Source organism: Choloepus didactylus, chromosome 9 (genome assembly GCF_015220235.1).
Source record: "Choloepus didactylus isolate mChoDid1 chromosome 9, mChoDid1.pri, whole genome shotgun sequence".
Taxonomy (NCBI): domain Eukaryota; kingdom Metazoa; phylum Chordata; class Mammalia; order Pilosa; family Megalonychidae; genus Choloepus; species Choloepus didactylus.
This window is the reverse complement of record NC_051315.1, coordinates 130,597,131-130,821,461: the sequence shown is the minus strand read 5'-3', so window position 1 is coordinate 130,821,461 and position 224,331 is coordinate 130,597,131. Positions and strand designations below refer to the sequence as shown.

Below are 224,331 nucleotides of genomic sequence, written 5' to 3'. Positions count from 1 at the left end.
TCTGTCCTTGAAGATATGGCAATAGCTTCTACTTTGGTCTCCTTTTTGAAGAAAGTTCACTTTCTGTTCCAAGTGCAATGATTCTGTGAATGTACCTTTTTCTTAAACAGAGAAAGAAAAATGAATAGAATTTATATGCTTATAAAATCCAAAGATGACCCAAAATATATACAGTAATACATATGAAATCAGTTAAATGAAGATCTTCTTTCTCCAGGGGAAAAAATAAAAACCACATTGCTAAATTCTTTTAACATTTCATTTTTTAATTTTTCTAATAGTACATTCTTTAAAAGAAGTTGTTCACTTCAGCTCCAAATATAAGGATTAAATAATGCAAACAAAAAGCTGTCATTTTCAGTGAAGCTATTGCCGAATTACCCTGAAAAAAAGAAAGTATTCTTATGACTGAACTGATGCAAAAATCCCTTAGAAAAACGTTTGTTGCCTGTAAAGAGTCTTCTTAAGGCCACTTTTACGTCTAAGAACTTCCCCTTGTTTCCAGTGAGTTTTGCTTGGTAATGGCTTGTGGTTCCACAGTGTTTCGTGTAGGAAAAGCGGAGTCTAAGATTCTACTGAAGTCGCTCAAATGGCAGTTTTGCCATCAAAGGGATTCCCAGCACTGTAAGATTCCCCTTAACTTTCAGCAAGACACAACGGAAAGAAAACGCAGTCCCGCCTTCCTCTTGACTGACTGCCATTGGGAACAGTACCAGGAGGCGGCCCAGTGGCCGAGCAGCCGGCTCTGGAGCTCGCGGGGTCCCAGTGTGCTTGTCAGGTGAGCTGCAGGCCTGAGAGCTGGCCTGAGCTCGCCGGGGGCTGCAGACGGGCATCCGGTCCAGGGGACCCCACGAAGCTCTGCTCTCAGACTCAGGGGAAGAAGCGGCGCCCCCAGACGGCATCAGGGAAAAGCTGGGGGTACAGCCCTCTGCCCGCCGACTCGCTGCTCAGAGCTGGGGTTCACTGCTGGGACAGGAGTGCACTGCGATTTGCTTTCATTTTTTCCAGACGCTTCACTAAGTGGCCGTTGCTCACCTCGAGCTCCTCTGTTTTATCCAACGCGGAGCGAAGCTGCAAACAAAGAGGAAAGACTGTGAGCTTTGAGGAGCTGGTTTCCTCCAGACGTAGCAGGCCTTTGCACTGCCAACATTCTGATCCTACTGAAAAATACGGCTAGAACTCGGGCCTCCTGAAATACTAAAAGTACATACACGGGTACATGGATTTCTATAAATTCATGTGTGTATTTCTTAATTTAAAAAGAAATGCAAATTCAAGGCACATGATTCTGGCATCACGAGTAATTACGGACACTTCCTTCTCTGAAACTACTAGACCTCCTATCTGGCATACTCTGTTTCCGCTGTCAGATGTGGAATATGAAATTAAGAGGTACAGGGCGCGATTACAAAGTTAGTAGACACAGACACACAGCAAAAAGCCACCAAGAATAAATATACTTAGTAAGAAAAAAAGGAACATTTAAAGGTGAAGTGGAAAATCCACCCCCCCCCCCAAAAAAAAACATGCAGACCTTATGCAACAAAAAAAAAAAGGTAAGGAGATGAAAAATATGAGGGCGAGGTGGTTAGGAAATGTGGAAGCTGCACTAGGAGGGTCCAGTATCCTCTGATTAGAGACCCAGAGGGGAAAGTGGTGAGACTACAGAAGAGCAATCATTTAACAAGATAATGGTTGGAAATTTTCCAAAGTTGATTTAAAAAAATGAAGTCACAGATTCAAGAAACACCACACATCCCAAGCAGAATAAACAAGAGGGAACCCACATCTAACACATTAAGTGTAACTGCAGAAGATCTAAAAAAAACTTGACAGCAGTTAGAGACAAAAACAAAACAAAACAAACAGATCACCTCCAAAGGTACAATAGTGAGACGGACCCATTTCCCCATGGCCTCCAGAAGAGGGCAGCATAAAAGCCAGAAAACATGGAGAGAAAATGACTCCCAGAATCACACATCCCACAAAACTGATGTTCAATAACTTGGGAGAAATAAAAACATTTTATAGACAAAAAATAAGGGAATTTACCACCAAGAGGAGGGTTCTAAGGAACTTCTAGAGGATGCACTTTAGGAAGAAAGAAAACCCCAGAAATACAGTCTGAGAAGCAAACAGGGACGGTACATAATATGGCAAATATGTGGACATGTCAAAACAAACAAGGTATGTATAAAACAGAATAACGGCACTGCCCAATAAGTGTTTTTAAAAATGCAAAATATTTAATTTATGTCTGTGTGTGAACATACATAAAATATATGTCAGGAAAGAGAAAACTGAAGCAAAAACATTCAAAAGTCCTTTTATTGTACAGGAGGGGAGTAAAGATATTGTTCAAAGTTAAGACCTTTTAAGTTAAATATGAATAATAATCTGAGCAGCCATTTCTCCTTCCTCTTCCAAGCTGTGACTTCTAGTTCGCTGTCTCTCCAGCAGTGCTCCTGCCATGATTCTAGAACTTCCAATGTCCTGGCCCTCCAGATCCGGCCTCCCTGCTCCGGTGATCGCGCCCACCTCTCCTTTCCGGCCGCCCACTCCCGTGGAAATCCCAGGTTGAGAGCTGTCTTCACCACCAACCACAACTCCCCTGTACCTCCATTTCTAGCGGCTGACTCCCCAGTTGTCACCCCTATCTTTCCAATTCCTCCAGAACCCCAAACGCCAACAACACTTCAAGTGCATGGAGACCGAGGGGCTCTCGATGCCCCAGCAGCATGGCCGTGGCTCCCTGCTGCCCTATCACCCACACCCCACCCCAGCTTCCATCCATGTGCCATGGTTGGTGGCTTGTGTGCATACACCCACTGCTCCTTCCTGCCCTCAGCCTTGACCATTCTCACCCAGCAAACCCCCAAGCCTGGAGTCTAGCCCTGCACCAATTCTGGGCCTGCTCCCCGATGGCCGAACCTATCTGAGCAGAACTCCAGGCCGTGCTGACTGGTCTCCCCTCGAATGTAAGATTCCAGGGAGCCCCTGATGCCTCCCAGCAACTGCACTGCATTTTTAGTGGGTCCGAGCTCTCCTTCTCCCCACTCAACCCCCACAACATCCTTCCCCTGCCCTCACTCTCAGCTGGTGACCCTGCTTTCCATCCAGTTCACCGAGAGCACAGAAGCAACTGGAAGCTGCCTCTCCCAAGCTCCACAGCACCTACCCCAGCCTGCATCGGCACCTTGTCCCCTGCCTTCCTCTGGCGCCGGTGGATGAACTCCCCAGGCTGTGAAGCCACCCCCTCCTCCTCTCCCGGGATTCCTTCTCTTTAGGCTGGCTTCTACCAGCACCCAAAGATGCAGGGGCTCTCATCTTTAAAAGGTTCCCTTGGCCCCAAATGCTCCTTCGGTGCACCCCGTCTTATCCCCTTTGCAGAAAAGAGGACAACTTCTTGAGAGAGCTGTCCCACTTCAATTCCTCTCCCGTCGTGCCCCTTTTCCCTCCACGCCCTCCCACCACTCTACCAGCACCGCTTTCCCAGAGGCTCCCAAGCCCTCCTCCCACTAACTCCAACAGCCTGTCCTTCATCTTCATCCCACCTTCTCCTTCCACCCCTCCTGACGCCCCTTCTCCCCCGGCCCTTCCTCTCGCCCTCGCTCACTCTCTCCTCCTCACCTCCCTGCCCGTCCCCTTGGGAGGCCCACAGTCGGCCCTGCTGTTCTCTTCTTGATCTCACTACGCTGGCGCAGCCCCGGCTCCCATGTGTTTCATGCTCTGTCTGCACTGAGGACCCCCGAGGATTGCAAACCCTGCACCCCAGGTGTTCGTGTAAGCACCTACCCAGCATCTCTCGTAGGAGGCGCTGAGTCATCTCAAACTTAACAAAACACGTTCTGACACCCACTAAAAACAAAACAAAACAAAACCAAAAAAGAAGAAAAAGCAAAAGGCTAAAAGTTGCTCCAACTGGGCTCTTCTCTCTCCGCCACCGGACGTTCAGTCCATCATCACATGCTGTCGGCACCAGCCTCAAAGGACACATGGCCCACCCAGAGCTCACCGCCCCCGCCGCTCCCACTTGTCAAAACTACCATCGATTCTCCCTCGGATCATTGCCCCCACTGCCTACTCGTCTTCCTAGCTCTGCCCCCCTCTCCACAGCCTTTTCTCACCACAAAAGTAGTCATGTTGTTCCTACTGAAACATCATTGTGTCCACTCTGCTCAAAGCCCTGCTGTGGTTCCCCATTTTACTTCCAGTAGAAGTCGGGGTCCTTTCAATGGCCCTGCAGTCCCTCCTTATCTGGCCAGCCACCGCTCAGAGGCCTCCATTTCCTCTTGCCCACCCTCTCTCCTCACTGTGCCTCCTTCCTGGTTAATCCCTTTCCACCCCAGGGCCTTTGCACTCGCCCCTACACATGGCAGGCCTCCCTCCCAGCTCTGTTTGGCTCTTTCCCTTCCCAACCTCAGGCCTTTCCTTCAATGTCGCACGACATGAGGTCTTCTTCAGCCACCTATTTAAAATTGTCCCCACCCCACTGTCATGGACTCCCAGTCTCCCTTTCAAATGCTGTTGTTCCATTTGTTGGTGACCCCCTCCTCCAAAGTGTACGCTCTAAGAAGGCAGGGGTTTTGCCTGGACAGTTCACTGTGCCAGACCCTAGCACCAGACCCGGGCCCGGCTCCCACCCAGCAGATGCTGCAGAGAATCGCTGAATGAACGACTTAGCCAAGTGGCTTCATAAGGGAAGATACAAGGCATTTTTGGAAAGAAGGTTGGGAGCACGGTGCTCTGCGGATGTGGCCGACTGGTGGCGTGTGTGCAGCTCAGCCTTCCTGAGGGCACTTTCCATGGGGGCATTTCAGGTAGTTCTGGCCTTGCTTCCCTGCAGCTGCCAAAGCAGGAGCTCATTTCTCCTGAGTTCTGGTCTGCCCAGGCTCACGTTGCCCGACAGACTATACTGAGCCTAAGAGCCCCGGCTACCCCTTTATCTCATTAATTCTCTGACAGCTGAACCAGAACATGCCAACGACGATTCCTAAGCCCTGAGGGCAGAACTAGGATTTCCTTTATGAAGAGGGGAGTCTGGCCCCTCCAAATCGTTTGGGAGGATGTGAAAATGAAAACCTCCACAGCAGATCTAACCGGAGTGAACCCTCCCCCTCTGCTTTCCCAACTGTTAGCACTACTCATTCTTTTCCTGGGAATAGCTTGTAAATTTACCTCTCTTTGGAGTTTTCGTTTTTCAGCCTTAAGTTCGTCTTCTATTTTTTCTGCATTTTCAGCAGCTGATTTATATCGTGATACTTGACCCTCTAACCTTATCACCTAAAAGGAAGAGAAAGACCACGTGCATCAACCAACAGCCCAATTTCTTTCTTCAATTGCTTTTATTATATTTGGGTTCAAAAGGGTGTGATTTAATTATGAGATACCATTTGCGGCCATTATGTGGCTGCTAGCCAAGCAAGCTACTCACTCCTAATCCCAGCACTCTTCCTCACTCCAACAAGGATTTATATTCTCTCTCACCCTAATCCAAAAGGGGGGGTCCCCACAGGGCTGACCCCTTGCTGCCCTCGCGTCTCCCCCTCCCCTTTGTGGGGTATTCTGGTGGAGAATGGGCGTGCTGAGCAGAGCTGGTAAGGCAAAGCCTCCCCCAGGCCTCAGCTCCAGGCTAATCTCTCCCAGGGGCAAGGGTGGAAGTAGGAAATAGGGGAGGTGAGGAAGGAAATAACAGGGGTGGAGAAGGCAGTGGCTTTGGGATGGCGTTCCACAGCCCAGGGCTGGAGGGGAAAGACAGGGCGAAAGCCCCCGGAGGCTTTGTTGTCAGGATCCAAAACCGTGCTTAGTAAAGCGCTGTCACTTCTGTGGGTGCTGTCCTCACTTCTGATTACCATCCCCCGAGGCTCCAGCCATGTATACCCACAACGAAGGGGAAAGGATATGTTTTTCCCTCCCCCTTTGCTGAGGGCACAGCTGTCCCAGGACCTGGCACACTGCAGGCGGGAGTATCCCAAATCTAGAAACCACCGGGGCCTGGCCCGGTGGGGAGAGAAAGGCTGAAAACACAGGCGAGAGGGACGGCCCAGCATGAAGTGTGTTTTAATTAATTGAATTATTTTTAAAGAATGGATTTTTAAAAACTGCCTAGCCACATTTGCTACTTTCTACATCTAACCATTATGGATAAAGGGCAGAGGATTAGTATCAATTATAACAACCTGAGTCTGAATACTTACCTTTTCTTCCTCCCTTTTTCTCTCTGAGAGACATAACATTGAGAAAATCGATGCCTTAATTTATCCGTCCCTCCTCCCCCTCCTCCGGGAACCTTTTTTGATTCTAAAATAAAATCTTTGCTTCCTTTTGGTCCTGAGTCTCTCAGGGGCTATTTCTAGCAAACAAAACTTGAGTTAATCATCAGCTGAATGTTATTTGCTGAAAAGTACACACATACATTTTGTTCTAAGGCAGTTATCTCTTGCTCAGATTTTGCAAGTTTAAATTTGAGGTCGCTGATCTGTCTGTTGGCATCCCCTAAAAGGAAAGAGAAGGAAAAGCTGTTAAGCTCTGGGGCTTTTAAAAAGTTAAAGCAATAGTTACTCGGAACCAAGCCTTACTTTATCATTATCTTGCAAATTTCTAAGTTCTGGTCTGGGGCTCCCCAACTCCACAGAGCTGAGAACGGGGAGAAGGTGCCCTCTCTTCAGACACCTGAGCTAGACAAGTGCTTTCGGTGCCTCTGCACAGGGGCCTGAGAGCCCAGGGAAGAGAACGCTCGGGAGCAAAGATGACAAAGGAATGGCGGGGGTGGGGGGAGGTGGCGAGAGACTGGGCAGGATGCTGGCTCCCCCAAGCCTGTTTCTAGCTTACTGGCGTAGAAAACAGTCTGCCAATTTTCCCAAACAATCAGCAGATCAAAAGAACACTGGATCTGGAGTAAATGGGGTCCCTCTCTTGGAATGGAGGAACCCACTCTGGGTGACCTATTTTACCTGTGAAATCCTATTTCATCAGCTCAGACAGAAATGTCCCTGCTCTGTCCCACAAAGAAACATCTTTGCTCTCCTGGGGGGTGTGGGGAAAATGGGGCATTCTTTTGCATGACAACTTCTTTCCTCTAGCATAAGTGCAATAAAAACAGCGTGCATAGGAGGGTTACTTCTACAGGAGGATGACATTTACTTTGCAAGTCCACGACATGCACATCTGTCCCATTTTCCAAGACACCGTCTTCAGATCTCAGGGTGTCCAGTTGGCCATTCTTCTGTCTCTCTTCCAGCTGCCCTTTGAGTTTCTTAATCTGAAAACATCCACCAGTACAATGTTAGTTTCTCTATTCTAAACAAGACTGAGAAGATGAACTCAGGCTATCAGAAAGGAAACACAGAGTAAAATAAAAACCAGTGCCCCATATGTCCAATTGGCCATTGCCTTGCTGTTATCTAGTATCTCAGCTGTGCATAATGAAGCATCAGGAAATGACCAAAAGGTTAAAATCCACATCACAGTCCACCAGGCAGGCAGGCAGGCAGTCTCCCCCTTTTTAAGAAAGAAACCATCCCAAATGAATACCAAGTAATCTTCCACCAGTTGATGGTTTTCTCAGAAAGTAAGACATAGTGCAATGAAAGAAAAACGGATGATGTCTGCAGTATCAGGCATGACTTATTTGTGACTCTGGATGAAAAGTGATTTCTAAAGTTGAAATTCCTCTTGCATTCAGGAGGAGATTGTACATAAAGTAGTTTAAGTGTCTGTCTAAGAGTTATCAAGCCAGTGTGCCATTAGCTACCAGAAGCTTCTGGGCACACGAATATTGTGATTAAGTCCCCAACAAAAGTGTGTGCCTCCTTGTCGGGCCTGGTCACGTGGCAGGTTTGCCAGGTTCACCTGGGGCTGTCGGCCCTTCCAGGAGAGGGAAACAGTGTAGTCAGAATGCTGCCAACGTCTACAGGAGAACCTCCCAAGCCCTTTCCATGTACAACTTCCAAACGATGAGGAACTGCCTGTAGGGACAGCCTGCCTCCCTACCCAACACAGGCACAGCAGAACCCCAATAAACCCGAACCATCCGTGCAGGCCACTTTAAGAAAGCAGGTATAGAATTAAGATGGACGCATTTTTTTAAAAAGATCAGAGAACTCCAAGAGAATCCTCCCAACAGAGCAAGTGCTTTCTTTACCCAATTTTGAGAGCCTCTGCAAACAGGAAGGCAAATATATCTGATTAAGCTTATGAAGAACAATTCTTCTAATTTTTCTTAGAAATTTCTTCTAATTTTCCCTAGAAAGTGATTGTGGAATGATTTAAAAATGGTTCTGCTAGGACCAACCAGGCCATGTCTTGTATTTCTCAAGGTGGAAGAGGGCAGTGAAGATAAAGCAAAGCTAGAACGAGGACCCAGCTAAGGGGCAGGGCTGACAGCACTGAGATGGAATGGCTCTCTCATGTCCCTCCACTCAGTGGTTAATCCTGGCTTTCTACATAAATTTCTACTGTAAGCAACAATTCCCGTAGAATGCACCAAATCGAGCTTCACAGCTTCCAGGCTTTGAGACCACATCACTAAACCTCAGGCAGGCTCTACCTGGATAAGAATGTCAAGACAAGAACACGGGTTGGCTTGCTAATTCTCTTCAGGCAGGATGTGTTAGGGATTTCCTGATAAAGCAAGACAGAAGGAAGGGGAGTGCTCACCGTTTTAGTTGCCCTTCTGCAGAACTCCTAAAGCAATAAAAAGATGGTTACCTGTTCCAATAAGCATTCTCGTTCGTCGACAAGCTTTTTCAACCTAATGTCTAAAGAAATCAGAAAGGCATGGGTTTAGGTGGGTCAGCACATTGTTAAACAGAAAAATGATCATTCAGGTTAGTGAGAATAATGATGAGTGAAGGTTGTCACACACCATGGTGAATGAGGTCACAGACAGGACGGGGGATAGGTGAGCCAGGGGAGCTGTGTCAACCTGCCAGACATGCCTTTCTCGTCAGGAGCACATCCGCCGCATGCAAACAGGCTGGTCCTCTGCATTAGGTTAGCATGCAAGAGCTCTAGGGCCAAGCCACGCTGAAACACAAGATCTCACAGGCTGCACAGTTTAACACTACTAGTGATGTCCAAACACACCTACAGTCATGCTCGCGTAGCACCAACATTTTAATGGGCCCTTCCTTTCCAAGTTGACATCTCAAAAATCTGTCTTTCCCACTTCTCTCATACACCTCCTCAGTGTCAGAGTTTCGGCTACATTTTTGCTAGTCGTTAAGTCTGCCAACAACACATCTGCTAATTCAGGTCTCACGAGCTGTTTTCCTTTTCAGGAAAAACACAGTAATTGTTTACTTTCCTTTTCAGGAAAAACGCAGTAATTGTCCCTATAACTCCTCCCACCCCAGAGATGTACAGATGCATGTACATAAGCTCCTTCCAGTTCCCCAAACCTCTCTCTGAAGGAGCGTCCAGTAACACAGTTGTCAGATTGCAGATGGGGAAACCAAGGCCCAGGGAAGTTTTCGTGGTTTGGGCAAAATCCCACATGGGTTCCAGTGCACGGTCAGGAGGGGCTGACAGGGACGAGGCTGACAGGGCTGGTCCGCTGTCCGTGCCAGTCACGGTTCAAAGCAGCCCAATCGGTGAACTCCCGAGTGGGCAGTGTCGTCCGGGACCTCTTCTACAGGCAGGTGCCCGAGGCCCAGAGCGGCCACACAGCTTTCCTAAGGCCCCAGGATGCACCCCAACTGCCCCATTACCAGGCTTTTCCAGAGCTAAACTCAGACCTGACTCCTGGCCCCAGTGCTCTCACACTGCCTAGCTCCAAATTCTTCACGGAGGATTAAGCACCTTAAAAAAAATTAACTTCCATTAGCATATGAAACAAAAAATAATTCAGATAAAATGTGTCTTTGTTTTCATGTTAAAAACCATTTATTCCATATTCTAATTCCAGTTAAAAGTTTTATCTATTGTTCCAAAGAAAAGACCCTAAAATTGTTCTTTTGAAAGGCACAATAACAAAATAAAAAAATTAAAAAAATAGAAAATGTAAGGCATAATATAAGATAAACTAAATTCATGATGTTTGCCATCCATTTTTAAGTTACATACAATTCAATTGCTTCTGACAAATGTTTTATTCTTTCCCTTCCCAACCTACCCAATACCGAAACAAAACTTCTATGTCATTATAAACCCTGGTCTTTTATTCAATTTCACTTTTCCTTTTATCTTATATATTTTATATTTCCACAAAGAAAAACCAAGGGGATCTTCAAAACATTGTTTGAATACATCAGAAAGTGATCTTGAAGCTCATATACCCATTATACAATTTTATTATTTTTTTCTATTAGAAGACTTCAAATGTCCAAGACAGCTGGTAGAAAATAAATGCTAAAATGTAATGATAGTGCTAGCAAAAAAAAAAAAATGGTAATTTGATCTTTGGTCTTATGTAATATTAAAAAATATAGAAAGATGAATAGAACTTTCAAGGAAGAGAAACTTTAAAGTAGAATTAGAGAAGAATATGAAAACAAAATAATTTTAAGAAAATAGGAAGATTATTCCATATAAAGAAAAAGAAAATAAGAGTATTACTTTTTATAGCTTTAAAACTCAAGTCTAATTTGTTGACTGAATAGAGGACGTCATCGATGTAGACACCGTCATACTTACACAGCAAGGTTACTGAACACCCATCATCACCCTCTGTTTACTCGGAAAGTAGCACCGCTCCTCACTGGCCTGTAACACCCAATTTATAAACAGACACACTGTTCATCGAAAGGCAGCGATTGACGTCTTTACAAATAAAGCAACAAAGAAGATGAAGACACACTGTCCCAATTTATGGCTCTCTTTTAAAGCTGGAGGTTAAAATTAGTTGGCTACTAAGGGTATTTTAATAATATCATTAAAGGATTGCATTTTTAAAAAATCTGGCTTTTGTATATTAAATTCCAACAACTTTTCCGATGTGCATTTTAGAGACCTATGAAATGAGAAGTCAAGGGGCAAGGACTTACAGAAGATTATGGTGGGGGCCTAAGGGTCTGCGGTCTCGGAGCTCCCTGGCTCCAGGTCGTGTTGACCTGCTGCCCACCAGGAGAACGAGGTCAACCAATGGCAATGAGTCTCTAAGTGCTTTACCAGGATCTGCTCTGCACCCCGACTCTAACCCTACTTTTCAGTAGTTAAATAAGGCACACGGAGCTAATGCGGCTCGCTCAAAGCAATATTTTTTCAAGAGTGTATTTTTCACTCTGTGGACTCCTAGTGGCCATGGCAGCCCTCAGGTCTCCCCCCTCCACAGCAGAGAGAGTTGCCTCCCCTCCAGATTGGCAAAGATCTCTCCGGAAAGCACTCACTGGTTCTTTCTCTTCTCCCTCCTCACACTGATTTAGCTCTATTGCACTTCAAGCAGTTTCCACCTTCCCCGAGTAAAAGCCCCAGCACGGGCAGGTTGCTGAGGGAGCTCTTTCCTCCTGTCTGCAGGACCCCCGTGGGTCCGTCGGATGGCGGCTGGTTCCCTGCACACAGCAGCCGCAGGCTTCGGGGCAGCTGAGCAGCTTGGCAGAAAGAGCCAAGTCTTTGACTGAAGTGGAGCAGTTGACTTGGAGAAAGGGGACAGTACAAAAGATTTTTTCCCCTGAGAAACAAAGTTTTTCATGATCATCACACTGAATGAGTATATATCTGAACATAAACAAAGAAAAACCCTTTGTTTTCAAGGAGCCCAAACATTTGGGAGCAATCTCACTTGTGCGCTCCTTTGACTCACTGAACGCCGGGCCCGCTGTGCAGCCTGACCGTCCACCAGGCACGGGGACCCAGAACCGTCTGCACCCAGCGTGAGCATCCCGGGGTCCTCGAAACGTGGAGATTTAAAAGTTCAGGTCACTCAGTCTCCTTGCTGTTAACTGAAAATTCTAAAAATTATAGTCAATGCAATACATCTCTTTTAAAAGCTCTTTAAGAAACTAGAGTGCTTTCCAAATTTTGTATGTTATAAAATAACAATCTGTAATTTAAAAAGCTCAGTTACCGTTCCCTATTTTCTCTGTATCCCCATAATTATACCTAATGAGATTTTTGAAGGAAGATTTGTATTTTACATAGAGTAACCATTTTCTGGTTCAGGGCTGAAAAATTTCCGAGCCTTTAGTGATAAATGCTTTGCTCTGTTCTGCACTATAATAAAACTTCAGTGATCTAGATCCCTCTGGGAAAGAGCTTGAACAGGTAACTTTTTGATTGTTTTCTGAGTTTTCATCTTTCGACACTGAAATCTTCCTAGGTTGCCTTATGGACTTCTGTGCCTTCTTAAACTGAGTGTCCTGAACTTAGCCATTTCTTGACAAATTAAGGGACTTTATCGTGAACATTGATTACTCTGCTGGGCTCTAGTTTCATTATGGAGCTCTTGGAGCCTTCTGCAGGACACATGGCTCTCTGAGTTTATCTGGATGGCCATACTCTGATCCACTTTTGTGTCACCGTGCTTTCTAATCTACCACAGGCCTAGAACCTGGACGGTCACCAACACTGGAAAGTAAACAGGCTCCGAGGAGCATATGGCTTCAGAGCTGGCCTTGGATCAGTCTAATTTGGCTGCTCAGAAGCCTTTTCCTCCCTTGTTTTGAGGACTTCCTGATTCTCAGCCAGCCGCTCCCTGCTGGGCAGCTGGGTCTTATCTGCTAGCCTGGTGCCTCCTATACATGAAGTGATCAAAAACGTTTCTTACTTGAATGAGTGAATAAGTGAACCGATCGAGACTGCTGGATGGCTGAGTTGAGGGATGTGAAGTTTGCTATCACGTCTTGAAATGTGAAAGGAAAGAACTTAAAATGGCTTAATGACTTCCCTGTTAGTGAGTTTGGTGGCTGAATCACTTCCCAAGAGGCCTCTGGAAGCAGGAATGAGCACTTTTCCAAGGTAGTGTGGAATGCAGCTAAAGTTAGGACATAAACTAACACCCTTTAAAGTCCTTTACAGGTCTTGGACCTGATTCTAGCAAACCTTCTATTTTTTATTTATATGGTACAACTGGAGAGGATTTATCAACCCATCATCCTCTCCTTCAGGGCACTTACGTGGAAATAATTAATGTTTATTTGCCAGTTCATCAAACCGCTCAAACAGTCTAAGTCTCGGCACATATGAGCACAGCCCCAGAGCACAGACCTTCCTCAACTGGAGGCCCTCGTCAGAGCCACAGATCATGACGTGGAGCTGAGTGACGATCTTCTCGGTTCTCCCAGGGATGGTCTGACACCAGCCCCAGGCAGACGCCCGGGAGAGAAGTTCATCTGGGATTTACAGAGGGTGCCACCCACACGTCTCCACAGAACCTCGATTAAGAATTTAAGCCACCAGGAAGCAGGCGTTAGTTTAAAGATGGTGTGTGTGACAGCAGCAGAGTCGAAACACAAGTAGCCCAAAAAGTGGCATCACAGGCTTTTAAAATTATAAAATGTTTTTATTTCAATTGCATAATAACACTTGTATTTGCCTCAAATTTTACTGAGGTTTTGGTCTCTTTGCACCCAATTATATCTTGTAACAGTAACATCAACTCACGTAAGTTCATGGTGTCAACCACTTTCACAATGTACATTCCACTGGACGTTTAGTATTTTACAATTTTTTAAAAAGTTCCTTTATATAGAAAATATATATTTCCTTCAAGCAGATCAAAATAAGAATTTTCCAATAACAGTACACTGACAAACAATAAACGAAAACATTTATACCAAAATAACCAAAAGTGATTCAACTATTTAAAAAGTCCTATTAAAGTCTAATAGCAATTTGCACAGGAACGGTAACCTTTTGGATTGCTCTTTTGAATAATGATTAGATGTTTGAACAGAAAGAGAAGTAATTTTAAAGTTAAAAAAAATCAACTTTACAAGCAACTCTCTTTGCACAAACACTGCAATAGGAAATGCCATTTCATCATGTCTCTTCCGGAACAAAATGTTTTTTGGAATCTTTGTATGAAATTAATTTGGTACATAACCAGAATGAAGGGAAGTCAAAATCTCCCATTAAAGAAAATTCAGGTATCACCAACAATGAGATTCAGGAGTACTGGTGTGAAATGGCATACTTATTTGAGGTCAGGGTGAACACGATCTCCCAGTTGCTTTAAGACAGTTATTCCTTATCCCTAAAAAGAGTAATTATCGCCCTAAAGTGCAATTCTTATCACTCAGTGACATATGCTATTTGGCCGTTTATATCCCTTAAATACCACAGAGATTATAATATACAAATTAAAATCAAATGTGAAAGTACATATATTTGAATGAGACAAATTAAACATCAATTATACTCACAAAAAAAACCTCAGAATGCCATTTGGTCATCTCAGTTAAATGCTGATATATCTGGTCAAGAATATCCATATTCACATCAGCCTAAGGCAAATGTTTGGTACTTTTATTCTGATTTTTAAGCAGGAATATAAACAGTATACGCTATTGTTTGACATTACTGGAATGCTTTCAATTAGAACTTACACTTAACAGCAAATGTGCCTTTCTTTCTAATCTGGGTGATAACCTTAATGATTAAATATAAATCTATAGGTAACAGTCTATAACTTAGAGTATAATGTTGGTAACTTGGTGGTTGATTGTCATACAGTGCATCTATATCGAGTTAGAACATTTGAAGAATATCCCCAGCTGAGAAAAAACACAAGTGTTTCCACTTACTGTGCCGAGTCCTTGGCCCCTGACCCCTCTAAACCTCACCGTATGAGCCTGTGCCCCTTCTGCTCTCTGCCTCGCTTTACGACATGGTGCAGTCTTCTTTGCTTCTGCCCTTCTCGTTTCTACTTCTTGCATCGTTTTTGCTTTCCAACTCCAGGTCCCCCACTTCTCCCGCTGGTGCTGGAGAGTCTGCGTCTTCTAGATTAATGCTATCCAGAGCCTCTTCAACTGCATGACCCGGATGCTCTGATACCGCACGCTTCTCGTTACTTTCTATTTGGGGGGCACCATTAATTTCTTGTGGGGGACTTTCATTTTCGAGCAGGGTGCTGCTCTGTATTTCTTCATTCTTCGGTTCTGGAGGACAGATCTGGTCAGCACCATCTTCTTTGGTGTTATCTTTTATAACACCCTCATCCAATTCTTTATCTCCACCACTAGGGCTTGGTGGTTGAGCGGCACCATCCTCAAAATCTAACATGTCTCCATCGGCTACTCCTTCCCCTGCCTTGGCTCCTTCATCGTCATCTTCTTGGTTAAGTTTCCCATCCAAATCAATTTTAGGATTTTCTGGACAATTAACATTTTCACTGATTCCCGTTACAACGTCCTGGTTTGGATCTGGGGCTACCTCACCTTGTGCTTCCTCTGCTGGCTTCTTGTCAGTAAAGGTCTCCTGCTCTTCTTCCTTAACTTCACTTAAGTCTGTGTTCTGAAATGTTAACTCTTTAGCAACATCTTTAAGGGTTTCCACAGGGACTGGTGATTTTTTCTTCTTGTTTTTCTTTTTCTTGCTCTTCGTCTTCTTCGGTGATGAATCCAGCACCTCTCCCTGCTGGTTACTCTTTCCTTCACCAGGTTCTCTCGGATCTAGGGGTCCACTTTCAGCATCTAACATCCTTGCACTTGCTGCTTCCTGATGGTCACTCTGGGCTGCTGGAGAAGAAGGAATGGTTTTGACTTCGGGCTGACTTGGTCTCTCATCCATTAATTCTGTTTCTCCGTCCTCTTCTTTACTGTTCTCCCTCTGCATTGGGGCCTCCTTGGGCTCAGCGACATCCTGGGTGGCGAGTTCCTTCTCTAGACTATGTGCTGTGCTTGGGTCCAACTCTTGAGGGGCATCTACTAACCCATGTTTCTCACCACAACTCACTGGGTCATCGCTACGCTCTGGGGAACTTGAGGCCCTTGTGCTCACTTGCTCCCCAACGTCAGCACCCCCTGCCTCTACCACACTATTTGTGGGGCTCCCAGGTTGCCCCCCAGTGCCTGCACTGCTTACCCTTTCAACTTCTGAGAGCTGCAAAGGAACAGATCCCTGACATGGTTTAGCACTAACCTCTCCCAAATTGGTTTTAAAATCCTCTTGGTTTTCTTTTTCCTGCATTTCTGCAGACTCTTTACTTCCATTTTCGATACCCAAGTCATTACAACTGCTCTGCCCAACCAAGGGACCTGGAATTTCACTCTCTAAATCAGGCAAACATCTGTTTTGCTCAAGGGAAGCCGTTGTCCTATCACCTGGCAAGTCGACGACATTATCTGACTGAATCTGCTCTGTGTTTTTAGGGAAAGCCGGGTGCTCTAGAATGTGGCCTTGAACCTGCTCCTCACATCCAGCGTTCGCTAATGTCCCTGGGGACGGGGCACTGTCTTCTGAGGAGCTCTGGTCCTCGGCACTTTCACCAGGATGTAACACCTCTGTGTCCACACAGTCCTTTACTGTGTCCTCTTTGTGCGGCTCTTGCTCAGTATTCTGCAAGATTTCTCTTTGCCCCACATTCTCCACCATTTCACTTTTCACCGCCACTTCACTGGCTCTTCCTAAAAGACCATTGAGAAAATTGAAGGGACTACATGATGTGGCGACCACTTAACATACATTACAATGTAAACACATGTCCAGTATCCCCCAGCCCCCCTTACTCAAAAGAAAGAGTCATCAAAGAACCACACAAGACAGCCTTTGCCAGTTCTGTGTGGCAAAGTGGCGACTGCATTAGTGCATTTGGATCAGCAGAGGCCACCGCCGCCAACTGAAAGGCAAGAGTGATTGCTGGTGCCAGCTCGTGTGAACTGATTTCTAAAGGTGAAGTTAAATTTTAACAAACAGAGCTTTGGATCAGGCAGCAAAACAATCCAAAATGAGGCAGCCAGAGGACTTAAAGTCCCTATTCCCCATTTTCACTTCTCTAAGCACGTCTTGACTACCCAGATGTTCTCAGCCATCAAACCACCCTGCGTATCCCACAGCCCTAAATGGGGCCTTCAGAGGATTTTTTTAAGGGAACATACAGTTCACTTTAAGAAACTCAGCCTCAAAGTCAATCACAAGGAAAGTAGTTTTGAAATAGCTCAGAGGATGTCAAAAGAAATCCACCTTCCACCACCCAATCACTGTCTTCCTGAGTAACCTTCTGTAACCCGAAATGTGTTCCATGCCCTCAGGATGGGAAGAGGGTTCCGGTAAAAGGCAGAAGCCTAAGCCCAGGATGGCCACTTAAGCCCAGGATGGCCACTTAATTAAATAATAAATTATTCCTCAATTAAAGAGCACCTTACTGTTTTGGAATGAAGAGTTATACTTGGATCCCTCAAACAAACAAAACCCCAGCCTACGAGACCACACGCTGCTGCAAGTCAAAGCTTGATGATCTCGTCATCCAGGGCCCTCCCTGCGAAGCTCTGGCCCCCGAGAAAATGGGGAAACTATTAGATCTTTTATTTAGAGTTAGTTTTCCTTCACCCTTTAGAATTTCTATTATTGCATAGGTTCTAAGAGTCCGTCTTAAATTAATAAAATAATATACATATATAAATTAAAAATAAAAATATATTGGGGAGTTCCCCCAATTTTTTACTGATAGGGACATGTGATAAAAACACTGGAAGGTCACGTTTACAACGGGTCTTTCTGGTTCTTTAAGCATTTCACAAATGGTCATCAAAGAGTTATAAAATGAATATTTGGGCAAGAGCAGGATGGCCAAATTCCTGGCTGCTTGGGTAACTGATATAAAGGTAGCATGGAAATGAATCAATTTCAACAATTTTTACACAATGAAAAGAGCTGTGTTTCTGGAATAGTATAAAGATAAAGAGGTATCTCCCTGGGAAACAAGTCCCCTGGGAATCTGGTGTCTATGGGTTTCCCCATTTCCAAATTAAGAAGAAATGAGAGGAAACTTCTAAATCGAAATTAAAATGGTGGAGCCTAACCTTATCCCAGCCTCACTTTACAAAAGCTGCAATGCAACTGGTGACCAGTGACGAACGAGGTCACTTCAGGCTGCACACCAGGATCTGAAGGACCACCCAAAGCCAAATACTAGGACAAACATCTTTCAGAAAAGCATTTGTCAGTGAGTCTTTTCCAGTAATTGCAAATAGTTTAAAATCCTTCTGCAAGTGATTGGCTCCCCCGACTTATATCCTTTTAGAAGCAAAGTTGTTGAATACAGAGGACTGTGGCCTCGGACCGAGGAGGCTATACCCAGACCCTCGCTGGTAAGTGGCCTCGTCAGCACTGGTCACACTCACCACCAAGCCCTCCCCGCCCGTCTCGAGCCGCAGCTTTAGAACAGGTGCCAAGAAGTGCTTCCTCGGGGCCCCAGCTACTGCCCGCAGAGCGGTGCCCGGGAGGGGCCGTGTCGGCTCCCAGATGGAGCAACTGGCTGTCTCGACAGCCTCCACTGTCCTCAGCTTTACACGGCTCTGTGACAGGGTAAGTTAGAAAGCCACACTTGGTACATGATGGAGGAGAACCAAACAGTGACTGTCAAAACTGGCACTTAATTTTGACCATTTTCTTTGCATTCATAGTCTCACTCGATAGCTCTGAGAAGCAAAAGGAAGGTGCATCAAGCCCTCGGTGGTGAGCGCTGCACAGAGACGCATGCCAGACAATGAGGGTGGGCGGCCAGGCCGAGGGGCAAGGACACGGCCATGGAGGGACAGAACAAATGGCATGCCGTGCGACTGTTAATTGATCGGTGATGATGACTTCCATTCTGACAATGTGCAGAATGTGAACAGTGCTGACCGGAAAGATGAAAGGCCCCCGAGGAAAACGAAACTTACCCAGCGTCCCATCCCCTGTCGCCGTGAGGGCGCTGAGCTCTTCTTTTGTCATCTTGGTGAAACCTTGGTATCCAACGTCGTTTAGAGGGCCAGAAGTCTCTCCATTGGTAGCTATTTCTGAATTTAGGATTATTCCATGTTTCTGGGAAGAAAAGCAGGTTCATTGTAATATTTCCCCAGTGACACTAGGTTAAACTCTATTTTATTAATAATAATAAGGTTGTCTCCTGAAGTCGAGGACAACTCTCCAAAGATGGGGCAGTGGCACGCAGCACACTTAACGGATGTCCCGTCAATGCCCACACATCTGAGGGGCCTTCCTCCAAAGTCTACTTTTTTCTTCCACGTTTTAACTTGGCAGTGACAAGGTACTTTCAGCAGCCTTTTAACTAGAAATAACAGCCCGTTTGCAGCCACGAGTGGCGCATCAGGCAAAGGACTGGCAAGTGGCCTTTAATTCCAAAGCCTCAGTTGCATTTTTTAAAAAGAGAGACTGAGATAAAGAAAGAAACGTGTCGGGGGTCGGAAAGGAATGCAGGAAGCTCATCGGCTCCACGGTGAAATGCTGCACAGGCGCCTGCCCTGCACAACTGCAGCACGGTGCAGCCCCCACGGCTCTGTCCCCAGCCCCGTGCCGGTGCCTCGGCGGGGGGCATCACTGAGGCAGCTCAGGACCACTCCAGGCAGGACGGCATGAGGCTGGGTGGGGGGCTTCCCAGGAACCCACCACTCGAGAGGCCCCTGAGCCCTGCCGGTCTGCTGCTTGGGCTCTGACCCCGAATGCAAACAGTGGACACCCCATGCCCTCTCCCCAAGTGCCTGCCAGGAGCTCCGAAGCCCCATTCTGAGCTCTGACCCCCTCTGCAGCCCACAGCTGCAGCCCCTTGACGTGGAACTTCTCTCCCACAACCTGGCGTGTCCAGCGCAGACCTCGCCAGCCCAGCCCACTTACCTGAGACACTGTCAGCGACAGAAGTCCTTAAATTTGAGGCTTTACTATAAAGAAACAAATTCTCTACATTTCAGTAATGTCCTGGAGGATTTACTAATGAGTAAGAAACAAAATCTAGATGTCATACTAAAAAATACCCTGGAAACCTGCTTTCAAGAGCATCTGTATTTGTAAACACCTGAAGGTCAAGGGCAAAACCCACTGAATCCACATTTACTTTAAAAATCTCTGCAGCCTCAGTTAACCTACAATTTGAATCGATTGACAGAATTTAAAACCAATGACATAAAAATAATTAATGCCAGTACACACATGTCCATTCCTGAGAATCCCAGAATTTGCTTTTGTCACCTGGAATTTTAAAAAATATCCTTCAGCTTCATACCTTTAATTCCTCTTTCAGCATGGCTACTTCTTCTCTAAGGTCATCTCGTTCACTCCTTACGGAATCAAAGAACTCTTTCTGCCTCTCTAACGCCTGAGTGTGCAGCAAGCAGAGAGAAAGAAGGCACAGGTAAGCAGGTGACATAAGAGGCAGGGATAAGGGAGAAGTACGCTTCTGCTATCGAGAGCATTAACTGAGATAAGGTGTTAGCTGGAGTGTGCTTAACCATGCAAACACAATCAAAGTACGGAGCTTTTCATTCAGTTTAGGCAAGCCAAGAAGCGTTACTGTTCATACTCTCTGGAAGATATTAACATTTTGAAGCACCAAATCATAGCACGAGGTGCTGGGGACTATTTATTTGCATGACTTTCTAGCTTAGTATGCAGTTTTGCCACTTTGGGTTAGAGAATTTACAGAAGCAACATACCCATGTAAATGAGGGATGAATAAAGAAGAAGGGGAAGGAACTCCCAAATGACAATTGTTTTTGCGATTTGGACTGTTTTTCTACACCGACTCTTGTCTTTGGTTGCCACGGACAAACACAGTGAACCTGAAGTAAAAGCACACCCATGAACCCTAGGTAAGTGTCGTTGGGCACCTCGAGGTGAAAAGAGGGACAGCTTCGAGACACAAATGCACCTGTGACGTGCTCAAATGTCTGGAGGTCTTTACCAGAAGCTATGCAGGATGTGGGGGTCTATTTCCTGGAAGCCGTTCCTCATTAGGAACCGTAGCAGCTACTTTGTGGGTTCCTTTCTTCCCGTTCTTTGCTTCCTAAATGCAGCGGGTTTCCCCTTTTCCTGCTATGGAGGGCGAGGGGTGGGGAGCCTCCCCTGGGTAGATTTCAAGGTGGGATTAGGGAGACTGTCATCACCCTGCAGCTTCCTCAAACCCTTGGTGAGAAAACACAGCCACACCTGGTGGGGACTCGAGCAAGCCCGGATGTGACACCCTCAGAGCTGTCACGGAGCACCCTGATCCCGCCACGCGTCTCGGGGGGCCGCGGACCCGCTCACTGAGCAGCCAGAGCCCTCGGTTAGCATCTGGCGAAACAACCTGCTTGTCCGGAGTCAACCTCAAATTGTGAGTTAAGGTCAATTTGGGAAAGTGGGTGCACTGGCTACAAAAATGTTAACTTTGTATCGCATGGGGGTTGCGTGCACACTCAGACATGTTTTTCTGCAAACCACACTGGCTAAGCAGACCACTTGTATGAGCAGATTTCAACGACTTGAGAGTCCTACCCCTATCTTTTTGTCTTTCCACTCTACTGTCTCCTGAAGATCAGAAATCTCCCTGGTATAACTCGCCTGTTTCTGCTGTAGCTGTCGGATTTCCTGAGGAATAGGAACAGAGAGAAAGAGAGCAGGTAAAGCGTTAAACAGGAAGAAAACCACTTCTAGATTATCAGAGAGCTCCGGACGTGACAGAGGCGGCAAGTGGCAGCCTGGGGGCACCAGCTCTGCTTTAACCCATGAACCCTGAATTGATCGTCAGCCTTCTAGGATTTTCTTCCTTGTTCTACTCCCCAGCTTCAAGAAATGCAAGAAGATACACAGTGTTTGGGTGAAACTCTTACTTAAACAAAGCACCAAGTTAAAGAACTGATTAAGTTAGTAAAAAAACAAACAAAACCCCTCTTGTATTTGTTTCCTGCGGCTGCTGTTATAAATGTCCACAAACTTAGTGGCTTAAAATAACACACCTTCATTTTCTTACAGCTCTGGAAGTCAGAAGACTGAAATTGAGGTGTTGGTGGCTCCGCTCCTTTCTTGGGGCTCCAGGGAGGATCTGCCTCCTGGGTCTTTCCAGCCCTGTAGGCGGCCGGCATTCCGTGGCCCGTGGCCTCCCCATCGCGGACCCCGACCTCTGCTTCCGTGCCACGTCTCCTTCACCTGCCTTTGGCCCTCCTGCCTCCCTCTTATAAGCAGCCTTGTGATGGTGTTGGCCTCACCCTGAAAATCCAGAATGATCTTCCATCTCAGGTCTGTGACTTAACCCCATCAGCTGAGTCCCTTCCGGCAGGGGAGGTAACACTCACGGGGTCCAGGGATTAGGGCTTGGCTGTTATTCTCTCTACCACACCTCCCCAGACAAAGAGAAAACCACCCGAGAGCGAGAACTTCACAAATGAGAGCAGCTGTTTCCTCACGTGAGCCCTGGAGCATCAGGTGACACTCTCGATTTTTGAGAAAAAGGGTAACTTCAGTACATGAATCAATACAACGCTCGAAAGTCAAAAGAGAAAAAGAAAAACAGGAAAAAGTCACCTACCTCCAGCATTTCTTCTCTCTGCTTCAGAGCCTCCTTCACTTCGGCAAACTGGAACTGGAGAACGCTGTGTGCATGCTTTTCCCTTTCGAACTCCTGCGAGGGAGGAAGACAGCTCTGAGGTCCCCGTGGGGCCCCACCGTTACGTCACTCAAGGTCACGTTCTCATGAGCGACATCCTCCTCGGAACAAAGTACCTGTTACTATGCATCACACACTTCAAGGCATTTTTAACAATACGAACGCATTTCTCAGGTTCTAGAAGATGCACCTGTGGGTTCCTGTGAAACCGACACGAACGGACAGTGCGGTGGCCAAACTCGGATTTCCTTAGCATCCAACGGTGCCCCATGCAGAGAACATCTCCCCAGCATGCCCGCCACGGGTCACAGGGCTGAGCTGAGCGCCTGGAGAGGCAGCTTTGCAAAGGACTTGTAATGAAATTATCCCTGCCTTTGAAAGATGGCAAGGAATAGTCAATCTTGGGGATTGAAAAGGGATAAACATGGCTGATCTTGGCAAGCTTATCTCATTAACAGTGGACGTTCAGTGCCATCTGACAGGGTCTCCACTCCAGGGACACAGTGGGAAGAGGCTGGGGAAGCAAGGAAAGGACCTGCCAGCACAAAGCCGCTCCCCTGTTCCAACAGACTCATGCTGCAAGGCGGCATGTCCTCCCACTCGGTCCCCGTGGCATGATCCCTAGTGGCCGTCTGGTGCCTAACGGACTTGGCCAACAGTCTTGGGGACAGCCGGGTTCACCTTCCCTAGCTCTGTCGGGTGGCTTATTGGAGAAGGGATTGGACCAGAGCTTCCGCTCACCCTGGGTGAGCCCCACTGTCCGAAGCCCTGGGATGACGGGTCCCCCAGTGGCTTATGACAACGGCCTCCGTGTTGGGCTCTGCTTGGCCCATGGCCTTAAGCCCCAACCCCCCACCATGGGACAACATTCCAGAACCACCCAGCTTCTCAGGAATTAGATTTGGGGGTCCTTGGTCCACTTAGTGATGCCTAATGATGACATTTTTGGGAGTATTTAGAATGCCTTAGAATACACTTCCACCCAAGTGGGGTTCAGAGTGGGCTGTCTGCCTCTCCACTCCAACAGGCCATGGGGTCTCATGGAAAGCTTCTCCTTGCTGTTTCAGAGTTCCGCTCTCAGAAACTTCATGAATAACATATTTCTTTAGCTTCTAATTCAATTCTACAGCAGCCAAAAAAAGGAGGTCTTTGAATTGTTAAAGACATCCTTGGTGCTAACCCGTGGGATTTAGAGAACATGGCCAATTAAAAAATAAATTAAAAAGATAACTAAACTACACTCACAAATAAAATTTCCAATAGGGTCTCAGTATCTCTAAAAACTAGGACAATATTCCAGGGTTTGCTAAACCAACTAATTCCTAAAAAATATGACAAACAGGTGGCTCTTGCTTTCCAACTCACAAAGAACATCTAGGCCCAGCTCTCACCAAGTCAGTCTCTGCTTACTAATTTCAGTGTATATTCCTGCTTTATCATGAGCTGATATCATATGTTAACAACAAATTAATCCCAGTGGTTCTTAACCAAAATTCGAATTCCACACCACCCTCTTTGAGCTTACTGAAGGTATTCTGATTCTTTAATGGAGTGTTTGTCTTATCAACTCTGCAAAAATAAGCAACCGACCATTTCTCTAAGAGTCAGCAGATAAAATAAAAAGTAGGAAATGTACACGAACAGGAAAGATTTGAACCAGCTAAGTCGTAGCTTATCCACAGCAGGTGGGTTCTTTTACAGGCATGTTTCCTCATGGTTACGATTTTACCCTCCATGGTAAAATACGAACTTTTCTCCTAGTAAAATTGTCCCTAGGTTACGTGTTGAAATTATGCCTGTTGTGCACGTCCATATTCCAAGCCATTCAGCAAAGAGCACGGCGTTCTTACTCTCTGACGTCTGGGCTTCTGGGCGGGTGCAGAACACTGTTGAAAGAAAACAGCCTCACACAGGGCTCCCATTCTCTATCATGCGGCAACTTACTTTGTTTTTCTCTTCATACTGTCGCCTCGATTCTGCCAGCTGCTCCTCAAGCTCCAGCAGCACATCCTTCAGGGTGTCAACCTGGTACATGAAGTTGGTCTTTTCGTTGTCCAGCTGAGCATTGGAAACCATGGCCTTCTTATATTTCTCTTCAACTTCTGCCAGGGCGTCCTGCAGAAACCAGGCCATATTTTTGAAATTGCAGTAAGAAAGCAACAACAAAGGGTAGTTCATTTTTTTAAAAACTCAGCCCTAAATGTAGACTTTTTTTTTCCTTAGAGCAAACCAACCAGAATAAGAAACGCATGACAATTACATATGCACAGAAAATTTCTCCTTTTCAGGTTGATCAAATTTTCATCACTCAGAAAATTAGTTATTAGCTGTGATGAGGGATGAAAGCAATTTTAATCCTCATTAGAACAAATGACACACAGATTGGAGAGGTTTTGGTTACAGAGACCGGAGAGTGACCGACCTTAAGGATGACGACACATGCCACCCCCCCCCCCACCAACTAATGCCAGAACACCCCGTGATTCAGGAGCCAGAGCAGCTTTCCACTGCAGTGTGGTAGTTGTTCAGCAGGTTTCTGAAACAATCACTCAGGACATGTGACCAGGACCTGGGGAAGAGCCAGCAGGTGGTGGCTGACAGAACTAACTATTTGCCAAGGGCTACCTGCCATCACCTCTGCTTTGGCTCTGGCTCATGAAACAGGAAAGGATTAAGCGGTAATTTCAGATTTTTCGCCTGAAGGAAAACTAAACAAGATACACAGGTCTTACTGGGTAGGTCCTTTGAAAGGAGGACTGCAGGATAAACATGGGCTCACACCGGTTAACATTTAGATCCCCAAACACGAACTGGGGCAAGAGGATTCCAGAGAACAGAGTGGGCAGAACCTCCAGGGTGCAAAGCTAAGGACGAGGCGGGCGCTGCTTGGCCCGGTGAACCCAGTGCTACCAGGAGGCTCCCAGCGCCCGCTGCTGTCTCGCCCCTGCGCTGCCAAACCAGAGGAAGGGGTTTAGGTGGGGCATGAGTTGAAAGCCAGAGTGGTAATTTTCCCTCTCAAAGGGGAGGTGGCAAACTCGAAAATGATTAATTAGTTGTGGGGTTCTTGTCACCCCTCTGTTGGTGCCTGCTGTGACATAGAGCTCTGACTGTTTTCTAGCCAAAAAGGAAGTGATCTGCCCTCAGCTGCCTCATCGACACAGAGACACAGCCACTGAATACACATCTCACTGTCCAAGGACAAGACAACTACATTTCCTGGTTGGCACAATGAAGGCATTCCACATTCTAAACGCAGTGTGCAGAGACTCAAATAAATCCAGGACGACATGCATTTAGACGCTGCTTTGATTAGTGAAATTTTAGGGTATGCACATAACATGGGTGTTTCAAAAGCATGGCATGTTAGTGGTGCCTCACTGCTAGACATCAAATATCTTGAGAAGCAAATAAAATAAGTTTTATGTAACTACTACAGAAAAGGAAGTTCAAGTGTAGGGTGGGGAGATGAAAAACTGTTCTTAGGGTGTAGGGGGTGGTTTGAGCGCAAGACATGTATTAGGAAATATATTAGTGCCGTTTCTACTGAGTTACAGAGTTCAAGTAGTGGTATAAAAATTGCATTTCGGGCCCTGGTGAGTCACCGTCACTGCCCCTATGAGTCTGTCCACAGCCTGGAGCCTCTCTAGAGCAGTGCATGCAACGTGATCATCTTTATGATTTGTTTGAGTCAAGCTGGGTTAGTACCACAAGCCCACTCTTCGGTGACCCGGTACCTTCATCTCTTTCAATCCCTGCATGTATTTGCCTTCTACATCCTGAATCTGGTCCTTTAACTCATTGAGTTCCTGAAGGAAATGGCAAAAAAGGCAAATGACATCAAGGGAAAAAACTGTCCAATATCGCCAAGAAAGATAGATGAGTCCCAACTCTTACACGTCTGCATAGTTTCTCTTATTTGAGTGGTCTGAGTACCAGTTTTCATTTTTTTATGTGTTAAGGGAAAATCTTCTTACAAAGATTGAAATTCAGGTGTATCTAATCATATTTTTATACAACTTTACAAAACTGGCAAAACAGCTTCTGAAAATGGTACAAGTTATTTAGCTCATACTGAACAATTCATTCACGCACTCAATGCTGGATACAGTAAGATGTTAGAAAAAAGGAATCAGTAAAACTTTGACCCGGCACTTCCAGAGCTCCGAGTCTCTACTTGGTCTGCCTGGTTCACCACCAAATCCGGGCTGCCCCGGAGAGTGCCTGGCATGTTCTTGTTGGACGAATGGGTGGGGTTCACCACCTAGGAGCAGACACAGACTGTGACTGTGAGGGGCTCCACTTGGAAGGAGTCAAGGATGACAGAGAGTGGCAGGAGGCCAGGGCTTGGCTCCTGCGAAGGTCAGGGTTGTATTCTTCTACGCAGTCAAAAATTGGTTCTGGTTTCATACACTCATAAAACTTAGGAGTTGGAGGAATCTTCAAGGCAACCCAGTCCAATCTCACAGTTGTTGCTCCAATTCCGTGTCTGTCTCCCGCTGTGAATGGCCATCCAGCCTTTTAGGCATCACTGGTAGCGGCTGGCTCCCTGTCCCCCGGTTTTAATCCCTAGAAAGCTTTCCCATAAATGACGCCAAAGCCGACCCTTTAAGTTCCTCCTCGAATCTTGGCTCAGCCCTCTAGAGGACACAAAGTTCTAGCAACTTAACTTTCTCCTTTCAAGTCTTCCCTTTCTCAGACTCAATGTCCCTACTTACTTTAACCGATGGTTCCGCTTTTCTCTCTCTCACACAGAGTGGTTGCCATATACCTGGCCCCATGCTGGATGCCAAGGGTGTAAGAGAAAATAATATCTACATTCTACTGGGAGGAAAAAATCATCAAAATTCAATATGATGAGGGCTGCTAAAGGCATACTACAAACAGGAAGGAAAGGACACTTTCTAGGCAAAGTGGGAGGGACGTTCAGAGGGCAAGGCAGTGGGAAGGACCTTGGCGCGGTCTGGGAGCAGGAAGCCTTTGGGGTCCAACACCCCCGAACTGCAGCCTGGATGCCCACGCCCACAAGGACACAAAGATGACCAGGTGCGTCAATACAAAGTGGCAAGTGTGCTCCAAAGGGCACGTCTGGAGAGTCAGGGGAGCACAGAAGGACAGGCACACAGTCTGCCTCGGTGGTGGTGGTGGGGTGTGCTCAGGAGACGGTACCTGAGCTGGGTCTCGCATCACCAGAACGCCATGTTCATGGGAGGTAGGGTAGAAAAGACCAAGAAGAAAGATCCAGAGTTTTAAGAATGAATATTTTTTTTTAATTTGAAGACAAATTCTCATAAAAGGCTCTTCGAAGTCATAAGTAAGATTCTTACCTTAATTTCCCTAATGGATGCCTCGGTGTCGATGGAGATGGAGGTGTCTCCGCTGCCTCTCCGAGAGGACGTGCCCCCCAGCGAGGCAAGTGTGGCTGCAGACAAGCTGGGCATGTTGCGAGACCCCTGGAAGATTGTGACGGGTTCAGACAAAACTGAAATCACTTAGAAGTTTATATTATAGTTTTTTTTACTTTACTTCAGCTTCCAAATTGGAAAATCTCCAATTGCCTCGAGGTTCACTTGGAGGTGCTTCATGGATGCTCTGGAATCTGCCCGGATTCCAGCACAAATGCCTGCACTGTTCTGCAGGATTTACATCACAACTGTACATGACTCCCAGGGGACTCCCTCAGGGGCTGAGACACCGGTCTGGGTGGACCACTTACTAAGCCTCACTGGTGGGCACTTCATTAAAGATGAGGAAACATATTTTCCTGCTAATTTCATCCATCCATTGATATAAATGACATAACAGCTTACAGAAATTCCTTACCTTCTCAGTGAAATCTTTTTCTGGTCTCTCTTCAACCTATAGAGGAAAATGGACAAATATTAAATACGTAAAAGCTGCAAGTGGGGAATGTGGATTTAGGAAGTAAGATGGTAATAAACGAAAGCATTAGCTTCTTTAGTAATTTATAAAACTACTTTGCCAAGGACACGTCTCACCGTGCTGCTGCCTGGCAGCGGGGAGCTGAGCCAGCTACTGGGTGCAGATCAGCTCAGGCGCCAGGATGAGCTCAACTATACGGATGGATCAACTTTTGCAACTTCCACAAGAACATAACTATGTCTAGATACAATCTACACTGATCACAGAAAGAGCCATCACGAGGGACTTGTCCCTGCACTGGATCTGAGCAGATCCACCCTGCACATTTCCTACAGTCCTGAGTGCAGCAGGTCTTGGTGGAGGGTGGATGGCCAGTGTCAGACTCATTTATGAGCCACAATTATTATGGTTCAAGAGCAAGACTGGGACTGAGGTCCTGGAGCTGGAAGATGCAACTACCAACCTCTTTTAATTTCTGCTATTACTAAACTCTGTCTAAGGGAGTTGAGTCAATTACAACTTTTCCCCATTCTTTCTGACAAGTAACTGAGCCAATGTGAAAATTCTGGTCTAACCTCTTGCTTGAGAGATGTTCAGATACGGGGAGCGGGTTGGGGGTGATGCTGTAGAGAATCTTGCCATGGTGAGAGCAGGACTGCAATCGTGTGGATATTTGTCTGATGCTTTCTCTTCACCTTTCCCCAGATAGGACAGGCCCATGGGGCTGGGGGGACACCTGGACCCTGAGAGGATCTTGGGGACTATACAGTCGAGGCTGACATTGGTGCGTCTTCCCTCTTTGCTCAGTATCCAACTACAGGCCAAATTTCTTTTTCTTTCCTTTTGCCTTTTTTTTTTTGGCACACTGAGGGCTCCTTTCTGGAAGTCCACTGGGAGGGTGACCGATGACAGAGGACTAGAAGACGCTGTGCTCAGCCAGGTCTCCACACTCCCTGGGGGCTGACAGTCAACCACGTTCCTCCCTGAGACATGTCCGACCCTACTTCACGGAGCTCAAAGAACCGACCGAAGGTGCGTGCGACAAACACAGATCACAGCTCTGATTCGGTGGGTGAGGAGGGGACGTGGGCTTCTGAATGTCATCCTTGGGGCTTAGGGGGCGGACGGTCCAGGACATGGTTTGAGAAGTTCTGGTCCAGCTGGTTCCCAGGTCCCAGAGGAGCAGCCCACGGACATCCAACAGCTCACACCAACGCCAGGGCCCTGGGGACAGGTGGCAGCTCAGCACATTGGGGACGTGGCTGGCTTCTGGGGAGTTGGCAGACTCCAGACGGCCACTTCCTGGCTTGACCTACCCAGGGCCTGCAGGGGACCAGATGCCCTGCCCCCACCATCCTGCCCCCTGCCCCCAAGAAGGCCCACGTCCTGCCTTCTCTCATCCTCCAGACTCCTCACTGCTTCAGCTTCCTCTCCAAAGGCAGGACACCCAAAGCAACCACTAAATAACAGAGCGGAGAACCATAGCCAGCCCATCGAGGGGATAACGGGACCGTATAAAATACTCAATTAATCCAAAAATTAATCCAAAATAGGCATATTCCAAGACCAGCTCATAGCTTCGGACAGGCCCAGCTCCAGTGTCTCCTGCTCAGCAGATCCAGGTTTAACGCCACTGTGGTGGTTCAGAGCTGTGTACCCCAGAAAAACATGGCCCTAACTTAATCCATTCCTGAGGGTGTGAACCCCTTGTAAGTAGCATCTTTTGATGAGGTTACTTCAGTTAAGGTGTGGCCCAGCTCACTCAGAATGGGCCTTAATCCCATTACTGGAGTCCTCTGTAAGCAGAGTGAAACTGAGAGAGAGAGAGAGAGAGAGAGAGGGAGGGAGGGAGGGAGGGAGAACCACAGGAGACAACAAGCTGAAAGTCAGCGGAATCAGGAAGAGAAGGCGAGGCCAGGAGAGGCCACTGTGTGTGTGGCCACGTGACACAGGAGCCCAGGACCAAGGCTCCCCGGCAGCCAGCCCAGAACACGAGTCTTCGGGAAGAAAGCATCGCCTCGATGAACTTGTCTTAGCCTCAAAACCAGGAGTTCATAAATCCCCATTGTTCAGGCCGCCCCCCATGTGGTCTCTGCCTGAGCAGCCCGGGGCCCTGAAGCACCCACAGTCTGGTAGCCCCCACCCACCGGGTCCACACTTGCCTTCTCAGCATGAACTTTCCACTCCCGTCTAACCTTATTACTGTCTTTAGAGGAGAAAGGAAGCGAGAACCAAGAGCCCATCCCCAGATGGTGGTTCAGCTTCATGGGGTTGGGGTCTTAAGTCCCGGGGCTCGCTCTGCCCTCAGCTCTCCCCTGTCCACTTGGCCGTGCCTGGCTGTCCTCCAAGGAGCAGTCCAGGGCCCGTGTGTCCCATGGAAGCTTCCAGGTGGCCTCGGCCCACACGTCTTTCGTCCCGGTGTCCTTTCCCTGCACGACGTGGCACTGTTAACACCCCATCAGAGACGCCCCGCTCTGCACCACACCGTCTGCTATTTGCCGGCACAGGTATTTGGAGTATGTAAACAAGTACATGTGGACTTACTAATGTTTTGGATGTGCATGTCTCGTCAGCCCAACTAGAGAATTGGGGGGTGCTGGGGCAGCCTCTGATCACTCCTACTCCTCCCGGCCCTGGAGTGATGTTTTGAGTTGAGGATGATTTTAGAATTTTCAAACTGGGTCATCTCTCCACTTGGGAATTAAAATATCCCTGACTTAGTTTTCAAATTCAAATCTCAAATTACTAAGGCAAAGCTAACTGTCTACACCTAGTCTGCTGGAGAATCAAGTCTTTAAATCTCTGTGCCCAAGGGCTCACTTCCCTAGCAGGGTACATTCATTTGCAGAACAAATATTAATGAGAGGAAAACATGGAGGTAAGCCAACGGCTGGGGGAAAAAGCAGATCCAGTTTGACAGGCTGTCGGGTGACTGGTGTGCAGTCTGCTACATTTTTGCTCTACACTTTCACAGAGAGTTTTCTGGCTGCCCTGCAGTAATAGAGGGATGTTGTGTAAATAAATGAAGCTTCAGAAACCCATGTGTTCACCTAGAAACACAGAAGGCCCCCACGCAAGATTTTTTTCAGTATTTCTTAAGGAAAAGATGAGAAAGAATATATACCAGACCAGTAAATGGTGTGGTTTTGTTTTTGGGGGGGGAGATAATTACCTGTGCTTTCATGACATTTTTATATAGGCTGTTTCACCTGTTATCAGAAAAATAAGTTGCTTTTGTAGTTTGGAAATCACTAAATGAGGGAGGAAAAAAAAGACCCACTACAACCATAGCTTGCTCTTTTTATGGTTCATTTAAAAAGCCTTTGTATGAAGTACATCATAGCCTCAGAAGGTGAAAATTTGGGTTATGTTTTTAAGTAGAGGTCATGCAGAAAAAAATCAGCTCTAAATGAAGTTTCTGCTTAATTATTGTTTCCAGTCTCCATGATGAGTATTGGAGTAAATACCATTTTGTTTGGTTTCCTAGTTAACATGGGCACAGGTATTTGTTAGCTTCAGAGGCCTGGCAGCCTCCCCCAATGCAAGCAGTTTTCTGGTGCCGTGAGGCGGGATGGGCTGTGGGGTCTCCCCACATCTGGTCTCGAGGAGAGCAGGACTGGGGCTCACTTTTACTTAGTGTTGGGCAAGGCTTGAAACACTCGGTTTTCCACAGTGGGGTCTGCTTGTTTTGTTCCAGAGGCCGCAATAAGTGGGCACTGCCCGTGTGTGTGGAGACCCTGGGGGAGGGCTGGGTGCAGGAGGGGTGCTTCCTCCCTCCTCAAGGTGTCCCCGTGCCCAGAGCCCGGGGGGGACATGGGCCTCCCCACCCCCATTCCACTGCACGGCCCCTCAGGAAACCATCTGTGATGGCGAACCCTGCTCAGAAAACTCTTTTCTGGACAACTGTCCTTCACATTCAACTGAAAGTGGGATCAACCATTAAGGTGGGATTTTTGGGTTTTACATTCTCTGATATTACATTACCCTGCATGACCTGTCCCGGGACTCATTTATTGATGGTTCAAGACCGTTTTCCCACAGTCCCTGGGCTCACCTCCTCACAAAACAGGAGTCACAGCAACCTTTGCTTTTGCTAGTTAAAATGGGCCAGAGATCCAGGTTCACCACCGACGTCTCCCTGGAGACCCACATCCGACGGGAACCGAGGCCCGCAGATGTCCCCGACTCTTCCCGCCTCGTGGCCGCCGCGGGAACCCTGCAGGGTGCCGTGTGGGCCGCCAGGCTGAGCCCCTTGGGACAAGTGATTCGGGCCGCGCACCTGCCCCCGCTGCAGCCCGGGACGAGCCCCTGCTCCGCCTGTGCCACTGGCCCTGTGCTCCCCAAGACGCGCCAGGTGCTCAGCAAACACCTCCGAATGGACGGCAGAACCACAACATCCTGCCGGAGAGGGTGGACGAGGAGGAGGAATTCAGGAGAGAGGAGGGAAACCCAGCTCGTCCACAGAGCGGGAAGGGGTGAGGGTGGGGTGGCACGGCACGTCCCCTGGGGCGCACAGCGGGCCGTCATTCTGCTTCCCCAGACGCGGCCCTGATGCTGCAGAGCCAGGCTTAGGTCCCACCCCCAGTGCTCATCTTTGGACTCGGGTTTTTTGGTTTTTTTCTTCCTCCTGAAGCGGGCGAGCTACCATTTCCTTCGTTCTGTTTACTTCGCTCTTTAATGGAGCCCCCTCGCCCCCCGGGGGACACCACCTTCCTCTCTAACCACACGGGTCACCCTCAGCTGGGCCTCTGCGTCTTCCAAACCCAGACGGGCCCTCCTGCCCTGCACAGGGCCCTGACTTTAGATTTCCCTCCCGAGGCGACCCCTGCCCTGCGCCCCCTGGGTCCGTGCTCCTGAGGCATCCCAGGCTGGTGCGGACCCCCAGGAATCTCAGGCTCCGACTTTTACGCTGTTGGTTGTGTTTTGTAAAGGTGTAGCTGACCCGCACCCTCACCCCTCGGGTGAGCAAAAGGAAGCTCAGGAGGTGCCCGGCGGATGCCCGGGGCCAGGGAGAGCTGGAGAGGTGAGCCCAGGCCCCCCACCTCCTCCGCTCGACCCCCCGCGGCCAGTCTCCCGGATGCCCCCCCCATGGGCACCGCCCGCCCTCGGAGGCTCCCTGGGCTCCGACCATGGGGTCCCAAGCAGATGCTCCTCGTCGCCTTCCGATTACCCTCGTCCGGCTTCTTTCCGATCACCAGGTCCAAATACGGCAACTAGATGCTGTTTGGCTACTAAGCCCCCAGGACAAATGCCCACCCTCCTTCAACGGTGCCGTCGGCCCAGGACTTGAAAACAAAAAGGGTTCGGACCCAGTGTCCGTGAGTTTGCTGTCACCCGGCCACTGGCCTGCCCCGTCTGTGAATTCCATCTCGGGGGGACCCCGAACCTGGAGTAAGATCCTGCTCCGGTAGGAGCCCGGCCTTGGCCAGTGACATCTGCACTGGGAGTTCTGCCATGTAAGGAGGAGGGCAGCTGCGACCTGCCTCCTGGGCCCTGGTCAGACGCCACGGCCGCTGCTCTCTGCCCTTGGCCCTTCCGGCCTCCACGGAATCGAGGGAGCACAGGCCAAGGGCTTCAGGGGGGGCTCCCACGTCCTGACAGAAGTGCCAGAGCCCCCCAGCCACTTCACAGAAATGTCCCTGCGGCTCTAACAGCCACACGGAGGAGGTTTCCTCAGCCCTGAGGACCCCAACTGATGTGATGGCCCCAGAGAAGGTGCCCTCTGCCCCCCACCCTGCTCCACTCCGACCCCGCTCGCTAAGCGTGCCCACAGCACACGGCCAGTCGGCCTTGTTCCATGAGCAGCTGACTCAGGAAATAAAAATATAATCAAACTCATCATCTGTTTGTATGAACTGAAAATGCAGCTCAAATACCTGACAGTTTGACATGCATTGAGCTTTCATGCCCACCTTCCATTCAAAACTCAGCGCAAACCAACACATACATGTACTTATAATTCTTTTCAGTTATAAATTCAGAGAATTAAACAACAACAAACAAATGAGCCTTAGGACCGGAAGGCAGCCCAAGAGCTCCTCTGCCCGTTGCTTTTTTCCCACAGTGGCTGAAAGCCCTCATCCTGAGCCCCGAGGGCAGGGCGAGGAGGGGGCTCAGAGTCTGGCCCATCCCAGTTACAAAGAGACCACCTACCTCGGGCTCTGAGGACACCCACGGAAGCCAGAAACACACCTTTCTCTTTAGGGCCATCTACAAAGCCAGTCTTATGTCACGATGTGGTTCTCAGTTTTAGAAAAGTGTGTGACAGGACAAAGAAACCTGTATCTGATTTTCCTCTCCTCAACCCAGACTGAGCCCTGTTATTTTGTGACTTCATTATGATGTTTAAATAAACCTACAGGAAATGTTTCATGATGTTGAATAATCATGGGATTTACAATTCCCTGCTTCCCTCTAACCAGAGGTGTGTTAAGTGTAATAAGAAAGTTTAGGGTTTTTGAAAATCAAAGGCACAGCCTTCTTCAGCCAATTGCAGATACTTACATCTTTCAAAACAGTGAGTGTCAAGAGTATTGAGTGTAAGGAAGGGTAATTCCACATTAAATTTATTACGGGAAATTTTTATTCCCAGTAGTTTTAAAGCTCCACGTAGATTAGTTTATGTATATTGTGCAGGGACCAAGTTTGAAATAACTCAATAAAGGGATCCAAACTTGGAGGAAAGCACATCTAATCAGACCTGCCAAGTCTACTGACCCCCCGAATCTCAGGGACTGAAATTGGTTCGCAAATCTGGCCCTTCAGTCAGTTACATAATGCCCATAAAAAGCAACTTGCCAGGTTTTTAAAAAATAACGTTATTTTCTACTGAACTGCTGAATATATTAATAGCACTGCCTGATTAGTCCTGGGTAGAGACTTTTAACTGGGAGCAATAAGCACCCCAGGTTTAGGTGACACAACGCAAGGACCACCAGACCCCCTGCACAGCCCCGAGCTCGTTCTGGGATGCGCCTCTCTCGCTGCCCCCAGGACGGGCTCGGGGTGGCCCGACAGGTAAGGTGGGCTGGTCTTCATTTCCCTCCTGCTCTGACTCTCGCCTTTTGTTTTTTCACTCTGGGTGGACAAATCAGGGAGGGAAATACTTTCCTCTTTCAAGCCGAGCACCACTGCAGGCGCAGGGACGGACGGCACCTGTCGGGGACAGCATGGGCTGGGAGGTGAAGGCCACTCAACTCCGAGCAACATGGGCTAAGACCTGCCAGAGAGCCCACGTTTTAATTCCCCGGAAGCAGACATCTGCATTTTGTATGAAACCTCCTGGTTTTAAAAGACTGTATCTAATTTTTAAAACCAACCAACCACCACCACCACTGCCATAAGACAAACAGGTCCGTCAAGGCACATCTGTGCAAAGGGAAGGCGGCTGCTCCGTGAGGTCCTCAGGAAGAGCCCCTTCCTAAAGCTTGGGCATCGAGGACACCTGGGTAGGGTGCTGGCGACGCTGAGCACCACCCTGAACCTCCCGCTGCCTGGAAGCCTTGATGGGGCACGGGGAAGGAAATCGGGCTTGCCCGTCACCACTCCATGCAACCCCAGCTTCATCAGGAGGGCACGAGTGGGACCTGCTCCCGCCCACTCAACATTCCCACCCCGTCATCACCAGCCCCCAGCTTCAAAGGCCAAAACCCCCACGGGATCCTTATTGAAACTTCCATCTACAAATCTGAGGACCCCGGGAAAAATACGTAACCATGAGATTTACGGGATGGGGCCCTGGATAATAGGACGCTCAGTTTTGGAAGCAAAACCTGGCTCATGCTGAGTGACAAACAGGTGCACGGTTCTGTATTTTAGATATCTTACTCTTTTTTTTGGAATAGAAATGACTGGCTTTAATCAGTCTATTAAATGACTCTTTAGATGCCTGGTGGGGGTGCGTGTGCTACATCAGACGAGCTGAAGCACAGAACCCTCCGAGAGAACCCACGGGGAAGTGGACGAACGGAGAAGGACCTGGAACGTGACGGCATTTGCAGACCGGAGTTTCATTTTAAAAATTGCTGGGCCCAATAACAGATCCCATTTCAAATGAAACATTAAAATTAAATCCTTTACATTTTTAAATCATAAGAACAGCACATGCTACATTCCCCTCTGCTGCAGTTTCCCTTCTCCCACTATGACCCTGGCTGTCTCTATGAACTGTTAACGGTTTCTTATATGAAACTTCCCAGTGCAATCCTAGTAGTCTCACTGAACAGAGATATTCTACGTTCAGAACCATTTCCTCCCAAGTCCATTTTTACTTACACCTGAAATAGAAGCAGGTGAAAACTTTCTGGCTTCATCCTGTGATTAGGCTTTTCCAAGTGGTGGTGGGGGCGGGCTACTTTTAATAAGTCAAGAGGTCGAGAGATGGACAGGGCAGTGGGAGGACGGCCAGGAGCCATGGGGTGGGACGGACGGGGGCACTCACCACTGGGCTGGCCCGCGCCGAGCTGGCCCTGGAGGAGGCACGGGAGCCGGAGGCGAGGTGGCCGCTGCAGTCCGAGGGCTGCACGCACGGCCGGCGGCAGCAGCAGGACACGCAGGCGGAAACAGAAGGACAGGGTCAGCCGGGGAGCGGGCAGACAGCGAGGGCTCGTCAGCCGCACAGGTTAGCCACACGCATCGCGGAAGGAAAAGAGGGGTTAGCGTTAGGGGGGCCCAGTTCCCACCTGGAAGAGAAGGTGGAAAAGGAGACCATGCCTGGCCCAGGTTCACGTCAAAACCACCGCAAGGAAGCATTTCAATCTCACGCCAGAGGATGCAGAATTAGGGTTAACAGGGAGATAACGGTTCAATTGGGAGTGGAGACACACACACCTGGTTTACGCAGAAAATGTGACACCTGGGAGATGTGAAACCTGCTGCTTGGGGAGAGGAACGTAACCTGCCTTCCAGCACGGAAACTGAAGGGCAGGCATGGTATTTGGCTGTTTAGCAGCAGAACACTTTGCTTCTCTACTATCTTTGCAAGTGGAATCTAAGATTTGGAGTTAATACAAAATTTATGTATTTTTTAAAGTGCCAGATGACATTCTCTCTGGGTCTCTAAAGGTATGTATATACGTATGTTCTACTGACTTAAACTTTCTCTGTCCTGGTAAATGGAAACACCAGAAATTCATTTATCTAGAAGCTATACTCTCTTAACTTTGATTTGTATTCACCTTTGTTCTAGTTCTAGACACATTTTCATGTTATTAAAAAGAAATGTTTATATTTTCTTCTTGAGCAGGGTGGCAGAGGCAGGCTTTGCATGCGTTTTAGGGTCACGGGTCTAGAGCAGGCTGCTGTTTCCTGAGGAACGTGTTCTCAGAGACCCCACAGCCCCCCGTGGGGAGTCCCCAGCCCCACCCTGTGGAAGGCTACCTGCCCGCCACCCCCACCCCGTCCCGAAACCCTGCACCAGGCACTCAGCTGTCACCTGTGGGGTGCTCGTGTTCTCTCCTCGAACGCCTCACCTGAGCCAGCAGGCTGCCTCCCTGCCAGGAGGGAATTTCCCCGGGGAAAAGCCTGCGTCCGTCTGTCCACCCTGAACCCCCAGTGCCCAGATCAGGTGCTCAAGGAATACTCATGGAACAGATGGGCAATTTCAGCCTGAACTATCCACGGCCACCAAATAGGGACACTGGAAGCTCGGGTCCAGACGAGCAGGTCCCCCAGACCCCGCCTCGCTCCTCATGGATTCTGACCCCCACGGGCGGAAGGCCGTGCCCGACGCAGGGGGCACAGCTGGGGGGCACCGCGTGCCGGACACTGCAGCCACGTGTTTGTCAGGAACACCAGCCTCACCTTTCACCTTTACCGTTCAAAGCACAAACACCTGATGTTAGCACTCTGGGGCAGAATTTCCTCCTGGGTTTTGATGGTAAGAGAGAGAGGGAAATGTCACCCTGCAGACAAATCCTACAATATTCTGGGTCCTCCATATTCCAGGTCACCGCGTGGAGACACCAGGGAGCTAACTCCTATCGCCAACTCCTGGGGCAAAACCAGCCCCAGAGCCCACCCTGACTTGCTCGTTCAGAGAAGGGCAAATGAACGCCTGCCTCGCTGGGGTCCCGCATTGCCCTGGGGGTGGCTTATGTTTAGGGGTCAGCACAGCGGACGCAGAGCTGATGGGCGGGAAGATTGGAACAGTCCCGGCTCTGGTGTGTTGGCCACGGGGCCTTGGGAAGGTCACTGGACCTGCCCCAGCTTCAGAATGGTCACCTGCAGCATGCAGTAAGGACGCTGGCCACGTGGCGGTGCTGGGGACTGAGCGAGCAAGATGACGATGGGGGCCATCCTCGGGGCGGGGGGTGGGGAGTAGCTTTCCCGCCCCTGGACCAGAAGACCCTACAGGTGACGACTGCACCCCCCCCTTGTCAAAACCACTGACAGGGGCACTTCACATACAGCCATTAGCCTTTTCAGAGAAATTACTTGTACTTAAAAAAAAACACCCACAACCAGTTGTTGGCTCCTGTTTTGGACACATAGTGGGCCTGAAGCTAAATTCCTTGAGAATGAAGGCCGGGGGAAGTTGTGGAGGGGGTGGGCAGGTCCTCCAAAGCGGGACAGGACTGGCCGGGGCTCTGCGGTCACAGCCACCCCAGGCTCCTGCCAGTGACGTCTGCATGTGGGTCAGCTGCCACAGTTACGAGCTGAGCAGAGAGTCTGGGGTCAACCAGGCCAGGGGAGCCCTTTCCAAGCCACATCCGTAAATGGAGAAGCCTGGGACCCACCCCAGGGGAACTGTGAGGGTTGGGAAAAGATGGGGAGAAGAACTGCAAAGCTGTGGGAGCTGCGTCGACCCGCTGAGCTCCCCTGGGTGGCAGGGCCACGTTCACGCAGGAAGAACGTCCTTCTGCCGGAGCCTAGGCCGGGATGCGCCCTCTGTCTCAGGCCCTTGTGCCCACAGGACAAGGCCTTTCACTTCTTCAACTCTGCTGAGGCAGTGCTCCCCGGAGACCCCACGGGAGGCTGAGAGCACCGACGGGACCGCCGCACAGAGGGCATCAGCGGGGCCGAGCAACCGCGTCCCGAGGCCCTAAACCTAAGCATGGGCTCCTCTGACGACCCATCCAGAGCAGGGGTGTTTAAAGAGAGCCCATGAGCACACGCTCTGCTGGACACGAGCTCTACTTAGGGCACCGGACACCACCTACTGCCCGGGAAATCCTTTCTCTTCAAGAATGAGTATACACTGCCTCTTCTCTGAGGAAATCTTTTAGTTGCATTTTACCCGTCATATTACAGGCCAGGTTATTTCACCCATTAGGCACAGCATAGGAGCTTTTCAATGACCTACACCACTATTTAAGAACTGGGGAAAATATTCAATAGCGTGGACTCTGCTATATTAAAAAATCCAGGCAATATAGGAATTAATGTTTAAATCAATGTCACAAAAACCAAACCAATGCTATGTCAACTTAATTGTTAAACTTAATGTATATAACAATTACAGTCTAAAGAAAACTGCAGGTTAATTACTTTACTTAGCAAGAATTTCCAAATACCCATGATGGTTGGGGAAAAAAAAACATAATAAATGATACAATTAGATGACTTTGTAGCCAAGTAATTTCATAAGCAACATTACAAAAGCACTTCCAAATATTTCTTGGTAAATCACCATCTTTAACGTGGGAGTGGATGCATTTTAAGGGGTTCGTGGTGGAGCCTTGAGGCAGGAGTGCCTGGGGCTGAGCCTGCCGCCTCGCACTCCCTGGGCTGGGGGTGGGGGTGGGGGTCCCTGGATCAGGACTGAGTGCTCAGTGTCAGCTGGTTCTCACGACAGGTAAATCAGCTTCCTCACGTCCATGGCCCTGATTTCATTTCTCCTATTTTATTAGTTTTATCATTCATGCACTCACTCATTCTCCCAGCCACGCAGTGTTTACCGCACACCCGCTATGGCTTTACTGTGATACTGGTTCTACCATTTCAAATCCTCTGAAGAAAAGAGGTGAAAAGACAAAAGAAAATAAAATTAAATGTGTCATATTCCTAGTCTTTAAATGTGTTCACCTTCCTCGATTCTTCAGAGGTGGAAATAATCTGTGGCCTGTCAAATCCCCTTATTTCCCCTATTATTTTAAGACCACTTCACTGCTCGTTAGTATCCCCACGCTGCAGGGAAATGAAGCAGGTGAGGCTCGGTTAAGGCCGGGCTCCCCCAGGGACCTCGGCATTCACGTTCTCCGTGACCGCTGGTGCTGGTGCACGGCTGCCGCGAGCTGGCGGGTCACCTCCCAGGCAGGCAGCGCCCCCAGGCAGGCAGCAGGCAGGGGACGTGCGGGACAGAGGCAAGGAGAGGGCCTTACAGCGTGGGAACCGGCCGCACCGCTCCAGCGAGCCCCGCCGAGCCCACTGCCATCCAGCGCCGACGCCTGCGAGGAAAACACACCATCAGCAGGGCCGCCGCCTCCTTTCTCGGGAGCGTCCGCCCGGCACTGAGAAGGGAGCTGGGGGGAGCCACACGTGCAGCAGGCAGGGAGCAGGGAGGAAGGCTCGGAAGCCCCTCTCCCAGCCCAAACTGCTCTGGGGCAGAGCGAGGCAAGTGCAGAAGTCGAGAGAGAGAGCAGTTTCAGTTGCCGTCACCTGGCATGCAATTCAATCCCCAATAATAGGTCGGTAAATCTATTATTCTGAAAAATATTCCTTGCTAAGTGTAAACTCATTAATCCAGACTTAAAACAAGAAGATAATTCAAATATCCCGAATTCTGTCACGGCATGCTCACCCTTGCTGTATAAAAAAATTACTTATGAAGTGACTTTGAAATAAATTATTAAATCATGTTAATCACAGTTTGTTGAATATTTTATACTTCTTTAAACATCCTACCTGCTTGATCACCATAAACAGGAGCTTACAAGAGGAGCTTACGATACCCCAAGTGGCAATGTCAAGCTTTGCCCGTGTTTAAACGAATTTTACCTTTCTCTTTTCCCTGGTTTTCCAGCCAGTTATACGTCTAATTCATAAGTGTGCAACCTGACAGAACTTCGGAAAGGCATTAAAAATGCTGGATAGCTCCTGTGAATACTTAAGTTCCCTGTGCAGTGTCAATATCTGTATTTAAAACTGCAAATTTGCAGAGTGACCCGATAAAATGGACTAGGCTCTGTGAAGGTCGGCCAAGCTTTCTTTAATGCCCTCCTTCCTTCTGCCGGCAGGGAAACGGCCGCGGCTCCAGCCTGGCGCCTCCACCTGCCCGCTCCTGGCAACCTCCGGGAGGTGCAAAGCGCAGACCTGGCCGAGCGGGCTGCCAGGCGTCCATGCCCGTGGGAGAGGGGCCCCCAGCAGAGGGGGTGAGGGGCGGGGGGTGTGGACCAGGGGCAGAGGGAGGGGCAGGAGCGCGGCACCCAGTGCCCCCCAGGCCGAGCCGTGCTGCACAGAGAGGACGACGGCTGGAGGACAAAAGCAAACGGCAGGTTTTAAAGCCTTGGAAAATCGGTAACAAATAATCATAACAACTCAGGCCACGAGGAAAGGCAGATTAACGCCCCATGTGTCCAGTAACTCTGATAAGCTGCAAATTCACGAGAAAGCTAAATGTGAGATGATTAACTTGACAACAGTCAACTCCCCAGCCTCTCCGAAACAGGACCATTTAATGGCCATTTCTTTTCAGGCATCCCTGCTGGAAAGGGTCAGGAAAGCAGAGAGAATGGTAACTGCTACACCAAGGACTCCCACAGCTCACACTCCCAGGTGAGTGGAGCACGTGGGGCACGCCACACGGCAATTCCCACACAGAGAGAGGGCAGAAACCGCGCGTGGTTTCTACAAAGGACCCCAGGATCACCGTCCAGACACTGAAGGGTGGGAGACTTGCTGGGGGTGGGGGGGGGTAGGGCATGCGGTGGGGTGGGGGTGACGCAAGGCAAGTGCGGGGCTCGTGCAGGCTGCGGGGGGATCTCAGGATGCGGGGCTGGGGGGCCAGGGTCCACGGCAAGCAAGAAGACAGCACAACCTCCAGAACATGTTTTCACGTGGGCCCCTGACACTGGTTTTCTGGCATCTGACTGCACCTTGAACACCCACAGCTGGGACGACAGCCCAAGCCCTCCGCCAGCCTTGTAAAAACAGGAAGCAGGCAGGGAGAGCCGAAGTCACAGCCCTTCCCCGCCCTATAGGGCGGAATCCCCACACGACACCCAGAGGCCTTCCAAATTGCTTCCTGGACACATTTACAAGAGGAAAACAAAAAACAAAAAACAAATGAAGTCCTCAAGGGAAACAATTGCTGGAAAAGGAGAGACCACAGAGGCCAGTTTTTTGGAGTTGAGCTTGTGAAAATATACATTTAACAGAGTCTCTTTTCCCCTAAATTCCTTTTCCTATGTTAGGTCCTACTGTTACTTTTGATAGCTTTTTTAAAAGGTTGAGAAAAGTCTCAGCAAATGAGCGAAGCCAATCAAAGCAAAGACCCACTGAGCTTTGCCCTTCGACAGCCCACGCGTGGCAGAGGTTGGTAAGCTGAGTCAGCCAGCAGAGGAAACGAAGGCACAGAAGGAAGGAGAAGAAAAGCACAGACCCGGATTCCATCCTGGGCAGACAGGGATCTGGAACCAAGGCCGCCACTGGGGAGCCCGAGGTCTGAGCAGGGGAGCCCCTGTAATCAGAGAAAACGGGCGGGAGGGGGAGGGGAGAACAGCGATGAATTCCTTTCCCCCGACAAAACTACCCTTTACAACAAAACGGCAAAGGGCATGCACTTACAGGGGACAGAAAAATGATTAGAAGGAAATAGAGACGGCCCAAGTAGTTGACAAGACTATAACACACAAAGGAAAAAATAAGATGTAATTAATTTTAATTGATAAGCAAGGCCAAAATGGGTTTTGGAAGCCTTTGTAAATCTGAGTTTTAAAGTTTTAAAGTTTGGCAGGGATGCAACATCAAGAGTTTGCAGAGATACCGACCTCTAGTTTACATAATAAAAAGATCTGTTTCATTAGAGATGATATCCTCCTTGACCTCCTGGGTTAGACATTTCTGTAATGCATGTATGTTCAGGATTCTTGGAAGACATGGCAAATGTAGTGGTATTAATTCTGAGACTGATGGTCTATACAAACTTCCGGGGACTCCTACTATATAAATATTTTCCCTAACAAAATGCTTTGCCCAGATTAAAGGGTCATTGAGAAGGCAACTTTGTGTCTTGCTGAGCACACAAGACCAAGGCAGGGCTCAGACATGGAGGGGGCAGTTACTAGGGTAACCTGACAGCAGCACCCCTTCTAGATCCCATGGCCTGGGCACCATTCCTCGAATAAGCCACATGAAAATAACCCAACAGAAGGGCAGGTGAGGTCCTGAGGTGGGCAGGTGAGCTCCTGGGGTGGGCAGGGGGAAACTTTCTAACATGTACAGATACTGACACCTGTTCCACCTGCTGGAGCGGACACCCTGGGACGCTCTGGGACCCTCCCTGGGACCCGCGCAGCCCCCAAGGCCGCGTGGGGAGGCAGCACCCACAGCTCCGCCTTCTCACTGCGCTCCCCAGGGCGGCTGCTGCCAGACCCGGAAGACTGGGAAAGCTATTTAGCAGGGCCTCACATACAATATACTCCTCCGATTCCGTCCCATGGGTATATTTAAATAAAAGGAGGCAAGCAGATGTGTGGTGCAGGCACCAACATGACATCTACAGAGCATGGAGTTTGCCGGAAGATTCCAAACGTGGGTGAGTGAAGAAGACGTCAGCAGACAATGGCTGGGGCAGAGTCTCCAGGAAAGTGTCGGCATTTTATGGTTCGAATCGCTCCACTCTAATTGTGAACTTTTAGCACTCTGGATGCCGGTTATTTCTGGTATATGAATTTAAGTGATTTAGCTCCGTGCCAAACTTGGCTGAATAATTCACATCCGCATATTAGTTATCTATCACCATCTTCTGTTTCAGTGCACTTGAGCTTGAGTAACGGAGGATATGGTTTTCTGAAGGAGGAAGTGCTCTTTGCAATAACGAAACCTCCTCTGGAGTTAAGACACAAATCCCTTTGGAGGTGTTATCTCCAATGCTTGGTGCTCACAGCTAATATCAGATTCTGAGTTCACCCCCTGGGGGGGTGGGGAAGGGGCTTCTTACAGGGGCCTGGGAGGCAGCAGGAGGCATCTGTAAACTGGGGGGCAAGAAGAAGGGCAGTGGAACTACCCGCCTGTCTGGAGCCCCCCCAAGGTGTGACCGTGCCCCTGAGCTAGGGGCTGTGAGGAGAAGGGCAGCCCCCAGCTGCAAGAAATGGGGAGACGGGGCTGGAAAGGGGTCCGGGCGATTTCTTCTAGAAGCATTCTACAGTGGTCAAAGACTAGATTAAGGGATGGGTAAGGAAGTGGGGGAGGCACTGCGTGGGCTTCTGATAGGATATGTTGGGGGGCCATCAAGTCCGGGGATGGCGTGGACACCGCTGGCTACTGCATCCCCCTGGAGCTTCTCTGAGGAGGGTCTCACCCCCAGCGTGCGGCTTGCATGGCTCCCTGTTCTGAAGGACTTCCCTCCCTATCCCCCCCACCCCTGCCCCAGGAGTCCCCATTCATTCTTTGGGGTTCAGTTCGGGCCCTTGGTTACGACACTTCCTGGCAGGATCAGTATCTCCAGCGCTCTGCTCACTGTCTATTCACCACTGCGCCTACTGCGTGGCCGGGTCTTCTGCTCTACAGCAGATGCTTCCAGAACACGAAATCTTGCCTCTCATCTTTGTGGTCTCGGGGCCCACTCACCCCGCTCCTCCCAAACTAGAACCTAACGTTTGCTCAGTGGATGGGAACCTCAACTAGGACAAAAGAGCTTGACCCATCAGGGCTCTTAAATAATTTAGAAATGGTGCCTATCAAAGTTGGTGCATATTCTTAAAGGATGGGAAGGAACTCTATTTTGTAGACAATTAAATTTTGATTTGATTTTTTTAAATTCCAAGTCTAGTCCATCCCCTGAGAAACTGCTGCAAAGTTTGCATTTAGCCAGCGAAGTAATTCTGTTTTCAGGAACTCACAAGGAAAGAACCTACCTCATGGCTTTCTTTCCTTTATTTTCTCCTTTTGATCAATTCTAACTACAAAACAGCCACACAAATACTTCCCTTCATTGTAGCCAGCTGAATACCACAATTCATACTCAATCTGGCATGTTCAAATGCAGGATAGTGGAATAAACTTGAATTAAATAATTCATGGTAATTGCAGCCTCAAAAATTTAATTTAACAAAATACCTATCCAAATAGAAAGAAATGTGTTAAGTAGCCATTAAAAAAGAAAAGCGTAGCTGAATTCACACAGACAAAATTGCATGCTACAAAACCTGTAGTTGCTGAAGAGAGGATTTGAAAGATTTAAATGGAAATCAACCACCTTCTCCCCCCTTGATGATGACCAGGTAGAGAATCGGCCGTCTCCGCTGAAGCTGGATTTCTGAGCATATAAGAAGACGACATTGGTGAGTGGTGAGCACTTCCTTACTAAGCCACACACATCACCCGTCCCATTCAGAAGGCAAATATAAGAGTCAAATCATCATAGCACTTCAGGAAGGCTGATTTATCCAAAGAATCAAGACAAGGCCAGCAGAGCAAAAATTCTCAATTTGGAATTCTAAGCTATATTTTTTACTCCCATGTTTATGTTGCAGAGAAATCACATGGTTTATCTATCACTATCGTTTTTAAGATTTCAAATCACTTTCTAAAGCTCTTGAACTATATATAACCTCGTCTGACTTCCCTTATTAGTTAACAAAAATTCCATTTATTGCAAAATTCTCAATTTTTCTTCAGTCCCAGCACACCTGAGGAATACAATTCTCTGTCAAAGCTTCAGGGAGGAGAGCGGGGCCTGGGTGTGCTCTTGAGTATATACTGTACAAGTATCAGCTCCAACCACAAATCTGGAGGTGGGAGGCGGTACGTGTGAACGTTACAGATGGAGGCATAAAATGGACATCAAAATGGTCAAGCAGTTCTTTTCTGTGAAGAGGGACACTGAGTTTCCTTGAAAAGGAAATACGTATTTCTAAACCCTCCCCATCAGTCTAGTCATTTTACTCCTTCCCACAAATTTACTCCCTACGTGTATAAAATGTCTCATTCCAATCCAATCTCTTCTCCAAGCTCATCCTCGCACTGTTCCTGGAGTTCTCTGCTCTGGGATCTTCCTACACGTGACACTGCATTAGATCTAGGCTGTTTGGTTCTTCAATCATTATCCTTCCCGTATTTAAGTCAATTTTACATACAATTTCACTCTATGACCAATAGTTTTATAGTAGGGTTCCTTTGTATTTGAATTCCAAGGGCATTACTTAAATCCTAACTAAATCATAAAGCACACTTTTATTGCTTTAATGTAAAAATCAAAGATGGAAACTATATGGAGATACATGTCTACCACAGAGCCTGATGTCACCCTGTAATGTCACAACTATGCTGGTAGCTACATGTTAGGGACAGCCTAGAGAAGAATGTAATATTGGGTAAAATTGGACTAAAGAACTTCTAAACTCACTACCAACCCTAAACTATGATTCTTCATAATCAATTATGGTGAAACAATGTGTTTGGGGGGAAATTCGAAACCAGCTGGTAAAACTGTGACCAGTGGTCTAGGAGCCTGAGGGAATTCCTGCCGTCTCACGCTAGTCCTAACCCGGTAAAGGACAGCGATGACAGCCTCCTCGGAGGGGACGGCGAGCGGTGCACCCGTGCCCACCTGAAAGCCATGACTGACCTGGAGAAAATCCAAAGGCGGTCAACATAAAAAGAAAAATACATAGGAAGACATGGCTTTTAAACTGGGAGCTATTTTCCAGTCTGGAATGAGAAAAGCTTACATGGAATATAGCAGAAGTGTGTGCAATTTTTAATAGGTACGAGAAGGTAAACACCTGATCAGCCAGTTTCAGAAGCTAAGACTGGGTTGAGTTGATGGGGGCTGGGGGTGGGGTTACTCCTTTGAAGTCTGAAAATATAATTTAAGTTTATGTATGATACCATATGATATCATGATATACTAGGATATATTATGATATAACAGAACAAAGATATAATATCTTAATACAATGTAATTAAGGTAAGTTAAAAAAATATTATTTTATCCAACTAGTAAAATTTACTTCTACAGGAAAAAAAATGAAGCAAATGTAAGAACAGGAAGATTTTACATACTTCAGTGTGTAGATCTGTAGCAGGTCATGAAAGCTAATTAAAATGTATCCATTTCCACTGTTTGAAATCACAACCCCCTTGATACATGCAAGTGCCTCCGTCTACTGCCCCTTCCCTCTAACGCCTCACTTGTTGGGCTCCTCTTTTCTCTCTCACGATATAGCCTTGCCCTGCTTCTCAGAAGTGTTCAATTCTCTTCTCTTCCCTTTCTTTACCTCTCCAGGAACACACAGCCTCTACTATTCGAGTCTTTACAATAGACAATTAAACTTCCAAATGAGAGATGTGGAGAACTATGAAAATGTCAAGCTGAATATACTTAATATATACACATATATACATACACCTAGCGTGATAAAATGAAAGCGCTCATCTTCAACTCTAGATCTTTTCTTTCCAAACTTAGAGATTCTTATCAATATTGATCCCTTACACTAATACAGATGTTACAATACCAACATTCTAAGAATGTTTACTAGTTGAAAACATTAGCTTTCATTCCATCATATGCAAAAAATAAAGGAAAGAAGCTAAATTTACCAACACATCCTAAAAGCACTGCAGCAAACGGATTGAATTTTGTGCCATGCAAACTTACTATACTAACCCTGCCAGATCTTCTATTCAGGGACTGTGGTCCATATAATTCTCCATCATAACCATTTGTCTGTTTCAAGGAAGAAAAGAAGAAAAACTGACGTCAGCATATAAACAGGGACACAGGCACAGATCAGCAAGGAAGAAATGAGCGGGTTAAGTGGAGGTTTCTTAGCAGAGTGATGGACGGCAAGCGCAGGGCAGGACAGCTCCTAGCAGCCCCCAGACGGCCTCGTGCTTCTAATCTGCTCCCCCAGAATTTCAGAGACAAGAGCACAGGGGGCTCCATCAAATTGGTGCCTAATGCAAAGCGCATCTACATTCTAGGACTCAAGAACCAGTCCCTCCCTGACTCCCAGGGGTGTAAATCTCCCTGGCAACGCAGGATATGACTCCCAGGGATGAATCTGGACCCAGCATCGTGGGATTGAGAACATCTTCTTGACCAAAAGGGGGATGCGAGATGAAATGAAATGAAGCTTTGGTGGCTGAGAGATTTCAAATGGAGTCAAGAGTTCACTCTGGTGGGCATTCTTACACACTATATAGATAACCCTTTTTAGGTTTTAATGTATTGGAATAGCTAGAAGTAAATACCTGAAACTCCCAAACTCCAATCAGTAGCCTTGACTCTTGTGATTGTATAACAATGTAGATTACAAGGGGTGACAGTGTGGTTGTGAAAACCTTGTGGATCACACTCCCTTTATCAGTGTATGGATGGATGAGTAGAAAAATGGGGCCAAAGACTGAATGAATAATAGGGTGGCATGGGGCGGGGATGATTTGGGTGTTCTTTTTTACTTTTATTTCTTATTCTCATTCTGATTCTTTCTGATGTAAGGAAAGTGTTCAAAAATAGATTGGGGTGATGAATCCATGACTATATGATGGTACTGTGAACAGTTGATTATACACTATGGATGACTGTATGGTATGTGAATATATCTCAATAACACTGAATTTACTTTAAAACAAACAAACAAAAAGAACTAGTCCCTCGTGTGGAGCAATGGGTGCCTGGCTGCAGATGCTCCCTGCGTGTTCTTCTTGGCTCCCCTGTGATGGGTGTGCTGTCGAAACTCCAGCTTGGAGGTGCCTGGCTGCAACGTAAGTGGGGGTGAACACAGCCACAGCCGATTGGCTGGTTCTTGGGTCAGAGTAAATCCTTGATAACACAGCCACAGCCGATTGGCTGGTTCTTGGGTCAGAGTAAATCCTTGATAACTATGGCCCTTTACGAAGCTGTATTCAGAAGATTCAGAAACAGTTTCTATTTGATTTACAATTACATGCAAAAATTTCTCATGGAGAAAAAGTTTATCATGGGCTATATCCTCTGTATTTGTTTTGCATCCCTCCAGTCTTTCCTATTTTATTCATTTTTCAAAATGAAATGGAATGGCATACTTAATGATTTCATCATTTGCCCTCCAGAAAAAAGAGAAAGATTTTGTGCATTTCCATCTCATTTGTCTTGTCACCGTCCAGCCCCCCCCCGCCCACATTCCCATGAAGACAAAGCACAGGCCTTCTAAAAACGCTCTAATTAAGCGATCACAAAGTTTCTAAGATTCAAGATAAGAGCTGTGAAGCATCAGGCAAAGGAGGTGCCATCTGTGCACTCCACGAAAGAGGCTGCCACGGGGTCACGGACATGAGTCCAAATGCCAGCTCTGTCCTGTGACCTTACGCAAGCCGTTATTTAATCCACTTGAGACTCTGCTTTCTCAGCAGTGAAAATGTGCAAAACAAGATCTACTTTACAATGCTGCTGTGAGGACCGAGGGAGAGTAACGTGGGCACCCCAGTGTCGAGAGCAGCGTCCTCAGGAGGAACGTGCTGGAATAAACCAGAACAGCACCAGCTCCTAAAGCCCACGGATGGCACGTCAGCCTCATCTTACGGCAGGTCCCGGGCGGTCACTGGCCAGGCTCCGGGGACCTCCTTCCCCAGCACTCCTTCCTGGGCCGCTTCCAATGGGCCCTGTGCAGACGCAGCTGTGCACTCCTCCTGCCTGCCTCAGGGCAGGGTTTCTCAAGGGTGGGCTACAGATGGCCCACACCACAGTCACCTGGCTGGCATCTGAGGCACGTGGACCCCAGACCCAGAAGTGAGGGTACCTGGAGCTGGCGCCCAGGCATGCGCATTTCAACAAGGTCCCCGGAGGCCCAGGAACATGCATTTTAACAAGCAACCCAGGTGACTCTTCTGTACACTAATACTGAGAAGAGTAGACACTCACAGATAATCATTTCCTGAAAGGGGATAAATAAATAAGATACAAGAATAAATGCCCTATCAAAATCAATTATCCTGATTCCTAACAAATAACATGCAGTGTTATCAAAGTTTCAGTGAATGTCACACGTGACAATATGAAAGTTAATCATTAGTCATGGTTAACTGTTTTGATGAATAACGTCAGAGATCTATTTTTCTACACATGTCAAAAGACAGATCTCCTTTAAAGACCTTTAAAAGGCTTGTGAGATGGAGAACAAAATAAGAAAGGCAGAATCAAAGCTCTTGAGTGCAAGTCTTGATGCACCGGATTTAACGTTAAAGCAAAATGAAAACTGAAAATAAGGAGACCCAAAATGTGTCTGTGACCGTGGCTAACACAAAACATATAGTCCATCGGGGACTGACCCTTACACCTACTTTGAGTTCAAAATGAAAAGGCTAATCATCTAGGTAACTGTTGCTAATCAACTTAATTACTTAATGAACATAAGAGGTGCTAGAATTACAGTGTCTCAGAAAGGGTTCCATCAGCGTTACTGCTGAAGTGCTGGTTATGCAGATAAAAACCCAGGGTATACCGGGAAGAACATTTTCTGAATCCAAATAACCTGTGTTTGGGGCATCCCACTCCCAAGAGCAGGTCTAAACCTGGCCAGGCTGAGCCATCTTCACTAGTGTGGCCCGAACCTGGGTTGGGACACCTGTGTCACCAGGAGCTGGCTGCATCCTTGGGCTCTCCTTTCACGTCCGTCAACTGGAGCCAGCAGCCTCTCAAGGAGGCTCAGAGATGCAGATGTACACTACTATTAACTATAATCTTAAAGGCAAAAATGCATTTCTCAGACAGAAATCTGCCAGATACTTTTGAAATGCAATGGAACAAAAGTAGTGGAAATGATTTTAATTAAAGTCCTTAAAGTGAAGAGTTGTATCATATGGCTGTGGTAATTTTAGATGCTGAGCCACTTTAACCTCAGCTGTAGTGTCTGGTAGGGTCACACTTTTCTTCTTTTAGGTTTACAGGTTTGCAGGAAGTACAGGGCACAGAAACTCTCCTAGGTAGATGGAAAAATAGTGATTCCTGAATTTAAATCTTCAAGCCTGCATTTTTGTGACTGCAACTGGGATTGTTCTTGAAAGAGCACTTTCTGGCAAGAGCCTGAACTTATGTTTACTTTGAATGGATAGGAGATTAGAAAAATAATAATTTTTCATTAGGCAAAACCTCTTTAACCCTTTAAAGAAAATTTAGAGGTTTGGGGAATTGTTGATCTGATTTAAGTCCCTTGGAAGCGAGACACGATCTTTTTTTTATCTTGCTGTCCACAGCTGCTGGCACAATGTACAGCACAAAGCCAGTGCTCCCACGGGATTCTCCGGAGATGCCACAGCCAGGAGGAAGGTGCTCACACCTGTGCACCTGTGCCCACACCTGTGCACCTGCACTCACACTTGGGCACCTGCTCTCCCACCCTTACTGGACCCAAGGTAAAATGGAAGATAACATATCTGTCTTTCAGACAAAGACGTGCATGGCTTTTTAGATAAACATCAATTAGGTTAGTGGAAATGCCAGATGTTATTGGTGGAATCACCACATGCTACTGTCAATCACACCATCCCATGGCAGAACTTATCTGACTCTCACCCAGGCGGAGGTGCCCCCAGACTCCGAGTCAGGCTGCAGCTGTCAGGGTAAGAGTGGGAGAGGCAAACAGCAGAAAAGAGATTGGCCATATATAAAGTAAAAAGCTATGTAAAACACAGGAAAAACATAAAGCAAAAAAACATATTCATCTTGAATATCTCCACAAAATTACATTTCTTTCATGATTTCTAGGATCTCGTGTGTATTTATACAAAAGAAATAGGTTAGTGTGACATCTATCATAAATCCTAATAATGAATAAAACTTCCAAGTCAGATGTTGGTAGAATTCATGAAGTCTGAAATAGTTCGAGCAATCGTATTTCCTCCTCTACAAAATATATACTATTGATTTTAGGGAAAAGGTTAACAGATGCATCACTATCAGTTTTTAAATAAAGAAAATGAAAAACTAATGATCTAGAATTTTCTGAGGGGAACATCCATACAACACCAGGAAAGTAAACGCCCCCCTCCCCTTTTCTTTTAGGCTTTGTCATCATGTGAGTTGAATGAAGAGGGCCCTTGCTTAAGTAAATTTAGGAAATAAAATATACTACCTTAGAACTTCACAAACTGCAGATTTCTGAATATTAACCTACTTGGAAACAACACAAATCCACCCTCACAGCGACTGAGTGAGATGTGGTTTCATCCAGCAGCCAGGCCGATGGACCAGGGAGAGAACCTGCGCACATCCTGGACAGCGCCCGGCCCACCAGGCCTCGGGGGGGGCACATGGGCTTTTTCATGAACAAGTGTGACCCTCTTAACTGTTCTGTACTTGTCCCTGAACCCATAAAAATCAGGAGGTTTTACTCTCATCCCCAGGACAAAAGTTCCCAAGTGCTGCGCTTTTGAAAGAGTTATTAATTTCTTTAGATCAAGCACATCATGTGAAAGGGTATTTTAGCAAACTACTTTGGCTGGGAATAAAAGACCCCATTCACTTCTCATTTTCCCCTTTCTCCCTGTCTTATGTGAAGCCGACCTGTGGATCTCCGATATGAAATGTTATACCCCAAAACACGTATGCTTCATATGTTGGTAAGGAATGGTCTCCAGCAAAAGAAATTTAACTGATTTCCAGTTAAAATCATTGAAAATGAAATGAACGCTAGTAGAACTCCCTAACGCTCACTAATATGGCAAGAATGCTAAACTCTTTGGGTCAGGAAACGCTCAAAGAATCTTATGAAAGCAACAAATTTTTTTTTTCCCAGAAAAATGTAAATACATGCAAAATCTTGCATGCAATGTCAGAAGTTCATAGATCTGAAGATAATACGTTCTCATAGAGATTTGGGTTCTGTTCCATTTTCTCCCTCCTGCTCTCGCCTGACCTGTTTTAATCAGGTTTTGCTATCATCACGTCCATCAAAAATTCTCTTGTCAAGGTCACCGATATCTTCCATGATGCTAAATCCAACAGACAATTCTTCGTCCTGTCCTTATTTTGTCACTCCCCGCCTCAAGAGAGTATTTTCTTCACTTGGTTTCAAGGACACACGGTTCTTCTGGTCTGTTCAGTACTTGTCATCTCTGGGCTTTGTCTACAGATTCTGAAAACTGAGTTTTACATTTATACTATGTTGGTTAAATAAATCTCATTTACTGGAGAGTGAATCACATCAGGGGGTCTGTTTCTCTAAGTCTTTGCTTTCTCAGGAGAAAGTTCCAAACATCAAGTCAGCTCTTTAACTTGCTTCTCATTTGAACGATGACTTTCTGGTAAAACCACCATTGATCTGCTTTTCAGCCAACCAGAACAGCAGGTGGTTCTACGTCAGGGCAACGACGTACCCCTCGCCTTCGATGTACCCCTCGCCTTCACGTTTTATCGCCAGAAAGAAAAGGACTAAATTAAATGCACTTCTAGTGCATACATACGAAGTCCATGGGTGATATACTGTGACTTAATTGTATGATGATTAAAAACAAACTTTCAGCTCTAGGTAATGAAATGGAGTGGCTACACTGACACCGAATAATTATTCACGGTGAGATGCAATTTCACCCCCTTAGTAAGCTACACCAACCTGCTCAGAGTAATCTACTGACTTAAAACACTGAGTAAAACAGTTTCTATACTTCAATTTCCAAAGCATGCAAAATGTTCAAATAGAATTATGATGATGTTTGGAATATTAAAGGAAAAATACATATCATTTTAAGCTGTTCATAAAAAGAAAAGCTCCCAGCTCACGCGTCGAGTCTGGCTTCTTTCTCACTAGGCAGCCTACAGTAGCTTTTGAGGGGCTACGCAAACACATCACCGAAGAGCAATTACTTGATAAGTCTAGCTCTGAGTTACTTTAACTGGATCTTCCAATTCTCCCTGGAAGCGTGTGCATACGGAGGGGTGCAGATTTACTTAAGGGTAAGACTTTGTCCTTGCTTTCCAGCTGGCAGTGCAAAGACACCAGGCGAGGTTTGGGGGTTTTGAAAGGTGGGTAAATATAAAAAAAATCTGTAACTCCCATTCTTGGGAGAAAGACACACCAAAAGTGCCTCTGGCTTTTTAAAAACAATCCCTCAGGCAACAAAGAAACATCGTACCATTGATTAGATTTTCAATAAGCATCCTGGCCGTTAGGTACGACTCAAAGGCTACAGGGACGATGATGAGAAATGCGAATGTCGGCATGAAAAAGCAAATAACTTCTACTGTAAATTGTATCATGCAAACTCGGTTATTCTGGTTACTGACCCTCAGACTTCCACGACTACTCACTGACACGCGCTCGTCTTCATCGGAAGCCTATGAAGAGAGAGGATGAAAACAGCCATGAGGTGGTAACATTGCACCCACAAAGAAACCGACCCCCCAGTCTCAGAGGGTGCAGCAGATGCCATCCCACAGCGGTGGGATCAGACGCCTCCTAAATCTCAGAAGGCACGTGCTCTGTGGAAGTGGGTTTGCTTCTGGATAATACAGATTTCAGTTAAGTTCATTACAGTTGTCTTACTTACTTCACTGGTAACTTGCATATACATAACCTCCATGCATATTACTATGCAAATTATTCACGTGTACCCGACAGCACAAAAAGCACCGAAACTGTCATGATCATAATACACAAAAATCTCTCACACACACTCCCCCCACAAAAGCTGCATTCATAGACCTTGTCTTGGTAATAATATCAGTGTTATTATATCAGCATTAGTTTCTGTTTTTTGTAAGCATCATTTCAAAATGACAGTAAATATATATATTTCAGCCCCTATCAGTGCATACTATCCTTTAGCCAAAATGCCCGAGTAATGAATGAATACGGTACTAACCGACATAGTCCTCCTGGATCTACGGGAGTAACGCTCGCTGTCTTCCTACCAAAGCAACAGAGGAAACAGTATAAAAAGGTTAGAGACAGACACGGAAGTGCTTAAAAGAAAAGCTGCAGATGGTCTGGATGTAATCCAGTATTTCTAGTATAAATGTCAAATAGTTTCTTTGCTTTTGTTTACATGCTTCAATTTAAACCATGAAGGGTGGGACATTTTACTTCTAAAGGGGAAACACAAATAACTGGCACATTTTGTTTTGGCTTTAAAAACAAGTGTGTGTGTGGGGGTGGGCTGGGCCTTCATGTTTTTCCAGCCACTATAATATGATCCATTGAAATCAACCTACTTTTTTTTTCTTATATTCAGAAACTTATCCTCTTCTCTTCTGCAATCAGAAGATAAATCATTTCCATAAAATATCCAATATGGACTTGACTCTACTGTGTACGCACACTTAAGCCTAAAATGATGGTTTACACATAATAATGGTTGAACTTGATAATTTTATCAATACAGGAAGTGTGTGCTTTTTACATTTCAAGAACTACCCTTTCTTACATCGTTCACAGGTATCGAAGGCTTCAGGGGATACTTTCAGATTTCCTCCAGGTGCTTTCAGGGATACAGAACATTTGGAAGGGCATTTCCACCTGGCCAGGGCCAGAGGCGGCAGAAGGAGCTCAGGGGGATGGACAAATCCTGGGGCCGGGAGGGCGAGCAGAATGGCCCCTACCCCCGAGTCATACTACATGGGGGCATCCTCTCCTCCCGAGGGGGCTGGAAGGGCAGGGGCATCCCTAGATGTGAGCTGCTTCTCCATTCGGGCAGGTGGAGGGAACAGGTGAGCAGGCAAAGGGATTCTGTCACAGAACAGCGGTTCCAGCGGGCATCGGGGGTGCGGGTGTGGTCCCAGCAGGTGAGGTGGGCAGGGCAGGAGGGGACTTTGTGTAAAGGTCGGGATGGGGGTGGTGGGGCAGGTGGGGGCTGAGCATAATGCGAATTCTGGGCTGCAACCAGGCTCCCACCAGAAGCCTCGTCCCCAGCCCAGGTCTGCTTCCCAAGCCCTCTGCCCCAGGGGGCTGCTGTAGGAGAGGCCCCCGACCCCGCTAGCGTCTGGACTCTGGGATCCTGGCCAGGACTGTCTCGAACAGGCTCAGCCAGGTACGGAAGCCATCAGAGATGAGAGGCAGAAATCTCCAGGAGCAGGGGTGTGTGTGTGTGGTGAGACTGTCAGTATTAAATTACAGTGCAACTGGAAAACATCAATATAATTAAATTGTTTGAGAATCAAATGATAAACCATTTAAACTTCTTAAGATCTTATTCAAGGCATACCATCCATTGCTCGATGTCACCCCACTTTGTATCCAGCCCATAATATTTCTGGAGACAGAAGGGAAAGAAAATTAGGCAAGAAGAGCAACAGTAACTGCGTAAGCAAGCGCTCTGACATGCATTTCCAAACCGCTGCCCCAGCCACGCCACGCGGTCAAGGCTGCACGCCACGGCACAGCAGTGAGGAACACGGGCTGGGGCCTACGGAGGAAGCTCCCCAGCCCCAGCGGGTGGTGGGTCTGTGACGAGAGGGACCCTCCCCATCCTCCTCTCCCCCAGCAGACCCGAGAGCCCCTGGGGAAGGCATTCCCGGGGTGAGGAGTGGCCTCTCTAGAGACAGGAACCTAAACTTGGACCAGAAGCCTTCCCAGCCCCTCTGTAAAGCAAGTGGGTCTAAGGAATGGACACTGCCCCAGAGGAGCGAAAGCCGAGAGCCATTCCACGAAGCTAGCAGAGGAATAAAAAAGCCTAGAGGGAGGGCAGCGCGGGGCCACGGGCTCTGGATTTCCAGCACACTTGTTTCAGCTCTGATATCTACACTAAATTTAGCTACGTGAGCACCGAGTTTGGGTGTCTGTGCAGCAAGCTGCTGATGGAAAGATACTGGGCAGTCTACGAAAGAGGCCTCTGCATTGGGGAGGAAAACACACAGACCTGCCAGCTACGTTCCAAGTCCACTTCTCTAACACCTCCCTGTGTGTTTGCCACAGTGGCCCAGGTTAGAATTAGAAAAGGAGATTCATGATGGATAAATCTATCACAATATATAAGGATTCCAAATTAGGTGGGAACCCAGCTTACAGACCCAAACAATGGGGTTTGGTTTTTCTCTTTTTTCCTTAATTTCCACTAAGAAAAGCAAGCAAGGGACAACCAACCAAACTGCCATATTACATAACACAGGTGTGGTTTTCTCTTTATGTATTAAAAGCTTGGAATCAGAAAGAAAAACAAATAAACTGGATGCTAGAAGTACAAAACAATTTTTGAAACTGTTTTCCAATTATCAAACCATGCTGCTGCTATGCTTGGTTTAGTTTCCATTTATTTTCAAGGGTGACAAGATTTACAATATGTGATTCCAAGATGGTCTCACCCCTTTCTTTCAGAGATGACAGTAAGTAAAAAAAAAAAAAAAAAAAAAAGCAAGAGGAAAAATTAGAAGGGAGAATTTAACAATGCTTTTAAAATTTAACTAAGAACCCTAATATAAAAAGTTCAAAACCCAAATGTTTTTCTGTAAGTTACTTTCCTTAGAATATAAATTCAGAGAGAAAATAAGGACAAACACTTCACCAAGTCATGTTTTAACTTCAATTGCAGTGAAATGCAACCGCACAAAGCTGTTTTGTATTCAATTAATGTTAGCCTCGCCCTCACTGTGAAATTTTAGATTTTTCACCTGCCTCCTTATCTCAGGGCTTAATGAGAAAGACAGAAGGAGAATTATGTTTTTAAAAAGGAAGGGGACCTATGTAAATTCAAAATAGAATTATTTAGATTCCAAAAGAAGTCTGTATCATCAGTTATTTTATTTTCTTATTTTCCTTTTTTGCTATACTCTATACCTATATCAAATACTGCACACAATATATCACTCTTTTCATAATAAAAATAAGAATGAGTATTCAAACTCTTTCCTCTGGTTCATGGGTGACTCCATAAGCAGCTACCCTAACTCTAGCTTCGGGGCAATGTCGTTCCCTGGGGGGAACCTCTAGGAACAGAGAGTGATGTTAGCCAGCAGCAGCCGCACAGCAAACTCAGAAGGAGCAAAATATTTCACTGTAAAGCACTGTGATTAGCTGGTGAGTCATGCAGAGGGAAGCAAGAGCCAAACTGAGGCAAAAGGTGCTTGACTTTCAGAAACAGCCTTCCTTCCATCGAAGAGAGACCCTTACACCAAGCCAAGTGGGCTGGAACATCCACTGCCTCCACGTCCCTTCACAAAGCCGGGTGCCAGCAGAGCCTGCCCTGCCCTCGGCACGCCTTCATTACAGACCTGCACGTCTGCGTTTCGGCTGAGGATTCCCCAGCATCCTCCCTTCCACTTTGGATACAAAGTAACATTCTGACCCAGTTCTAAAAATGTATCTGCTGAATTAGTAAAACAACAACAACAACATCAACAATAGTAGGCTGATCTAGAACAAGCAGGGAAAGAATACAGGTGGAAACTACCAACAGAGTCCCTTTGAGGTGTCAGGCAAACATGTCCTGCTCTGTGGGGTACCCTCCTCTGTCAACTTCCTAATGAGACTCTGTAACCGTGTTTTCAATATATATTTCAACTTGGACGCCAGAAAAACCAGCACAGTGCAAATAGACTGTGGTACCTCCATAACTGGTTTCCTTGTCCTCTTCAGGGAGCAGGGGGCAGGTGGGGGGGCAGGTGGGGGGGCATCGCAATTGCAGCCAGTAGAGGAATTCAACGTGACAGGTGTAAACGGACAGAGGGCGTGTTTAAAAGGCCTGCATCTTCTCACCTCTGAGCCTACATCATCTTGTTTTGATTTTCTTAGCTGCTCAGAAGAAAAATATAGTTGTTCTTCTTTATCTAGACACTAAATAAATTTATTTAAAAATCTATTATAATGTGATTGGGAAAGTCATGTGGCTCGCACTCCCCTTTGTCCAGTGTATGGATAGATGGGTAGAAAAACTGGAGCAAAAAAAAAAAAAAAAAAAAAAAAGCACCCAGTGTTCTTTTTCATTTTAATTTTTATTCTGATTACTTGTGTGTGTGGTAATGAAAATGTTCAAAAATTAATTTTGGTGACGGTCACACAACTATACGGTGGTACTGTGAACAATTGATGGTACACTTTGTATGACTGCATGGTATGTGAATATATCTCAATAGAATTGAATAAAAAAAACTATTATAGATGTTATAAATAACAAACTAAATTCACTTCCAGTGAAGACTCACTGTACACAAACTCTATAAATTCTCAGAGAACCTGTTCACTCCTGTCTTCTCTGCTGCTGGAGCATCAATCACTGGCTTGGATGTTTTCTCTCTCTTTTCTCTGTCTCTTCTGCTCAGTGTATTGACTTTCTAAACCCCAGCTGCTTCTACTGGAAGCAGAATGCATTTTAGTCTACAGTAATCTGCATATTAGGGAGGGAGGACAGGTGAGCTTTATAGTTCTATCATCACTCTTCTACTCAGATTCTCAAATAGGTCTGAAATAATCTCTTAATGCATGATAATTTGCACTGATAGTTTTCAAGTTTTCTAATACAATTATCTGGAAAGATCATCTTTCTCTTCCAATATCTGATTTCAAAAGGGTTTCCGAATTCTGGAATTTTATTTTATATTTTATCTTAGCATTATTTTTTTTCTCCAAGAGCCCATTATCCTAATTTCTTGAGGAAAACAGAGATGAGAAGAGCACACAGAAATGTCCACAGGGGTAGAAGTGGGGAACCTAAGCTTACTCGTTCAGATTCATAAACAAAGCAGAAAAACAAGCAATAAGGACTTACAGCTATCTTCAATGAAAGGTGTTATTTCCAAAAGGTGATTGGGTCCTTGGCAAGGAAAAAACAGTCCATGCAAATTAGAAAATAAAGAAGGAAGAGCCTACCTTTTGAACCTGATAGATCTTTAGCGAAAGGCAAAAGAAAAAGAAGGAAAGAAATATTAAATCCAATTAAAGAAGTAGAAACACAGAGAAAGGTTCTTAAGTACCTAGAAATGTGAATCAAAGAGTCAGATTAAAACAACAACAACAGTGAATACAGGCAAAATATGAATTAAAAAACTTCTGACGCCCCATTGAAAGAATTAATAGCTTCCTCCCTTATCTCGAATTCCATTGTGGATACAATAGGGCAACACGAGAACCTCTGCCAGACGCCTGCTAAGTCTCAGTGCAGACGTCAGTATAACTTTCTATCATCAACTGGAAAAAGGATCTCTTCATCTTCAATTCAATTTTTTTTTCACATTGGTAAACATTTAAGCAGAAAGTACAGAAACTTAATTGGTAGATCAACTGACCAAATTCACAAATAATGAAGAAAGATGCTTTGGTGTTCTGATTCCTTCAGATACAAACAATACTAAGAAAATTCCAGTTACACAGTGATGGCTACAATATAACTGAAATGTGAAAAAAAAAAAAAAGCTTATTCTCATACACTGACATAATTGCTTGCTTCAGAGGTTCCCCCAATTTTGTAGTCACCTTTAGGTAAGACTGAGCTATCCATTCATTCATTCATTCATTCGCTCAACAAAAAATCAACTGGGTCAGGCACAATTCAAGGCACTGCCAAAACTGTAAGATTAGACACTTGGCAGGGGGGGATCACAGTGACTACACCCCACATTGCTTCTATAACAAACACAGCATCTCCCACAAAAATGAACGAAACTCTCCCACCGTCCTGTCATCATTGCTTTTTCCTGTCGGAGCAGCTTCTCCAAAGTTGAAGGTTCACTGCTGACCTCAGCCTCGGTCCTCACCTCTGCCCGGGTGAAAAGGTCGCCAGAGAGCGTCCTGGGCCGCCCTGGCAGGGCCGGCCACTGTGTGGTCTAGATAAACCCACAGCCCCGTGACCTTAGGGTCTGCTGGGATCTGGGGGGTATACGGGCACCCTGTACTTTCTGTGCAATCTTTCTGTAAACCTAGAACTGCTCTAAAAATAAAGTTTATTGTTCAAAAAAATATGTACATACATACTATATACATAATCCACTTTAGCGTGGATTTTATATGAATTTTATCTTTGTGTTTCTGGTGAAAGTAGCTTTGTCTTACATGCAAGAAAAATGATGAAATTATTTCTAAGAACATCCTGAAAACTACAAGGAGGACCCACTTTCAGATCCTCTGCCTTCTGCTCCCTCTGATGCAGAGCCCGAGAAGACAGCCGCCTGCCACGCAAATACCAGGGGGGCGGGGGTGAAGTCCAGGCAAACGTGGCAGAGCAACAGAATCCTCTGGGAAGTTCTCCTTACAACTCCTTTATGACCTTAGTAAGAAAGACTGGGGGCCTGAGACATGCCTTGGGGAAGCAGATTAAAAATGGGCAAGCCAATGGCAGAGAGCACCTGGACACTGTCCCCCACCCCTGAAACAATAACAGGGTAGTCCTCAGATGGTCACTGACACCGGAGAACAAAGCTGCAAATCCTGAATCTATGGGAAGACACAGGCACCTGTCACCCACTGAATTAAGTATGAAATTAATTAATCATTTATGCCCTGGCACCATCTTGGATTCTGAAGCAGATAGGAGGGGGCTAGCAGGGTCCTGCGGGCAGAAGGCTGGCAAACATCTGTGGGGGGAACAGAAACATACAACAGACACCAACACCAGGCAGCTAAAAGAGCTCCTGGGATTTTGTCATTTAAAAAATACATTTTTAAAAGAAAGAGTTCAGAATAAAGGAAGTACTCAGCTGGATGGCCTCCAATAATTGCTATTTCTACCAGACGTGGAGTGTGCAGAAGCTCGTCAGTGTGAGGGTGGCTCCCCGGCTCGGGTGCCAGCGCCTCCAACGGGCATGTGACGATGGCCAGCAAGTAAGATCCGTCCCTCCTACCACCTCCCAGTCCAAACACCTCCCTCCCTGGAGACTTCCTCTAAGATGATGCTCGAGTGACCTTCCATGTCTCCTGGTCGGGATCGTATCCTGGAGTTGATGGAAATGGATGAAGCAGGTTCCAGTTGCGGCTTCATCAGAACCGAACCTCATGCTTAACAGACATAACGAGGAGGGGAGGAGCTTCATGTTAAATGTCTTCTGAAGTTTTGGTTTCAATCATAAAGTTCAAATAATTAATGTGAAAATTCAGGAGTATCTCTTTTCCAAGGTTATAATGATAAACGGGCTTCTAGTAGGCAAAAGGCATTGCAGAGCACTGCTAAACCTGGGCTTCTTTGAGTCAAGTAAATTAAGAGGAAAAGCACAAAAATTAAAATATGAAGTCAATTCTAGAGGCAAAATACCATAAAATCTAGAATTTATTTACAACTGTATTTGTGGGAAAATGTGGTCATCTGCTTCCAAATATTTGTTCATTTTCCTCCTGTTAAACCCAGGTATTACCAAAACACACCTGAAGCATGGAGGCTGAACACTGTTTCAGGTCGCTTCCCGACACCTGCTGGACTGTGGTGTGGCTTTTCCTAAGGCACGTGTCCTCTCCTGTCACTGCAGGGATCCCTGGGTGCCCCACCAGCTCCTTTCCCAGGACGGGGTACGACTCTCCTAACTAATCTCTCGGGCCTGGGTTTGTAGTAATCTTCAACCTGTTCCTCGTACCACCGGGAAGCGTTTTCTTCCCCCACTGCACACCTGGCCGTGCCCCTCCCGGTTACCTCCCAGGCAGGGAAGGATGTGGGCACCTCAGGCTCTTCCCTAAGGAGGAAGGTCACCCACTTCATCCTCCTTGGGAATGGGGAGGAATCTGCAAAGTTCTTAAAAGAAAGTGGAAACTCAGATTTTTATCTGAAACCTCCCAAGTTTTAAACCTTGGCTCAACTTCTGAATCCAGCCACATGAGCCAAACAAGAACCTGCATCCGAGAAGCAGCCTGTGGAGGGCAGCTGGCTACCTCTTTCCAGCACAGTAACTTCAAATCTCCTGAACAAGAAACGCCCTTGGGGGACTATGGGGGGGTCCCTTGGGGGCGTCACAGGGCAGGACCCGCAGGAGATCATGGTTGAAAGGGACTCGTCGTCCTTGCCATGCTGCCTTCAAGGTCACGGAAAAGCTTCTCACTTTAATTGCCAGTTGAGCACATGCACTCCTGGCTCCAAGATGTGACTTCTGGCACCAACTCAAGATTATAGAAACAAGTAGCAAATAGCACAACAGGTGTGCACACACATCATCATCTGCTCTCCTGTGGGGGCAATTTCTTCCGTAGCTATTTCATCCACGAAGTTTACTCTATTCTCCACAGCACATATGGGCTTCGGGTATCACAAAACCTATTTAAAACTATAAAAACCATGGGGGAAAACATTTTTAAACAAAGCACTCAATTGTTTCACATTCTGATCCAGAGGATCCAGATTCAATGCAACCTTTAGACTTTTATGTTCAAACCCAGCACCTTTTGGCTCCTTCAGCCAGCAGTCCGGGTGGAGGGTCTCTCTGGGCAAGTGGCTTTGGGCAGGAAGCTCGCCTTAGGATCCCGTGGCTTGAGCATCTGGGACAGGCCCAATGGGCATCTCTGCTACGTGCACTCACTGGCGTCACCTTGCACGAGCATCCCACGTGCAAATACATCCTGGCCCCAAACCATGTCAAAGGACATGATGGGTGCCTCTGCACGTGTGCCCTGTACCTAAAACAAAAATGATCGTTAACAGAATTGACGGATGACACAAAGGGTTACCTCCTTCTGCTGCCGCTCCAACTCCTTCATGCGAATCTCGCGAGCCTCGGCGCGGGCCGCACGCTTCGCCGCAAGCCTGGCCTCCGCCTGAAAGAGAGCGGGCATCCTGTGAGCAAGACCAGCCGGCAACTTTCAGACAACACTGATGCAGAAGGAAACCTGTCGGCTACTGGCTACTAACAGACATACAGTGAGGGACGAGCTCGTCAGAGGTGAAGGGTGGTCGGTAGTGAGAGTAGCAGAGTGATAGCAATAATCGCTACTATTTATCAATCCCTTACTAAATGCCAAGGATATATGAATAGATCTTAATAAAATTGCATTTAAATTAAAAAAAAATGTTCAAAGATTGATTGTGGTGATGAATTCAAACTATATGACAATACTGTGATCAACAGCGTATACACTTTAAATGACTGTATGTGATGTGAATATATCTCAATAAAATTGCATTAAAAAATGCCAAGGGCCCTGGTCTAAGTGCTTCATGTATTATGCCAGGTACTCCTTGTACTCCTCTTTGTCCTTGTAACAGCACTGTTATGTAGATACTGTGACCATCCCCAGTTCATAGATGAGGACACCAAGGCACAGAGAGAGTCAGTAACTTGCCCAAGGCCACACAGCCTGTAGGTGGCTGGGTGTGGGCCCAGGCTGTCCAGCTCTCACACCTGTGCTGCTCACACAGGGCTCACCTGCCCTGCTCGGCAGCTACGCCCGATGCACGGCATGTTGGAGGTGGATGCGAACGAGCAGGTCACTTGTTCAGCCCCTCCCTTGGTGGAGCAGGAAGCGGAGGCCCCAGAGAAGCTGCCAGAGAAGCTTCCAGAGCCGCTCGAGGTCACGGGGCTGGCCAGCGTGGAATGGGACTCTGACCCCACTTTCTGGAACCCCGGCCCGGTCACTTCTCGCTGTGCCTTGCTGCCTCCAGCTCCCCCTTCCACAGCGCGGTGCCGGGAAGCCCGTCTGCCTCCAAGATGACTAAGGTTGGAATCGGACACTTCCAGGGGTTACATTTTAAAAACTGGCCTCTGTTTAACCATCGTTCAACTTGCAGCAGTTGTGCCACACTGTACCTGAGAGCATTTAAAAGGCCTGACCGGGCCTGCACTCTTGCCTGTGGCATCTGCACCCTGTTCATGTTTATTCAGTGTTGAAACCTCCTGCTGATTATTTCAGGCGCAACGCCAGCCCTGGGAGGTAAATGGGACACGTGCCAGAACTCAGGTTTTCTGATAGCAAACAATCCCACCGTCTGCCACCTAAGCTTTTTGAGAACAGGCTTGTCATTCTTCTACCAACAGTTGCAAAAACGCTGGTTTTCAGACTCCTCACCATTCCCTAGACAATCTGAAAATGGGCCCTCCAGGGATGGTCAGCAGGTGCTGCATGGTGGGGGCTGGGGGGACCCACACAAAGTGAGGTGGCCCGGGGGTAGCCCTCGACTTTATGACCCCCCCAGCAGCCAGGCACTCCGCCCTGAGGCTCATCTCAGGTCTGAGGGCCACCATCTCCCCCACCCCATACTGGATGGAAAATCACTACTGTCAGGACTGTGATACCTCACTGCTGTTTTCAATTTTCTAGACCATTTTACATTGTGGGAAGGGTCACTCAAGGTCTTGAAGAAGATCCAGCAACGCAGGAAGGGAAGGGGTGGGGAGGAGAGGCCCATCAGCCTGACACCAGCCACCCTGACTTCCTGCAGCCCCAGGGAGGGGCCAGAAAATGACTAAGGCAGCGGGCGCCCGCCCTTCCTGGGTGGGGCCACGGGCTCCCTGGCAGGAGTGGTTTTCTTCTTCTTCTTCTTTAAACTTTTAATTTTGAAATAATTTCAAACTCACAGAACAGTTGCAAAAATAATACAAAACCCACACAGAGAACTCCAGCATATCCCCACCCAGATACCCAGATCCACAAATTTTAACATCTTGCTGCATCTGCCTTTCTTTCTCTCCTTCCTTCCTTCCTTTCTCCCTCCCTCCCTTTCTTTCCATCCATCCACCACACATCCATCCATCCATCCATCCCTCTGTCTATCCACCCATCCATCATTTGCTGAACATTTAAAAATAGGTTGTCTACATCATGGTCTTTGAACACTCAATACTTCCATGTACATTGCTTAAGAACAAGGATATTCACTTATGTAACCACCCTAAGTGCAGTTATCAAGTTTAAGAAATTTAAAATCGATATAAAGCTTAGTCTATATTGCAAGGTTTTCATATGTCCCATACTGTCCTCTTCAGCCTTTTCTCCTCCCTCATTAGATTCCATCCAGAGGCACGTATTGCATTTAGTCTGGCCAGAGGTTTGACAGCAGCCCCAGTATATCAGTTTGTGTGGGGAGGAACTGGGAGGCAGGATTGGGAAAATGGAAGACAGAGCATGGAGGAAGAAAGAAGGGGTGTAAAAGGGTGAGAACATAAGAAAGATGAAAGGGGCTGGAAGAAGGAAGGGGCCTCCGGGGTGGGGGAAGGCAGAGGCAGGGGGCAGTGCGGCCACACGCCCCAGAGAATCCTGTCCCCTTGAGTGCAGGTGGGAATCTGAATATGGTGGATGTCACTCCCATGATTAGGAAGGGATTTCTGCATAAGTAATCAAGGTCCCTTATCAACTGACTTTGAGTTAATAAAAAGGGAGACTGCCTGGGTGGGCCTGACCTAATCAGGCGAGCCTGCTAAAGGAGGGTCTGGAAGCCTGAGAGGTCCCCTGCCAGTCCTGAGGAAGCAGGCTTCATGTTGTGGATGGGACATGTCACCTCCAGGACCTGAAAGCAATCCCCAGCTGACAACCAACAGGAAAACAGGACCAAGGTCTTATGGCCGCAAAATGCACAAACTGAATTTTGCCAACGATTACATGAGCTTGGAAGAGGACCTCAAGCTCTAGAAGGGAACCCGGCCCAGCCAACAGCTTCCCCGCAGCTATGTGAGACCCTGAGCAGAGGAACACACAGACATGTGATCCACAGAAACCGAGAGAACAAATATGTGTTGTTTTTTAGCTGCTAAATTTGTGGCAATTTGTTACGCAGCACAGATAACTGACACAAGGAGGCAACGTGTGAACTGACCACTGCTTGCATTGTGTGAGGATGTCTGTGGCTTGAGGAGAGTCTGCACATCTGCAAGCCCACGAGCCTGAAACTTCCCCCACGCCATTCCCAGCCTCCTTGTCTGGCCCCCATCTACCCTGGTTCAGCTCTGGCCTGGACTGGGGCAAAGACTCTAGAAGAGGCCACCTACCTGGGCACGTGGTATCTACGCCTCAGGCCTCCAAAGTGACGTCCCAGCTGCTCCTGTGGGGTCTCCGCCCTGCACCAGGAACAGACCCCTCCAAGGCCGGCCTTCCCCACTGTCCTCACTACTCAGCCCATCGTGTCTGCCCCGTCCACAAAAAGACTAATAGATGACAACCCTTGATCTGGAGGACACGGGACTTGGGTTGATGAAGGGACCCAATGAATGAGCCATATTAAAGAATAGATTCCTTCTGAGGACACCAGCACAACCCCTGGGCCAGATCAACTACGCTCAATTTCCAGTTTAGATTAGAATTTACAAAGAAGGTAACCTTGTAATTCAATGTAATTTAAAATGTTTGCTATCCCTACCTTATAAAGCATCTATGTCTCAAGATTCTCCCATGACTCATATCTGGAAAACCAAGTCCCCACAGCACAGGAAACAGTAACAATTGCCCTTGCTTCTGGGAACAAAAAAACCACGGATATGAGCCAAGTTTAAATTGGTACAAAACCTATTCATAACCAACTGCATGAGCACAAAACTATACGCTTATCAGCAGAAAAACCCTTGACTTGAGCCTGTGAGTAAATTTCCACAGGAGGTCTGAGAGTAAAAACCATATAAAGATTCAACACCACAATTCGTTCTAAAACAAAGACATTGCCAAGAACATGAAATCAGCCTGCCACAAAGCACAGCAGATCATCTCAGCCCTAAAGAGATCAGCAAGAGGTCACCAAAGGAAATATTTGAATAATCAAGTCATTAAATGAACACAAAATAGCTTACGGTCCACGTTAGCAATATTGTAAACATGGATTTGTCCCGAGATACTCAGGGGGTGCCCTGGCAGCCCGTCCCGGGCAGCCGTTCTCAGCGCTACAAGGTGCAGGACTGGTATTTTTACTTCAGTCCGTCACGGATTGATCATTTCGGAAAGTATGAAATCGCAGGCTTGATGTCACAGCCACGCCAAATTCCTTTAAGAGTTTCCAAGCGCACCTAGCCTGAGGGGGCCAGCAGAGGACCGCTCGCTGACCATCACCATCCGGCCCCCACTAACTCACTGGGTGCCCCGGAGACAGCCTGGGAAGCTGTTCCAAAACGCAGCTGCAGCGCAAGCCTCGGTCGTCCTCAGCAGCAGGGGGTGCAGACGGAGCACAGGTGGTGCGATCTAGGCCCCTTGGGAGGAGAAGGTGCTCCTGACCCCGGGTTTAGGGAAGGTCTCCTGCAGCTCCTGAGCCCCCAGCCCAACCCTGAAGATCACAGGGGAGAGGGCGGGCTGGGGGTGGGCCCATGCGCCCTGGGGCAAGGAGAGGTCTGGGCCCTTATCTAGAACCTTATCTTGAAGGAATGAGGAAGCACTCAGGTTTTAAGAAAGAACACGGTAGGGTCCGATTTCTGTTTTAAAAATGTGGCTCTGGCTGAAATGTGGGGAGGAGATGCGGGGTGGGGCATGGGGGTGCGACAATGCGGAGCTGGAAGTGAGTGGAGAGGCTGCCCTGCACCCTAAGAACAGGAGCAGGTGGGCTGGCAGCGCGGCGGCAGGGGCTGGAGCCTGTGTTAGGGTTCGGTGGCCGGGCACTCGGTGAGGCCAGAGGTCTCTGGAGGGACGGTCAGCACCCAAGGGTCCCTGGCAGGGCCCCTGGAGAAGCACCTCCCCAACCCCAGCCCCCGCCCAGATGTGGGGCGCACGATGCTGACCCAAACCCCAGCACCTCCCACACCAGGTGCTCACTGGCACCGTGAAACTCAAGGCCCTTGTGGGCCCCAGGGGTGGGGTCACCTCCACAGTAGCCCCCTTCCAGCTCCCCTCAGCAAGGGGGAGGACAAGGGCCAAGCCCAGATGGCAGGACAGAAGGAACAGAGGAAAGTGGGTGGATTTATGGGGTTTAGGATACAAACTACAAGTGCACCTGCTGTGATAGACAGTAGACAGACAGACAACACGGACTCCAGGCGGCCTGTCATCTTCATCACCCCCTGGATCCTCGGCTGATGGAACCGCAGGGGCTTTGGGCCCAAGGCTTTTGTCAGGGCACCCCCCAAATCCCCACTCCCCCACCAAGTCACAGGGCTCTGCCATCTTCCCTCTTCCCTCCCCTCCAGGAGTCCGCAGGGAAAGAAGCTCTAGATGCACCTCTTCCCTTCACCCCATTCAAGCCCCCTCCTTGGCCAACACCATCTTTTTTGAGATACAGTCTGAAATATTTCGGGATGAAATGATAGGACCACTCTCAGACTGGCCTGAAGATAACTGGGTTGGGGGGAGAGAGAAGGGAGCACAGCCCGTAACTGATCACTGCCGAAGCTGGGTGATGGGTCCACGGGATCTTTCAACCAAGGGTTCCCAGCGTGTGACTCCTGCCCCCCACCCTGCTGTGGGGGTGGGGGGGCTCCGGGGGATTCCGACGCCACCAATGCTTGGGAACCTCTGCTTTAGATTTTTCTATCTACTTTTGGGTACATCTGAAATTTTTCATAACAAATAGCAAAAAGAAGAAAAAAGAGAAAGAATATTAAGGAGTCCAAGGAACAAAAACCATGCTCACTACTACCAGAAGACGGCTTTGCTTCTGTGGGTTTTTGCTAAAACTGCTTCCCGGCTGCCCTCCCTGCTCTGGGTCCCGGCCTCCGCCAGGCACTCAGGGCACAGGCGTGGCCCCAGCCTCCTCGGGACCCCCACCTGGTCGGCAAAGCCAGTGGCCCACCTCCCCCCACGGGGGGACAGAGCCCTGCCCTGCCCCCAGCATCCTGCCGACCTGGCCAATAGCCCCATAAACCAAGTTTTATGGACACTGAGTTTTAAAGGAGGCACTTCGTGAGGGTGGGGGGGTGGTTGGGAAGAGAAGACACCGTTCATCCCTGAATTTGTCTCATGACAGTAATTCTAAACCCGGGACCCTCGCCTCCAAAGGTGCACTTCTGCAGTTTGTTTTAACGTCTATCAACGTAACAGCACACTGGCTCTCCGGCAATACTCCTGGGGACGGGAGGCAGATGCCCATCCTCCCAGGCCTCTAAACAGCTGGTCACCAAGGGGTCTCCCAGCCCCCACCCCAGGCGCTGCCCCGACAGGCCTGGCAGGCCGGGGGCCCAGCAGCGGGGCCTGACCCACCACTGCCAGGGACACGGCCCCTGAGCGGACGCTCCTCCTACCGAGAAGCCCTCCTGGTGACACCTTCAGGACCACGGATGTCACCCTGGACCTGGGCAGTGGGAAGGGGGTTCCCTCGGGCAGCCACATGCTGCTCCGAAGCGTCTCCCAGGGGTGAGGCCAGGCCGTGGATCCAGCTATGGTCAAACAGGTGGCCCAAGAGAACCTGCTCCTTCCCTAGGGTCCGGCCCTCAGAGGCAGCTCTGCTTGGGCGGGGACCGAGGTCAGGGGGGACTGGAGGGAGACGCCGGGGTGCACAGAGGAGAGCACCTCCCGGCTCCCCTGCCCTCCCGGCTCCAGCTCACCTGTCCTCACACCTGCTCACAGGGTGCTGGCCCCTGCCTTGGCCCCCTCCTGTTAAACTACCTGGAGAGCCCAAAGCGCGCCCTTCAAAGGAGAGGAGCTTGGTGAGCACTGGGAGCTGGACTCCTGGGCTTGTCCAGGAAAGAAGGTGTGCAGGAGGCAACACGACAGAGCTCTCAAACGCCCCAAATGCTTGGGGGAGTCCTGGTTAGTCACACACTTTGTGAGCTTCGAGCCTTTCCTGGGATTCAAACACAGAGTGGAATTCCACATCCTCTCTGGGATAACAAAACAAGTTCTTAATCTGCTATTAAACTCCGTCTGTACATCTGGGGGTCCCGAATTCTACAAGGAAGCTGGGAGGGATTTAGGAGTCAGATCTGGCAATTCTTGAGAAGTGGGGCAGGGTGCTTTTCTGCCCCTTTCTCCACCCAGGGTGAGAAAGCCCCGGGGTCTTTAGGGACACCTAGTTGTTAGCATCATTCAGAAAGAGGGGCTGCTTCATTAATGTGCAAATTAGCGACTGTAAAGCCCTGTGGTGGTGGGATGCTGGGAGGCTGGGAGGCTGGAGGCTGGGAGGCTGGGAGGATGGAGGTGGGGAGGCTGGGGGCGGGGAGGCTGGAGGTGGGGAGGCTGGGAGGCTGGAGGCTGGGAGGCTGGGAGGATGGAGGTGGGGAGGCTGGGAAGCTGGGAGGATGGAGGTGAGGAGGCTGGGAGGCTAGAGGCTGGGAGGCTGGGAGGCTGGAGGTGGGGAGGCTGGGAGGCTGGGAGGCTGGAGGTGGGGAGGCTGGGGGCTGGGAGGTGGGGAGGCTGGGAGGCTGGAGGCTGGATGCTGGAGGCAGGGAGGCTGGATGCCGGGATGCCGGAGGTGGGATGCTATGCAGCTGTCCATCTCCAGCGCATGTGGCTCAACAGAAAGAGGACGGCCCTGGACAGCAGCTCTGCCAGAGAGGAAGCACTGCAGGGACTTCCTGAAGCTGTTTCTTTGGATATAAAGCGGAAAAGAGGCCACCTGGGGCTTTTCAGAGAAAGAAAAAGTTTGTCAGTTGTAAAGAATTATACAAATAGGAAGAAGTTTAACATTAGTTCTGGACATTAATTTTAGCCTCCAGGTTTTAGAATCAAACAAAATTGAAAAAATGTAGAATTATTTTTAGGCCACATGATATATTAGAACTATAATTTGTAGCCTTTCTGGAAAAGTTTTAAGCAGATATTTAAGGTTGATTCATGAGAATGTAATAGGAGTATTAGGCAGCTGAAGCCGAAGTGGTTATAAAGAACAAGTTTTGTTTAGAAACAAGCAGGGGCGAAGCTTATGTCCATATGTGGTTTTTCCCCGAATGAAGGGACGACAGCTTCAGATGGGTGCAACTCTGAACTCTCCGATCCGCTGGGGAGCACACACACACACACACACACACACACACACACACACACACGGCCCCTTCGCACAGTGGCCTGGGAGGCACGCCCCACTTTTCAGCTTGCAGTAGATAACCACGAAGCTATGACACAAAATCCCTTTCCATTTCCTGAGTTGTCTTTGCTACAGGAAGTAGCAACAGCCACCAACTTTTGTTTTCTACGTAAACCCCCAACCCCTGAAGTTCAGCAGATGCTAAAAATAACCTGCAACTCAAAGCAGGCCAGGGGGAGGCTGACACGCTCCCCTGCACGCCTGCTGGAAGCCGCCGCCAGCTGCTCACGGCTGTGCCGTGTTTCCACGACGCATGTGGCTGTGGTCTCAAAAGAAGCACTGTTCTTTTCAACACCCTCCTTCAGGCACCCCCCTGAAGTTCCCTGAACCCACAACGAGGGCGCGGACTCCCGGGAGACGGAGGAGGGTGCTCTGGGACCGCGGCTCCCAGTGCGGGAAAGCCAGCAATTCTGGGGCATTTTGGAAACGCTGGGGGCGGAGCTGGCGTGCCACAATGGCAGGAGGTGGCTGAGGGCTTTAACTGGAAGATCCCCGGAAGGCAATCGGAGTGAAAGCTGAAAGATTACCGGTGGCTTTGTTGGTTAGTCACTGAACAAAGTTATTCACCATTTCAGAATGTCAAGTCACCCACAGCAACGTAACATGTGGCGTTTGAGTCTGAATACAACACACCCCCACGAGGCTGCCGAGGCAGCTGGGAGGCTGGCCCAGCACGGGGCAAGCCGTGCCTACTTCGTTCGGTGGTCTTATGGCATACCTAGACTTGCGCATCTCCATGTCAAAATTCACATTGTTATTATAAATTACTTTATTTTTTTTTTTATGTTACAGTTACTGACTCGAAATTATGTGTGCAGGTAGCTTTTATTACCTGTGAATTTCATCTCAGATTAGTAATGGAGATGTTTAAAAAAAAATCTAGTTACCAAAAAAAAAAAGAGCTGTTGGGTCTGACAGGGTTGAGTGGAGCAGGGGTGTCCCTCTCCACTGGGGACCAAGGCAGCAGACGCCACTGTGGAGCCACCGGAGCAGATCTGGGTGCCAAAGGTAAGCCACGGGATCAACAGGACACACTTTCATTGATTTGACTTGAAGATGTGGAGGACATAAAGACTAAAGTTTAACTGGGTATTTAAAACACTACGCTTCCATCAAAACCAGCTCAGATCAAGTGTGGAACAGATTGTAAAACTGTTGTGGAATTTTTTGTGGAATTTTAAGACAAATAGCAGCCTTTCACCTGCCAAGGCTGTTCCCGGCTCCAGTTTCCAGCCCCACCCTTGGCCCCGAGGGGCTGCTGTGGGCTCCTCCGCTCTTGGGGGACCTAAAGGGAAAGACCCAGAAGCACCGGGAGCCACCGTCTCTCCACGCTGGGAATCGGAGTTTCAGAAAATGGAGCTCGTCCAGAAAGGAGCCTCAAGATCTACCAGCTATGTGAGCCCGGACACATTCCTCAGCTCTCTAAATAACCCCAGGGGAGGAGGGCTGGGGGAGGGGAGGTTAGGCTACGCAACCTCTAAGCTTCCAGCTCTGGAACTCGACGTCTCTAGACCAGAAGTGAGTTATTCAGTACTTGAAGATCATCCATCGAGTTCTCTTCTCCCGTTTTGCTACTGGAAATCTGACTTTGATTTTAGAATGATAAACCTCTTAAATGTAACTTAGATACTAAAACAAAACAAAACAAAACAAATTTGCCTTAATCAGAAATAAAATGATTGAAATTGCTTTATCAAGTGCCATGACTAAGAACAATTACCTATTCAAACTGCATGACACAACCTTCGGCTTAGCCACGACCCATACGGATACTAATGAATAAAACTCATGCACAGTCTCTTCCATGCAAATGAACTTCTATTTTTGCGTTAATACATTTTACATTTCTTTCGGAGGTGAATGAATTTTCATTTTTCCTTCAATAGCCTCCAGAGGCTGGAAAGTCAAATGAGAGCCACGACCACCGTGGATGGCAGTGCAGGTGGCTGGCAGGTTGACAGGCCTGGCCTCACCTGCGGGCCAGCTCCTCGCCAGGTGACAAGCTTCCTTCCTGTGAGCACCTTCACTTGCTCTGTTCCAGATCCCTCCTGCAAACCCCACACCTTTAAGGCCTCAGGGAATGTTGCAACTGGTCCTTCTCAGACCAAGGATGTGTGCTACCTTACACAGCCCACAACTCTGATCTCCCCTCCTCTGTTCAACAGGTACCCCTAGAACCCGCTACATAGGTGGACACCACCATTTCTACCCTCAAAGAGCTTGTCTGTTTTAGACGGGGCCAGGGGAAGAGCTACCCAGCACACAGAAGAAGGTTTCTATTGCAGCAGCTTCGGGGTGTGTGTTGACATACGCAATAGTTAAAACGTTAGTATAGCATGAAAAAGAATAAAATAGAAATTTCGGCAGCCATTTCATTCCTACTGTTCTTTTCTTTATTTAGAAAAATAAAAACCACTGTTTGTTCTCTTGTCTAAAATCACCAGACACAGAAAACAAAAGTTTGGTAAAATGAAGACTTGTCAATGTGCGTTCAGTAACAAGCACTTGTGCACCAAAAGGCTGCTTGGTAAAAATTAACCCTTTAGCCCCAATATTGGGGTTGTGAGACCCCAGGACTGCAAAGAGAAGATGGCATCAGCAACAGCAGCAGACCTTGCCCGACGCATTGGATACGAGGCTGACAGGTGTCTGTCGGCACAGCCTCAGCCGTCAGCCTGGGTCTGAATCTCAGCTCCACTGCCTGCTGTCCATGTGGACGTGGGAAAGTCATTGGACCTCTCTGAGCTTCAGTCTTTTCTTTATCTGTAAATTGGAGATAACAAAACTACCATTCCTCATGCTCTTAGGGTGGGGGCTAGAGAAGATGGGCCTTCACAACACTCCCCAAGGCCTGTGGGACACAGCAAGGGGTTGGTTAGTATTAGCTGTTTTACTTCTTCTATGAGGTCTTCTATAATTGCCCGATTCAGCAGCATAAAGTCAGTTCAAACCAAGAGGAAAAACACAGTGAGAAGGCCAGCACATGTAGGCACCTGCCTAGCAGGCAGCAGGAGAATGTGCCACTGGGGAAGTTTCAGAGCGGGCAGGTGGGCATGCCCCACTCACAACCAAGGGCCATGCCTCATTTCTCTTCCCCCAGGAAAACCTCCCACTCAAGTTGCCACATATAAAAAAATATGAGGACCCAGATGTCACTGCTTTGAAAATCTCTATCACACAAACATACAAGTGGAACATTTTCATTAGAAAATTTAAAAGTAAATTTTCATTAGAATAATTTCAGATTAATCACTTCTCCAGGACAAAGTAACTGTGCTTTTGATTCAATGCACAACTGCTCACATGGTTGTAAATTGCGAAGTTACAGTATTGTGAGATACCACTGGAAACACAGAACACACATTTGTGCTGGCTTTTTTTTTTTTTTTTTTGGCATTTTTTGTTTGTTTGTTTGTTTAGGAATTTGGCCATGGAAGAGAGTCACCAAACATCAGGCAGTTTTGAAGACAACCTATTATCTAATCTTGGATGTTGGCAAAATAATGCTTTGATTAATTTGGGAGAAAGAAGCAAACATTCACTTTTATCTAGATAGTCTACATAAAATTCTTATTCATTCATTCTACGAAAATAAGTTTCTTTATTTAAAAAAGAAACTAAAATTTGGGGGTTCCAGAGTAAAAACAGTGGGGTAGTAAAAATTCCTCCTTGCCCTCTCCCAGATCTAACATAGGGTGCGATGTCACAGAATTACCGATTGGCTAAGGGGTTAGTAATTTGAACACTGTGACCCCTGGGGCTCCAAGAGCAATACTTTCAAATGTGAATATTCTGGAAACCGTGCCATATGAGTAACCGGCCATAAACAACTCCTCTGCTGAGTTACTCAGCCTGATTTTTCAGGGATAAGAAATCCCTCTTGAACATTGCCTTTTGAGGAACAAACACTAGGCACATTTAGCCCCACAATTCTGTAGAGCCCGGACAAGGACCTCCTCCAATCAGGTAATTCTCCAATCATCTTTGCTTAACAACCGTTTTGCAGCTATAAATAACTGCATTTCCTCTGCACAGCCCAAGAGGCGGTTCAGCCTGCAGGCTTTCTGACATTTGCTAAGGAGGCTTCCGCCTCGCGGCATTACTGCAGGCTAAACAGAAACTGACTCCGAAAGGGAGATCTGCTCTCCGTTTTTGCCCACTAGGACATAGGTAACGCTCTCTGAGGAGACCCAAACTTACTATTCTTCACCTGTCAACTGCTTGGGAAAGTGATCCGTCCTAAACAAACCACAGGATTCCGGAGACCTCGTGCTCAAACTCCCAGCGTGAGCCACAGGGGCCCAGCCGCGGGGGTTCAGCACCCGCTCCCTCTCCAAGGCCTGGGGGCCTCAGCACAGACGCCCAGGTGACCGCTGGGGACCACCTGTGTCCTGGCTCTGTCCTGACAGCCTCTCCCCAGGGCAGACCCGGAACGCACCTGGGCCCAGTGCTAATCACCGTGTGGAAAGAGACCCGAGGCGACCTAAGAGGCCCCAAATATGGGGAAGTTACAAAAGTCAGAGAAAGGCACAGGCTCCGCACTGCCCGGGGCGCGTCCTCTTCCGTGGGCCCAGGCCCGGACGCCTGCTCAGCTCTGCTCTTTGGAGGTGCGGGGGGGCTCCCTAGTCTGCCTCCTCCTGCCGTCCCCAGCTCCCCACCCCATGGATGCGGCCTCCAGCCCTTCTTCCTCCCCCGGAGACTCCTGTTCTCGGGACACAGGGACATTTACGCAGAACGTAAACTGGCAGACAACTTGGAAATGTGCACCGGGCTCCGCGGGAAAACGCATGGTGCGGGGGGGCTGCGGGGTGACTCCCACTGTAACGTTTTACCCTCCCCCCTCCCCCTCCTCACCTGCCGCCACCTCTCCCCCACTCCCCTCACCTCTCCCCATGTCCCCACCCCCTGCTTCTACTCCCCCCGCCCACCTCTCCCCCAGACCATTCACTGGCCATTCCGTACATTTCCTTTTTAACCAGACCATTTACCTTCTCACCCAGGGACTGAGTTTTACTTCTCTTCCCCAGGCCTCACTCAGGTTCCTGCTTCTATTTTGTTTTTGTTTTTTTTTTGCGTGTGTGTGTGTTTTTTTTTAAAAAAGCCCCTACAGTTCCCAATTTCCTTCTAGAAACTCTTGGGGCCAACCGTGTTTCAGATTTCAAAAGTGTTGAGATTTTAGAAGGGTAATAACATGCTTTTGCTGTACATATCTTCAACCCAGAGTGACAGCCTTTAATCAAACACATGAACAGGCTGCAGAGAAATATATGAACGTTCACAGCAAGAGGGATAAAGAAAGACCAGAAACACCCTCACGGTCAGGTCAGGTTCACTGCCACGTGAATTTTGCAACAGCCTTACAAAAACATACACAAAAATCTTCTGGTTGCACAGCTTATTTAGGATGCTGGGTCTGGGGGAAGGGACGGTGGGCCTCTCCAGCACCTACTCAGCCAGAATCTGCCCCAGATTTGGGTCTCACTGCTTCCTGCAACAAGTCTAAGAAGATGGTGCCTTAACCCGAGACAGGAGGCTCCATGTTGTAAGGAGACACTGTAGCCAGCGCCTTGGGACAGCCAGCTGGGGTTTCCACAGCCCTCCTCTCACCGGCCCTCCCGCCCATCCTGGCTCCCAACCGGGTCTGGGCCCTTCTGCCCTGAATCGGGCGGGGCCTAACGTCCACCTCGATCATCCTGTCCATGGGCGGCTTCCCCGGCTACTGCTCGGGAAAACCAGCATCTCTTGGCAGCATTCTCACCCTTCCTTATTCAAGGACCCTTCTCTGAGGGCGACTCAAGGATTTCCCCGTAGCTCCCAGGCCTCTGGAAATGAATTAAGGTGAGGGATACAAACGGGCTCCAAAAGTCTGGCCCACAGCCTGACCCTTAAATGAGGTTAACAGTAAGCAGCAAAAATGGACACTGAAAACATACACCCCTCTACTCGATCGTCCTCAGCAAGGAGTTTCAATTTTAAAGTGTGTGTTCATCAGACTCTGTGGCATTTGCTAGTAAGCTGCTCCAAGATCAGGGGCAATCTTACTCATCTTTGAATCCTCCACATCATCCAGAGGGTGATGCATCCTCACAGGTGAATGAGTGATGGTCTGGGGCTCACACTTTAATCGAGGTCTCCCCAAGACCTGAGGGAGTGTAAATCTGGTGTGTCTCTCTGCAGTACTAGCCTAATAAGATATTTCTTTTCCAAAGAGCACTCTGGGCCTTTGGCCTTCAAATACTCCCATTCATGATTGACCTAAAAGTTTTATTAAAATGGATAATTACAAACCTTCCCCTGCCCAACTATAATGGCAAACTACACCAAAATCCATGTTTCCACTACTGGGAGTTGAATCAAATTACAAAACAATCCCACATGAAAACCTTGCGGATCACATTCCCTTTACCCAGTGTATGGCTGGATGCGTAGAAAAATGGGGACAGGGACTAAATGAATTGGGGTGGGATGGGGGGAAGATTTGGGTGTTCCTTTTTTACTTTTTTATTCTTATTTTTATTCTTCATGGTGTAAAGAAAATGTTCAAAAATGGACTGGGGTTGATGAAGGCACAACTAACTATATGATGATACTGTAAACACTTGAGAGTACACTATGGATGACTATATGGCATGTGAATACATCTCAATAAAACTGAATTTAAGAAAAAAAATCCCACAGGCTGAGGATCCCGTGCAGACCTGGGGGAACCCCCAGGAGGTCTTAGGAGATGGTTAGTCCATCTGGGTGGGGTCTTGGGCCCCCAAGGCAGGTGGAGAGATCGTGGGCAGTCGGGATGGTCTTCAACCCCAGGGCAGGATAAGTGCCCCAAACCCCATCCTCTGATGGTGCCAGCCTTAGGGTAAGGGGACAGCTCGGGCACTAGTTGCTAGCTGCTGTCATTTCCTAAAATGCTAAACTAGCAGTTCCGGTTTAACTGTGGCCCACATGCGGGTCTCAGACACCGCCCTGGATGGATCCACCGGCCGGAGCAGAAACTACAGGCAGAAGGCACAGGCTGCGACCCTCCTCGTGGCTCTGCGGGGGTCTCACAATGAAATGGGCCTTCTCGCGGGCAGCGGGGGCAGCACAGACCAGGTTAATTCTCCAGGATCGCCGGGGTCTCTGCGGGAGGGTCCGCCCCCACGAACGGGCTCCCACCGGCTGTCACCTCGCGTCCCCCGACTTGGGGAACCCACCCCACGCCCCACTCCCGGACGCAGATTGCGGGGGACCGCGCCGCCCGCGCCCTGACATTTAAAACAGGAAACCACCTCAACAAGGACTACGCTTCCCGGGTCAGAAAAGAAAGTTTCGGAACCAGCTTCTCTCTTACCAGTTTCTGCGCTTCTGGACTCAGACAGTCTATTTCCTTGTTCTGCATGGCGGTGGAGTCGGTCATGCCCTCCCCCGGCGCCCCCGACTTCTCACCCCGCGACAGGAGCAGCCGCGTCCCGCACGGGACTCCAACAACCCCGCAGACCCGGCTCTCAGCGCGACCGCATCCCGCGGGCAGGGACTGAGACCCCCGGAGACGCACGAGGCCGGGGACTAGCAACCACTCGCCCAGGGCGGCTCCGAGGTTCCCGGGCTCGGGCGCGGCCGGCGGGGCGGGGCGCAGGTGGCCGGGGCCGGGCGGGGCCGCAGCGAGCCCAGGGCCGCCCCCTCCCCGCCCCCCGCGCGCCCGCCCCGCCCCGGCCCCGCCTGGCGCGCACGTCCCTCTCCCGCAGTCCCGGTCTCCGCCCCCCGCGCGCGAGCCCGGGCACGGTGACCAATCACCCAGCCCCCTTCGGCCCCTCCCGGAAAGGCGGGGGACAAAACCTGCCCAGTTGGCCCCGCCCGCCGGGGCCCGAGTCCGAGGGCGGGGAGCAGGGGCTGCGCAGGAGGGGCCCTGGGGGGCGGGGTCCCCGGGGGCGGGGCCTCGGGTCCGCGGTACCAGCCCCGCCCGGCTCAGCCGGGCTCGGGTCCCCCGCCGTGAACCACGGACTCGGGCACCTGGAGCGCCGGCCGAGCACCGCGCACCTGCCCGCCCCGGGGTGGTCGGGGCCGCGTCCCCCGCGAGGGGCACGGCTTCCCGGAGTGCACGCTGGGCGCAGCCGGCCCGCCCTCCGCCACGCCGCGCCCGGGAGCACAGGTACCCGGGGCCGGTAAGCCGCGGCCCGGGGCGCAGAAACCGGCGTGCGCGGCCTTCCGCGCGGATTCGCCCGCGCATAACCGGCAGGTCTGCACCGTCCAGGACCCCGCTGAGGACCCCGGGCCCGGGGCTGGGCGCCGCGGCGGGCTGGGGAGCGCGTCTCCTGCGGCCCAAGGCCCCCGAATCTCCGCCCTCACGTCGGAACAGCCCCGGACCGGACAGAAGGAGGCCCTGCGTGGGGACAGGGACCCGGCACATAGAGCGCGGGTCCCTCGCTAGTTAAAACAATCGGCCTACGGGGAAGCCACGGACGTGTCCTGACCTCGCCAGACTGGGCGCAGAAGCGACGGGAAGGAAATGAGTCAGAAGGTCAAACCTGCCCCCGCCCGGCCCAGGGCCTGGCGCGCCTACAGTCCTCCCGCGCCCTCCTCCCCCTCGGTTCTGCCCGGCCCCTCTTCCGGTGGGGCCCTGGGGACACGTTTTCACGCGCCCTTCGCGATCAACAGAAGCGCCCTGCCTGATTCTCTGCTGAGGCAGTGCCAGCGAGACCCCAAGGTCACCTTTACATCTTACCACCCCCGAAGTCCCGGTTCTCTGCCGCCCTAACCTAATTCCTGGTACCAACTTAGCGCATGCCCCAGGGCCGCTCGCCCTTCCCATTCGCAGGGCGTCCCCCTGCCCGGCTGGGCCGGCCGCTGGGAGGACACCCTTGGCCAGCTCCCCCGGAGCTGGGCTGGCCGGTGCGCGCCGCTGAGCACCGCCCCTGCCGGAGCAAGTGCCAAAGCTGCGCTCTGGTTGTTTCCCCCACACCTTCCTCGGCTCCCTGAAACCAAGCGCCTGTCTTTTCAGAGCTCACTGTCTGACCCTCCCTGCCAAGGGGGCCACACCTCAAAGGACAAAAAGACCCCTGCCCTACAGGAGTTAGAATCACACTGGGGAGAAGAGACAACCCCACAGTCGCCAAACAAAGCAGAGCTGCAGGAGGCCCAGCCACACTGGAAGCAAGTGGCTGACGTCAGAGGAGGGGGCGCTTGGGAAGGGAGAAAGTGGGCCCCGGCACAGGAAGACCGACCTGGGAGAGGGCAGGGGCAAAGATCAAGGAAGGCCCCTGGGGGAGATTCACCAGGTTTAAACTTTAAGATGAACTGCCAGCCAGGCTTGGATGGATAACATCATCAGATTCACAAACACAACTTCCAAAGAGACAAATGCCTGGCTTGTTGTCTCTCTAGTACACTTTTTAAAAAATAACCCGGGTGTCCCCCTCCAAAAAAAAAAAAATTGGTGGTGCGACAGCAATTCATGATTCTATAAAGATAAATGAACTGGAGAAATGATTTTAACCTGTTCTAAAGATGCAGGGAATTTATGATGGAAAGTGATTACACTTTTAATAGCAACAACTTCACAGATGAGAGTGACGGCCGTGGATAAAGCAGCCTTCCTCCCTGGGGACTTCAGTGTGAGCACCCTGCTCCCGGTGGGTGGATTCTAGAGCTGCTCTCATCCGAGAACCTAGGGCCACATCTCTCAGGCAGGGCACCAGGCACAGGCTGCTGCCTGCCTGGATGAGGCACACCGGCATGTCCCCAACCCCAGGCGGCCATTCAAACGGGACTTCTCAGCTTTATGAAGCCATACAGGGGAGTGGTTACGAGAGCTCCCCTTCAGTCCCTGGCTTGCCACTTGGTGTGGGACCTTACTTGGCCTCTGCGTCTCGGTCTCCTCTGTAACAGATGACCATGCCAACTGGATACGCACACCCCATGAGTGGTCAGGGTGAGGTGCCGGGCCAGCACCTGGTGTCCAGGAAGTCCTACGAAAGAACAAACTGACACCCGCCCTGCTGCCCCTGGAGGCCCTGCCCTTCCCCTCTGTTGCCACAGAGAGCACCCACAGTAGGTGCCCCCTCTTTAAAGCATCCAGACCTCCTCCCCTTCCACAGCAGGAAGGAAGTTGGGCAATAATGGGTTAAAATGGCTGCAAGCCAGGATGAGCCAGGCCCAAAGGGGGTCAGCAGCTCCAGGCAAGAAAGCACACCCCAGGGCCTACCCCGAAAATGTGGGAGAGGGCCTGCTGCAGGGGACAGGGCTGTAGGGGAGGTGGACATTCCAGGAACTGCTACAAAGTAAGAAGCAACTAGCTTAATATGTCCAGCTCCAGCAACAAAATGAAAAATGCACAAGAGATTCCTTATTCCACCAAGTAGTGGTATATTAAAGAAAACTGCTACCCTAACATCCTCTTAGATGGGAGGTCAGCCCTGGAAGGCAGCCCCATCTCAGCTCTAGGGCACAGGTCAACGTCTATATTGCAGGTAAAGGCTTTGTATACTCCTTGGTGTAATTCTTTAGATTCTGGGGCCCCAAGACAAAATTGTAAGGCCCAGTTGCCTTCTGTTAATGTGGATGTAAATAGCTTTCTAATGAAAAGGGCCTCTGATTAAAGTCCCCTTCCAATATAGGCCTTTTTAAAAATAAAAACTCAGCAAGTCAACTGGAACCTACAAACTTTGGGAAAGCCTGCTTGAAAGTCAAGGAACAGGGTGTGGCCGTGAAAAGTGGCATTTTGTGGACAGGGAAACTTGGATGTACAGGAAGTTTTCATCCAGTTCTTAGAACCCTCTTCCTCAAAGACGGAAAACCACCCGAGAGCATGGAAAAATCCGACGAGAAGCCCCCAGCTGCCACGCTCCGAAGGTTAGCAGAAGATGCCATTAAGGGGTCTGGGCAGCCCATGGCTGAGCCCGCGTCCCCAGGAGGCACACGCCATCTGGGCCGAGCTCCCTGAGGTCAGTGACACAGGGCTGACGTTTCCTCCTTTACGTGAGGACCTTCCATTGTAGCCACCTCCAACAGGAGGCCCTGAATTTGGGAGAATTTCCCTCCTACACCTTCAGTTCACCCACTGAAACCCGGGGACTCCAGCCAGAAAAGTCTATTCTGTAAATGCTTAGTGTCAACATGCTGGGATATAATTCTGTCTTCCTCTCTGCCCTATCTCAACCAAAATTACCCATCTGAAAGCTAAAAATCAGTTCTCAGACATACAGCAACAGGCAGGAACTTAATTTCTTTATGGCACTCCCAAAGGAAGAACAAAAGGTACATGGAATGGTCTAATTCTGTTCTAGGAACATTGGAATCATAACTCACCAATAAACACCAGGACATTTAACCAATTTGGGGCCACACCCAGCCTGGGTTTGTTTTGTCTCCATGGTGCTGGTCTGTTGCTAGGTTCACTGGCGTTGTCTACTGCTGTGGTTTGGTTCTAAGCACAAGAGCTGAGAGAGAAATCCTAATGGGGGTCACAGTGGGACACAGGGGACAGGGTGGCTCTCGGCCTCCACGTCAGACGACTAACACAAAACCATTTTTCTAACCCACAGCCGTAAAGTCTGTTTTTCATAAGCGAGAATCACTAGCCATATTGATTGCTGTAGCATCAACAGCTCTTTATTAGCTGTACAGACAATGAGCTTCCGTCTGTGTTATTACTGTATTTGGATCCTTTTGATTAGTATATGAAAGTGCTTCATATTTGAAAAGGTGGTTTGTGAAATGATGACAGGCTTTGCATGGCCCCTTCCAGTCTGCAGGATGCTCTACACACACTGAGGCTCACAGCGCTGACAGAACTTACCTGCACACGCATGTCGAAATAGAAGAGGGAAGCCAGGTTTTTCATCCAAGGTTTTTCATCAATTCTCTCGGCAGTGTATTGATGAGCTCTTGGCAGCGGACTGAGAGGGAAAGCGTGCAGCACCCTGCCCGACGCAGACCTGCCCCAGGAGCACCCACAGGGCTGGCTGGGCGAATGCTGAGCGCCTCCCTGGGCTGAGCGGGGACGGGAATCCCACCTCCCACCCAGGGCATCCACAAAGCAGTGCACACGTCCAGGGCAACACCAGGAGCCGCCCCTGCCACTAGACCAGGGACATCTGGTGGGAGTTTCAGCTGGGGGAGCCGGATGCTGCCATGTGCACAGAAAGCAGCAGTACAGGCTCAGCCCAGTCCAATGGGAAGAGAAGCCTGGGAAGCAAGAGTGAAGCAGCCCCTGTTTCCTGAGCCCGCTTGTGCTGGGCTTCACTTAACCGTGTCCTACTTAACTCTCTCAGCTGCCCTGACCCGACACTAGCGTCATCCTTCTTCCCTGTGGGAAGAATGAGGTTGAGAGAGGGTAAGTGCCTTGCCTGAAGTTGCACAGCCACGTGGCAGAGCTCGAGTCACACCCAGGACTCTCCAATGTCAGGGCGCCAAAGCCCAGAGGTAGCTTGGCCGCCAGGGTGGCCACGGCCCCCGGTTCAAAGGGGAGTCCGTGCCAGGCTTTGGTCACGCTGGCTCCTAGGTTCTCCAGGTCAGAGCCATCCTCGAGGGTGGGAAGAGGCTCCTAGTGGCCCCCAGCACACGGCAGGCCCACAGTCAATATCCTCTAATTACACAGAGCTGAAATTGCAGTCACCAAGAGCCTCCGACACTGGATGAGCTCACTGGGCAAGGCTGGACTGAGTGTTCTGGGGAGTCAAAGAGGAACCTCCACCCACAAATATACCAAAATGATACAACAAAACTACTCCAGCAAAGGCTCCTGAAGTTATGTCTGATTCCTTCCTACTGTTGCTCATTCAACTTGTTCTTGTTTAGGAACAATAAACGATGCGGCACCATAAAATGTCACTCTGCGGTAACTGGATCAGGTGCAAGTTTATCAGTCTTGAACTGTGCTTCTTGCCTGGATGTTTTTAATTCTGATATCCTGGAGCTGACTGTGACTTCTCCATTGTAATTTGTTTTGTTTGTTTGGTTGGTTGTTTTCTGTTGAAAGTTTTACCTCTAAAGACAAGGTAATGGCCTTCTCTAGTTTGATTTTTTAAAATGTTTATTCTTTATTCCATGTGGAATTATTTTCATACATGATGTAAGTGTGAGTCTAGCCTGTTTTTCTCAGTATCCTTTAATACCAATATTTGTATTAAATAATATATCCTTCCATCATTGTTTTATAGTGCTTCAATCGTCATATGTTAAATTTTTTAAAATAATTGCATCTATTTCTGGAAATTTTGTTTTCTTTTGTTGAGTAATACTGCTATAATTCTGCTATAAATCACACAGTACCTGGTCATGGAGGCCCTCATTCCTTGTTTTCAGAAATTACTTAACATTTTTGTCCGTTTCTTTCAGAGTCCTTTGACTGGGTCTCTGCACAGACTCTGGATGGATATCCGTGAGTTAACAGGAGAAAAGTCAATATCACAGTAGTGGTGTTTCACGTGTGATGGCATGTCTGCTTATTAAAGTCTCTACTGATCCTTCAAGAACTAATGAAAGTTCCCCTCCCTGTGGTTTGCCTTGATCTTACCATTGAGACTGAGGGGCCCCCACAGCTCCCTCAGCACTCGGCACACTTTCCCAGCCCTCTGCAGCCATCTCTGGTTTGCTTCTGTCCTTGTTCTGGGGTCTTTTTCAACCTCTAGACTATGCACAAGCTCTTCCAGAAGGGGGACAGGGTCTCATGATTGTGTAGTCTCAGGGCTTAGCCTACTGCTTGGAATATGGGCAGTTCATGAACAATGGATGGGTAGACGGATGGAAGGACGGACGGATAGATGGATGGATGGATGGATGGAAGGAAGGATGGATGGAGGGAGGGAAGGATGGAGGGATGGGGGAAGGATGGAGGGATGGACGGATGAATGGATGGATGGAGGGATGGATGAATGGATGGATGGATGGACGGACGGATGGAAGGATGGATGGAGGGAAGGATGGAGGGATGGATGGCTCTCCCAATAAAATGGAGGGCTTTGATAGGCTATCATTACCTCTCATTGATCTTAAGTACTTTATATTTTTTGTAGCAATTGGGAACAGAAATTCTCTTTTAAAATGATGTGCCTTTAAAGTTTTTTTGTTTTGTTTTGTTTTGTCTTGCATAACTACCTAGCATCCAGCAGTCACCACATTTCTTTTTCATCTAATAGGTGTGTTTTAGTGCCCTTGAGTTTTCTACGGGAGGTGATGAGCTGGTTTTTGGTTGAACTGAATGTGAAGTAGTTTCAGATATTTAACAGTCACTTTAGCACCAGAAATACTGACCGGTTTAAGGTACTGATAAAACTGGTAGCAAAGAAGAGAAAAGAGGTTCAAGGAAGGAGTCTTGGGGCTCCTGCATGTAGTGGATAAGACATGGTGAAGAACAAGACCAGAGAGAGAAAGGGCAGTGAGTGAAGCAGGGAAGACAGGCGTCTCCAGGGAGCCCGGATCACGGGAGCTTGGAGAAGACGTGTCGGTGTTGAACTAGGCAGACGGAGCGAGAGATCGGATCTGAGCTCGGCTTTAATGTCAAACTAGAAAAACCCTGGCCACTGCCTTCTCGTTAAAATTCTATGATTAAACCTTGCCAATCATTTGCGCACATGTAACAAATGGAAGACTCCAGCCTGAGAGGCAGGATCCAGGGAAGGTTTAGGTGGGGACGGGTTTGTTCATTTGTCCTTCTGGGTTTAAGGACGGAAGAGGCTGGAGCCTGTCAGGTAGGAGCCCAAGGCAGGCAGGAAGGCGAGAGGCTGGAGAGAGACGATGACTATGCGGTGGCCACCTGGGGGGCAGGGGGTGGCGGCTGCCAGGCACTTGCGCCGTGAATCAGCTTTCGGGAGCTGGCCTGGTTCGGAGCGAAGTGGTGATGAGAACACCAAAGAGGCCAGGAGAAGGTAGAAAACAAGAAGCGCCTGCTTCTGGTGGGGGGACATGTGTCGGGAGAGTAGGGAGGATGCCAAGCCAGTGGACAAGCAGAGATGGAGGACCCGGTGCCCGGCTCACCTGGCACAGCCGGGGTGAGTGTCCTCACTCCCTGAGCAGAGCCCGTCCACGGAGCCGGGACGCCCAATGACGCAGCTGCTGGGCCAAGTCTGGTCCACATTTAAAGTGATTGACTTTACTCTGGAATTAAGTTCATCCCCAAATACCCATAAATAAGGCCTTAACAACCCTGGGAAAATGTATCCATTTTTCAGTCCATCCATTGGAACAGGTGGTTCTCCCAGACTGATCACGGAAACATCCCCCATACAGGTCACCAAAAAATGGCCACAAACACCACCCAGAAAGCATCTCTTAGGAAAGCCAATAGCTTTTCATGAATAAAATGCACTGCAAATACGAACAGATTATTTTCTACAAATATTGAAAATGACAACTCAAATCCACTACATATTTCTCAGTCACAGATCAGCAGACTGAGAAGTCCTCCTAAGGTAACTCTAAGGCCAGGGTGAGAATATCCATCTCTGTTGTCACGACAGTCCATTTAAAACGCCTGTGATCGGAACAGACAGTGACACAGGAAAACGTGCTTTCCTGTCAATCACTGTGTTCAGTAACAGAATACCCCACTAATAAAAGTAAATCAAATACTTCAATCTATACTCAAGAATACAAAATGGCTATTAAAAGATGAAAGCAATATATTTTTCAGATACCCACCTATTTATTTAGCTTTGGGAGCAGTAGTCTGTCTATGAGTTTAAAATTCTAGTAAAGATAGTTTTCCTAATAAAGAGACCCATGAAATAAATCTCTACTAGCTGAAAAATCCAGAAATCAACCAGGCTACAAATGTGACTGACAAATGCGATTCACAGAAAGTACACAGAAAGTATGAGAGACACGGGGCTTTATCATCGGAATGTAAACAGCCAACAGAGAGACTTAAGGTCACTTAAAACAAATTCAGAGGTTAAAAACCAGGCCTTCCTGATTAGCTGATTTCAGATCAGACAAAAACATCAAGAGAAATGAGCAACCTTCCAACCTAAAGTACAGAAATTCCCGAAATAGCATTCCCCAAGTAATCTTTCCAGGAAAAAGGAATTCCCTAAAGAAAAATAAATGCTATGACACATTTCAGCATCGAACTAAACATACAAACCCCTACACGAATGTAAAGGTTTTCCCCTTTGCACTCTAGCTCCTGAAATATGGAAGAAAGCAAAGTCTTCAATTCCCAGACTGCTGAAAAGTACAGATATGAGCAGCTGCTTTATCATCAGCCTGTATGAACCGGTATCTTCAGAGCGGACCTCAACATATAACACAGAAGTCTCACCTTTGAAAAGTGAAGATTTCAGATGAACTTCAAGGGAAGCTTAAGGAAGAGCAAAGAACAGCAGTCTGGAGAGACATGCACATGCTTGGCAGGAGAGTGGAAATTCTGGAATAACTGGAGATCAAATAGCCACTCCTGACCACGTCATGGCCTGGTACCAGCAAAGAGGTCAATTAAAGCACCCGAATGCCTGCACCTCACTCGGCCAGCTGCCACCGCCTTGGAAAATGGGAGGGTGCGGTCCCCAGGGCCCATTCAGGCTTCCATGTGCTGCTTCTGACCAGTGGGTTTAATTTGGTTTCTCAGATTACACTGAAGTCCCCTTAATTCCACTTCACCGGAGGCATCTGTACTAAATGTGGGGTTCGACTTTATGGGGAAATGCATATATGCATATAGCACTGTTGACATCTGGGATTGGATAATTCCTTGCCGTGTGGGCCTGTCCTGTGCATTGTTGGATGATCAGCAGCATCCCTGATCTCGACCCGCTAGGTGCCACAACACCATCCCCTCGGGGGCAAAGTCACCCCCAGGACAGAAACCCTCATCTCGAGACTCAAACCTTTGTCAAAGGCACCCTTGCCATGGAAATGCATTGAGCTATGAATGTATATAGACGTGTCAGACCCCAACAGACCCGGAGCAAAACATGCACAAACGATGGCCAGGAGCGAAATACTTCGTCACACCATCTAATAGACGAGCCTTCTCTTTTCATCAAGTAAGAGCTCCAAAGAGGGCTGGCACGGTTGTCAGGGGGCCCCAAGGAACGCTGCTGAAATGGCCTCCACCTTGCAGCTTCACTCCCCACCTCCCACCACCCCCAAGGGGATGCTTAAAGGGTCATTTCCACAGGGTGAGGGACAGGACCTCACTCCACAGGCAAATCTGGGGTTCCTTGATTTTCTTTGTCGTCATAAGAGCAAGTATATAAAGAACTGCTCCAGGACCTGCCATCTCCCTGGTGAAGAGGAAGAACCAATCGACAGGACAAGGGCTGTGCAGAGGTCACCTCTCATCTCCCCAGCTTCCCTGCAAGTATAAAATTGCATACTACAGAGGTGCAATCCCCAAGGTTTGAGACATCTTCAAGGCTTTAAATTTGGTTCAAAATAAAGCTAGCCTTCCAAATACATGAAAAAAAAATGTATTTGGGAATGGTCAACCTGCACAGCTACGAACAGCCAAGCTTTTACAGGGTGTCACAGATGCACCATCAGGTAGTCAGTCAACAAATGTTCGCTGAGCACCCGCCCCTTGCCAGGCTCCATTGGAGGTGCTGGGACAGGTGACAGCAGCAGCAGGCAGGCAGGTTCCTGGGCTCCTGGAGCTTACATTCCAATTGGGAGAGGGAAGGAATTTAGAGGATGCATCAGGCCAGGTGGTCGGATGAGCGTGAGCAGCTGGGGGGCGAGGGGGGCTGGGTGAGGCAGTGGAGGAGGAAGGAACCGGCTTGGAGAAGGGGGACAGGGGCTGCAGGAAGGGCGCAGACTGCCAGGCCATGCCAAGGCCCCTTTGGAGGGTGATCCCAGACGTGAGGGGGTCAGCCAGCTGGGAGGATTTCCCTGCAGCCCATGCAGATGCGTAGAGAGGACAGAGCTGGGGCTGTGCCAAGCAAGGACCCTGGTGGGAAGGAGGCAAGGGAGTGGAGGGTGGGACAAGAGTGATGGCAGTGATGCGGTTGGAGGGCCACAGCATAAGGGGTTCTGGGGACCTACAGGAGTGACGGGCAGTGACCTGTGGTGGCTCCGGAGAGTGGGGTCCTCGGAGGGGAAGGAAGACTGGTGCAGCGGAGAGTCGAGAGCAGGTGAGCTGGGAGGACAGGAGCTGGCGGTCACGACACAGTCAAGGACAAGATCATGGAAGCGAGTTGGAAAAAAAGGCATTAGAAATGGGAGGGTCAAAACACCAAGCTTTGCTCCCTGGCACCTGGGGGAAGGCGTGACCCAAAGGGACCAGCAGCCCCTCCAGGTTGCCCAGGGAACAGCAAATGAGTCCTACGGAAAACCCTCCGACTGCGACAACAGAGGCTTGGGAGACAACCTGGGTTGAATCCCTGCTTTGTGCTTATTAGTCCAGAGTCTCGGGAAATCCCGTGACCACCCAACGCTTCCTGTGTAACGTGGGGGAGATACAGGTACTGGCTGGCCTGTTTCGGGGGCTGCAGATGACAAGGGGACAGGGTGGGGCACACAGAGGCGCCGCCGTGGAGAACCTGTGGTGCATTCCATCCATTATACTAAAGTGCATCGATGATTTTTCCTCCACGATAAGGGAATCTGGAATTATGCATCATATACAGATTAGGGAAGCTGTAGGGCCAGGAGGCATTGCTTACTTAGCTTGCACAGGTTTGAGGCTCTCATCCGTCTTGTTGGAGCCCTTAGTGAGCCGCACGCCCTTTTAGGCAGCCCCCACCGCCCACCCCCCGTCCACCCCCCCTCTAGCCCAGAACCTTAGATAAGTGTGTTAAGGGTACAACTGGGTAAAGATGTCTGTGCACAGAGAAGGCTGGAAGGAGACACAGTAAACAGAGCTGCTCTAGGTAAGTGGTGGGATGGCGGGAGTGTTATTGCTTTGCAGACTATCTTTAAATTTTGTCATAATGGTCTTTTTACAAAACTCAAGTTAAGGAACCTAGACTCCATTAAGGAACAAAGGACTCACTGAAAGTATCTGAACAGGGAGGTAAGACTTTGAATAAATAATCTGTAGGCTATAAAAAAAGTTGAAGATCACCCTCATTATTCTTTTTCAAAAATATCTTGGCTTGTCTCACTATATATTCTTCCAGGTTCACTTTAGAGTCTACTTGTTACTCTCTAAACCAACCTGGGATTTTTAAAAAAATTGCATTTGATTTATAATTTATTTGGGGATGGATCACATCTTTTCAACATTGAGTCTTCTCATTCGGAAACAGGGTATCTCAGTCTCCATTTTTTAATCTTCTAATTTGTCTTCCAATACGTCATGGCAGTTTTCCTCATACAGGCCCCGCACATTTCTTTATTCCATTAGGCTACCTTGAATGAGAGCTTATCTTTTTTCCATTAGTTTTCAAAAATCACTGCTGTGTGATAAGGAAATGTTACAGATTTGTGTTGGTGCTGTTACAAACCATCTTACAGTACTCTTAGTTTTCAAAGTTTTAGATTGGGTTTTCTGATTAGACATACCCATATCTGCACATAATTACAAATTTTATCTACTCCTTTTCAGTAGTTATAGTGCTGATTTCTCTCTCCTGTGTGAATATCAGAACTCCCAATGTCATGACAACCCTTCTTCAACTGGATCCTCTGCAATCAGGGAAAGAACAAGCAGACAGCGGCTTTGTGAGCTCGTGCTTGCACCGTAATAATAATCCACAACTTATTATCTAAGAAGTACAGGGCTACAGACATTAGAATTTAAACGGCATTTACAATCGCATATAAAGTAAACAGAGAAAAGTGTCTGAAGGTGCTGAAAGGAAACAAGCCACAAGCTTCATAATCAGACACTCTTGCCCAAGGGCCAGCATCCAATTTTGACCAATAAAAGATAAACAGGCCAAGTCACTTGGAGAAGGGATAATATGGAAGTCAGTGAAAAGTTAATTATTAGTGTCGATTCAGAACATGATTGTTTTCTGTAGCGAAGGGCATGACTGGGCTCGTACATTCTAGGCTCAGCGCTGCCTGGCTCCGAGCCTTTGTCACTGCCTTACACCAGCTGTTGCCCTTGGCCTCAGTTTCCTCGTCTGGAAAATGGGGACAATCATAGCACTTAGCTCACAGGGGTTGCAAGGAGTCAGAGTTATTATTCATAAATGTTATTTAAAGACATAAAATGATAAATGTAAGTAAAGATGTCTGATCTACGGAATCCAAATTACAAAATGGTTGAAGGAACATTTAATCTAAAATGAATGGATCCAGCCACAATTTACAAAGGAATGTGGAAGTTCACATTTGTCAAGTCAACCCGGCCCCTCCTCCCTGTCCACCTTCGTGCTCCCCCCACCACTCAGTGGGGCGTCCCCTCCGTCCCCTCTCATTGCCTCCTGGACCCCACATCCCGGGCACCCAGGGAGATGCAGGTGCTGGTGAAACCAATCAAACTTCAGTCTTCCCTGGAATTGTGAGTCACGAGGTTCTCGCGAGACTAACCATCCTACTTCTCGAGAACGGGAGCCCTGGACGTCAGCTGACAGTGGTGACTGATTGGGCTGGTCTGGGGTTTGGGAGCCGGCTAACCGTGTCCCTGGAGACCGGAATTAGGCAACAGAAGCCCACGAACTTCTCCTTTTGGGGGAAAAGACTCTCCACTTGCATAGAGTTTTTAAAAAGAGGAAATGATCTGCCCACAGAGAAGCAACCATCTCAGATCATTAAAAAGATAAATATTTTCAAACCCCTCCACTCTGCTATTCTACGGTTATTTAAACTAAATGTCCTACATTTAAAATAAACGAACTTTTAGCACACTTCTTCTCCTGAGGTTTGTGTTGGCTTAAGAACATTAAATAATGTAACAATAAAAAGGGATTCACATAACTTTATATAAATAGATATATTTTTAGATGTTGCAGTATTGGAATAACTGGAAGGAGGTAAATGACATGGTGAAACTGTACCCTATAACATCCTTTGAAATTTGCTCTAGAGCTACTTGTTGAATTGTGCTTTGAAAGTCTTCACCTTTCTGAATATACCCTATACTGCAGAATAAGGAAAGAATTGAAACTGTGGAACTGTAACCCATAACAATTTTTGAAATTACCTGTATAACTGCTTGCTGAGCTGTACAGCAAAAGTCAACACCTTTCTGTATGGATATTTCACAATAATGGAAATGGCTGAAGTTGTGGAACTGTGACCCACAACATTCTTTGAAATATGTTCTCTAACTACTTGTTAAATTGTACCTTGAATGTTATCAGTGTTATGTATATATGTTAAAGTTCACAATAAAAATTGCATTAAAAAAGGGATTCACATAATAATTTCTAATAATTCATATTCAATATAAAACCCAATTCCTCTTTTGTTTACACGACATCACATAAGGAGGAAGAGGAAAGCTGGAAAGCAGGCGTGGAGTTCTCCTCAGAAACCAGAAGCTACACAATGTGTGTTCCAATATTCTCCACATGAAATCAACCCCACACCAGATTAGGAAATCCGTGTGAAAAAAAATCTTCGGAGAATGAGAGCACCACACAGATTTTAAAACCATCTCCCTACCACAAGCTCTCTCTGTTTGAAATTCACAGAAATGGAAAGATTTGACGTTATCATGACCCCTCATGAATTTTCAGACATCACTAGAAAAATAAGCACAATTGGGATTGGCAAGAAGGCATTCTATCACTACAGTTGCTAATTTAATGAGTCAAAGGAGGAAAGGAAGTGAGGCAGGCTGGCCTCATGCAAATACTGGTTGCATATATTTAAGTACATATATTTAAACCATTTTACCAGGAGCTTTTTTTTTTTGAGAGCTTCAACTTTGCTTTATTATTTATTCATGCATGCACTTACTCACTCATTCATTTATCTATTCAATGGGAATTTATTGTTAATTGCTAGGGAGCCAATGGTAATAAGACATAGTCTTACTTTTCAGAGAAACTGCAGCCAGGTCTTAAATTCTGTTGCCTTGCCGGGCTAGCTTCTTACGACTTTTTTTTTTTCTTTTTAAATTCATTTTATTGATATATATTCACATACCATGCAGTCACACAAAACAAAGCGTACATTTGATTGTTCACAGTACCATTACATAGTTGTGCATTCATCACCAAAATCAATCCCTGACACCTTCATTACCACACACACAAAAATAACAAGAATAATAATTAAAGTGAAAAAGAGCAATTAAAGTAAAAAAGAACACTGGGTGCCTTTGTCTGTTTCTTTGTTTGTTTCCTTCCCCCATTTTTCTATTCATCCATCCATAAACTAGACAAAGGGGAGTGTGGTCCTTATGGCTTTCCCAATACCAGGAGCTTTAATTGAAAAAGCAAAGCAGAACAGTAAACATTTATGTTAAATGTTTCACATCAGAAGAGAATGGCTGAATCAAGCTTGGAACGTCTACTTTATGGCCTTTTGTTCAGATTTAAAAATGGTGTCAACAGTAGTCCCCCAAACCCTAAAGAATACCCGGGTCCCTATCTGAAATGCTATAAAAGTTTCACTAAGTTTATTCTTCAGATACTTAAATCCCCCAGAGTGTTCGCGTGCCAGCTAAGACCCCAAACCAAGAGGCAACAGCCTCTTCAAGAACATCAACCAGATGCAGCCTCTTTTCTCATAATGTCAACACTCCTTTCAAAATGAACAAGTTAGGGTGGTCACTGCCTAGACATCCCTGAAGATTGGGAAAGTGATCAAACCAGAGGAAGGGCTAGCAACAGACAAAACGGGATTTAACAAAGGATGATGAACACTGAATCTCTATATAATTTTCTTTTTCTTAGTTGCGAGGGTAATAGAATAGCTAGAAGGAAAGTATTGAAATCGTGGAACTGTAACCCATAGCATTCTTTGAAATTTGCTCTATGGCTACTTGTTTAATTATAATTTGAAAGTTATCACCTTTTTGTATATATGTTATATTTCACAATAAGGAAATAACTGAAACTGTGGAACTGCAACCCATAACATTCTTTGAAATTTGCTCTCTAGGTACTTGTTAAATTGTTCTTAGAAAGTTATCACTTCTATTTATATATGTGATATTCCACAATTTTTTTTAAAATGGTGTTTATGGCAAGTATGTAACAGAATGCAGAAACGCTTATGACAAAGTTGCATGTGCATGCACACACACACACACACACACACACACACACACACCCACACCAATTACATCTACAAAAAAATAAACAAATGACAAAACAGAGATGCTGAGGAAACCTGTCAGGATGGGGCCTTGGTTGTCTTCATGTCATGATGAGGATGTAGATAACTTTTTCTTTCCTTCCGTTTTCTGATGTTTTTAATGAGCATGTATGTACTCACTTCTTTCAAAGGGGGAAATAAAGCACAACGTTCATTTTCCTCTATCACCTTATTTGAAAAGAAAAGGAAGACAGACCGGAAAAAAGAAAATCTTTGTTTTGTATCCCTGGAGATTTCTAGTCCTAACCCCGGAAACTGCAATTCCTGAGGCAGGCTAGTGCTTTCAGGGTGCCCCTGAAATGGGCCCCTTGGAGGCTGGCATAGCCCCTGGACCAGCTCAGAATAATATTTTTCAAAGCATAAACCAAAACATGAAGAGTCACAAAGGAATCTGGTCATTCTGAAATACAGTATCAAAACCCAGTTGTCAGCAGTGATACAGTGTACCACTCGGGTCCAGTCAGGCACAAGGATGTTACACTAGCGATTTTAACAGAAATAACTTAATATGGGGCCGGCTAGACAGCTGTTGGATGACTGAAGAGGCCCAAGGGGGTTCAAACAACACAGAGAGCATAATATCAGGGACAGCCGGGGCTGGGGGAACCAGGGGCTGAGTTACAGGACCCCAAAGCTTGGGCACCCAAACCGCTGAGGACGGGGAGCTTCAGAAGTTCTATGGGGCAGGATGACGGTGGTTTCCAAGAGTGAGAAAAAACTAGAAACGGAACCAAGGGCGGCGGCCGGGGTGAAGATGGTGGCGAGGGTGATGCTCGGGAGACAGGAAGCAGCCAGGGAGGAGGGTGCCCGTCCACCGCCTCCGCCTCGCAGCCTCCCCCGGTGCCCCGCTTGGCAGACCTGGAAGGGCAGCAGCTGGCGACGCAGAAGGGCCCCAGCCGGAGCCCCCGGCACAGAGCAGCGGGTTTGGAGCCAAGAGACTGGAGCTCAGCAGCCAGATCGTGCCCTTCTTCATTCATGAATCAAACAGCACAGCACAGATGGAGTGAGGTGTGTGAGAGCGACTGCCCGGCTATCGGCGACAACAGTGAAGTGACGGAAAGATATCAGGGGTTGCTGTGGGTGACCAAGCCCCACGCCCTTCTGCTGCTGCTGAGTCCGGGGTCTACACTCGCCGGGGGAGGCAGTGCCCACCCCCAGCCAAGTTCACAGCTCCTGAGATCTACACAAAAGCCCTTGGAGGCTCGTGCAGCACTGTTACCTTGTCTTAATTCTTGCTTTTGGCTTTTGAAAATCATGATGGATGATTTATACCAGTTTTTTATGTTTTGAAAGAGGAGATAATAATAATGTGAATTCACGCCTTTCCCTGTGCCTCTCATTTAACGGATACTACCCCTCCTGCAAATGCTGAGCAGTTAGTGAATTTTACATTTTATTCACCATATTGTACGTATTTTTGAAATGCCTGCACAAAGAAAGAAAACACTCAACTGCATTTACAGTCCACCCTACACTTTTTGGAGGGAAGGGGGACCTCGGGAAGTCCTGGCTGGGAGGAGGGGTCTTCAGAGCTCCCCCGTAACCTCCCCAGCCCCGGGGCTCTTGTGTCTGTCCCACCTCGAGATCTCCATTTAGGGTCCTGACTTTTCCAAGTGTCAGCCCACCTGCCAGCTGGACACCTCACTGGATACCCCCAGGTGTCTCACACGCTCCCTGCCCCCAGGGGAGCCCCCTCACCCCTCGACTCTTTCCCTGTTTCCTCTCCCCTGGGTGCACTCCTGCCCAGGGTTTCCCGAGACGAGAAGAGCCAAGTCCTGGGTGGTGCACAGCCTGGAGGATGCTGGAAGGCGATGCCCACACACGCCACCCACTGCCAGTCCATCCTTGAGGACAAGGCCCGCCCGTCCTTCCCGTTTCCAGCCCGGCGTCGGGTCAGGTCGGCTGGCCTCTCCCTTAACACCACGTGCTCCCACACCCACTGTTTCATAGCAGGACCTCAGCATGTCCCCTCAGAAGGATCAAAATTGTCCCAAATAGTCCCTCTCCTGCACACTGGTGCCTGTGTAACCCAATTCGTTCATTCACTCACTCATTCATTCAATCAACAACCCTGGACTGAGGGTCTGCAGCACGGCTGACACTGTGCCAACTCATCTGTAACGGTGAACAGGAGGCACTGGGGCCCTCCAGAGGGAAGACAGATGCCAAATGGGCGCACAAGTAATCAATTAATTATAACTGTGGTAAGTGACGTGACATTTGAAGGGGCTGAATTGTGTCCCCCCAAAACACAGGTTTAAACCCCAACCACCAGCCCTGAGAAAGCAGCCCTATTTGGAAACAGGGTCTCAGAAGAAGAAGATGTGATTGGTTAAGATGGGGCCCCCTGGGGTAAGCTGGGCCCTGATCCAACAGGCCTGGCGCCCCTATAAGGAGAGGATTTGGACACAGACGGGGGAGGGGGACCGGGGTAGGGGGAGAGAGAGGGAGGGAGGGGGAGGGAAAGGGAGAGAGGGAAGGCCACGTGTCCCAGGAGGCAGAGGCTGAGCTATGCCAGCATTACCTGCCATCACCAGAACCCGACAGATTTCGGAGGAGCGTGGCCCTGCCCACACCTTGGTTTTGAACTTCTGGCCCCCAGAACTGGGGGACAGTGACCTCGTGTGGTTTTAACCACCACCACCCCCGCCCCCGTCCTGGCTTTGTTATGGGGCCCGAGGAGACTAAGACAAATCCAACAGAAGCCCCCCCCCCCATCGCACCTGCACCGGGTTGCAGGCCTCAGACGGAGTGAGCATCCCGGGGAGCGGAGGGGGAGGGTGGCACTCGGACCTCCTGGCGCTGCGGGGAACCCTGGAAAGGCCCTGCTCTGAGGATGGGACAGGGTCCAGGCGCCTCCCAGGCCCGGCCCAGCTCCCTGCCACCCGGCTCCCCACAACTGTCCCCTCCTCTTACACACCCATGACGGTAAAGCCTCTCACACCTCCTGGGGTGACCTGAAGCCTTTGGGGCCAAAATGGTTCATAAAAACTCCACACCACCTGTCGTAAGAGGGGCCGAACCCTCGGTGGGCCCTTGGTTGACCAAGTCATCTGTCTCCTTGATGGTCTCACAGCACAAATATGTGACAAGTTGAGCCAACTCTTAATAATCTAAAGGGTTGGACAACGCCTCCCGCACAGTAAAATAGTCTCATCGTGCTTCATGAAGAATTGAAAACACTTCAACTCTTTATTATAAGACACTGAAAGCCAGTCTTTTGTGGCTTACCTACAAGAACACTCAAAAATTTAAGACAAATCAACACAAGAGTCTTTTAAAGAGTTTCAATCTAAGAGAAGTATTTTAAAAATATTTATCATCCGTTTTTTATATACTTGTAAGACCTTATTTCAATATATGACAAAGTAGAGATATTCTCCTAGAATTATCAGAAGGAAACCACATGAAAAACAAATTTAGGCCAATAATTTTTGGGGGGACAAAATAAAGTGTTTCTGGGGTGCAGAAAATCCTCTGCTTTCCATTTTGAACGGGTAGTCTGATCACAATAAGTACCTGAGGATTTTTAAGTCTTTTATTTATACATAATTTTTACTTTTCAAATATTAAATTCTGTTTGAGCACAATACTCTAACTTTCTTGCATAAGAACCACATTTTCCATCCCTATTTTAAGAGGCTGGTGCCTACTCTTTTTAAAAAGTCACCAACAAGCTGCAAAGGAGAGGCTAGGCCTGCCTGTAATTGTGCCTAAGAGCCTCCTCCTGAATGCCTCTTTGTTGCTCAGATGTGGCCCTCTAGCTCTAGCTAAGCCAACTTGAAAGGTGAAATCACTGCCCTCCCCCCATATGTGGGATCAGACACTCAGGGGAGTGAATCTCCCTGGCAACGTGGAATATGACTCCTGGGGAGGAATGTAGACCTGGCATTGTGGGATGGAGAACATCTTCTTGACCAAAAGGGGGAAGTGAAAGGAAATGAAATAAGCTTCAGTGGCAGAGAGATTCCAAAAGGAGCTGAGAGGTCACTCTGGTGGGCACTCTTATGCACAATTTAGACAACCCTCTTTAGGTTCTAAAGAATTGGGGTAGCTGGTGGATACCTGAAACTATCAAACTACAACCCAGGACCCATGAATCTCGAAGACAATTGTATAAAAATGTAGCTTATGACGGGTGACAATGTGATTGGGAAAGCCATATGGACCACACTCCCCTTTGTCTAGTTTATGGTTGGATGAGTAGAAAAATGGGGGAAGGAAAAAAACAAACAAACAAAGGTATCCAGTGTTCTTTTTTACTTTAATTGCCCTTTTTCACTTTAATTACTATTCTTGTTATTTTTGTGTGTGTGGTAAAGAAGGTGTCAGAGATTGATTTTGGGGATAAATGCACAACTATGTAATGGTACTGTGAACAATCAAATGTACGATTTGTTTTCTATGACTGCATGGTATGTGAATATATCTCAATAAAATGAATTAAAAAAAAATCACCAACAAAAACAAGAAACTGATGGCATGGTCCCCTATTCTGGAAAGAGTCGGTGGACTTTACTGACTTTAGATCAGATGCTGAGATGGTCGGCTCTGTGCTTCTGCAGAATCCCAGACGCAGCAAGGAACAAGTTGGAAGGAAGAAGCCAGTAAGAAAGGTTCTGTGGGGTCCAAGCCAAAAAATGAGGGGGCTGAATTAGGGCAGGGACAGAAAGGAACGGATTTGGAAGACCTTTCCAAGGCAGAAGACATGAGCTGTCGTGACCAAAAGATTTAGATCAAACCTAACTCGGAGATGTCCATCTCGGGGCCTTGCTGAACACAGCTGCTATGGTGATGGAGAGAACAGCTCCTATATAATGCTAGTTTTTAAGATGAAAAAAAATTTTCAACTCGTGGATAGCTATGCTTTAGTTAAAAGTAGCTTAAAAATAAGAGTTGAATGATCAACACAAATGTGATATGAAGACAAGCCGGAATTTTTATATTTTATTATAATGCCATAGAGCTATCCAAATAAATCTGTCTAATATGAGGCAAAATTTATACTTAAAAGGCCCTTATGTGGATATATTTTACAGAATGTTGTTTACTCAAATGCTAAAAAATATCACTGACACGTGGGCATCTCAAGCATCACAGTTTGGCAAAAATTTCCAAATAAGAGGCTCATTTGATCAGCCTCAGAAAAATGTCTTAAGAGAAGCCATCAAAGATCATAGTAAAGTCACATTTGGAGTCTTCTAATTTGAAATTTGTGAAAAATTCCTTAGTAACATTTTGTGGAATCAAATAGAAATCAGCTTTTTTGTTCTACTGGATTCAGGTACTTGGTACAGGCCTGAGGACAAGATGCTAAGGGGTCTATACATAAAGGGAGAAAAACACATTTTTTTCCCATAGAAAAATACATTTAACTACTTCTGCTTAAGTAATTGTCCATCTAAAAAAACGATTCTATCCACCAAAAATACTGAATTTGAAAAGAATTATGCTTGTGTTAATTCCTTCATTTAGCAAAATGCACAAAGACCAAAATAAGGAAAAGAAACTCTCAACCTGGTGAAGAGTGAAAAAAAAAGCATTAAGAAAAAATGTTGCTGGACGGGTCAGCTGCATCACTTAAGTGCAATTTGCTTGGTCAGGTTGTCTTAAATATTTCAGAAGGAAAACACACGCACGTGCACAAACATGTGGAGCCAGGATGCAGTAAACTGGGGAGCCCCAGGTGGGCCCCCACCCCTGGCTGGCTTCTCCCAAAAGGAGCACAAACCTGGGCAGGTGCACAGAGAGGGCCCCTGAGCCTCACCCCCTGCCCTGGCTTCCTTCTGCTTCCCCAACTTGTCTGGCCTCTCAGCCCTGCTCCCCAGCTATTTCTCCCAACACATTTCCCAGTTGGAGCTCGAACCCGAAAGACTCACACGCCGTGCATTTGTCATTGGACGGGTTTGTCTCTGACTTGAAAGGGTCCCCCTGCACCTGCAAGCCCGTGAGAGTCTGCAGAAGAGGCCAGGTAGGGCCTTCCTGGGTTTCTGACATGTGGCAAAGGAGTTTAGCTTTTGTGGGCTCTGGGCTGCGCCTGGATTTTTTTTGTAAATTGAGATGAGGTGCAGAGCCCCAGGTGATTGGAACAGCCCCTGAGTGACCACTGGGTCCACACCACTGTGGCCGCTTGCCGAGTATGTGAGCAGCACTGGTCCACGGCTGGAAGGCGGCTAACCCCAGTCACCGCTCGGCACTCGGAAAGGGAACTACCCATGTTATCAGCGATAGCCACCCTAGGAAGCTGAAGGGGTCCCCTGAGTTCAAAAAATTTCCTGGACTCCTTCTGGATGCAACGACTGGAGGCAGCCTCAGAAGAAGTAACGGGTGGAATCGAACCTTCCAGGAAGCTGCTTGCACCACCGACGCCTGCTGTGTGCACGACCTCTGCTGGACTCTTCGGGAAAACCCTGCTGAGTGAGCAGGAGGAAGACAAGACGAGGATAGAGACAGAACCACAGCTGACACTCAACATAAACATCTGACAAAAATGTCAGCGGATAATTACATGCCAGGCATGATTTACGTGCCTTTTGTCTGTAATTTGTTTCGTTCTCACCACAGCTCTAGGAAGGAGAACGATTACACGCTTCCATTCAAGATGAGGAGGCCAAGGTGCAGATGGGTGAGGCAGTTTGCCCAAGTCCCACAGCGGAAAGCAGCAGAGCCAGAACCCACCCGGGCAGGCTCACCCTAGAATCTAGAGTGTAGTTACAGCACACTCGCCAAACACCCACACAGTGTGGACGGTGTGCAGGCACCGTGCTGGGAACTTTGCAGGCTTTATCCTGTTTAAGCCCCACGACAGCCCTGAACGTGCAGGAAGACTGGCCCCAAGGCACCACTGTGGAAACTGAGGCTCGGGGTTGAGTCACGTCCCTGGGTGACATGGACACGAGATGGTGTGGCCGGCCTGGAGCTCTTTCCTCCCCCAGCCCTGGCTCCTTCTTGAAATCCCAGGCTGGCAGGGACCTCCAAACACCGTCTGAGCTCGGCCCCTGCCCCCGACAGCCAGGCATCATTATCTCAGACTTGACACGTGACCTGGCCAAGGTCACACAGCTGAGAGACATGCAGGGGATTCGGGGCGCAGACTTCCCGCACACAGCGACCTCCACTTCAACGACACGGCTCTCTGCCCCACCAGCTGTATCGTAACTACAGCCCACAGCTTTATTTCTGACATTTCAAACTTTTTCCTCTCCAAGAAAATCCCAATTAGCAAATCATCCTTAGAGAATGCATCACATTTTCCTTTGTAAAATCATAACTGTCTCCCACCATTTGTTGAGTGTCCAAGAACAGGGAAACCAGCTGGTTTCCATTAAACTCTTTAGTGTCTACTTTTCAAATGTGTCCAGAGAGTCCTGATTTTCTGCCAGCAGCTGACTCTTCGCAGGGATGCGGAACGCCTCACGTCCAGCAAGCACATCTCCACGGGTGGGGATCTGACGGGCCGACTGGCTCTGCCAGCCACCCACCGTCTCCCGGGGAACCACACAATGGAACGGCCAGTACATGTTTAACGAGATCTGGTCATTTTTAAAGCAAGGAGAGTGTTCAAGCATTTGAACAAGGTGGAGTCATCATTTTGTCCTACTTCACTCCAGTTTTCAGCTCTCATTCATCTATTCAACATACCAGGCCGGCTTCAATGTCTCAGGAGATAAACCCAGGAGAAGAACCTATTTTAGGTTTACAAAGCCCCTGGGTCAGCATATTTCTTTAAGGCAATGAAGACAGCATTCAGCTCCTGACCTAAACCGAGAAGCAGTTTGCAGATTACTTAGATTAACAAGTAATCTACACATCTCCAAGGAAAGAAACGGTCAGAGTCCAAGACATGTTCTGACAATTTGAAAAAGAACTTCAAATAGCTGAGAATCAGATAGCTGTCAGCTTTTTAGCAATCAGATTTACACAGACTAAGAATAATCACGGTACTCAATCCCAGAGCAAGCGAGACACTTGTGGACAACACAGATGCGAGTGTAAACTGATACGACCTTTCTGGAAAGCAACTGGGAAACAAGTGGCAACACCCTTAAACATGTTTATACAAAAACCTTTAAACAACCCAAGGAACCAACCACAGGAACGAGAAGACACGATGACACACACCGTCAATGCCACATTGTACAGCCACCAAAACATCTACAGAGCATTTAGTACAAGGGACGTGCTTGTTTACTTAAAAAAAGGGAATATAAATGTATATATGCTGTATTTCCAAATACACAACTGAGACTATGTTCCAAAAAATGCCATAGGTAAAAGAACGGAGGGAAATAAAACAAAATACTAACAAGTGTTATCCCTGGGCACAATACTAGGCATCATTTTTATTTTCTATTGTCATCTGCATTTTCCTTGTTTTTCTAAGATAAACATGCATTACAGTTAATATAATACAGTAAAAGTTTCCTTTCATCAACAAATATCTTTGTGGATCATTTTTTTCACTTGTTCAACAAAAACTGTTCCATGCCAGACATCTGCTGTGAGTAGAGCTATGTGCAAGTGTGAATGCACCAAGGGAAGTCAGGGAGGGCTTCCTGGAGGAGGGGGGGTTCTAACTCTGGAAGGATGAAAAGGGGCGGGAGACACTGGGTGGTAGCTCAGCATGGCTGGAGTGCAAGATCCCTGTGGGACAGGACAGGAGGGGGGAGATTGGAGGCCCCCTGGCTACTGTATGAGTCTTAAATTTATCCTGGAAGCTACAGGAAGCCATTAAGGACTGTAAGGAGAACTGTGGCATGAGATGGGTGTTCTCCAGATGAGGGGATGATGGAACAGATGAATGCTGACCCCCCACCCCCAACCTGCATGGGAAGCTGGGGGAGGGTCATCCTGCACACCTCTTTCCCTCCACTTCTCACAACCTATCAATCCCTGTTTCAAATGAAAAAAAATTCCCATCATTTAGTTAAACCAGTTTCAGTTTTTAATGTTAACTGATGGCATTTTAACCCAGAGAAAAAGGGTTTCACTATAAATAGCCAGATCAAGAACGAGAGCATAAAACTGTCCTGGTTATGAGGGGTTATTCATGGATTTAGCTGCGGAACAAACAAGCATTTCAGGTCAGTTATGACTTATCTCTATAAATTCCAAGAGAAAGGGAAAAACACATTCAGTCATTGCGTCTGAAGAAAACATTTTCCCTGGAGTCGTCCGAGGGGCTGAGGACACGGCCCGGCCTGTGGAGCCACGCGCGGGACACTCCGGAAGGTGCCGCTGCCCACCAGCCCAGGCCCACGGGGAGGGAGGCTTTTTTTCCCCCATACAATTGTCCATAATATTTTAATACATTTCCCACTTTTAAATACTTGTTTTAATTTTGTGATTGTAACATGGAAGACCCAACTATTACTTTTTAAAAACTTCATCAGGATAATAATGCTACTATAGAATAGTTATACTCTACACACTCCCAAGGTGCTTTTTTTTTTTAAATTCATTTTTATTGATATATATTCACATACCAGGCAGTCATACAAAGTGTACATTCAATTGTTCACAGTACCACCATATAGTTGTGTGTTCATCACCAAAATTAATTTTTGAACATTTTCATTACCACACACACACAAATAATAAGAATAAAAATTAAAGTGAAAAAGAACAAAGTAAAAAAGAACACTGGGTGCCTTTTTTTTTTACCCCCATTTTTCATTTTTCTACTCATTCATCCATGCACTGGACAAAGGTGAGTGTGGTCCATATGGCTTTCCCAATCACATTGTCACCCCTCATAATCTACATTTTTATACAATTGTCTTCAAGATTCATGGGTTCTGGGTTGTAGTTTGATAGTTCCAGGTATTTACTGCTAGCTACTCCAATTCACTAGAACTTAAAAAGGTTGTCTATGCATTAGAGTGCCCACCAGAGTGACCTCTCGGCTCCTTTTGGAATCTCTCTGCCACTGAAGCTTATTTCATTTCCTTTCACTTCCTGGGAATCTTTTGGTCAAGTAGATGTTCTCCATCCCACGATGCCGGGTCTACATTCCTCTCCTGGAGTCATATTCCACGTTACCAGGGAGATTCACTCCCCTGGGTGTCTGATCCCACGTAGGGGGGAGGGCAGTGATTTCACCTTTCAAGTTGGCTTAGCCAGAGAGAGAGGGCCACATCTGAGCAACAAAGAGGCATTCAGGAGGAGGCTCTTAGGCACAATTATAGGGAGGCCTAGCCTTTCTCCCAATGATTACGTTTTTGAGTCTGTAGCTGAACAACGAAAATAATCCAAATACACCATCTGAACGCTAAATACTGGTGAAAAGTGTTTACCTGGACAAACAATTGCCAAGTTTTAAAGTTAACCAGCACAATTTCACAAGAACCAGCTTAGCCCAACTAAAATTTTTCTCAATGGCAACCGGTACTGATGTACAGGTGAAAAAATTAGTGATGGAACTGAAAAATGGGAAAAGCATTCCTCCTTTTCCTTATTTTGCATTCTCACAATTTGGGGAGGGAGACTTCACACCACACCCAAAGGAATCCTGACAATTGCTCCTTCTGGGGCCTGGAGGGAGCCGGGTCAGGACGGCCCTTGCCACGGCCGGCCACGTGTCACTGCTCTCTCTGGGGCTCCCGTGCAGAGCACCCTGCGGGCGCCATCCCTGTGCGCTGGGCCTGGGGACAACGGCCGGGGCAGCCCCTCTGGAGAGGCCCTTCCTCCGGGGAGGTCTCTTAGGAACCCCGAAGGCACCATAACCCACGGTAGCTGTGATTTTACAACTCCCCCGGCCCAGGACCGAGACGGCCAGTGTCTGCACCAGTCTTCTGGCTCCTGCTCCGAGGCCGGCCCATGGGGAGGACAGAGAGGCACGTCAGGTGACGGGCGGTGGGCTGGGCGGAGGAGGTGAGGGAGAAGGAGCCACCTGCCAGCTTCAACTCAGATCCGCAAGCAGGGCTGGGATTCTGGAGCGCAGCCGGCAGCCCAAGTCGTCTGGGGAACAAGAGCCTCTGCCCCGAGGTGGTTCCAGCTGCAGCCCCCCAGCCCAGGAGGCCGTCGGAGGGAGGGGAAGCCCAGGTTTGCAGGCCCGGGTAAGGCAGAGATCCAAGTCCTCATTTTTCACAAGTGGGGAGGGTCTTCCAGCTTCTGGTTCCATCCTGCCCACTCTCAGTTGTGTGGGATCAGGAAGGCCTCTCCCCTCTTACGGGAAATGTCTGCACAGTCGTGGCTCAGTTCCCTGTAATGCCTCTCCCGGGGGCCCTGCGGACAGCCGCCCAACCCCTGGGCACGCGTGTGCAAAGATGGGTCACAGCACGGGCCCGGAGTGCCGGGGGCTGGCCGGCAGGAAAGACTGTGGTCTGAGGGTTTCCGGAGCCTGAACCCACCCGTCCCCCCAATTCCCACAACCCCAGGGCACAAATGAGCCATCTGCGTGTGGCAGCAGGTGACGCCTCCACTGGCCTCACACGTTCCTTCAGCAAGCACCAGCAGGCTCTGGATCGGGGGGCACCACACAGGCCGGGGGGACCTGCGGTCCAGGGCTGGCGGACCCCCCCCCCAGGTGCAGACCACCACATGCCCACTCACACCCCTGCCCCGCAGCCAGATGCCCCCCGTTCTCCATGCCCCCCTGAGTACTCGTGCACGCTGCCCTCCCGGTCCCGAAGCAGGGCTGCAACCGGGGCTCCTTCCGTGCTCCTGCCCAGTTCCCCGTGTGAATGGCAGGCGGGGGCCTGTGTCTGTTTATTTCTTCCCAGGTCTAGCACACTGCTTTCGTTGACTTGGTCTGGAGGGCTTGTTGGATTTTCTTGTAAAATTACCTGAATTTACCAGGAGCGCAAAACCCAATATGGGAAGAACTGATGCTTTGCTCTCTGGAGCAAAAGCCCCAGGTTCCATGATGACACTGCCCAGACCACCCAGAGGGGCCTCCGTGTCCCAGGACACCGGGGCAAGGCCTGGGGAAGGGGATACCATCGAAAGGGTCAAACCCAGGGGTCAGGAGCCAGGAGGCCGGCTTTGACAACGATGGCAGAGGGTTCTCTGCTGGGGGTCGCTTTGCTCATTGGCCCCTGGCACAACCTGAAGGTCACAAATCATCCAAATGTGGGCTGGTTCCGTGGTCCGTTACCAATCGGACCAGGCCATCCGAAAAAGGGGCCAGTTAAATAGGTGCATTGCTCACAGCCAGTCCTTTTTCATGCGCTGGCCTCAGGCTGGTGACCGTGCCCAGCGTGTTTCTCCAAAGTTAGACTCCGTGCAGCTATCAAAAATGGAGCCCTAGAAGGTGTAGCAACCCAAGTAACCACCAACAGATGAAGGGATAAACAAAATGTGCTACACATATACAACGAAATATTATTCAGTCGTAAAAAGGAAAGACATTCTGATGCATGTGAGAACATGGTTGAATCTTGAAGATACCATGTTGAGTCAAAGAAGTCAAACACAAAGGGACAAATACTATATGATCTCATGATATGAAATAAGCAGAATAGGAATATTCACGAAGTCAGAAACTAGAATAAGGGCTACCAGGGGCCCAGTCGGGGAGGAGAATGGGGGGTTAATGTTTAATTGGTATTGAGTTTCTGTTTGGTGGGGATGGAAAAGATCTGGCAATGCATGACAAGGATGGAGGCACAAGTTTGTAATTAGCACCACTGACCTATATATTCAAAAGGGCAAAAAAAGAAAAGATTTAGGTCATAAATAAGTTAACACACACTCACAAACACACAACCATAGAGTACAGTGTAAACAATGTGCTAAAGTTACAAGCATAATTATATTAAACTTGTTTCATGAATTGTAACAAAGGTACTGCACTAATGCAAAATGTTAATAATAGGGAAAACTGCATGTGAGGGGGTATATGGGAGCTCTGTGCTTCCTGCCTGATGTTTCTGTGAACATACAACTGCTCTAATAAAAAAATGGGAAAAAATGGGGCCTCTTCTTCCATTTTATCTTCTAACTGGTAATTGCATGAACATATGGAGGCTGCTGATCTTTAAGCAGTGTTTCATGCCCGGCCATCTTGCTGTACTCTCGCATTGTTTACAATAGTAGTTCCAGGGATGCTTTTAGGGTACAGAACTTCCACAGGTGTTTTAATCTTAGTCCTACTGTTAAATAGGTGCATTGCTCACAGCCAGTCCTTTTTCATAGTTCTTTCATTTATCTCCTACTTGCACTGGTTCTCATATTTGGGGTTTAAAAAATTCTGATATCTCAGTGCTACCCCAAAGATTCTGATTTAATTTGCATGGAGTGAGGCCTGCACATAGGGATTTACAAAAGAGCTCCAGGTGCTTCCAACGAGCAATGATGGACGGACAACATCCTCAATCGTTTACTCAAGAAGGGTGTATGGGAGTGATATTCCTGGAATCTTGCATTTTCAAAAATGCAATTTCATTTTCTCATACACCCTTTCAGAGAAATTCTATGCATATATAAACAACACATTTTTCTCCTTTATGCTTGAAGGACAGTTTGAAGGTTTCACAATTCTTAGTCACGTTTTTCTTCCTTAGACTTTGTAGGCATTGCTCCAACTGCCTTCTACTGTTGAATGTTGCATGAAAGAAATCTGAAGCCTGTGTGAATATTTTCCCCCTTAAAAGTGTTTTGATCACTTTGCCTAGCTTCCTAAGGAAACGCAGAAACTGTCTAGGAACTTTACTAGACTATGCCTGGGTACTGACTGTACTATGTTTTGGGGGGACATAATGCAGATCCCATCTTCTGTTGATTCTGGAATGTTTTATTAAACTATATTTTAAACACTCATTCCATCCTATTTATTTTGGTTTTCCTTTTTGGAGACTCCACTTTTGCACATGCTGGATCTCCTTTGCCTGCCATCCCTCTCCTTTTCTCCTGAATCCTTTATTTCCATTTAACTTTGCACATGCTTCTCACGTCTGTCCCCGCACCCCTGCCTCACTGGTCAGTTGCTTCCATTCGACTTGTCTCCGGGTTCTTCGCTCAGCCTCAGCTCCGCTGAAATGGAAACCGGGCCAGGTGGAGGGGGTACCCGCTGCTCCCCAACACGGACAGCCTCTCTCCATGGTTGCAGACAAGGGTTTGGGTTTTAGTCCTCAGAAAATGGCCCTTGGTGGATAAGAAAATGTCCCTTTGTGGATAAGCAAACTTTGGTGAAAAGGGAAATCTTAAAAGAGCAGCTACTTCTCATCTAGTATGAGGATCTCTTTGTGACCTTAAAAAATTCCACAGAATTTCACATTACACCAGTGGACTCTGCTAGCTCTGTACAAACCCACTGATATTTTTAGGCAAGGTTGTATTTTATCCATCACGATAGCACTGGCAAATGCCTGAATAATAAAAGTATGTCCAGGTACAAGGCAGATTTATCTTTATTCTATAAACCAAGCTCTTCAAAGGGAAATGCATACCCTTTGGTTACATTTTTGTCTCCTTTTTAAATTTCTATTTTTGTTTTAAATTTCTATTTTTGTTTAAATTCCTACCTTTGTTGTACAGTGAATTGCTTTTTATTGTGGTAGTACCTGTGTTGTTTATAAACAATGATTTATGTGTTGGATGGAGATTTCATAGAAAGTCTGGTGCTCTGTGCTAGCCAATGTGTGATCTGCATATGCGAATCCTGGGCATTGGGGGGCCTTAAGAGAGGTGTGGCCACAGCCGAGGACCCTGCTTCAGAAATCCAGCCAAATCCTGCATATATAGCTGCTCAATTAATATTAGTTGATTCCTTGACCTCAGGAGGCATTTCAATAGATATAATAAAGCTAAATGTTTCACCAGTTTGGCACAAAAGGGCATAAATGTGATTTGGCTAAATCTAAAATAGTCAAATAACTTAAAATCCAACCCCTATCCCTGTTTATTATAGTAACTCCCCACCTTTTAACTTTTCTCTCTGTAACCCTAACTGTATAGTAAAGAAGCCTGCAGTACCCCCAAACCAAAAGGGGATTATATTGGTAGCACTGATTTGCTTTGCACTTTTCTTGGTTTATTTTGTTTTTAAATACATATTATGAATCACCACCCCAAACAGTCTTTTGTTCTTGTTGTAGCTATTTTAGGCTTCATACCTAATTCCTGGCAGATAGATTCTCTACCCCTGTTCCCTCCAACCCCCACCCCTCCCACAAATTCCAGGTCTAGGATGTCAAGGCCAAGTGTGAAATGAAACAGAACACAACTAACCAGAGTAACAAAGCTGACAGTTTACTGTATGAATAAATCTCAGACCTGGAACCAATAACATATTTAGAAAATAAGAACAGACCAGAAAGAGACATCTATCTCATTTGTGGAATTACGATCTTTTTCATTCGCAATCTGATGAGACTAAAGGTGCAAAGTTTTCTGTTGTTTTGTCTTTTGTTATTTCGATTTAGGGGTAACATCTTTGGATGCTTTGTCTTTTGTTCGTACAATTGGGTTTTAATCAACTCTGACCCGTGGTGTGGCTTTTATCAGTGAATACACAAAATTAGATTTGGTTATATCACATCACAGAGTTGGAAAGATGGGAAACATGTAAACATGTTCCCAATCACAACACAAGCAAGTGAATCAGATTTAGTTTTAATCAATCTAAAATGCCTATATGCTTTCTAACTCATTTGCAAAGATAACGGATTCCTAGCTAACTTCTGAACCAACGGGAATGTCATTATCATACAACAAATGAGATTTTGGAGGCATCGATATTGCCACTATGAGTTAAGTTTCCTAGAAAAACTGCAAACTTCTATATTCCTTTGAAATGTAAAAATCCCCTCCATTAAAAATTGTAACCAAGAAGTTAGGATTTAACAAATGGTTATGATTACTGAATCATTATATAGATATTTCCTTTTTACTTTCTAGCATGTTAGACAAGCGGAAGGAAATACCTGAAATTACTGAACTGTGGCCCAGTGGCCTTAATCTTTGATAATGAGCATACAGCCTTTATCTTGTGCCCTGTGATTGTAAAAACCTTGTGACTGGCCCCACCTGTACACCCTTATCCTGTTTTTCAACTTTAGAGTCTTATGATCACTAAAGATAGTATGTAATGTTTATTAATGAAGGGCCTTGAGTCAGCCCAGAACTAACCAACACAAATTCCAAACCATCTTGCTAGATGGAGCTAGATCTAACCAAAATGGGCCCGTATGATAGGCATAGTAGCTTACACTTCAATCTATAGGTGACCTATACCTCATTAGAATACTAAAAATCACACCCATTAGCACATTAAGGCTGCCATTTTCTCCCATATGTCTGTGACTAGCGCCTGTAATCAGTCTGCACATGCTCAATAATTAGATCCTCTCTAACCTCGTCATCTCCAGCCATTGTGCTCATTATCCTAAAACCTGCCCAACTTTTGATATTATAAAACTATCAGTTACTGTAGTTTGGGGAGACAAATTTTGGGCTGATAGGCCATTGGATCTCCTGCTTTGCGCCTAGCAATAAAACTTTCTCTCTTTGAAACCCTGGTGTCTCAGGAATTGGTCATTTGAGCCCATCAGGCAGAGAACCCATCGCTTTTGATTGGTATCAAAATGGGTGAAACTGAAGGTGGTGAGGCTTACCTCGAGTTTCCCTAAACGGAAAACAAACTAAAATAACTGCAACCTTTTGCCATGAAATTGTGATTTTAAAAAATGATTTTTGATTGTTACACCCTAGAACAGCAGTTCCTGAGTAGATATGTGCAAAATAATACATTTTCACAGACCTAGAAGCCCCAGCCCCAGCCCAGAGAGGGAAGCAGAGCCCCTGGGAACAAGGCATTGTCACCAGCTTCTCCGGTAAAACCGAGAGGGGCAGGCAGCTCAGAGCCACCGAGCACTAATTTTCAAATGAATGACACATAATTGAAAACAGTTACTAACATTTTAAAATTTTTATAAAATGCCACACACCCTTAACATTTAAAAAAAAAGTCACTCATAAAAACCAAAACCCATATAAATATCTAAGAAACATTAGGATAACATTTCGATCCGTGATTTGGGCCAATACAGCTTTAACCCAAATAAACTTCATTCTAGATTAAGATTTTGATTCCACCGTGAAGCACTCATTCACTGATTCCCTAGAATTGTCAGGTTGCTTTTGTTACGAATGTGTGAATTATCTCCTCGATGAACAGATAGGCTTTGTTCAGGTTAAAGAGCCACAAAATGTTAAGAACCTACTCGCTCAGCAAAGGGAACACAGAGGCACTTAAATACAGTTAAGACGGAGGCCTCGGCTCCGGGAGGGGCATGGATCTGGTTGGGATGACATCATTCCTGCCCCAGCTACTGGGATACAGGTGCCAAGCCTGAAACCTGGAGCCACTTACAACCCGGGCAAGCCTCAGTGGCCCTTCCGAATCTCATTTTTCAAATAAAGGCAATGCAGGAGCAATAAATAATCTCCAAGACCCCTTCCAGCTCTAAGCAATTATGATCTTTTTTTTTAACAGCATGAATCTAGGACAGCACTTGGCAAGTGTACCATTTGATCTGAGCAGACAACTTGGTGATTTAAATTTTTTTTTATTGTGGTAACATTTATATAACACAAAATTTGTCATTTTAACCATTCTTAAGTGTACAGTTGAGTGGCATTAATTACATTCGCAATGTTGAGATCCCATCACCACCACTCGTTACCGAAACGTCTTCATCACCCCAAACAGAAACTCTGCACCCATGAAGCACTAACTGCCCCTTCCCTGATCCCCCAGCCCCTGGTACTGTCTGAACTACTTTCCATCTCGGTGAATTTGCTTATTCTAGATATTGCACTTACGCGGAATCTTTCACTATCTCTCCTTTGGTGTCTGGCTTATTTCCACGATGCTTTTTTTCAATCCATGTCTTTTATGGACTCACAACTCTGGCAGATAACAGCTGTTAGCCATCACATCACCCAGCCGGCTTCAAGCAGCCCTGCCATCCACATGGGGGGGGGAGCCTCACCTGACCCACCCCCACAAACAAACACCCCCACGCCAAGCACACTGTCATCACATTGATGAGGCGGGTGACAAAATCAAAAGGAGAGCGGCGATGAGTGACTCTCGGAGGTATTTCCAGACAGACAGCACATCTCAAGAAAGCCCCAGTCCTAGCCATTACCCTCCCACCCCACCCCCTGGCCACACCACCAAGTTCCAATCTGCTGAGTTGCGCTTGGGCAGAGCCAGCTGTTTCTCCTCTGGCTGCTGACACTGCAGGGTGGAAATCTGAGCCGCAGGACCATCCTGACTGACGGGCGTGGGTGCACGGCGACGTGGCCACGGGCTCCGAGTCGCCAGAGTGGCTGTCCCTTCCAATGGCGAATAGACGTGGCCAGGATGCCCAAGGCCCCGTCATCTGCAGGAGTCCATGTGTGGCTGGGGGACACTTGCAGGGCCACCGAGAGAACCACTTCTGGTGGGTCATGTCCAGATGAAAAGACTCTCGAGTTCTAAAACACTGACATGAGCCCAGACGGCATCCCAAGCTGAGGGATCCGCAGGGACAAGGTCGATACGGGGAAGCCCAGACAACCCAATGGATGGAGCCACACACAGCAGCCATTCCTCCTGTGGACAAATGGGGCGGTGGGAGGGGGCGGGGGCCTCTGGGAAAGCACCATCACCTTGTGTAACAGCTTAGTGAGGCAGAGTTCACACACCACAAGCTCACCTGCTTTAAGCGGGCACTTCAGTGACGTTTGGTGAACTTGCTGAGCTGGGCAGCCATCAACACAATCTAATTATAGAACATTTCCATCACCCCACAGGTAATCTGCTTTGTACAAACTGTTTCGTATAGTCACTCTCTGGGGTACTCTGAGCCCTGCCTAAAAGCTGTGCTCTACTGAGTTTACTAGATTTTTTGCTGCCTCCAAGGTCGCCCCAGAATGAGCCGGGAAGAATTTCAAAGCTGGATGTGGGGAGGACAGCAGAGTCACCCTCAGAGGCAACTAGGTTTACATCCCCCAAACCTGGCATCTGCTCAACTCCCAAACTGGTGGAGTCAAATCTCAGTATCCGTTCTTCCAGCTGAACCCCTGGGGCCACGCCAATGTCTCCCTTCCTCTCTCTTCCTCTCCCATCCCACACCCAGCCAACCCAGAGGGCTCGACTTCCAGAGATGGGTGGAATGGGACCACCTCTCCCCTCCCCACCCCACCCCAGGCCAGCACATCCCCTCCCAACACGAGCATCCAGCCAGTCCCGCCCCTCCCCGCCCACCCTGCCCCACCTGCAGAGCCAGCCCTGCCCCTCCCCCACCCACCTACAGGGCAGCCTCTCCCCTCCCCTTGGCCTGGCTGTGACCCAACCCCGTGGCCTTGCACCTGCTGTCCCCTCAGCCCGTAGCATCAGCCATCAGGAGCCCTCCCCGACACACCCACCACAGTGTCCTTTCCCCCGCGCCCTCTTAAACCTCTTTTGCTGCATCTCCAACACCTGACACACTGGGGCATTGTCTGCCCCTGGTGTATCATTAAGGTCAAGACGGGGGGGACTTTGTTCTGTCCTCAGTGCCCAGAAAGTCCCTGGCCCTATAGACCCACCAAACGGGTGGACAGATGGAGGCACTGCCCACCCCGCAGCTTCCCATGGGGCCAGTGTATTAGCACAGGGGGCCAGGCCAAGATTTGGCTGTTGAATTAAAGAAGGAACAGGCAAATGAACAAAATGACTGCTCTGTCAGGTGGTAGGGTAGGGGGGTGTCTGGAGTGATGCAGGCCCCTGTGGCCGTCAGAGAGGCTCTGACCAGAGAAGGAAGGTGAAAAATTAAAAATGTAAGGACTCTTCGCAGTCTACCACTGACAGCCACTTGAAAACTCTGTGTTCTTTTCAGGAAGAATACAAGAAAATCTAAAACTATGCTGACCATGCCCTGGGTTGACCTCCAGTTGCCCTTACTATTACGATGCTCTCCTAGGGAGGCTCCTCCGACAGCTCCTTCTGCGGGGGGACGGGGGAAAGGGCTGCCACAGGGCCCTCGGGAAGGGACACGGCGCGGCCCACCTCCTGGCCCCTGCAGACGGTGGATGCGGCGGCCCCTGCCCCGATCACAGATGGGTGACGAAGGACAGCTTCCTCCAGGTGCTCGGTCCCATCTGCCTCGAGAATTCCTCAAAGGCAGTGAGAACAACGGAACAGACACATCTCATGGCAGAACCAACCCAGAAAGGAAAGAGAAGGGAAAAAAAAGCCCTGAAAAGACGTGCTCTGTGGGGACTCTGAGAAAACGAGATGAGGCCACCCAAGGGCCCACGAAGCGGACAGCCTCAAGCCGGTGCCTTCTGCTGACATCCCTGCTCCCCGCTTTGAGGGGGACCCTCCAGACAGCGACAGAGGCACCCGGGGTTGGCAGGGGCAAGGGAAGGGTGTCTGGAGAGAATCCTTTGAGTTGCTAACGACAGGAAGGCCAGAGACAGGTCAGAGACCTGCCCTGGTTGGCGAAACGCGCATCCTAAGAGGTGACCCTAGACGTCAGGTCTGGCCTGTGGACGCCTTTTTATCGCAGTGGACTGCAATTAACACTCTAGTGACTTGGAAAACAATGTCGCTTTGATGCGCTGCCACATCATTTCAAAAAAGAACCCTCCTTAAAATAGGAAAAGAGAGCATCAGGGTGTCAGGAAAGAACCCGCAGCTGCCGTGCAAGTGCACTGGCAGTCTTGGCTATTTCTAGCCCTGTGTTCTTGAAAGGCAAGCGCTGCCTGGACTCTCAGGGGAGGTCCTTGGGCCCCAGCCGGCTGGGTGCGTTCAGCCACTCCAGGATAAATTTAACAAGGGTGTGCCAGTTTGGATGTATTATGTCCCCTCAAATGCCATTATCTTTGATGCAATTTGCGTGGGCAGACATATTAGAGTTGATTAGATGGTAATTCTTTGATTGTTTCCATGGAGATGCGACCCACCCAACTGTGGGTGATGACTCTGATTAGATAATTTGCATGGTGGTGTGGCCCCACCCATTCATCATGGGCCTTGATTAGTTTACTGGAGCCCTACAAAAGCTCAGACAGGAGTGAGCTTGCTACAGCCAAGAGGGACACTTTGAAGAATGCACAGGAGCTGAGAGAGGAACTTCAGCTTACAGAGACATTTTGGAGATGGGCTTTGAAAGCAGACTTTTGCTCCGGAGAAGCTAAGAGAGGACAAACGCCCCAAGAGCAACTAAGAGTGACAATTTTTTTTTTTTAATCTTCATTTTATTGAGATATATTCACATACCATGCAGTCACACAAAACAAATCGTACATTCAATTGTTCACAGTACCATTACATAGTTGTACATTCATCACCTAAATCAATCCCTGACACCTTCATTAGCACACACACAAAAATAACAAGAATAATAATTAAAGTAAAAAAGAGCAATTGAAGTAAAAAAGAACACTGGGTACCTTTGTCTGTTTGTTTGTTTCCTTCTCCTATTTTTCTACTCATCCATACATAAACTAGACAAAGTGGAGTGTGGTCCTTATGGCTTTCCCAATCCCATTGTCACCCCTCATAAGCTACATTTTTATACAATTGTCTTCGAGATTAATGGGTTCTGGGTTGTAGTTCGACAGCTTCAGGTATCCACCACCAGCTACCCCAATTCTTTAGAACCTAAAAAGGGTTGTCTAAATTGTGCGTAAGAATGCCCACCAGAGTGACCTCTTGGCTCCTTTTGGAATCTCTCTGCTACTGAAGCTTATTTCATTTCAAGAGTGACATTTTGAGGAGCCGCATCCTAGAGAGGAAAGTCCTGGGAAAAAGTCATTTTGAAACCAGAGTTCTGGAGCAGACGCCAGCCATGTGCCTTCCCAGCTAACACAGGTTTTCCAGACACCATTGGCCATCCTCCAGTGAAGGTACCCGATTGTTGATGACTTACCTTGGACACTTTATGACCTTAAGACTGTAACTTTGTAACCAAATAAACCCATTCATAAAAGCCAATCAATTTCTGGTGTTTTGCATTCTGGCAGCATTAGCAAACCGGAAAAAAGGGATCACAAGTATGATATTAGAACCCAATCAGAGGAAACAAAACAAAACAAAACAAAACAAAGTAACCGGTGTACTTGTGGACCATCTCAATTTTAGATTCAGATGCTCTCATAGCCAGAAGCAGTGGCTGATATTTCAGAATATCAAAAGAAAGAACAAGGGAAAGAATTCCCAGATTCTAGAAAAAATGAACAAGCAGATCTGGCTCCTTGCATTCAAGAAGAGTCCACCATGCAGTCTCACCAGCTGCCCCAGATGCCGCCTTTCCCCACTTCTCATGACAATACCCGTGAAAGCACAAGGAAGGCAAAACCTTACACCATCTTAGACAGCTGAGACCCCTAAGGGCCAGGACCTGGGGCCGGCCGCTCGCTGAGTCAGCTGCAGGGACAGAAAGAGGGTCCGGTGGCCTCGCCTCACTGCTCCCCTTTGCTGCCTTACATTCAGACCCGGGGCCCCATGCACAGCTGGGAGCACCCAGCCCCTGCTCCCCACACCTGGTCACCCACCCTGAGGGGCTGTTCCTTGCAGGGGAAGGGCCCCTCCACCTTCCCCAGCCACGGGCTGAGGGCTGGGCTTTCCTCCCGGAGGGGCCCCTTTTTTGGAACATGCACAAAGGCCTCAGCAGCTACAGGGGCCTGCCTAGTGCTCTCCCCGCACCTGTGCCAAGGTGACACCAGGTGGGAACCCTGTCCACGGGGCCAGCTGCCCAGGACTCGAGCACAGGACCCCACTCTCTGTGCTGCTGGGGCCACCAGGAAGACACTGAGGCTGCAGACGCAGAAAACAATGGGGCAGGACTGAGGCCAGTGGGTGTGGGGCAGGGGCTGGGCCTGGCCACAGGTCAGGTGAGCACGAAGATGGGGGATTCCAGAGTGACAGGTGCGAGGGACGGTGCTTTCTTCACCGACTCCCTGCCACAAGCACAAAGAAAAGAGAGAACGCGGCAGGCGATATCACCTGGGCAGGGCGGGCTGTGAGGTGCAGCCTGCAGGAAGGGGTCAGGCTGGCTGCTTTAGGGCTCAGAGCCCAGGCTAATCCGTTCACGTCACGTTATCGACAAATACCAACCCAGTGCTAGGCAGGGCGGAGCAAATTAGGCTGATTTTTGAAGGGAACTTATGAAACAGAGATCTGGTTAGCACAGTTAAATGCAAATTTTAAAAACATTCTTGAAAAAGAAGCTGTATGTCTTCGTTTCCTAGCAGCAAAAACAAGTACCATACAAGGGGTTGGCTTAACAACATGAAATGATTCGTCCCGGCTTCAGAGGCTGGAAGGCTGGCTTCCTCCCAGCTCAGAGTCTTCTGGCTGCCGGAAATCTTCGGGGTTCCTTGGCTTTTCCGTCACATGGCAATGCCCACGGTGGCATCTTTTCTGCTCTCTTCTGGGTTTTGCTGACTTCCAGCTTCTGGCTGCTCCCCGTCGCTTCTCCTTCTGGGCCCAATTTCCTTGGCTTACAAGGACTTCCATGTTGGACCCAGGCCATCTCCCACCATGTGTGGGCACCCCTTAATTAATTACATTTTCAAAGGCCCTGGTTACAAATGGACTCACGCCCACAGGACCAGGGCTTGGGAACTGAATGTGCGGGGCCTTCTGTGGAAGACGTGATTCAATCCTCAACACCATAAAACGTCAAAAGAAAGAAAATTTTTAAAAAGCTACATTAATTACAATTTTTTAAAAATAAATCTAAAACCCCACACTGCATCAACAAAGGCTGAGAACTTAGAAGTAGGAGTGAATTCTCAAGTGGGAGGAACTAATTCACTTTCAACTCAAAAACTGTGATGAATGTAAGTAAAAGAACTTGAAGATTATACAACAGAATTAAAAATAGGCTATACTTTCCCAAAGAGTGGAGAAGATAAAAGCTGCGTAAAGTGTTTTTTTAAAAGCACAAAAACCAGAGAGTGTAGAAAAAAATAGTGAATATATATAATTTACAACAAATGTAAATCATATGAATTATCTTTTAAAGACAGACACCCTCAGACTGTATCGATAGAAAAAATAACTGCTATTCATAAGAGCACCAAAGGTTTTTAAAAGTAAAAAGATCAGCAAAAAGTGTTCCAGACCCATCCCAATAAAAAGGAGCACACGCAGTCCTCAGCAGACCTGCTCAGCAAATATTTGCAGCTCCCCTGCCTTTCAGGCTACAGTAGGGTGGCACTTCCATGCCACCTGGATGGCAGGTGTAGCAGGAAACCGTGTGCCCCTTCTGGGCAGAAGTGTGGAGGGCAAGTGAACAGGGTCATCGTAGCGTCTTCCCTCTGCTGCCAGGACGGGGGGGACCTCGAGAATGAAGTCTATCTGGAAGGGTCCCAGGAGGCACAATGGACAGAGCCCCCTCTGGGCCTGTGATGGCTAGCTAGTGTGGGCAAGAGAGAAGCTTTCATAGCTCCAGGCCTCTGAGATTTGGGGCTGTTTGTTACCGCATCATAACAAAGCCTCTCCTGACTGATACAAAGGGTTTCAGATCTTCACCCTAAGGAGAGGGAAATCCAAAGTGAAAAAAATCAAAGGAAAAGGAGTCATTCGATAATGACTGGTAAAGTTTCCAATAAAGATATAATGGTTGGCAAAAGGGGGATGCGAAATGAAACGAAATAAAGTTTCAGTGGCTGAGAGATTTCAAATGGAGTCAAGAGGTCACTCTGGTGGACATTCTTACACACTATATAGATAACACCTCCTAGGTTTTAGTGTATTGGAATAGCTAGAAGTAAATACCTGAAACCATCAAACTCTAACCCAGTAGCCTTGACTCTTGAAGACAACTGTATACAACAATGTAGCTTACAAGGGGTGACAGCATGATTGTGAAAACCTCATGGATCGCACTCCCTTTATCCAGTGTATGAATGGATGAATAGAAAAATGGGGACAAAAACTGAATGAAAAATAGGGTGGATGGGGGGGATGATTTGGGTGTTCTTTTTTACTTTTATTTTTTATTCTTATTCTGATTCTTTCTGATGTAAGGAAAGTGTTCAGAAATAGATTGGAGTGATGAATCCATGACTATATGATGATGGTACTGAGAACAGCTGATTGTACACCATGGATGATTGTATGGTATGTGAATATATTTCAATAAAACTAAATTTAATTAAAAAAAAGATATAATGGTCAGGAACCTTTATGAACAAAACATTACATTGAATTTATAAAAAAAAATCTACTAGCAATAAAGGAAAAGTCAACAGCTCCAATAAGGTAAGTAATGTCTTTCTATGACTCAGTTTCTTCATTTTTAACATGGCATCATCATGAGGATAAAGTGAGTCAATCATGTCTACAGTTCATGCTAAGCACTTGGTAAATGTCAGCTTCTGCTCCTGTGTGGCGGCTGTTTTTTTTATCTGATCATACCAAGAGTTCCCACAATGAATAATCACGCTAAAGGAAAGGAAATGTCAGACACTGGAGCAAAGAACTAGGCCAGAGGTTTGGGAAAACTTAACTCTGACAGCTCCCTGGAAGCTAGTGGACACCACTTTGTGTAAGTTCAGTGCTGACATCTTCTAGGGAAAGGTTTATCACTCTCTGCAACCCAAACATTCATCTTCAATGGCCAGGCCTTCATTTCCTTTGATCCTTCTCACATTCTATCACTCACCATTATTTAAGATAATCTCTAAAAGATGGGTACTGTATTTTCCTGACTTTCCACTAGACTTTCTCCCTAAAGTCTTTACTCATTTTCACAGTTGAAAGCAGGAAGGAAAATTAGCAAAACATGTCCTCTGACGGGCAGTTATTTAGGTTTAACTGGAAAAACGAGCTTTGGCTAACCAGAGGGGCTTGTTTTCTGTTAGATTTCTTTATCAATGTCACAGATCAAAAAGCACTTCAAAGCCAAATTCGTGCTTTTAAAAATTGAGTACACATTCCAAATTAAGATAATAAATGAACAGATCATAAAACGGGGTGGCAAGTTAGGATGAAAAAAGCCCTCATTCTTTCCACCCAGGACATAAGAACCTAAGGCAAACTTTTGCACCAAAAGTTTTTTTAACAAGAAGTTTGCAGAATGATCTTCTCAAGTCTGTCTTATCTTCACTTGTGCCAGGACAGGGAGCCCGGCTTTCCCGGCTGCTCAGAGAAGAAGGCTGGTGCACAGAGTGACACAGACACTCCCTCTTCTGCCACTGGCTCTGGTGGAAAGTGCAAGAAGCGGAGACTGTGTCTGGGGCAGGCAGGGGTCGGAGACTCAAAGAGAGACCCAAAGGCGAGGCCAGTTCCAGAGGGAGGAGGCAGGCAGAGGCCAGGGGCTGGGCCACCGAGGGGCTGCGACAGGCACCGTGACACACAGGGCTGCTGAGCCCTGCTCTCAACTCCACTGGTGATGCAAAACCCTCCCTCTCTGACAGTCACACTTAAAAAAGAACAACTTACACGCGGATGATTACTTTAAGGTGCCAGAGAATATTTGCATGGCTTTAAGTGTCTCCTGTCCCCACATTCACCAGCCTCGGCACTTGCTTTAACCCGACACAGCTTGTGAAACGCGCCCTCGGCACGTGGGACACCAGGCCCCTTCCCTGAGGGGGCCAGAGTTAGTGACCCGCCCCCAGTGGTTGGAGTAGGGACAGGGAAAAATGCTAAGTCTATGGCGGGGCAGTCTGGCAAACACCACCGTAGCCAAGTGATCAAGGTCAACATCACCGGTAACTGATCGTGTTGAAATCCTGTGCGTCTTGATATGACGAGAGGCAAGGGGCATGTGGGGATTGGACAGCGTCCCCCATAAAGGTGTGTTCCCATCTTAATCTGTGCTTCTACGAGTGTGAACTTGTTTGTGACTAGGACCTTGGAAGACGCTGTTATCAGCTAAGGGGTGGACTCATCTGTGAACGGGTGCTTTGAAGACCCTATCTAAATGATGAGGCCAAAGTGAACAAGAGCAGCTTTCATCCATCTGATAAGAGAATTTATAAGCAAAGGAAACTCAGACACAGTCAGCAGAAGCCAGAAGTAGGAGAAGCCAGAAGTCAGTGGAAACCACAGGAGGACACCACAGAGAGAGAGATCGCCATGCGATGTTGGCAGACACGCCGGCCAAGGAACCCCGAGGATGGTGGCAAGCCAGCACCAGACTACTACAGACGTCAGGAGAAAGCACGGCTTGCCGAGGCTTTGATTTTGGACTTCTAGCCTCCAAAACCATGAGACAATAAATCCCCGTTAAGCCACCTGGTGTGTGGCATCTGTCCTAGCAGCCTGGCAAACCAAGGAGGGCAGGTTGCTTCTGTGGACTTCTTCTGGAAACCCACAAACTCAGTCCAATCCGGAGAAAACACGACAAACCTGTTCCAGTTTGCTAGAGCCGCCGTTACGCAAAATACCAAAAATGGATTGGCTTTTATAAAGGGGATTTATTAGGTTACAAATTTACAGTTCTAAGGCCATAAGGTGTCCAAATAAATCTCCCTGGCAATGTGGGACATGACTCCTGGGGATGAGCCTGGACCAGGCATCATGGGATTGAGAAAAATGAAACAAAATAAGGTTTCAGTGGCTGAGAGATCTCAAATGGAGTCAAGAGGTCATTCTGGAAGTTATTCTTATGCATCATATAGATATCCCTTTTTAGTTTTTAGTGTACTAAAATAGCTAGAGGTAAATACTTGAAACTGTTGAACTGCAATCCAGTATCCTTGATTCTTGAAGGTGGTTCTATAACTATATAGCTTATATGGTGTGACTGTGTGATTGTGAAAACCTTGTGGCTCACACTCCCTTTATCCAGTGTATGGACAAATGAGCAGAAAAAAGGGGGACAAAAAGTAAATGAATAATGGGGGAAAAGGAGTATGAGATGTTTTGGATGTTCTTTTTTACTTTTATTTTTATTCTTATTTTTTGGGGTAATAAAAATGTTCACAATTTGATGAATGTACAACTATGTGATGATACTGTGAACAAATGATTGTCCACTTTGGATGACTGTATGGTATGTGAATATATCTTAATAAAACTGCATTTAAAAAAAGTGTCCAAACTAAGGCATCAATAAGAAGATACCTTCACCAAAGAAAGGCCAATGGCATCTGGAACACCTCTGTCAGCTGGGAAGGCACGTGGCTGGTGTCTGCTGGTCCTTTGCTCCCAGGTTATGTTTCAAAATGACTTTCTCCAAAATGTCTCTGGGCTTCTGACTTCACTTCTTTCTCTCAGCTCCTGTGCATCCTTGCTTCTTCCCCTGAGCTTCTTTGGGGCAAACTCTGGGCTTCTCTTAGCTTAGCATCTCCAAACGTCCTTCTGTCTGCATTTCCAAGAATCAGCAAGCATCTGGAACTGTCAGCTCTCTTAAGGACTCCAGCGATCTAATTAAGACCCACTCTGAATAGGCAGGCTCACACATCCATGGAAATAATCTAATCAAATGTCTCACCCACAGCTGGGTGTATCACATCTCCATGGAAACAACCTAATCAAAAGGTCCCACCACAAATAAGGGTGCATCCACAAGACTGAATTAGAAGAACATGGCCTTTCCTGAGATACATAACAGTTTCAAACCAGCACAACCCCCAAACGGAGGTCGTTTTACCAAACACCTGCCCACTACTCTTCAAAAGTGAATGAAAGACAAGGAAAGATGGAGAAACTGTCACAGATTGGAGGAAACTAAGGTGGCATGATGGCAAAGTGCAATGCGGAATCTTGGATTGGATTCTGTGACAGAAAAAAAAAGACTTCAGTGGAAAATCTGAGAAAAGCCACATGTAGTTCAGTCAAAAAAAAATTGCTTAGAACAGGTTAGCTCATCCCTTAAAGATGAGTCTAGCTAAGCTTTCCGAATTCATAAGCCACTCTCCAGCATTCCAAGCACTGGCATTCCCATCTGAGAGCTCTCCAACCTGCCACCTGCCTCTAACACATTAGCACCAATATGGTTCTCCTCTAAATGTTTTCAACCACCCCTGGTTTCTACAGGGTATTTTAGAACCACAGTGCTTGCATGAGCTTAAGGTCAGGCAAAGGCAGCTATTTATTGCACCTAGCAAGGTATATTAATACACCTAAATTCCTCCGGGACAAACCCAACACCTCAAAAGGGAAAACACACAGCAGAATGTCCTGCTATAGACATGGTCCAAATTCCTTTGGCCCCTGGTGGAGAGTCAGAGAGCTTAGCAGAGCTTTCCGGGACACAGTCAGTGCCTTTTAAGGGAACGCGATCTCACTGCACTGGCGACGGGCAGTGCAACCTGATCCCACACACCACTTGCAGTGGAGTGAACCTTCCATCATCGGGACTATTCAACTGGTTTTTCCCAAGAGCAGACATTACCGGAAAAGCAAATGGAGAGACACAAGAAAGAAAAAGTCTTAAAAATGAGGCTTTGGAAAGGGGACAGGTATGAGTGAGCACGGTTTCCTGCTTCAGCTATCGAGTCTATATCCTACTACTCAGCAAGGGGCTAGGGCAGCTGCCCAACCTGGCCAGGGTGAGGTGGAACCAGAATCAATACCTTGGCAAAGTAAATCCTTTCTGGTAGATCTTCGTTTTCCCATAAGTGGCGTTTGACAACCGTTTTGGAATTCTGTTCTTTCATAAAAATTCTTAATTTTCAAAAGTTACTGTGAAGTAAGGCTGAATCCATCCACCCACCCATCCACCCACCCATCCACCCATCCATCCATCCATCCATCCATCCATCCATCCATCCATCCATCCATGCATCCATCCAACATTAAACAATGGTAACAGTGTCCAGCTGGGTGCCGGGAAGCTGACTCCGGGCTCTTATTTGGGGAAAGGGGAGGGAAGCCAGTGAGAAGGAGTAGTTCCTTCACAAGCAACTTCAACCAGCCTGAAGGTTATGGAAATATTAATGCGTAGGATGGAAACGTGTCCCTGCCTCATCATGGCAAGAAAAAGAGCCATGATATCTCCATCTGGAATATCAGAGTAAATGCCACCTTCCACCTCTACCATTAGATCCACTAATTTCTCTATGGCAGTGGTTCTCCAACCTCATTGGGCATCAGAGTCCCCAGAAGGGCTTGTCTGAGCACAGGTGACCGGCCCCACCCCACAGTGTCTGACTCAGTGGGACCGTGCAGGTCCCCAGAATCAGCATTTCTAACAAGTTCCAGGGATGCGGATACTGCAGACTGGAGGTGATGTTTTGAGAATCACTCATTCCCGGCAAAATCAAACCCCCTCAACAATTCCAATCTTAGGTGTTTTGTTTTCTCAAAGTTGGTTTGAGCAAATGAACAGATACTCGTTCAGAGAAGCTGTTGTGAAAGTCCAAATCTGAGTGACTAGAATCTTCTAGATTAGCTGACCTGACTCCACTCCAGGAGGGACAAGGGCATTTTGCAGGTTCACTGTACAATTAACATCTGCAAAATGCAAGTGAAGATACAGAACCAATATAGAAAAGTACCCTCAGATGCCGATCATTATGTAGAGGCAGGTGCAGATCACCACCATCTTACACTGCAAAGCCCCATAGGGTTAGCGCGCATTGTCACAGATGTTCTCTCACTTGACCCTCACATTAATTCTGAGTTGGTAGGCGGGCGTTTATCCCACTTTGTAGACAAGGATGCTGAGCTGAGGCAGGGTCAAGCAACTTGCCCTGAGTCAGGGATCCTGGGGTGTAGTCTGGGGTTGGAAGCAGGAGCAGAGCCTGGAGAGGAGCCTGGAGCCAGAGGCAGGAGCAGAACCTGGAGCAGAACCCAGAGCTGGAAGCAGGAGCAGAGCCTGCAGCTGAGGTAGGAGCAGAGCGTGGAGCTGGAGGCAGGAGCGGAACTTGGAGCAGAGCCTGCAGCTGGAGGCAGCAATGGAGCCTGGAGAAGAGCCTGGAGCCAGAGGCAGGAGCAGAGCCTGGAGCAGAGACTGGAGCCAGAGGCAGAACTAGAGCTTGGAGCAGAGCCCAGAGCTGGAAGCAGGAGCAGAGCCCGGAGCTGCAGGCAGGAGTGGAGCCTGGAGCGGGAGGCAAGAGCCATGCTGGAGCAGAGCCCAGAGCCGGAAGCAAGAGCCAGCCTCTGCTGCTTACCACAGAGCTCTCATTCGTCATGTGGGTGGCAGGCAGCAGTCTCTGCACACGAGTCTGTGGTGGTTCCATGGGGCGTGTGCACCGAGGAGACTCACTGGGCCGCAGACCAGCAGGAGCTGGCCCGCTGAGCGCACATGTCGAGGACAGGCACATCCTGAGCGCCACGTGTGCGCCACCTCATCTGGTCCTCACAGCCACCTATGATCACCTCCATTTACAGGGAGAAACTGAGGCTTCATCCATTCGCTGTGTGCCGGGGTCTGTGGCAGGCTCCCGGGGTCCACCGGTGATGGCCTAACGGGGTGGGGGTGGGCGGAGCCGGAGGGAAAGGGCAGCCCGGCCCAGAGGTGCGGCCAGAGGAGCTGGGCGAGCAGGTGGGTGGGAAGGGGCATGTCCCAGGCCTGGGGTGGGAGGCCGGGAAGTGAGGCTGCCCACAGCGCCTGCACTGACGGGAGGCCTGGAGGAGGGAGAGCCCCCCAGGCAAGGGCGGGGGGCAGAGCACTTACTGCAGATGAGGCAGGGGCCTGGGCAGTTCACAAGGCCACCTCGTGTCCTCCCAGCGGCTACAGCCGTCATTCTACAGACTGACGCCTGAAGGCAGGGGAAGAGCCACGTCCCACATCCAGCTGGAAGCAGAGCTGGCCCACTTCCACGTTTCCCGGAGAAATGAAGCCTCCATCAGCTGATACGGACAGGGCCCAGGAAAGGAAGCAGGACACGACAGCCGCCTAAAACGATCTCCACGCAGCCGTCCTGAGGGCCAGGCTCAGCCTCATCGGAATTAATCCAAAATTTATAAGCTGGATACATGACCATACAAACAGAAGTCATTATAGCTATCCAATGGAGTGTATATTATGCTGAGCATGTGTAATATAACAGATGGTAAAAGACTAGAAGGAAATATCACAAAAGCTTATTAGTGGAATTATGATTGATTTCCACCTGTTATACTTTTTGATATTAAAAAAATCATATTAAAACACAAGTTGTAGGATAGTAGAAATTAGGGTATAACCTGTGTTCTGGTATATTAAAACTGCCATTATGCAAAATATCAGAAATGGATTGGCTTTTGTAAAGGGGATTTATTAGGTTACAAATTTACAGTCCCAAGGCCATAAAAGTGTCCAGTCTAAGGCATCAACAAGAGGATACCTTCACTGAAGAAAGGCCGACGGTGTCACCTCTGTCAGCTGGGGAGGCACATGGCTGGTGTCTGCTGGTCCTTTGCTCCTGGGTTCTGGTCTCAAAATAGCTTTCTCCAAAATGTCTCTGGGCTTCTCTCTTAGTTTCTCTCTCTCAGTGCCTGTGCATCCTTGCTTGTTCTCCCAGGGCGTTTCTCTCTAAGCATCTGGGGGTCCTCGCCTAGCTTCCCTGGGGCAAGATCTAGGCTTCATCTCTTAGCTTAGAATCTACAAATGTCTTTCCGTCTGCATCTCCAAGTGTCTGCATCTGTCTTGGCCCCTTGATTAAACTAATCAAGACCCAACTTGAATGGGTGGGATCACACCTCCATGAAAATAACCTAATCAAAAGGTCTCACCCACAGTTGACTGGGTCACGTCTCCATGGAAACAACCCAACCAAAGATCCTACCCATAAGTCTGCGCCCACAAGGTTGGATTAAAATAACTGGTTTTTGTGGGGGACATAATAGATTCAAACCAGCACAACCAGCTACACTGTAAGTTAATCCTCCCACAATACATTGTATTCAGTATAATTATTAACAATCCTTTGTCCCATTTAGAAAATATTAGAAAAGACACTTAGGAAAGAAAAAAAAAATTGCTTAAAACGGTGACACTTTTCATTAAAACAAAAATCCAAGTAGAAAAGATTTATCAAGCCAAAAGGAACACTCAGGCTGCATTTTCAACTTGTGAAAGGGATACTATACTTGTGCATTTTTCTTTTGCCGTTGTATATAAAAAAGGAACAAGGAGTCGGAACCACTGAGGTGAATACGGGGCGCACTGACATCCTGCAGGGCCCAGGAGGGGGGCTCACAGTTCTTCAGCCAAGAGAGTAGGACAGGCACCCGGGCCCAGGCAGAGAACGGGGGGCAGTGCCCACGCGGTCACGTCACGTTCTCTCACTGACAAAAGGAAGAAAGCGGGGCTGCAGGCTGCACATTAAAGAGCAAGGCAAGGTAGAGAAAACGTTCGAGCTGAGAGCCACAGAGGGTAACCAGGAGGGGGTCTCCCAATAAGAGGAGGGGTCTAGAGATCTATTTAAAGAAGGTCAGCTGTGACTAACAAAAGCAATGGGCCTTTTGAGGAGACACAGGGCAATTTTAGTCCTGTGGAAAAGCGGGGGTTGCTGGTCCTTTTGTTGTCCAAGATCTAGCCCCCTTCTGATCCGAAGGGGCCTCCTGGATGGGGTGCAGCCCTCGTGGGCCACCACTCCCACCCCCACTGGTGAGGCTGACTGGGGCATCTTCCCTGACCCCTCCCCAGCCACACCCGGGATTGGAGCCAGTGGGTCATGCGGAGGACGACGGAGTCAGGGAGAAAGAGCCCAGCTCCATGTTCAGGCAAGTTCTCTCCCTGATGGCGAGAGCCGGGGGCAGCGGGAGAGCCGGGTCCTGCTCCTTCACAAGGCTGGCCCTGCACCCACTCAGCCGACGGGCAGGGCCAGTCCTCAGCGGTGCTGACCACAGCGGCTGTGGGGACGAGCTGGCCCGGCCGCCTTACTCCTGGAGCATTCCCTGGATGGTCCCACCTGGTGCCTCTCTCTGGAGAGGAAGAAAGTTCTGCAGCCCCAGAGGCAGGAGTCCATGCATCGCTGGCCTGTGGTCTGGCACTGGCAGGCTTGTCAGACCAAGGTCACCCAAGTGCACCCTAGAGAAGCCTGAAAAGGGGTTTCTCAGACAGACAGGAAGGAGGCCCGTGGCTCATTCACCTGACTTAGGAGACCACCTCTCCCGGACCCACCTTCGAGCCAATCCATTTTCCACGGGGGCAGCGGGAAGACGCTGCTGCACCTGCAGGTGAAGGCTGCAGGGCCCCCTTTGCTCGCTCGTCGGCCATCAGCTCAAGCACACACCTGGAAACCAGCCAAGCATCACCGAATGTGCAACTGATGTCCCAGTTTCCTCTGCACGGCCTGCTCCTAAAACAGCTCCATCCTATCATTCAGGGCGGGTGGGCCCCTCGGTGAGAATTTCAATGAGGTTTAAACAGAGGACCGTCAGAGTCAAAGCCGCTGGTCTGGTCAGCCCATGCTTTGAGCCCCTGCTGGAGGACAGCCACTGTCCCTGACAAGAGCGGAGGCTCCGGGATTCTGCAGCCGAGGCAAGCCGAAGGCACAGACCCTCAAGGTGGCAATGAAATGTGAAAGCCTGGCTGTCACCCTGGGCTACTGTGTCCCAGGGGACATTTGGCAATGTCTGGAGACAATTTGGTTGTCACTACTAGGGGTGGAGGCCAGGGGTGCTGCCTGACATCCTACAAGGCACAGGACGGCCCCGGAATGAAGAACGAAGAATGACCCGACCCAAATGAAAACAGTGCCGAGGCTGAGAAACCCTGGTGTAAAACAAAGTCAGAGGAAATCCGTCAGGCAGTGAAATGAGGAGTCGGACAACCACGGGGCCACCACCTAGCTCAGCTCACGTGGCCGCAACACAGGCTGGCTGGAGGCCCGGGTTAAAAATAGGCAGGTGACTGTGTAGCCTCTGAGAGGTCAGGTAAGGCCAAAGAGCAACAGCGGGAGCAAGGCCTGGGTGTCGGGGTCCATCACCACACGGGACGTTCACCCAAGAGGTGGGTGCCAAGGCTGCCCCGCCGGAGAAGGAAGCAGCTCGAGAAATCAGACAGCAGCTTACAGCTAGGTCTAAAATTCTAGATGGAGAAGCAGAAACACTATCGAGAAGAGAGGGCCCTTTATGCCCCCCTGCAGAGAAGGGCAGCCAGGCTCTACACTCGGACGAGGACTTCACTCTGTGTTCGAGTCCGAGGAGATCATCTTGCCCCTATTTTCCCTCATTTCTTTCCCACACGCTGCTCTCCCTTCTCTCCATAACCCCCTTCTCCTCCCAGCCCTCATCTTTGTTTTTTTTACCATTTTTATTGTGAAATATAACACATGTACAGAAACGTAGTAACTTGCAAAGTACAGTTTAACAAGTAGTTATAGAGCAAATTTCAAAGTATGTTATGGGTTACAATTCCATAATTTCAGTTATTTCCTTCTAGCTGTTCTAATACAATAGAGACTAAAAAAAATATCGAATGATTGAGTAGTCATAGCTCTAGCAGTTACTTCGGCTATCGGACATCGCCATCAGCCCTCATCTTATGGGAAGGTGATTAGCAATTCCTGGGGTGCACCCCACCCAGACAAGTGTTGGGGTCTCCTTCTAGACAAGTACACAGCCACCACGGGGTAGAAGACGAGCCCCCACCATTGAGTGAGCCCCGACCAGGTCCCGGGCCCCACAATCTGCACTTTGTTTGCATTCGTGTTGTTTCTCTTTGATAGGCCAAGGGACGAAGAGCTGGGCACGGTGATTCCCCATGGTGGCACCACTTAAAAGGCCTGACCACACCCCTGCCACCAACCCACACGCTTTCCTCCGGTGGATGCAGCCTCGGCCTCGCCCAGTCAGGCCTGAGATAGCGGAGCCCGGCCACCTGCACCAGCTCTCACTCTTCATGCAAATATTCCAGAACAGAGAGCCTCTGCTGCAGGGCAGCTCAACAAAGAACAAATCGCTGCTCGAGGGCTGCACTGTTCAGTGCAACAGCCATGAGCCCCTGTGGCTATTTATATTTAAATCAGTTAAAATTAAACACATTTTTTGAAACAAAATAAAGTTTCAGTGGCTGAGAGATTTCAAATGGAGCTGAGAGGTCACTCTGGAGGTTATTCTTATGCACTACACAGATCTTGGTAGTTTTTAGTGTATTGGAACAGCTAGAAGAAATACTTGAAACTATGGAAATGCAACCCAGTAGACGGGATTCTTGAAGACAATTGCATAACTATGTAGCTTACATGGAGTGACTGTGTGATTGTGAAAACCTTGTGATCACACTCCCTTTATCCAGTGTACGGATGGATGAGTAGAAAAATGGGGACAAAAACAAAATGAAAAAATAGGGTGGGATGGGGCCGGGGTGGGGGGATGGAATGCTTTTGGTGTTCTTTTTTACTTTAATTTTTAATGCTTAGTTTTATTCTTTTTGGAGTAAGGAAAATGTTCAAAAACTGATTGGGTCGATGAATGCAAAACTATACGATGGTACTGTGAACTGCTGATTGCACACTTTTGATGACTGTATGGTATGTGAATATATCTCAATAAAACTGAATTTAAAATTTAAAAAAATTAAAAAAAAATTAAATACACTTTTAAAATCCATTCCTCAGGTACCCAGGCCCCATTTCCGGTGTTCCACAGTGATGCTAGTTGTTTGGCCAACATGGAAATCCCGTCTCTTTAAGTGTAAACCTTGGAAAACCCCACAATTTCCCATATGCCTAAGGGATGTCATAAAGGAAAGTAAAAAAGAAAAATGAAAGAAAACAAGAAAAAGGGTAGAAAAATGGATAAACTTACAAGACACAGGTTAAACACATAATGAACAACTTTAGATCTCCTGGTTTTTTATTTTCAAATATTATCATGACCACTATGTGCTTTTTTTCAGTTACACCCATAGGCCAAGAAGTGGGTGGAAACATTGCAGTATAACCCTCCGGTGCAGGTACCCGACAGCTCTGGCTCGGACGCACTTGCTGATCCAAGGGTTTGCCCAGTGCCAAGTCCATATCACATTCTGCCTATCTAAACCCTTCGGGTATTTTATACTTGTTTTATGAAAAGTATCTCTCAGATCTTAGATTATTTTCCAAGCAAATAAATGAATTATTCTTGAACCCTGAAACTCTGAAAATCTTATTTTTTAAATAACTTTCTTTGCTTGCTTAATTTGGCATTTTATTCCATCTCAGTAAAAGAATCCCATGATAACTAGCCACCTTGTTTGACCCGTAAGGATGCTGGAGGTTAACTGCTCTCCTCTGGTGTAAGTCTCGGCTTAATTTTTAATTAGCTTCTCAACCCCTCCAACCCCTTTAATCAAAAACAAACCTTTATATCTGTAGCCATCACATTAGGGAAGTTTTCCTTGTTAGTATCAAGTGAAGTCTCCTCCCTCCCTGGCATGTAACCGAGGGAACGGCCTTGGAAGCGAGAGACGTGGGTTCAGCCCCGGGCTGCGTGGCAGTGCCCTGGGAGATAGCGTCTGGTACCGGAGCCTCGGCCCCACTTCGTCCTCACACGTGAAGTTGTCCTGACAGCTCTCCAGGGCCTCACTCTCAAATATGAACAGACAGCCAAGGGTCACCCCACATCTGGGGAAAGACTCCAGAATGAAAGACAGAGGCCAAGACACACAGAGGAAGAGAAGAAATAGGAATAAAGGGACCAAGATGCAGGTAACAGAAGAAAATTTCAGGAAAAAAACAGAAAACCGCCATGACCATCCTCAGACGTGTCAGAAAAGACACTGCATTAGGCATTAGTGAATCAAGAAAGGATGCTATAAGAAAGGAACAGAAACAACCATCAAAAAAATTCTTAGAAATTAAATGTAGAACAAATAAATCTAGTAGAACAGTTGGAAGATAAAGTTGAGTAATCTCCCATAAAACATCACCAAAAGATAAAATGTTGGAAAATAAAGTGAAAAAGAGATTTTATTCAAACAATAGGAGTTTGTGAGAGAACAGATAAAACGGTGGAGTGGAGAAAACATTGAAGGAAATTTCCCAGAACTTTAGGATGCAAGTTTCCAGATTAAACGGACCCAATGAATGCTCACAAATGAAACAAACAAACAAAAAACTTTAACACTGAAGATAAAGGGAAGATCCTAAAAGTTTCTGGAGAGTAAAGCCAGGTATATCATACAAGATTCTGAAAATATATAAGGTATTAAATGTCTCAAAGCAATCCTGAAAGTGAGAATAAAATGGAAAAAAAAGTACCTTCAAAATTGTGATAGAAATCTGTTTTTAAGTTTACTTTATTGGATAGGTTATACAATCACTTGATTCAAATATCAAAATACTATGAAAAGTACACTTGAAAAGTTGGCTTACCCAATCCCCTACCTCTCTTCGAGTATATTCTGCCAGTATCTCTTTATGCAAATGCAGGCAAATTACATTATTTCTCATACAAGGGATAGCACACTCTGTCTGCTTCTGCAATTGCTTTTTTCAGTTCACAGTTTGTCCTGGAGATTAGAATACATAGAGATCTTCTTCATTCTTTGGAAAATTACTTTGACTGCAGTACTCTATACCCAGCCAAACTATCAGTCGAGTGTGAAGGCGGAATAAAGACATTTCCAGACAGACATGCAAACACTCAGAAAATGCATCTTCTCCCAGAAAGCCACTAAAGAATGGTGGCAAAGGGGATGACAGCCATCTCCAACCCCGAGTGCACCCAGAGCAGACTGGTTCTAGAGGGCAGAGGTCTCCAGGAGGGAAATGTCCTAGGGGGATCAAATGGAATTGACAGATTATCTGATCTGCTTGGTCATTTAGGAAGCAGTGGAAAAGTCTATGACTATTTAGTGATAGCCAGGTGGACCAACGGGGGGGGGGTGCATAAACAAGACATGATGAAGTGCAGAAAAAGCAGAAAGTCATGCAAGGAAGGAGATGTTACAGCCCACCCTTGGCCCTGCAGTGAACGCCGGGAACATCGTCATTGTCACCAGCATTTACTGAGCACATGCTATGTGCCATTGTTGGGGTTTTAAATTTTTTTTCTGAACTACCTCATTTTACCCTCACACCAACCCTGTGAGAAGTGTTAAAATTCTCCCATCTCACATATTCCTGGGGCTTGAAGGGTTAAGTAAATGTCCTAAGTCATGAAAGAAAGTGGCAGATTCAGGATCTGGACCCAGGAAATCTGGCTCTAGCACCCATACTCTAACCAGCCTATCATTCTGCTGGTGACTATTTAACTCGAAACTACAATGTATCCAAGGTGGGAAGACTAGGAGAGAGAAACGTGGGGAGACAGCCAGCGCTGATCCTGGGAATACCAAGTCCTCATCCATCAGACCAGGAAGTCAACAGACAGAATCGAAAACTGATAAATCAACACACAGTGCACTTGCTTACTATTTACAAACTTAGAGATAATTACCAGATCGTTCAGGGTCTTGTGGGCCATTACGGGACTTGGCTTTTACTAAGTGACATGAGAAGCTGCTGGAGAATTTTAATTAGAGAAGGGACGAGATCTGACACATTTTTAAAGGACCACCCAGCTGCTGAGTGGAGAAAAGCCTAAGAATATGGGGCAAGGGTAAAAACATATACATTACTCTGATTAATAAATTCATTTTTAAGAGATGAAAGAACGAGAAAAGGAGAGGACAGGCCCAGCAGGGTGAGACGAGCGTGGGCCTGCGTCCCGTGGAATGCTCGGCCGGACGGCTCAGAGGTCAGTCGGGGGCATCCGTCCCGGGGGTGGGAAGCAGGTCTGCCTGGCTGGAGGGCACGGTCTGGAAAAGGGCCTTGGACAGAGCCAAGAAATTGATCTTGGCACCACGTGGACACCAGATCACCTTGGGTGAGCCACTTCCTGCCTCTGAGCTCCTTTTCCATAGGTCAAGTGGAGACGCCACAGAATCGTCTGATGGGATTTAATGGAAAGCTCCCAAGAACACCTGAGCCACAGGAGGCCACAGAAGAAACCTAAGTCCCAAATGCTCTCCTTTCCCTTTCCCGCACCCCAACAACGTTCACCGGTGAGGAACCCTGGTTCCATTAAACCCCGCAGCCTCTTCATGTCATCCAGGGACACATCACAACCCTAATGCCAGACAAACCAAGCACTGAAGATTCACCCAGAGACAGGGATGGGGGACAGTGGGCCTTCTGGTAGACCCAGGTGGGGGAGGGGGTCCCGGGCCGTCAGGGGCCACGGACACCCAGAGCTAATATCCTCACTCCGCCTCTAATCAGAACCTTCTTGTCTGTGTCCCCCCACAAGCTCAGGCTTTGGGATGAACATCTGCCTGGAACCCTCATCTTAACCACATTCTAACGCCTCACAGATGACACGCCGAGATGTGTGTCCGTCTTAAGAGGACTGGCTGAGGAAGGGCCTGGAGTTTCTCAGCAGTGGCCGAGTTGGACATCGACGCAGGACAGCTCATCGCCAATGGCCCTCACTGTTGGAAGGAGGGGCAGGACACCGAATGCAAACCAGCGGGAACCCTGGACGACATGACCCGGTCAGTGTCCTGTTGGTTTTTATCCTCTGGCCAGCCTCAGAAAAACAAATTCATGAAGACAAGGGTTCAAGTGAAGTGAAACAGGTTGCAGCACGAAGCCCTCATCAGGAGTGTGTCCAGGTAAATGTCTGGCCCCACATCACCTCACCTGAGACTTCACCTGAGGATGTGGGTCGGAATCAAGGCCCCGGAATGTGCCCCCTGGGGGCTGGACCACTGCCTGGACCGCACGGTCCCCAGGGGGCTGCACCAGCCAGGTGCCACAGGAAGGGAGAGTGAGGGTCCCAGAGTGACCCAGATTCCCGGGGGCCATTCTGAAAAGAACTCTTGTGCATCCAACCCCCAGCCTGGCTGTCTAAGGGCCTTGAGGCCTGGGGAGGAGAGAAGAGAGGGTCCTTCAGCACAGGCTGATCTAAGGGAGCTCTCTGAGAAGGACTGGCGGGGGGGCAGGGCACTCAAGTAAAAGGGGCATTTAGGGCAAAAATATCCTACATTGATGAGACTACCTGAAATGAGGAAGAGGATTGTCTTAAGTCAAGTTCCCCGGGAGCGGAGCCTGAGGTAGGGATTTGGACGCAAGTGATAGATGGAGGCAAGACCTTCAGCGGAAGGGGAGTGTGGGAGGCAGGGGGAGGTCGCAGCCGGGTCCTGCCTCCAGCCGGGTCCTACGGGGAGCTCTGGAGCGTAAATTGCCCCAGAGCTGGTTCCATCTCGAGGCAAGGGGGGTGGTAGCTTTTTGTATCCTCAAATCAGTCAGTGGCTGCCTGGGGTGGGGGTGGGGTGTAGAGAGGTCACCCCTGCCCCCTGGGAAGGGGATGGGGGCAGCCGGGAGCCCTGGGTGAGGACACGGGTCACAGTGATGCCATCTAGGAGAGAAGGGGGCCCCAAGCACACAGGGCCACAGACCGAACAACAAACTCACTGCAACTTCCAAAGGGCCGCAAAGTTTCCCAGGCCGCTCTCACACGGTACTTTCCTGTTTTGGGAAAGGTGTTCTTCATTCGAGAGGAATATTTTGAATTGCCCCAGGCGTCGTGAGAGCAAAATGGTGCTTTACTCAGGGGAAGCACGCTAAATGAGAAATCGGAGTTGCTATCAAAAATCACCAGCAGAATGTTAAACATGGTAGGAGAAAAAATACAGCTGCTTTCAAAAGGCCTCTCCCAGAAGGTGAGAAACGCAGCTCAGGCCTTGGGTGACGATGGCGTCCCAAAGGGTTTACTGAACCTTCCTCCTGCTGCCCAAATGCCAAGACAGACAAGGGAGAGAAAAACAGTCTGCTCACACGAATGCATCGGCAGCATCTTAAAATCACACCTCCGTCCACTGTAAACGTGCCTGGAGTATAAGCCCTAGCGCAACTCCAGATGTAAACCTAACACCTCAAATGTTTCACCCTCACTGCTTCCGACCCCTACCCGAGAAAGTCCAAACCCCTCGGCAGAGAAAGCCGAGCTCTCCACGAGGGCCCCCTCCTGACCAGCCCCCACAAAGGCCCCCCAACCTGTCCAGTCCCCACAAGGGTCCCCCACTCATCCAGTCCCCGCGAGGGCCCCCCACCTCTCCAGTCGCACCCCTGCTCTCCCCCACTCGCTCAAGGCTGCCAGGGAACTGGGCTGCAGCTTTCCCCAAGACTCTGACCTCCTGGTGACCTCGGCCTAGAATTCTCCGCTCACCCTCCGGAGCATTCCTGACGCCTGGCAGGACTTCACTGCCTCCTCTTCCACCTTCCTAGGAGCAGCCAGATCCACTGAGGACTCCGTGCCTCCAATGCGCTGAACCCTGTGGCCCCAGGGATGGGCCTGATGGGCCAGAGGACTGAGCCAGTCCCCTTGCCCAGGGACCGGCGGGACCCCTGAGTCAACTGCCCCCACAGAGGCTGGCTCAGGGGTGACCAGGGAGGCACGGGCTCAGGAGGGGAGGCTGGGGATGGTGCAGCACTGGCCACTGTAGTGCCTGTCAGCCTGGGGACGTGGTCACCTGCAGAGGACCACACAGCAAGTACCTGCAGGGGTGCCGGAGGAGAAACGGAGCCGGAGCGGCCGGTGAAGTTAACCAGGACTCCTGCCCTGCCCCCAGTCTGCATCAGCAGCTCTGTCACTGACATCAAAGCACCTCCCCAAACACCTTCAAAAACAGTCCAAGATGCTACTTCCTCCAGGAAGCCACCTCTGATCACCACCCCTAGTCCCCAAAGCTAGATGAAATTCACTGTCATTTTCAAACTTCAGGGTGCTCCATTCTGGTCCTTTTCAAACCAGATCACTTCCTGTTTTCTATTATTATTTATCTACCAGCCATTATCCCTTTCCAACTCAACTCCTGGAGGGTGGGTCCACGTGGGGTTCATTCCTGACCCCCAATCTCCCTAGGACAGCGATTTGAACATCATGCTATGAGCGAGTAAGAAAGCATTACATTTATTTAGGAAAATTTTGTTAATTTGCATTTGAGAACTCTCAAGAACTCCATGATGAATAGATATGTGTCAGTCGAATGGTGGTTCTAAATACCACAGTTAAGAAATATAACTCAATCTGTAGCAGAACATAAAATGTTGTACCCGCTTCTTCCAACTGTATATATTCCTCCGGCCGTGTGTAACTGCTGCACCCATGGCTGATTCTTACCGGGAGGACGTGTGTGGGAGAAGATCTCAGAGAGACCCAGCACAGAATTATGCACTTTACGGAAGCAACTCACCTTTCTCCTGACAGCCATGGGGGCTTCTTTTTCCCCACTTGAGAGGAAAACACAAGTTCAGAGGAGTCCTTTCCTAGGACCCCACAGCAGGTGGGGACCTGTGCAGTTTGAAAACCAGGGTCAGGTCGGACTCTAAAGTCTATCTGTGTCCTGCCAACCTGCATCTCCCTGGTGGGAGGCAAGACAGTGAGCTCCAGGTCAGGCAGGACCACAAGCACCATCAACCCCGGTGAATTCCCTGGCATTTAGTTTCAATCTATTTTTATCAAAACCAGCCGATAAGGAGGGGGAGACTTTGGGAACTCTCATTCTTCTCATTCCTCGCCCCTTAACCGCTGACCTGCAGACATGGCCCACACTCATCAGCCCCCTCTGGCCTCCCAGAAAACAGGTTTGCTCGGATAGACTTATCACAGGAGGGGATGACACTCAAGGCACTGCGATTAGCAAATGTCTATATTTAGCCTTGTACCTTTTTTTGCTTATTGATTAATACAACAGATACTTACACACATCAACTGGGTGCTGGGCTGTCACATTGTTTAACCGTAACATTGAACGCAGGTGGGAGAGAACGTGCACGTCTACAGAGGGTGGCCACGGGGCGCCTCGAATTTGCTGCACATGAAGCTCATTACCAGCCGTGATCTCTCAGCACAGAAAACTTTGCCGAGAGCCTCTCGGTGCGCCTGGCCCGTTTTCAAGCTCAGAACAGAAACACGCTTCACATGACCCCCAAGTTCACCCCAAGCGGCAGCCAGCGCTACAGTGACGACAAACGTCCGCCGACCCGACCCGGGCGACTCGGCCAGGGCCATGCGGGCCTGCAGGGACCGTCCTCCGGGCCTCCAGGGCCGGGCCTGCATCCCTGCTCACCCCCCGCCCCCATGCGGTTCCACAAAGCCGGGCGCTCGCCCCCCACGCAGCGGGGCCCGGGGCCACCTCCGGCCGCTCGCGGCGTCCCCACCCCGGGTGGCCGGGGACGCAGCAGGGGCAGCGTCGCCAGCCTGTCCCCGGGGCCGCGGTATCGTGCGCCTCGCTCCGCGCCCGGGGTCGGTGGCCCTGCCCTGCCCTGCGGACGCGCGGCCGCACCGCCCACCCACCCGCGGCCTGACAGCTGCGCGCCCCGCAGCCCTCCCCGCCCGCCTCACGGGCCCGGCCCGGCCCGCTCACCTCGCGCGCGATCTGGTTGAGCGCGTCGTCCTCCGCCGTGAGCCGCTCCCGGTTGGGGAGCCGCTTGCGCCCCGAGCCCTGGGTGCCCATGTCCTCGGCCGCGCCGCCCGCAGCTGCCACCCGCGCCCCCGCCGGCCCCTCCGGCCTCGCCCGCGCCCCTCCCTCCGCCGCGGCGTCATGGCGTCAGCGGGCGCGGGGACGAGCGGGCCGGGCGCGGGGACGCGGGGACGCGAGGTCCGAGGGGGCCCCGGGGGACCGCGGGCGAGCGACCCGGGCGCAGGGACGTGGGGACGGGGAGACAACAAGAGCCAGGGGGATCCGAGACGGGAGGCTTGCGCAGGGATGCGGGGGCGCCAGGGGGATCCGGGGGGCCGGGGGAGCCCGGGGGACCGGGGGTGGGCGGCCGGCACGGGGACGCCGGGACGCCGAGGCCCGGGGATGCCCAGGGGATCCCGGGCGAGCGGGCCGGGCGCGGGAACGTGGGGATGCGGGGATGACAAGAGACAGGGACAAAAGCCGTGGACGGCGACGGACTTGGAGGGCCCCGGGGCGGCGAAGGATAGGGGGTCGCCTAGGAGCTGGAGGCTCAGGACTTCGACACATCGAGGCGCCGAGGAGAATCCGGGGATCCCAGGACGAACGGACCGGGGCTCGGGTTCGGCGAGGGACAGGGGAACCCCGCGGCCCGAGGATGGCGGGGGATGAGGGGACGGCAGTGGGCCAGGAGACGGTGGGGCCCGGGGTCTCCAAGGACCCGGGGACGGTGGGGAACGCCAAGGGACGCCGAGGGGGCGGAGGTCCTGGAGGTCGGTGGCGGCCAAGGAGCCTCCCAGGCCGGCGGGTAGACGCGGAACGACTGGCCCCAGGGCTGTGGACACTCGTCTAGTTGCGACCGCGGGTAGACGTCAGGGGCTTCGGGTGCAAGGAAGGGTTTGTGCAGAGGGGTGGGCACAGGGACGTGGTGCAGCCAGGCGACCCTCACCCACCCCGTCCCCGGCCGGCACCGAGGGGCTGGGAGGCAGGCTCTGGGGTCAGGCCTCGGTGCGTTCAGATCGGCCCCTGCCGGCCCGTGTGAAGCTGGTCAGCCTCCGTGAGGGACTGTGTTATGGCAAGAGCCGGATAATCGCGTCTTCCCCCTCCCCCGGCTCTGCCCCCTAAGAGCAGCCACCTGTCACTGCACTCCTAGGAATGGGTCTGTCACAACAGCTGCTCTCAGTAAATACTTGTTGGAAAAGGAATGAACTTACCTCAGCTCTCTGAAGCTTCTGTTTCCTCATCCCAAAGGTGGATTTAAAAACAAATTGGGGGATTAGATAAGGTGTACAAAGCCCTTGCCTTCTTACCCAGTTTCATAGGTAGAGGCTGAGTAACTGTTAGCTCTCAGGTTTGAATTAGATGGGAAGAAAGGAGCCAGCAAAAGAACAGTCCAGAAAGTACCGAGGTGTAGGGGGTGTGGGGAGAACTCTAATGTGGCTGGACTTTGGGAGGAATGGGGGGGGGGGTGGGAGAGGAGGGGGCACACCGAAGTCACCTGTAATTCCCCCCACCCCCAGAGGAAAGGACAGTTACCATTTTTGGTATATTTCCAACTAAGTGACCAGACCAGATTGGTTTGGGTTGTTAGGAAGGAAACCTGGCAGCTGGAAGGAGCGACCAGAAGGGGGGCTCCCCAGAGGCAGGGACTCCCAGGGGAGGACTGGCAGGGCAGAGCATGCTTAGGGCCATGAGCTTGTCGGCTTCTGTCTTCTCAGAGCCCAGCAGAGTGCCTGGCACTCGGAGGCACCAGGAAATAGCTGTTGTTTGGACCTGTGCCACCTGCACATCACTTAGGTGAGGGGGCATTCCCCACCCACCCACCAGTGGTACCCACACTGCCCTCCCATCCTGAAGCAATGGTCCCTCTGTTGAGGAGCTCATTTAGCAAGTGCTGTGGGCTGGCTGGGGAGAGGGGTCAATGTGCATCTGCAGGGGGGTCATCCAGTCTGCATGATGACCCAGCACTTCTCGGGTGGAGGATGCTCTAAAGGGCTTTCAAGTGGGTCCATTGAGGAAGCCATCCATCTGGTCCTACCCCAGACCTCTCACTGGTATTCCAACCTTGCAACTTGCTCTTCCTAGTCCCTATTACTCAACTAACATGGACTTTGGAATCATCTTGGATTCATCGTTCTCCTTTCTACCTAAATCCAATCAGGTACCAAATTTTATCTTTTCTTTCATTTCTATTCCTCTTCTACATTTTTGCCAACACCACTATTGAACTGAGGAATTAGATATCAAGGTTTGGGGTTACCAGTGCAGCTGAAAATTAGTGGGGAGTATCCCAGAAAAGGAGGACCTGTAGCGGTTGTGCTACATACTAATTTATCTTGAAGCCACAGCAGAGTCTTGAACCTGAACTGTGTGTGCACAGGGTGGGGGGACAAGGGCTAGACTCCAAGAAATTCAGAAGGAAGTAACAGCTGGAAGCCTGAAAAGGTTGAGAAGAAATTTCAGCAGCTGCCTGGTGCTGGGGAGATAAAATTAGGAATTCAAGTGCTGCCAAGTTAGAGGAACTTGGTAAACATCTTGCACTTTTCATTGAAACCCCGGAAGGACTATACCTTAGTAAGACTACTTTCCAGGACCACAAGGTATGACCTAGGACTAACAGAAAAAAACAAATAGACACACCACAACAAAACCTATGATCAAGTTTCAACAAGTTCAAGGTGATATGCAGGATTAAGGTAATTTAACTCCTGGCTAGAACCAAATTTAACACGCTTTGAAAGAAGATAACAGAATCCAGGGTCTCTGTAACACATTGCACACTATGTCCAATATACAATAAAAATTACTAAATGTAATAGGAATCAAGAAAATGAGACTTAAATAGTCAAGGAAAAGTCTAATGGAAAAGATTCATAGATGATCTAGACATTAGAATTAGCAGACAAGTAGTTTAAAATAATGATGAGAAAAATGCATATAATCGATGAAGTGATAGGGCATTTCAGTAGAGATTTGTAGACTCTAAAAATGAACCAAAAGGAAATTGAGCACTGAAAAGTAAAATATTTCTATTTAAAATTTATTGAGTAGTAACAACAAATTTGATAATGCAAAAGGAAGACTCAATGAATTTGAGAAATAATTGATAAAATTACTCAACCCAAAGGGCAGAGAGGAAAAACCATTTTATAAAAAGAACAGAGCCACAGTGATCTCTGGGTCACTATCAAGTCATATAGCATACATATAATTGGGATTCCAGAAGTAGAGAAGAAAGAGAATGGGGAAGAAAAAAAATTTGAAGAAATTTTGACCAATAATGTTCAAATTTGATTAAAACATCAAGCCTCAGATCTCAATAAGCTCAATGAATCCCAAGCAGGATGAAAACAAAGGAAATGTCACCTGAGTACATTCTGGTCAATGTCTGAAAACCAAAGGTAAACAAAACAATCTTAAAGCAGAAAGGGGGATGGGGGTGGATAAGACTCAGCCACATCAGTAATTACATTAAATATAAATGGACTAATATTCAAATTAAAGGCAGAGATTGCCAGAATGGATAACAAAAGGAAGAATCAATTCTAAGATGTTTATAAGAGATACACTTTAAATATAAAGACACAAGTTGAAATAAAAGAATGAAAAAGATATAATATTTAAGCACTAAGCCTAAGAAAACTGGTATAGCTATATTAATATCATAAAAAGTAGACTTTAAGCAAAGGACTATTAGCTGAGATAAAAGTTGTTTAAAAATAGCCCAAAACAATCAATTGACCAGGAAGATAACACAACTCTGAATGGGTCTGCACTCAATAACAGAACTTCAAACTACATGCAGCAAAAAATGACTGAACTAAAGGGAGAAATTCTTTTGAGATTTTAACTCCCTTTCCCTAGTATTTGATAGAATAAGCAGAGGTAACGAATCAGTAAAGACATCCAAGATTTGAACTATACTATGAAATAACTGGATCTAATTGACATTTTCAGAAAAATACCCCAATAACTAGAATACACATTATTTTCCATAGTATATGGAACATTCACCAAGTTAGACCATAAGCTGGTCCATGAAACAGGCCTCAATAAATTTTAAAAGAATTGAAATCATAAAAGTATGTTTTCTGACCACAATAGAATTAAATTGGATATAAGATTTAGATATTTAGTAAATTGCCAAATATGTGGAAACTAAGCAACACATTTCTAAATAACCTATCGATAAAAGAAGAAACCACAAAATTTTTTAGAAAATATGTCAAAGTTAATGATCTAAAAACACCACATATTAAAACCAGTAGAATGCAACTAAAGAACTCCTTAGAAAAATATATAGCAAATTATTAGAAAAGAAGAAAGGTTTTAACTATATATGACTGAGCTTCAGCTTTAAGAAGTTAGAAAAAGAAGAGCAAATTAAACCCAAAGTAAGAAGAAGAAAGAAGTAAGATTCCCAATAATAGAGTGGGAATCAATGAAATAATAAACAAAAAATAAAGATAAATGAACAATCCAAACACTGGTTCTTTGGAAAGATTAATGAAATTGAAACACTCCTAACAAAACTAATTGAGAAAAAAAAGATAGAAAACAATAACATTAAGAATGAAAGAGGAATATCACTACTGATCCTAAAACATTACAAGAATAATAATAGGTTATAAAGAACTTTATTCTGCAGCATAGGTAAAATGGGCAAATTCCTTGAAAAATACAACTTACTAAAATTAATAAGAGCATTTTAATAGTCTCAGATCTTTCAAATTAACTGATTTTAAAATAAATTTAATTATTTAAAACTTTCCTACAAAAAACCTGCAGGTCTGGGTGGCTTCATTGGTAAATTCTACAAAACAATTAAGGACGAATGAAAACCATTTGTGCCAGTTTGTATTATGTCCCCCCAAATGCCATTATCTTTGATGTCATCTTGTGTGGGCAGATGTATCAGTGTTGATTAAACTATAATTCTTTGAGTGTTTCCATGGAGATGTGCCCCCTCCAACTGTGAGTGATGACTCTAATTGGATAATTTCCATGGAGGTGTGGCCCTGCCCATTTGGTGTGGGCCTTGATTAGTTTACTAGAGCACTATAGAAGCTCAGACAGAAGGAGCAAGCTTGCTACAGCCAAGAGGGACGCTTTGAAGAATGCACAGGAGCTGAGAGAGGAGCTGTAGTTTACAGAGACATTCTGGAGACGGCATTTGAAAGCAGACTTTTGTTCCTGAGAAGCTAAGAGAGGGCAAACGCCCCAAGAGCAACTGAGAGTGACATTTTGAAGAGGAGCTGTGGCCTAGAGTGGAACATCCTTGGAGAAAGCCATTTAGAAACCAGAACTTTGGAGCAGACGCCAGCCACGTGCCTTCCCAGCTAACAGAGGTTTTCTGGATGCCATTGGCCATCCTCCAGTGAAGGTACCTGATTGCTAATGCCTTACCTTGGACACTTTATGGCCTTAAGACTGTAACTGTGTAACCAAATAAACCCTCTTTATAAAAGCCAGTCCATCTCTGGTGTTTTGCATCCAGGCATCACTGGCAAACTAGAACACCATTATCGACAAACTCTTTCAAATAGAGGAAGAGGGAACACTTCAAGTTTTCTTAGGAAACCAGTAAAAGCCTGTCAAGGAATTTGAAAAGGATATTATAATAAAAGAAGTTTCCAGACCAATATCTCTCATGAACATATATGCAATAATTCTCAGTAAAATATTTGCAAATCATGTTGAGCAATGTATACGAGATGAAAAGTCATGATCAAGTGGAGGTTGTAAGGTTGGTTTAACATTAGAAAATCTATTTTTATGATTCAAGCATTAACAGAATAAAGAAGAAAAAATATGATCATCTCAATAGATGCATAAAAAGCATTTGACAAAAGTCAATACACCCATTCGATTTGAAAAAAACTCTCATCACGCTGGAAAGAGAAAGGACAATCTGATAAAGGGCAGCTATCAAAAACCTGTGGCTAACATCGTATTTAAGGGTGAAATATTAACAGTTACCTTGGGAACAAGGTAGAGATATCTATTCTTGCCACATCTATTCAATATCACACTGGGAGCCCTAGTCAGTGCAATAAGACAAGAAAAAGAAAGAAAAGGCATGAAGATTGAGTGCAGATGACATGATTATGTGTGTAGAAAAATATGAAGGAATCTAGAAAAACAATCCACAAGAATTAATTGAATTTAGTAAAGATGCAGTATATAAGACCCATATTGAAAAATCAGCTGTATTCTATTTATTAGCAACAAGCAATTAAAAATAGAAATTCTAAAAATATTATTTATAATAGCATCAAAAATAAGCTATTGGGAATAATTTTAACCTTGAAAAGTATAAAACAGTGCAGATAGAAACTAAGGCCTAAATATAAATGTAAATATGCCATATTCCTTATTCAGTACTCAATCTTGTAAGATGTCATTCTCCCCAACTGTGGTATAGATGCAAAGCAATTCAAATTCAAATCCCAGAAATTTGTTGTGGAAACCCATGCTGATTCAAAAATTGATATGGAAAGGCATAGGGCCTAGAATAGCCACAATTTGCAAACGAAGAACAAAGTTAGAGTATCTTATAGTATCTGGTTATTGTACTATAAAACTACAATAATCAAAGTGATACTGGTGTAAGGATAGACAAATAGATGAATGGAACAGAATAGAGTCTGGGAACAGACACACTTACATGGTTGTATTCGGCTGCTATTGCTGCTGTGATTTTACCCCAAAGTCAGTGGCTTAAAACAATATGAATTTAAGCTTACAGTTCTGGAGGCCAGAAACCTAAACTCAAGGAGTCAGCAGGGCTCCATTCCTTCTGAAGACTTCGGGAATAATCTGCCTCTTGCCTTTTTTTAATGTCCTAGAGACCGCCGGCATGCCTTGGCTGGTGACCCTGTGTGGTTTGGATGTATTATGTCCCCCAAAACGCAGTGTTCTTTGATGCAATCTTGTGGGAACAGACCTATTTAGTCTTGATATTTGGTTGGAATCCTTTGATTTGAGTGTTTCCATGGAGATGTGACTCAATCAACTGTGAGTGAAATGTTTTATTGGATTCTTTCCATGGAGATATGGACACTGCCCATTCAAGATGGGTCTTAATTTAATCACTTGAATCCTATAAGAGAGCTCACAAACAGAAGGACCTCAGAGCAGCTCAAAGAGACATTTTGGAGATGGAAGCTGAAAGCAGACTTTTGCTAACACTTTGGGGATGCTAGCCCAGTGTTTGCTCTGGAGAAGCAAAGAAAGGACAAAACGCCCCAGGAGCAACATTTTGAAGAAAGCTCAGGAGCTGAGAGAGGAGCTGGAACAGAAGCCAGGATCAGCAGATACCAGCCACATGCCTTCCCAGCTAACAGAGGTTTTCCAGATGCCATTGGCCTTCCTTCACTAAAGGTGTACTTGTATTGATACCTTAATTTGGATATTTTCATGGCCTTCAGACTGTAACTTTGTAACCAAATAAACGCCCTTTATAAAAGCCAATCCATTTCCGGAATTTTGCATAACAGCAGCATTAGCAAACTGGAACAGACCCTTTACTCATTCTGTTCCAACTACTTGCTCCCATCGTGAAACCTCCTGCTTCTCACTCCACTCCTCCTGCCCGCATCCTACAAGGACCCTTGTGATTTTCCTGGGCCCACATGGATAATCCAAAGTAATCTCCCATCTCTATATCTCAGTTTAATCACATCTGCCATAGAAACTAACATAGTCACGGGTCTGGGAATTAAGACATGGGCTTCTATTCTGTCTACCACAGTGGACAATTGATTTTTTTTTTAATGTGCTTTTTTTAAAAAAATTCAGCTTTATTGAGATATATTCACATACCATACAATCATCCATGGTGTACAATCAGCTGTTCACAATACCAACCATCATATTGCTGTGCATTCATCACCACAATCTGTTTTTGAACATTTTCCTTACACCAGAAAGAAACAGAATAAGAATAAAAAATAAAAATAAAAAAGAACACCCAAATCACCCCCTCACATCCCACCCTATTTTTCATTTAGGTTTTGTCCCCATTTTTCTACTCATCCATCCACACACTGGATAAAGGGAGTGTGATCCACAAGGTTTTCACAATTGTACTGTCACCCCTTGTAAGCGTTGTTTTACAATCGTCTTCAAGAGTCAAGGCTACTGGGTTGGAGTTTGGTAATTTCAGGTATTTACTTCTAGCTATTCCAATATATTAAAACCTAAAGAGTGTTACCTATTTAGTATGTAAAAATGTCCACCAGAGTGACCTCTTAACTCCATTTGAAACCTCTCAGCCACTGAAGTTTATTTCCTTTCATTTCGCATCCCTCTTTTGGTCAAGAAGATGTTCTCAATCCCACAATGCTGGGTCCAGATTCATTCCCGGGAGTCATATCCTGCGTTGCCAGGGAGATTTACACTTCTGGGAGTCAGGTCCCATGTAGGAGGGAGGGCAGCGAGATCACCCACCAAAGTGACTTATCTAGAGAGAGAGGCCACATCTGAGCAGCAAAGAGGCACTCAGGGGGAGACTCTTAGGCACAATTATATGCAAGTTTAGCCTCTCCTTTGCAGTAATGAGCTTCTTAAGGGCAGGCCCCAAGATAGAGAGCTCGGCACATCAAACTGTCAGTCCTCAATGTTTGTGAGAACATCAGCAACAATCCAGATGAGGAAGTCCAACACTTCCGCATCCTCCCCCAGCTCCTCAGGGGGGCCCCGAATATATATTTTTATTCTCCACCCAAATTACTTTAGGATGTGTTGCTATTTCATTCTAATCTATAGAGACCTACCATAGCTTACTTCCTATTCAAAGTTCCATGTAATAGTGGTGTTTGAACAAACTGGCTGTAGAAGTTATATTGTTTAGAAAATATAGATCCTACACCAAATAAACATCTCTTCCCTTGGTATCACATGGAAGTTGAAGTTTTAACACAGTCAGTTTCAACATTTATCCTTTGGCCTGATTTGTTCTAGTCTTAACAGGATCTGCTTTATTCATATCTCTAATTGAAGTCTAGGCTCTATTACAGCTTTTTTTTTTTTTTTTTTAACAGTTGCTGTATGCGTTAATACTGATAGTCATATCTCCGAGCTCTAGCTCTGAGTTTCAGGTGTAACACAGATACCCAATGTTCCAGAGACCAATCAGGTTATACGCTAAGGGATCAACATCTCAGAGTTTGGAGATGGCCATTGCAATTCAGGAATAGATGTGACTACTGTAAGAACTTACAATCTAGGGACCATTATAACAATCATTTCCCTGTTAGGCTGTGCTCTAAGATTCAATTCTGAGTTTACACATTGTAGTTAGTCCATATTTGTGAGGCATTATAGTGTTTGCCTTTGTTTCTGGTATAATTCACTCAGCATGCTGTCTACAGGATCCATTCACCTTGTTGTTGTGTGTCTCACAGCTTCACTCCTTCAAGTAGATGCTCAATATTCCATTGTGTGCATACACCACAGTTCACCATTCTGCTCCTCAGTCAGTGTACCCTTAGGCCACCTCCACCCACTGCAAATCATGAATACTGCCTCCATGAACACCAGTGTGCAAATGTCCATTCATGTCTCTGCTCTCAGATCTTCCAATGACATACCCCATGATGAGGTTGTAGGACCTTATGGCCTCACAAACTTAGCTTCTTGTGGAGCCACTACACTGACCTCCAGAAAGGCTACACCATTCTGCCTCCTTATCAACAGTAAATAGGTACATCCCTCTCTCCATGTTTTCTTCGGCACTTTTACCACTATTTATATTTTTTCCAAAAATCTTATAGAGATGTATTCACATACAGCCATCCACAGTGTGCAATCAGTTGTTCATGGCATCATCATATAGTTGTACATTTATCAACACAGCACTTGAACATATTGATTATTATGAAAAAGTTTTTTTGGTGAATAATAAAAAAGGTAACAAAAAGAAAAATAAAAATGTCATACAATACAATATAATAGTAAGGACAGAAAACAACACCACTACCAAGAATCCCACATCCCTCCCCCATATCCCCCTGTCATACACATTTAACTTTGGTATATTGCCTTTGTTACATTTAATGGAAGCATATTGGAATGTTACTGTTGACCATAGACTCCAATTTGCTTTGATTATGTTTTTTCCAAAATACCATCCCTTTTTCAACACTCTGCATGTTTGACATTCATTTATTCCCCCATGTAAGAACATTTTTATATTTGTACATTTAGCAATAGTCATTGGCCAGTCCAATTTTTGCCAAGTTATGTGGTCCCAGTCTTCATCATCTATCTTTACCTCTGGTGTCATTCATTCCCCTATCCCACCTCTTTCAGCTTTACTCACAGACATCTTTGTTCCATGTACTTACAATATTGTGCTACCATTACACAGTATTATGCTATCTATTTCTGGATCTATACAATCAATCCTGCTGAACATTTCTGTAGTCCTTCAGCATCAAATGCCTGATCTCTACCCTCTTTCTATCTCCTGGTAGCCTGCGTTATCAGCTTTTAACCCTCAGAGTTTGCTTATTAATGTTAGTTCATATTAGTGAGACCATACAGTATTTGTCCTTTTGTTTCTGGCTAACTTCACTCAACATAATGTCCTCAAGGTTCATCCTCATTATTATATGTTCCATGTCTTTGTTCTGTCTTACAGCTGCATAATATTCTACCATGTGTATATACCACAGTTTGTTTATCCACTCATCCATTGATGAACATTTGGGCTACTTCTGTCTCTTGGCAATCGTGAATAATGCTGCAATAAACATCGGTTTACAAATGTCTGTTTGTGTCTTAAGTTTCAGTTCCTCTGAGTATATACCTAGCAGTGGAATAACTGGGTCATATGGCAAATCTATATTTAGCTTCCTGAGGAATCTCCACACTGTCTTCCAGAGTGGTTGCACCATTCTACATTCCCACCAGCAATGAATAAGTGTGCCTCTTTCTCCACATCCTCTCCAGCACTTGTAATTTTCTGTTTTTTGGATAGTCGCTATTCTGGTAGGTGTGAGATGATATCTCATTGTGGTTTTGATTTGCATTTCCCTAATATCCAGTGAAGTTGAGCATTTTTTTCATACATTTTTGACCCATTTGTATTTCCTCTTTGGAAAATTGTCTGTCCATGTCTTCTGCCCATTTTTTAATAGGGTTGTTTGTCTTTCTGTTGTTAAGTTGTAGGATTGCTTTATATATTTGGGATATTAAACCCTTATCTGATGTGTGGTTTCCAAATATTGTCTCCCGTTGTGTAGGTTGCCTTTTTACTTTTCTAACAAAAGTCCTTTGATGTACAAAAGTGTTTGATTTTGAGGAGATCCCATTTGTCTATTTGTTCTTTGGTTGCTTGTGCTTTGCGTGTAAGGTCTAGGAAACCACATCCTATAACAATATCTTTAAGATAGTGCCCTACATTTTCTTCTAAGGGTCTTATGGTCTTAGTGCTTATGTTTAGGTCTTTGATCCAATTAGAGTTAATTTTTGTATAGGGTGTGAGATAGGGGTCCTCTTTCATTCTTTTGGAAATGGATATCCAATTCTCCAAACACCATTTATTGAAGAGGCTGCTCTGTCCCAGTTGATTTGACTTGACCGCCTTGTCACAGATCAATTGTCCATAGATGCGAGAGTCTATTGCTGAATACTCAATTCAATTCCATTGGTCAGTATCTCTGTCCTTATGCCAGTACCATGCTGTTTGGAGCACCGTAGCTTTGTAATATGCTTCAAAGTCAGGTAGTGTGAGAACTCCCACTTCACTCCTCTTTCTCAAGGTATTTTTGGCTATTCGGGGCAACTTGCCCTTCCAAATAAATTTTATTATTGGTTTTTCTATTTCTGCAAAGTAAGTTGTTGGGATTTTAATTGGTATTGCATTGAATCTATAAATCAGTTTAGGTAGCACTGACATTTAATTATATTTAGTCTTCCAATCCATGAACATGGTATGTTCTTCCATTTTCTTTTAGATCCTGTTCAATTTCTTTTAGCAGTTTCTTGTAATTTTCTTTATACAGGTCTTTTGTGGCCTTCATTAAGTTTATTCCTAAATGCTTGATTCTTTTGGTTGCTATTATAAATGGAATTTTTTTTATTTCTTCCTCTTGTTGCACATTACTTGTGTATAAGAACACTACAGATTTTTGCATGTTGATCTTGTAGCCTGCCACCTTGCTGTGTTCATTGATTAGCTCTAATAGCTTTGCTGTCGATTTTTCTGGATTTTCTACATATAGAATCATGTCATCTGCAAACAGTGAAAGTTTTACTTCTTCTTCTCCAATTTGGATGCCTTTTATTTCTTTTTCTTGCCTGATTGCTCTAGCTAGAACTTCCAGCACAATCTTGAATAACAATGGTGACAGTGGGCATCCCTGTCTTGTTCCAGATCTTAGAGGGAAAGCTTTCAGTCTCTCCCCATTGAATACAATGTTAGCTGTGGGTTTTTCGTATATTGCCTTTATCATATTGAGAAAATTCCCTTCTATTGCTATCCTTTGAAGTGTTTTCATCAAGAAAGAATGTTGGATTTTGTCAAATGCCTTTTTCTGCATTGATCAAGATGATCATGTGGTTCTTTTGCTTTGATTTATTGATGTGGTGTATTACATTGATTGATTTTCTTATGTTGAACCAGCCTTGCATACCTGGAATAAACCCCACTTAGTCATGGTGTATAATTCTTTTAATGTGCTGCTGGATTTGATTTGCGAGTATTTTGTTGAGGATTTTTGCATCTATATTCATTAAAGAGATTGGTCTATGATTTTCTTTTTTTGTAGTATCTTTGATTTTGGTAATTTCAGACAGGGTGATGTTGGCTTCATAGAATGAGTTGGGTAGCTTTCCCTCCTCTTCAATTTTTTTTGAAGAGTTTGAGTAGGATTGGTATTAATTCTTTCTTGAATGCTTGGTAGAATTCACATGCGAATTCATCTGATCCTGGGCTTTTCTTGTTTGGGAGCTTTTTGATGACTGACTCAATCTCTTTGCTTGTGATTGGTTTGTTGAGGTTGTCTATTTCTTCTCAAGTCAGTGTTGGTTGTTTATGCTTTTCTAGAAAGTTGTCCATTTTGTGTAAGTTGTCCAGTTTATTAGCATATAGTTGCTCATAGTATCTTCTCATTATCCCCTTTATTTCTACAGGGTCAGTAGTTATGTTTCCTTTCCCATTTCTGATTGCATTTATTTGCATCCTCTCTCTCTCTCTCTTTTTTTTTTCTGTTAGCCTATCTAGGGGCCCATCAATTTCTTGATTTTCTCAAAGAACCAGCTTCTGGTTTTGTTGATTCTATTGTTTTCCTGTTGTCAGTTTCATTTATTTATGCTCTGATCTTTGTTGTTTCTTTCCTTCTGTTTGCTTTGGGATTTATTTGCTGTTCTTTCTCTAGTTCCTCCAGGTGGTTAATTCCTCAACTTTTGCTCTTTCTTCTCTTTTAATAGAGGATTTAAGGCAATATATTTCCCTCTCAGCACCGCCTTTGCTGCATCCCATAAGTTTTGACATGTTGTGTTTTCATTGTCATTTGCCTCGAGGTATTTACTAATTTCTCTTGTAATTTCTTCCTTTACTCACTGGTTTTCTAAGAGTGTGTTGTTTAGTCTCCATATATTTGTGAATCTTACAATCTTCTGCCTATTATTTATTTCCAACTGCATTCCATTATGATCCGAGATAGTGTTTTTTATAATATCAATATTTTTAAATCTGTTGAGGCTTGTTTTGTGACCCAGCATGTGGTCTATCCTAGAAAATGTTCCATGGGCACTTGAGAAGAATGTGTATCCTTCTGTTGTGGGATGAAGTGTTCTATAAATGTCTGTCAAGTCTAGTTCATTTATCATACAATTCTACATCTCCATTTCCTTGTTGATCCTCTGTCTAGATGTTCTATCCATTAATGAGAGTGGTGTATTGAAGTCGCCAACTATTATTGTGGAGTTATCTACTTCTCTTATCAGTGTACTCAGTGTCTCCTCATGAATTTTGGGGCATTCTGGCTTGGTGCATATATATTTATGATTGTTATGTTTTCTTGATGAATTGACCTTTTGATTAATATATAGTGTACTTCTTTGTCTCTTTTAATTGTTTTACTTTTGAAGTCTACTTTGTTTGATATTAATATAACTAGTCCCACTTTTTTCTTGTTGAAAAATCTTTTTCCAACCTTTCTCTTTCAGCCTATTTTTGTCCTTGTGTCTAAGTTGTTTCTTGTAGACAGCATATAAGGGTCCTGTTTTTTAATCCATTCTGCCAGTCTGCATCTTTTTTGGGGGAATTTTAATCCATTAACATTTAGTGTTATTACTGTAAGGGCAGTACTTTCTTCTAGCATTTTGTCTTTTGGATTTTATATGTCATGTCTTATTTTTTCCTCTCCTTCTTTTTACCTTCTTGATAATCTTCATTTCTACACTCTTCTCCAAACCCCTTTCTCCTGCCTTTTCCTATCAGCCTGTAGCACTCCCTTTAGTATTTCCTATAGCACTGGTCTCTTATTCACAAACTCTCTCAACGTTTCTTTGTCTGAAAATATTTTAATCTCTCCCTCATTTTTTTTTATTTTGAAATAAATTCAAAGTTATAGGAACAGTTGCAAAAACAATACTAACCCCATACAAAGAATTCCATCATACCCTGACATCCCTCCCCTGATAGCTCAATCCACCAACTTTAACATACTGTCACATCGCTATATCTTTCCCTCCCTCCCTCCCTCCCTATCTATCATCCATCATCTATTGCTCTGTCTTCTGAACATATGAGAGCTAGCTGCATACATCCTTGAACATACACTATAATTCACATACACACTTCCCATGAACAAGAACATTCTTTTATGCAATCCCATTAAGCGCAGCTACGAAGTACAAGAGATTCAACAATGATACAAAGCTTACATTCTATATTTACTTTACCTTATGTCTCAACTGTGTCCCTTTGAGCCACCTGTCCTCTATCCTCCAATCCCATCCAAGTTCATCCTTGGCATTCAATCATCATCTATTTAGACTGTCCTTTTGTTGTTGTTGTTGTTGTTGTTGTTGTGGAAACATATATGCAGCCTAAATCTTCCCATTCCACCCCCACCCTAGCCTTCCATTAGTGGGATTAATCACATTTAGAATGTTGTAATGCTCTTTCCCACCATCCATTACTAGAAATTTCCCTTCACCTCAAACAGCAACTCCACACTCATTTCTTAACTCCCCATTGCCCCTTCCCCCATTTCTCTTAACCCAAATTCTACATTTCATCTCTATCGTTATAATCTCTGATAATTTCTTTGTGTTTGCTATGGGGGTTAAAATTAACCTCTTAAATCCATATCAATCTTGTTTTTCTTTGATACCACCTTCACTTCAATAGGACACATAAACTGTGTTCCTATACTCCTCCATTCCCCCACCTTTATATAGTTGTCTAAAATTAAATATTTTACATTCAGTTCAAAATCACTGATTTGTCATTAGAGTTTGTGTAATTTATATCATGTAGGAAGTAAATAGTGGAGTTACAGTTCAAAAATTACTGACTTCTATTTGTATTCCATTGTGGTTGAAGAATGTGCTTTGAGTATATTCAATTTTTTTTTTTAAATTTCTTGAGGCTTGTTTTATGTCCCAGCTTATGGTCCCTTCTGGAGAAAGATCCGTGATCACTAGAGAAAAATGAGTGTCCTGATGCTTTGGGATGTAAGGTACTATATATGTCTGTTAAAATTCTCTATATCTCTTTCTCCTTTCTGTTGTTTCTCTGTTGGTAGGGCTTCCTTTAGAATCTGAAGTAGGGCAGGTCTTTTATTGGCAAAGTCTCTCAGCATTTGTTTGTCTGTGAAAATTTTAAGCTCTCCCTCATATTTGAAGGAGAGTTTTGCTGGATAAAGTATTTTTGGTTGGAAATTTTTCTCTCTCAGAATTTTAAATATGTCCTGCCACTGCCTTCTCGACTCCATAGTGGCCACTGAGTAGTCACAACTTAGTCTTATGTTGTTTCCTTTGTATGTAGTGAATTGCTTTTTTCTTGCCACTTTCAGAACTTGATCCTTCTCTTCAGTATTTGACAGTCTGATCAGAATATGTCTCGGAGTGGGTTTATTTGTATTTATTCTATCTGGTGTTCGCTGGGCATTTATGCTTTGTGTATTTATACTGTGTAGAAGGTTGGGGAAGTTTTCCCCAACAATTTCTTTGAATACACTTTCTAGACCTTTACCCTTCTCTTCCCCTTCTGGGACACCAATGAGTCTTAACTTTGGACTTTTTATTTTATCTGTCATATCCCTGAGATCCATTTCGATTTTTTCGATTTTTTCTCCATTCTTTCTTTTGTTCTTTCATTTTCTGTTCTGTGGACTTCTAGGACACTGAGATGTTGTTCAGCTTCCTCTAGTCTTGTATTGTGAATATCCAGAGTCTTTTTAATTTGGCCAACAGTTTCCTTTATTTCCATAAGATCTTCTATTTTTTTTATTTACTCTTGCAATGTCTTCTTAATGCTCTTCTAAGGTCTTCTTTATGTCTCTTATATCCTGGGCCATGGTCTTCTTGATGTCCTTTAAATCCTTTGCCATGTTTTCATTCCTCGATTGTAGTTCTTTGATTAGTTCTGCGAGGTACTTTGTCTCTTCTGACAACTTGATTTGTGTGTTAGGAGTTGGATTCTCTATATCATCTGTTTTTATCATATGCATTGAGATTTTCTGTTGTTTTTGGCCTCCTGGCATTTGCTCTGCTTGACAGGGTTCTTTCAAGTTGTAAAAAAAAAACCTATCTAATTTTTCAGAAACACAGTTTGGTGACATACACTTTCTCTAACTAACCAGCAGATGGCGTCTGTGAATCACCTATACCTCTCAAGTCAGTTCTCCACCTTGTCCCCGCGGTGTGTGGGGAAATGATTCTTGTGGGGTCCAGCCGGAGAACTCAGCCTGTGTGTGTTGCTGGAGCCGTCCGCCCTGAATGTGGGGCACTTGTACGTGTGGCCAGGGAGGAAGGACAGCCTCAATATTCAAATCCCCCCAGTTCCTGGAGATTCAAGGCCACCACAAGAGTCCAAGCCTTCATTTCATTTCAGCCCCAGCCCCTCTCTCTTGCTGTCCCACAAACCACCGGACTTAGCATAGTGTCCCTTGGTTCTCTGAGCGGGTACTCCTGCCCAGTTGCGATCCTCCAGGACCTCTGCCGAGGGAATACCGTGCTATGTCACCAGTGTGCACCATCCCTCAAGGGAAGCCCCAGGTCGCCGGGCCGTGCCGGAGCACCTTCAGCCTGATGCAAAAATGGCCGAACAGGGCATCTCCACACGCCCCTCCTCAAACAGTTCCTCCTTCCCAGCTCCAGGACAACTGGTGGGGCTCTGGGCTGTGGGCATGGCCCCGAGCAGAGTTTATCCAGCCCTCCAGGGTGCCAGCTGCTAGCCGTGGGGTTTCTTTCGGCTTTCGGCTCTCCCCTCCATTCCCCGGGCCCCATGGGTATCTGCAGCAGGCTATCTTCCAGGCCAGACACTGAGAAGCCGGCCCAGTCCCCTCTTGCTGTGTTTTACTGCATGGTTCCCACAATCACAGCTGCAGCTGCTCCTGGGTTTTACCCCTTTTTTTTTTTTTTTTTAAAAAAAGAGCCTGTTGGTCTCCAGATGCCAAACCCTGGCTTCCCCACAACGCCGCACGGCTGCAGGTCTTCCAGCCAGCTTACTCACTTGTTTCAGAATGCAGACTCCTCGTTTCACCAAGTATACGGCCCCTGTGGAACTAGGAGACCTCGTCCAACTGGCGCATCGCTGTAACCGGTATTCTGGGTCACTCTCTGGTCCTTATCTAGTGTTTTTCGTGGAGGTGTTCCTTTGCCCTGTCTCACCTAGCTGCCATCTTAGTTTCTCCTCCTCTCCCTCATTTTTGAAGGACAGTTTTGCTGGATATAGAATTTTGGATGGCAGTTCTTCTTTTCCCGTATGTTAAATATATCATACCACTATCTTCTCACCTCCATGGTTTCTGCAGACTAACATAGTCTTATCAAGCTTCCCTTGTATATGATGGATTGTATTTTTCTTGCTGCTTTCAGAATTCTCTCTTTGTCTTTGACATTGGACAATCTGATCAGTAAGTATCTTGTAGTGTGTTTATTGGGGTCTATTCTGTTTGGGGTGCACTGTACTTCTTGAATCTCTAATTCTCTGTCTTTCATAAGAGTTGAGAAATTTTCAGTGATTATTTCTTCTATTATTCTTTCTGCCTCTTTCCCCCTCTCTTCTCCCTCTGGGACACCCATAACATGTATGTTTATGCATTTCATGTGATCACTCAGCTCCCTAAGACCCTGCTCATATTTTTCCATTTTTTTTCACTGTCTGTTCTTTCATGTGTGTGAATTCAGATGTCTGGTCTTCTAATTCACCGATCCTTTCTTCTGCCTGTTCAAATCTACTGTTGTATCTCTCCACTGTCTTTTTCATCTCCTCCATTATGCCCTTCATTCCCATAAGTTCTGTCATTTGTTTTTTCAAGTTTATGAATTCTTCCTTATGGTCATCCAGTGTCCTTCTTATATCCTTCATCTCTTTTGCTATGTCTTCCCTAAGTTCATTGACTTGATTTTTGAATTGACTTAGATTTGTTTGAACATCTCCAATTATTTTTTCCTTCAGCTCATTGAATTGATTTAGCAATAACTACTTCAACTCTTGTATCTCAGTTGATCTATTAGTCTGTTCCTTTGGCTGGTCCATATTTTTGTGTTTCCTAGTATGGCTCATTATCTTGAGCTGTCTAGGCATCTGACTTTCTTGATTAGTTTATTCTGGAGTTTGTTTTCACTCTTTTACCTAGGGTTTTCTTGTTGGTTGGCTTTGTTCTCTAACCTTTGGTGTTTAGTTCAGCTTATCGTAGATCTTTAACTTATATTTTGTTTAGTTGATCAATTTTTCTCCTCTTGTTTTTCTGTTTCTTGCCCTGCCTCTGTAACTTTTTGGGTGACGGTTTCCTCAGATGTGGTTAAACCCAGTCAGGTTTTCCCAGTCCAGAGAGGCCCTGGTCTCAGGAGGAGGGTATGAAGTTTCCTTGAGAATGAGACCCTCCCGTGAGGCCTTTAGACTCTGTGCTTCTCCTGTGCTGTCCAGCAGGTGGCGCTGGCCAGCCCACAGCTCCCCCACCAGTGTAAGCAGGTGTGGAGCCTTTAGTTCTCCAGGTGACCCTGACCCTGTCAGGGGCACGGTTGACTGAAGCTAGTTAATGAATTCCAACTCCTGGGATCAAAAGGGCTGGGAAGTTATGGTGTTTAGTAAGTTTTCTCTGCCACTAGACTTATAGCTTTGTCTCTCAGAGCTATCTTAGCTCTGCTCTTGCCTGGGCCCAAATTGCAAGTCTTTGAGGCTTTCTGTAGTGGGCTTCTTAGAATAATTGTTTTAGAAAAAGAGAAAAAAATTAAAAAAAAAAAAAAAGGAAGGGCCCAGTATGGACTGTTTACAGTCCTGTAAATAGGCTATTGAAATGCTAAAAGACCAGGAGTTGAGGGCAATTAAGGAACAATCAAAGAAGCAGAGAAACTGGCTTTCAGACAAGAGCTCTCCCTCCCTGGATTTGCAAATGCGTCTGATTCTGCTTGAGCCCTGCCCTTCTCCATATTATGTTCACCTGACTCCAAAGTCTCTGTTTTTATTTTGTTTTCGTTTTTTGTTTTTTTTTTGCTGTTTTGCTAGCCCTGTGTCCTCTCCGCTGGGCTGACTGCTCCCAGATTTCCCGGTGTCTGCTCTCAGTTTATCTGTGGTTGCAGCTTTCATTCTCCCTCCTGGTTCCCAGCACCTATGGCCCCTCCTCCCACGGGCCTGTGCCTGGCAGGGAGGGGCGCGGGTCCCCTGGCCTCGAGAACTTACAGATTTCGCTGATCTCAGCTGTCCCATGCATTCGTGAGTGTTGTATGAAGTTTGTTCAATCTCAATTTCCTCTGCAGTGTCCATTCCATGCAGTTCCTGGCTTTCTACCAACTGCCTGACAAATGATTTTTGATAAAGGTGCCAAGATAATTCAATGGAATAAGGCAAGGTTTTTTAATAAATGTTGCCAGAACGACTGGATATCTATTCGGAGGAAATAAACTTGGACCTTTACCTCACACCATACACAATAATTAAATTAAGATAGAGTTTAGGCCTAAACATAAAAGCTAAAACTATAAAATATCTAGCAGAAAGCATAGGAGAGTATCTTTGAGACCTTGGGATCAGTGAAGATTTCTTAAATGGTATACAAAAAACATTAATCATGAAATCAAAATTGATAAATTGGACTTCATTAAGATTAAAAATTTTTATTTAAAAACTCCATTATAAACATGGAAACAGAAGCCACAAGCTGGGAGAAAATATCCACAATTCATAGATGTGAAAAGCACTTGTATCCAGAATATATAAAGAGCTCCTGAAAAACAATAAGAAAAAAGACAAACAAGCCACTTAAATAATGAGCAAAAAACTTGAAAACACACACATCTCATATAATAAGATATACAAGAATGTCCAAAAAGCACATGAAAAGGTGCTCAACTTCTTTACCAGCAGGGATATGCAAAATAAAAGCATGGTAATAAGTCATTTCACACCCTTTAGGAAGTCTAAAATTAAAGAGACTGAAAGGATCATGCGTTGGTGAGGCTGGAATTCTCACCAGCTGGAATTCTCATCCATCGCTGGTGGTAAGAGTTCCAAGACTGTTTTGGAACACCGTCTGGGAGCTTCTTATAAACAGGCATCTACCCTATGATCTAGACATTCCACTCCTAGGTATTTGCCAAGAGAAATGAAGTCATACCCTTAAAAAGAGATGCACAAAAATAAATAAATAAAGGGATGAACAAGAATGTTTGTGACAGCTTAATTCATAAAAGCCCAAAGCTGAAAACAACCAGATGTTTGCCAGCAGGTGAAAGAGTAAACAAACTGTAGTTATAGGTACAATACAATATTCCCCAGCAATAAAAACCAACAAACCCCAAATGTGGGCAACAATCCAGGTGAATCTCAAAAACATATCGAGTGACAGAAGTCAGACACAAAATAGTACATCTTATATAATTCCATTCATATGAAACTTTGAACTGATAAAACTAAGCTATGGTGATAGAAATCAGAATGGTGGGTCCTTTGGAAGGTGGATAGAGTGACTACAAAACGGCATGAGGGAACTTTTGGGGGTGATAGAAATGTTCTCTATCTTGATGGAGGTGGTTGTCACATAGGGTGACCAACTGTCCCAGTTTACCTGGACCGAGGGGTTCCTGGGAACTGGGGCTTTCCTTTTACAATGGAGATGAGCTGGTCACCCTGCATTACGTGATTGTACGCATTTGCCCAAACTCATCAATCTGTACACTTAAAATTTGAGCATCTTATGTGTAAATTATACTGCAATTTAAAAAGAGTATTTTTAACAAAACAATGATGGGAAACCACCCAACCAAAGAAACAAATGACAACCAAGCAGAGGACAGGAGGGAGCGTCTGCCCTTTAGGCGTCACAGTCAACTCGCAGAGTTAGTGCAATGACTGACACGGCGCGTACCACTGTCCCATCCACCCCCAGGATGAGGGACACCTGGTGTTGAGCACATTTGATGCCCAGCTTCTGGGAGAGCTTGGAAGGCAGGAGTGGTTCTGACCACTGACACTTTGCAGCCTGACCATTTGTTGTGGGGCCGCAGAGACGCACGATGTGCTTTTCTCCTGAAGAACCACAGGTAATGTCAGAACAAGAAGGTCATCATGATCATAGCGTGGCTTATTGACCCACTTGTGAAAGAAATCGTGAAACTAACTCCTCCTTCTTCTCCTCCTCCTCCTCCATCTCTTCCTCCTCCTTCTCCTCCTCCTCCTCCATCTCTTCCTCCTCCTTCTCCTCCTCCTCCCCTCCTCTTCCTCCCTCCTTCTCCCTCCTCCTCTCTCCTCCTCCCCATTTTCCCCCTTGCAGTGAATCATATTTCCACGGTCCTTTCTACATGGAAGCTTTTCTGTATTGGTGGTCATTGAGCATCTGTAACCCGAGGGGCAGAGCCAGTGTCTTCTCGGCTGTATCTGGATTCTGCTATTTCCCTTAGGCGTTGCACAGGGGTGTTGGTTGTGGGCTGCTTTCTTTGCATCCTTGACTGTCCCATCTGACTCGAGTGTGAAGGAAGAGTCCTCCACCATTTATCTGCCCCAGTTTCCTAATGCAGCTTTCCCCCTCGAGGGGAGCAAAACACCATCTTTATCAACCACTCAACCCCAGTCCCCCAAAGCAGAAATTCAGCACAGATGTTTCTGCTCCCTTTCATTGTCATAGAAAGATGCTTCCCATGTTTTTGGCAGTGACTTTTAAAAGCACTCTGTTTCCTTGATTTGCCAAGTTTGAAATAGCACAAACATTTCATCAAAATTTTGTCATGCTGAATAATGCTCCAAAGCCTTTTTCTCAAGAGAAGCACTGGAAATTTCTCCGTATTGTCATAGCACTGAGCAGTTGACAGCGTTTTGGAGGCGCCGAGCTGTGCCTGTCTCCACCCTCAGTGGCAGCCGTGCCCAGGCGCACCAGGCCGCGAGGAAGCCCTCTGCACCAGCATCCAACCTATTTTAGGAACATGCCAGAAAAACACTTGCCACTTACTCATTTGTATCCCGTGCTCAAGTTGAAATCCTTTAAATCAACATCCGCAAAGAACAGTTTATGAGATTTGCTACGGACATTTATAAAATCCAGCTTTGCCTCAAGCAGAGCTAAAATGATGCGGTTTGCTTCCTCTGGAACATTTTTCTCACTGACAATAAAATGTAACCACATCAGAAACTTAAATCCACCAGAGTGTTCCTACGCCAGACAAGTCCTAAAACCCAGAGGCAACAGCCTCTTCAAGAACAACAACTAGATGCACCCCTCCCCCATATTGTCAACACCCCCTTTCAATATGAGCAAGTTAGGGAGCTCACAGCCTAGACACCACTGAAGACGGAGAAGGCGATTAAGTGGGAGGAAGGGGTAGTAACAAGACAAGATAGAATTTATAAAAGGATTACGAATACTGAATCTTTATATACACACATATATATATAAGACGCTAGGGTATTAGAATAGCTAGAAGGAAATAACTGAAATGGTGGAATTGTAACCTATAACATTTGAAATTTGCTTTATAACTATTCATTGAATTGTACTTTGAAAGTTTTCACCTTTCTGTATATATCCTATATTTCACAATGAGGAAAGAACTGAAACTGTGGATAGAACCCATAAGATTCTTTGAAATTTGCTCTATAGCTACTTGTTAAATTGTACTTTGAAAGTTATCACCATTCTATATATATGTTATATTTTACAGTAAGGAAATAACTGAAATTGTGGAACTGGTACCCGTAACATTCTTTGAAATTTGCTCTTTACTTGTTAAATCGTACTTTGAAAATTATCACTGCTATAGATAGATGTTAAATCTCACAATTAAAAAAAATGTATTAAAAAAAAGATCCCTAAGGATAGGGGTGGGGCAGAACGTAACCCGGTGCGGGGCAGACTCGCGATGGCTGTCCCTGCCCAGCCTGGGCTGGCGTGGAGGGGCTGGGGGAGCGGGCGCGGGGTCCGCCTCCGGTGGGTCTCAAGCTGAGAGGGGTAAGTCGGGAGCACAAACAACCAGCCTCCAAGGGGTGCCCTGTTGGGGAAGCCCGGGCAGGCGCTGGCCTCCCCCGTGGTAAGGTTTCCTCGCACACGTCGGAGGTGGTGCCGAGGAGTCCGGCCCGGGAGCGGCCCGGGTTTCCCGTTGTCCACATGGGCCAGGGTTTGAGGCGGCCTTTAGCTTCCTCCATGTCCTCTCCGGGGATTCTCGTCCTGTCACTCGGGGATGCAGCCCCCTGGCTCCGAGGGCACAGGGACGGGAAGCCCCCCAGGAGGAGGGTCTGGGGCCGTTGGAAGAGTGGGGTGGCAGGGGCGGGGCTGCGGGATGGAACACTCCAGAACAGGTGAAAGAAGCCAGCCTGGAAAGGCTACACACTATACGGTCCAACTACATGACATTCTGGAAAAGGCAACACTATAAAGACTGTAAGACGGTCGGGGGCTGCCAGGGGCTCAGGGGGAGGGAGGGGAGAAGAGATGCAGCCCAGGGGATTTTTAGGGCAAGGAAACTCTTCTGTAAGATGCTGTAGTGGTAGATCAAAAGCCGTAAAACTGTACAGCACTAGAGTGGACCCTAATGTAAACTATGGGCTTTAGTTAATAGTAAATTTATCGATAATGTATTAATTCAGCCATTGTAACAAACGTGCCACACTAATGCAAGGTGTCAATAACAGAGAGCCTCAGTGCTTTGGCGAGAGGAGGTACATGGGAACTCTCTGTAGTTTCTGTACAAGTTTTCCATAAACCTAAATCTGCTCTAAAAAATAAAGTCTATTTTAAAAGAAAATCCACCACTATTGAGCACGCGCCATGGCCAGGCCCTGTGCTGGATCTTACACAAACCACCGATGGCTCAGGCCCAGCTTTATCCATCTTTTATAGACGGAAGAACAGAGGCTCAGAGAGGTTGAGTGAGCTGCCTTGGGTCACACAGCTGGCCAGTGGCTGAGCTGGGCTCCAAATCCAAGCCCATTCAACATCAAGGCCATGCCCTGAACCTCTCTGTGCTTGTCGAAACGTACCTGCCTTTCTGCAGGACGGGGAGGGTGAGGCTGAGGCCATGTGGGCCCTAGACCGGCCTCTGCAGGGAGCAGATGCTGGGAATTCCAGCTGCAGAGGGCAGAGGGGAGAGGCCTCTGGCTCTGAGGTCACCTCAAACCCCGTCCTGTTGGGGAGGCCAGAGGAGCCCAGTGCCAGGGGCAGCTGGGGAGATGGTCTCCCAGCAGGGCCCTTCCTCCATGTCTGACACTTTGTGAGCCTGTGGGCTTTGCGGCACCCGCTCAGCATCCACCTGCCCCGGCTGCCCGCCAGCAGGGAGGGGCAAGGTTCTTCGGCTGCAGGGAGTGACGGGGTTTTAGGGTCGGGGCATTCTGACACATTCATTCACTCCTGGAAACCAGGGTGAAGCGACTCAGGACCCACTGCCGCTCTAGGGCCACATTATAATTGCCCACCTGCCCTGCTGCTGCCACTGTCCTCCTCTGTCTGCCCTGCGGGCTCCTGCTCCCGTGACCACATGCTTACATGGAGCCTGGGGGGTCCCAGTTAGCCGCTTCGACCCCAGCCTGGCACCTTGCAAGTGTGTGTGGATGTTGTGATCTTTGATTCTTGCACAATATCTGTCAGCTGGGACCAGGGTGAGAGGTCAACGCGAGGCCAAGTTTGGGGTGTGTGGCCTGTGCAGTCACGTGGAACCTCTGCACAGAAGGACCTTGGACTTGGTTGGATGCTCTGCTGTTGTGATTTTGAAGTTCTGAATAACGTTGAACAAGGGGCCCCACATATCCATTTTGCACAGAGCCCACAGATGATGTAGCCAGTGCTGGTCTGATTCCACAGCTCCTGGCCAGTAAGGCTTAAGGAAGGAATCTCCCAGGCTCCCGGGAAATTCCAGGTTGGACCATTAACTCCAAAAGGCTGTGAGTTGTGATGAGCTCCTGGAGGCTAAAGGTGTCCTCTCTGGCTCAGGAAACCCCAAAGGACTGGGACTGGGGCCATCACCCAATCTGCCTTTTACGGAGACAGGTGCACCCAAATGGATATGTCCAAGGGTTGGGCAGGGGAAAGTGTTGTTTCTCCACTTTTTATGGGAGATGGGGCTTCCGCATGCCTGGGTGCTCCTTTTGTCCTGTCCAGCTCCTTCTTGACATAGCTGAGAACACCCCGATTTGAGCCCCTTCCCCTCCATCCTTCATGCTTTGCACTTGGTGTGTACATGGGTGGGGTGGCCTGTGGCTGCTGTAAGTCACCCCCAACAAGGCTACTCAGGACTGGAGAGGGGCCACTCCCAGGGGCCTCCAGAGGATGCCGGACAGGTTTGTTCCAAAGCCTGGATTCCAGGGGTCTCGGGTGAAGGCTGAGGAACCCTGGGAAAAGGAAAGGAAAGGAAAGCCAACAGCTCAGGGCTCAGTGAAGTCTTGGAAAGAAGCGTCTCAGGTCTCTGTGGCTTCTCTCCACCGGGTGCAGCCACCGCCTTCCAATCGCGCTCAGCTCTGACTGCTCTGAGGCTGGTTGTGCGTGTCGCGGGCGGCTGGGCGTGGCAGCGAGTGACTTCCATCGGTCAGCAATTAAGCGTGGCAACTGACGGTGACAGATGAACTGGAGAACTGAGTCACTGAATCAGTTCTGCCGTCCGGTTGCTAGACGTTCTCTGAGTGTGCGACCGTAGCTGACTCAGAGTTCCACTTCTTGAAGAGCAATTGTTAAATAAGGGTGTATTGTTTGTCAAGCCCCTGGAAACATACCATCCTCCAGAAAACTACTGCGGGACAATTGCCATAGCAGTTTCTGGAAGTGCCTGTCTCTCTCCCTTTTTGCCAAACAGTGGATACTAATAATCTTTGCCAATCTGGTCTCTGCATTGACTTCACCAGCATCTGTGCACGCCTGCAAAGCTGGACATTTTTGCATGTCCTCACTGGACCTCCATGTCTCAGTTTAAGTGTGGATCCTCTGGTTGGGTCCTTTGCCCATTTTCTACTGATGGGTCAGCATTTTTAGATTAAGGATGCTATGTCACATATATGTTGCAATTATTTTCTCCACTTTTTTCTATATTTTGTTTTTATTCATGGCAGCTTTCTTGTATACAGGTGGCTGAAACTTGCAGGTGGCTGTTATTTCCACTTATGTTTTCCCTTCATGGTTAGTGTAGCAGTTAGGAAAGATGTGGGCTGGAATCCTGATGCAACAACTGCTTGACTTTGGGGAATTCACTTTGCCCCTCTGAGCCTCAATTTTCTCACTCATAAAATGGGGATAACAATACCCATCTGCACTGGGCTGTTAAATAAGCACCGAGCAGGGTGCATCAGCACTCAATAAACAATAGCTTTTGCATTGCTTGATTTTAAGCCAATATGTAATTGTAATGCATCTGCTATTAATTAGGTATCTTGAGAAATCGAAGAATATTTCAAGACATGGGTCCCATCCTTAGAGGAAAAGGGAAGAGGAGAGCCTCCTGTGCTTGGGAGCCCAGCAATACTGGAAGGACACATCAGTGTGGCGTTGTTGGAGGAATTCATCAAATGGCTCCGAGAAGCCATTAATAACTTACCCAAGTAAATGAGTAAGTAAGTAAATAAGTAAGTGGGGGAGCAGAGACAGAGGCCCAGGTCTCTCTGATCCTAGACCCCACGTGCCTCCATTTACACCCATGGTTTATCATCTTGTTAGCGACACACGGCAATGCGTTTGTCGGTGTGAGTGTGCTCTTTCAGAGCTCGAATGTTCCAGGGCCCTGTAGGCTGGTAGGGGGCAGTGGTGTGCAGTGGCCACATCAGTCGAGTGTCAGCCAGAAGAAGGCTTGGGCCAGGCAGGACTTGGGCCTCTTGGGGACTAGACCTCCTTGGTTGGCAGTGACCAGGAAGCAGGGATCCTGAGGGTGGTTGGTCAAGGCCAAGCTGGTCAAAACAGGTGGTCAAGGCCAAGGCTAGGAGCAGGAATGAACCACATGGAGTGCAAGGAAAGCTATGTCTGGAGTCCAGGAGGTGAGGAAATAGGGTCTGGCTGGAAGAGTCAGGGTGTTGTTTGGGGCATGTTAGGGTTCAGGCACCTGTGGGATGACCCAGTGATGTTGAGTGTCCTGGGGACCTTCCCAGGTTCATGCTTTTGCCCCCTCTACTTGGCATCCCCAGGCCTGTCCCCTGCCCTGATGAGCTTCTGCCAGCCCTGCTCCTGCTGGGGTGCAACTAAAGCCACCAGCACTGCCATCTCTGTCACCTTAGCTGCCGACTTGCTGCCACTGTGCTCCCTGTCCACCCCACAGAGGGCACAAGGTGAGCCCCCAGGAGACGGGGCTAGTGTTGGGATGCTAGGGATCCGCCCATGCAGTGAGCGGGCAGCCCTGCTGCTAGGAGAGCTCGTGGGCTCCAGCTGCCAGTCTCACAGGGCAGAGAGGTTCTTTACAGAGCTGCAGCCACCGCTAAGGGCCCACATCAGTTTGCAGCGTACAAGACAGTCATTGATTTCCAGAATGAAGCCTAGGCCACTGCTCATTTCAGGGGATTTAGTGCTCCAAGTGGCTGTGTGCCTGTGTGAGAAACACTGTCAGCCCACTTTATAACTAGGTTCGCAATGCATAGAAATCCCGGGGCCCCACATGGCCCAGGAGCAGCTTGTTTGTTAAACAAACAATCCAGCAAATAAAGGTAATAATAAAAAAAAAGTATTTCCAGGGGAGGTCTGGTTCTCTCAAAGGGAAGGAGCTTGGGTTGGACTAATCTTCCCACAGATGACAATGATAAACTCTGGATAAAATATAGTTTAAGAAAAAAAAGGTTTAAGGACACTGGAGACAAAGAGTAAAGGGGACTCAACCCTTGAGAGGGGTAACGGGACGGGCTGAGTTCCGCATTTACACGGGATCTGAGGCCACTTCCCAGTCTGCCCAGGGCAGCGTGGCTGGAACTCACAGGTCTGAGAGGTCAGAGGGCAGAGTTTGGACTTCCAATGTGGTTGGAAATTGAGGGACAAAAATATTAGAAAGAGCCCAAAATGTCACATAGAAATTCCCCTCAAATTCTAAACTGACCCCTAAAATAGTGCATCTACAGTGAGACTCCAGAAGGCCCCGTGGAAAGCAATATCTGCAGGGGTGAAAGAGCTGAGCAGAGGCATCAGCTGCTGCTCACTGCTTGGGTGACAGAGCTTAGAGTTTAAGTCCTGAAGTAGAAGGGCTCGGTACGCCTCTCAGGCTTTCCCCTGAAACCTCAGTAGGGCTTCAGCTTGGGAGCAAAGTCTATGTCCCAGGACTGTGATTCACCCTCCGTGAATCCCCACCCCAGTGGAATGTACAACAAAGTCTCCTTAAGTTCAAGGTGATCCACCAGTGATTTAACTGACCGCTAGAACAAAGCACAACACTCTTCAGAAGAAAAGAATCGGAGTCTCTGCAATGCATCGTTCACAATATCCAATATACGGTAAAAATTTCCTAGACACTGGAAGAAACAGGAAAATGTGACCTGTGTTTGAGTTTCCCAGCTGCTAAAACAAATACCACCCAATGGGTTGATTTAACAATAGGAATTTATCGGCTCATGGTTTCAGAGGCTGGAAGGCTGGCTTCCTCCTGGGGTCAGTATCTTCTCGCTGGCCAGAATTTTGGGGGATTCCTTGGCTTTTCCATTACATGGCAATGCACATGGCAATGTCTTCTCCTTTCTTCTCCAGGTCCCATTGACTTGCAGCCTCTGGCTGCTCCCCGTGGCTTCTCTCTCTGTGTGACTTTCACTCTGCTTGTAAGGGACTCTAGTCATCCAGAGTAAAACCCAACCTGACTCAGTGAGCCCTCATCTTAACTGAAGGAACATCTTGAAGAGATCTTACCTTATTTACACTGGTTCCAACCCACCAGAATGCAGACCAAGACCAAGAACACATCCACACTGGGGTACACAGTTCAGTCCCCCTCAGATGATCAAGGAACAAAACAAAGAGCCATCAATAGAAACAGACCCACAAACTAACCAAGTGCGACAATTAATAGATGAGGGTGAAATAACTGTGATAAATACGCTGTGTTAAAGAATGTTTGGAAAAGATGGTTATAATGGGCAAAGAAATGGGGAATTTCAGGAGAGGTTTTTTTTTTTTTTTTTTTCAGGTATAGATGTTTTTATTTTCTTTTCTTTTTTTTTTTTTTTAATCATTTTATTGAGATATATTCACATACCACGCAGTCATACAAAACAAATCGTACTTTCCATTGTTTACAGTACCATTACATAGTTGTACATTCATCACCTAAATCAATCCCTGACACCTTCATTAGCACACACACAAAAATAACAAGAATAATAATTAGAGTGAAAAAGAGCAATTGAAGTAAAAAGAACACTGGGTACCTTTGTCTGTTTGTTTCCTTCCCCTATTTTTCTACTCATCCATCCATAAACTAGACAAAGTGGAGTGTGGTCCTTATGGCTTTCCCAATCCCATTGTCACTCAGGAGAGTTTTTGAAACTAAAAAGAAGCAAATGGAAATTGTTTGGTATTCTGTTCTCAGTTAGAATGTCTCTACTATCTCCCTATTGAGTTTATGTCTTCTGCCTTCCAGAACTTCTTTCTTCTCATCCAGGAATTCTCTATGTGCTTATACCTAAAAATGCATTCAACAAACTTATCCAGTGCCTATTTTGTGCCAGGTTTTGTTCTAGGCCCTGGGGTTACAGTGAACAAAACGGTTAAAAATGTTTGCCCTTAGGAATTTGTATTCTAATCAGGGAAGATGGCAATAAACCAATAATAATTATGTAGAAAAAAAAAAATGCTGGGGTAGGTCGGTCAGAGGAGTCATTGAGCAAAGACCTGCAGGGCCGAGAGTGAACCAGGTGTGCATATGTGGGGAGGAACTTTCCAGGTAGAAGGAACAGAGGTTTCTTGAGTCAGATTTCATGAATGAGCTGCTCACAGTTAGTGACACCACAATGGAGTGAATGAGGCAGAGAAACAGAGGTCAGAGGTCAGAGGTTATGGGCACAGGAGGGGGATGATGAGAGAGACTTCTAGGCTGTGGTAAGGACCGTAACTGTTGGTCTGTGTGGACCATGACCAGAGATGTGACATCATCAAACTTTGGTTTTAAACGGATCACTGCAGCTGCTGTGTGGAGGTGCCTGGGGCAGGGGCTGAGAGACCTGGACCAACTGGAGAAGGCGCTGGATCCTGGGTATGTTTGAAGGCAGAGCTAAAAGCATTTACCGATGGGTTAGGTGTGGGGTGTGAGTGAGAGAAGAGGGGAGACATCAAGGACTCTAGGATTTTGGCTTGAGCAACTAGAAAGAGAGAGTCGTCAACAAGGGCAGGGAGGGCTGCAGGTGGAAAAGGCTTTGGGGCAGACCAGCAGCTCCGGTATGGGCATCCAGGGAAGATGGGTGGGCCGTCGGATGCAGGAGTCCGGAGTGCTGAGGGGCAGTTGGTCTGGGAACCACCAGCATATAAATCACATCGTATGTGATCACCCAGGGGGTGAGGGTAGACAGAGAAGAGCTGCAGGGCCTGAGACCCGTGGCCTTCCCAATTTGAAACTGTATACCCCGGGAAAGACTATGTTCTTTGATGCAGTCTTGTGGGGGCAGAACTATTATGGGAGGTCGTTTGATTAGGATGTGACCCACCCAACTGTGGGTGAGACCTTTTAATTAGTTTATTTCCATGGAGTTATGACCCTGTCCATTCAGGGTGGGTCTTCATTAGATCACTGCAGTCCTTAAGAGAGCTGACAGCCCACACAGATCCAGACGCTTGGAGATGCTGGGAGATGCAGACAGACGGATGTTTGGAGATGCTAAGCTAAGAGATGATGCCCAGAGTTTGCTCCAGAGAATCTAAGAGAGGACCCCCAGATGCTTAGAGAGAAATGCCCCAGGAGAACCAGCAAAGAGCTAAGAGAAGCTAAGAGAGACAGAAGCCCAGAGACATTTTGGAGAAAGTCATCTTAAAACTAGAACCTGGGAGCAAAGGACCAACAGATGCCAGCCACGTGCCTTCCCAGCAGACAGAGGTGTTCCGGATGCCATCAGCCTTTCTTCAGTGAAGGTATCCTCTTGTTGATGCCTTAGTTTGGACACTTTTATGGCCTGGGAACTGTAAATTTGTAACCTAATAAACTCCATTTATAAAAGCCAATCCATTTCTGGTATTTTGCATAATGGCAGCTTTAGCAAGAGTTTAGACGGAGGAGGGAATGGCCAGCGAAAGAGGAGAACTGAGAGTGGATCTCCTGGAGCCCAGGCGAGGGTGTGTTTCAGGACAGGTGACCAGCTGGGCCAAATGGTCAGTGGAGAGCCTGATGGTCACCGGTCAGTGCAAGACGAGGAACGATGGGTGGGCGGCCTGGAGGCCTTGGTGACCTGTCAGGAGGCTCTGCAGTGAGGTATAGGTGGTAGAAGCCTAGTCAGAGCAGGTAGGAGAGAACAGGAAGAGAGTAATTGCAGACAGAGGGGAGAGGCAACTCTAAAGGGGAGAAATGGTGCAGGGAGTGTGGGGTCAAGAGTTGTGTTTTTTTTTTTAAATTATGGAAGATATGAAAGCACATCTGTATGCTGATGGGAATAATCTACTAGAAAGGAAAACATTGATGGTGCAGGGGAGAGGGGGCAATTGCAGAATGATGGCCTCGAGTAGGTGTGGGTAAGGGGTGACCCAGAGCACAGAAGGAGGAGGTTACTTGCGGTTATGGGCTTTCTCGCTGGGAACAGAGCCCAGACCGTTGTCAGAAAGGTTAAATATTACCCCTCGGTGCAGAGCGATCCGTCTCCTGCAGAGACTTCTGGGTCTGATGAACCCCCGGTCTTGTTCCTGCTTGTTCCCGGGAGCCCTTCCCTTGCTGTCTCCCTCCATGTGGCTGTGGGTGAACCACTCGCCCTTTCTGGGCTCAGTTTCCTCTACTGTAAAATAGAACAAAGCAATCGGCCCGCCCTAACCTTGGCAGGGCCCAGAGACAGGGATGCATGTGCTGGCCCGAATACCACTTGTCTAAATGTTTACAAGTTACAACCAAAGCCAAGCAAATACAGTGGTACCTCGGTACTCGTCATTAATTGGTTCCAGGAGGTACAACAAGTACCAAAAATGACAAGTACCAAACAAATTTTTCCCATAAGGAACAATGTAAATAAATTTAATGCATTCCCAAACCAAAGACAGTGCACATTTTTTTTTTTTTTTCACTTGGCAAATGTTTTATGTAAACACATACTTAACATGAGTTAAAATCATTTTGGAAATATTGACATGTGGAAATACACATGAATAATCAGCCCACTTACAGGCTAAAAGATACAATATATTTTAGTAGAAAACAAAATTTGCTGAACGTGAAGTTATTCAAATTGCAACTCTCATAGCAGGAACAACAGCCATATGCCCAGCCATATGCAGCATTTATTAGTATTTACCATGCAGTATGCTAAATGTTCTATAAGCATTAAGTTTAATTCTAGGAAGTAGGAACTGTTATTATTCAAATTACATAAATGAAGAAATTAAGGTGAAAAGTTACTTGTGCAAAGTAACACAGCTGGTTAGTAGCAGAGCTACTAAGAGCTGTGCGATCCGGAAAACTGGGCAACCCTCCAGTTCCTGTTTTCTTAAGAGTCAAGAACAGGAATAATTGTTGCTACATCTGTCATAACAGGGTTACTGTGAGGATCATATGAAATAATGTCCTATCATTACACTGTAAATACCTAAACTATTACATACCTAGTTAACCTAGTTATCCAAGTCTTCTTGAGGCTTCTATTTTAGCTTTATCCTGCTTCCTTTGGCTTATCTAGTTATGTTCAAGAAATTCTTGATCCCTGTAGCTGACCACTCTTTTACCCCATTTCCAAGATTTGCTTCCTTGTTTTCATCTGTCTGCACTTCTTGCTTTGATCTCATATATTCGACAGTGCACATTTTTAAGCCAATATGTAAAAAGATACGATTGTATATCATTACTGTACATGAAAAATAAACCTAAAAATTAATAAATACTTAGATTAAATCAAATAAAAACTTCACTTTACCTGTTCTGAGAAGAGTCCATGGCCTAATGGGGTGGTGGGAGGAGAGGTTACATGGAGAGTTGCTTGGAAGGAGATTTCCCCTCCGATAGAATATCGGGCACTTGCACCGCAGGTGCTCTTTCTCTTTTCTGCCTTTTTTCGACTTGCACCACAGGCTCTGACGTCCTCTTTTTCAGCTTCACTAAAAACTTATCCAGTGAGGACTGCTTCTGTCTTCTTTTCAGAATTCCTCAAAAATGTGAAATTCTTTGGTCACTCAATAAATTCGTATTTCTGCTTGTCAGAACTTTGTCTGGATGGAATTTCTCCACAAAGTTTTGAACTTCTGTCCATTTTGCACACATTTTTTTTTTTTTATCAAGGAACTGGAGACCTCCTCCCTTATCTCGTCCTCACCTGAGGAAATCTCTTCAGCCACCTCTTGCTGCCCCTTCTGCAGCTCCTGCAGCTCCTCAGTGTGAGCTCTTCACCATGTTCCTCCACTAACCCCGCAACATCAGCCTTTTTATCACTTCTTTATTCTGAATGATGGTGGAGACCATTGTTCTAGGCATACCGTGTTGCCTAGCAAGATCAGTAGTGCAAATACCATTCTCATGGTTGCCTATTATTTCTTATTTTTGCTTGATGGTGGTGCAAAGTAATTTTCTTTTCTGCTCAGCGCCCTCACTGCTCATTTTTTTAGGACCCACGATGAGAAAAAAGGGCAAAAATACACAAAATGACCACAGACACTAAGATAAGACCCCAAGAGGATGGTATTCAAGCATACCAGTGTGAAGGCCGAGGGCCCGGGGTCCCCCACTCCTCCATGACGAGATACACGCAGCTGACCTCTACAACTTTCTGTTTTCTGAGTATCGTTCTGTACGGGGTTTCCAGGCCCTGACCTGAGTTTGTCTGTTGAGTATACTCCTGGGAAAGAAGTAATCCAATAATTAATTGGTATTTAATGAAGTTAAGTAAGTATTCAATGCCTGTTTAAGTCTCAATTGGTGTGTTACTTAGATATACTAATATTTAAGGCCAGCTTAATTGTTAATTGTTGTGTTTGCTTTAATCAGTCATACGCATGTTACTTAAATACATAAGTGTTAAGTGTCTGAATTGTTAGTTGGTTTGTTATTGCATTTGTGTTCTTCAAGTGCTCCTGGTTGATTACTGATTACTGACATTCTTTAGAATGGAAAATTCTAATTCTGGGAGCATTCCTAAATGTAGCCTTTTGGACTATATTTTGAAAAGTTGGGAAATTTTTAGCTATGAACCTATGAAAAACAAGGAAGAGTTTATTTCTGTAAAACAGTCTGGGCTCCATATGATTTAGAATCAGGGGAGAAATGGCCTGAGAACGGCTCTGTAGAGAAGAACCCCGTATTACAGTTCGAGTTGTTCTGCAAGAGAGAGCAGAAATGGGATGAGGTGATGTATGTTCAATCCTTTATTTGTCTCTCCCAGCAATCAGTGTGGATAAGAAAATGTAAAATTCAACCTGTAAAAATTAGTGGAAGATCCATTAGAAACTTTATTAACTCCTTTACCATCTCTCCCTGTACTCTGTAACCGAGGGGCCAATAGATCAGGAGAGCAGGAAGCCCCCTACCCCCTCCGGCTCCTCCTCAGTATCCCTCTTTATTTGGAGGTAAAGGACCCTGTTCTAGTTTGCTAATGCTGCCAGAATGCAAAACACCAGACATGGATTGGCTTTTATAAAGGGGGGTTTATTTGGTTACACAGTTACAGTCTTAAGGCCATAAAGTGTCCAAGGTAACACATCAGCAATCGGGTACCTTCACTGGAGGATGGCCAATGGTGTCTGGAAAACCTGTGTTAGCTGGGAAGGCACGTGGCTGGCGTCTGCTCCAGAGTTCTGGTTTCAAAATGGCTTTCTCCCAGGACATTCCTCTCTAGGCTGCAGTTCCTCAAAAATGTCACTCTTAGTTGCACTTGGGGTATTTGTCCTCTCTTAGCTTCTCCGGAGCAAGAGTCTGCTTTCAACGGCCATCTTCAAACTGTCTCTCATCTGCAGCTCCTGTGCATTCTTCAAAGTGTCCCTCTTGGCTGTAGCTCCTCTTCAAAATGTTGCTTTCAGCTGCACTGAACTCCTGTTATGTCAGCTCATTTATATGGCTCCAGTGACTCAACTTAGACCCACCCTGAATGGGCGGGGCCACACCTCCATGGAGAGTCATCACCCACAGCTGGGTGGGGTGCATTCCAAAGAAACACTCAAAGAATTATAATCTGATCAACACTGATAACGTCTGCCCACACAAGATTACATCAAAGATAATGGTGTTTGGGGGGACATAATACATTCAAACTGGCACAGACCCTGAGATAGAAATGGTTTCCCTATTCTCATACCCGCCAGGGCACTCAATTTGTCCAGGGCTCCTCCCCAAAACCAGCAGCAGAGTCACCAGCAAAACTTCCACCCCTCTGGCAAGTGCCTATGAGAGTAGATGGACAGGGGGCCCGAGAGGATTTATATTTGAGCACACCAGTGTGAGGACTGGGGCCCCCCACTCCTCCATGATGAGATACAGGCAGTCGCCCATGTGACCAGGCAACCGGCCCCTGCCCAGGGGGGGAAGCATTAAACTTTCCTCTCCTAGGTGACAGTGTGATTGTGAAAACCCTGTGGATCGCACTCCCTTTATCCAGTGTACGGATGGATGAGTAGAAAAATGGGGATAAAACCTAAATGAAAAATAGGGTGGGATGGGGGTGGTGGTGATTTGGGTGTTCTTTTTTTATTTTTATTTTTTATTCTGATTCTGATTCTTTCTGGCGTAAGGAAAATGTTCAAAAATAGATTGAGGTGATGAAAGCACAACTATAAGATGGTACTGTACACCATGGATGATTGTATGGTATGCGAATGTATCTCAATAAAACCCAATTAAAAAAAAATTTCCCTCTCCTAATCACTGCTAGTAACCAAATTTCATGAGACCTTGTTGTAGCCAAATCTTGTGAGAAACTGCATTGTCACAAACCTTTATAAGCCCCCCCGGCACTCCTCTCTCTCTTTTTCACACGTTCACTTTCTGTGGCCGCCACAACCGTGAGACCATCATCTCCTGCAAGGAGGTCCCAATTATACCCTTGTCCACTTCCGTGCCTGGTGTGCTCTTCCGTCTCAGGGCTGAGCTGGGTTGGAACAACCAGAAAGGATGAAAAAGTAGGGTTCAGATTAGCGAGCTTCATGTTTCTATTTTCTGGGGTTTCGTGTGTGCCTAACTTTCTATTTGTGTCTGCTGTGTAATGCATATTTTCCTACCTCTGGAAGGTAATACCAAATTGGCAAATAAAAATTCTTAAAAGAACTCTCTTCAAATTGGTTAAAGATAAATAAGCACATATTTATATATAAATAATAAATATTATTATTTATATAAAAATAATATTTATTTAAAAATTAGTACTCCTGGGGGTCCCAAAAAGAGAAAAAGGGAAAAAAAAAACCCTCTAGGCACCAGAGTTCAAAGCCTTTGTTTTTGTAATTACTGTAAAGAAACCTGGATATTGGAAAGAAACCACCCCTGGAATTTCCTGAGGGCAACAGAGGGCCACCTCCGGGAAAGGCAAAGACTTTTCCCCAATTGTCGGGTCACAGCTTTGGGTGAAATAGATCTGTAATTGGAAACAATTAAAAGAAGGGCGTGGGAACTTGCGTCAACACTAAGGCCTCCTTAGAGATCTTAAATCCCTCTACCCTCATTTAAAATTTTAAGAACCAGGCTTCTTTCTGTCTCACCTGTCCCTGCCCCCAGGGCCTAACCAGCTAAGGCAGCTAAAGGGGAGGGTGGGGTGGGGAAAGATCGAGGAGGGTGGGCTTGGTTTAGAAATCTTTCTACTGGACCTGGAGATTAGAAAGGGTAGGCACAGAGGAAATGTTGTGGAATAGGCCATGTCTGTTCTGAGAGAATTCCCCAGTTAAAATTTCTTTTTCCAGTAATACCTTTGTGACAGTAACCACAGTAAACAAATCATTATTAAAATATAAATAGCCTTGGGGGTGGGGTAATTGAATAAGACCTAATTGCAACATTTCAGTTAGGTAAGAGAAAAATGTCCTTCAGGGCTATGGAAAAGTATTCCTGGATTTATGCTCGGGACAAATTAAACAATTGTTGTATATTTTCCAGAGTTTGATGCTTTTGAGGTTGTTCATAATTTTAAGATTGAAAAGAGATTTTTTTTAACCTCCAATAGAAAAAGGAACATTATATCTATTAGCTCTTTAAGATGGTGAAAAATGTAAGTTTGTGTTAATGAAATTAAATTATTAGCGTGACAAACTATTTTAAAAATAATTATGTTTTGTAGGATGTTCAAGGACAGTATCAAAGATCTTTTTGGTAACTTAAGGTCTTTGGGTATGTAAAGTATACAAGATTTGCTCTGGTAAAGAAAGGGGTGTAGTTTTGTTTTAGAGAATGTGTAGGACAAAGCCTGGGTGAATATGGAAAGTTGTAGAAGGGTTGTGAAAGTGAATTCTGATGGTCATAATCTATGTTGACCAAAAATTGGATAGGCTCGTTTATAATATTTTGTAAGCGCTTTTTGCATCAAATTGTATTCATACAAAACTGAGTTTTCTCTCTGTTATAATAATGCAGATTATTGGTCTGATCTTAATGAAAGGTGATAAAAAGTTTTTCTTAATCATCTGAGTATTCTGCCTAAGTCAAAGACCCTATGTCACATCAGAATAAAATTCCTTGTTGAGGTTTATGTTGACCTTATCATTCTTTATTTTAGAAGACTTTTTGTTGTCACTTTGATTAAATAAGGAACCATATATTGTTTCACAGTAACCCATTTTCCTGTTCAACATCATGTTCAAACCTAACAACTTTTGGCATTTTGCCTTCCCAAAATCGAGCCCTGAAGGATGTCTTTTATTTCAAACTTTTGCAAAGGATTTGTTCTTTTACCTTGTAAAACTGAGGTGATAATACATAGAAGTGTTTTGAGAGGTAGTAGAGCAAGTAAAAGGTATTTTCTATCCTTCTGTTAGTTAAATTTGTAAGAGTGAAATGCTATTCATATATTTAGAGATTGTATAAAATTCCCAAAGATTTGAAAATGTTCTCACATGTCCATTTTAAAGCCTGATACTGATACAGATCACGGAAACAACCAAATTTGCTTGTCAGTTATGCCACCGTGTTCTAATGCTTCTCTAAAAGCACATGTTGTCGGGTGCTGACAAGATGGCGGCTGGTGGGGTTGTTGCTGCGGTGCCCAAGTGCCGGCTTCTGCCCTATGCGCTACACAAGTGGAGCTCCTTCTCCTCCACTTACCTTCCCGAGAACATTTTAGTGGATAAACCAAATGACCAATCTTCAAGGTGGTCTTCAGAGAGCAACTATCCTCCTCAGTACTTGATTCTGAAGCTTGAAAGGCCTGCTATAGTCCAGAATATCACATTTGGGAAATATGAGAAAACTCATGTCTGCAATTTGAAGAAATTTAAAGTCTTTGGTGGAATGAACGAAGAAAATATGACAGAGCTATTGTCCAGTGGCTTAAAGAATGATTATAATAAAGAAACATTTACTTTGAAGCATAAAATTGATGAACAGATGTTTCCTTGTCGATTCATTAAAATAGTTCCACTATTATCCTGGGGACCCAGCTTTAATTTTAGCATCTGGTATGTTGAGCTGAGAGGCATTGATGATCCTGATGTAGTACAACCCTGTCTCAACTGGTATAGCAAGTACCGTGAACAGGAAGCCATTCGCCTTTGCCTAAAACACTTCCGACAACACAACTATACAGAAGCCTTTGAATCACTGCAAAAGAAAACCAAGATTGCCCTGGAACATTCCATGTTAACAGATCTTCATGACAAACTGGTATTGAAGGGTGATTTTGATGCTTGCGAAGAATTGATTGAAAAAGCTGTAAATGATGGCTTATTCAATCAGTACATCAGTCAGCAGGAATATAAGCCACGATGGAGTCAAATCATTCCCAAAAGCACCAAAGGTGATGGAGAAGATAACTGACCAGGAATGAGAGGGGGCCATCAGATGGTTATTGATGTTCAAACAGAGACCGTTTATTTGTTTGGTGGCTGGGATGGAACACAAGATCTTGCCGACTTCTGGGCGTACTGTGTGAAGGAGAACCAATGGACATGTATCTCTAGAGACACTGAGAAAGAGAATGGGCCTAGTGCCAGATCATGTCATAAAATGTGCATTGACATTCAACGAAGACAGATCTACACTTTGGGGTGGTATTTGGATTCCTCTGTGAGGAACAGCAAATCCCTGAAAAGTGACTTCTATCGTTATGACATTGACACAAACACATGGCTGTTACTAAGTGAGGATACTGCAGCAGATGGAGGACTAAAATTGGTGTTTGATCATCAGATGTGTATGGACTCAGAAAAACACATGATCTACACCTTTGGTGGTAGAATTTTGACATGTAATGGCAGTGTAGACAACAGCAGAGCCAGTGAACCACAATTCAGTGGATTGTTTGCTTTCAACTGTCAATGTCAGTCCTGGAAACTTCTTCGAGAAGACTCCTGTAATGCTGGGCCTGAGGACATCCAGTCTCAGATAGGACACTGCATGCTATTCCATTCAAAAAATCGTTGTTTATATGTATTTGGTGGCCAGCGATCGAAGACCTATTTGAATGACTTCTTCAGTTATGATGTGGACTCTGATCATGTAGACATAATATCAGATGGCACCAAGAAAGACTCTGGAATGGTTCCAATGACTGGATTCACACAGAGAGCAACCATTAATCCAGAACTGAATGAAATACATGTTTTATCTGGACTCAGGAAAGACAAGGAAAAGAGGGAATAAAATGTCAGAAATTCATTCTGGATTTATGACATTGTGAGGAATAGTTGGTCTTGTGTCTATAAGAATGATCAGGCTACAAAGGATAATCCAAGTAAAAGTCTCCAGGAGGAAGAACCATGTCCAAGATTTGCCCATCAGCTTGTATATGATGAGTTACACAAGGTTCATTATTTATTTGGTGGGAATCCAGGAAAATCCTGCTCTCCAAAGATGAGATTAGATGACTTCTGGTCGCTGAAGTTATGTAGACCTTCAAAAGATTACTTACTGAGGCATTGCAAATACCTCATAAGAAAACACAGGTTTGAGGAAAAGGCCCAAATGGATCCCCTTAGTGCTCTGAAATATTTACAGAATGATCTTTATATAACTGTGGATCATTCAGACCCAGAAGAAACAAAAGAGTTTCAGCTCCTAGCTTCAGCTCTGTTCAAATCAGGTTCAGATTTTACAGCTCTAGGCTTTTCAGATGTGGATCACACCTATGCTCAAAGAACTCAGCTCTTTGACACCTTAGTAAATTTCTTTCCTGACAGCATGACCCCTCCTAAAGGCAACCTGGTAGACCTCATCACACGGTAACTGAAGAGTCACTGGACACAGAAATGGAGAACATGAATCTGCTTTCAGTATTTTGGATTTCAACTTTACTGACTGAAAATTAGGTTGCAGTGATTGAGGACTGCACCAGAATTTTGAAGGGATCTTTATCATCAGAAGTTATAACCCTCTTCCTTCACACCTGACCTCAACCCCATTCTCCTCCCATTCCTAAATTAGGCTAATAAAGTAAAATTGATATACTTTCCATTTAAAAATATATATATATTTTTTCTCAAAAAAAAAATAAAAAATAAAAATAAAAGCACATGTTGTCAACAAAATGGGACTTTAAAAGAGAAGCAAGGCAAGTCTGTAATTTATATTCTACCTGTTAATTAACATAACTGGTAAGTGTGTAAAGCTGAGACAGGACAAAACTTCTGCTATGGTTTGTGTTTGATGACCCCAATATAAGTCAACTGTCAAATGTTTTTATTTCTGGAAATACCTTCATTTAGAAAATACTGATAGGAAAATTAGGACCTAGATTGTAAACTCTTACAGCAGTCACATTTGATCTTGAACTTTAATTGTAATTTCTAAATTCTGAGATGCTTTGCTCTCTGTGTATAACCTCGTCAGTCCCTGGAACTTTGGGTATCTGTGTGACACCTGAGACTCAGACACAGAGTTCGGCAGCTCTGAAAGTCAGCATTACCCCACACAGCAACTGCTAAAGAAGCTGAAAAAGACATCAGTCTTCAATTAGAGATGTGAATGAAGCAGATCTTGTTAGGAGTAAGGTGAATCAGAAATCAGGGTACAAGATGACATTGTCAGTATTTTAAGACTTTAATTTCCTGAGACCAAATGAAGAAATATGTATTTTGTCCAAAATTTAAATTTTCTGTGGCACACTAATTTAATTTGTCTGGCCAGTTTATTTAAAGAACTTGATTCATCTTTATGTGGCATGGAAGCTAAAATAGAGAATGAGATCTTACTATTCTGGACAAGTTGATGTCATACCCTTATTCATTTCAGACTGTTTTGGGCATAAAATGAAAAAGTATTTGCAAGGTCTCTTGAGGGACTGGGGGAAGAAAGCACGGAACTAAAATTGCCCCATCTGAGGAATTCCTGCTATTCTCTTAAGCAGTAGGGGCCCCCAATTCAATAAGCCAAGCCCTCGATCTTGAGGCTTGCACTTTTAAGACTTATTTTTGTAATTGAAAAGCTAAGCCTACTTATAATTAATGCCTAAAAGTCACCCCCAGAGGACCTCTTTTGTTGCTCAGATGTGTTCTTTCTCTCTAAGTCAAATTCTGCAAATAAACTCACTACCTTCCCCTCTACGCGGGTCATGACTTCCATGGGTGCAGGTCTCCTTGGCAACGTGGGATTGGTTGGCCAAAAGGGGGAAAAGAAATGAAACAAAGTAAAGTTTCAGTGGCTAAGAGATTTCAAATAGAGTTGAGAAGTCACTCTGGAGGTTGCTATTATGCAAGTTTCAGCCAGATATTACAAAATGCCACCGTATGCCAAGCCCCAAACTACAGTGTTCCTGAAAACCCTAAAGAATACCCTGGGATCTATCTGAGAGTCTATAAAAGTTTTACTTATTAAGTTTATTTTTCAGAAAGTTAAAGTCTCTGGTTTGTTCCCATGCCAGTTAAGCTCTCCAGGAACAAACAGTTTCATTCCTTTACCCCATAAGGTTTCACCCTTTTCAGTACAAAGAAGTTAGCACAATCATCACCTAGATATCCCTCAAGATTGAGGAATCGACAACAATTAAAGGAAAGAATTGCAACCGAGAAGTTAATAATTAACAAATGCTGATGGTTACGGAATCATTATTTCGATGTTTTTCTTTCTGTGTTGTAGAATAGGCAGAAGTTAATACCTGACATTACTGAAACTTGACTAGCCGCCCCCTTGTTACTGCCTACTATCGTAAGGGTTGTTGTCTCAGCCCTGTTTACAGTTGCTTTAGTGATGTTTACTCTGGGTTAGCCTCAGCCCTGTGTGGACCAAATATTATAATGGTTTTCCTAGCCTGGCCCCAGCCCTGTTGTGAGAATGAGATTAAGTTTAGCTTTCACACAGGACAGGTGTGCCTAGCAGGGTGGGGCAGTTAAGGAATTGGTAGAAGGTTAAAAAGACAAACTGTAATCCACAGTCAGTCCCCCTGCTTATCCGCCCACTATCTACTATCCTTGCAGGGTGGAGCCTCAGAATAGAGGTTCTCAAAATAGCCTCATAACTTTTTACCAAACTAGCCCAGACTGGCTCTAAAAGAGGCCTGGGCATAACCAGTATAGTGAGGGGTGGGGATTTGTTCCAACCATTCCTAATGTTGCAAATTTGTGCCGGAAAGGTATTTCAAATGTTTCCAATTTGGGCGGGCTGCATGTTTCAAATTTGCGTGGGCTAGTTAGGCTTGTGGAATAGAATGTAACCTCTGAAGTATCCAGCCAATGGAGAAACAGGGGAGGGACTTGCGGTTAGGGGTAGGGAATAAATACTGCTGGGTCTATTATTCTGGGCTCCAACCCCACATTTTGGTTGGGCCTGTTCTTGCAAGATGGTAAATAAATTCTTTTCTTCTCCACAATCGGGTGAGCATTTATTCCTCTTTAGGAATAGTGCTTGTTTCTCACACTGTGTACTTAGTATTGTAGTGGTTATCCTCGCCTAGTCTCAGCCCTGTTTATACTTACTACTGTAATAGTCACAACTCCATCCCTCCTGGTTTGGATCCACGAAACCCTGAACTCCTTAGACTATGGGAGGTAGTGTTTGCAGCCGATAGTCCATCTGCTCTCCTGCTGCGTGCATAGCATTAAACGCTTTCTCTCTTTGCAGCCCTGGTGTCACCGACTGGCTGTTTTCGGGCAGAGACGGACCCACGAGCACAGTGCCGGGCGCCTCGCAGGTGCTTAGGAAAAGGCAGCTACTTTCATTAGTTGGTTTTCTACTCCCCGTCCTCACTGAGGTGGGCAAGACCTCCCACGGCCGGGCCCCTGCTGCCTCTCCACCCTCGCCCTTTCGCCACCTGCCCCAGACCCCGAGTTCGCGGACCGTGCCCCCTGTCCCCCTGCTCCCCAATCCACCGAGCCGCCCCCTCACAACGGCCTCCTGCAGCTTCTCCCACTCAGAAAGCCCTTCCTCCTCTTGGCCGTCCCGCAGTTTCTGCTCCCTGTTTCAGCATTTGCTCCTTGGAGAAGTCTTCTTTGATCCCCCTCTCCTTCTGGCCAGTGCTGTTAGTCAGTCTGTCCCTCATAAGAGGCCTGGGCTGCAGGCTGTCCCGCCGGGCTCTGGGCACCTCAGGCGGGATTTCCTTTGTTTCCTTCGCTGCCCCCTCCTCCCCCGCCTGCCCAGCCTGGCGAGCAGCCACCGGCCAAGGTGATGGTTGAGCTGAGGAATCTAACCTGGTGCTCAGAAATTCCCATGGAATTTTCCACTGAGATAAGTCTGGGGTGCCAGCTTCTAGGCAGACAGACCCATTCCTGCTTATCTCGAAGGCCTGAGGTGATAAGGGCATTCTGGAAGGGCACAACTGAGATAATGATCAGAGGATGAGTTTTATCCTTAACTGCAAGGAGGCTCAAGGCCCAGGTGGGGGTGGGGTGGGGGATGGGTCCCCCCCTTACCCCCCCAGCCTCCCCCCATCCCCACCCCGGCACATCACGGGCCAGATCTGGGTCACTGGCTGCTCCTACCAGAAAGGAGGTGCAGGCACTTCAACAATCTGAACAACACTGGGGGTTCACTTTAGAAGAAACAAGGAGGTACAGGTCTGGGGTCTGCACTTCCCTATGTCTTCCATTGTATACATCAGAGGTAGAGGAAGAAGTATGCTCACACTTACCATCTATTCACCCTGACAACTGCTTCAGGGGGTCAGCCTTCCCGTCAGTGACCCCGGAAAAGCAAATGGGGAGCACATATGAAAAGCTGATGTGGCTGGAAAGAAACCCAAGGAGCATGGGCTGTCTTGGGGAGCAGAAAGTCCCCGGTCATTGCAGATATTTGAGCAGAGACTGAGGAATGGGTCGGCAGGGGTCTTGCAGTGATGCTTCAGATGCTGAGTGGGCTCAGAGCAGATAACCCCAGGGCCCTCCCGCGCTGAAATTCTCTACTTGGCATTTCTTTTGCAAGCTCATTGTGTGCAGGTGAGTGTGTGTGTGACTGCAGGTGACCTGATTGCATGGTGCCGGTGAAAACTCTGACTTTTAATGTAGAGGATACAATGCCAAGAGAGAACTTTAAAAATTGGGGTAACCATATAAAAGTAATATTCAATATGTAAGTTGATTGCTTATGGACTATTTTTTTCTGATTCCTGCTAAAAGTAATGATGACTGTGGCTCATAAAGAACCGTGTCCCTGTAGGCTTGGGTGTCAGGATGTCTGTGCTGTAAGTTTTCACCCGCTCCATCATGGAGTTTTTTGTGCACGAGCCTGACTCCGTACGTCCACAGGGAAATGTGCCTTCTGATTTAAACCGGAGCGCCAGGTTTCTCTCATGGAGGGAGACTCTCTTTGCACAGTTAGATGATGGAGCCACAGAGGCCACTGATGAATCGGATGTTTGGGGCCAGCTGGTCCGACTGCCTCGATTCTAGGAGAGGAAGCAGACATCAGGACAGGGCGTGGTTTGCCCGAGATCCCAGGGGGAGAACGCTGCACATTACAGGAAAAGACCTGCCCAGGGCACCTTCCTGCAGAGCACCCATCAGGAGAGCAGTGAAGTGGGCCCCCAGCCCCTCTGAACATTGGGGTTTGGTCTCTCACTGCATCCCTGGGCCCTGCAAGCTGGGAAGGGAGTTGGGTCATTTGGGCTCAGCCCGAGCTCCAGGGCTCCCACACTCCCCTAGTGGGAGGCTTTGGTTGGCTGTTCCCTGCCCCACTAGCCGTGTGCCGTGCGCAGTCCTTCACTCCCAGGGGAGTGCCTCTCTGGTTGATTTTTTGAGCCCAGGCACTGTGGTTGCAGAATTCCAAGATGGCCTGTGTGCAATCCTGTCCCGTTGGGTACGGGCAGGAATGCCAATATGATGGATGTCACTCCCATGATTAGGTAATGCTACATGGCAAGGGGAAGGCATTTTTGCCGAAGTAATTAAGGTCCCAAATTAGTTGACCTCCAGCTAATCAAGAGGGAGATTATGCTGGGTGGGCCTGACCTAACCAGCCGAGCCCCGTAAAGGAGGGTCCAGCGGTCAGCTTGTCCAGCCGGCTGTGAAGAAGTAAGCTGCCATGTCGAGGGGGGTTCCTGTGGCCAGGAACTGTGGGCCGACAGCCAGCAGGAAATCGGAACTTTGATCCTACAACCACAATGAAATGAATCCTGCCAAGGACTCCATGAGCCTGGCAAAGGGCCCTGAGTTCCAGAACGGAATGTGGCCCAGCCAGCAGCGTCACTGCATCTCTGAGCAGAGGACACGGCTCAGCCGTGTCCCAACCTCTGCCTACAGAAACTGCAATAATTAATGTGTGTTGTTTCAAACCGTGCTTTCCTCTGAGCTCCAAGGCTGGGTCCTGACGTCCCCTCCTCCAGCATGAGACCCAGCACCCCCACAGGGGAAGGGGGCTGGGAGCATGGGGAGGGTGGAGCTTGTCATCCTGCAGCCCAGTGGGTCGGGGACCCTCACCAGAAATGAAGGCGGGTGACGAGAACATAAAGCAAGCTAGAGCCTCTTGCACACTGATTTTGTGGAGCGAGATTCACAGCTGACACATCCCCACCCCCAGTCCTGCTGGGGGACTCCCCAAATCTCATCTTGAAGGGGCTATTCCATCAGCACCAAGCCAGGAAGATCCAGGGCCAGGGTCACGTAAAGAATTTGGGAGGACAGGGAGGCTCTGCCCTCCCACTCCCAGAGGTGCCCAGTGGGTGAGAGCCCAAGGAGAGTCGCAGGGCAATATGGGGCTGAGGGCATTTGGGGAGCACAGAGCCCCCCCGCCCACCTTTCCCCCCAGGCTTGCGGCTGTGTGCCCCCTGGACTGGCACCACCTGGTTGCCTCCGGGTCTAGAGCCGCCTGGCAGCTGTCTGCGGAAGGAATTGATTCATTTGGTCAAAATATTTTCTTCTGTTCTGGGCCATTAAGTTCAAGGGCAACAAAGATTCAATCCTGCTCCAAGGAACACGGTCAGCACCAAGGCTGGGCCTGTAACAAAGCTGGTTCCCAGCCAGTGTTGCCCGGGGAGCGGGAGGGTGACTTCCGGGTGGCCATGTGCCCCGGTGACCTGCTTTCTGGCCCGGCCCCCGGGACCTCGTGAGCAGGCCTGTCCCCTGGGCCCTGCCCCCGGGCCGTGAGCCTCCAGGAAGGGAAGAGGCCAGGTTGGTGGCTGAGCTGGTGGCCCACCTGGCCCAGGCTTCTGCTCCCCCCACCCTGCCCTGTTCCAGGAGGGAGCTGGGCACCCGCGGGCCCCTGCTGCGGGAGGGGAGCCTGTCCCAGGCCAGCAGGAGGGGCAGGGGGGCAGAGGGGCCCTGCAGGACCCAGTGATGACAAGGGATCCTGAGAGCCACCGGGCTGGGAGTACGTGAGTCGACGTTTCAGCTTCTGTGTGCTTGGCAGGGGGTGTGTCTCTGTGTATCTGTGCATGTCTGCGAGTGCGTGCCCATGTGACTCTGAGTGTGTCTGTTGTGTTGGTGTGTGTGCCTATGAGCATGTGTCTTTGTGAGCATGTGCCTGTGTGTCTGTGAATCTGTGAGTGTGAGTAGGGTCTGTGTGCCTCTGTATCTGTGTTTATATCTGTATGTGTGTCTGTGTGTGCATCTGTGTGTCTGTGTGTATATCTGTGTGTCTCTGTGTGTCCTTGTGTCTTTGTGTGTATATCTGTATGTGTGTGTATTTGCATCTTTGTGTCTGTGAGTATGTCTGGGTCTGTGTGTGTCCTTTTGTGTCTGTGTGTTTCTTTGTCTGTGTGTCTTTGTGTCCTTGTGTGTCTTTGCTGTGAGTGTTTGTGTGTCTGTCTGTGTCCTTGTGTGTGTGTGTGTGTGTTTGTGTGTCTGTGTCTGCCCGTGTGCGGTGCCCTGCCTGTTTGCCCCGTGGAGATGCCGTCCCCCAGGTGGCCTCTGACCACCCCCTCCACCTCCAGGGCTGCGCGGGTGCAGCGTTTTCAGCGCGGGCGGGGCCCTGCTGCTGTCGCTCCCCGGGTGTCCCTCTGTCCCTTCCCTCTGTGCTTCCTCATCCCCTTCCCAGGTGCTTCCTGGGTACCCATCTCTGTCCTCCGTCCTCCCGCTGGAAGGTACGGCCAGGGTAAGTTACAGAAATGAGCTCTTGTGACAGGGGCAGTCCGGTGAGAGAGAAGGGACGTGAATAAAACAATTACACAAACCAGCAATCAAGAACAGATCCTTTCAATCAAGAAGGGCCTCGTGTCTGTTTTATTAAGGGCTCCTGCAGGGCTGTCACTGCAGGGCAAAACATCACCAACCTGGGGCTGCAGCAACAGGAGTTATTTGAATTTGGAGGCCAAAGTCAAGGCCAAGTGCTGGGCAGCCCCCGTTGCCTTTGAGTCTCAAGCTCCTGGCGGGGGCTCGGTGGCCACTGGGCTCTGCCTTGTCACGTGGCAGTCTGCCTCTTCGGTCCACTCCTGTGGCTTCTGCCTCTGAGTCCAAATTTCCTTTGCTGATAAGGACTGTCCCACCCTCATCCAGTTTGGCCTCCTCCCAATCAGATCTCCAAGGATCCTGATCCCATTTATAAAAGGGCCCACACCCGCGGGACCGGCCTCGGGGCTTGAGCCCTGAGGGGCACGATCCAGCCTGTCACAGGTGGGACGGGCCTGTATTGCAGGGGCCAAGGGTGGCGGCTGGGGGCTGGAGAGGCGGCCACTGCAGGACAGAGCTTTGCATCAGCTCCAACGGAGAGAAGAGCCGAGCAGAAGAGCTTTACAAGAAGGCAAAACTCCCGGCTGATTTGGCGAAGGTGTAGATGGATAATCTCTGACAGTATCTGAACTTTGAGACGATATCATTTTTGCTATCTTTTCAGAATTCTGGACTCTGATTTGATGTTTGGCTGGCAGAGTTGAATCGACGGGGCTGTGAGTTCTCTTTCTGGAAGGTGAGCTGGGTGCTTTCAGGTGCGTTCCCACCTGCTCGTGGGGTTTCTTTTGCTTTTGTCTTGGAGTTTCATTTCCTCCCCACGGGTCAGAAGTCCGTGGAAGGAGTTGCTTCGCATTCTCAGGTGGGTCGGTGGGTTTTGGAGAAGGGAAAGGCCCCTCTGGGCCCTCACTGGGCCGCTGTGTGTCTGTGGAATGAGAAGTCTCAGGGAGGCCAGGCAGGGCTGGGCAGGGCTGGCAGGGCCGGGCTGCTGCCCTGACCGCTTGACCATGAGCCCCTGGAGCCTGCCCCCAGCTTACGGGGCGGACCCTCGGCTGAGACCCAGCCCCTCCCCACCCTCCCCCCGGCCACTCACACTTCGCCTCAAGACCCAGGAAGTTGTCCTCAGTTCAGGCAAATATTTCAAAACTCAGGGTCATAGGTAATGCGCCTTTTCTCTGTGTTTCCACAGTACCCCATGGGCCACCTCATTCATTCACTCACTCATTCATTCATTCATCAGGTATTTATTGGGCACCGACTACACACTAGGTACTAGTCTCAAAAATTGGCAGAAATCACAATTTTATGTTTCTAATCCTTTTGTCTGAAACCAACATTGTACCTAATGGCGAAGCTCGAGAACATTCCCTTTTGAGGTGGGGCCCAGGATGTGCTTTCTGATAATTGCTCCTGCTGCTCGGTCGAGCCCCTTCCCCTGGTGGGCTGGAGACGCCGCAGACCTCCTCTCCCGGATCCTACAGCTTCCCAGGCGCTTTCGGTTTAGAACCCTCTCGGTGGTGTTTAAGAAGCAGCGCCGTTTGCTCTGGGACTTTGATCCTGAACTGGACTTTTTCCCTCTTACCCCAAGAGCCGAGCAGAGCAGGCTGCCGGGGGCTGCTTCTCACTGCTCTCTTTTCCTCTTTCTACTTCAAAATGACACCCCCCCTTCTCACCCAGACCTTTGGGGGGCTCCCTCCTGCCTCCAGACCCCCGTGGTGAGGGAGAGGAGGCTGCTGAGCTGCTCCCGTGGAGGGTTTGGATGTTGATAAAGGGACTTTGTCTTCACAAAAGAGAGGCAGAGAATCAAAGAAGACAAACGACAACGTTGGAGTCTCGCCGTTTTGCAACCCCCTCGTGTAACAGGGGACCCAGGCGAACGTCATCGCTAACGGCCGACAGCACCCTCACGAAGCTTTCGGACACGAGTTGTTACATGTGGAAGTGGGAGGTGGGTGCCCGGGGTCCGCCTATAATAAAAACATACACTGGGTCCACCAAGTTTAGTTTTGGCCACAGAGTCATTTTTCTCTGGGGCATTTCACTGTGGGTTCTGATGCTTTTGATCCAACGGGAAGAGTTAAAATGTTTTCATGTCTTTGAAACACCAACTTTTACCATTTTTTGGTAATTTTTTTTTTTTTTTTTTTGTAACACCAACTCGAATCCCAGCTGAGAGAGCCTTTTGACCTCTCAGTGGTGGAGCTCCATTTTGGAATAAGTGATGCTCTTGGTTAAAGCGACAAGTAATGGAGTGAAGACGATGAACAACTGCGATGGCTGTGATTGGATATTATTACTCAGGGCAGACGGCTTGCTCGTCAGCGGCCTGAGCTGGGCTCCCCCGACACCCTTCCCAAGCACAGCTCCTTCTGTCCCACGATAGGAGACCTTGACCCCAGGTTTGCAGGTGGGGGCTGGGCAGAGTGGGGCTGGGATGCCAGCCAAGGGGGTCCCGTGAGCTCCTGTCAAGGCCAAGGTTGCTTGGCCTCAGCTGTTCGCCCACTTCCCTCTGCCCGTGTCTCTCTGCAGGGCATGGCACAGGCCGAGGGGACGTCCCGGCCTGGGGCCGCCCCGGGCCAACCCTCCGTCTTCAAGCTGGTGCTGCTGGGAAGCGGCTCTGTGGGGAAGTCCAGCCTGGCTCTCCGGTACGTGAAGAACGACTTCAAGAGCATCCTGCCCACCGTGGGATGTAAGTGAGGGGACAGCGCATCCTTTGCTAACCTCCTCAGGGAGGAGCCGCAGCCGCTGGCCCGTGTGCGGGTGGGCATGGGCGAGGCCTGCCTCAGGGTTTCCCACTCTCCGTGGCTCCCCACTGCCATCTCAGGGCTCGCCCAGCACGTGGGCACGAGGGTGAGGAGCCACCCACAGCCGGGCACGCATGCACTGGGGTCTGCTCTGCACCCGCAGCTCTGCCCAGTGGCAGGGGGGGTGGAGACTGAGCCCTGCACTTGCTTGGGGGCACGGGGCCCTGTTCGGGAGTGAGGGTCTCTGGTGCATCTTCCCCATGTTGGCACAAGACCGTACACACCTTGTGATACTATCACAACAACCTTTGGAGGTCAGTATTGTTATTCTCATTCTCCAGACAAGGAAATGGAACATTATTGCTCCTTTAAGACCTGCTTTGGGGGAAAGTGGTCGGTGGCAGGCAGACCCGTCCGTTCTTCTTTCTAATGCCTGCTGGTGTCTGGCTTTTGTCCAGAAAGTCTGCTCCTCCTGGGGGAGTGGGGAGCAGAGGCGCCAGTGGCCTGGAAGTGACAGTGGGGGGATGGCAGCCACCTGGGGGGCCAGTTGGGGATATATGAGGCAGCATCTGCAAAGGGCTGCAGGAGATGCTCAGTAAGTGTGGACTGAATGAGCAAACGAATGACCAGAGGCAGGTGGCTCATTTGCTCCAGTTTCGATGAAGTCACCTGCAGGATGGGGGCATAAATACCTTCCTTTGGTGGCTCTCCATGAAAGGGTGCCGTGACGTGGGAGGCCTGAAGCCAGCATCCTCATGGGCACCCCCTTTCACACAGACACCCACCCCAACCTCGACAGTGAGGGTGGAAGTGGGCCTGGCTTGTCCCATCTTCTAGACATTGACATGGACTCCTGGCCCTGCTCCCCCAGGGCGTCTGATTCCGTTCGGGGCTGTGGGTGGACCTCTGGATGTGGGGTGCCCTGTCTGGGGCCAGCAGTGGGGGTGTTACAGCCACACAGCCCCCCAGGCCAGTGCTCCCAGGGCCTCTCCCAGCAAGACGCTGCCCGTGTAGAGGTTGCAGGAGACGGGGCTGGAAATGTGATGGATGTGACAGATGGCCTCCGTGTGCCCGGAGCCGGAGCTGGGAAGTTAACTCTCCTTCCTGAAGCCACAGGACCGGGCTGGAGCAGAGCCCAAACGGGGATCCCAAGGGAGTGCGGTGTCCGAGAGGCTTGACCCTAAAGCTCCCGAAACTCCTGCCACTTCCCTGGCCTGGGCTGCTGCGGAAGGGCCTGGCAGGGGACGCGGGAGCTCCAAGAAATGACCGCTGTGGGCTGTGGGCTGGGGCTCGGCCCTCGGAGAGTGCCCCAAGACCCCCTGGGAGCCCTGCTGGCCCCAGCAGGGGAAGTGCAGGTGTTCCCTGTGCTGCCAACACTGTCTCAGTGGCATCTTTCGGGGCAATGCTGGCATCTAGTGTGCATTTGCTTGTTTGCCAGCAGAAGCCAAAGTTAATCCCTGACCTGCTGGAAGGGGAAGGTACAGACAGACAAACAGCCAGAAGCACGTTCGACTCAGCCAGCATCTCGCTTATCTTCTAAACAGAGAACTTGGCTGAGGGCACCGTGTCCCCCAAAATAATTCATCCATCTCATGTTCTCTTGTCACCAGCCATCAGGTTACAATTCTTACAAAAAAGGCTGGTGATACAGAGATGGTTGTAGTTAGCAGAATCAGCTGTTTACATAAACGAACTGGTTAAAAAACATTTTTATGATGTTAAAATTTAGTAGTCACCTTGTCATTGGGGATGATGAAATACAAGTTAGAAAGCAATCCCTTGTTAATTCTCATGCTATTTGTGACCCAATCTGGTTTTCCCAGCTCGTCAAGTGGAATGCCCCCAGCTTCCAGAGAACTGGCAGAGGGTGAGAAGGAGCTAGCAGGGGAAACTGAGGCAGCAGTTCACTGGCAGGGCTGGGGGCTGGAAGTGTCCCTTGTTTGCCGGGGCGCCCAGTACGTCTGCCGAGGGACAAGAGTGGGAAGGAGTGCTGGTTTGTGCCGCGATGGGGCTGCCATATAAAGCTGTGGGCCAGTGGACACCGGCTCCTGTGCCAGCCCATGAAAATGGACACTGTTGCATTCTAGAAACCTGATTCTAGAAACTCTGGTTCTTGGCCTGAACTGCCCCGTCTCCCCTACCCCACTTGTCGCCAGTAGCATCTTAGTCCAAATCTCTAAGTTGGTCGAAATGCTTGGAATTTTAAAATCACTTTTTGGCTTTAGAGAGGGAAGACAAAGTTCTGTGTTCTGTGATATCCAAATGTTGACTCACACGTCAGTGTCACTTGGACTGAAAACCAGACACCCCTCAGTAATGGGTGGGGATCTGGCATTGATTTAGACTTAACCACCCGCCGTCAATTTCAAAGTGAAAAAGGAAAATATCAGAAGGTGAGATTGCTAAATGGAGGAGGAAAATCTGAGTTTTATGACCAAGTATTCTCTGGCCATGAAACCTTTAAGATATGACCAAATTCAAATTCAGAAATATGATTTGAAATGATAGAAAAACAGGCAGAGATGAGGATCAGAGGTCAATTTCTTGGATAACAGACCTGGACGTGTGAAGGGGGCTGGAAGGGGACGGGACCTTCCCTGTTTTCTCCTGTAATTTTATATCCACCTGGGGAGAGAGTACAGTGATCTCAAGTTAGAGATGAGGAAAAGAGGTTTAGAAAGTTCAAGGAGATGGATCCATCCCCAGAGTTGCCGTGTTGAGTGGCTTATGTTCCGTTCAACCCCGACAGTAGCCCGGTTTGTGGGCAGACGTCTGCTACTTTCCAGCTGGAGGCTCTGGCTTCATTTGCACAGGACTCAAGTTCACGGTTGCCTGACTGAAGTTCGGGGTGCTGTGGGAAAGGCAGGGTGTGCAGGCAGGAAACCCCAGACGCCTCCGTTTAGGACACCCTCCCCCAGGGCCGATGCTCGTGAGAGAATCAAGGACTTACCCACCCAGGCGAAAACTCCCGGTTGCCCTGGCTCTTGTTCACTGTCCTTAGTGTGAGCATCTTTCATTTCAAACCTGTGCTACATCGGCCAGACCCGTCCCCATCAGACGCTGGACCCCGACCTCAAACCCCAAATCCAGGGTCCGGCAGGGACAGTGGCTTTGAGAGGCTCCTGTCCCTTGCCCCCACCGCTGCTTCCCAGCTCCCCATCTAGTTCTTAGGAGTCACACACTATGGGGGCAAAATATCTTGATTTTGTTAGCTATTTTAAAATCACATCACTTTGAAAAGCAAAGCTCAGGAGACAAGAACCTTCCAAGGAAAGGTGGATTGCCCAGTATTTTTTTTTTTTATTAAATTCAGTTTTATTGAAATACATTCACACACCATACAATCATCCATGGTATACAATCCACTGTCCACAGTATGATAACATAGTTATGCGTTCATCACCACAATCTATCTCTGAACATTTTCCTTACATCAGAAAGAACCAGAACAAGAATAAAAAATAAAAGTGAAAAACAAAAACACCCAAATCATCCCCCCATCCCACCCCATTTGTCCTTTAGTTTTTATCCCCATTCCTCCACTCATCCATACACTAGATAAAGGGGGTGTGATCCACAAGGTCTTCACAATCACACTGTCACCCCTTGTAATCTACATTATTATATAATTGTCTTCAGGAGTCCAGACTGCTGGGTTGGAGTTTGGTAGTTTCAGGTATTTACTTCTAGCTATTCCAATACATTAAAGCCTAAGAGGTGTTATCTATATAGTGCAATAAGAATGTCCACCAGAGTGACCTCTCGACTCCATTTGAAATCTCTCAGCCACTGAAACTATTTCATCTCATTTTGCATCCCCCTTTTGGTCAAGAAGATACTCTCAGTCCCACGATGCCGGGTCCACATTCATCCCCGGGAGTCATACTCTGCGTTGCCAGGGAGATTTACACCCCTGGGAGTCGGGTCCCACGTAGGGGGGAGGGCAGCGAGTTCACCTGTCGAGATGGCTCAGTTAGAGAGAGAGAGGGCCACATCTGAGCAACAAAGAGGTACTCAGGGGGAGACTCTTAGGCACCATTACATACAACTTTAGACTCTCCTTTGTGGTAATGAGCTTCATAAGGGCAAGTCCCATGCTCGAGGATTGCCCAGTATTTTAAATTCAAGTGTTTGGGGGTAGATCCTTCATTATGTGTGATTATTAAGCGGCACCATTAATGAATAAGACAAAGTCTCTGTCCTCAGCTGCTCATTGCTCACCGGGAGAGACAGAGAAACACCTGCTGCTACAGGTGCTTTTGGGTTTGTGCAGAGCAGGAGGGAGGCTGTGGACAGCGTCCTCGGGAGGGAGGGGCAGCTGGGCGGACGTCCCCGAGGCCCTCACTTGTAGTCCTTGGTGGACAGTAAGAGTCTTCTTGTCGGGGATGAGGGAGGCATGACAAGCAGAGGGGCCCACGTAGAGGAGGGAGGTGGGCTGGCAGGGAGAGGCCAGCGGGGAGGTGGAGTGGGTAGCAGGAGGCGAGGAAGGATGTAGACGGGGCTGCTGTGAATCCGGCCCTGCAGTTGAGCAGCCAGGGAATCAGAAAGTACCGACGGTCCTAGTGGCCCCAGAACTCAGCTGCATCCCTCGGAGCCGGCAAAGATGCGTCAGACTCCTGGTTACCAAAGATCCTTTCCATGTCACATGTAGCCAGAGATTGTTCCCCAAGAGTTTGGTCCCCAAGAGTTTTATTTTCCCACCCATAAAATCTGCAAAACATCCACAGAAAGTTATTTCTAAACCTTTGCTTTGTACGAAAGCCCTCATCTCCTAGCAGTAACTCTTTGTCAGCCTCCCTGATCCGTGGGCAGCAGGAAGCGGAGGGCTGGCTGGTCCGGGATGGTTTGCTGAGCCCAGGGCTTGTGCTGGTGCAACCCCAGCCGTGGGTGAAAACCTCGCCCGCTAAGTGCAGCTCCCTCTGGCTCCCTCGTCGCAGGTGCTTTCTTCACAAAGGTGGTGAGTGTGGGTGCTGCATCACTCAAGTTCGAGATCTGGGACACGGCTGGCCAGGAGAAGTACCACAGCGTCTGCCACCTGTACTTCAGGGGTGCGAACGCCGCGCTCCTGGTGTACGACATCACCAAGAAGGTGAGGGTCCGCTTGAGACCGTGTCCCACGTCTGCTAGCTCTCTGGCCTCTGCTGGTGCTTTATAAAGATGAAATCACCACAAGCAACAGAGAACACTCGAGAGCTGGTCACCACCTCCAGGAAGCCTTCCCTGTGTTGTTGGGTTTGTGCTCTCAATGGAGCTTTTGCAACAGGCTGTGCAGAGCACCACGTGGGCCACTTGCTGGTCCCCGAGTGCCCACTGAGCTGGTGGGGCGGGCGTCACAGAAACAGGACAGCAGCCCCTGCTTTCCCAGAATGTATCATCCAGGCAGCAGGAAGTGCAAGTAGGTGGACATGTAGCATGGAGCAGGATGAGAGGAGGACAGGGCTTTGTGGGGGTAGATGGGGGCACCAAGCCCAGCCGGGGTCTGGGAGGGTCCCTGCAGCAAGGCCCCTGAGCCGATACACAGAGGGAAAGCCATGCTGGGGGTGGGCATGGAGTGGTGAGCAGGAAGGAAAGTGTTTCAGCACAAGGGAACAGCACGTGCAAAGGCTGGGAGCTCAGAGACAGGGTGCTGGAGCCTTAGGGAGAGGTGAGTGGCAGCCCCACCTGTGCTGCAGGCAGGTGCTGCTCGATCGGCTCTGCAGCAGGGTGGGGAGGGGGCCTGTGGGGGCCAGGGCAGAGGCCCCTGCTAGCTGGTCTAGGGGAAACTGCAGTGAGGAGCAGGGTTTGGGGTGATGGGCACCCCCCAAAGTGTCCTGCACCAAATGGTCCTTTGAGGACAGGCAGAGGTGGAGGCCCCAGGGGCTCAGAGCCTGACCCCACATCCTTGGCCTCCAGCATCCTGGACCCTGTGAGGTGGGGGGCGGTGGGGAGGAGCTGGTGGGGCCCCGCGTGTGCTGGGGTGGGGGGGGGGCTGTCACGTGGCCACTGGCCCATGTGACAGGTACAAAGTGGCGCCACCACTAGTTCCTACAGGGGCCGACGCAAACCGCCCATAAGTTTCTTCCGGCCTGAATTATTTTGTAGGATTCCTTCCACAAGGCGCAGCAGTGGCTGAGGGACCTGGAGAAGGAGTTCCTCCCGGGGGAGGTCGTGGTGATGCTGGTGGGAAACAAGACCGACCTGGCCGGGGCGCGGGAGGTGACGTTCCAGGTAGGCTCCGGAGGCCGGCGCCGTGTCCCCCCGGAAGAGGGCAGAGCCCACGCCCCCGTGTGTGGTGGAGGGCAGGTGGGGATGCGGATGCGGGCACGGGGCTGCTCCTGCACACACGCAGGCACACCCCTCACTACACACACGCAGGTGCACACCCCCACTACACACACACAGGCACACACCTCACTACACACACACACAGGTGCACACCCATCACTACACACACGTGCAGGCGCACACCCCTCACTACACACACACACGCAGGCACACCCCTCACTACACACACACAGGCGCACACCCTTTACTATACACACACGCAGGTGCACACCCCCACTACACACACACATGCAAGCACACACCCCCCACTACACACACGCACAGGCACACACCCCCCACTACACACACGCACAGGCGCACACCCCCCACCACACACACGCTCAGGCGCACACCCCCACTACACACACACACAGGCACAACCCCTCACTATACACACACAGGCACACACCCCCACTACACACACACAGGTGCACACCTCACTACACACACGCAGGTGCACACCCTTTACTATACACACACGCAGGCGCACACCACTCACTACACACACGCTCAGGCACACACCCCCACTACACACACACACAGATGCACACCCCTCACTACACAGACATGCACACACCCCTCACTACACACACACACACAGGTGCACACCCCTCACTATACACACAGGCAGGCGCACACCCTTCACTATACACACATAGGTGCACACCCCTCACTACACACACACACAGGCACAACCCCTCACTATACACACGCAGGTGCACACCCCTCACTACACACACGCTCACGCGCACACCTCCACTACACACACACACAGGCACAACCCCTCACTATACACACACAGGTGCACACCCCTCACTACACACACACACAGGCACAACCCCTCACTATACACACGCAGGTGCACACCCCTCACTACACACACGCTCACGCGCACACCTCCACTACACACACACACAGGCACAACCCCTCACTATACACACACAGGTGCACACCCCTCACTACACACACACACAGGCACAACCCCTCACTATACACACGCAGGTGCACACCCATCACTACACACACACAGGTGCACACCCCTCACCACACACACGCACAGGCGCATACCCCCCACCACACACACGCGCAGGCACACACCTCACTACACACACGCAGGTGCACACCCTTTACTATACACACACGCAGGCGCACACCCCTCACTACACACACGCTCAGGCGCACACCCCCACTACACACACACACAGGCACAACCCCTCACTATACACACACAGGTGCACACCCCTCACTACACACACGTGCAGGTGCACACCCCCACTACACACACACATGCAGGCACACACACCCCACTACACACACGCACAGGCACACACCCCTCACTATACACACACACACGCAGGCACACACCCCTCACTACACACACACGCAGGCACACACCTCACTACACACACGTGCAGGTGCACACCCCCACTACACACACACACAGGCACAACCCCTCACTATACACACACAGGCACACACCCCCACTACACACACGCAGGCACACCCCTCACTACACACACGCAGATGCACACCCCCACTACACACACACACAGGCGCATACCCCCCACCACACACACACGCAGGCACACACCTCACTACACACACGCAGGCGCACACCCTTTACTATACACACACGCAGGCGCACACCCCTCACTACACACACACACGCAGGCACACACCCCTCACTACACACACACACAGATGCACACCCCTCACTATACACACGCAGGTGCACACCCCTCACTACACACACACACGCAGGCACACACCCCTCACTACACACACACACAGATGCACACCCCTCACTACACAGACATGCACACACCCCTCACTACACACACACACACAGGTGCACACCCCTCACTATACACACAGGCAGGCGCACACCCTTCACTATACACACATAGGTGCACACCCCTCACTACACACACACACAGGCACAACCCCTCACTATACACACGCAGGTGCACACCCATCACTACACACACACAGGTGCACACCCCTCACCACACACACGCACAGGCGCATACCCCCCACCACACACACGCGCAGGCACACACCTCACTACACACATGCAGGTGCACACCCCCACTACACACACACACAGGCACAACCCCTCACTATACACACACAGGTGCACACCCATCACTACACACACACACACAGACACACACCCCTCACTATACACACACCCCTCACTACACACACGCAGGTGCACACTCTTTACTATACACACACGCAGGCACACACCTCACTACACACACGCAGGTGCACACCCTTTACTATACACACACGCAGGCGCACACCCCTCACTACACACACGCTCAGGCGCACACCCCCACTACACACACACACAGGCACAACCCCTCACTATACACACACAGGTGCACAACCCTCACTACACACACGCGCAGGTGCATACCCCCACTACACACACACATGCAGGCACACACCCCCCACTACACACACGCACAGGCACACACCCCTCACTATACACACACACACGCAGGCACACACCCCTCACTACACACACATGCAGGCACACACCTCACTACACACACGTGCAGGTGCACACCCCCACTACACACACACATGCAGGCACACACCCCCCACTACACACACGTGCAGGCGCACACCCCTCACCACACACACACACACCCAGGCACACACCCCTCACTACACACACGTGCAGGTGCACACCCCCACTACGCACACACACGCAGGCGCACACCCCCCACTACACACACACACGCAGGCACACACCCCCACTACACACACGTGCAGGCGCACACCCCTCACCACACACACACACAGGCGCACACCCCTCACTACACACACACACAGGCACACACCCCTCACTATACACACACACAGGCAGACACCCCTCACTACACACAGACGCAGGTGCACACCCCTCACCTACACACACACCTCTCTCACACACACAAAGCATGTACCCCTCTCCAACACATGCACACACCTCTCTCGTACACACACATTCCTCCTAAACATGCACATGTTCACTCATACACAGGCGTGTGTACACAGTCACACATATACGCACACACTCATTTGTTCACACTCACACATGCACACACACATACATGAACACACACTAACTCATACAAGCACACGCACACATGCACATCTACGCATACACAGACACCTACTCACACGTTCTTTCACATACACACGCACACTCATATTCCACTCATACACAGGCGTGTGTACACAGTCACACATATACGCACACACTCATTTGTTCACACTCACACATGCACACACACATACATGAACACACACTAACTCATACAAGCACACGCACACATGCACATCTACGCATACACAGACACCTACTCACACGTTCTTTCACATACACACACACACTCATATTCTCATGCACACATTTTCCATCTGGATTTCCCTTTGGGTCAAAGACTTCTAGTTTCTCCTCTGGTGGGGCAGGCTGGGAGCACCCCCAGCCCAGGGGGAGCAGGCGGCAGGACCCCACTGTGCCCAGGCCCGGGCTGGGGGGGGCCCTCTCGCTGCTGCCTCACGGGGCCCTGGTGCAGGCCGCGCAGCCCTCCCCACCCCACCCACCCCACGCCACTCTCCTTTGAGTTCAGTGAATGACTAAGGAAAGGTCAAGCAAATCAGCCCAAGCTGCTCTGCCAGGAACCAAGCAAGGGATGGAAAATCCAAAACGTTGTAGTTCTTCTGTGAAACGACCCATGGCAGAGTCAATGCTGCGGGGAGACACACGCGAAGTGAGCAGGAGCCCCAAGTGGGAGTGAGGGATCTGCATGCGTGTGCATGCGTGTCGGAGGTGTGTGTGCAAGTGTGTGTGTACAGCAGACGTGTGTGTTTATACAGGAGGTGTGTGTGCATGTGCATAGGAAGTGTGTGTGCCCGTGTGTACAGGAGGCTGTGTGTGTGTGTGTGTGTGTGTGTGTGTGTGTGCATAGGCAGGGCTTGTGTCACAGGCAGAGGGCCCAGGAAGGGCACGTGAGCTACGTGGAGAAGCAGCGGGGCCTGCTGGAGCAGCCCGAGGTCAGAGCAGGGGCCCCAGCGTGCGCCCCCGAGTCTGGGGACTGTGTTCTGGGGCGGCAGGGCCCCTGGAGGGCTTTGAGGAGTGATTGTCAGATCAGGTCCTGAGGGTGGTTTAGGAGGCGCCCTTGGAGGCAGAGTAAGGGCAAGCTACAGACTTTTTTTTTTAGTTAGCAATTTTTTCTGTTTTTATTTTTAATATTAGCTTTTATGCAGAAGTAGCATATGTACCTTTTAAAAAAAATCAGTTTTTTTGAGATATAGTCACATACCCTACAATCATCCACAGTGTACAGTCAGTTGTTCACGGTACCATCATATAGTGTATTTTCATCACCACAGTCAATTTTTGAACAGTTTCATTATTCCAAAAAATAAAAAGAATAAAAAAACAAGTAAAGAACACCCAAAACATCCCATCCCCCCCATCCCTCCCTATTACTCATTTACTTTTTGTCCCCATTTTTCTACTCAACAGTCTATACACTGGATAAAGGGGGTACGAGCCACAAAGTTTTCGCAATCATGCAGTCACACTGTGTAAGCTTTACAGTTAAACAATTGTGTTCAGGAATCAAGGATACTGGGTTGCAGTTCGACAGTTTCAGGTATTTCGTTCTAGCTTTGCTAATACAGTAAAAACTAAAAAGGGATATCTATGTAATGCATAAAAATAACCTCCAGAATGAACTCTTGACTCCATTTGAAATCTCTCAGCCCCTGAAACTTTATTTTGTTTCATTTCTCTTCCCTCTTTTGGTCCGGGAGCCTTTCTCAATCCCACAGTGCCAGGTCCAGGCTCATCCCTGGGTGTCACGTCCCACATAGTGGGGAGGGCAGTGAGTCAATCTGCCAAGTTGGCTTATAGAGAGAGGCCACATGCAGAGAGTTTTTAAAATGAACTTTTTGGCTTTTCTTTGTAAAATAATTTCAAAATTACAAAATGTTGCAAAAATAGTCCAAAAAATTCCTATATGCCCTTTTCCCAGCTTCCCCAAATGTTACTTCACCACAGGGCAAATATCAAGAAGAGGAAGTTAACATTCATACAAGGTTAACCACTCCCCAGATCATGCTCAGATCGTACCCGATTTCCCCTGACGACCTCATCCTGGCCCAGAAAAATCTGACCCCACATTTGGCCACTGAGATCAGCTCCTTTGAGCGGCTCCGGGTTCGTGCCGCCCTGACCTCCCCACCCCCATTTCAGATCATGTCTTTACTTTCTGGCTGCCCGGAAGTTCCAGGCTCATCTTGTACTTTCTCTGCCCCAGCCCCAGAATCAGCCACTTTCCCAAGGAGCGCTGGTTCCTTCTATTGGAGAGGGAATCTGGAAACTAAGTTCCGGGCACTGGGCGTGTTCATTGCCCCAGGGTGAGATGAGCGTGGACTTGACTTTGGGGAACCCTTGGAGTCTGCTGGTCCAGTGGTCCCAGGACAAACCCTTACAGTGATGTCACCTGGAACCCACAGACTGGTGGGGCAAAAGGGATATTTGGGTTTCATTCATGTAACCCGGAGACATTGCTACTTGAAGTCACCAAGTTTTCAGGCTATACTGGGCCACCTGGTCCTTTAAACTTCAATTAATAATGGCCGCATCTCATGTGGTCCAGCAGGGGGAAGCCCAGTGTCACAGCCCATGACGGCTTTGCCAGTCCAGAGACCAAAGAAGACACCGGGTATTTTCTGATACATGAACTTTTATTCATGGCTTACCAGCAGGGTGAGAAGTCGTGAAGAGATCACAACGGCTCTCTGAGGCCGGGCGGGCATCGCATTCGCAGGGAAGTTGACTGTGCAATTAAAAGAGGACAGCAAGCCAGTTATAAGGGTTTAATACCAACGCATTCCTAAGGGTGGGACGCTTTGTAAATAACCACAAGAGTGATAACACTTGGGAGCCAGGAAGCAGGTATTTACATTTTGCTCTTTTGTGAGACCAAGAGTTTCTTACCGCCTGTTTATTTCCCATTTTACATTTTAAAGTTACTGTTCTAGTTTGCTATTGCTGCCAGAATGCAAAACACCAGAAATGGATTGGCTTTTATAAAGGGGGTTTATTTGGTTACACAGTTACAGTCTTAATGCCATACAGTGTCCAAGGTAACACATCAACAATCGGGTACCTTCACTGGAGGATGGCCAATGGCATCTGGAAAACCTCTGTCAGCTGGGAAGGCACGTGGCTGGTGTCTGCTCCGGAGTTCTGGTTTCAAAATGGTTTTCTCCCAGGACGTTCCTCTCTAGGCTGCGGTTCCTCAAAAATGTCACTCTTAGTTGCTCTTGGGGTGTTTGTCTTCTTTTAGCTCCTCCGGAGCAAGAGTCTGCTTTCAATGGCTATCTTCAAACTGTCTCTCATCTGCAGCTCCTCTCTTAGCTACTGTGTGTTCTTCGAAGTGTCCTTCTTGGCTGTGGCAAGCTTGCACCTTCTGTCTGAGCTTATATAGTGCTCTAGGAAACTAATCAAGGCCCAGGCTGAATGGGTGGGGCCACACCTCCATGGAAATTATCCAATGAAAGATCTCGCCCACAGTTGAGTGATCACATCTCCATGGAAACATCCAATCAAGAGTCTCCAACCCAATCAACACCGATACATTTCGTGCCTACATGAGACTGCATCAAAGATAATGGTGTTTTGGGGGATGTAAGACATCCAAACCAGCACAGTTACATTTTACCCTTTTTCTCTTTACTGGCTTATAAAAATGATAGATTAAACATCAGCTGCCTAGGTCATGCAGACTGCTGTGTGCCTAGGTCCACAGGCCTGTTCTGCTCAGGCCAGGGGGTGCCACACCCAGCAGCTCACCTGGGCAGGCTCAGGTATTTGTGTTGTGCCCTCAGTACTGATCAATATGGGGGTTCTGTGCCCAATGTGCACCAACCAGCCAGTTATGTCATACTGGAGTTTCAGAGAAAGAAAGTTCATTGCCATGTGCAAAGCAAGGAGATCAGAAGGCCAGTGGGCCGTAAAATCTGTCTCCCTGAACTGGAAAAACTTTCCGTGTTTTATGGCATTCACACAAAGGCAGGCAGGTGGGCTTTGGGTGACGATGAGGTCAGAGATGGTCTAACCACTGAGCATGTGCAGATGGATTACAGGCTCCGTTTATTTAAAGTTTGAGGTTTAGGCTACTGTGCATGTCAGGTGGGCCAACTCTGATTAGATCTGCCTTGGTTTAGCAAGGTAACTTAGGAATTTGGGTGGTCAGTTCTGGGTTGACTCAAATTAGTCAAAAAGGGGCCTTCATGCAAGGGCCCCTGACTTCAGGGGTCTACGTACAAGATAAGGGGATACACGGGGGGCCAGTAATGAGTTGTCTTGTTACTGTCCAGTTACTGCGTAAACATTATGCAGTTTCAAAACACAGCATCAGCATTAAAGAACTGAGGCATCTGGCTTACAGCCCAGTGAGTCACAACGGTTGGAGATACCTGCTTCTGGCTACTTCAAACGGCAAACAGACATCAAGGTTGTAATTCAGCGAGCTGCACAGTTGTTGGTATTTCCTTTTGCACTAAAACACATCTCTTAATTTTTCCATTACAAATCCCCCATTTTCTTTTGTCCATTCCCCAATCCTGAGGGATATTTGGGCAATGACCATTCTGGCTTCTTTGTGCTGAAAAGGGGCGATGTTTCATATCTTTAGGGGTTGGAGGAATTTTAGGGGTTGGAGGGTTTGGTAGGAGTTTTATTTGAACCGGCCTTACTTTTTTTGTGCGTCTGGGTTTTCCTTCAGCCCTTGCCTCTGGCTTCACCGCTCTCAGGATGGCTTCAGGGACGGGAATGGTCTGCTCATCTCGCTCATCTCCTTCAACAACTTCTTAGACTGCACCTGCACATACTCATACGCCCTGACTTCAGGTTTCAGCTGGACTATTAATTAATTAATTAATTAATTAATTTTTTGCTTCTCTAAGTTCAGCATGGCCGAGATAGAAAGCAGAGACAAGTTTAAAAATGAGTATATGCTTGTAATTATCAGTAAAAATATCATTAGGCCCACTTCTAATATAGAACAGAACCAAGATCCTATTCCTTAAGGAAACTGACTAAACGGATCAAAAATGCCAAAGGAGGGAGGACTGGTGTCTATTGAATTAATCTGATTTTTCATATGTTGAATAGTCTAGTTACATTATCAGATTCATTGGGTTTTGGTACAACATTCAGTTTTTATTATAGCACATGCTTCTTCCCGAGAGGCTGTTAAAATATCACATGCCGTGCAGTTTTGCAGCACTGTTTTATGCATTAAAGTCGTTTCAGTAATTAGAAGAGATATACCGTTGAGGCTGTCCTCAAAGCTTGTTGTGTAAAATTGCTTGAGGCTTCCATTCTAAGTATGACATCTTCTGTATCGAGTGATGGTAGAAATAAAGCTGCTGGGTAGTCAGACCTGTGGACTTGGACCTCAGCCATCTGGACTTTAATAAGGGTGGACTTGCTGCTGGTGGTAGTTTTGTGAGTATTTCCTTGAGCCCAGGGTCATCCTAAAGCACACTGACCTATCCACCTGGGGTAAACAAGGCTGTCAGTTGGTGCTGCATGTTCGTTGGGTTCCATTTGGAGCTACCTAGAAAATGCCAGCCCTGGTGAGTCGATCTGTCCCAAACCAATCATTTTCTTGTAATATCCTGGTTTGGAGACACTTTTCTGGAGGTGCCCATCCCATTTCCCTGGTATTGTAAGGGCTGTGTTGTTTGGAATGGTTCCATTTTTCCCAAAAAACAAATATTATCTGACTTAATCTGCCATACCCTGGTGTAAGCCAAGCCATGCTGTCCCAAAGCTGTAAGTACCCCTCCTTTCTCCTATTTGTTAAAGATTCAGCCCCATCATCTAAATGGGTTGCCTGTTGGAAGGCTTTCTCTATGGTCATATTATAGGAAAAGGCAGTTTGGTGTCCTGGGGCTTCTAAATCAACCAGCCATTTCTTGGATCGGCATTAGTTATGTTTGGGGTATTTAGGATTCTTGTTTGTTTTTGCATCTTTTTAAAATTAGTTCCCTGGAGAGGTGATATCCACCAGGGTAACCCAGAAACACTAGACATGGGTAATTGGCCACATACCCAATAATCTGATTGGTTTATAATGGTTGCATAAAAGTGTGCTCATTGTAAAAAGACATTCGTGTTTGGTGGCATCTCAGCTTCTTGGGCTATACTGTAGCAGGAATACAGTACAAGGCTATGATTCCAAAGATACATATTGGGAGAGGTTACTTTTGTAGTATAATGTTCAATTATCTACTGGCTACAGGTGAAATTGTTCCAACCTTTAGGCAATATACATCTATCCATTAATATTTTGAATATGATTCCTAGTACTCCAGCAAAGGGTGCTGAAATACATGGACCATCAGATCCGTCAATATTTATCATTTCTTACCTGGTCTCCTGAGGATGTATTGAAGTCTTCTAGGGGCTCACAGTGATATCTGGCTGCTGGAGGTCGGTCATTCCTCTTCCTTGGTGTTTATGGTAATTTGATTTTTGGTGTCTGTTCTGTGAGGAAGTCTAGGAGAGAAAGCAAGGTTAGGAGGTGCAATTTTTACTCGACTGTGGTGTAATCCTGGTTTCACTCCCATTCGTTTGACAGAGGAGTGAGTAGTTAATAAAACCTTGTAAGGACCTTCCCACTTTGCTTCTAATTGATCAATTGCACGTTGACGTTCCCATTTCTTTAGAAGGCTCAAGGTGATGCAAGGGGACATCTGCGGGAAAAGAGCGCCGTCTAGGGGCGTACTGGGGAACTGCCTCGAATGTAGCTCCTAATGACTGAATATTTTCCTGTTTCTAATTCAGTCCAGATACACATGCCCATTGTTTCAGGAATCGTCTTCCGTACACCATTTCAAACGGGCTCAGAAGGCGCCTGCTTCTGGCTGCCACTCTTACCTGCATCAAAGCCACTGGAAGTGCCTTATCCCAGGAGAGGTTTGTTTCTTGACAGTTTCACTATTGTTTTCATCAAGGTAGGATTCATCTTCTGTTTTTCCTGTGGATTAAGGACCCCTGATGCCTGCAGCTTGCTCAAGGCTCCTGACAGTTCCTGCGAAATGTTTGACACAGAAGTCCCACCATTATCACATTGTACTGAAAACGGTTGTCCAAACCTTGGACTCTCTCAGGAGTGCCTTGGCTACTTCTGAAGCTTGTTCCGTTCTGCAGGGAAGGGCTTCCACCCACCCGTTTAATGTCTGTATAAAAATAATCTGACATTTATAATTTCCACAAGCCTTAGGCATAACGGTAAAGTCCATTTGCCAACCTACCCCTGGGGTCGTGCCTGGCTTTCTCACTGGCAATATTGGAGCATTATACGGTGATTGACAGGGGCCGTATTAGTTGATATTTCAAGAATGTCTTTACCAATGGAGCAATTACTTCTCTAGATTCTAATGTAAGTGGATTCTGTTTAACACGGCTTGTTGGAGTTTTATTTGAACCGGCCTTACTTTTTTTGTGCGTCCGGGTTTTCCTTCAGCCCTTGCCTCTGGCTTCACCGCTCTCAGGATGGCTTCAGGGACGGGAGTGGTCTGCTCATCTCGCTCATCTCCTTCAACAAACAGCCGTGCAGCTTCCTTGCACAGGCTTGTCCTGGAGGCCGTTCAGTTGATGATCTGGAGAGCAGGTGGTTTGAGCATCTGATTTGGTTAACAGGTCCCTTCCCAGCAAGGGGACTGGACATCCAGGTACACACAGGAAACCATGCTTTAGATTTGTGGTCCCAATGAGACATTCTAGCAGTTGCAGAGATGGTTTATTTGCATTTTTACCTGATACTCCTATTACAGTAGCTGATTGGCTGCAAATAGTATTAGTTTTTTTTTTTTTATTTTATACTGAATAAGTGGCTCTGGTATCAACAAGAAAGTTAATTGTTTTCCCACCTGCACGGTTACTCGAGGCTCCTGGTGGGAGATTGAGAGAAGCGAATGTTTCTCCGGGTAGAGCCCCTCATTCCAGGTGGCTGGGGCGTCTTGTTGGGGCATCTGGAATTTGGGTTCCCAGCTTCCCTAGGGGTTTTGCCCCAGGGGCACATTGGTTAGTTTCTAATTTCTTAGGAACCTCTCCTGTCCCTTGGAGGCAGGGGGTGGAGTGGGCGAGGGGCCCAGGGGTCTTACCTTCCTGCCGTTGTCTCGTCCTGGCGGCCCTTGGGTCACTGGAGCCCCGAGAAGGGCTGTTTGTCTGGTGCGGAGCCAATCTTCAAGCCTGGCTGGCTTTTTGAAGTGCCTGTCCTCTTCAGCTTGGTGCCTGTTCTTATCAACTTAAAGGCGATTTCAACCAGCCTGGAGACAGGCAATCTTAGTCTTCCATCAATTTCCTCACATCAGGAAAACTGCGGGTGATAAATGTCATGTTTATGTTTCTGGCGTGCTCTGGGCTTTCTGGACCATATCTGTGTATTGCCTGTGTGTGTTGTACATTCTTTCCAAGAAAGCTGATGGGCTTTCCTTGGGTCCTTGTATTACCTCATTCAGTTTCTGTAAATTTATGGGCTCTGGAGCCCCTTCTGCAGACCCACAAAAGACATTTCTGGCAGTGTTCTAACTTAGCCCAAGCACCGTCACTACTGGGATTCCATTTAGGATCCCTTATTGGTACCCAGAATCTATGGGGCATCCAGGATTTTCTCTCTGCTTTCTGTCAGCTTCCTGCTTTTCTTTTTCTGCTGTCATTTTCTGTTCTTCTCCTGTTATCAGGGTATTCAATAAATTTTGATTATCAGCCCAATTTGCGTTATTGGGTTGCAAATATTGAGAAAACTAGATCTTTCATTCTCTTTGGGTCCTCTCTAGAGAATGGAGTATTATTCCTCCAAATTGTAAGTCTGCTGTAGAAAAAGAGAAGTGTGCACAAGTACAAATCCTCTGGGGCTTCCCTGCTCATCCATTCCGACGGGTCCTCTCTGGAAAGGCAGAAGTGTAGAGGGGGGCTTAGCTGTGGGTTTAGAGAGCTGCCCTGGCCAAATGGAGGCCCCTGTGGGGTCTGGGCAGGGGGAGGCCATTTCTACTCTAGGCTCTTTGGTTTCTGGTAAAGGGGTGACAGTGGGGCCTCCTCCTCCAATTCCTCGGCCCCTTGGTTATAGGGTGGGGTGGAGCGGATGGAGGGTTTAGTAGAGATTCAATAGGATCCTCCAGGTTAGAGTCAGGAAAGATGGTCTTTTTCTCCCTCACAGCTTGCACAGATAAAATTTTACATTTTCTTAACAATACTGCCATCTGCTGTAGGCAGAGATTGAACTTGCATATTTCATCCCATTTCTGCTCTCTTTTAGAACAGTTCTAGTTGCAATAAGGTGTTTTTCTCTACAGAACCATTTTCAGGCTATTTTCTACCTGATTCCAAATCATACTGAAGCCAGACCCCGTTTCAGAAATACACCGTCTGCTGCTTCTTCATGGGTTCATAACCTAAATCTTCCCAGTTTTTCAGAGTGCAGCCCAAAGGGGAACATTCCGGAATGTTGCTAGAATTAGAGTTTCCCATTTTAAAAAGTTTAGCAACAATGCAAATTCACTGATACACACAAAATACACTCACTTTAAGCAAATTCTCTAAACAATTAAGCAGTTACTCACTGTATCTTCATCATAAGAATACATTTAATGCACAAGAATACACCCAATACTCACCCCAGGCCCACACAGGATCTTCTCAAAAGATGCAGGAAGGTGAAGTGGTCAGAGCAAGGGGGGGTTGTCAGGAAGCGGGACCTCGGGCCTTGAACCCTGGTCTGGGGGCTTCAAAGCCCCACACTCTCTTTCTGATCTACCTCCATCCTGATGACTGCTCACCCACTTGGATGTCCGGACCTGGAACCGTTTCTCTCTTTGAAAAGCTGAAGGACCGATGAGCCCGGGATGGTGGAGGGCAGGATCAGCTCGGCTGCCGAGCCTCTAGACTAGCACTAGCAGCCACTGGACTCGATGGCTGTGCTCTCCTGCCTGCTGGGGCTCCAGAACTTTGGGCAGCCGGGCTCCTTAGGAACCTCTTGGTCCTATCTGAGTCTCCAATCGATGCTGATCAATACAGGGGTTCTCTGCTGATGTGCACAGAAGAGTACATTGTCACACCAGAGTTTCAGAGAGAGACAGAGTTCGTTGCCAAGCCCAAAGCAGGAGATCAGAAGGTCAATGGGCCGCAAATCTGTCTCTCAAAACTGGAGAAACTTTCAGTGTTTTATAGCATTCAAACAATAATGACAAGGCAGGCTTAGGGTGATGACAGGATTAGAGATGGTCTGATCACCGAGCATGCACAGATTGATTACATGCTTGATTAAACTTTAAGGTTTAGGGTACTGTGTATGTCAGGTGGGCCAACTCTGATTAGAGCTGCCTTGGTCTAACAAGATAACTTAGGAACTGGGGTGGTCAGTTTTTTGTTGACTCATATTAATCAACAAGGAGACTATGTACAAGGGCCCCCAACTTTAGAGGGCTACATACAAGATAAGGGGATACAAGCAGGACCAATAATGAGTTGTCTCGTTGCTGTCCAGTTTCAAAACACAGAATCAGCATTTAAGAAGCACAGTGTCTGGGTTACAGCCCAATGAGTTACAACAGGTAGAGAGATCTGCTTCCGGCTACTTCAAAAAGCAAACAGACATCGAGGCTACAGTTCAGTGGGCTGTCACAGCTATTGGTATTTTCTTTTGGACTAGAACACAATTGTTAATTTTTCAGTGACCCTCCGGTGTCCAGAGTTCTCCACTCCACTCTCGTTCCCCTCCTGTGGGTTTTCTCTGCCTCCCCTACTCAGTAACCAGGAGGAACTTCTGGTCCTTCCCTCATAAGGCTAATGTTAATGCTAAGTTAACGCTAAGTTAGTGTTAAGTTTTTTTTTTTTTTGTCCTCCAGTTATTTTATTTCAGGTTTTTTAACATGGAATACATCAGAAGCACTTACAGATCTTTGGGGAAAACCACTTTACAGAGTTGGGAGGAGGATCACAAGGGGTCTCTGCCGATGAATACTGTGGAGATGTGTGCATCTGCAGGCGTTAGCGAGCTCCGTGATGGTGTGATCCTCCCTCTTCGTGTGGTCCAGGGCTGCTGACACGTGCCCTTCCGTAGGCCCAAGGTCAACTGGGTGACAGTAGACAGGTTTCCGTAGCATCCTCTAACCTTTTGTTCTCCCCCAGAGGCATTTATCAAAGGACTCACTGACAGGCCCGTCCATCGCTTGATTGATTCGTGCAGCCGCCACCTGCTCGGTCCCTGCTCTGGGCCAGCCCCCCCTCACCCCCCAGCCCACTCTGCCCTGGTCGGTGAAGGCCACAGCCCTCCCGGCACTCGTCCCGCCTTCAGGGTCCCCATCGGAAACTCCTGGGGTTCGCTGGCTTGTCCTTGTTCAGTGATGAGGGGGCTCACTCCGAGGCAGGGCCCGGGTGGGCTCCCACCAGGCCCCTCCCCGCCCCCTCCTGTTTTTCAGTTCTTAGTTGGTTTCTTTGTCCAAATGTCAAAGCCGGCCCAGGCCAGAGTGCAGTGGTGGGCGGGAGCCAGGCTGGCTGAAGGCGCTTTTCACTCTCAGCAGGACAGGAAGGCCCTTTCTAGCTCCCCAGGAGCCCCTTAAATTCACAACCTGGGGGGCCTGTGACAAAAGAGATTTGCTCTCTCCTGGTTCTAGAGGCCAGAAATCCGAAATCATGGGGTCGGTAGTGCCCTGCGGGTGCTTCCTGGCTTCTAGTGCCTGGTGGTGGCCGGAGGTCCTTGGCTTGCAGCGGCCTCACCCATCCCTGCCCGTCGTCTCGTGTCCTCGGCGCATCCGTCTCTGCATTTCTAGGTCTGTTTGCTGATCAGGACACTGGTGCTATTGGATGTAGGGCCCCCCCTGCTCCGGTGTGGCCTCAACTTACCTAATTCTATCCATAAAGATCCTAATTCCAAATGAGGTCACATGCACAGGTGCCATGGTTGGGGCTTGAACATGTTTTGGGGGACGCAGTTCAACCCACTATGACCCCCTCCCAGTGTCCAGCACCCCTCAAGCACCCCTGTTCTGGTGAGTGTGCCCCCTGCCTTCCCAGGGGGGCTGAGAACCAGGCCCCAGACAAGCAGAAATGTGGGGGCATCAGAAGCCCACAGCTGGCTGTGTGTCCTGGGACTCCGTGTCAGAGGGCAGCTGAGTGCTCTCAGGACACTCCCCCAATAAGTAACTGTGGGTTTTGGTGGCTGTGTCCCTCAGGAGGGGAAGGAGTTTGCTGAGAGCAAAAGGCTGCTCTTCACGGAGACCTCGGCCAAGCTGAACCAGCACGTGGCGGAGACATTCAGTGCTGTGGGTGAGCGATGGGCCCCGCCATGGACAGGGAGAGTGGGGGACGGGGGTCTTATCCCTGGACATTCTTCCCTGGGTTTTCTCCTTGGGCGTCCTGACCTGGAAGGAGCCCAGAGAGGCCAGGGGGCCTTGTCCTGTGGCTCTGGGTCAGTGTCAGGGAGGGGTGGGGTCCTGGGAAGGGCTGTGGCCTGCAGGGTGTGCGCCGGGCCGGGCCTTCCCTCGCCAAGCTGACCCTCCTCCTCTGTCTCCCACAGCCTGGGAGCTGCTGCGAAAAGAAGAAAGAGAGGCCCGGGCTTGGCAGGGGGATACACAGGTCGTTCTGAACCAGGAGCCCACCAGACAGGCCAAATGCTGTGCCCGCTAGAGGCGGCCACTCCCCGAGGCCCAGCCGCCCGAGTGGGCCACTGCTGTCCCCGTGGTGGTAGCTCCTGATTCCAATTCACCATTGACGCTGGATCGTTCCGGAGTGCCACAGGTCCCAGAGACACTGCACCTTTACAACAAACACTTCCCAAAGCTGGCGGGCATGGTTCTGGAAGGATCTGGGACACACAGCTCCCAGAGGGGCGTAGCCTGCCCCACTTCAAGGACTAGTCAGGAAGCGGCTCCATCTAGTCCCCAGTGCCCGGGGCCTCTGCTTTCCCAGCTGCCTGCCCCACAGGGACGCAGAGGAATTAAAGGGTCAGAGGAAGCCAGGATAGGCAAGATGCGTTATCACTGTGAACCGTGGAGGGATGTCGGGCCCCTGGTGGCGGTGGGGGTGCCGGCTCCGGGGGCCTGGGCCAGCTGCTTCCGAGAGGGCAGGTGAGGGGGGCCGTGGCAGTGCCAGGGAGAAATGGAGCGGATGATGGAGAGGGACACGAAGCCCTGGGGACTGACAGACGGAAGGTGTCAGACGGAGGACATTGGGGCGGGCGCCCGTCCCTCCCCTTTCTCCTCCCTGGCTGTGAATTTCAAGAACAATGCTCGTCCCAGGAGTCCGGGGCTGCCAGCCTGATGTGCACGTGGTGCAGCATCTGCATCTCCCTCTAAAACATAAACCGCTTTCTGTCGTCTGCCTTTGCTGGGGTCTGCAAGGTCAGGGGGGACGCGGGGTCTGATTGTGCTGTCACAGTTTATTTCTTCACGGATTCTCAGGGGCTCAGGTTAAGTAAATGAGACAGGCCCACGAGGCAGGCTGTGACGAAGGTGAGCCACGGGTCATTTCTTTGGACAGTAACAGAGTGTGTCCCCCCGGCATCCACCTGCCCTTTCAGGGAAAGTGAGGTACCCTTCTGGGAGGTGAGCCCCAATAACTTCCGTCTGCTGCGCCTCTCTCTTGACACCTGACATGGCAAATTAAAGGTATTTCAAATATGGCCATTTTTTTTTTGCTTGGGGAGGGGGTGAAGTTAGCTTTCACCCTTGCACCTGGGACTATGGTAAGCAGGTATGAAATTGTACATGATGAAACACTGTCATCTACCTGGAACAGGTGGCACCTGCAAGGATAAGGGGAGGACAAAGACAAAGGCTCCTTGCCCTTCAACTCTGAACTTCTCGGCATCCTGCACCAAAAGGGAGGCACACGTGTTTCTGGAGGTCTGTGCTGGGAGCTCCGGGTGCTCCCCCAGGGTGGAAGGGGGACAGTCCCTGGCTGCCAGCTGATGAGGAGGCCAGGCAGGGAACTGGAGAGAGGACATCAAGACAGGCATTGGCTTGGGCCCCTCTCTGTGAGGCCATCTCAGGATGCCCATGTCCCCTGGCCAGAGGAGGCCTTTTCCATGTGACTCTCCTTCCAGGTCTGGAAGCTTCTCTGCCTTGTGCATCAGGACTGGGTGGGCACGCTCCTCTGCCACTAGCCCCGGGTTTGCACATCTCTGAGGTTCCCTCACGTAGCAGCTGCACCTCTGTAAGGAGTCCTTTTCTAAATGAGCCCCCTTGTGCTCTCCTAAGTGGACAGGCCAATTAGGGAGCCACTCAGGGTCTCCCACAGATTCAGCCTCCTGGTGCTTATTGCGAAAGAAATTCCTCGGGCGGCAGATTTCACTCAGAACATCAAGGAAAGCCAAAGGAGAGCTAAGGAGAATAATAGCCTGGGAGAGGACACGTTTCCTTGATTTTCACTAACGCTGGATTTCTTTCCCCTTAGACGGTTTCACAGGTGAAACCCGACAGCCTTCTGCTGTGTAAACTGCTGTTTGTGCCTGCCGGCAAGGTGGGTGGATGTCGTTAGGCTTATTCCTGGGAGATGCAGGCTGTGTCCTCCCACTCCGTGCTCCCCGACCCGGCCTGGAGAAGTGCTGGGGACCCCCTACGAGAGGGGCGGACCCCCAGGAGGCGCCGGGAGGCGGGGGCTGCACTGGCCACCGGAGGGCGCCCCAGCACCGCGCACGGCCCACCAGGAGCCCCCGGCCGCGCTCCTGCCGCCAGTGTCCGTCCTGAGAGCAGACAGAGGACAGGGTGACAGGGCGTTCGGAGGGGTCCCCGAGGAGCCCACTCAGGACATAGGAAGTGGGAAACAACGATGACATTTGTAGGGTGTCTGTTCGTCCGACTGCCCGTTTCTCCCGTCTTGCCGTCTAGCTATTGCTCATCCCCTAAACCCCTCCTGGTCTCTCTGAGCCCGGGTGGGGTGTACCCTGGGGTCCCGAGTCCCGGTGTTCCCCATTGTGGCACTGCGGTCACCCCTTTTCCTCTCCTCGTCTCCCACCGGGTGTCTGGGGGTCAAGCCCAGCAGGGCACTGGAGTCACCTGGGGGCTCCAGAGGGTGCCAACGCCAGCCCCCCACCCCACCTGGCAGTCCTGATTACTGGGGTCTGCAGTGTGACTCGGCGTTGGGGTTTTTAAATCCTCCCCAGGTGAGACTGCCGGGAGGGTGGGGTGCCGCCTGCCTTCTGTGAACCCCTGGGGTCCCGGACAGCGTCTGACCCACAGCAGGATCTCAGTGAATCTCAGCTGAGTGGTGGAGTGAAAACCGCTTTTGTTTTTTGCGGAGACCTACAGAAAAGGCAGGCTTCCTAGAAACGGCCCCGCCACACCCGACGGACGTGTTGTGGGCGTCTCTCTGTGCCCGCACCTGGCCCACGCTGCCCCACACTGGAGGGTCTGCGATCTCCGTCCTGAGATGGGGTGACAGCGGGTGACAGGGGGTGGCGGGAAGGCCCCGCTCCTGTGAGCTTGCAGGGAGCCGGTCTGGAGGGGCTGGGTCGGCACTGGAGGCAGAGGCTCTCGGGGATGAACCGTTCCAGCCCCCAGCATCCAGCACCCCGGGGAGGTCAGCCCCGTGCCCACAGCCCGGCCTGGGCCTCGGGAAGCCACCCCAGCCTCTCTGGGCCCGGATTTGGGGCCAGGCCTGGAGGAGGCAGGAAGCAGGAGGAGGCTCCTGGCCCTTTGCATCTTCTTTGTTTATAAGTGACACCCAGGAGCTCTCTGGCCACCCAGCCTGGGGTTAACCCTTTCCCACTTCTCCCCTTTCGGTTGAAGATTTTTTCATTTAGCTCCCCAGAATGCAAAGGGCCTGATGCAGGAACCGATTCTTTCATTTTTAAAATGTGCTCCTTCTTGGGGCCCCCACTGGCCAAGTGTGAGACAATCTGAGCATCAAAAATCAAGGGTGTTGAACAAACAAAAATTCCTTCCCACTCAAGTTAAAAAAAGGAAAGGGAACAACTCGCCTTGAGGAGAATCCCCGCCGCTCGCTGTGGAAGGGATCAGACAAGGGTGTAACTGCGTCAGGCTGGGCAGCGGGTGCCCACATCGTCAGCTGTGAGGTCCGGAGGCAGGAGCCCCACGGCTGCCACAGGCCTGGCTGGGTGATGAGCACACAGGGAACCCCCGGCGGGTGGGCAGCGCACACCCCCACACGTCGGAGCTCAGCGTCCGTCCGAGGGGCCGCGGCACACCCAGCGGTCACGCCACCACGAGCTCCCGGAATCCAGGCCAGACTCACGGCGGCCCCAGCACACAGGAGACCCGCGGAGAGAAGGACACGCTGACCCGGGGGGGACTCGGCACACACGCGACACACAGCCGGTCCTGGCTCCCGGAAAAGCCAGTGTCATGACAAATAAAAAGATCAGGGGCTGTTCTCGTCTAAGGGAGACGAAAGATAAAGAACTAACTGCAATGGGCGAATTTAGTCGGGGCCCCAGTTTCAAAAAAAAGGTCTCAGACTTTCTTTCCACGTTTGGGGATTTTTGAGTATGGGACTGAACAGTAGATGGTAATATAGAATTATCAGTTCTTAGGTGTGGTAACAGCTTGGAGGTTATGCAGGAAACTGTCCTTATTCTTGGGAGAAGCATGCGAAATATTTGGAGGGAAAATATGTTGGTGACTTACTTTCAAATGGTGGGAGGGAGTGAGAGATGGGGGGGAGAAAGAAGGGCCTTGAGGAGGGAGGGAGGGGAAGACAGATAAAGAAACTGCAGCCAAAGATTATGAACTGTTGACCCTAGGTGCACGTGGGTCCGCATTTTATGTATTTATATATATATATGTTTACTTTTCTGTGTTTGAAACTTGAGCAATAAGAAGTTGTGGAAAACATGCACTCGCCCCCTTTTCATCTCCCTGGGCAGAGGCGGGCAGGGTGGGGGCTCCTGGCCATGCCTGGTGTCCTGCCCTGTGGCCTCACTGGGCCCAGAGGTGCCGGCCGAGCGGACCCTGGCCCCGACTAGCCCGTGGTGGAGCCGGGGCGCTGATGACACTGGGAGGGAGGAGCTGCTCCCTGGGGAGGGTCACTGCCTGCCGCCCAGGGTCCCTGTGTGCAGGGAGGCCGCGGGTCAGTGCCAGCCTGGTGGACGGTGCCTGCTGGCCCTTCCCTCCTCCTGGTGTCGGTTGCTTGGTCCTGGCCTGAGGTCCCTGCGGGCACCTGTGCCAGCCTCCACGCCCCCTGTGCACACACACCCACCTGTCCACAGGTGATCCCCGGCTCAGTGACCTTGGCTGTCACTGGCTCTCCAACCCCTCTCAAAACAGGCCCCCACCCCCACAGAGGCCCACCCAAGCTGAGCCATATCCCCCAGAGGGGTCTTTCCTTGTCCCTTGGGCCTCAGAGGCCCCAGCCCTGTGGGGCTCCCAAGCCCATCATCCTCCCTTTGTGGGAGCTCGCTCTGGGCTTCTCGTCTCCGCCCCACTGGACTGTGACTATCCAGGGCCAAGGCCTGGCACCTGCCTGCCCAGGAGCTGGCCCCACTCTACCCTGTTCCCCCAGGCTGAGCCCACCCTGGGGAGGTGGCGCTGGCTGCGGGGGCTTCCCCTGGGAGGAGACTTGGCCTCTTGCCTCGCTCCAGCCTCCCTGGCCTAGGCCTGGCCCTGCAGCTTCCTCCCACTGGCTGCTGAGCTGTGGACCCACCTTCCTGGCATGGGAGCGGGGACGGCCGGGGCCTGGGGGCCTGGGGCCAGGAGGCTCTCCTGAGACCCCATCTGCCCAGCGGGGTGCAGGCACCAGCTCTGGGTCCCTGCAGCTGGTCTCCTGTAGCCCCGTGGGGGAGGGGCTTTCTCGCCCCGAGCACCCGCCCCAGGCTGGCTGGCCTGTGGGTGCTGCACGCCCACTGAGCTCAGGAATGGGTGCACGACATTGCCCCAATGTCCAGACATGGCAACCAAGGCACAAACAGGCCAAGGAACCACGGGTCAGCGTTTGGGCCCCCTGCCGCCAGAGCAAGTGCTTTCCAGTGTGGGGTCCCAAAGCAGGTGAGACGGGGGCCCTGGGGCCTGGGGGAGGCAGGACCCCAAGGTGCCAGCCCCCCAGCTGGCTGGGCCAACCTCCAGCCCCTTCCCAATTTATCACCACACAATTGCAGACACATCTACAGGAGGCCGGCGATGTTTATTTGGGTGGGAAGGAAAGTAGCTGGTGAGCAGGTGGAAGGGGGGGTGGGCGAGGAGGCCCCAGAGTTATTTTCTTGACGAGCCGGACCGTCTCCCGTCCCGGGGGAGCTCAGCACCTTGCAGCAGGAAGCAGGCGGGCCAGTGCCAGGGGCCAGGCTGGGGGGTGCCCTCCGCGGCTGCGCCCCTCCGTCCAAAGCGGCCCACAGGCCTGATGCCCCGGCCGGTGTACCAGGCAGGGTTGATGCCAGGGGCTGGGAAGGAAAGATCCAGAGGAGGGCATGGGGTGGGTGACAGGTGTCGTCCTTGTCTGGGTGCAGAGATCACCTAGTGCCACCCGGTACCCTGGCAATGCCGGGAGCTGATCCCAAGGAAGGGGTGTCCCAGGCCTTTCTGCAGGTGGGGTGGCTTCAGGAAAGGGGATCCAGGCACCTGGGCCAGCTTCTCTGTCTTGCCTGCCTCACCCCTTTGGGCGACGCACCTGTGCCCCAGCTCCCAGCAAAGCCAGATGGCACCCAGGTCCCATGGGGGGTGAGAAGTGAGGCCCCACCAGGTGCTGGACAGGGGGCGGCGGTGGGGGCGCAGAAGACAGGGTGCTCTGGGGAGACGCCTGGTGAAGGGGAGTCCTGGGGCCTGCGCCCCAGAGCTGGGCACGGGGTGGGGCGGGGTGAGGGGCAGAGCAGGGGCCGTGGCCTTGGCCGCGGGCATGGTGAGGGCTGAGCGGCCCGGAGCGCGGCACTCACTGCGGATCTCCATGCTGTGCTGGGTGGCTCGGCGGGCTGCCCCCCGCAGGACCAGGCCGAGCAGAAGCAGGCACAGGAGCCAAGCCGGCTGTAACCTCATTCCCTGGCTCTGCGGACAAGGCCCTGCTCGAGGTCGGATCCACGCGGGGAGGATGCAGCCTGGGGACAGAGGGCAGGGGTGCCATTAAACACATGTGAGATGTGTGCACACAAAGCTGGAGGGGTCTGAAGTAACATGAGAGCCGTGGTGTGTGTGTGTGTATGTAAATGCTGTGTGTGAGCATGATGAAGTGTGTAAGAAGGTGTGCGTGTGTGCACACGTGAATGTGTGTGAGAGAGCATATGCAAGTGTGTGCAAGTGTATGTGAGAAAGTGTGTGTGAGCTTGTGTGTGTCCAAGTGTGTGAGAGGGTGTGTGTGCACACATGCATGTGAGAGAGCATGTTCATTGGCGTATACATATGTGTACGTGATAGTGTGTGTCTGAGTGTGCAACGGGGCAGGTGTGCATACATGTGCATGTGGGTGCGTGTGTGTATGAGACTCTGTGTCTGAGTATGTGAAAGAGGGTGTGCTTGCATGAGTGTGTGTCCGATTGTGTGAGAGCGCGTGTGTGTACATGCACGTGCATGTGTGTACATGCATGTGCATGTGTGTGTGAGAGCGAGGGCGTGTGCATGTTGACATCTGAGTGTGGGTGTGTATACAGGCATGTGTATGTGTGTGCATGTGTGCACGTGGGCGTGTGTGCACGTGGGCGTGCGTGCAGCCGCTCTGGCCTGGGTTCCTGTGCTCTGTGCGGGGTGGGGACGCGCTGGCCGGGGCAGGTGCACCCGCTCCCTGCAGTGCTGGTCCTGCGTGGCTCCTCTCTGCTCTGGGGAGTGGGTGACGGCGATGGGAGCGTGTGGGTCAGCCTCAGCCAGCCTCAGGCGCCCTCTGCCGTCCCAGAGAACCCGGGCAGGCGGCATGATGAGCTGACCCTCTCCATCCTGGGGGCAGAAGTGGGGAGCGTCCCTGATCAGGCTTGGGGCTGCTAACTGGAAGTGGTGGTGGTGGGTGCTGGGAGCCTCAGGGGGAGCTGGGGAGGTGGGGGAGCAGCTGCGGCTGGGGCAGGGGAGAGGGGAGAGAAGAGCCTGGGTGCAGCCTGGGGCCAGCTCCGCAGTGCACGGCTCCTTCCGGCACTCCAGGGCCTCCTGCCACCCATGTCCTCCTGGAGGACCCCCGAGAGTACCCTCCCTCAGTCCCCACCACCATGCCCACCACGCTCCACGACCCCACTTCTGCTGAGTCTCCATGCAGCAGGGCAGCCCCCTACTACAGACGACGGAGGAGAGGGGCTGGGTAACGAGTTACCCTGAAAACCTGCCTTTAACCCTGCCAGGGTAGAGGCCCTTTTCTGCCTAAATAGACTGGGTGGCTCCTTAGCTGCAGGTGGGAGACCTCAGGGATGGCTCCTCCCTGCCTCCCCCCCCCACCCTTGATACTCCAGGAGATAACTGAAGAGTCTCCTACACATCCCCCCCAGGGACCCCGTCTCTCTCAGGGGAGGACCCCTCTGCAGATCCTTGATTTTTTTCAGCCAACTTCCTGGCCCTCCCTGAGCCCCGCTGACCGTGTCCTCCATCACAGGGATTTAAAGCATTCGCCCCTCTCCTTGTAGCATCCTGTTGCAGTCGGGGATCTCCGACGTGGAGCACATGGAGCTGCCACTGGGAAATCAGAGTAATAAAGAGATGCATGCGAACGGGGCGGGGGCCTGCTCCGGGGGAGCTGCGTCTCAGGAGGTTAAGGCTCCTCCAGCCTCGGCGAGGCGGGCTGCCCTGCCGTGGGATTTTTGGGTCCTGCAGGGACAGTGGGGTCAAGCAGGTCCCTTCACCTGTGCCCTCCACCATGGGCAGCGCTCGGGCCTGGGAGGACCTGCTGCCCCAGGCTCAGAGCCGGCCGCTGGCTGCCGTCAAGGGGGCCTAGTCTTGGGTCTTAGGTAACCCCCTACCCCCACCCAGGCGAAGAAAGATTTTATAAAGCAGCAGAGAGGAGAGGAGAGGGTGAGCCCGGGCCCTCCGGTGCTGCTACTCACTGCGACTTCCCAGGGCTGCGGCCGGAGGAGAGGGGCCTGGGGCGGGAGGTGCTCACCTCCTTTTATACCCCGACCCCGAGCAGGCGGCCGAGGCCCCCCCGGATTCCGCCCCCTCCAGCCGGTGCCTTCGCCTCCCCGCCCCTCACGCGTGTGTCTCCCTCCCAGGCCATCAGGAGAGCCTTTGTCTGTTTTCTTTTCTATTTTTTTTAACCTCTCATCAGCACCACGATCCGTTCCTTCCTGGATTCTGTCATTTCATTTAGGCCAAGTGGTTTCAAAGCAGATTAACTTTCCCTCTTTGCACTTGCCTTTGGGCAGATTACAAAGTCACCATCCTTTACGCCGGAGCGGGCGCCAACCTGCTATCGATTAAAATGTGAAGCTGCCCCGTGGCTGCGCCTTTCTTTTCCCTTCTTACGCCATCCTGTCCAGATGGAACGGTGAGAAGGGAGTGTGGCCAAAGCCTCACACAACCATTTTATTTTATTTTATTTTTTTGTAGCCACTCTCCGAGCTTCTGCGGTTGCCTCCAGCCATTCATAGTCACGTTCACTTGAAGCAAACCATCTTCATCCTGAATCCATAACTTAAAGCCGTATTCCAAATATTGTCTAAGCTTTCACAGAGTCTTCACAATCATTGTTTTAAATAAACAAGTTTATTGTTGTTATAACTAACTTTATGATCATAAAGCAAAATATTTTTATTATAAAATAAACAGTAAACTAGTTTATTATAAAAGCATACCAACAAACAAGGAAAAGCAGCTCATTTTCCACATTTGACCACACACCATGCCATGGACAGCTGGCACCCGCACGGGGACATCAGTGTCCTGTTGCTGAAACCCATTCGGCAAAGGGAAGAACCAGAGAACCAAATGCACAGGGAAAAGTGAGCCTCTGGCCCTGCTCGTCCAGGAGGCCTCCTCACCTGGCAGGCCCTTCCCGAGGCTGCCAGCACCTCCGCGCACCTGGCCCCACCATCTTCCCCCTGGCTGCCTGGGACGATGAGCTGTGGCCGGTGGAGGGGAATTTCACAGGAGTCGGGGCCAGTGGGGCCTCCGTGGGGCCGCCTGCTGGGAAGTCCCAGGAGCGGTTCACGGTCCAGAGGGAAGCCTGGGGGAGGCTCAGGATGGAGGAGCCCTGGGCATGGCTGGTCCCCAGAGCTGCCCCGGCCCCTGCCCCTGCCCTTCCCGAGGCTGGGTCGTTGGGTTCCTGGCTCCCCAGGAGAGGCTCGCTGTGCTTCTCCCACACCCACATTTCCCCCTGGACTGGTTTGAGTAGATTCTGCTCCTGACAATGAAAAGAGCCTCCTTGCTCTGCTTCATGTTCTCAACAGAGTTAAGAGAACCCCACTCTCTGGGTCGTGCTCTGCAGTTTTGAGATCTTCGTGCTTTCACCCTCAGTGTGATCAATTACCCAGCACACAGCGGGCTCTCAATAAATAGCAACAGCAGTATGATGGGTGGCTTCTTTGATCTGGTTTTGTACCATAAGGGTGCTCTGTACTGGGCTGAATGGTGTCCCCCCAAATTCATGTCCACCCGGACCTCAGATTATGACCCTATTTAGAAATAGAGTCTTTGCAAATGCACTTGGTCAGGTTAAGATGAGGTCACACTGGATTAGGGTGGGCCCTGAATCCGACCAGCGTCCTGAAAAGAAGAGGACAGACACACGGAGACTCAGGGGAAGGAAGACCCTGTGCAGAGACGGAAGGCGCAGCCGCAAGGCGAGGAACGCCGAGGGCAGCCAGCAAGCACCAGAGGAGGACAAGGGCGTGGGGCGGTGTCTTCCTCAGTCTGCAGGAGCAACCAAGTCTGCCAACACCTCGATTTTGGGCTCCTGGCCTCCAGGCTCTGAGGGAGCAAATTTCCCCTGCTTGACGCCACCCAGACTGTAATACTTTATTAAGGCGCCCAGGACACTGGGGCAGGCTCCACAAATGTGTCTGAGGGAATGGATGGAATGTTTCTCCTTAGTCCTCATTCCTAGAAGAAACTAGTCTTTGTGGCTTTGGACTCTGTGTGTGTGTGTGTGTGTGTGTGTGTGTGTGTGTGTGTGTGTGTTAACACATATGTATGTATCTGGTGATTTCTTATAGGAAGGTTTTTAACTACTGGTTCAACTTCCTTCAGGTCTTTGTGTTTCCTAAACATGAACTCTTCCAGATTCCCAGAGACTATTGCACAGCCTGGTGGAGAGGAGTCACCTTGGGGGCTTGGAAGCCTCAGTAGTTGTAGCCCTGGAGTGGATGTGGGGAGAGGGGCCTTCAGTTAACAGCAAAATTGGTTCTGACGCAGATGGCTTTTGAAAATCCACACTCTCAAGAAGCATGTGAAAGTGCTCGTCTTTGTAAATTAGAAATCTGTTTTTCAGCTATGAGTCACCTGGACAGCAAGATCCTTGGGACTGAGTGACGTCCAGTTCCGGTGACAGACGAGCAGCAGATCCAGGGGTCTGTGGCTCCTGGATCTTGGCATCACATTTGTGATAAAAAGAAAGGGCTGAGAGTTTAACTCACTGAGTTTATTCTTCAGAAACTTCAATCCTTCAGAGGGCTCCTACGCCAGCTAAGTCTCAAAACCTAGAGGCAACAGCTCTTCAAGAACATCAGCCAGTTGCCTACCTTTTTCCCATAATGTCAACACCCCTTTTCAGCATGAACAAGTTAGGGTGGGCACTGCCTAGACATCCCTGAAGATCGGGAAAGTGTTTAAACTAGAGGAAGGGGTAGCAACAGACAAGATGGAATTTAACAAAGGATTATGAATACTGAATCTCTATACAATTTTCTTTTTCTTAGTTGCTAGGGTACTAGAATAGCTAGAAGGGAAGAAATGAATTGGTGGAACTGTATCCCATAGCATTCTTTGAAATTTGCTCTATAGCTACTTGTTAAATTGTAATCTGAAAGTTATCACCTTTTTGTATATATGTCATGTTTCACAATAAGGAAATAAACGGTGGTACCATAACCCACAAAATTCTTGGAAATTTCCTATATAACTACTTGTCAAATCATATTTTGAAAGTTAGAAAACTAATGAAAAATAAAGGGCAATCTCCCAACCCTCACACATGGCCCCACCCAACCAGCACCCAAGCTCAAGGGCAATGACGAGTGGACACGGCTCTTACATGGTGACTGCTACTAGTTGCAGTGACGTGAGTCATACACCACCTTGTCCACCTGTCCAGGTGTGGTCCAGGGCTGACTTCAGAGGTTTGCTTGTTGAATTACCAGCTGTCTCTAAGAAGGCTTTGCCGTGGATGCTTCCAGGGAATCCAGGGCCACTTCAGGAGCTAAGCTTTCCATGTGCAGCTGGCTCTTTCCTGAGAAACCCTAAGTGTGCGGTGATGTCAGAAATGGGCTTCCCTGTTCACCAGTAAATTAACTTGTGGGAGTTTTAAAAAAAAGCTATGGTGT

At 48.2% G+C, this 224,331-nt stretch overlaps 3 protein-coding genes across 34 annotated transcripts; 2 read left to right on the top strand and 1 right to left on the bottom strand.

Moving 5' to 3' along the window:
* Positions 1 to 245: 245 nt before the first annotated feature.
* Positions 246 to 139,575, bottom strand: LRRFIP1 (LRR binding FLII interacting protein 1). 29 transcript variants are annotated; one of them, XM_037849397.1, is made up of 25 exons: positions 79,509 to 80,649; positions 63,982 to 64,068; positions 60,211 to 60,228; positions 56,615 to 56,662; positions 55,277 to 55,321; positions 54,699 to 54,749; positions 51,990 to 52,028; positions 48,105 to 48,164; positions 45,690 to 45,749; positions 42,873 to 42,950; positions 40,654 to 40,719; positions 36,774 to 36,851; positions 28,274 to 28,309; positions 27,778 to 27,903; positions 26,188 to 26,259; positions 24,398 to 24,568; positions 22,376 to 22,468; positions 21,346 to 21,438; positions 20,096 to 20,188; positions 18,759 to 18,900; positions 8,710 to 8,759; positions 7,144 to 7,261; positions 6,416 to 6,495; positions 5,179 to 5,283; positions 246 to 1,071 (listed from the first exon to the last, which is right to left on the bottom strand). In XM_037849397.1, the coding sequence occupies exons 1-25, from the start codon at positions 80,562 to 80,564 to the stop codon at positions 961 to 963; spliced, it is 2,976 nt and encodes a 991-aa protein (XP_037705325.1). In that variant the 5' UTR covers positions 80,565 to 80,649; the 3' UTR covers positions 246 to 960. The 29 variants fall into 29 exon arrangements, with proteins under 29 accessions (XP_037705325.1, XP_037705329.1, XP_037705327.1 ...); XM_037849401.1 differs by lacking the exon at positions 51,990 to 52,028 and having other exon boundaries at positions 79,509 to 80,647; XM_037849393.1 differs by lacking the exons at positions 246 to 1,071; positions 5,179 to 5,283; positions 6,416 to 6,495; ... (1 more) ...; positions 8,710 to 8,759; positions 79,509 to 80,649 and adding exons at positions 13,405 to 16,502; positions 139,459 to 139,575.
* Positions 139,576 to 178,365: 38,790 nt separating this feature from the next.
* Positions 178,366 to 188,290, top strand: LOC119543867 (muskelin-like). Its single transcript, XM_037848689.1, is given in 5 exon segments — positions 178,366 to 180,569; positions 183,403 to 183,472; positions 186,948 to 187,080; positions 187,643 to 187,792; positions 188,205 to 188,290. Coding segments are annotated over 5 exon segments (2,643 nt in total).
* A 41-nt stretch (positions 188,291 to 188,331) lies between these two features.
* Positions 188,332 to 213,624, top strand: RAB17 (RAB17, member RAS oncogene family). 4 transcript variants are annotated; one of them, XM_037849842.1, is made up of 7 exons: positions 188,332 to 188,613; positions 189,552 to 189,822; positions 190,404 to 190,563; positions 195,556 to 195,707; positions 196,700 to 196,825; positions 212,177 to 212,270; positions 212,521 to 213,624. In XM_037849842.1, exons 2-7 carry the CDS (start codon positions 189,634 to 189,636, stop codon positions 212,628 to 212,630), a joined length of 831 nt encoding a protein of 276 aa, XP_037705770.1. In that variant the 5' UTR covers positions 188,332 to 188,613; positions 189,552 to 189,633; the 3' UTR covers positions 212,631 to 213,624. The 4 variants fall into 4 exon arrangements, with proteins under 4 accessions (XP_037705770.1, XP_037705773.1, XP_037705771.1 ...); XM_037849845.1 differs by lacking the exons at positions 212,177 to 212,270; positions 212,521 to 213,624 and adding an exon at positions 211,619 to 212,165; XM_037849843.1 differs by lacking the exons at positions 212,177 to 212,270; positions 212,521 to 213,624 and adding an exon at positions 206,957 to 211,611.
* Positions 213,625 to 224,331: the final 10,707 nt, after the last annotated feature.

What these genes read in the sequence shown, in the direction of transcription:
- LRRFIP1 (XM_037849370.1), bottom strand. Translation starts at nt 80,564, where the DNA reads ATGTGCCGGGTCCCTGTCCCCACGCAGGGCCTCCTTCTGTCCGGTCCG. An exon ending in CATCATCAAGGGGGGAGAAG is followed by an intron (nt 42,951 to 45,689) that starts GTGGTTGATTTC and finishes CTCTGATTACAG; the next exon opens with GGGCTCCCCTGCTCAGACCT. An exon ending in CATCCATTAGGGAAATTAAG is followed by an intron (nt 26,260 to 27,777) that starts GTAAGAATCTTA and finishes CATTTCCTTCAG; the next exon opens with GAACTCAATGAGTTAAAGGA.
- RAB17 (XM_037849842.1), top strand. Translation starts at nt 189,634, where the DNA reads ATGTTGATAAAGGGACTTTGTCTTCACAAAAGAGAGGCAGAGAATCAA. An exon ending in GTTACATGTGGAAGTGGGAG is followed by an intron (nt 189,823 to 190,403) that starts GTGGGTGCCCGG and finishes GTCTCTCTGCAG; the next exon opens with GGCATGGCACAGGCCGAGGG. An exon ending in CATCCTGCCCACCGTGGGAT is followed by an intron (nt 190,564 to 195,555) that starts GTAAGTGAGGGG and finishes CCCTCGTCGCAG; the next exon opens with GTGCTTTCTTCACAAAGGTG.